The 287168-nt window shown below is 40.7% G+C and overlaps 3 protein-coding genes across 13 annotated transcripts; 2 read left to right on the top strand and 1 right to left on the bottom strand.

The window, feature by feature from the left end:
• Nucleotides 1-48563: 48563 nt before the first annotated feature.
• On the top strand, nucleotides 48564-99344 carry SMAD1 (SMAD family member 1). Of its 8 annotated transcripts, XM_054824332.1 has the most exons (10): nucleotides 48704-48887; nucleotides 66716-66772; nucleotides 67387-67575; nucleotides 70962-71586; nucleotides 84815-85072; nucleotides 89320-89436; nucleotides 93251-93472; nucleotides 95791-96047; nucleotides 97719-97807; nucleotides 97905-98036. In XM_054824332.1, the coding sequence occupies exons 4-9, from the start codon at nucleotides 71187-71189 to the stop codon at nucleotides 97776-97778; spliced, it is 1314 nt and encodes a 437-aa protein (XP_054680307.1). In that variant the 5' UTR covers nucleotides 48704-48887; nucleotides 66716-66772; nucleotides 67387-67575; nucleotides 70962-71186; the 3' UTR covers nucleotides 97779-97807; nucleotides 97905-98036. The 8 variants fall into 8 exon arrangements, with proteins under 8 accessions (XP_054680306.1, XP_054680303.1, XP_054680304.1 ...); XM_054824329.1 differs by lacking the exons at nucleotides 48704-48887; nucleotides 97719-97807 and adding an exon at nucleotides 48681-48697 and having other exon boundaries at nucleotides 97905-99344; XM_054824325.1 differs by lacking the exon at nucleotides 97719-97807 and having other exon boundaries at nucleotides 97905-99344.
• Nucleotides 99345-122048: 22704 nt separating this feature from the next.
• On the top strand, nucleotides 122049-128766 carry MMAA (metabolism of cobalamin associated A). 2 transcript variants are annotated; one of them, XM_054825398.1, is made up of 7 exons: nucleotides 122049-122147; nucleotides 122536-123008; nucleotides 124112-124234; nucleotides 125619-125789; nucleotides 126109-126194; nucleotides 126804-126953; nucleotides 128397-128766. In XM_054825398.1, the coding sequence occupies exons 2-7, from the start codon at nucleotides 122588-122590 to the stop codon at nucleotides 128682-128684; spliced, it is 1239 nt and encodes a 412-aa protein (XP_054681373.1). In that variant the 5' UTR covers nucleotides 122049-122147; nucleotides 122536-122587; the 3' UTR covers nucleotides 128685-128766. The 2 variants fall into 2 exon arrangements, with proteins under 2 accessions (XP_054681373.1, XP_054681372.1); XM_054825397.1 differs by having other exon boundaries at nucleotides 122055-122220.
• A 23421-nt stretch (nucleotides 128767-152187) lies between these two features.
• On the bottom strand, nucleotides 152188-286558 carry ZNF827 (zinc finger protein 827). 3 transcript variants are annotated; one of them, XR_008577075.1, is made up of 17 exons: nucleotides 286544-286558; nucleotides 280769-280853; nucleotides 273809-273907; nucleotides 233996-235006; nucleotides 229033-229205; nucleotides 217461-217944; nucleotides 205176-205409; nucleotides 191129-191377; nucleotides 190361-190418; nucleotides 185698-185801; nucleotides 165911-166048; nucleotides 164216-164387; nucleotides 162567-162733; nucleotides 159395-159586; nucleotides 159129-159306; nucleotides 156575-156741; nucleotides 156160-156294 (listed from the first exon to the last, which is right to left on the bottom strand). XR_008577075.1 is itself a non-coding variant. In XM_054825146.1 (16 exons), exons 2-16 carry the CDS (start codon nucleotides 280776-280778, stop codon nucleotides 155487-155489), a joined length of 4077 nt encoding a protein of 1358 aa, XP_054681121.1. In that variant the 5' UTR covers nucleotides 280779-280853; nucleotides 286544-286558; the 3' UTR covers nucleotides 152188-155486. The 3 variants fall into 3 exon arrangements, 2 of the variants coding, with proteins under 2 accessions (XP_054681121.1, XP_054681122.1); XM_054825146.1 differs by lacking the exon at nucleotides 156575-156741 and having other exon boundaries at nucleotides 152188-156294; XM_054825147.1 differs by lacking the exons at nucleotides 156575-156741; nucleotides 273809-273907; nucleotides 280769-280853; nucleotides 286544-286558 and adding an exon at nucleotides 260068-260288 and having other exon boundaries at nucleotides 152188-156294.
• Nucleotides 286559-287168: the final 610 nt, after the last annotated feature.

The raw sequence follows: 287168 nt of genomic DNA, 5'->3' as shown, positions 1-287168 counted from the left end.
CTCATCACTATATTAATCATTGAATTATTCAGCTCACTCTCAACCTTCATACAGATATATTACATTTTATAAAATTTCTGTCAGTTGATATTTTTAGTGGATAAACATCAGTCAGCAAAATAAACATTTCCATTCCATAGTATGAGATAGAAAGTGGGAAAATATGTTTGATTCCCCATATTAATTTCAGTTGTCCAAGTATTTTTTTCTCAGTTTGTGTCTAGTCTTTGCCTGTGTAGCCATATTTCTGCAAATCCTAAAACAGATCAGTTTTGTTCTGTGCAGTGCAACACCAAGTGAAAGTGTCAGCCCCTAAATTGACAAGCCAGTGAGTAACTTTCCTCTCTCTCAGACTGCAAAATATTCAGAAGTATATATGTATATATGTGCATGTTTTAACAACAAAATATTTCTTCACGGAATGTGAAATTTCTATAATCATAATGATGGGCACAGAGTACAGTAAAACAAGAATAGAGATGATTACAGTTTGCACAAAGTGAATGGAAGTTTGTTTACCCATAGTTCAGCAGGTAAGGAAAACACATAAAACCTCTTTGTTGAAAAGAGACGATGTTTACGCCTAAATGCACAGCTTTTACAAAAAGCACTTGTTTCATCGATTTTCTTATTTAGCTTCACTTAAAAAAATCAGGCACAAGAAGAATGAATTGAATGGAAAACAGAAATAAATCTGTTTTCTGTGAAAAAAATGGTGAAGGAGTGGAAGCCTTTCAGAGACACTGATCAAGCTGCCTTTTTACTCCACTTCTGCTTCACCATTCACTACCGTGCTTCATTTCATATCTCAAAGCTGAACTGTAGTCTACAGCAGTCCTTGAAAGGGATTTTTTTTTTCCTCCTTGATTTGAACATTTTTGAGTCAATGCTTTGGAAAGTGGTGAATACCTTGCAAGAACCATGTGATGAGAATGTGCCTCCTTGATAGGAATATCTGACGCCAAGGTATCTGACATACAACCTGGAGTAATTTGTTTGTTTAGAAGGTTGCTTACTGCCAGTCTTCCTTATATGGCATATAATAAAGGACAGTCAAAATAAGAAGTGAAATCAGTGGAAGTCTGGTATTGCTGAAAAAGAAGATAAGTTCTTGCAAGCATAAAGATTATGGGTTCAGTTTTTTTCCGAGTAAGGATCCAGAAGATTTAGTTTCTGAAGCAAATCTAAATGGTTTAGTTTGAAAATCAGATTGAAAACCTCAACCTCTGGCATGATTTAAGTGCTTTCTTGTTTCATTTGGGTTTGATATACCACAAGAGTCAGATATTTTTGTGTTCACATTTCACTGCAGATGGTACTCAGGATAAATCAGTACATAACCATTAATTGTCTTTGCAGTTAATGTTAAAAGGCAGCTACTTCTGGGTTTAATTATGGTTACTGGTTATCGGTGCAGAGCAAGACTATGAGACAACTATAAGAGAAGTGAGATTCAGCTCAATGGAATACAGTTATCCAGATCAGTATTTCTGTATTCATCTTTCATTTAATCATATGTACTGGACTCAAGTTTTATACCTTGTTCAAGGAATGGCACTTCTAGGAGCACAAAACTAGTTCACGATTTGTTCAGTAAAAAGAATACTGCCACTCACTGCATAACCAACCGTATGAGAGCTTCATTTTTAGAGCTCTTATTCTTGGCACCATGTTATTACATTAAAATTAAAGTTTTTATTTAACAGGTTAGTTTCTTCCTAATGGCTGCTAATAAAGACATGAAAACATGACCCAGATGTGCTTCCTCCCGTGATGTCTGCTTTCGAGATAAACCAAAACTGCTACAAGATGAACCCAGTACCAGTATTCTGGGAGTCATGTCTCTTAAGTAACTCAGCAATACTTTGTGCATAAAGGGGTGAGAATTTTACAACAAGCTCAGCCTGCAAAGTATGCAGATACCTATTTCAGCATTTTCACTAAATAGTAAAAAAAATATGAAGGATTAAGTAATATTGTTTCCTCTTACTTTCTAAGAGGGTCTGTGGTGTCCTATCTCTGCCACTCAAAATGGGAGTAATTCCACGCTGGCAACCAAAACCATGAAAGCCTCGTGTCCTGATATGCCCAAAACTTTTAATAGGTCGAGTCCAGCTGTGCAGCCACAATTACATAGTGCTACAAGATGTCTCCTGTCCTAGCATGGGACCAGTTGTATCCTGCTTACATATATGAAACCCACTGGGCCACAACACAAGGGATATACTGTCCAGCTCAATCATGTAATGATATTCACCATAAGAAAATTAAAACTCATCAGAGAGACATAAATTTCTCAACAATCTCTCTAAGGTACCTAGGAATTATTACAAATCATATTATTTTCTTTTCTCTGTACAAGATAGACTTCCTGTCCTGACTTTGCTAATATGAATATACAAGAAGATACATATTAAGAAGCAAAATAGCAAGTAACTAATGAGATATTTAACAAAACCAAAAAACCACACTGCATACAGTTCTACGAGCTAAAAAATTATCACATTTTTAATTTCAAACTGTTTTTAAAATTGTGCAATACACAAGTACATTTATTTTCCAAATGAAGTAGCTTATTAGAATAGCTGGTTTTGCACACAAAACCTGTAAGTGAATATTATCTTTACATTCTACTTTTTTCAAGTGCTTTGAGATACACTGTCTCTGATGGATGACTAATACATGAATTGCAGAGAGTAAGCTTTATAGGTTTTATTTAGCTTAATGTATAAATTTATGTCTGATTTTTAAGTTCACTACAGGTGAACATCCATTTTCCAACTCTGAGAACAAATATTTCAAGTATCAGAAAATTAGCTGTAATTTTAGCTGTATGATACACAGCTAAACCTGATACAGCAAAAATAAAAATATTATAACTACTGTTAAAATTCCCTATATTACAGATAAGTAATATGGTGTGCTTTTGTATTTATATTATTTATTCTGATTAATGGAAACTTAAATATTTCAATTTCAGTCATCTTTTTCATTTCATGTTCCCTTTGTTGTAACTCCTGACCTCTGACTGAGAAAGGATTTTTGAAGCCTTCCCCAGCCTTGGCTGGTAGGACAGCACTAAAATCCATGCAGCTACTGAAAAAGTCCTTTTCTCTCTAGCTGTAGAAGCTTACTGCCTAATCCCAGAGAATTAATAAATCATGTAAAATGGACAGTTAAGGAACTCCTAGACAGTAGGAAGCACTGTCAGCCTTTCCCTCTGCCCATGGGTTCCCTACTGATGTCTGCTCCAGTGGCCTACCTCAAGACTCTCACCAGATGTGATCAGCTGGGTTTCGCACTCAGGGCAGTGGTGACACAGAGAGCCCATTCATCCCTCTGCAGAGTGCATGGGCAACTCTAACCCCCCACGTGGAATCTCCAGGCAGCTCAGAGCCCCATCTGGTAGCCATTCGGATGATGTGAACTCAAGTAATATTTGAAAGAACTTCCTTCTTCTTTCACTATGCCCCATTGCTGTGATGAGACATCATGACTGATGTGAAGCCCAAAGCTTATTTCATGTTATAGCACTAGCAGCAAACAGTTTTATGAACTTCTTCCAGCCTTCTCAGAAGCTTGAAGGATGCTTGAATGTGGAAGCTGTCAATTTTCATCAAAAGTTTAGACAAATGTGTAGATGGATAGGTTTAAGCATCTTTAAGATAGTTTATTTCAAAAACATCTAGGAAAGCAATTGACTAATTATTTACCACTTTGGTTACCATCATTGAATGTAGCTGGCAGTGAAAGGCATCTAAATTAAAGTTCTATCCTGGTGTTTGATGGATTATACCAGAATGTGAACAGAAGAAATATTTCCATCACTGGGCAGTAGTATCTTTCAGCTTTCATTTTACAAGTTGATACTGTATTATAGAATACAATAAATGGGAGGAACTCAGAAGATTTTCTAGATACTTCTCTTACTGTCACCTCCTGTAAGGTACCTTACATTATGTATTATTTAAGCTTACTCATGTAATGCCGAGTTCCCCCAAATTTTAATCAATTCGTCAGACTGCTGTAGAAATAGGTCTGAAAACAGGAAGAAGTATGATATAATCACAAGATAAATGAGTCATATTTGCTGCCCTAAGGTCTAGACTGACCTAGTGCATGCCATTGTACACTCAAGGATCTTAATTTGCTGGTCAATTGTAAAATGCACCTGTTGGTACATCTGGAGTCTTCCAGCTGTGTGCACAAAAGTATTAGATGACCCTAAGTTGGTAGTGAAAACAAAGGGTAAGATTTTTAACTAAAAATTTTAACTGAAGGTTAACTAGAATGACTTGGATAAAAAATGAGACTTTGTAAATACAGAGAAAATTACAGTAGTCCTGTGTGAAACTTGAGAAACACATGCCTCCTTTAAAAAGGTGAAGTGAGGAGCAGAAATTAGGGTTTACCGATTCAGAATGTATCTACTTGAGATCTTGCATCTAAACCCAGGAAAGTCTTCAGAGGTGTAGGTCCATTATGGGACCCATAGGTAATAGTAGTCTCCCTACAGACAGAAAGCCTCAGTCTACCTCATAAATGCCAAGAAACAGTTCTGAAATGTGTAACTTGAAATCACAACTGTCGCCACCAAGTTTCTTCAGGAAAACACCTGACTTGAATTCATTCCCTGAATACAAGCTTCACAAATATGCTTTTCACCATGAGGCAGATCTTGAGCTAGAAGTAACCTGTTAACAGATACAGTTAAAGGTATATTTCAATGCAGTAGAAATCCACTAAAGGATATACAGGGTTTACATCAAAATTAGTGTGAAAGTTCTTAGGAGGGTATTCTAATATAGCCAACTCTTACCTCAATTTTGATGTCAAATTTCATTAATTCAACCCTATCCTAATCCTAAATTGTATACACCTTCCCATGGTGCCTCAGTAGAGTATATATCATATGTGAAACACACTTGCATATTTAAAAGCTTAAGAGCTAGGAATTAGAACCTTATGCCTTTAAATATGCAAGAGTGTTTCAGAGCACTCTGCTGAACTGCTGTAAAATGTCAAGTAAAACTAAACCCTGTTACACTTTACCACTGCTGGTGCACTTAATAATAGGCTACCAGAATCTTCAAGTGTGGTGCCAGGATCATTTACATTAACCTAAGCTCAGGGGCAGTGCCAAAAGGGGAGATCCTACTCTACCCCAAGCTAAAAACTATGTCACCAGAGGAAAATAATCCATCTCAGAAAAGTGGGGTGGGGTAGAACCTATTCTTTAAAAATTTAGATCATTTTAGCACAGTAATGATCCCCTAGGCTGGACCTTCTATACCTTATGGATAATCACATCCTGCCTGCTTTTTAAGTAGACGACCTACCTATTGAACAAGTGTGCTGTCTAATTATTGCAGGAATGGAAGGGCATCTACAGTGCAGAACATACTGTACAATAACCATTTTTAAGCTAGTCATGTGCTGGAAATTTGAATGAGGAAGAGGATTCTCATGTGAAAGAGGATTTAAGATTTTAATTCAGATGGTCAAAGCTAATGAACTTTTTGCTTTGGCCACTGAAGTCTCCTAACTGTGTGGAACAATGAGCAATGGCATTCAAGTAGATTCTTATTTTGAGCATGTTGTTGCAACATAAATTTGTTTTATATAAAAGGTACTGCCTAGAGAGCTTTTTAACTGTAAATAAAAGAACATTATTCAGGGGCCTATAAAAGCATAATTCACAGGACAAATATTTCATTTCAGCTAATGCAAAAAATAATCTGCTATAGTAGGTCATAAATGAAAATGAATATATAGAGTCTCTTGTCTCCAACTATTCCCATCACCAGAATATGGGATACTTTGGCAGAGACCTACGCAAAGACTAATCTCTCCTCAGAAAAGCTCAGGACAGTGATAGTGGGAATCTTACGAGCCAACAGTGGGAATAGACTCATCAGTATTTGTGTGGGCATGCACAAAGTCTGTCTGTGCTAAGCTTGGCTGAAGCCACTGCTATGAGTCACTCACAAATTTAAACAAAAAGCGTTGTGGAAGATTAAACAGAGACTGAATAAAGAGTTCACAGCCTTCACCGTGTGCATTTAAGATCCTGTCCATTTTACCACAGATTCACAAAGTGAACAAAACAAGGGAGCATTTAACAAGCGTTGAAGACAAGTGTCTGTCTTAAGCGTTCCAGGTTTTTCCTTGTTCTCCCTTCTACTCCCTGCAGCAATTTGAAGGCATCTAAAATAATTTGTTTGAAATGTACTTTAAATAAGTGTTTTCTCATCAAAAACTCTCTTCGCATTTCAGTGCAGCTAGCTGAGCTATGTTGGTGTAGTAGAGATCAAGCTTTAGATGAGTTGTTTTGAATGCTTATTGACAAATATTTTGAAAATGTAAGTCTCTTGTCATATTTCTTTCTGCCTGAGGAAAGCAAAGAATTTTGAGAAGGGACATCTTCGCATTTGTAGGTGGAAAGACAAAGTAAGATACGTCATTCTGTCAGCTTTATGTAAAACAAACAGGTAGAAAGCAATAACAAGTGATACAATAGCTGTGTTATTCTCTTACTCTACCAGTAAGTACTGGTAGTTTCTGAAGAGTATAGAAACAAAGGAATTGATTCTTCACTGTACCTATTCTGGTTTTATAGATCTCTGATGTTCAAAGCCTGAATATTCATTCTTCAGAAACAGAGGCTTTCTATATCTCTTTTAAAATTTTCAACTATCTAGTTGAGTTTGTACTTACACTTTGGATATGTTTGTCAGCTGCCCCTCTGAAAGTAACGAATGCAGGAGATTGTTCCATTATCTTGTAAATTAAATTACATACTAGTTAGCTGAGATGTGACACTGCGAGTGTACTGCAGCACATAATTCAATCTGATTTAATTTTTCTCATCTTTTTGTGCCACTCGTAAAATCCAGATGTATTGCCAAGCTCTTCAAACACATTTCCAGCAGCAACATGAGCTCAACAAGAGCCTCTCATTCCTTGACAGACTCCTCAGGCAGCTGCGTGGGTGGCTTCAGAGTTTCTTTGTGGTCTTTCATGTGGTTGAGTTGCTGATGGGCTGTTTTGTCTGCTTTGCCCTCCTGGGTATCAGTTCTCTTTGATTTTGAGGAATTTACACATCTTTATCCATCCGAGAATACAGTTCTGTGTAAAACTCTTCTGAATTATGCAAAATGTACTTCTTCATAAGAAAAATGTATCTTCTAAATCCATGGCCTGGATTAGAGTCGAATTGCATAAAACCTTAAAATGTGACATTTCAATTATGTATTTATCTGTTTATAATAAAGAGCATCCTTAAAAAGCATAACCTGATTCTAGTTTATGGAACATTAATAGAGAAAGAAGAAATAGAAGTTAAATGTTTTCCTGCAAAATTTCTCAAGCTAAATTTTGTGACTGCTGCATCCAAACAAATCATATGTATAAGATGCAATTATGTGGAAGCAATGGCACCGAACTGTGTTTTTAAACATACTCCCAAATATTTCAAATATTGACAAAATTTTTAGAGTCCTCTTGCTCTTCCTTCTCTTTGATTGGCTGCGACTGCTGTCTGGGCTCCTGAGAGGTTAAGGGCACTGTTCATTTCTACCTAGTTGCAAAATGGTACCCTTTGTAATCACATTAGCTCTTACATTTGCTTGAAAAAAAAATGGTACACTACTTCCCTACGCATAAAAGATAACACAGAATTAAACTACTTAGTTAATTTGCTAATAAAGATTTTAAAAGTAGTTAAGATTAGTCCTAGGCTCCTGAAAATCTTTACTTTGAACTGCTAACATATGACAAACTGCTAGATGTAAAATCTTTGAGTGTTTGTTGCCACCTGATAGCCTGTTACCACATGTTACTGAGCTGCGGACGCTGGTTTTTTCCCTCAGGGTGACTGTTTGTTAAAGAGAAGCTTTATCGCAGTAGGGTTCCTGACATAACAATGTTTTCCGTATAGCAAGAACAAATAAGTGCTCGTGGCATCTGCAGATAAATACTGAGAATGTGAACAGTGATGACAGAAGGAGAATATGATATTTATGATAGTTCAGCTAATTAGTATGATTAAATTAGAGCCAGATGGGATAAACTGCAGCATACAGGCTAGTAATATTTTTGACCCTGAGTTATTTTAGTTCAAATGATTTTCTAAGGGAAATGGAAAAAGCCTCTAGACTGAAAAAAGTGCACTGCTGTAGTAAGTAGGATGACTTACTAAATCTTTTTACCACTGTCTAACTCCTAGGCTACATTGTTCTAAGTCTTTATGATCTAGGGATACAGGGAGCTCCCTGACAATATGAATGGTCACACTGAGCTTGAGAATATGTTTATTTCTCCCTGATAGGCTTGCTCTTGTCCATCCAAAACTTTATTTTGGATGTCTGTTGAAATTATGATCCCATAAAGTGGTTTATATTCTAAGTATAATTTTTTTACATAGTGTTTAAAAAAAAAAGACAAACTCACAGTGAATTAAAAAGTCCTAAATAACTGAATTTGTAAATGTGCACTTAACACAGCTCCATCATAATAATGACACTCTCAGAGCTAGTTCTGTCCATCCATTAACTGTGTAAACTGGGATTTGTTGAAAGGGTTGCAGCGAAAAGGTGGGTAGCAGGGCTGCTTTGATATGACAGGGAAACCAAGGCTTATCCCTCTCCATCTCACACCATTGAAAAATTTGTCTGGTTGAGTACAGGTGAGAGTTAGCTAGAGATAAGTCTGAGGTAATGTTGGTCCACCGGAAGCAGACAAAGGTAAGGTGAGAATTGTATCCATTTTTTTTATGGATGGCATATAGCTGCCACTTGTGTTCTCCACCTGAATAGTTTGAGATCCTCAATGGCAGTAATGCAACAGCACTCGTTTCCAAAAAGGCTTATGTTCTGTCTGTATCTAGCCAGAAAATAGGAATCAGCACGTGCCTGTGTATCTTTAACATTATCTGCTCATGGATAGATTATTGGAATATACAATATAGAAGCTTATTCCATATATCAAGACAGCAATGAAGAAATGGTGCAGAAATTGCTTGCGCTGTGTTTGGTTAGGCTACCTAAGCCTTTAACTCAGGTCTGAATTAAAGCTACAACAATCATTGAGTGCTATTTCTCCTCTGGCTCTCAGCAAGTAGACAAGCAGAGAGGGGAAATAAAATGAATGCTAGTTCTGCTTTCTGACCAAATCTATCAACCAAATCTATCAGTAAGAACTGTTGAGCTGAGCATGGTCATTATAATTTGCTGCTTGGTAGGCATGGTCTCTTTTCCTTTCATGGAGCAATAAAGAGAACAGGGAGGGAAATTGAGGTCAATTTTCCTTCTCAGTGCTTCCTCTGATAAATAAACCAATTTCTACTCTACCCACGCACCTCTTAAAGGGAGGTGCCTTGAGCCACTTACTAGGCCTAAAATAGACAAGGCTTGGATGAGAGTAACAGATGCATCAGCTTCTCCATCAGAAAATGAAAAGGAATTAGTAGAAATTGTATACTATAGTAGTTCTGTCTGTATTGATAATAGGTTCACCATTGAACAGACGGACTGTAAGGAGAACACTGTTTTTTGGTAATGGTGCATGTGCAGTTGGATTTGGATCTGTCAAATTATGGCTATATGAGATGTTCAGACACACTGTTGGAGTCCGCATTTTTCAATTTGTTTTGGTGGTTTTTCAGGCAGATGTTGTGAATTAGCTATAAAAATATTAAAGGCAAGCAAAAATCCTTTCTGGTAGTTTCAAGTGTGATGCGGAATCCACACAGACTTGCTCACACTGACACTGAAACTGATATGACTCAGCAAAGATCCTGAAGTGACTTGAAATGATTTTCTGCTGCCATTTGCCTACTTCTTGGCATGCAGCATCAGCCACACATCTTATTAGCTTCCCAGAAATCTGTGAAGTGTTGAGCTCTGATGCTTTCCCTCAGCCACAAAGAGCCTTGAGTACTTTAACCATTAGTCTCCTTTAGCACAGCCACATAAATACAGTCTAGTGACTGGAACAGGAAACTTGTCAATATACAGTTGCAGCACCATGGCAATTACAGTTTAGAAGTAAGATTCCTATGATGCTTGTAAAGTGGCTTAAAGGTAGCTAAAATTTTGCTCCCTCTTTTAAATAAACTTGACTAATTTACCTGGTAATTACCTGGTAAGTGTTGCTTATTGAATACATAAAAGATTGTCTCCAGTTACGCACACTATTTTAATCAATATTGAAAGTAGTTATTGAGAGGATTTTAGCTGTATCTGCTGACAGATAAATGTACATGAATAATGTACATAGATACACTTTAACTGCTCTGTCAACTTTCTCTTCTGTAAGCATAGACACAGATAATACCAAGTAGCTGTACAGTAAGCAGGTTTTTGCTCCTATTATCCTGAATTGCTTGTATATACAAGTCTAATAAGCACAGTCCAAATCATGGTCTTCTCTTCAGCAGCTACATCAGTGTGGCCATATCGTTAAGCAATTGAGTTTGAGCTCTGTGATAAAGTAACACAAATTTGTTTTCAGCCTTGTACCTTATAGCACATTAAGCGTGTGATAGCTGGTGATAATCTGGTACGAACAATCAAATTCCCCTCCCCTCTGTCCTCACAGTAAATTGCTGACAGGCTTTCCTGATGATCTCTTTAAAGTAGAAGAGATGCAAGTATTTTAAAAATACCTGCTCTTAAGGGAAAATAGAGTTTAAAAAACAGGGGCTCCATGAGCATAAAGCTACTATTTGAAAGCACTTTGACTCACCATCTGTGTCAGTCCCAGAAGTGTCAGAAGAGGCGGACTGCTATGTGTAAGCGGTTTACCTCATCAGAAACACAATGCTAGTGGCTATTTATTTGCCTTGCTTTCCTAGGAGTGATCAGGACACGAGTCTCAGCACTTTTTATGGTTGTGGGTGGAATGACAGAGCTGTTGCTGTGAGTGAAGCCCAGTAAGTATCTCTGAAATTATCTCTTATCTCTAGAAAGTGTCTGTTAAAGCTTAAGTTTTAAGAAAGTTGAGACTTTTACACATGAACACAAGGTAATTTAAGGGGTTTTTTAGCATCAGAGGGCAGACTATGTAAGGATAGAGATGTAACTGGAAGCTAGGACAGTGCTAGGTGCTTTCATCTTTATAATTGATACCTACTGCTTAGGAGGAAGGAAATAGTGGTAGTGCTACTTACTAAATGTGGTACCTTCAAGGATATCAGCCAATTTTTTTTCTTCAAAATTTGCTTGTTTGCTACTGTGTTTATGACACTCCTTCCAGATCTCCTTAACAAAATGGACAATTTCCTTGCTTTTCCATTCTTGAAGTGTGATAATTACTGAGATTTGAACATGGCTGGAGATGAAGTTTATTCATTTACTTGGAGCAGATTATCCTTTGAGAAAATGACAATATTTGAGCTAACTGGCAAGTATATTATTGTTGTTTGTAACACACCTGGCTAATGGACAAACTGTAAACTATACCAGTGTGGGCTACTACATTCCTTATTGTATGTTACTGCTCTTATAAATGACTGTAAAAATATGTCTTTAAGGAATTCCATAATAAAAGTAACTATCTTGCAAGAAGTCAGTCTTGACTAACAGGAAGAAATCAAAAGCTTGCTTTAGTGACTGAGACAAATAACTGGAATTCATAGCACAAGGAGCAGTTCTGTTAAGCCAGCATTTGCCAGATATATATGTCACTCAGAAGAGGTGCATACATAAACTTCCTAACATGGCTTCTTTTAATGCATAGAATCATAGAATCATGGAATGGTTTGGGTTGGAAGGGACCTCAAAGATCATCTAGTTCCAACCCCCCTGCTACGAGCAGGGACACCCTCCACTAGACCAGGTAGCCCAAAGCCCCATCCAACCTGGTCTTAAACACTTCCAGGGAGGGGGCCTCCACACCCTCTTTGGGCAACCTGTTCCAGTGCCTCACCAGTCTAACAGTAAAGAATTTCTTTCTAACATCTAATCTAAATCGACCCTCCTTCAGCTTGAACCCATTACCCCTTGTCCTGTCACTACACTCCCTGATAAACAGTCCCTCACCATCTTTCCTGTAGGTCCCTTCAGGTACTGGAAAGCCGCAATTAGATCTCCCCGGAGCCGCCTTTTCTCCAGGCTGAACAATCCCAGCTCTCTCAGCCTGTCCTCATAGGAGAGGTGCTCCAGCCCTCTGATCAGCTTCGTGGCCCTCCTCTGGGCTCGCTCCAACAGCTCCATGTCTCTCCTGTACTGGGGCCCCCAGAGCTGGACGCAGGACTCCAGGTGGGGTCTCACTAGAGCGGAGTAGAGGGGCAGGATCACCTCCCTCGACCTGCTGGTCACACCTCTTTTGATGGAGCCCAGGACACGGTTGGCTTTCTGGGCTGCAAGCGCACACTGCAGGCTCATGTTGAGCTTCTCATCAATCAATACCCCCAAGTCCTTCATATCAAACATTCTGTTATATACTAAGGGATGCCTATTTAGTCATGAAGGCCTAGCTTAGCATTTACAACACCTAGAAAGCAGGTAACTAGCCCATCAGAATGGTTCAGAATACCTGTGTTAGGTACCCACACCTTGGGTAGTGTCAGTGGAGAACAAGAGCTGTTTCTGGACCTAATCAGGTTGCTTTGGTGACAGTATGAGCATAACCTGTGCTTTAGTTATGGGATGGAGAGCATTTGTCCAGCCCCCTGCTTAACACCACTGTTACTGTATCAAGTCCTAAAAAGATCACAAACCCCACACATTTTGGTTAGCATACCACCTTTTCTATATGGACTTGCACATTTAACTATGTGGGGCAACTGCCATGGCCATTACAGGCCGTAAACACCTCCTGTAAATTCTTGCTAAACCCCCAATAAAGGCTGTGTTTGTTAAACATCTAATTAAGCATCCTAAAGGCTGCTCTTGTCATGTAGTCCTGGAATTGAAATGTGCTCCCTTTTAATCTACATTTTTTCTGTCCCTTTTTTATTTTTGGTACTTAGTCTGCATCTCTTAGATACTGATTTTTCCACTGAGCTTTTTTATCTTGCAAACATAATGTCAGCAATTGCAATGACTTTTTAGGTGTATCATAGATATATGTGTATGTTATGTATGGTTGTAAAACTTACTTTGTCAGCCTAGGTACTACAATGTTTTGGGTTTTTTTTCTTCTGAATACAGTATATCTTTCTTCAGCTTATCTGCCATATATATGCCATGTATGTAAGTTCTCAGTTTTTATCAAAGGGACTACCTTTTCCAGTGCTCTGCATGTCAAGAGATATAGGGAGAAGGGGAGGGTGATGAGTTATACAAGATGCAATAACATTTCTTTCTAGCTCTTCTTTTAGTGGCTTCCAAGTCTATCCAGATAATCTATGGATAACAAAACTGGTTAAAATACTAACACTGGTAGTGTTATTTTTGATACTTAGAGCCAATACTCAGTCTGCTTAGGATGGCTTGAGGCAGTAGTACACACCATTTCTTAGTTACTCTTCCCAGTTATCAGTATCCTTTATTAATGTTAATTTTTACATAATTGCTTAACAACAATTATATGCTTGCCATAAAATAAAGATCTGAAGTGTTTATTACATTAAAAGAAATACACCAAGGATATAGCTATATTGGCAAGTCTGGAAACTACTGAAAATTGTTGGAAACAACTGAAAATTGTAAAAATGACTGTTTCATATTATGGTGATTTTCTTTATAACCAAAATAGCTAGGAATTTTCTCAAAATAGTGTCTAAGTTCTGTAGAGACTGAAGTACCACAAAGTGGCTGCAAGAGAGATTTTAGTATAATGTATTATTAGCAATTGTTATTATATTTCTGTGGTTGCACGAAACTGGAAACAAAGTCTACTGGCTTTTTTAATTGGCTGGAAACAGAAGTGCCAAGGTATTAACAGGACTGTCTCATCTTATCCCACAAACAGGCAGTTTCAAAGAGTGTTTATCAGCATGAAAATGACTATCTATGTGCAAATATACGAGTTCTGCATGACAGAGCTAAATGACTTGATAGCTATTTCTGTCTCTAGATGTGTGTTTCTGATACCACAGCTCACTTTCAATAAATGCACAAATGAAGTTTGGATTATTCTGCAATTTATTCAATTCAGTGAAAGGTAAGCTGCAGACAGGATTTGCATCCATGAAGATTGTATGAACTATTTGTTTCTCTCCTTTTTTAAACAAACTCCCTCGTTATCAAAGGTGCCAATTCAGAAAACAATATGAATCTGAGTATAAAGTTAAGCATTTTAAATCTCATTAGCTCCAGTAAATCTCATACACACTTTTAAAATTATTTGCTGAATAGGAGAAAGAGTTCTCAGCTACATCAGGATTAATATGCTTTTCACTCTAAGCTTTTCTAAGCGGTTAATCCTGTGCAAAATCAACCTTCCTGCTTCTGATAGCTTTTTTTTTTTCTTTTTCTTAGCTTGTTTATAGGAGCTTGTTGAGATTTGTTTTAATTCATTTGTGCATCTAAAAATATTGGGATATCTGCTTGGCTATCGCAGGTTTAACCTTACTGCTGAGGTTTGGTTATGTTTGGTAATGGAAAAAATGTAACCATTCTACAGTGTTTTAAAGTTAAAGCTTAGTACCTTTGAACATGTACCCAGCTACAGAGGAATTCATACCTAGCTGTTGCATTTGCATATACTACTACTTTTTCTGTTTATCTCATTTTTTCCAAACCAGTTAAGATAAATATGCACACGTATTTGTGAAAGAGATGAAACTTGTTTGTTAGTCACAGAAATTCTGGTGTAAATATAGTTGAGGCCTCTGAAAAGAATATAGATATAGAAAAACATGAACATATAGGTCCTTTATGACAGGTATTTTTCTGTTTGTTTATCCCTTCACTCTTAATTATGTGGCTTTTAAAACTTGTTGCCTGCATGGTGTTACAAGTTATAAAGAATAAATCCCTCAGGTTAAAGTCTAGCACATTCATTTTTCTGAATAAGAAGTAACACTAAAAAATTTTGTTATGCCCCAACTAAAACTGGTAACTATAGTAGTGACAAGCTCTTTAACAATACTGATATTTTAATTGATAGTGATAGGATTCAAGGCCAACACACAACAGTGACTTTGCAAACTTCTCTAGATGTTTCAGTACATGGACTTTGTACAGGCACAGATGGCTCCTCTTTAACTATTGATAACAGTTTAGACCAGCCTCCCTATTTGCAGATTCACAAAACATTTCTTAGGGCTGTGCAGCTATCTGGCTAGCAAACTTTCATTTGCTGTTTTTTCTTCCTTATCTTTCTGTGACCCCCTGGAAGCAGTCCAGAGACATCTTGAATTCCACGAGTTCCTGCAGTTCTGTGGCTCACTGACTGAAAATTGTTCTAGGCTCTAGGCCTTTTCGCAGAACTGCTTTAAAAAATTCTCAGAAAGATTAAGTTATCTTGAAACTCCTTACTGTTTCATACATGCATAGACACAATCCCTTTTGTTTTCAGTATAAAATGTTAACTGAAGCTTATCAAAGTTCAGTTAATTCCTTAGCTAGTTCAAGTATGAAGAGGAAAATCTATGAATGTTTTACGGTTTATTTTCTCTTGGCTTTAATCTGCATTTAAAACTAATAGATATTAAGAAGGAGTTTTTACATTTTTAAATAAGCTGAAACAAAATACTGCTACCATAAATTAAAACACTTTATACTGCTCTAGCTACAGACTTGAGCTTTTGTGTTGAGATTTGAGAGATTTAAACCATGATCTTCCCACAGATTTTGAAGTGACCCAGACAATAATAAAATTGCATATGGCTCTGAAAATCGCGCTCCGTGCTTGCCTGCCTAGCGTTGTTGGCCAGAATAGCTATTCAGGGTAATTTTGCATATGTGTACTCTCTTCCAAAATAAATCAATGATTTTTTGGAATAAAAATGTCACAGCAGGGAGTCATTCCAGGCTTACACCATCAAAACCATTCCACAATAGCTGCACTATTCGCTTTTCCCATGCAGTCCTGCACTGGTGTCCATGCTTTGTCCATGTTTTGTTGGCTCATCTGATTAAAATCTTCTACTTGCTCATATAAACTAGATTTTAAAAAGAAGAGAGATATTAATGGAAACTCCCAATCACTTTACACTAAGATCAAATATTAGCTCAATGGCTACATCGTTTAAAGACTATAACTTTCTGAAAAGGTGCTTCTCTCTTAATCTCCACCATTACATACAGTGACACTGTTGGTTTTTTTCCTAGCATGTATCAGTTACGTATCTCAGATTGCATGTTCAGTAAGCAAAAGATGACCTCGCACAAACTACACTGACAATGTGATTTGCGCAAAAGCTAAAAATATTAACTCACATTATAAAAACTCTAGGTATTTCCACAGTGTATAATTTCAGTGTATGAATTGTGTTTTTTTAAAGTGTTAACAGAAAACCAGGAGGGTACCCCAATATAGAAGCTGTGGAAAGCAACAGGTATGGCTTATGACACAAACGCTGGACAGTGATGCTAAAATTAGAGGCTGATGAATACCTGGAAAGTAATTTGGAAAGTAGTTAGAATACCTGAACAGAAGAACTGCTCACATGAAGACAGACTAATGCATGTAGCCTAACTTCCATTTTGGAGTAACAGTGGCCAGTCACAAATGTTTAGGATAAAGACAATAAGAATAAACAAACAGACAGTGATATCTGCTTGTTAATTCTCTGAGCTAGTCTGCCATCACGCTCAAAACAAGCTGGAAATTCAGGTGACCCTTGCAGCAGTGTACTAGAGCATTCGAAATAGTTCACCAATGTTGCCCTGTTCAGATGATAAGTCAGGGTATGGTGTGCCAGTACAAACAGAGTCATCGCTTGCTGGATTTGGAAATCAGTTCAGAAAGCTGCTGTGCCAAGGCCAAAGGGAACCCAGTAAGATAAACCTGACTATCCAAGGTCAAAACGCAGGAAAATAATGACTATGTTATTCAGGCCAAGTGCTGGAATGAGATGTGTTGGTCTGGGGATGTATTTAGCTGAATGCTGGGATTAGTTTTCCAGTCGGTTTGCACCTTGTTGTTGTTTGACATACTGTCCAAGAATGTGCAAGATTTGACTGAGGTTTGTTTTTCTCATAGCTGAGGCAAAGTCTAAGGACGACCCTGTGGATTCCAAGAGGTTTAATAATTTTGTGCTTCAGCCTTTCCCTGATAGGCATACATAAAGAGACATTTTCAGGGTCTTTGTCCTTTGTGCATTCCCTTTTTACATGAAATTGAGTGGGAATATAATTGCTGTGAGACTTCTATGGTTTCTCAAATCTAGTTGCAAAAGGTATTCAGGCTGGGAGGAAGATATGTGCAGAGACACTGTGATGATAATAATTTTGTTTCCATTCAGACAAAGAATACTCTTAATGATACTCTTAATGATAAAGGAAAAATCTCTTGTGTATTAATGCAACATGCCTATCCTTTACCTTCTCTGTAATTGGCCTTGTCGCGAAATAATCACAGCTGACATGAGGACAGTGGTCCAGCCTAAAACCAGGTGATGATGATGGCATCAAGTTAAAAACAAAAAAAGCTCTCATTCTCAGACTGTGCCTTTAGCTTAGTAACCACAAGGAGGGGAGAGAAATATTCTTGTTGAAGTGGGAGGTATCAAAACGACAGCAAGTGACTGATCATCTGGAGTATGATCACTCCATATGCATCGAATTGATTCCTCTGTTAAATCATAAAAGTCACCTCGACAATGGATCTACAGTTAACAAAGAGGGTATGTACATGCTATGAGTGGTATATGGGCTGCTGGTAGTGTCTTTCCAGAAGGCAAGGTGTCCCCATCAGTGGCATGCTTACTGTATTTGAGAGAAATGGCTACTTAGCATGATCGTAAACTCTAATTTGGGAAGGAAAAAATACAGGCTGGAATACATCTCTAGAAAGTTGTCAATCCTAGTCTTCTTTTAGCCATATGGGTATCTTTTTCATATATTATTGATTAGATTATATTGGTCTGCAGTCTGGATGAGCTGCTGTGGAAGCTTTTTCAGTCTGACAGCAAAATCATTATAACTATCATCACAGTTATTACCTTTACTAGTAGTCAGAATAGGAAGGTAAAGTATCAGCTGGAAGTAGAGGCTAGCATTTTGTAGTTTACTAAAGCCTGTGGCAGCCTATCCTCTCCAATTTGTGAGGCCTGGAAGACGAAAGAGATCTTAGAATGTTTCTAATCTTTCTCCTTATGAAGAAAGCCTTGAAAATATGGCACAATTTAAAAAAGAAATCACTGAGGTGGAAGACTGGTCATAGATTTTTCTGAGAGTTAACAGGTTATTTGCAGTTCTCTGTCAGAAATTTAGTTCTGGAAAGAAAAACATAGCAATATGCAATGGGACTGCAGGGAAGGCAATCTGTGACGCTATCAACAAGAGCACGAGGCTATGACAAGCTCCCTAATAGGTTCCAGGAAGGAGCATCTCAGTAACACAAGATGCAGTTTGACCAGGTGGAGCAGACAGCACTGATAGTAACTACCTGGCTGACCTAAGTAATATAGGCCAAACATTCAAAGGACCTAAAATTGCATTATGTATGGTATTACAGTATTACAGATTACAAGATTTTCTTGTTCCAAACAGCATTACAGGATAGGAAAGATGGATTTTCTCCTACTATGGAAAAAGAATTAAGGTTTCGGAACCTGTTTTATGCAGCAGCGTTGGCAAGTTTTGTAGGCGTTACACCTTTGGAAGATTCAGGACGAAAATGAAAAGTGCTTCTTTCTGGCAATAGGGAAAATACTATCAATACTGAGCTTTTATTCTGAAACCAGGTATAAACGGCAATATTAAGAACAGCTCATAGTTTGTGCTGTGCAGGTTCCTTTTTACAGACTGATCTCTTTTTTCTGTGTCTGTACAAGTCTTCCCTGTGGGTACTCTGACCAGCTCCACATTGCTGCTCATGCCACTACAGGCTGCTCACAGCTGGAACTCAGCTGTAGGTTTTCTTCTGAGCTGGTGTATCTGCAGCTGCTAAATGTATACTGACCAGCTATCCTGCTCTGTGGGTCCCTCATGCCATCAGTCTCCTTGCTGTCACTGTATCTTTGCTTGCCTGACTGCTTCTATGAAAGGTGCTCTTTAATTGTGGTGGCAGCTAATTGTTGGGAATTTGATAGCCAAACACTGAGATGCCAAAACAAAATAGGTATGTTTGAAAATTTAGGCTCTCCATCTTAATCCCATGACAATATCCTGGCATCAGTGTAATTCTGAAAGGTTGCTGAAAACCCTAAGCCTTTGTTACTGGCCATACTTTGTTGTCTCTTGGATTTCTTTAAAGTGCTGTTCATCATTTTCGGCCAGTCACTCCTGATGAAGTCTTTTTCCCATTCAAAAGGCAACCGTATGTGTACTCCTGCCTGTCTTACAAGCCAAGATACACAGCAGCATGGAGCTGAAGCTACTCCACTAGGAACTGCCTGACGTGACTCAGAAGCAACAGCATGAGCTGAGTGATAATATTAAATCAAAACTACATGTAGAGGCAGCACTGAAGACATTTGAGGCCCATTTCAAAACAGTTGTGGTCAAATGACAGGGAAAGGGTATAGAAGAGAAATTGGCTTCTCACATCTAAAGCAACAGCTGAAGATACTGGAAGTACTGAAGGTAGAGGAATGCATTTCTGTTGTGACAATATCAACTATAAATATTAATTGTCTGTAACATTTAATAATCTAGAATTCAGCCGAATATGTAGGCAGCTTCTCTTCACCTTTCACTGCTGTTAGTTCAGGCTCTGGCTTGTTTGGAGAACTGTCATTTGAAAATATTATGTATGCCAGCAATTATGCCAAACTGTTCTGTCAGTAGAGCGGATCAAGTAGTCAAAATGATGCACCATTTACAAAGTGCTTAGTTTCTCATTTGCTTACTACAGCATATGAATAAACATCAAGCCGTGGTCTACACTGAAGAAAAACTTTCCCACAAATTCTTAACGCTTCTAACCTATTTTGTGAAAGAGATTTAAAAATTGTTGGTGGCCTGTAGTTTCAGCTCTGGGGACACATTGCACTTGCAAAGTGTTTATTGGGTTAGGAGACCCTTCTTCACTCTAATTGTTTCCATTTCAGGATACTAATGTCCCTCAGGCTTTGCTAACAAAAGGGTTTCCTTTCAACAGCACTGTGGGAAAAACACAACTACATTTGAATATCGTCTGTATGACAGCTTCCTCAGGCTCTACAGCTGACAGCTATACTGATTAAGAGTTACAGGTTCAAAAAATCTCACAGTAGGCAAGGCCCTGCTGACTTTAATAGAAGTTACTCACATGGTGCCTACAAAATCAACAGTTGTTTTTCCGATATAAAGACTTGTTTGAGAAAACAGGTCTTTAGGAAGACTTGTTTAAATACAAACCATGTATTGGATTTTTGTTAAGAAGAAGCCACTCAATTCACAGTAGTGCAAAGTCAGAATCATTCATTCAAGGATTATTTTATTTCTTTTCGTATCACTAGAACATTAGGCAGATTAGCAAAACAAAAGCATTCATAGCTCAAGGTTGTTTTTACCTGTTGTAGCTTTTAAACAAACCTATTTCTGAGTTTTCCCTTTGCACCTTTTCCCCTAGACTGATTGTTGTTTGTAGTTTTGTAATTTCCACTTCTTGGAAGATATGTAAATTAAGGAAATTTTATTATCTTGTAGCTTTGTATTTCCCTGAAAAAAGCAAAAGGTTTACTGTTAAGGTTATGTGTGAAAAGTCACCTTCTCATATGTAAAGAGCTCAGCCTTCTGTCTTTGTTTTGATGTGGGTGTGGATTAAGCTTTTAACAAAAAGTGTTAGTAAAGTTCACACTACTTAATGCTTTTGTGAAGACCTGCTTAAATACAAACTTTCTAAAATAAAATGTAATTCAAGTCTTCTCAATAAATAAACGTATTTTAATTCCTTCTTTAGCTCATTGATACTCACCTGGGAGCCTTTGCTCAGTTTAAATACCATCTACATCAAAAAGGAGTCCCATCTTTTGTATTTGAAAGCTTGGGTGTTTTTCCCATCTCTAACACTTGTTCTTATAAAAGACATTACCTCTTCCCGCAAACCTTGCTATATTATATTGTAAAGCATAGCAGAAATAGAAGGAATTCAAGAGGTCATTACAGAGAGATTTCTGAATGATGGACCAAAAACATCAGAACTTTTTTACAGAGGGAGCCAAATACCTGACAGAGGTATAACAAATCAAAACAAAGCAGAAAAAAAATAAATTGAACACACCTGATTACCTCTGGCACTCCTGGAGTGTCAGAACAAAGGTTTTGCAACTAAACTGAAGAGCAAAAATACAAATGCTTGCTTCACACTGGGGAAAAAAAGATTATTTTTCCCCCTTCTATGTCTTTACTTAAAGTGTCCCCTATCCTTATTGCCTATTAGCTTCTGATCTCTGTTGCAAGAACAGATGAATTTTAGTATTCATCTTTTTGCAAAGAATTTTCAAAGTTCTTCAAAGACATCAAATTTAATTTTATCACTCAATATAGTCTTTGAACTGAGTGTTGATTTTTCTTTCAGCTACTCCCTAACATTTGCACAGGGCCTAGGAGAAGGAGCAGCTCACATTGTTCAACAGTGATCGCTTCACAAGCTGGTCAAGAAGATGCCATCATCGACCCCATCTGCTGAGAGGAGGTTTGCAGTGGGATTTAATATGAATATTTGGTTCTAACAAGCAGCTGCTTCTCTAGGCAATGGCACATCACAGTGTGAAAAGAGACAGCATCCAGAACTCCTCTTGGGTGCTAGCAGTCCTACCCATATTTTCAGATACATACTTCTTGCCTTGTGTTTTATTTATGTAGTCTATGGGTTTTATACTAGGTAATGAGTGGCAGAAGAAGCAAAGAAGCAATTAGTTTGCCCTTTCTTAAAGCACTGAAGTAGCCAAAAAATAAAAGCCTTTTGCATCTACTTGCCCTGGAGATACATCTAGCAAGGGCATTGCAAATGCAACTCTACATAGTTCCTTCAGGGTAAACTACTGTCAACTGTACTGAGGCCTGACAAGTTCTTTGCTTTAATCTGTTTTCATTGAACCAGTTTATAGCCTGGTGATCAGACGAAGGTTTGTGTTCACCATATTTCTGTTGCATTGGAAATGCTGTTTGTGTTAATTTTATCTTGATTTAGTACAGCAGCATACAGCATTTTCTTTGAAATATGAGGGATTAAGAGTTTTACCAGGAAACTGATGTGATTTGAAAACTCCCTGGAGAAAGGTTGACTTCCATTTCTTTTGCAGTCAGATTAAAGTCACTTCCGACATCTGCAAGGTTATATCATTCATACATAATGTACATAGGTAGGTCATCATGATTTGTAATTAGGATATGTTTTCTGGACCCAGGAAGGTCTTATTTTCCAACACCAGCTCTGCCACTGATTTCATGAATAATTGTGGGCAAATCGTTTAATCTTTCAAATTCAGTCGCTGCATTTGTAAATGGGAATAACATCTAATCAGATTGTGTGTGAGTCAATTAATTGAGGAATGCAGGTGCAATTCTCCTCATGTTAAAAATGGTTAAAGTTTGTCTGGTAGCTGTTATGGGCAAAATCATTATAAACTATGAACTTTTTAGAGTATCAATGAGCTTAGACTTGGGAATACCTTCTGAACTAAAACAGTAAGGGGCTGACAATTTTGCTGTGGGTTTTTTTTGTCTTTAATAGGAGGGAGAGCCAAGCTTGTCTTACACTTTTGATATCCATGTGACTGATGTCTTGTAGGATGGGACTGATGACTCGCAGAATAAGAGTAGCAAAGTGTTGCCCTATGAGGATAACTTTCTGCAGGATGCAAAGGAATTTTGTGATTTCTAGCAATGCTAATGGCAGTCATGGGGTGAAAAATATTGCACATAAGGCTGGAAAAATAGGGGCATATACTATTCATTTTGACTTACAAAGATTTTTTTTAAGTTAATATCCATTATTTCCAGCAAGAATTATACGCATAGTTCTTTGCATTAAAAATAGATTTGTAGGGGAAATGGGAATAGTCTGTTCAGGTTTTTCATGTTTACCAGGCTAAACCTATCTGCCTAATTACATACCACAGCATCCAAACTGTAGAACTGTTTAAAAAAAAAAAACCACAACAAAACAAACAACAAACTTCTCATCGCAACTAGCTTATCCTGTGGCATTTAAAATGTATCTTTGTAGAGCCTAGTAAAGCAAACACTTCAACCCTTTAGGAATTATCATGAGTAATTAACTGTTAGCAGTGTTCTCAGGAAAAGCATGACATTTTGTTAATGTTCTACAGGAACATATAAATATAACCAAGGGAGAAGTTTGTTGTGAGCATCACAAAGATAGCTGACACAGAAGAACAGGGGTAGATTGTAATGTGAGAGAAAAGGAAGGAAGATTAATTACTAATACATTTCCTGACATTCACCTTTATAGTCTCAAATCTTGTGGTAGCATCTCTCCTCCAACCTGTGAAGAAATATAGGGGTCTGACTCCCTTAAATTTAGTGAGTTTGTACCAGAGATGCATTCAGTGGATAATATTTTATGTATTTTATGGGTATTTCTCTTGAGTTTTCAGAAGCAATTGCTTTTTCCAGGTGGATGATTTCCATTTGCCTTACCCAGCACAGAATTATTATTTTGCTAGCTCAGTGGAAACTCTGTAGTAACTGAAAGTAATATCCCCATTTTGGTTTTCTGATACTGACTGTGGCCTTTTTTAGAGGATATTCCTCTGCCAAGAAGAGGGAAAGGAATATGACAAAGTGATACAAATCCCATAGGCAGCTTTTAAGTGCCAGGCCACAGTCTCACTAAGGACAACACTGCATATTCCCAGCAGGACACTGATCTTATGTGTATTTCAGTCTTGCACTTCTGTTGGGTAAGGGTATCACCTCCCCAGGGAGGTCTGCCTAATATTTGAAGAAGCTTTAAAGAGGGAGAGAAAATAATATGCACATCCTGGGAGAGGAGAAAAGAGAAGTGGGAAAAAAGGGAAAGGCAGGTGACTGGAGAGAGTATAACAGTAGATAACATAGTAAGTTGAAATTGGAGTATAACATGGCTCATGGAAAAAGCCTTTGCTTTCAAGTGGCTGCAGTCAGAGAAAATGGTAACAAATATCAAATATGATGTTACAGTGGTAAACAAAATTCTATTGTTACTCCACCTGTGATGCTAGCAGGTGTTCACGTTGGATGGGGTGGGAAGGAGTGGCTCCCCCAACGAGGATGCAGGAAGGCCACGAATATTTTGTCCAGCTTTTGTCTTTTCCGTCTTCATTTTCTCTCTCTCATTCTCCAATTCCCTACCCTCCACCCCCAAATTTCCTTGTTTCTGGCAGTTTTGCAAAGAGCGTGACATTTCTCCTGGCCCCCTCAGGATGGCTGGAAAGGAGATGAATGGGAAGAAGGGTTGCAGTTGGGACCAAGCTGCCTTCTGTGCACACAGCTGTGCTAATGGACTGGGAAGAAACTGCCTCTTCCACTTCTGTGCTCTTCCCTCTCCTGGCCCAGGGCAAGCCACGCTGCTGCCACAGTGCTGGAGGCCTGGCGATGCTTCCTCTTCTGCCAGAGCCCAGGCTTACTGGTTTGGGCATGGCAGCTGTGGAACAGAGCTATGAAGGGCAAGGCTGTAGGGCAAGAGGCAGTTCTCTCAGGAGGTGCCTTTGCAAGCAGAAGATGCAGGTATTAGGGAAATGAGGGGAAGACCCTGGAGGCAGTGCTTTGATGAGGCTCTGAGGAGTGCAGAGAACCAGCTAGAGGTGCAAGGGGCCCCTGCTGGAACATGGGGAGTAGGATTTAAAGAGCTTTGCCTGGATGGAGCCTGCATACTTTGCTATATACTTTTACACGCAAAGACTTGGGGCAGGGAGAACAGAAAGCGTGCACTGTTTCACTCGGATCACTGGGACACCTGGATTGGGGCAGGCAAGAAAGTGGAGGTACGAGTAAACAGGAACAGAACAAAGAAAGATGACAAAAGCACTGAAAATGTGAACAATATTTTTGAAGAAAAAAACAGGAGATGGAAATCTTCCCAAAGCTTGTTACCTAAAGTTGTATCAGCCTTGAACTCCTTTTTTTCTCTTGCTTTCAGCAAAAGGTGAAGACTCTGTTTTGGGAAGCAAGGCTGGAGGTGAAGAAACCACTGGGCAGTAGCTAGCTTCATTGAAAGAGTGGAACAGCTTTCTGGCTGGCTAGGGATGGAAGAAGCAATTTTCTGTGTCTTTGTTTCCCTAGAAATGATGTTTGGTCATCTTAAAGTACTTTGACATAAAACCTTTTATGTAAGCAATACACTGCTGTGACCTGCTGTCCCACGATAGTGATGACTATCACTATCTTGATTGCAAGGTTGTGTCTTTCTGTGATACAAAGTAGTTAGGAAATACATCCCCCTTCTTGTGAGGCAGCTCAGTGAACAAATGTGGCTTTTTCAAATACCTTACAAGACTTGCATTTTAATTTAAAACAGATCAAATGTCCCACCTGCCTCAGTGGGCTACTATGGTGTGGGAGCAACAGTCAGTGGCAGGAGCAGAGGAATACTTTATGCCAGCATTTCCATGAAATCCACATAGTTCTGTGAATCTGTATGAATTAGGACCCTAAACTACTCTTCCATGGTGGCTAGATTAGAATATTTGCAAGTTCCTCAAAAGCTTTCCTTCTTACTGACATCAGTTTCTTTTGAATTTGCAAATTGCTTTTCCCACCATCACTGATCTCTTTCTAATACCGGCTTTCTCATTAACTCTACCTATTTCTAGCCTGAAAATGCAAAAGTATGATTCAGTGGATTATCACCTGTTCATTGGTAAAATGAGTGGAATCTCACTCTTTAGATGCGCTTGTCTAGACTTGGATAAAAGATGAATTTCTGAGAACATGTTAGCTAGCTTCAACCTAATTATCTAATCCCATGAACATGCTAATGAAGTTTGCCTTGTCGGTATCAGAAATTTAGACCATGCTAGAGTTCACTCACCAACAAGTAATAAAATATCTACTATATTATTGCACTAAAGGCAAAACTGGATTAGTTTGGGACAGGTGATATAAAGGAAAGGGAGGAAATCTTGAATCTTAATGGGCGCTGTGTAGTAGAAGGATGATTATTGAAAACTAACTCCCCGCTTCCATCGCTCTCAACCATGTGTTCTGCTATTTCTGATATATGTTGTATGCTCTTATGCTCTTTGTTCAGATCACTTGCCCAGTAAAAGACTAGACACCTCCTTTTTTTTTCCTGGATCACTTTTCTCCTAGATTAATGATTTGAACTGGCTTAGGAAACGGGTCTGACGAGTTCTGAGGACAGCAGCAGGTAAACAAGAGTAATCACACTGCTGGAAGAAGAGCAGTGAGACTAGGTGAGCAGCCGTTGTGAGCTGTGAGCTGCTGGATCCTCTGGCCCTGTCTTGTGTAACTTCATTTCCACAAAGGTATTGAACATTTTTGGAAGGTTTAACAACATAAAGCTTTTCTGACAGCAGTGGAGTCCAGAGACAAGTTGACTACTCTCTTTTAAGTCTCACTCACAAAATGAGCCCTCTTCATACTGGTCATGAAAAGGCAGTAGGTTGTGTTGCTACTTTGCTTGCCTGGGCATCTTGATTTGGCTGGCATATGTTTTGAGTTCCACTGAACTTCTTTCTTGGGAGACACAGAAATCACGGTATGTATCTCCCAAATATCATTTAACTGTGGCATCAAAATGAGACTTTTCTCACAATTCATTGAGCAGATCTGTGACTTTATCTCCTCCCTACTGCTGAAACAGTTAACGGTGTTGAGATGTAAATTATCCCTACTGTTTGTTTAATAAAGAGCAGAAATTGTCTCTCCCAAACCAGTACAGTCCACCCAAGGCACCATTACACAAACACCCCAGGACTTGCTCCCAGCTACTTGGTTGGTTAATTATATGCCCCACCTCTTCCTTATCGGACTAGGAACCTTATTTCATCATCAGGAAAACTATCACAGACACAACAAAGCCAGCAGCATTTATAACTGCAATCCCTGCACCTAAAATGCACTGTCAAAACACTGTGGCCAACTCATTGTCAGAGTACACTGACTGTCATACTCACTGCGGACAGATCAGTGCTATGCAGAACCTGCCACTGGGCAGATTGCACCAGGGATGTAATATCTGGACAGAGCAGAATTACCATCTCCACAGCTTGCATGCTTTCCAGTTGTACTTGTCAACCCAGTGACCCTGGCAATCAAAAATGACAACAGTAATGGGAAAAAACCTCTGACACTATTTGCAGCTTCAGATGAACAACTACCTGCCTTTGGGCTCCTGCGGTACTTCTGGAGCCAGTTTAACTGGTTCGGATATGGCAAGTCTGCTCTGCCAAAGCCAATAACGCCTGGGGCACCCAGGACAGCCTGTTGTGCCTGTTAGTAGTGCAGAAGGTGCTTCACTCTCGCTCAGTAGCTTTTCTTTTCCATGCTGGATGATCATGAGAAGATCACTACAGATTCAGATGCCCTTGATTGTTCTGTGATTGTTTGGGTGAGTTCTGGGACTGTTTTAAACCTTGGCTTGTTTAAAAATACAGCATGCCTGCATAAATAACAAGGTGGATAGGGAATTTTTGTTTCTTAGAGCCATCTACTACTATCGGCTTTAACATAGAAATCAAATTGCCTGTTTTCTGGCACAATGCAGGAAGAAGCTCAACGATGGGAATGTGCTACTGGGGAAGTGAAAGGAACGGTGGGGATGTCTAAGCAAAATGCCTAGAAATATCTGTTTAACCATGGCCTCAGTCATATCAGCATATCACACTATCAGTACATTTGCTGTGAACCAGAGAAAGGAATTAAGTGCCTTTTAGTTCTTTTTCTTTCCCAGACTAGGTTACAGCTTGATAGGTCCCCTGTTCCCATTCCCAGCGCAGCCATGCACACTGACACAAGGGAAAGTCTGCTATAAGTGAAATGTGGGCAGGTATAAACTTTGTGTGTGCAGGGGGGAAATTACAGTGTTTGGCTATACAATAAGCCAGTATTACTGCTGAAACTACAGCCTGAGGCACTACCTCCCCCCAAAAATAAAAGGGGGCAGCCGGAATATTTTTATGGTGTCTGAGTTTGGTTATCCACTTTGCAGCGTAGCCCCACAAAGTGGCAAAGCTGGAGGGACAGGATGCAGCAGCATGAGGTCAGGACAAACAGAAGGGGGATGCTGGGAGTTCCTGCAGCCAGCAGCATCTGCACAGGGAACCATAGCCTTGGACCTCTGGTGAGCTGATGAGGTAATTTATGTGAAGACTTGGACAGTAACTCAACACGAATGGAGTTGTAGGTGTAGCGATGTTTTGAATCAAAACAAACTAGTTCAAAATGTAAATCAATAACAAGTGCTTAAAGCTATCATTCAGGAGAGAACTACTACTGGCATAATGGTCCACTTTTTTGAAATGCAGAGCAGTGAACCTCTCTGAAGGCCATTTGTTGGGCTTCCTGTGAAATTATATGTGGCTCCTGAGATAGGGCTTTAATGCAAAATGTATATCAGCATATTCTTAACTGTAGGTATGTGAATTGCTCATTGAAGTCTTGCTTACCTACATGGCTGGAATGAGACATGGGATGTTGTTTCACAACACTTTTAGCTGACATAAGCCAGCACTGCTGCCCAAAACAGTGCAAGGTGAAGTTAGAAGATCCAGTTGAGCCAAACTAACAGGTCATTGCTGCTGAAAGGGGGTGGTTCTTCTGTCCACCCCCTCAACCTGCCTCCCTGCTGCTGGCTGTGCACTCCATATGGTTTTCTTGCCCTGGCTCTGCTAGTCCTCTGATCCTTCGGTGAGCTGTTCCAGCTCCCATGCAGTTAAAACACGACAACAGATGTCCCATGGTTTAATGAGCTGAGCTGGCTCACTGCAAGGTCGCTTGGGCTTTAGGGCTGCACAAGGAAGACGGACCTGGCTCCACAGCTGCAGGCAGGTGTAGAGGAGAGGGGAGGAGGGTGTGGGACTGATGTTTTTGGCAGCAGCAAGCTATTAAATTGACTCAGCTGCATCTTCTAGCTGCACCCAGAGCTAACTCTGCTGCAGTCCCACCTGGCTCTTGTTTTTAGCTTCCCCACCACCTCCCTCCTTGTGCCAGCACCAGCACTTGCGCAGCCAGGTGATGAACTGTGCCAGGCGTCAAAGCCAAACCAACAAAACCATTGTTTAGCTTTAACCAAGATCAGCTTTACAGATGAGTGGCAAGGGGGCAGGAAGGAGTGGGGTATGGGAGTGGAGGGAAAGACTGGGGTATTTTTTCAGCAACAGTGACTGCTTAAGGTGTTAGTGAAAGCACATCCCTGGAGGCCTGATACTGTGGTTGAGCCCTAGAAAATGAGACATACCAAGTTTCCAGAGCATATTTGCATGAAGCTCAAAGGGGAAAGGCAGTGGATTTCTCTGTTTCACATTTTGTTCGCTGACTTCTTCCAGAGGGTAACTTGACCCAGTTATCCATCTCAGACAATCCCAGATTTCTCCTCCTATTAAAATCACCCTGTGATTTAGTAAGGAGTGTATAAAGGAATCACCTTGTCAAACAAGTGGAAAAAAATACAGTTTTTCACTTTTTGAAATATATCTGACCTGTTTGGTTGCTAGATATTTGTTTTAAAACATAATAACAGTTATTACTGCTGAGACAAACACAATACAATGCCAAAAACTAAACTGGATTCACTGTCGATTTTGCATTTTTAAGTTCCAGTTACCCAGGCTGTCTGTTTTCAGCTCCAAATCATTACAAACCAACCAGATTTAATGTCTCAAGAAATGCTGGATTCACTTGAAAGAACTTTGTAGATATTAAGAGGTTGTTGGATGTGTTTTAGTGTTGGCTGTAATGGCTGAAGTTTAAAAGCTTGAATTTTAGATTACACAAGACTACAGAGTATAGAGGAAAAAACGGAAAAGCTGGACTGATGATGTGAATGTAGCCCACACATCGGCTGCAGAGCTGAGTACACAATCACACTTTTTCTTAAAAATAGCCCTGATAAACTACCCCACAAATATTTGTCATGACATGACTGAGGAGGCAGCAGAGGGTAGGAATGAGGTGGTGGGGTTGGAGGGGGAATGGAATAACAGCTAGGCCCCTGAAAGAAATGTCGGCATGGCTGTAACCTATGGGGATGACAATTTTTCTACAACATTTTAAGCACATTTATAAAGCTCTTTGTTATTTGTTTTATGCCAATGTTTAGTTGATTGTTATTGGCCAGGTATACTCTTTTAACATGCAGGTATTTTCTTCTGTCTTACCTATCCTTGGATGTGAAAATAAATCGAGCTTCTGCTTCCATTCCTGCAAGACACTGAAATTTCCTATCTGTATACATGTATACAAGAGCAGCTTCACTGTTTGTGGGGGAAAAAAGGAAGGGTCAAGAAAAAGGATGAAGAAAATGAATTTTAAAATTTAAATTCACTTTAGATTTGTAATTTTTTTTCTGCAGTAATCACACTTCCGTGTTCCCTTGCTCTAAGTAATCTGCTCCATTAATTGAATGTGTGTGCTTTCAAATTAACCCTTGGAATCACAGACTAGATGAGTTCAGGATAATTTAAAGATGCATTTTATGAGAGTCAGAGCTATAGATATCACCAAATGAGATGCAAGAAATTATTATCAGTCAATCAAAACTTGGGCCAAGTAATCCCAAATCCAATGTATTAATTCCACAAGCAGACCTCATCCTTAACATCAGCTTAAGCCAGGTTGGCCATGCACACAGATTTTTAGCACGCTATAAAATGCTTTTAGGAACAGACCATCTTTGGGCAAGGTCCACTATCTCATAAGAAGCAAAAAGAGAAGACCTTTTTCACTGAAGCAAAAAGTATCGAGAGGTAGGCTCATATTTCCATATTACTAGTGATAATGATGAAAATAATACCACATGGTATTAGAGCTATTTAGAAAGCATGTCCTCAGTTAAAGCAGCTTGCTGGTTTTCTTCAACAAAGCTGTTTGTTAGATTCCTTCAGACTCTGTCTTCTCTAAAGGATTTAGCTGTGCCATGCCATCTGCTGCCAAGCACTTCCACTCCCTGTCCTCTGTGGAACTGAGGACACCAACTCTATACAGTAGCCTTTTTGTACATTGAAAGGCTTATTTTTGGAAGGCTATGCCCATGGAGCAATGCTGAACACTGCTTGCCAAGTAAGGTGCCAGGATGCCGTGGCATACAAGTTCCTATTTGTACCACCTCCTGATTGTTTCATTACTCTGTAGAGTGGTCTGATCCTGATCAAAGTTTTATATGTTCTCGGCAGCAGTGTGCTTGCCTGCCTGTGCTTTCCAGTGCTCTTAGACTGTCCATTCAGATGTTAACATTGTGGGCCAAGCAACTTCTTCCTGAGCTTTTGCCAGGACCACTCTGAACCTGAACATATGACGCATGACTGAGACCACCGTTGCTTCTGAGCAGTGGCCTTCTAGCTTATCAGAAAGTATCCAAAGCAACGGCTGTTTTTTTCAGTCATCTAAACCAATCTTGCTGCTGCAGCCCTTCTTTTGCACTAGTGCTGACATTTGTCTGAGCTGTTCCATTATGCTAATCCAGCAGAAAATAAATTCAATAGAAAATAGTTTTCTGCCACATAAGGAGTATCTCTGTTACCTTTCACATCTGTCACTGCTGCTTTTGTTTAGCTAGTGTCTACAATCCCCTTCTTCTTCCTATATGAAAATGTTATTTGCTTGCTGTAAGGTACAAGTTATATTGGTGGCTCTCCAGAGAGAATCACACAGAATTTCTTCACCTTGCTTAATGACTATAAATTGAAGTTGACTTTTTTTGTTTATGTCTGCGCATGCATACATGTTTGATTTTGATTACGTATTTCTGGCTTTGTGTCCTTAAATCTCTTAGTACATTAAAATTGCATCAATTTGCACTGCCCATGACTGAAATGTCACCTTTTTTTTTTTTTTAACCCAAAATGTAGTTTGATACTATAAAGATATAAAAAATGCACAATTTTTATAAATTAAAAGTTCAACTATTCAAAATGAGGGTAAAAGCTATTGTATTTTGATTTGGTGGAGGTTTTTTTATACAAGCTCAGAACATAATTTAAGAACAACTCCCACATTTTGCAAATGTGGGGCAATAACATACAAATATCCCACTGAAACCTGAAGATTTAGAACCGTATTGTTCAAGACTGTTATACTTCAGGGATTTTAGTACTTTCTGTCATGCATGCTGCTGAAATAAAGGCATGTTACACCTATGCAATTTCATCACCTTGTCATTTAGACTGGACCATAACATAACCTGAGATGATGCAGGCAAGGGAAATACAACATACCACTCATTTCACCACCTCACATGCTACATGCTGAAAAATGTTGTTACTCCTGTTGAATAACCCTGTCATACTTGTTTCTATTAAGGCTTCGGAAGTTGCTGGTGATGTTGAAAATGCTGAAGAATGATGAAAATACTGTATGAGAGTCTCTCTGTCCTCTCACAATCTGTTCCCACTGTTGCTTTTGCTCACATATGGTGTTGTAAGGCAATTAATATGAATTGAGTTTATTCATTTTGCTCATCTCAGAAGTATGAAGTTTCATGCATGTATGCCAAACTTATTGTCTCATCTACTGTAGTTCTGTTTACCCATGTTTGGAAGTTTCAGAGAGCTCATCAGAGGAAAACAGATATTTTTTTTCCATTACACAAGGGAACAGGCACAATGTTAGACCAATATTATACCTGTCACAAAGAGAATATTATACCTGAATCCCATTGTAGTATCTTTGTTAGTTTAAAGACCCCAAGTCCCTCAGGGAGTGTCACAAATCCATATAACGTCCCTTTGTGCTAGATTTTTGTATTTCTATCTCTGATTTAGTAGACAGATGTGAAAAAGCATATGAAGCCAGATAACTCCCTAGTAACTACACAGCTGCAGATGTTGAAGAGAGCAAGTTATTCTGGCTAAGGTCAGTATTAATTTATGCTCAAAACTTTCCTTCCAGACATGTCTTTTTTTGATAGTATAATATATCTTACTGTTATTTTGGGCTGATCTCTCCCACATTGATCAAACTGCTTCCCCATCTGTGGCCTCTTCTATCATAAAGTTGTAAAGCATTCATATCCCAGTATTTGCTTTTCCTGGGCAAGGGGAATAGCCTTAATTCGCAGACAAAAGCAACAGTAAGTTAAAAAAGTCTCAAGACAGCAGAATTTCAAGGCTTTATGATATCTTACATCTATGAGAATTTGCAAAAACAGTTTCTTCTCTATCTTTATCTTGTTATTTCTGCTCAGAAGGGCAATGCAATCCTTGGGTCTTTTCAGCAGGAAAAAAGTTCTAGTTTGCTTTTGTCACTGGCCAGATTCTGAATGTTCACATCTTTTTTCCCCCCTCCCTTTGATCTGTCTAAAACTCTTACCGAATTCCCACTCTGCTATGACCCCAGGTTTGGCAGAACCACAGGTTGAACACTGTATAATATAAACAGATAGTACAAAATAAAATGCTGCTTCATAGTAAATTGGCATTAGCTAGTAGTCATTCACTGTAGGGTAACACAGTTTCCTAATGCTTTAAAATTTGAGGTGAGTTGGGTAACCATGCAGTTTTAAAAGCTATTTTTAAACTATAAACTGACCTTATTTAGCTTGGACAACTGCCTTTCCCATAAAGGAGAACATTAGTTTTAATTTTTTTAAAGTATATTTTAAAAGATTCTAGGTTAGTGAAGGTCATTCAGAAGTCTTAAAGCATCTTCTAGCATCCCTCTGAGTTTAGTAGGAGTGGAAGTTGAAAAAGAACAAGCAGCTGGCCTTCGACGGGAAGGCTTCAAACATGACATGGTACCTTGTGGGCATATGCCTTTTTGCTGTCAACCAGCCAACAAAGTTTCAGAGCTGCCCTAACGTGGCCTCTTTTAGTAGTTTGTACTAGTTTCAGCTCAGCACCATGCTAATGAAGCTGAAGGGCTTCAGGTCAGCTTGGAGCATGAGTAGGAGCAAATTGCCATCTGTACAAAATATGTTGTTTAGATATACCGACAAAAGATTGCCCCACATACATGTTCTCCAATGCCAATTGACTCTGTCACATTAGGACAGTATCCCAGCACGTGACCCTACTGACTCTGAGAGAAGAGCAAGGGGAATTCATATGAAAAGGAATTCATTCAGGTTCAGAAAAGAAATGTCATCAACTATTGAAGCAGGCTAAGAATGGTACCAACACTACAGTTCTCCCTGGTATTATTTCATAGAAATGAATTATGCTTTGAGAAAGATACATTTCTTGGGTATTTACTTAGCCTTTATCTAAGTAAGAAGTGTTTGTTCAGGGCTAAACCCTAATTTCTAACTTTTAATGTGATACTGCCGGTTTAAAATCACAAAACAAGAGAAATTTAAAAGAATTTAGAAGTTCATTCTTTTCTGTTATTACCCATCTTAATATTGTTTTATGTGTTTAAGCTGCTTCTGATGTTATATGAGCTGTGAGGTTAGATGTCTTCCTTTCTCCAGTAACTATTTTGAACTACATCTCAATAAGGCAGAGATGGCTAAAGCAGGCAGACCTAAATCTAAAAGTATAAACCTGAGAACGCCGTACATAAGTTGCAACTCGCTTCATCCAAGTGAGCCCCAAAAAACTGTATGATAGAGCCCTTTTGATTCTGTTGTCAGGCAAGGCTTCTGCTGAGACTGGGAGGGGGTGAAAGAGAATTTGAAGCAGCATCCTATGTAAGATCTCTAACAAGCAGAGATGTTGCAGATCATGAGGATAGCAACAACAGTAGCATCTCTTCCTCCACTTTCCATTAAAAAATAATGATGCCTATTCAGAGAGGACTCCAGTTTGTGTGAGTTGAGGGTAGGCATCTTATTTACAGCCCTGTGTAAATGCTATTGGAGAGCAGAGGGTTTGAGGGCCTCAGTATTTTCCAGCTGATTCTCCCAATACCATTCCCTGGTAAAAAAAAATCTTTTTTTTTTTTTTTGTTTTGTTCCACTCAAAGGCACGCAAGAATAAGACAACAGTGTGGTTGGCTTTGCTGCACTGCAAGGTCAACAGGCATGGCCAGCTCTGCTTAGTTTTTTTCTAGCAAAAACTAGAAAGCTCTGCTGAAATGCAGTGGATACCAAGCATATCCTCATACTGAGATCATTTCCACACCAGAGCTGACCCAGAGCCTGCTAGTTTGAGAATACAGGCAGGTAAACATGGAAATGTTTGCATCTGTCTGTGTAACATATGTCCTAACTCTTCCCTCACACAGTATAGAAATACCAGGTTCCTCACTGAAGAATCTCAGTATTGGCCCATGATCATGACTTGTGTCACCACACACAGTACTGTGGTGGTCATGCCTGGTTTTGGAAAAAGCTGTTTTATTTCTGCTACTTACCAATTTTGCCTGCAGATTTTCCCCATATGCACAAAGGTTCAGTGTTTGCATATAAGGCAGCACAAGAGGATTTTTTTCCTTGTAACCACTTGCACTGTAAATTAAAAGAAAAAGTCATAGGAAAAAGAAAAAACCCAACTTGCTTTTGCAAAATTCAGATCTGGGGGCAAAATACAAGTAGACCATTATCTTTTATAATTCAGGGAGTTTGGTTATTTTGGTTTGGGTCATCATTACACAAAACCAAAATATTTACTTTTTTGAAATGAAAAATTTTACCACTGAGAAAGCTCTAAGTTGCCTTGGAAAAAGATAGCATAGCTCTAAAATTGAGATACTCAGCAATTCTAAGGGATCTGATCTCTCTAAAAGTCAATTCCCATTGATTCCCACTGAATTAGCCAGGTCTTAAGAAACACCATCTTTAGTTAGCTTCAATTTTAAATATTCCCGTGATAGAAAGCTGTCCTGTGGTGTTGAGCAAATAGTAAATAAAAGTTGCTGAAGTAAAACTGAGTTGAATTACAGTTGTGCTCTTGGTCTCCTAGACTTCTAGACCAGGGGCCTGGCCAAAGCATGCCATGGTTCCCTCTCAGCTAATGTGCCTATTTCTCTGCCATAGTGGAAGACAAAGTGGCAGTCTGTCTCACTCTGATATGAGGCTGAAATGTAGCTGGGATGCACATGCAGGAGTTTGGGAGTATTCTGGGTGCTCAAGTTAAGGTGTAGTTACTGTGATCTCCAGATACAATAAACTAGCAAGTTAACCGAGTGGGTTTAGTATGGTTGTAGCCCTTTGCATTCTTTGGACTTTAAGCTAGTACTTTGATATTAGATATACTTTTAAGACACTCCCTAGGTCCTCCTCAGTTTTATTAGTGTGTTTCTACTGCTTATGCCAGTGCTTGTATTCTATTCTTAGAGGTGTTACTTTGTCAATATACACTGCCTCTTAAAATCACTCTTATTTATTGCCTACAGCAAACACATAATACCCATCTCTAGTAATTTGCAGATGATCTCTCAGAATTGCTGCCAAAATTCCAGGAAGGCTTCAGCATGGTCCCCCCTTACTTGTTGCATATAGTGTTTAATAGAGAACCATTTCATAAATGCTTGCCACGTTTTTTCAGCTGTGCACCTGCTTTGGAAAGAAATCTGAAGTGACGCCTGATGTTGCCTTCACAAGATACAGCATGCTAACCCCAGGCACAGTATCTCACTAGGCAAGCAGAGAGTCAGCAGCAGAAATTCCAGTTACCGTGTTTTGTAGATGCCAGATCTTAAGCTTCAGCTCTCTAACACTAAACTGCAATGTGCCAGGGATCTCATGCCAGAATTAAGGTTGCCTGTTCATAGTATAGACATGTCTTTCATGTTTGAAATTATGTCTAAGGAAGAACTGGAGATAAGACAGATACTGGCAAAGGGAGAGAGGAGAAGGGAATTTCTACATTTATTAGTCATGTTATTGAAGAAAGAGGAAAGATTTTATCACGTCTGTCTTGCTGAAAGCAAGGCTCTGGGTTCACAAGATCTGCTGGTAACAGTGCATAGCTCAGTCTACTTTCATACATGTTAATTCCAGAAGGCTATCATCTCCTTCCTTACAAGAAAGAGGAAGAAAGTTCTGTCATTGGGGTGTTTGCTGCCTGTATGCTTCCGCATGCATGACCAATAGGTGAGAATTAAGCTGACATTTGTTCTAACCATTAATAAAATGTGAGTGGGGGGAAGAGAGCACTAATCTAAACGAGGATGGGAGAAAAGCTATGTAATGCACACTCCACTGGGCCGGCCCGATGAAAGGGCTGAAGTCCTCCTAGCTACCCACTGCTTGGTAAATGTGTACCTGGTGATTAAAGTACTTATCGTGAATGAAATAAAGACTAATGATGTGAACTGCAGCATTCCTACTTATGGCAAGACCTTTAATGGAAAAAAAAAATTGAGTTATTAATTAATGGATTTTGTTGTTTCACTGGTAAAGAGGAGCATGGTGCCTTTAAAAGCCCTGGCCTCCTTTTCTAAATGTTGTTGCTGAGCGGGGCCCCACCCCTGCATAAGCAACACCTGCATACCTGCGGGGTACTTTCTTCTTGATAGCTTGTACGCCTTGATAATATATGTTGGTGGAGTGGTCTAGATTTGTGATGTTTAGCCACTCACTTTATTAATGTAAGGACATTGATCTAACATTTGCTAGATCCCCAGTGATGTAATAACTTACAGTGCTTCTAATATCCTTTTCGTGGCATTTGTATTCTTGGTAGCCTGATGAGTTTTAAAAGGAAAAAAAAGCACACACACACACACACACCCCGCCATCCAAGAGACACACACAAATGGCAAATCCTAGCAAGGAGAATATAAAACTATTCCGGATAGCTTGGCACCGTGAGAGCTGTATGTAACAGTCTTCTCAGCAAACTGATAGTGTTTCAGAGCGGTTTCTCAGTGTTGACTGACCGCTTATGACATATGTTAAGCTGAACTGGGGGTCTGTGCAATTGCTCTGGATACAGAAATGTGTAACGTGTCCAGGAATCCTCAAAGGACAGATCTTGCGGGGTTCAAAGAAGCCTGATGGATTTTAAGGAGGAGTGGGGCATTTGGGAGTGATAGAATATTCAAGGCTTCCAGAAATCTTTCTTCACCAAGCTGTATATACATGTATTGCTCTAAGAAGAAATAGTTAACTTGCAGAAAAAAATGCAGAGGATGATGTTCCTTGCCTCTTGATATGCATGCTGTTGAAGTTACACAAGGGACCAGACTGCTGCTCTCAGGAGCAGTGGGTTTACAAACAGGCTTAAGGCTACTTTCAGCCATTTCTGTTTCTCACCCTTAGTGTGAAAGGGGTGTGAGCAGGGCATTACTGCTGCACTCTGATGGTTATCTGCTTCTGGTAAGATCCACCACGGTACAGCAGGCATCCTCCAACAGGTATTTTGGGTCCTCTGGCACAGTCAGCACACAGGCAGTGTATTGATAGGTTAAGGTCACATTTTCCTTGTTCAGTGGAGGAATGGGGAACTCGAGGCCATTGTGTTTTCAGTTTTTTACACATTTAAAATGTAAACGGAGTAAATAAGATACTCCTTTGAAAAAAATAACGAGATCCTTGTTACATGGGAAGGAGGGAGAGAAAGAACAAAATGCTAGGAGTGAGACCAGGGAGGTAAATACACAGAAGAGAAAAATAATCATACAGCATAGGCACAATGTAAGCAGCAGAAAGAGGCAGAGGAGAAACAAATGTGGGGCTTACTGGCTTAGGACAGCAGGAGACAGGGAGATGGTTGGCAGAGAAAAAATAAAAGTGTGTGCATGCCCACCAGAAGGAGCTGCACAAATATAAGCTGGGGAGGAGCTGCTCTTCCCATGCTTTACAGGATCAAAGAGCAAGTGCAGTATTTCAGTTTATGTATGTATAGCATATAACACAATGCAATTCCAGTCCTGATTACTAAAAAGATAGTGTAGACACAAGCAAAAATAATACAGTCCCCAGTAGGAAAGACAAGCAAGGGCTTGGCAAACCACTAGTCTGGCACTCTTTATTTTGTTCCCATTTATTCATCATAGAGCTAATTAGTGGCATATTGTGGCACTGAGGTCATTAAGACTTAGACCTCTTTGCATCTTCTCCAGCTAATTTTAAAACCAGCTAGAGCGTTTTGGTACATTTCCTTTTTGTAGACAATGCCACTGTATTCAACCCCCTTTTGCCCTTTATTTTGGCATTGTACATTGTCACTGCCATTAGGAGGGCTTCCTTTCAGTGCAGCGCAATGGCTGGAGATTTCCCAGTGTAGACACGCTGCTCTTCTTTTTTCTCGACTATAGTCCTTGCCTGGAGTAGGTGGGAGCAGCACGCAAATTCTGCCCCACACACTTCACATCAAAGGACCTCACTTTGTGTGTAGATTGAGAACTGATCTGCACTAGAGAAAACTTCAAGAATGATAGACAGCTCTGGGAAATCAAATCAGCTTTAAAGAGAAACACACAGCATTTAGCTGGCTCCGCACTGATAACAAGCATTTACAATCACTAGATCATGACAACTGCACCATGCAGGGATAATTGTCTGTTATAAATGGCACTGTAGTAAGGAGGAGACCAGTGATCTGTCTTTAACATGATTATACACCACAAATCAACGATAAGGCAGGCATTGCTTCTCTGATTCACTTTCGTCAAAGATGAATGACCATATGGCAAAGAAAAACAAAAATCAAAACAAAGCAAGCACATAATATGTGGATGCTTTTCGCCTAAAAAAAACCAATCTAGAAATTAATTCTTTTGTAGACTGATAGACTGATACAGCTGGGTAATACAATCATAGGGAGAAAGTGAGGTTTATAAATTCATTTTGTCCTTACTGTTCACTCTGCAGCACCCTGCACCACACAGCACGCAGGAGGTGTTAGACTGTGAGGGAGGTAGGAGAGCAGAGTCCTGACCACTTGTAATTACCAGAATTGTCACAAGCACTTTCCTCCTGAGCCAGCGGTGTCATTTCTGTGTCCTGGCTAAATTTCAGTTTGATTAGTTACATTCTAATGACTTAATTTCCCAAGAAGCATAGTTGTCCTTGTCTTTTTAATTATTTGGAGATTAAAATTTGCATGGTTTTTTGGAGTGTGACAGTTACACATGAAATTCTACATGTATGCTGTGTTTTGCAAGCAAAGAAAAAGATACAGGATTTGAATTAAGGAGCTTAAAATCCGCATAAGGATGAAACCACATTAGAACAGCATCTGGGGAAGGGAGTTGAGGTAAAGGTTGGTAAGTGGGAGTGTGAATGGATGGGAAATGTGAATGTAAAGGAAAAGGAATGTATCTGTAAAGCAATAGATAATATAATTCGCTTTATTTTGCTAGAAAGTTTTCATGGTGTTTGCAGTCTTAAAGGAATTTAAATTTCTTGCTTTCGGTGCCCTAGTATTGAAAAGCTTTAAAATGGGATTTTGGAGAGAGGGGGCTAGCGGGTTGTACCAGGATCATAAAACCAAACAAGCTCCCTTTCTCCATTTATGTTGCCTTTGAAAATGCCATGTCCACAAGCAAAGACAAGAATGATTTATTTAATTAATCACAAGGCATGACTGTAATTCTGTTTCTCATCTGAAAAATGAGAAATATAGTGCAAGCAGTACAGTGCCCCTTCTACATGACAGACCAGGGACCTGGTTTTGGTACCTCAGACACCTGGGAATCTAGCCTAAAACTGGGACAGTGCCTTAGCAGTTTTGTCAGCTGAATCCTAAATCCAAATCCTAAACTGTTTCTTACAGTATCTGTGTTTTCCCTAGAGTGTATCACATCTGAACACTGACCAAGCTTGACCTATTTTGTTCGAGATTTGATGAGATCACAGTGCAAGCCTGTCTAACTGCAGGCCATAAATTGTTGTACTCCATCTGGTCTCTCTCTGACAAGCGTATGCTTTACTTAACTAGGGTGGTACAGTCTATCAGTGCTATCTTCTAGGTGCTGAAGGCCTGAGGCACACAAGCAGCTCCAAGCTGTAGGGTTCACATACTGTGCGACTGGACTTTGCAGAAGCTGGTCCAACTGTGCATTGACTCCATGACCACTTTCAGATTGCAGGTGTTCAGCTAGAATAAGGCAACATTGCGCTCTCTTGCTATTTGCAGTTTTCTGGGGGCCTTCTGTGGTGATGTCCATACTGATCATTTGATCCTTGTCTGTAAGGATGATACTTTTAAACGTCCATATAAAATGCTTTACACTGAAAACTGCTTTATACCTAATTGTCTGAAGAGGCAAGTGGGGTCCTTAATTTTGCATTGTTAGTTTTTGGGATTTTTTTCCTCCCTGCTTTTAAAGAGCCATTGACTGTGGTATCCAGAAAACTTCTCCCAAGTGTTGGTAAGCCATGTAGTCCTTTCCCTTCTCTCTGACACCTCCAACAACAGCAGAATCTCTGGATTTGTGTTAGCATGGTTTGGTCCTTTATATTATTAGTGGACTGAGATCATCACTTGTAATTCAGGTTGCCCAATACTTCCTACATTGAGACTATATTGATTTCATGTGTTTAGAACTTCATCAAACATTAATTGTCCTTGGTGTGTGCTCCAGGCAGAATATGTGTAGAAAATGTCAGCAAAACAGTTCAAGTATTTCTGAAAACAGTATAAAGAATAACTATTGATTTGCCAGGGCTGAAAATATTAGAGAACTTTTTTTTTTTTTTTTGAGAGGCTTTAGTGCTCCTGTCCACTCAGAGAGAGAGATGAATTTTGGCAGGGAAAGATGAATTTTGTGTCAAGAGATGAGCTATGAGCTGTAAGCCAGCTTCAGTTAAGTCTCAGTTTTGCAACTAAATATTGCAAAAACAGTTTTCATAATGGCTAGCTGCAGCATGAACCTAGGGAGAAAACAAAATCACTCTCCATTATTTGACCACTATTTGTTCTGTTCACTGAGTGAGCTATTTTTGGTCAAGCAGGAAAATAGTGGAGTTTAAAATTGGTCTAAAAGCTCTTGTCATGTGGGCAACATTTTTCAACACTTTGTGTGACTGCCAGGATGTTTGAAAACTACAAGGTAATTTCCTCCTGAAAGTGCAAATGGAAACCAATACAATACATGTACATTTATTGTCAGGGCTATCTGTTATGGAGAACTCACTAAGAACCCATTGCCTTGGGATGACTAATTAAATACTTATTTACTTACTCTACAGAGTTCAGTTTCTTCCACAAAGAAAAACTCTGGAATTGGAGAATACAGGAAAGAAAAACCCGTGGGAATGCAGGCATACCTGGTGCCCAGGTATTGGTTTCTGTAAGCCAGCTGAGCACAGTTCTGCCTTTTGAAGAGACAGTTGATAATTTTTATTGGGATCCTTGCTGTTCTTTGGCCTCTGTTAGTTCATGAATAGCAGAAGGGCAAAAGTTTTTTTGCTTTTTACCATATAATGCAGTGCCCAACAGCTGCCTTTTCTAATACGCAGTGATCACACCAGGTCACTTCATTCCTCAGTCTTGTCAGACTTTCTCCTAGCCTTCTGTTATTCACCAGTGAGCTCTGCTCTTATGCTTGGTGTAGTTCTTCTAAAACCATGTTTGCAATTGTGCTCAAAATGAAAGTATTTTTCCTTGGTTACAAAAAAAGCTAAGTAAGTCTACCACAGTTTCATAACCACTTTAAACTGGCTGAAGCCAACAACACTATCAAAAAGTTAAGCTTCGCCCTTTCTCCCACCTCAGTCCTGCCCCTGCACAGGATCAGCACAAGGATTTGGACAACCACGCAGTGAACCACATCAGGGAACCGATCCAAATTAAAAACGAGCTTGGCCCCTGAAACATTTGTTTTCCCCAGCCAGATCAGTTCCCTAGGCCAGTTCAGTTTGCAGCTGCACTGACAACTGTGCCAGCACAAAGGGGGTGGGTGACATAGGGTCAGGGATGAGCAGCCGTTGAGAAGGAGGAAGGGTGGGATTGCTTTACTGCTGACTTACGCAGCCAAGAGCGACACTGAACTCGGGCAACGTGACTTAGGCTTGCATCAGTTTAGAAAAATTGAAAAGAGTTTTCTAAATTACTCAAGATAAGTACCATTTATACGAGGAATAAAAATAAGACATGGTGCCTTTTTTTTTTTAAATGTTTTTAATCATTATGTAAAATGGGCTGAGTATTTTGTCACAAAATAACATCAAAACGTGGAAGTAAAGGGATGCATTCGGATGCAGTATGTGTGATTTTGTTAGTCTTCCAATGGTGTGATATACTTGTCTCCACTTCTGAGGAGAGGAGATAGAGGCCTTCATCCAGACAGTTACGATGGTTTGCCCAGCCTTCATCCATCGCCATAATCCAGTTCTACCCCAAGGCCTCTTTAGCCCGTGGAGGCTAGTGCAACTGCACAACCATGGCACTCCCTAGCCCTGCGTAGCAAGCTGTGACACACGGCCACTCGCACGGCACCAGTCATTAGTGCGCTGGTTGTACAGCCAGCACAACCGAGTGACCATGTAGTAAGAGCACAGGATTGCCAAACCACCTTTGATTTCTTTTCTCATAGAGTTATTAGCTTTAATTTTGTATTTGCCACCTGTCTGAATAAATTTTAATATATCGTTCTCTGGTGGTTTTTGCAACAAGATGTAACTGGGACAAAGACTGTAAGAACTTGAAAACGGTAATTAAAATGGGAGATAAGATTAATCTTAGCGGTGTCTTCCAAGAAACCAGTAATGGAGCTAAGTTATTCCAGTTATGTAAATCTTTTTAAGCTGAGTGACTGAAGAGAAATTTAATTTTAAAAGAACCAATAATGTTTGGTTACATGAAGTCCATTATGTCTTACTGAGGTGATAGCTGGGAGAAAGTGAAACTACCTTCAAAAGCATCTACCGGGACGCAGGCAAGATCCAAAGGGAGAATTTCATTCTCTAGAGCGTACAGTACTGTTGCGGTACAGTGGTCAGGAATACCGTGCTTCATGGCAGCATGTGATCAGCTATCAGAACAGAGTGCAACCTCCCTTCTTTACCAGCAATGTAATATTGCTGGAGCAAAGTCCTTACACCAGAGTCCATAGAGAAAACAACCAATAAAGGAGATAAGGGAGTGCCCTGCTTAGTACTTTGTTTCGGCCCAAACCTATTGGATTCATAACTTTTAATAAAGATCTTGGCAGCTTTAGCTGGGTACATTAATCTTAGGAAAGTAATGAATTTTGGTCAGAATCCCATCATCTCAAGGGTGGAAAAGATGAACGACTACTCAATCTGATCAAAGACCTTTCTGGCATTTGCAGATAGATTTATGGCAGAAGCCTTATTTAATGTAACAGAGGGAAATACATGTAATAACCTTGTAAAATTATCAGTTCCACATTTACTTTATAGAAAACCCACTTAATCATGGTGGGCCAGTTCAAGAAGACCTTCTAAGAGTGAAATGGGTTCTTTGTTGTTTTGCATATGAGAGTGAGTCAGGAAACTAAAACAAGTCCAGAGCAGACATTTGACTCTACAGAGACAAACTCATGAAGGGTTAATTCTAGAAAATGGCTGGACATACCAACGCAGGCATATAGAGAGCCCTCATGTCACAACTTCTGTCTTTTAATGAACAAACTCACGCATATTGCATCTAAATGCATCCCTTTACTTCCACATTCTGATGATATTTTGTGACAAAATACTCAGCCCGTTTTTTATAATGATTAAAAATGTAAAAGAAAAAGGCACCATGTCTTAAAGGCCTCTCACAACTTAGTTCCTCTTTGTGTGTAACCCGACAGCCCCTTTACCCCTGCAGCCCACAGCAGAGTGCTCGGCAGCACAGGTGGGCAGTGAAGAGGGTGGACAGGAGGTCCATGGGCCCTCTTCAGTGGGGACAGGGTGTCGAGTGAGCAGCTCTGCTGCTGCTGCTGCTGCTGCTGTTGCTGTCATTTTGCTGCCCCATTCAGTCTGCCTCTGGAGGCCACAGTTCAGTCAGCCCATGCCACCGTACCACTTCTGATTCTGGACTGAAGGATTCAACATTGCTCAAACCCAAGTGCCTTTCTCGACAGTGGACATCAGCTATGAACTCTGTGCTACTGTGGCTAGACAGGGCCTTGTATCCAGATGGGTTTTGAAAACCATACACAGCTCTGCACAGTTATGATGACCTCCTAAAAATACTCCTTACCTTCACCCACATGCTGTCTCAAGCCTGAGGCACCTTTCCCAAACAGATTCGTGAAGTTGCTAAACAGTCTGCATATCCTATTTTAATAATGCTGAGCTGGGAGGCTTGTTTAATACCTCACCTATTCAAAGAAGCAGCAGGCAAGCCATGAAGGATAGGGATGATAAATTTTACCAGCTAGCCCGGGAAAGAAGGAAATAATGAAATCAAGTATCCTTAGAAAGCTATTATTCTTCTTGACAGAACTGCCTCTTCTTTCTGAAAATACTGTTGGTATTTTCCCACGCTAGGGCAACACTGTAATGGCTAAAAAGAAAATTACTCCAGTGATTTTAATGTAAATAATAAGTTCTGTGTTTGATACAATTTAATTATCCATGAAAGTCTACTTTCTGGCAGAAACCTGGTGTACATAAAGGTGAAGCAAAGTTACTGAGTTTGGAGCTAAACTGTCTCCAGAAGGCACTCTCTGTCCCTGGAACTTCTTGAATAAGCCAGATGAAGCCTGGCTGAGGTTAACAAGACATATGAAATCATACTCTGCATATAAACTCTGATTTTAGAGGAAGATTAAAAGCTAATAGTAGTAGCGGCAGTATTAGTAGTAGTATTTCTTAAGTATTTGTTACATAGTAGTATAAAATATGCAGCATAATGAGTATCTTTTAGCACTCTGCCTTCTGATAAGCTGTTTCTGAGACACAGATTTTAAAGGTGATTAGGCAGGTGCTTGGTGAGATGTTAAGAAGTGTCTATGAGATTAAAGTTTCCTTTGAGCATCTTATTAAAAGTTTATCTGCCTAACTGCCCCAATGCCATTAAAATTCAGGTTCACAGGCCTTATGACTGATGATTGGATTGTACACCTAATCTGATGAAAAGTCAGGCTGTTTACAGAAGGGATGGTTCTTCTCTTTCAGCCTCCTGAGCCTGTTTTCCTTCTACCAGTCTGAATGATCATGTAGTTGCAGAGCAAAAAGAGATTAAAAAAAGAGTTCTCTGTCACCTCTTGAGATAGAACAGTTATTTGGTCCAATGCAGAGGAGGAGCACTGTTGTAGGAGTAGCATCAAGGTAGACACCCAGGTGCACGTGCCCCTCTGCTCTCCTTTTTTCGGTTTCCTCCTATTATTCAGAAAAGCCAGGCAGATGCTAATGATGTTTAATTAGGGTATATTAAAAGTAGCCGATGGAGTTAGAAGTGGTGAATGTACAAGTAAGACGCTGCTGGTACTACTTACACACAGAGTAATGGGCTTGGACAGTTAGCTATGAGTTGAACATCCTAAAGTGGGTGGCAGACCTGAAGTTTTGACTTGGCTGTGTACCGGAACAGCCCGGCCAGGGAAGGCTCGTGGCAGATTTGACCATGGCACACTGTTTCTGCTCGCCCTCTGGTCTTCTCACACAAGTGATCTGTCTGAAGCCAGTTCTAACCAGCTGTCTCCAGAACAACTGTTCTGGTTATTAAACATCAGCAAAAGGCCATACTAGGCTGTTTTGTAGCCCTTTTTAGGTAAAGGAGCATATTAATGTGATCCTCCCCAAGCCTCAGTTTAAGTAGAAAATAATTTAATTCTCTCATGCCAAAGCGAACCAACCAGTCAACCCTAACGACAACAAAAGCAGTAAAAACGTGGTTCTAACAAGACACCTGACAAACTGCAGTGCTTCCCTAATTATCTTCTTGTCATATCTGTTTAGTGTGAATCATGCACTAAATAGATACTTGAGCAATGAGGATCCAGGGGATGGAGCTTGCTGCCTGCCCCAGTCCTGCCAAGTCAGCCCGCAGAGCAGAGCAGAGCTCAGGCACATGTAAGGCCTTTTCCATGTATTTCTCTTTGTGAGACTGGATCACCGAGGCTGCCAAGCTTTTGGGGCAGATGCTACTGCTGCATCCACTACTCTTGACCTGGGACACTTGGCCCTGATTTAAGCACTACCACAGTACAAAACCCGGTAGCAGTCTCATGTTTCTTCTGTGCCTTGCTTGCAAATATCTTCATTACATTGACAAAATTTAAAGACGTTTTAGTTTGTCTTTGCCAGTTCTATCTGCAGCCCAGCACTACACTGTATCTCTGCGTGATTGCATGTAAAAAGAAAAGTTTACTTGCTAACTGTAATTGTGTACGGTACAACCACAAAATACAAGTTAAAGCTGATTCCCAAAGTTCACTCATCTTGAATCATTTAAGGTTCAAAACTTAAGCAGTAAAATACTAATTTTATTCCAGGCTTCCCCCATCAATATTATGGCATCATTCTGCATAGGAGTTCCTCACTATGCTTCTGTTGTAGCACGCTACCTAACACCGTAGTACAATTTGCCTGCTTGCAATTTTTGTAGTATTTACATGACAAAGAAATGGATGAAAGTTAGAAAGAAGTGCCGATAATCTCACAGCCATAAACCAGGGTATTTTTTACTGCTGCTGTCATGCTCTTTCTGTGACCTTGGGCATGTCATTCCAGTTCTGTGTCTTCAGACTCGTAACGCACCTGGGTGGGCAAGTGGGTAAGTCCAGGACTGCTGTTCACATGGCAAAACTCTCAGGGCCTCGACTTCTCTGGGCCTCAGCTTTGCTGGGTTTTAAAATGAGGTTAATACCATACCTAGAACTTCATATACACGTGAAAACTTACTGGCATAAGCATGGAGATGTAATTATGCCAGTATAGGTGTATCGTAATATTTTGCCATGTAGAAACATCTTGCACTTGTTACTTCATATCTCCTTCCAGGAATGATGACTGGGTAAAAGCCAAAGTATTTGTTAAAGAATCACTTTCAGTTCAATCCTACTTGCACGCTATGCTCATCTGAGTATTGTAAAGATTCCTGTAAACATAGTAGGCAAGAGAGACTTAGCGTTCCTCGAGTGGGCTGCAAACTGTCAGCGAGGTCCACTTTCGAGCAGACACTTACAGATTCAAATGGAGTTCAAATTCATTTCAAGAGGGCCGCAGGGGTGAGACTTCATTACTATATATCTGATTGCACAAGAAGCCTCATGCACTTCAGTAGGTTTACTTGCATAAATTAGGAGTAACTGCAACAGTACGTATGGCCAGGATGAGGTCCACACGTACAGTACCTGGGGATAAAGAGTGGGCTGTTATTGGAAGGTATTATTATATTAGCAATTACTTTAATATTAAGAATAGACTAAGGGAGTGAATCACCTGTAAGCAAGAGTTGGGACGAAATCCAGTTCAGTCAGGGTGTTACAGAATTAACTTTAATGGCAAGTCTCGCAGTATTTGGAGCTTTCCTTAAAGCCCCAGCTGCCGGAGCACCTCGGCCGCGCTCCAGCGGGTGAAAAAGCGCCTTTACACCTCCGCCAGCCCCAAGCGGACGTGGCGGAGGCTGGGCCCTTGTGGCTAAGACACCGGGACGGAGAGGGGGGGCGGGAACGAAGCCACCCAAGCGCTGCGCTCCAGCTCCCAGGGCCGCGGGGCGGCCGCTTGCCGGCGGCGGGCGCAGCGCTCCTAGCGGGGCCCGGCGGGGGCGGTAATTTGGAGAGGATCCCTTGCCGGGCCGGTGCGTGAGTGCGCGCGTGTGTCGGTGAGCCGCGCGCTGGCAGCGGGGCGAGCGGCGGCTGGGCGGCTCCGACTGCCTGACGCCAGCCAGACCAGATCAATCCAGGCGCGGAGGCAGCGCGAGCGCGGGGCTGCCCGCCGGCGGCGCGGAGCCCCCGCCTGCCCCGGCCCCCCTCACCGCCCGGCAGCCGGTAACAACCTCGCGTCCCCTCGCCTTTCCCCGCCGGGCGGCCGTGCCTGCGCCGCCCTCCTCCTTTCCTTCTTCCCCCCCCCAGCTCCTCCGGGTGGTCTCCGGCCCCGGGGCAGGGTGCGGGCCGGGCTGGGGGTAGCGGCTCCGCCGCGCCGCGAAGGGAGCGCGGCTCTGCTCTCCTCCTTTCCTCCCCGGCATGATGGCGTCCCTCCGGCGGCCCGGGGGAGACCCGGGGCCGGTTCCCCGCCGGCCGCTCCCGGCTCGAAGTTTGTGGGTAGGTGCCGCGTCGGGCCCGGCGGGAGGGAGAGCCCTTCCGTGCCGGGAAGCCGCGTTCCTCCTCGGCGAACCCCGGGCCGGGGCTGCGCTGCAGCCGCCGCCCGTCCCCATTGTGCGCCCCGCGGGGGGACGCGGCGGAGCCCCGGCCGGCCGGGGCAAGTGCCCTCCTTTGTTTTTGTGGGGGAAAAGCCTTTCGCCTTCTACCTCGGCCCATCCGTATCCCTGCCCGTTTAATGTTGTTTCTTTTCCCCCGTTCCTTTCTTTCTGCAGCCCCCCTCTCCTCCTTTTTTTTTTTCCTTAATGACAAATCTCTGCTTAGAGGTCAAGGAAAGTTCACTTAATTTTTTTTCTTCTCCCTATTAGAAGGTTTGGATGCATGATATTTTCCCCTTAATGTAGTTGCTTCGTGTACTTGGGCTCTACAGCTAAATAATCTTATCCTGGATATCGATCTTTAAAGCTTATTAAAATTTACTGGTGTGGAAATATTCAGTCATGCATTCAGAAGGATCTGGGCCAAATCCTGACTTTTTTTTTTTTATAAACTGAAGTCAGTGGGAGTTCTGACTGAGGAAGGGTTGCTGTGCTTGCTCTTTTGTTAATAGATCTATCTCAGGAAGATATGCGGTCTGGTCTTACAGTTTGCTTTTACGGTATCTGAATAATTAGTGCTTATCTCAAAAAATAATCATTATTTTGGTGTATTTGAGGAAAAAAATGATGCTTACTGCATGTAAAACAGGTAACAGTTTTATCTGGGGGAGGAGAGGTATTGTTAAAACCAGGTGGGGAGGAGTAAAAGTAGATGCGTATTTCAGATACAAGCAAATGGAAAAGATCATTGCGTGAAACATGTCAGTGTTTAATGGATGTCAGTGTTTAAACATATGGCATCTTGAAACTAACATGCTTAGGAAAAAGCTGTATTTCAAACGCGTCATAGCTGATAGTTCAAATCTCTTTTGCGCACAGAGAAAACTTTGTTTAATTTTTTTTCCCCAAATAGTTATATGTATTTTTAAGCAGTACTCAAGACTAAAAACTGAAGCTAACCCAGCCCACAGAGACCTCTTTTCTTTGCAGGCATGTGTCTGTAGTTCTGCTAGTCTTCATGAGGCTGGCTGGCTGCACCTTGTCCTGTCAAACAATAGGAGCAAATCATGTGAGAGAAGCTGAGGTGTTAACATTGACTTAATTTTTTTTTTCCTTTACTTGTCGGTAATTACTCTGCTGAATTATGGGAGATGAGTCTGTTAGTTGCAACTGATTAATACTTGTTTTATTTTTGCATTGAACCGGATAGCAGTGCTATGAAGCTTTTTAGAGGTTCTCATTGGATTTTAGTGCACGGTTTGAGTGCTCACTTCTTTACTGTGACTGGAACAGCATCAGTATGAAAATGGAAGATATCTAGCTGGTTTTGAAGTTCTTGCTCTGGTCTTAGTAATGAAACCTTGCAATTTACTTCAGGCTGTAAGTAGGCGCTTGAGAGAAATTTCCCTCGATATGGGGGATCCAGAAGACTTCTACAGCTACCAGAGAGGATCAGTTCAAGGCAAGATCAGGTTACCCTGAGGGTAGAGGTTTGTCCTTGCTTTGGTTTTGACCCCGTCAACCATTGGGTATGTAATCAAATACATTTTTTCCTACTCTGTCCTGTTCAACTTGCCTTTTTGTGTACCCTTGAAGATGTGATGATCCAATACATTTGAGAAAAGTGACTGAATAAACAGATGGGGATCTTTCCGTGTCTGTATAAATATTAACTATCAAATCAAATGTTTGAAAGCTGATGAGTTTAGTGTTTGCTTTTCCTCTGTAGTTTGAACACTAAAGAATTGAATGTAAAGAAAAGCAATACAAAGGTTAATAAAAGTATTACTTGTATTTCTGAATACTGGCAAATTATTCAGATTAAATGATGAGTTTTGTTGCCTGTTATAAAGATTGAAATTTAAAAAATGATGGGGTTGTGACTTTTTTTAAATTGAAGCATGAATGTACTGCATATTATATATAGCTCTATGAAGCCCAAGTTGTGTGTGTAAAATAAAAGCTCATTTGAGTAGTCTTACAAGCCTAATGGAGGCATCATCTCAGCTTTATAAATAATGTAAGTTGTGTATAATGTGGAGTCCCCAGAGACTGCAGAGAAAGCATCATTACCAGCCTTTTCAACCTGCTGGAGATCTTAAATTGATTTACAGCACTGAACTGGTGCAAAATGATACATCAGGATGACACAGGGTCAACCTGTAAAAGTCTATGATGTGAGCCCGTTAGTTCAGACATCATAATTAAACCATATTATGAGGGCAGCAAAGCAAGTGTCTGTGACATGTCCCATTGTGCTTCAGATATGGGTGGTTTAAGAATCAAATAAAGGGAGCACCGTGTTTATTATTTAAGTTATGCAAAGAGTAGTTGAAATTAAATCTTGTGGCCCTGTGAAGAATAAATGCTGAACCAATTTAGGCTGACTCTTAACCTCTTTCTTGCAGTCATTAGCAACTGAAATAGATGAAGGCATGTGCAACTTGGAGGGGTGGTGGTGGGGAAGTGGTTGTGAGTGAATATTTCTGAATTTTATATATGCTTTCTCAAGCCTCAAAATCAGCTAGACTTCACCTGCAGACTGCACTATCAGATACCAAAGGGACAAATGTGCAAACAAGCTAATTGGGCTTTTTTTCCCTAGTATTTTTGTCCTGCTAAAGTTTGTAATTGCCTGTTGAAATGTTCCTGCAGATGTGAATTCTTGTATAAGACAGAGCATCTTAGTCATATCTTGAACTATATGACCAAACTTATTTTAGAGACTGTAATTTTGAATATGGGTTGGCATAGGTCACTCTGCTTTTCTTCGTGAAGGCAACTGTGGCTTCAGATTCATGTTTCTGCTCTAAGTAGCTTAGAAAGTAGCATGCCACAGATAGTAAAGCATTTATTATATACTAGACATCTTGGATCTTGCTGTTTCTGCTGATAAAATCACTATGAAGCGTTTCGGGTAAATCCCGCTAAAACTCCTTTTTCTTCTTTCTGCTAGTCAGTGTGCTGCTTGGCAATTTCAGGGTTTTGCATGTATTAGTGGTTAAACCAACTCTTCATACCTGAATTGGTGTGAACTCTGCACTGCATCTCCGGAGCTTCTCCCAGCCAGGAAAGAAACAACTCTTATTTTTAGTCACAAATGTAACTAAAAAAAATTGAGGCATACAAAAGAGGCAGAGAAAATAAATGGTCACTAGTGGTGAGAGATCCATTAGTCTCCAGGTTCACTTGCATCTCAACATGATGTACTTTAGCTAAGGTGCTTTCTGAGTGACAGATAAAAGAATTAAAGCTCGCTTTTGGGTGCAATGTCTTATAAAATGTGGACATGGAGCTCTCTTCTGCTGTGTGAATGCAGATGAATAAATGAAACTACCTTATGGAGAGCCATAAAATCTGTGAAAATGAAAATCAGATTTCACAAATTGCTTTATGGTTAATGAAGTAATTCTACTAATGTTTTTACTTTGTTTTTAATTTCTGGTTTAGGTTTTGATGACAGACTTACCCAGTTGTTCTTTCAGAGTGGGGAGAGGTCTGTTCTGCACATAAAAAACTTCACTTGCTTCCCTCTAGTAGCTGCAGACTAGTGTTCTTCCTCTGGCCTTTTCTTCTGTGTATAACGGTGTCTCAAAAAAATTGAATGCATACCAGTCTTAATAAAGAAGATATGCAGTTCCTAGAAGTTTACCTTTGAAGTTTACTGAACAGAAAATTTGAGTTTATAACATAAACACCAAATTGGCAAGCGTCTTGAAATGTCTTGAAATGCTGGTGACTTAAAGGCTCATCTCCACAAGCATCTTGCACTTCTCTAGCTATTTTGCTCGAGCTACGATGGCATAACTTTAGAACACCATAGAGGATTTTTATGTTAGAACAGTGTTTTTTGCTTGGGGTGGGAAAGAAGTTATTTTAAATTGATACTTTTTAATTGATAGAGTTGTATCCCTGCAGACTGTTGTGTAACTATTTCCATTAGAATGTCGCTTTTCTTCAAGATTCAAACTAACCAGAGAAAATGTTAGATTGGGCCTTTTGTGAAGGGCTTTGCAGAGGGTGGATTCGGGGGTGAGGAGAAGGACACTCTTGGCTGCTAATGGCTGCCACAGAGATCCCTATCCTCCTCCTCAGACAAATGTTAATTTGCATTACAGAAGCTTTTCGGGTTTGTGTGTATTTGATAGGGGGGTGTCTTTGTTTTTTAACAGGATAGAGAAGCCAAACATTTCATAAAATAAACAAGCTAATTTCAAGGAATGTAAAGCAGTTTCCAGAATGAACCCAGATCGTAAGGGATCTCTCCCTGCTTTAGTTTTATGCCTGCATGTGTTGGCTTTGGAAGTGTCTCATAGTCGAATAGGGACAAAGATCGAGCACACTACTTCTAATTAGACAGCGTGAGGTCAAGTATTCAGTGCACGTAAGGCTGAACTCTGCTGAGTTGTGTAGATGGCTCCATTTTTATTTCTTGTTACTTTGAGGAAGGAGGGAGGATGTGTTTTGGGTACTGTGGCATTGGGGTTGCTGTGGTGGAAGTGTTGCACAGCTGTGTGACCGCAGTGCTGCCCCCTGATAGCAGCACTGTCTGTGACACAGCTGCTGGGTTGAGCCATCATTAAATTACGAAGGGTTTTCTACAAGTACGAATTCCTTTACTCAGTTGTACTCTTCTTGCAGTGCTGTGGCTTAGGAGACTGTGTAAAAGCTGGGTTTAGGTCAAGAGTTGAAGCTTTTCTTTTTTCCCTTTAGACTTGCCAATGCAGGGAACCTGACCAGTACAGCTATTCTGGACACTTGCACACTTCAGGCATTCTAACCTAACTCTGTAATTGTTCTGGACTGTATGTCACTTTTATTTCAATATGGGCTATCTACTTGAGAGAGTGATATTAGAATAGATGTCACCAGTCTTTCTCATTTTGTTCTTCCCCCACCCTTTCCCTAGTGTGCACAGGCAAAGTCTGGAGTACAAGGAGGAAAACAAATTATTTTTAAACGTCTTTATATAAGCCATTATATTTAGGCACTGTTCAAAGCAGTATCATCCAAAGGCAACTATTATGTTGACTTGGCACATAAGCAAATCATTAATGTGGTTCACCAGTGATTTCTGAAGCATTATTTCATATTTCAGTGCTTATAAAGGGAACATTCTTCCCAACATGGCAGCAGATGAGACTGTCTGAGTAAGTCAGTATAGACAGTCTGAATTATAGCACTTAATGGTATTCAGAAGTATTTAACTTGCAAGTTTTTGTCATTAAAATTGTTAAAATGCCAATCCACATCAAAGTGATCTATGGACTATCAATCCAATATTGGGTAACTTGGAAATAAGATACCCATTAAAAAATTTTTGCAATACTGAAGTGATTATATACAGAATCACAAGAGTTTTCACTGTCTCCTTGCTTCCGTTCCCAGAATGGGTGTAAGAATCACGTCTGCCCTCCAGCTTTGACTGATGGACCTTCTTTCAGTACTTGGAACTATCGTTAGAGGGGAACCTGAAAACGTATCCTCTTAATACAGGTTTTATGCATGAGTAGAAGTTGGATTTCAGGATTTACAGCATTACAGAGTTTCTTCTACAGAGGTTGCAAGACTGACGCATGTGTTTAAAAACTTGTCTAGGTAGATGAAAGCAAGAAAGCATGTGGCCATACAGAGCTAACGCTTGACGCTTATGTAGCAGGTCAAACAATTTTTTATGAATTTAGAGAATCCTTTATGTTCAGATTGCTTGAGTCATGCAGTGACCATAGTTGATGATACTTTTGCTTGCTTTTCTTCCTCACTTTGTTCAATACTGGGAATCAGTATCTCATTCTTCTGTGTTAACATGAAAGACTGATTTACTGTTGATATTTTTCTTATAAATCATTTCAGACTTCTGATTTCAAGCATTTTAAGGCATTGACAATAATAGCAACATTCTGTCTGGCATAGTGTGATGAAACCAGGGCATGAGACTCTTGAAGATACCTTATTTTTAGGCTGGTATATATGTAGGGTTATGCACACCTGACAGGTATGCTGCATGTGCACATACGAATGCCTAAATTAACACTCAATGCTATTGAAAGTTAAATTGCTTGGATCAGATAAAGGTAAACTAAACCCAGATATAGCTGAGAAGAGCCAGTAAATGTATCGAGGTGTGTGTATGTAATAACTATTTATATATAAATACTTAAATGCTGCTTAAACACTTAAAAGCATAAAATAAGTTTTGGTTAAAGATGAAGTAATTAACTGGAGAATCATGTTGCAACAAATTGTGGCTTCCACTTAAATGTGTTTCTGAGGGTGATAGGAGGAGGAAACATCTGCTGTTTGGTCAGATGCTGTTAATGAGTTGCGTATTTGACTTTCTTCTACCAATATATTTCACCTTTGTATCTGTTAGCTTCGTATGAATATTGACATGGGAGGAATTATTGCAATGTCCTTGTTGTCTTGCATTTCTCTTACTAGTAAGGACTTTCATTTAACTGACATGTTGAGGGACAAAATATTGTATTTCCTGAGGCAGTGGAAAGAGGGTTCTCAAAATTTTTTCTCCAAGACAAATTTGGAAGTGTGTGTATGAGAGAGGGTGAAAGGTGGTGTGGAACTGACATCTCCTGCTGTTTCACTTGATGGTTTAATTCTCTGTGGTGTCCCTGTAAATTATAAAGCTGAAGGACAGTAAAAGTTGGTTGTTGTTTTTTAACTCTTTGTCCTTATTTTCTTTCTAGCCCTCCCAAGATGTTGCAAAACAAACTCTGCTAGTGTTCTGGTAGGACAGAAATGTTGGCAGAACACCTTTGCTTACTGTTGGCCAGTTGTCTTTTTTCCAAGGGTTTCTGAGCTGTGTAGTATGAAATAAGAAAGTTACTTTCAAGTTAGGCTACTAGTTACTGCTTAGGAATGTAGATTCTGCTCACAGGTCCTGAAAAGTTACTAAAACTGGCTCATCAATAAAACACAATTCTGTTTAATGAAAGGTCTTCCTCTTGATATCTAAATGCTCTGTTGGGAAATTTGACGTATTTTTACCACTGTTGTGGTTTCCTGACTGAAATCTGCTTTGAGGAAGGTGGTTTTGGTTTGGGTTTATTTTAACCTAGGGAGGACTTTCTCTCTTCAGGTTAGTACAAATACAAGTTGTCTGAGGATTTTTTTTTTTTCTGTTGACCTTACTCCATGTATATTAAGTCAGTCCATCTTTGCAGATGGGCTGGGAAACAAACAGTACGTGAACATGACAAGGGTTGGTTATGGTTGCTTAAGATATCTGGTGCTATAGTGATGAGCATGGTATGGGAACCTCTGTAGATCAGAATCTTTCAGTAGCCCACAAGCAGTGAAAAAAGGTGTGTAAAGGTGGCTTCTCATCAGGGCTGTATGGGAAGCAAGGTGACACTGATGAGGACGAACATCTTGCATTTTAACAGAATGGAGCCATACATGAAGCCAAACTTCAAGGGTACAAGCAGTGAAGGAGGGATGAGTGAGGCAACTCAGAAGACTTCTGGATGCTTTGAAAATATTCTAAAAGTTATGTAAAATTTGGAGGAGTTATTTCTCATAATGTTTTTCTCTGCCTTCTGCTCTTTCTGGTTTATATTTGAAATTCTTAACAGTAGTAAGGTCACAGGCCATTTTAAATAGAACTTGGTGAAGTGGTCAAAATCAGGGAAACAATGATCTGATTGAGATTTTCGTCATCATTCATAAGAGTCTAGTCTTCATAGAATTCTGGACAAATCTATCCTCTGTTGAAATGTATGATTTGTGATTAATATGACAGGATCCATTGAGTTTGACTTCTGGTAAAAATGCCGTATCACTTTAAAGAGTATTTCTCTTGTGACTTTGTCTATGCACAGCAGATAGAGCTTGGACCCTACAGCTGTCTACTAGCACTTGATGTGACTTTGTATTTGTGCTGAGGCAAGCAGAGTTCTATCCAGTTTTCCTGACCCAATTGTTCTTCTGATGTAGACCAATTTCTTGTTTCCAAATGATTAGCAGGTGGTTGTTTTGAGAGCTTCGCAGAATGACAGGATGGTTGAGATTGGAAGGAACCTCTGGAGGTCACCTGGTCCGACCTCCTGCTCAAGGGCCACCTGGGTTGCCCAGGACTGTGTCCAGATGGCTTCTTTTTTTTCCAGTTGTATGACAACAGCATTATTGTTTTGTCACAACAGCAATGCAAGTAGATTTGAAATTTACCTAGACCTTCTCATAGGCCTGACAAGATGTACATGATGGCTTCAGGGATTGTTAAATGTATAATGTGATTTCAAACGTGTAGTTTTTCAGGAGTCTCAAACACATCTAAAGTGTGTGCTTCCCTGCACAGGGAGGGAAGATGGAGATGAGGGAGACAGAGACTCAACTCGTGGGGCTTTACTGAGGTCTCACCATGGATCTTCAGTGTTCAGGACCAGAGTTTCATCTCACTTCACACAGTCTCTTGATCTTTCCTCTTGTCAGACACTTCTGCCTTTTTGTCACTGAGATAGATAGATAAACAGACACTGGTTATGTCTTTGTCCCTGTTCTGCTAGTTACCTGGTGAATGCAGTGATGAACTATACTACTTTGACAAATGTGAATTTTGACCTTACTGAATGTTTCAGAAAACCTGGCTCACATATAGTTTGCCATTTCGGCTGTTAGAGTTTCCTGTTTTGCATTTTTGCCCGCTGCTGGCTTTACAGTCTGGCATACTTTATAATAGGCCCTTTATTATCCATGCTAGCTCATGTCAGTGTTAAGTGCTTCCACTTGGATGTAGTAGCCAAAGGAAAAGTCTTTGTCTTTATTAACTTAAAAACCTAAGATAACATAATTACAGTTTCTGTGATATGTTGTATTAGATTTCATCTGGGAAATATTTTATAAATACTCTTAGCTTAAAATTCTGTAGTGTGTGGTATTTTTGGACAGATGGATATGAAATCACTCTTCTTCTTTCTGAAGTTTGCTGTCAACTTACCTAGAGCAGAAGACAGTGGTAGCAGAGGCAGGTTGAAGCGCTTGCTAGAGCATTCAGAACCAGCTAGAGCAGAGCTCATTGCTCTGGGGATGAGACAAGGTTTTGCAAATAGACTGAAGTACTCATGTCTGAGCGTGAGCTTCATCCTGGATATCATTTAAAATTAGAGGGTGGCAGCTCCGTAAGATAGAGAGAACTCGTAACAGTTTGGCTCCTCTCAACCTCAACCACAGATTTCTTTGCATATGCTGGCTGGGTGACTTTGGTCCTCATCCTGGTCTAAGCTGATCCAGCTGTTCTGTAGAACATTTGTTATTGTTGTTGGTTTTGCCAGGTTAGGAAGGTGAATTGGCTGCAGACTGTAAGCAGGGGAAAAATTATATTCGAGTGCCAAAGCTGGGACAAGGGAGTAAAGGGAAACCTTTTCTCTTTGGGTGGGAGCGAGCTGTTAGAGCTGCCCATCTGCTTGTGGACCTGTGACCTTGCTGGCCCAAGGCAGCTGTTGGAGGTAGCCACTTATAAATGGGTACGATAGTACTCCCAGATGAAGACTTCCTTAATACGCTTGCCAAGGAAAGGTCTAATTTACAGGGTTTTTTCCCAGATACTTGTGTTGGTGATTAGCATGGTGAGGTTAGACTGCCAACAGTTACGTCAGTCACAAAGCCCCAGTGTAGTTATATTGGCAGCAAAACGACAATGATTAACGATACAGCATATTTTATGGGGGGTGAGGGAGGATGGATGGACGGGGAGGAACACTTAAGCAAGCTTTTCTGGTCAAGTGCTGTTTTGCTGATATAAACTGCAAGCTATATGAGAAATGGTTTTGTAGTTTAATGCAACCATATGAGCAGAGCACATCTAGTGCAAGTTCTGTGTGAGATAGGACAAATGTTTTTCCTCATGGGGAACAGAATGTCCTCCAAGTTTAACTTCACAGTAGTAGAAACTTTTCCTCTTTAGAGGATTAAATAACTTGAAACAGCTAGCAGACCAGGTACTGTTAGCAGCGTTATCAAGAAACTAGAGAAAAGCTAAATATTAAATCCATTAAAAACCCTTCTGTAAAAGCAGGCTGGTGTTACCAGAAACGACTGCCAGTGACGACAGTTAGGGCACCTGAAGATGATACATGCTGTAAGCCAATGCACTGCTTGTAGCTTTCCTGGGTTCTGCACCACTGTGTAAGTCACTGAAATTTTTGGCTTTCGATCCACTTTTCTCAAAAGAAATTTAGAAAGCACTTGTTTTAATGGTATATGGTAAATGTGTTTTTAAACCCCTTTTTCTTGTTACTGCTAGCTATTTAACATCTTCAAACATTGCATTTTGTAATATATTTCTTCAAGGAATTAGACTATCTATAAATTTGAAATACGAACTTTAGGTATTTTCCATATTGTCAGTGCTGGAGTGAGGTTCTAGCTGAATTCCCTTGTAGCCTTCTGCTATGCCAAAGTACTGTCCAGACCCTTGGGAACCCAACTATAATTTTTTTTTTCCTCTGGCTTGGCTGCAGGCTTCTTTGAAATGTTGTTCTCTGCAGAAAACATCACCTAACATAACTGGCATAAACACTCCAGGGCTCTTTACCACAGTTTACTGTATAACTGTTCCATTTGCCCTTGTCCCCGCTAGTTTATGACCTATGACTCTTGCTCATGGTCAGACCCTATGCATCTCCTGTGGTTTCTGAACTGGGAGTGCTGGTGGCAGGCTGCTTTGGCTGAAGCTTTGTATTTCTGAGTATAGGCAGGTTTCCATCACAGCTTTGCCCAGCTTCTTGCCTCCCCTGACTTGGGACAAGAGGGCTCTCAATCTTCAAGGCCAGCTGGCAGTCAGGATCATCTGAGCCTAAAGGCTCGTTATCTTGAGAACTGGGGAGTACTGGTTTCAGCCCCAGAATTAAAGGCATCTAGATTGTCAGTTTAAAGACAAGGAGTTTGAAATTTTTGTGTGCTCTTTTTGTGCACCAGCTTTCAGCCTAAGTAGTAAGTTGTCTCGGAAAGCTGCAAGTCCTGGAAGTTCATCCTTGCAGTCTCATTTTGTGACGTATTCAAGGCTTGGAGTCCTTCTGTCCTCTGTACTAGGACAACTATGACTCCAGTAGCAGGCAGCAGTGGAAAATTTGGGAAGCATTATGGCTGTTTTAGCCTGCTGCTGACCCTGCAGAGCCTGTGGTGTTCGGGAAATACTGTGTTTTGGTGTCTCAGCTGTAAGGTTGCGGTACTGCCAGTTTGCAAAACCTGAATTTTGAAACTTTAAACTGGTCTTTAAAAATTATGGTGGAATGAATAATAAGTTGTCTTAGTTCCATATACATAATCATATAGGCTCCGTTAATAAAAAAAGCTTGCAGATAAGGAAAGGGTACTGAGTAATTCTTTATGTGGCTTGATTCCTCTTCCAAAATCATAAAAAGCTTACAGATAACCAGGGGATCAGATAGATAAATTACAACTATTTTCTCGTGTTGTAAAACTTCCGTATTCCTGGTAAGCAACGTAGGAGGATATCTCCCACTTCCTTTCAAGCTACGCAGTTGCCAAGTGCTGTATGAACTATCAGTTCCTATCAGTGAGTTGAAGCCTTTGTACAAAACCCTCCAAAGCCTTGATCTCATGAATATGAGATAACAGTTTGACGTGAGATTCTGCAGATGTTCTGGCACAGGGCTGTGACTGCTGCTTTTGCCTCATCCCATAGTCTTTTGGATCTCTCTGAGTCCTCACGTACAAGGGTGCCCTCATTTTGTGCTTTTAGAAGGTGGAAGCTGTGTTTGCACCTTCTGGGTCTGTGTTCGGCCGTTCCCTGTCAGCAGTAGTAGGAGGCACTACCATCCGATCTCAGCCCCAGTGCCTTTGCCCTCTGGCCCCTCGCTGCAGTGGTTATCAGTTCTTGCTCAGGCCAAGCTGCCTCTGGCTGAGTGACTTACTGCTGTCTTCCTCCATGGCGTGGAGGTGTTTTGGGAGTGGCATGTGCTCTCACAGAGCTGTTGTCTTGGTGCTGTCCTGCCAGCAAAGTTTTGTGCTGGTGGTCACCCCTTTGGCTTTCTTTGTCTAATACTTGCCTTTCAATTGGTAGCCTTCAAGAGTTTTGTTCTCCACTTAGCAGGAGAAGCTGAGGCTTGACATGAGGAAGTAGCTTGCCCAAATGAAATAGGAGCTGTGTCCACTGAGCAGCAGCCCAGCGCTCTCCGTGACAGTACTCCTTCTGCCAACACGGTTTTACAGGCTTAGGTATGGCAGGAAAAAAATGGCACTGATAGCCAATTCAATTGCAGTCAGTAGACTTCTTTGGATTAAAACGCTCCTGAGAAGGGAGCTTTTAGACTTCATTGGTGAACTGACTGACATCTGGAAGGTTGTTGGCCTCCAACCACAGTAGCATGCAATACCTGTTTTGTTCCAAGTGTGCCTGCCGGTTCAGGGGAAAGCTAGTGCTCCTAATGCCTGGTCTTCAGTTGAACCAAGAATTGTTCCTTTGGTTACGTAGAGTAATTGTCTGGATGAAAACATCTGTAAAATTAAAAGACCATGTAAATGCTTTTGTAGTTGTATGTCAATAGCTTTATTCTTCCACAAGTATAGTTTTTAATATTGGTGAAATTGTACCCTGTTCTAGGATTACATTGGGGTGTAGTTGAAGGCAGTTCAAGTTTTTAGAGTAGGCAAGTTCAGACTTGTACCTCACGTGCCAGTAAAGGTCTTGATCAACCTAGATCTGTGTTTGCTGGTGTATTTTAAACACGAACCCAAAGTTTCCTTGACCTGGTCTCAGGAGAATTCCTATAAATTTGTATTTGCCTGTAAATTGTAATCTTCAAAGTAGTCTCATTTTCTTGTGCGTAGGCAGAAGCAGCATCTCTAAACACTGTGATCTTGGCTCCTTCCATTTGTAAGGGGTCTGGTGAGTTCAGGTGGCTTAACAAATACCAAGATACTGCCAGCGAGTATCTGCTGCAATGTGGTAGCTCAGCTGCTGCTCACTGCCCTGGGGACCAGGAGCAGACTGGGTTTTGTGTCATCTGAATTCCAGTCACAGTTTTCAGAAGACCACTGAATTAATACCATAATTAAACAATGTTTCACTGGATGGTGGAAATCTGGCAAATCTTTGTGTTTTGTTTCTGGGCTGTATAAACTTGGCTTGGAAAGCTGTATCATCTCTAAACACTTTCTCTGTCTAGAATGGTAGTTGTGACTTGCAGGACACTTCATGAAATTTAATGTAGATCTTTCACTCTGCCTCTTGACATTTTAAAGACATGATGAAGATACAGTGTATTAAAGGTCATTTAAAGGCAAAAAATACCTCCTTAGTTTTTGCAAATAAAACAAAAAGGATTCCTCTATATTTTTTAAAAAGTGAAGCATGCATCTCATGAAATGCATTGAAATGTCTTCAGTATTGGCAAACTGAAGAGGCTATTTTTATTTCAGGTGTATAAATGGTGGGTGGGGGACTAATCTGTGAAAAGATTTAATTATTTTAACAACGTTCCTTTTCTGGTTTAATTTTCATCTGTTTATTCTGCTTTGCTGAGGCATGACCTAATAATGCTTTTATTAGTGAATAAGTAATTTTTCTTTCTCAGTTTTTGTTGTCTCTTGCTTTGGTGAAACATTCTGCTCCAAAGCTGGGAATCTTGAGACGTAATTTAACATCTTTACTTAATCTCTGATAAATGAGGTCTGGGTCATAGTGTTCAGAAGTGGTTTAATGCAGCTGATGTAAATGTATTGGTGCGTGTTCTTGATAAAATGTGTCACTTGCAGGAGCAGTGGCTCGCAGGAGCCATCAGCTGAGCATAACTGGAGTGCATTTGGTGGGGTTCCCTCCTTAAAAATACCCCCTTGTAGCACTACTCTGGCTGGGGCTGACAAACCCCTTGCTAAATCCATGCAGTCTGTGCTAGGCTGTGTTTTTCTGTGAAGACAGAACACATCTTGCATTTGATGAGCTTTACTCAAAAAATGTGATGCCTGAGTGGTGATGGGCATTTTTCTTTTTATTTTCAAAGGTTTCCCTTTATGCTGCAAACGTATGTTTTAACTACTTTTTAAAAAAAATCCCTGAAAGTGACATGTCAGTAAATTTCCCCCATCTCACCTGTGAAGGAAGTTCCTCCTGCCCTGTGCTGATGAATCGGAGGGAAATGCTTTTTTCAGCTGATAAAAAGAAATAAAATTCCATGCCCTTCCCAAAGGAGGAATTCAACAATTGGACAAGTGGCGTGGGACCATGTGTTGGTTTGTAAAAGGATATAGTTTGTAAAGATGTTTCCTTTGATGCCTGTGATGAATATGGATGTGTTTCCGTTGGAGAGGGTTTTGATTAAATTATGCAATTAGAGCTGACCAGACAGATCTAAATATAGGAAGAGGTTTCAGTTATCCTGCCTTTGTGTGTATTAACACACCCACACAGATGTGTGTTTGTTATTGTTGTAAACAACACCTGTTTCTAAAGACAGTTCAAAAAGTCAGGAAAGAGAATGGTCTTTGTGGAAAAAGGGAGTTATACAGGAGTTTTATGATGAAAGGGAAACACACACACACACACACACACACACCCCCATTTTCCCCAGCCTTTTGACCTTTTAGTAAAGGACTTCCAACTTACTTTAATAGCTAGAATAGTTATGGCATTTTTGTGGATGTCCCATATGCACAAAGCTACAGCCAGTGCTCCAAACTGGTCTATAGGTTGTTCTGCATTTTTCAGGACTTGTCCTGTGTCATCTAACAATGCTGACTGAGCTCCTTGCCCACTCATGTAGTCCTGAGCGCTCCTGATGCCTGGTGGGAAAATGTGGGGTTTAAATACCCCACAGCACAAGTGAAGTGGATAAGCCTACCCCAAAGATCCACAATGAAATACCCACTGTGTTGGCTGGTAATTCATTCTGTCTCTTGCTGACTGTTTGTTTGGATATTTTTTTCTTTCGAATGTTGTGTCTTAATTTGAGGATTTCTTTAAGAGGCCTCCAGCTTTGAGAGAGTGAAAAATGAAGAGTCTTCTCCTTCATAGCATTTAGAAAAAAACCCTCATTAACACCATCCTGGCAAGTCTTGTGGTTCACAGCACCATATTCATCTTACAGGTTATTTTAGTGAAGGTCATAGTTTTGTAATCCCATCTATGCCAGAGTTTTGACTGAATCATCAAATTACAGTTCCTTCCTCACTTAATATTTTAAGTTGCGGTTTTAGAGATAATCTTTGATAGCGCATCCGATTCAGTCCAACTGTTTGCCGATTTGTCCACACTTGGGTGTATGTTTTGATGTGTCCTACTTGTACTAGCCGTGGTGTACCAGGCTTCTCCAGCTTCCTGACCAAGTAACTTGGTAAACTTGCTGTTAGGGGTTTTTTTTTGTATTTTTGGCAAGTCAAATCAGTGTAGTGAGGAGACCAGGAGGTATTAAAGGAAGAGCTGGCAGTTTGCAACTTCGTGGAGTCTGACATGTATCTGAACACAGGAATGAGTAAAATTCAGCAGTGCAAACAAGAAATTTGCCATTGATTCTCAACTCTGGTTAAAATGGCACAATTTGAGGATTTAGTGAACATTTAAGAGGTGGTACGTGTTGGTGTTTCTTGTAAACAGGGAGGAGCTGTGCTTTAATGAAGGTGTAGATAAGCCTCTTGCAAGATGTGGTGTTCATATTTGTGTTCAGGCATACGGTTTTTAATATGTCAAAACAGTTGCAAGGGCATTGGGAAGAGTGTTCTTCATCAGAAAAAGGGCAAATTTAATTGTTGATGCATCTCTGATAAAATTGGGGAAGCACCTTTGTTGTGTTCTTTAGCTTTTCTCACAAGTATGTATTTTCTTACAAAGACTTTTATGCCATTTTAGTTGGATTGTAACACAGGATCCAGTTTCTAACATACATGGAAACATAGTATTTTCTCTGCAGAAGCAACAGTGAAGTTACCCTAAGTCTTTCAAATCTAGTAACTTCAATTTGAGAAGGCAAAGTACAAATCCAGAAAACCTGTAAGAATTTGCTATTGTTTTATTCTTGTAATCACAATAATTGAGACTTCCAGGGCAAGGATCAGTGCTTTTTCTGCCAGAAGCTGGGTGGGTAGGCAGGCAAGTGGAGGAAAAGCTGCAGTTCAGTAGAAACTGGCTGGACACTGTGTACTTGGTTTGAACTGTGGCGAGCATTGGGAAGGAGCTGGCAGATATTGATAGTATCAGGTTATTTCTTCATGCTGTGGAGTAACTGAGCAGTGGGGGTTTTGTTCTTTGGGTCACTGTTGCCCTCCTCCCCTCCACTGGTAAAGCATACATTGGCCCTACTATCTCATTTCGAGCGAGTGGTGAATCTGCTCTTTGCTGTTCACGTCATACTCGGGAACTCATGGATTTGATTTGGCTTATATGATAAGTTAGAAGTTGTGCAAGTCCTTCTTCTAAAGGCAAATTACTGCCCTGTTGAGAACAGGTAGATATTTCTTACAGGAAACTGTACAGGCTGCTGTTACGGTTAGCTGGGGTGCAGTCAGCATCTGCTCTTTACGTGACACTCTTGCTCTCCTGCTGTCTGCTGAACTGAAGGGTGCACGCAGGTATCTAAAAGGATTTTCTCTGTGGGCTGAGCAATGATATATGGAAGGCTTCCTGGGAAGGGCAGTCCCTCAGCCAAATAGCGTGAGCTGTGGTCCTAGAGGAGGTTTCTCGGGCCGGGTGCTTTGATCTGTCTCAAGATCCAAGACAGAGGCTACTTGGCAGAACAGGCTGGAAGTATCCTGTTTGCCCTTGCTGGGCATAAGGAAGGGAGTCTAATGCACTGTCAGGAAAAAAGCTACCTATTCCTGTTAAGTACGATCTATTTTCAGCACCAGTGTGCTCTCTCCTTCCTCAAACACTTGATACATGTATGCATGTTACACATATTGATACCTATATAGCAGAAGTTAACACATGACTGCATTTTTAAGGTTGGTTTTGTTGTTGTTTTTAATTCTTTCTACCATGCCAAGAAGACATTTAAGAGTTGGGTTTTTTTTTTTCTTGGTGGTTTTTGTCCTTTTCAGAAATACAAGGGAAGCCAAGTCAGGTTCTATATAAACACTCTGAGTTTTACAGCACTTTGAAATGAAACTTGCTTTCTATTTGCACTTTCACTGTAATGCCACTGAGGCTTCTACCAGGTTTCCATGCATTTTTTCCAAGATCTGATCTTCTACCGTAAGAAGGTACAAAGAAAGAACTCTTTGATTAAAAACAGAGTAATTCAGTAGAAGACCCTGGACTTTGTTTTACAAGTCACATCGCTTGAAGAAAGAAATCGAAACTTTGCTGCTTGCTCCAAGAATAGGGAGCCAGAGGAAGTTAGTGCGCAATCTGTTGTAACACATTCTAGCATTACAGCTGCTTAGACTGCATGCTTTTTAGTAATACATGGAAATAGCTCTTGCAGGACTAAAGTGACAGCTCCCTGGCTTCTGTGCCAAAATCTGATCTTTTTTCATTTTTTTTTTTTAAAGGGTCTAAATATTGTACTGAGTACATGAGTTGCTGAAAAGATGTGTCTTTCAGAGAAGGTAAATTACTAAATATTTTTAAGAAGCAAATTAAAATCTCTCTACTTGTTATTTCTTTATATTGTCAATAAGTAATGGACACTGGGAGGAGGTACGTTAAATAAGATAAATGGGATTTTAAAAAGGCAGTCAGAGACTAGACAGTTTTCTCCATTAACAATTACGTAGATTCTTTTCATTGTGGTTCCTGCCCCTTTTTATGTCTAACTGTGCCGAGCATATATTAAAAATACTTAATAGGATCGTTTTTGCCTTCATCACTGAGCCTGTAATATAAATAATGAAATTAGTAGAAGAGTTAGAGCTGCTTCTTGTTTGCCTGAAAGTTGGGCTAGGAGTTGTTTCACTTCCCCTCCTGGGAGAGGATCATCTAATTGTCCTAACCCTTTCACCGCCCACCAAAAACAGTCATTTATGCAAAGTAGAACAGTTTCCTATGGGATCTCCTGTGGGAATTTGAAAACAGTCTCACTGAATATTTTAATGTCTGCTTAGTGTTGCTGACAGGGCTAGAAAAATGGAACTTCACTCTTAGGCATTTTGCCTAAATATGTTTGTTTAAATAGAAGACTGCCTAAACAGCTATATATATAATGCTCACTTTTTTTTTATAGGCTTCTCACAAGCTGCATGCAGGTTTCTATGTTAGTCCAAATACTACACAAAAGACAGCAGCAGTGAAGGAAGACAAAAAAAGCAGCATTGGGATTTAAAAGAAGTTTGTTGATTCCAACTCACCCATCAGCAGACAGAACGCATAATAAAAAGTGCATGGATTTTGATGTGTAAAGAGTGGCTGAAAAGTGGGTAACAACTCAATTTCCTTTAAACTGATTCTAGGCTGCCTTTTGGAGAGCGTCCTGTTGTTTGGCCTAGGTTTCTGTTTCACTCATACCTCGTGAATAAACACACCCTTCAAGGGCTGGTGATCACTCAGCTATTGGAAATATTAACTCCTGCTTTCCCAGAAGGGCACGTGTATTTGGGGAAGAAAGACGTGGACCATGTCATTTGCTGACTCGTGGTTTAATCTTTATTTTGCACTTCCAGCTGATAAGACCACTTTGTGCAAAAGTAATACAGGAAATGATGCACTGCAAAAACCAAGAGTGGCAGAAAGGGAAACGGAATGTACTGGCAAGGGCTCAGCACTGCGGACGCGCTCTCTGCTTCTTGGAAACAAAAAACTCCACCTACGCTGCCTTTTTTTTTTTTTTTTTTTAGCTTAATACTGATATTGGAGCTTAGCATGAATAGTGTACAGCAGCCTGTGGGTTTTCTCCCCTTTTACTTTATCTTGTGGCTTGTTCAGGGCTTGGGGTGTGCTTAGACTTTGTTCGGGCAGGAGTCCAGTACCAGCTAGGTCCTGCTGAGCTGCATTACTTCCAGACGTATCTATAAGTACTGTACATAATGCTACTCCTCCTACTCCGAGCGTGTTTCTTGCTGAAGTTGTTGTTACAGACATGCCAGCTGTTAAGATAATACCTTTGATTGTGATGGTGAAATACATTTTGGAGTGTATGATTGTGGGAGTGGGATGTGTGTGTTGCAGGATTTGATCAAAAAACTTCAGAAAATCTGTTCCTATGGTCTGACTACTTGGGGCTGCATCTGAATGTCATCTTAGTCTTTGCAGAGCTTTTGTACTAGCTCATGTTAGGGTTGTATTTTCAGGCCCTTGTATAAACATACAGTCTTATAGACGGGACTCTTTTCTTTCTTTTTTTACAGCAAGTAGGTTGGCCACTTATTTTTAAAGTAGCTTGGTGGAAATGGGAAATGCATGTCTGCATTCATTATCAATGTTGAAAGAAGTTTGGATTTGAGATTTAGACTTTGTACCTTCTTTTTTATTAGAACTTCAACTCAAGTCTTTTAAATTTATTTTTTTTTTAATTCAAATGGATGTGAAGTAGAAAGATTGACTTGATTACTTGGTGATGTGCCACTGGAACTTGTAACTTTTGTGTGGAACTTGTATCTTTTGTTTGAAAGATACAGAAAAAAGACATTTAGAATGTTGGTTGAGTTACAGACTATATATGAGTTGAGAATAACTCTGTTACTTACAAGCACATTTGAAGCACATGTACTGGAGTTCTGGTAATAGAGTTCTTAAATTAGGACAGCATTTTAATAGAGCACTTTATCTGTACGCGCACTGTATACCTGGGGTACAGTCAGTGACAGCAATGGAGTTTCAGTTCATTTAACAATATAGCACATGCCCAGGTAACAAATTCTTAAATTTGCCCCAGGCTTATGCAAATCTTCTGTTGCATTGACATTATTATTTTGAATACAATTCTTAGCATAAAAGGAATGGGACAAAGTGCAGGTAGACATAGTCTATGTCTTAGTCCATAAACTACATTTATGTAAATAATGATTATGCATTCAGCCTAATAAAACTGAACCTTTGCAATTAGATAATTGGTTTAGTGACAAATTAATTTGAATCAACTGGATGGTTTTCAGCTTAAATTACTTCAAGTATAGTGTTACCCTATGAAATCATTACAGTGCATGATAGTGTAGAGGGTAAGTGTGCAGATCTTAAAACTGTAAATGCTCTGCCAATCTTTTCGTAGTATAATTAAAATTCTGTCTGACGAGGGTGTGCTGACACTTTCTATTCTGTGTCTGTATAGGTTGCTGGTTGGTTGGGGGATTTTTTTTGTCTTTCTGATGGCAACAAAAACATTCATATCCTTTTCCCCTTCCCCTGCAACCTGTTGGTATCCAGTCCAGGATGCGTTTCCTGTCTGTCTTCATGCTCTGTTTGAAAATCAGTGGTGTAGTGCTCTCTGATTTCCCCCCCCCCCCCCCCCCCCCCCCCCCTTGCCAGTGCAGGGTCTCTCCTAATTCCCCTGGCAGAGCCTTTTGCCTCCTCCCAGCCCGGGCAAGTACAAAACTCGCTGCCCACAGCAGGAGCTTCTTCATGTATGGAGCTCCTCCCCCTCTTCACCCATTGCTTCATCCCGGTTCCATATCTCTCAACTCAAGGACCACTGTGCCATGTAAAATCCTCTTATCAGGACTTCCTCCTCCTTCTCAGTCCTTCATGTGTCCCTGAGTACCTCAGGCAGGCATTGCAACGGGAAGGGTCAGGATGTAATCGGTGAAGTAAGTTCATGGTATCTTTCCTTCACAGCCTGCTTATGAGCTGTGAAGGTTTTTGATGGGGTGGAGAGATGGAGTTTTCTTTCTCATGTGAGATGAGTGAGGGCAAAGATCTTTCTAGTTTCTTTTCTTCATTTTGGTTTGTTCCTCAAAGTAAGGTGAAGGTGAAGCTGAACTGTTTTTGTTTCAGATCGTGATGTGCACAAGGCTAGCGCGGTGATTTTTGAGCTGCATCACTGGCAGTTTGGAGAGAGCTGGGTGGCACAATGCTGTTGGGGCGTATTGCTTCCAGTTGCTCTCTAAAATAAATAAATAAAAAAGCGCTAACCATCTTGCACTGGTTCCTTGGGATGTTTTGTTGCTTAAGGTTGCAATGGCTGATAGGCAGAGGGGAGCGCCCTGCACACTTAGTGGTGAAAGATGAAATCTGAGGGACAGTTTTAGGCTAGATTTAATGTGAACTACATTTCTAATATAGGACCCTTGCCCTTTTGTAGAGTATGCATGGGAATACAGCCATGTCTTTTTGTGTTTTGGCTTCTATCGAGATTCTCATGGTACTAACTGAAGCCACACTTGGGCACCGAGCAGAAGTATTGTTTGCAGCTGGCAAATGCAGTTGCTGTAAGTTGCTGTCCCCTTTGCTGCGTGGCGCAAAAATCACTGAGGTCACACAGCAAATTGGATGAGGGAACTGAGCTGATGGGGAATTGTTGCACCACCTATCTCTGCCCCCTGCCCTCTCCTCCCACTAACCCTCCCTCCCCAGCCTCTTTTGGTTGTGTTTGTGCTGCGTCATTATTTTCCATGGTGATCACCTCATTTTTTCAGGGCTGTTTTGGGGAGAGGGATATACAGGGTTCAGTAGCAGGCCCTGCTGCTTAAAAGTCTTCATCAGATGTGCCTCAAGTCCAGTTCTGGAGGCTGTCTATACTTTGTTGTTGTATTTCTGGTGCTGGCTGGTTTTTTGGTCACACCATTCTTGCAGGGTGGGTGGGGGGTGTTTTTAACTGCTGTATGTTAATTTAATTTTTTTTTCTTTCCCTCTGATAATCTTCCACAGGTTCTCAGCCGGAAGGGTTTAGAATACTGAGAAGGTTGCATCCATCAAGGGGGGGATGTCAGCGCTGCCTTCCTGGGACTGGAGGACTGAAAAGGAGAAAGGACCAGGATTGTTTGAGACAGGCTGCTTTTAACTGCCAACGCAATCTGCTGCATCCTGGTGGTGGTGGAAGAATAGGACAGGTTCTCCTGCTTAGTTCTGTGGTATCACCACAGTGGGGTCACCATGAATGTGACAAGTTTATTCTCCTTCACCAGCCCAGCAGTGAAGAGGCTGTTGGGATGGAAGCAGGGGGACGAAGAAGAAAAATGGGCAGAGAAAGCTGTTGATGCATTAGTGAAAAAACTGAAGAAGAAAAAAGGTGCTATGGAGGAGCTGGAAAAAGCATTAAGCTGTCCTGGTCAGCCCAGCAACTGTGTCACAATTCCTCGTTCCTTGGACGGCAGGCTTCAGGTTTCACACCGGAAAGGGCTACCACATGTAATTTACTGTAGAGTGTGGCGCTGGCCAGACCTGCAGAGCCATCACGAACTGAAACCACTGGAATGCTGTGAGTTTCCCTTTGGTTCAAAACAGAAAGAGGTTTGCATCAACCCCTACCACTACAAGCGAGTAGAGAGTCCTGGTAGGTTCTTCCTTGTTTGCACCTTTACACCTTATCTGAACAATGCAAAGTATGGCAATTAATCATGTGACTCATCAGCTTGAATAAGCAAAAGTGGCTGTTTGCACATGTCAGGTTCTTCCTCTGCAATTTATCTGGATGTAAGCAGTTCTCCCTTTCACATGGCAAATGCTTCACTTGTGTAAATGTGTTATCACTATACAGGGGCATAGTCTTAGTACGTGCCTCAAGCTGTTGGGCCTGGTATCACCTGGTTTTGTTGGAGACCACTATTCCTCAATTAATTTGTTTTTTACTCAGTTATGCAGATCATGAATCTGTATGAAACATTGCAAGCTAATGTAAAGGATTGTTGCAATCTGTGCGTGAAAAACATTCTGACATACTGTGGTAGTGGTATACTTATTATTTCATGTCTATCACTTTTATTTCTTAATCCCCAGAAGATAATATTGTCTTTAGAATCTCCCACATTTTTGGCCTTTTGAAAAGACTGTGATTTTAGACAGCAGAATATAATCCCCTCAACTTAAAGCTTTGATAGTAATGTTTGGTTGTACGTGAAGTTTTACTATCAGCTGTTCTGTGAGCACAGTTTGCTCACCTGTTACCCACTTACCCACTTCTTTTTTAATGTGCAACCCATTCTCTCTGTCTCCTCTTCAAAGGCCAAACCTCTTTTTGATAAATCTGTGCTTAATTTTACTTATGCAAGTTTATTACCAGGACGTGCTTTCAGGGACTAGATTGAAATGTGCTTGGACACATCTACACTAGTCTCCAGCTACTCGTGAGGTTGTACAGGGACATCTGCAGAAATGCATTGCAGGCGTGGGTGGACTTCCCTGGTTTAAATTTGGGAAGTTCATCTGTGTTATGCATTTCATAAACTGTGAAGCTGTCTCTGCAGAGTGGCATGTACAGCTTAAGAACTACAGTGGAAATAAGATTGTTGCAAGATTGTTTTTCTGTGGATGGAAATTGCATTTGTCTTGGATCTGCAACACATAGCACATATCTAGATGTTAAATATTTCCCTTTGGTGTGTTAGTATTAACTTGGAAATCATGTGAATAGCAGAGGTAATACCCATGTATGTCTTTAAGCAGCAGAAGCTTGAACAAAGGAACTCTGCATTGGAAAAACAGTTCTTAGATTTTCTTTTTTTCTTTTTTTTTTTTTTTTAACAGAAATGTTAAAATTCTTAACAATTCCATGTTAAGCAGAAATGTAATAGTAAAATAGTTATGTCCTTGTACTGCTAGCTGTCTGCGTATATCTGTGCTAGTTGCTTGCATTCAGTATTCCAAAATACTGAAAATTAAGATTCCTGAAAGACGTCTGTTTCCATTGGATTGAGCAACAGTTGGCCTCTTACTGTAATGTCAAATGACATGTTCTAACTCATTTTGCTTTAATCTTGGAAACAATTACTGGGTTTGAGAATGTTCTCATTTGGACCATTTATACCATATCTAAAAATAGGTATTTGTAAACGTCCTGTCACTTCAATGAGATATGCAAGCTAAAAATAGAATAAAACTTTCAAAAGACATCTAACTAAAATACACATTTTTAGCTGAGTGCTGCGAAGTCGTTTGAGTGGTTGAAAAGCTGGGGTCTGGGTGTTAAGTCATCTTATGAATTTTGTATCTGGGAAATGGAGCAACAAGTTATTAACTGTAAGTCTGAATTCTGCATTGCTCTCTACTTGTTTTTGGATGAGACAAAAATCTCTACATTCATGTAGCTACAGAATTTTTGCTGGGGAAGAAAAACCAACAAAGCAGTAACTTGATTAAGTTGGAGATGGTAGAAATAAAATGCTTCCCTTTTTGTTCAGAGAGTACCCTTCTTCACAAAAAACCTAGAGATTCTTGGTCAATTGTCTAATAGGCAACTGGGCGGTTTTCTTGTAAACATTAGGGCTGTAGTCAGTTTGACAGAGTATTTGGTCTTTCACAAGCTCCATGTGCTGTTCTAACCACTTAAAATATTCTGGTGGTAGCTGTTGAGCAGGATCTAGCGTTCACTTCTGAGGTGCTCTGTTACATCAGGGTCTGGAGGTACAGTGTTCTAGGCATTGAAGTTATGTCTTGAACTTTTAACAGCTTGGCAAAGTGTGAGAGTGGGGTTAAAGCCCGCTGTGGTTTTACTGAGGTCTCTGGCTGGCTATGTAAAGGAGGAGGGGTTTATATTTAGCCAGCCACAGATCTGCCATTGTTTTGAGGGATATTACATGGAGATGAGTGCAAAATTGTGGCTTTTGGAAACAGGTGGTAGCTGAACTCCTGTTTGGCTTGGAGAGCTGTGCTTCAGGACTTACTTCTTTTTTTCCTGTCCCTTCCTTGTTCTTGCTATCCTCCAAGCATTGTCTTTATCTTCATTTCCTGACAGTCACTCCCAAGTTCTGCTAACCATTTTTTCCCATTTTTGCCAGGACATTAAAACACCATTATTGCTGCATAAGTGCTTACACTTTGAGATTAATGGGCAGTGGGAATTCATGCATGAGTCACTGTTTCCAACAGTCTACGGACTCGAGCAGATATCAAGGTTTGTGTTTCCAAGGCTATCATCACAGCCAGGAGGCTTAGAAATGTACTTTCTCTTGACAAAACAAAATCGGAAGCTCAGATTGTGTACAATGTGCATTTTGTTTGCAAGGTACACCATGAAATTTTGGCTCTGCTTGACAGCACAGTCTGTATTTAACTGCTTTGTGCAGATCCAGTTACTGGACAGCTGAAGCATGCGGTACAAGTATGGAGTGACATCTATACATTCACTCTTCAGCTGGTTGTCGTGTGATTAGTTTCAGTGTTGTATAGGTTTTGAGGTAAGGACTAGCGGTAAATCCTCAAATGTGTAAAACCAGGAAATGCTCTATGTTGGGAAGCTAGTGCTATGGATGCGTCTCAGGTTTCATGGTGCCAGGGGGATGTGTGGATTTTCTACCTTGATACCTTATTCTATCCTTGCTGTTTAGCCTGAGAAGATAAGCTTGGAAAACATGAGAACTGGCATGCTGTGGTGTGTCTGCCAGCTACAAAGCTGCACCTGAATCCAAACGAGGTTTTTTCTGTTAGCCAGGCTAGATAGGAACCGATTGTAAACAGTCGATTGGAGGAGGAAAACTATCAGCAGTCTCAAATCAGGATCCTCCCAGGTGTCCCTGAGCACAGGCTGTGCTACCCGCCCTGTGCAAGGAGGGGAACGTGGCATCTGGCTGGCACGTGGGTGTGACGTGGTGGTGGTACCATATTCGTACCTAACCTGACCTAGAGGCTCTGCGCAGGCATGGGTGCCCATCTGATCCTGTGGCGAGTCAATCGAGAAAACTGAACAGACAGGAAACGACTTTTTTGGCACGGTTAGCTTGGCAAGCTCGGTGCCCTCAGCTCGCTCGCTGTGGAGTCAGATGGGGGCAAGGCAGCATGGGGGCACAGGGTGAAGGCGAGGAAGGGTGGCCTTCAGCAAGCTGCTCCCCAGGCGATAGAGACGCGATCTGTGGCAGGGTGCATAAACAACTCATGCTCGCTGTGTTGTGCCAGCACAGCTGTTTGTGTGGCCTTGTGCTGAACCAGATCACAGTCACTTTTTCCCTCCCCTGCTGCGTTATCTTCCAGGCTGATCAGAGCAGCACCGGGGCTCACGGGGTGGCTGCAGGAACATCTGTACCAACACAGCCCTGTCATCAACGTGTGGGAAGGAGTGGAGGTGGTGGGGAAATGAGAGGAGAGAGTAGAGGCTGTTTTGTTGCTGGGGATGGGAATAGAATGTTGTACTCAACTGCCAGGAAGAAATATCACCTCAAGCTGTGTTACAGTAGCTCACTGCTGCTGTTTCTTATGTCTATTGTGTGCAGAATTATTTCTGGTGCAGGGTAGTTAATGGCTGTCAAATTTCTCCCTTGGCAAGCCAAAGCAAAGCTTTTAATTAAGGAGGGCAGGGTCTGAATTTGATGCCTTTTAAAAACTGGCACGCTTAGCTGAACTGGTGTGTTCATTTGGCTGAATCTGCTTTTTATCCTCAGTTTGAGAGATCTGGAAATCAGGCTCATACCTGGTTTGGGACTATCCTTAAGTATGATCAAGACTTGAGAAATAATTAGGTGTAGAGCATATGTAGAGACTGTGAGGACAAAGTGAACATGATGTGGCATTTTCAGAGACAGATGAGGAACAAATGACCTCTCAGGTTTTGCTGGAGAATGTGTGAAATCACATTTGAAAGTCCCTCCTGAGATAATTCCTTCCCTTCTTTTATTCCTTTGGTTTCTGTGGAGATACAGCCTCTGTCACTTGCCTCTGTCCTCAGTTATGTCAGTGGAATCAGGTGAAAGATGCCATCTGGATTTGAGGGGGAAAAAATTTCTTTTTTTTTAAGCCTGGATCCCGTTTGCTCTAACAGCAAAACAAAAGGAATGGGATAGGGAGCAGGGAGGATGAAGAGGTGCTTAAATTGATACTGCTATTAAAAAAAAAAAAAAAAAAATCCCACCTCTAATGTGGCTTTAGGGGAGGAGGTTCTGTTATTTTGCCTTAGTTAAAGGGAAGGAAGGTAGGTGAAGAAACTGAATATTTCATTTACTTCAAGTACTACTGAACACTAGCTCTTGGTTCCATCTGATGCAGAATTGTCTTAGTTTGATTCTACTAAACGTCCTTGCTCATCAGCTTGCTAGGTTAAAGAGGATTTGAGTTTATAATATGTTTCAAGGGAGACAAAAGGGGAATTAACTTCTCTTTTATGCTTCATATGTAGAAGTGGTTATGTAAATGGCTACCCCCTGCCCTGCAACCAAATGCTGTGTCCTGAGAGTGAGTGTCCAGAATTTGCTGATACACTCGGGGCTCAGGCTTGGCAGAAACATACTCTTCATTGATCTGAGTGAGCTTAAACCTGCCTTGGGAAATGCAGTTGTTAACTTTTCGATGTTCATTTCTGGAGGTGCTTACTGATGCTCTGTTGTGCTCGAAGCATGCGGTACCGGGGGTACTAAAACCAGTCAGTCCAGAAGCAGCCAACCTGTCCTCCAAAATATTCTAGTTGCATGGATCAACCCATTTAGCACAGCCACTTGGAGGCAGAAAATAACTACACTGGTTCCGCTTTTTGCATTTATTAATAAAGTGCTGATAAAAAAGGCTGGATGATTTTCCTCTGTTAAACTTCTCTTCCCTGGAGAGCTGGCTGCAGTCTGTTCTACATCAAGGGCTTTATGAAGCTGATGGTGCCCATGTTGCACCCAAATCAGGGGATGAGCAGCGGTTGCTTTTTTTTGTGACGTGGACAAATACACTGTCAGAACAGTTGAATTTTCAATTCTGCCTAAAGATCGTGATGTTCCTTTCCATTATAACCATGAATTCAATGTGCATGTCTGCTTCAGCAAGCTTGTGTTTGGCAAGAAGCATTTTACCTAAACGTACAGCTGCTTTTTGCCGCAAGAACAGTCCAGGTCCCCAGGCTCTGAGGAGAGCAGTAGGTGTGTCGTGCTGTTTTTGCTCCCGGCGTGGACTCTTGCCTATGACTTTAACCTGATTGTTTTCATATTTGTCTTTGATCTCTGCTGTTTGCTCTAAGTGAGCCTCCATGAGGCTGCACAGCCACTGCAGGCACCAGGGGTGCAGAAAGAAACTTGAAATGGTGGAAGTCCTGGATAAGGCAAGTTTAGACTCACATGATCCTGGACGTAAATGCTCCTTGAATGCTCCCCTGTACAGTGCTGCAGCTCTGGTCCTCAGTGAAAGAAAAATAAGGCATGTTTAAAGGAGCTTTTTAATGCCATTTGAAATCACACAGATATTTGGTTGTGTGTATTGAACTGGTCATGCTTGCGAGCGTGTTCTCTAGGTACTTTACAGAAAAATGAAACGGATGAATTAGTCGTCCATGTCTTGTCCCCCTGTACTTGACCAGCCTAGGATCACTGCATATAAAATTAATATTCCCAAACTGTTTCTGGACAGGATAAATTGAGAAGAAGATCTTTAAAAACCCATCACAATGTACTACCCCTGCAGTTCAAACCTGACGTAGCCTTTTGCGGCGGGTTGCTGGTCGGATTGCTAATGCCGCTTCTGGCAAGCAGCAGGGTTCAAACGCAGCTCCTGGGACCACCAAATTGGCAGGTGCCACAAGTCTGTCCAGATCAAATTTGAGGCCAGGAGAAAAAAGTTGGGAGTAAATGGTGAGTCCTTTTGAGACCATGAGTTTGCCTGGCTGGGCTTTTTGGGGTCCCAGGGCTTGCTTGGTGGCTTCCACCCACCAGCACTTGGGAGAATGGGGATCGGCACGAGAGCCTCCCCACCATTTCCAGCCAGATGGAAGAACTTTGGTGGCCTGGGCTGGAGGGATCCCAGCAGAGCAGCTGCCGGCACGACTCCCACAGTACCAGTGGAGGATAACTCTGGCAGCCAGGCATTGGAAGGAGGGGGAGAGGGGCTGGGGGGAGAAGGTGAAAGGGAAGCTGCTCCAGGGAATGTAAGTGGGGGAAAAACCAGTGCATCCTTCTTTCGGAGTTAATGTGTAGAACCAAGTTAGAAAAATCCTTGTTCCCATGTGATTTCCGTAGCAGGATTTCTGCACCTCTGCAGGCTGGGGGTGAGGGAGCAGAGAGTGTCGTAGCTGAGAAGTTTTGCCGTATCGTAGTTTAATGCTGCTGTTGGGTGTAACTTTAAAAATAGCATGCTGCAACAGGTGCACACAATTATAGGATGGTTCCCCAAAATAGCAAGTAACTGTCAGTTTGCTTGGCAAGTAGTATAAAACTTTCTTTATTTCAGTTTTGCAGAATTTGGTTCTAAAATTCCCCACCAGAACCGACCTGGGGGAGAGGAATTGAAATAGGGAGGCACACAGGAGGGGAATGGTCTAACAGCAGTGTTTTCCTTGTCTAACCTCAACACGTGTTTGAAAAATGAGGTGCAATAAAGGGATATAAGTTGTCAAGAAGGATATGTTGGTGTCCTTTTTTTTTTTATTTTCTTTAAAATTAATGAGGTTCAGATGTTTCTTCTGACTTAAAAGACCAGACTTCCAAGTTTTAACCTACTCAGCAGGATGGTGACTGTGGCTTTCATACAGGTAATTTGAACTCTGGTCTGTGTAAATGTCTGAGTTAATATACACTATCGCACTGTAACTTCCTCCTGTATCAGGACTGCTCCTCTCCCCAAATCTGCTTACAAGAACTCCTTCGCTAATGTGCATACAATTAGTACTAAATTCTGAAATTGGCCTTGACAAATATCACTTTAATCAAAACGTTAGCTTATCAGAGCATCCACAAATAAAATCTAATGTTAGATGAATATTGTAATGGAGGAAATGTACTAATATTACTTGCCAAATGCATTTAGACCAGATGTCCGATGTAAAAAGTAAAGCCGGTAAAGCAAGTCTTCAGTTGTAACTATGTAAAATGACAAATCAAGCTGTGGGGTCTACTGAAACTGCAAAATAAAATTAAGAGTTGAGAAAACAAGACGGCTCTCAGCTTTTTCCCGGAATGGAAAGTCTGGCATGTTTGTCCATCTGTCACCCAAAGCAGGCTGCTGAATAGCTATTATTGAGCCTTTTCACTTGCAATTACTAGAACATAGTTTTGGAGCAAAATTCTAAAGGGCTGGCATTTCTGCTTTTGAGAAAACAGTAAAGCAGAGCCATGCTACCACAGCCATTAGCACAGCCTTGCTTAAGTGAGGTGGTATTGGAACAACATAAAGAAGCTAGATCCTCAGAGATTGCTTTTGCCACAACACTATTAATTTTTTTTTTTAACCAAGAGTAAACTATCCTAAGTGTAGACATGTAAGTGTCTTTGTATGTGAGAACTTGTCCTCTGGTCAAAGAATATTTAATTTTGCCAGGTCTTGTTTTAGGCAACACGGGAAAGGCTAATGACGTTGAAAGTTCTCTTTCTACTTGGCGTTTTATTGTGTACAAGCAAGATCTTGGCAAGACCTTGCAGTCAGCATGCTTCAGTGACTCTCTAATGCTACAGACAGCAAGCAAAACTAAGCTGGTAAGCACATTCAGCTGAGCATACGCTGGTACCTGCTCTGTTCCCGCTGTGGGACTGAACTGCGCACCAGGATGCCACAGCCTCAAAGCCAGGAAATTAAGCTAGGAGTCTTTAGGAGGGTTGAAATTTGTTAATTTAACACTGCTGCTGTGTTTTGGGGTTTTTTGTTGTTTTTTGTTTGGTTTTTTTCTTCTCCTAAGTCTTCATTTTTCTTACAACTTCATCTTTGCAGGATTTTCTAGCTAAAGCGTGGAGTATAAGCCACAAGTTCCTCCCCCCCGACCTGTGTTTTCATACCCATTTCCAGATAGCACAAACTGGTGTGTGAGGATTTCCCTCCTTCCCAACCCGCAGTTCTGTTTTTCTAGTAAAACATAAGTGGCTTTGCTATATGATGCTTGGAAATTAAAGTGCACTGTCTAATGATAGTGCCCTCAGGTCTTTGTTAGGGCTGAGGGCCCTGTTGTGGTATAAGCCCGTACAAACCTTTCTACAGAACATATGTTGACCAAGTTGTCATGATTTTTAAGAGCAGAAAGTGCATCAGTAATTGCTCATCTATTCTTTTTTCTTTTTTTTTTCTTTTTTTTCTTTTTTTTTTTATTTTATAAAGCTCAGAGAAGAAGTAGAATCTACTTTGGCAAAGAAAGATAATCCAAGTCTGCTTTCTTATATATACCCCTTGTATTTCCTTACTTGGTCTTTCAATTTTCAGACATGGAAGGAGAGATACCTACCCAAATCTTGATGTAACATGCAAAGGGGAGAAAAAAAATGAGCCCTTCAGGGAAACTAGCTGTCATCTGGGCTTGTGTAAGATAACTGAAACCCATCTGGATAGAAAATATGCTACTTTGGAAGTACAGCAAGTCCTTTGGCTTGGATTAGGGTTGTTTGTTTTGGTTTGGTTTTTTATATAGAAAAACTTAAAAAAAACCCAACAAAGTTATTCATAAATTACACTTTCTATGTTTGCTAAAATCATTGTCTCTGGAATGTGAAAATAGAACAAAAAATAAACCCAAGAAAATCTTTAGGACAGCACACCTGTTAGGTTTCTGGAGATCAGGATGACATGCTGGAGATACAAAGAGTAGAGATCAGTAGCTTTCTTCAAAGGCCACCATTACACTTTCATAATAGCATTTTTTTCTTGGTGTGGTTAGGTGGAACATTTATCTGAACAGCCAAGTTGTCTTTGGTCTGTCTTCAATATTTTTGGCAATCTTGGCTCTTAGATGAAATAGCCCTGTGGGTGAAATTGCCCTGTAGCTGTAATTTCTTTAATACAGCTCCACTTGTTTGGTGCGGGCGTACTCTGGGTACTATTTGCATGGTAAAAACAGGCTACCCAATTCCCAGGCTGTCTTGACAGATAGAGGATCTCCTCTTTAGCTACAGCTCCACAAACATACCCAGCCTGGCTTTAGGTGGTTTTTCTTCCTCTTCAACCAATACTAGTAGCGTTACTGCTAGTAGTCACGTACTAACTCTCAGCTCCAGGTCCATATCGACACAAAATCTTGGAGCAAAATTTAGCCATGGTATAGCCCATAAAACCTTTTAATCTGGTGTTTCAGAAAGTACAGAAATCAAGCTGTTGGATGACTTGTGTTTCTACTCCATTAACTGGTTTTACCCATTTTAATGAGGTTGAATTTGCAAATCTGTTGCACTAGCTTTTTAAGACAACAGTGTATTTAATAGTATGTTTCCTTTAAATATATGCATCCCTACTGAATAGAAACAATAACTTTTTTTAAACATGTTATCTTATTTTATGTAATTGTGGTCCCTTCTGCTGAAGAAGGTAAAGAGGAAGGGAGAAAATTCTGTCCGCAAACTGTTAGAGCAGCATCCTGCGGAGATCCACACAGCAAAGATGTGCGCTGCTTCATTATTTTATAGCAACAGGTGTGCTGGCTTAGCACAGAATTAGAGCAGCATCCTGCGGAGATCCACACAGCAAAGATGTGCGCTGCTTCATTATTTTATAGCAACAGGTGTGCTGGCTTAGCACAGAATAACTCTCATGCTTTCTCCCCTTCAATTATACCTCTTCCTGGAGCTGGCAGCTGCAACAGAGATCAGCCTCCTCCCCTGCTGTACTGAGCCTCAGTAATTTGTTATTCCATATGGTTGAGGTCTGCAACCTGACCAGAAGCTCAGCGCCTGACGCAGGGGTGAGGGGAGCAAGAAGGGTATGCATCCCTCTTTACGTTTTGAACTGCAGAGGGCCCTGCTCATGTCTTCAGTCCTGAGTGAACAGCATTCAGATTAACTCCTCCGTGACTCCAGTGGGAGCAGCTAGCCCACAAAAAAGCCCGTGAGCTGCAGAGAGATCAGGTTATGGCAGTGAGTGACTGTCTTGGAGTTGGACTAATTGGAGCGCTGTAGTTTCTGTCCCACCTGACGTAGCCTTTCAGGGCTTTTCCTCCTCATTTAAGGTTGTATGTATGCAGGGAAGATATGAATTAGGGGCAGCACTCAAAGTAAATTCTGCAATGACATTTTTGAGGCTATTTGTGCTGTATCAATATGAGTTGTATTCTTTTTCCCCCTTCCCCGTTTCCATGTGTATTTTGAAGAAGTTGGCATTTAATCATTTGAAGTTGAAGTAGCTGGACAAAAACTGTAGGTTTGCATGAGGGAGAGCTGGGAAGAGGAGACTTGTTCTTATTTGAGTCCTAAACTTCACCAGTGGACCTGCCCAACAGGAGAAAACGTGCGTATATACCTTGGGAAAATCTGGCACTACTTTATTCTAATTAAAGAAAACATACAGAAAATATCCTGTTCTCCTGCTATTTTAAAATGCTATAAATCGTGTGGCTTCCTGTGATGTCATGTGTGTCATTGTTTAATGTGAGGTAGGGGATGGGAAAGGTAGGTGATGTACTTTCTCCACAAATTAACTTCAGAAAAGTTAATGGTTTGACCTTCATCCATAGGAACGGAAGAGATAGGAAAGCTGTGTTTTTAATGCTCGGAAAAGTAAGGAAGAATCATAAAGACAGGAAAGGGAAAATTCTTTTTAACACATGATCTCATTGTTACTTTTTTCACTGGTAATTTATTAGCCCAGCAAACATTGACTATGACAATTAAATAGTGCTTGACCTCATTGCAAAAAGATTGCTAGGTTAACAGAACAAGCTTAATTCTGGGAGATCCTAATATTCAGAGAGATTGGGTTTGACATTTGCCGTGTTGTGAATTGAGGGGATTTGTGATGTAACTTTTTTAATTTTATGGCTTTTTCCAGTGACACGTGAGAATGATTGATTGATTGCATTAGAGGCAAGGGACAGTCTGCACAGCAGAGGGGGATGCAGCTTCTCCTCAGGTGTCTTGCAATTGAGAACTTCCATAGAATGGCAGATGGTTGTGTTTTGTTTTGAAAATGCCATAATTAGGAACTTCACATATTCCTTGTAAAGTGGAGTAGGTTAAAATTTTCACATCTAACCAAATCTACTTAGGGGTGACATCTGCCTCAAATATTTGAGATCTGTTGGGATCTCAGTGAAGCTGCTCTAAAGTGAGACATCAGATTAAATCTTTAAAACCTGCTTCTGACTCTAATGGGTAGCCTTAATTTCAATAGTGAGGGGAGTTTTTTCAGTGTATGCTCAAGGAAGATTTCTGGGATCAAACTTTTCATGCATTAATCCCACGAGCGGGCAAAAATCTGGTGGCTTAATTTCTCTAATGGACCTAAGCCTTAGGCCTGGTCTGTGCATCGAGTGGTGTCCTGGTACTCTGGGACTGCACGTCGCTCACATAACTGTCTGAATGCTTCTGTATAAGCAAGGTGCTGGAAGAGTAAAGATGCCACAGTGTCTTGGAAGAAGCTGTTTGTTCTGGCAAGAAGATGGGGGTGTTTTTTTGCAATTAGTTTGTAATTCAGCCTTTTGATGAAACAGCTGTCTTCGAAACACCTTTCTTCATCTGAGGTATAGCTATGTCTGTATAGACTTGTTGTGTATATGTGCTCCTGTTCCTCTTCTGTGTGCCCACCAGGTGTTGGGAACAGGGTAGGAGTCTTGGGGAGAGGGGATGGTAGCCTGACTTGCTTTTGCTGGTTTTTCTGGGTTTTTTCAGCGCTCTTGAAGGTGTGCTATCCTGGGGCGGGGTGGAGGGTGTCTTTCAGTCCCGCTCATCCATGGACCTGGGAAATGAAGGTGCTGAAGGGAGGGCAGATGTGAAGAGGAATAACTTTTTTATTTCGCTCCCACTGCCTTGTGCACGGATCTCCTCCCTGCCCTTGCTCCTCCTCTTCCCCCCATCACCCAAAAATCTCAATCTATAACAAGACTAGCTTTTAATCCTTTGAGTAGCTTGGACTTTGCTCTGAGGTGTTCAAAGATAGAAGCTGAGGCACTGAAAAAAGAGCTGATTCTTTTATCTTAGTGTATCTGGTATCATGTTCATATTCTCAATCAAAAAGAGATCTTTGTTTCCCTCTGGTGAGGAGGCCTTGGGAGTGTGGTGAGACAAGTAGTTTCTGATGTGTGTTTCTCTGGCCCCTTAGTAGCATATAGTTGGAGCTCAATTGCTGCTCAGTTGGTTTTTTTGAACTACATAATTTTATTTAAATTGCACATTTTGTAAACTGACTTGAAGAGTTAATAACTGTTTTAATACTAACTTGTAAGAACATAGTCCAGGTTAAAAATAAAATTACAGCTGTTGGGACTAGGCTGAGTTCAAGGCATATTAGTATTAGTATTGTCCTGAAAAAAAATAATCTGTCCTTATTAGCAAGATTTTGGGTTACAGGCCATTACGTGATTAGCAGGATCACAAGTGCAGCAAAATGAACTGCATGTCAGCGTTGTAATGCACCTACTTCCCAGCTTTTCTTTGTGTGAATAAAACTAAGATGCAGAATTGCGGTTTGTTCTTGGCTCTTCTTCCCTGGCCCTCTGCGAAAACAAGCTCCCATCTGGCAAACCAGGTAGCTAGCACGATCACTATGAATTCAAGCTATGCAGTAAGCGGATATAAGGAAAAAAGTTCTTGCTTAGACATGCGTTCCTAGATTTGCCTACCTTGTTTTTAAGACAGATGTGAATTTGCCCTAGGGGAGGAAGAATGTTTGGTTTTTTGGGGTTTTTTTTTTCCTCTGTATAGCCTAGTCCTTCAGAACCGAGTCTCTAATGTTGTGGCTTTTCCATGTTTCTCCATTTCCAGTCCTTCCTCCAGTCCTGGTTCCAAGGCACAGCGAGTACAACCCTCAGCACAGCCTCTTGGCCCAATTCCGCAACCTGGGACAAAACGAGCCCCACATGCCGCACAACGCTACTTTCCCGGACTCTTTTCAGCAACCCAATAGTCACCCGTTTCCCCACTCGCCCAACAGCAGCTATCCAAACTCACCTGGAAGCAGCAGTAGCACCTACCCACATTCTCCAGCCAGCTCAGACCCGGGAAGTCCTTTCCAGATGCCAGGTATGGTCAACTTCTGTTCCTCTTCAGAAGGGAAAAGGTGGTTGGACATCACTGGTATCCTGATTTTTTTGCTTAATAATACCAAATTATCAGCCAACACTTGTGTTCAATAGCAAGCTAAGAGAGGTAAGGTAATAAAGACTATGTAATTGCTTTGTCTAGTAATAATATTGAGGGTTTTAATATAGAATAGAATCATAGAATTATTTATGTTGGGAAAGACCTTTAAGATCATCAAGTGCAACTGTAAACCTAGCACTGTCAAGTCCACCACTAAACCATGTCCCTGAGTGCCACATCTACATGTCTTTAAATACCTCCGGGGATGGTGACTCAGCTGCTTCCCTGGGCAGCCTGTTCCAATGCCTGATAACCCTTCCAGTGAAGAAATTTTTCCTAATATACAAGCTAAACCTCCCCTGGCACAACTTGAGGCTATTTCCTCTTGTCCTATCACTTGTTACTTGGGAGAAGAGACCAACACCCACCTCACTACAACCTCCTTTCAGGTAGCTGCAGAGAGCAATAAGGTCTCCCCTCAGCCTCTTCTTCTCCAGGCCAAACAACCCCAGTTCCCTCAGCCGCTCCTCATTAAGACTTGTGCTCCAGTCCCTTCACCAGCTTTGTTGCCCTTCTTTGGGCATGCTCCAGCACCTCAATGTCCTTCTTGTACTGAGGGGCCCAAAACTGAACACAGTACTCGAGGGGCGGCCTCACCAGTACTGAGTACGGGGGACAATCACTTCCCTAGTTGTGCTGGCCACAGTATTTCTGATACAAGCCTGGATGCTGTTGGCCTTCTTGGCCACCTGGGCACACTGCTGGTTTGTATTCAGCTGGCTGTCAACCAGCACCCCCAGGTCCTTTTCCTCCAGGCAGCTTTCCATCCACTCTTCCCCAAGCCTGTAGTGTTGCATGGGGTGGTTGTGACCCAAGTGCAGGACCCGGCACTGAGCCTTGTTGAACCTCATACAGCTGGCCTCAGCCCATGGATCCAGCCTGTCCAGACCCCTCTGTAGAGCCTTCCTACCCTCAAGCAGATCAACAGTCCTGCCCAACTTGGTGTCATCTGCAGTCTTGCTGAGGGTGTACTTGATCTCCTCATCCAGATCGTTGATAAAGGTATTAGAGAACTGACCCCAATACTGAGCCCTGGGGAACACCACTTGTCACTGGCCAACAACTAGATTTAACTCCATTCCCCACAACTCTTTGGGCCTGGCCATCCAGCCAGTATTTTACCCAGTGAAGAATACACCCATCCAAGGCATGAGCAGCCAGTTTCTCCAGGAGAATGCTGTGGGAAAGGTGTCAAAGGCTTTACTAAAGTCCAGGTAGACAACATCTACAGCCTTTCACTCATCCACTGAGCGGATCACCTTATCATAGAAGGAGATCAGGTTAGTCAAGCGGGACCTGCCTTTCATGAACCCATGCTGACTGGGCGTGATCACCTTGTTGTCCTGTATGTGCCGCGTGATGGCACTCAAGATGCTCTGCACCATAACCTTCCCCAGCACCTAGGTCAGACTGACAGGTCTATAGTTCCCCAGATCCTCCTTACGGCCCTTCTTGTAGATGACTGTCACATTTGTTAACCTCCAGTCAACTGAGACCTCCCCAGTTAGCCGGGACTGCTGATAAATGATGGGAAGCGGCTTGGTGAGCACTTTGCCAGCTCCTTCAGTATTGTTGGGTGGATCCCATCTGGCCCCATACACTTGTGTGTGCCTAAGTGGTGTAGCAGGTCACTAACCATTTCCCCTTGGATTATGGGGACTTCACTCTGCTCCCCATCCCTGTCTTCCAGCTCAGGGGGCTGGGTACCCAGGGAACAACTGGTCTTACTACTAAAGACTGAGGCAAAGAAGGCATGAAGTACCTCAACCTTTTCCTCATTCTTTGTCACTATGTTTCCCCCAGATCCAATAAAGGATGGAGATTCTCCGAAGCGCTCCTTTTGTAGCTAATATATTTATAGAAACATTTTTTTATTGTCTTTTATGGCAGTAGCCTGATTAAGTTCTAGTTGGGCTTTGGCCCTTCTAATATTGTTCCTCTTGCAAAGACGGTTAAAACATTATAGTAAAACTCTACTGGGGTGAGGGGAGGGATTCATAGTGTTTTGGGAACCAGTTCAACAGTTTAGCCCACAAAGCATAGCGTTTAGTGCACAAGAAGTGTAATGCTACAGATCATCCTTGCTTAGGAAAGATATCATCATAAATTCAGCACAAGGCTTTAGTTCTGCAGAAGAAGGGTGTTTCTCAAGGGGATCATGCTACTGCTACTTGATGATAAAATTTCTTCACATAATGATGTAATTTCAAGAAACAAATATACTTCAACTGAAAAACAGTTCCTTAAGATCCTGAAAAGAAATCTTCAGGCTGTTTTACTTCCTAAAGTCAAAGAAGTAACAGCCTTTCTTTGTTGAAATGTCTGTAGAAAATTCTGTGAAGCTGTATTTTTTTGGTCTTTACATGCAAATGGATGAAAATACTGCAGAAGCAGTCTGGGACAGATTTCTTGATGTAAGTGCTAGAAGAAGGACTCCATGCAAATGCTTACTGATGTTCTGTTTGCGTGTTTTCTTTGGGGGCTGAGGGAGGGCATGGGTAAACAAAGCGGCAGACTTCTGAAAATCTGTTTTCTATTACGTGAAATTAACATCCATAGATTTCTGCTGCTGATAGTTGTTTCTCTCTAAAATTTTTCTCTTGTGAGTGAGGACTACTGAATTTGCAGAGGCAGGAGGGAAGGAAAGAGAGTTTGTATTGGCTTTTCTAAAAAAATGTGAAAAGTTGCTACAAAACCAGCTAGTTTTCCCTCCTTTTTTTTTTTTTTTTTTTTTTTTTTTTATGATTGGTGTGGTTGGGGCTCTTCCAGCAGAGATAAAGGCTTCTCTAACAAGATCTTCGTGAACACTGGCTTGTGGAAGTTCACTTGATCTTTGAGGGGTCTGTTCTGTCCACATGCCTGTAAAGACAAGTCAGCAGCTGCAGTGAAGCAATTGAATTAGAGGAGAGGTCAAGATACTGATGTCCTGGATGCTTAACTCTGGACAGTTGCCCATCTTGCACTAATGGGGAAAGAGACTGACTTTTGGAAAATACAAAAAAAGGAGCAAAGCAGTTATCCAGAGATCTTGAAGACTTTCTGCATACTGGCTAATTTGTTGTCTGTGGCCTTAAGATCTTGTTTCCCTATCTGTGCATCATATCATGTTTGCACATACACGAACATTTAAGGTTTAGTAAAACATGAGACTTAAACTCCAATGCAGACTGTTAAGCTTTTAATGCAGTCCTGTTATCATCTCTGCCTTCTCTGCTGCTCTTTTGTCCAACTGAGGGTATCCAAGTAAGGGAATTAGCAGTGCACTTGCCAGCATTAAATATAAAGCTCTCAACAGAATATATTCTAAAGAATAACCAGTTAATAGATTTTATTAACTTGTCTTTTCTTTAAAAAACAAACAACCCCACAAAAAACCCAAAACTTACGAAGCAGTGGTATGATTTTTCTGCCTTTTGTTGATGCTAATTTGGTTTTCAGGGTTTTGGAGGCCCCTGTGATTATTTGCCATGATAGTTTGCAATCCGTGCTCTAAGTAATGGAAGCAAATGTGGGATGAGCAGCAGCCGTGTTCACCAGAGATAGCACAGTGGTAATCTAATCTCAGCTTTTGCAGTGAAAGCTTGCAGGGGTCAGGCAAGGGTTTCTCTCTTTTTCATGTACCTCTGTGCAATTAATTTGGAGGAGTGTGTCCTCTGGTGTATTGGGAAATGGTGACATTGGCAACTTCTTGCAGCTTCTCAGAAGCCATTTGGGAAGCTGTTCCAGAAGTGAAATAGGCAGCTGGAGGGCAATGCTAGTACCTGACTGGGGTGCTTCAACCTGGGCCAAAAGCAGTGTGTTAGTGAGCACGGTCATTGTGCACCTCTTTGTGCCTTAATGTCTATATGACACTTTCAACCTGCAAAACACGTAGCTGAGCTTTCTTCTGTGGCTTGATGGCAGAGGGAAGTGACTTGTTTTTATTGCAGTTGTGCTTAATATGCCCAGTAATTCTTTGCCTTCCTGATTGAAGGTCCGTGATTACTTTCTCAGATTTCTGGTGGGTGGAAGTTTATAGCTGAGTCAGGCTGGAAGCATTTCCAGGCTAAAACTGTTTATGTGGATATGTATATATACTTTAAGGAGAGGAAAGGACTCATGTTTGTAACTGCCTTTTCTATATTTAGCTGATACTCCTCCTCCTGCTTACCTGCCTCCAGAAGATCAGATGACACATGATACCTCCCAGCCGATGGATACCAACATGATGGCACCCACAATTCCCCCTGACATACACAGAGGAGGTAAAAACACTTCCTTCTTGTCTTCTGCTTCGCTTCTAAAGAGTAAAGAACTTTCAGAACTTACTATTTTAATAATCGAGTTTTAATTTTGGATGGATGTTGTTTATGGAAATTTTTAGCCTTAGAAAAGAAAAAAACCAGCCATGTAGTTTTTCTCTGTTGTTGTAAGGGATGAAATAGTAAATCTGGAGATAAAAAATTATAAATCTAAATATTTATTTAGAACAAGAAGCTATCACATGACTCTTTAAAAATGTAAAATGCATGGGGTTTATTACTGTCTTGTTCCCAACCAACTCAACGACCAAAGTAATTTTATGTTTTGTATCTGGAACTTCTACTAGTCACCAAACAGAAAGAATTCCTATGACGCTGCACACTTCTGTGTGCAATGCTGAAATTACATCTGTGCAAGGAAAGGAATCTCCTCTTCTCTTATGATTACATTGATTTACTGGACCAATGCAGTTAATGCTATATAAAGCCTACTGAATTGTGGTTGACAGTAGATATGGTCAAGTACAGCTCTCCAAGTAAAGACTTGATCAGAGCATGGATGCTAATACCATCAGTTATGTAAACACCCAGAGACATTTTACATGGGCAACTGAAATACCTATATTTTCCCTCTGAGACAACACATCTCATAAAATTGTCTTTTCTTATTATGGTTTTTTCCTGAATTCTAAACTTCAATACATAAAGAGTATGCTCTGCTTTTAATAATTTACCCTTCCCCTGGTCATAAGGGTGCTTGGGGGTTTTTTATATTTTGTGTTGTTCCATCCTCCCCATTTTTGTTCCAGCTTTGAGTCATGCAGTGATAGCACTTGGTTCAGAATTCAGAGCTGTCTGCCTGAGGTGTGGCATTGCTGCAGACTTTAAAATCTGTATTTAAAAAAAAAAGCTATTGCTTTATGTACTGTGACACAGACATCTTTTTACACATTGCTTTTTAGAGCCTTTGCAGCCAGCCGTGACTGCTGAGTAAAGGATTTAGTGCATTCATCACATTGTGAGAAATAGCCCCTTTAGAGAACACATAAGCTTACACAGTTGTGGCCCATGCCAAGAAAAAGCAGCAAGCTGGATGCTGTGCCAGAATGGTTATCAAGATCACAAGCATATGAACAATTTAACTGTTGTTTGATTATTTTTTGTACTTGTTTTGTTGCTAAGCTTAATGTCTGGTTTCAGGAAGTATATTTGCCCTCTTAGAACAATTTGCATAGCTTTTGTGCTAACCTATTTACTCTCTGCGTGGAATGAGTTTTGAATGTGATAAACCCCATCTGTAGCATTTCCACTTTTCGCTGATCCAATACACTCTGGGTGTATGTATAGTCCTTACTGGCCCAAAGTACATTTATCAATGCTTGTGCCTAACTGCAGACTTTTGCGTGTTTGTCCCTCCCACAAGATACACAAGTACTGTAGAATTCCTCTATCACATGAGAGCTGATACCATTTCAAAATAAAAATTGTGTCTATTAGTATTTTTCTCTTCTAGTAGTTCAGTACAATGGATTTTCATCCCTGTCCCTTCTTTTAAAAAAATCAAACAAAAAACCCCACCTTACTTCTGTGTGCCTTCATATGTTTATTATTCATATATGTATGCCCTATTTTTACAACCTGCAGCAGGTTATTTATTTTTTTAAAGACGAGTTTTTACTGTGAACTTACAACAGCATTTTTGTTGCAAACTTTTTAGAAGCATGTTCTTCATGGTGATTTGTTAGTCTTAAGAGATTTGGTTTAACAAGCTGCATCCTGTCAATGAAGTTGGGTAATTTCCATTGTTGGCCCATGCTGGGAATAGAGGGACTAAACGCACCTGCTCTGCATGACTTAAAGCAAATGTAAGGAAGTTAGTATGAAATCTGTGTGAGAGAGATATGATTCATTCTGTAAGAATGGCCAGCTGGCAAGATTTCTTCCTGACTTTGAGAACTGGGGCAAAGCTGCAGCTTTGATAATTGCTGGCATCTTCATGGGAATTAAAAGTGTAGTAACCTCTTACTAATAATTAATGACTGATTTTTATTATTTTTATTGTGGGTTTGGTTTTTTTTTACAGTGACATGAAAGGATAGAAAATGCTAGGGTATCAGGAAAGATCAGCTCCTTTTTACAAGTGTTTTAAGGAAGTTATTGGTCAGCAGTAGACACTATTGCTCAGAAGCGATACAGGATGTGTTATCTTGCTTTTGATTATTTGCCACCTTTTGTATCTGCTATGTGCTCCTGGTTTGGGGGGGACTTTCTGGTTTTTGTTTTGCCCATGTCTGAAAACTCATAGCGGTATGATCTGTGAACAAAGGAAAATATGAATACTGGTCTTAGTTGGCTGATTTCAGTAAAGACTTGAGACCGGGAGCAGGAAACCTCTGGCCAGAGAAACAAGTTTTCCCGTAATACCAGTCTGATTTTCATTTTAGCACTTTGACCTGTAGTTGGAGCTGTAATAGGCAAAGCTGGTGTCTTAGCAGCAAGTCCGGCTGTCCTAGGCTTAGCAGTGAAATAGTCTCCTTCGTTTAAAAGAAACCACATAAAGCAACCACATCCCTTTGCTAGCCTCCTTTTGTTTGGAGGCAGTTTAATAATTTGTAGCTGTATTTGGCACTTGAAAGAATGTGCAGTGGGTGGAGATATCTGGAGAAGCCTGTGCTGTTGTTGGACACCCACTGGGAAACTCTTTTTGGTAAAGACCTTCAGTATCATCTGGAGAAATTGTTCCCCATGCAGAGTCACAAGTGTTACCTCAAGAGTTCCATGTGTTTCTAGAGCTTGATGGGTAGAAGTCGTGAACCAGGAATTTCGGCATTTTGCACAATTCCTAGCTTCCATTAGGAACTGCTGAGGAGGAGCTTCTTGTTACCAGAGTCTGGAAAACCATGCTCTGACAAATCCTTGCTGTTACTCAACAAGTAATTCTTTTGGTGATGAACAGTTGCAGATTTTGCATTTGGTAACATTTGATGAATAAAAGTTTCTCATTAAATAATATTTTCCTCATTTCATCTGCTCTTCAGCCCAGCGTAATTGTTAGGATCGTGTGCATTATGCCTTTGTTCAGCCTCCGATCCCAAGCAGTTTCTATTCATATTGAAGATGTGCTTCGTGCATGTTCTGCACACAAACGTCAATCTCTCTTAGTTTTTGAAGTCTCCTAGCCTTCCCCCCAAGAAGCCCAGGAGAAATACTTGTGCATAACCCTGAATGCTGCAAGATTCTTCTGCTGACTGTATATTTAAGCTACCTTGCTATACTTCTTGTCACCCAAAGTTACAAATGGTCTCTTGTGCAATTGTGTGATGCTGTTTCTCTCTGTCACTGTATAACTTTGCAGTAAGCACAGAGGTAACTTGTAATTTGGTAGCTGAGTAAAATGAACTGAAGTAGAAGTTCATTTACTAAATTGGAAAGAAAGCTGAGCTGTATAATTGCAGTGTTTCTCTGCTGTCTGGGCTCACACCATAGCGTGTTGTAGAAAATGCAGCAGGGATATTGGGGCACTGCTTGGTATATGCCCCAGAGCTTCCCGCACTTTTCTGTGGATATCATATGCCAACTTTTGTCTCCTGTGAGTCTTGAACAAATAAAGTTGAGGTGAAATAATTCTGTTGTATGTCAGTGGCTATGAAAAGTTCAAAAGTATCTGAAAATAGAAGAGCCTTCATTTAGCTGCAGTTGCTTATCCAGCTCATCCTTCAGTGATCTTCAGCCAAAATCTGCAGGTTTATGAACCTTTACCTCTCCAACCTGTATTCCAGCGCCATTAGATTGTGATGTTTCCATTGTTGCTTTACAGATGTTCAGGCGGTTGCTTATGAGGAGCCGAAGCACTGGTGCTCCATTGTCTACTATGAGCTGAATAATCGTGTTGGGGAGGCATTCCATGCTTCTTCCACCAGCGTCCTGGTGGATGGCTTCACTGATCCTTCAAACAACAAGAACAGATTTTGCCTGGGGCTGCTCTCAAATGTTAACCGCAACTCCACCATTGAGAACACTAGGCGGCATATTGGCAAAGGTGAGTTTTGGATCTTTGCATCCATTTTTTGTTGTTTGGGTGGGGTTTTTTTGGCGGGGGGATAATTGCCCCTAGACATGACAACCTGGGACGCTTAGCTCAAGAGCAGGCTGGTCTCCCCAAGTATATGGGATACGTGCTTGTGTTGGAAAATATTTAATTTTCTGGCCAGGTCTTATAAGCAAAGTATTGTTCTTACCTGGTGTGTAATTATAGGAAGCTTTTACCCATAATCAATTTTTAATTGTCCAAAGGCTATCATAATCTTAATTAGAATGAGAGCTTAAGATCATTTGTCTAATGAAATGTCTTGATATATCTTGCTTATTGGTGTATATGGAAATTGAAATTATAGTTCTTGGCACCAAATTTTTAGCTAGCCTTAGTTCCAACATAAATTAGCTATCCTAATGTGTATTTAGAGAGACAACCTGCAAAAACAGTTTTTCCAAATTCATTTTTCACAGGCTGATGATCCTTTCAGTGGGAATTTTGTGCTTCTCTTCTATGGCTGTGACAGTGTCCTGCAAAAGAGAAAAGCTACTGTTTTTTGTCTGACTTTATACAGTCCTCTTTTCTGAGTACTTGCCTATAACGCAAATGACAGGCAAAACTGACATTGCCTCTTGCAGTGGGGCGTTCCTGTCAAATTTGCATTATTAGTAAACTCTAAATTTTCTGAGACAGTTGAGGGTTCAGCATGCCCAGGCAGCAGGGTGTATGTTGTAAGTGCCAATTAAGGAAATACCTCTCCTTAGAGGAGGAAAGAATTGAAACTAAAGAGGACTGTCAGGTCTTCAGGTTTGAGCCCTCAGTCTGGAGAGCTTTTCTCTACATGAGGACTTGTGCAGGTCTCAGCAGTACACCACACCTGTGCTGTGCCACTCAAGTCCTAATACTTCTTCCTTCTCTTCCTCCCCATCCACCTTACCAAGTATCAGGATATTTATTTAACACCTCATTCATTTTCCTGTTAAAAGTAACCCAGCTGCAAGCAGAGTTCTGCTGAAGCACTTAACTGCATATGTACCGAAGCAGAGTGTGGAAGAGACAAGGATGCTGTTGAATAAGTAAACGTGTACAACTAATGGTGATGTAGAACTGTTAGTCTTTGAGGTAGGAGGCATAAATCCCAAACTTGAAGGCATAGCTATAAATGTTTTTGCAGATCAAGTGGGAGCATATATAGACCCGTGCAGGTACATGCTTAGTCAGCAGCAAAATTTTACGTGACAGAGCAGAGTCAAGACTTTCTGACTTGACTTCAGTTTAGCTTTTAAATTCTGTGTGTTCACTTCTCTGACTTGTGACATTGTGGGAGGTGAACGGTTTAAGCAGCAAATAATCCATTTTTAAACACAAAAGGCAAATTTCTTGCTTTCTCAAAGCCTTTGGGATTGAGCCCTATTGACAGCAGATCTCCACAAAGGTTCCCTGTATGTCGCTCTTCCAGGGTTTGCTGCCATCGGTGGCAGGTGAGGGAGCAGACAATTGAAGGGGCAAGGACTGTAAAATTGCTATGTACCCTGATTTGATAGATACATCTGAAGGATGTAGAATCATAGAATCATTTAGCTTGAAAAACACTTTTAAGATCACCGAGTCCAACCGTGAACCTAGCACTGCCAAGTCCACAGCTAAGCCATGTTCCTAAGCACCATATCTACACGTCTTTTAAATACCTCTGGGAATGGTGACTCAACCACTTCCCTGGGCAGCCTGTTCCAATGCTCAACAGCCCTTCTGGTGGAGAAATTTTTCCTAATACCCAATGTAAACCTCTCCTGATGCAACTTGGGGCTATATAAGGGCGATTTTCTTTTTCCAGCTTTCTGGAATTAAAGTGAGCTGAAAAAAACCCTCTTGCTACCCAAAATAGCATTCAGGACTTTTTCAGAGAATCCAGCTTGGGGCTGCTTTAGTATCTACAAATTATGCAGTAGGTTTCTGCTTTCTGCTTTTCGTTCCCAATTATTATTTTACATACATATAATTAGAAAAATGTTCAACTGGCCAAGCCATCCAATGTACTGCATCAAAACTACTGCAGTGCTTGCTAGTTTGTTGGTTTTGAATATACAACGTGGTAAAATGCAGGAATTACCGATTTCTGTTATTTATACATACAGACTCTCCTTTCAAATCACCTACAGATGAAACAGAAAAGTAAAAATCAAGTTTGAAGACAGCTGATGGTCTGATGTGAAATTAATGTTTATCTCTTTAAGCAGAAACATATGTCTGTGGAGACAGAGCATGACAAGTAGATACACAGTGTGAATTTGTCTAACCTCCTTGTGTCAACCTTCTCCTCCTAGGTGTGCACCTCTATTATGTTGGTGGGGAAGTGTATGCTGAATGTCTTAGTGACAGTAGTATTTTTGTGCAAAGTCGGAACTGCAACTACCATCATGGGTTCCATCCCACCACAGTCTGCAAAATCCCCAGTGGCTGCAGTTTGAAGATTTTCAATAACCAAGAGTTCGCTCAGCTCTTGGCTCAGTCAGTGAACCATGGCTTTGAGACAGTGTATGAGCTTACTAAGATGTGCACTCTCCGTATGAGTTTTGTAAAGGTATGTAAAAATCTGCTTGAGATTAATTTGTAAGCAAAATAAACTATTTTTTCTTAATGTGATGATTGTGGATGGTCCAGTGCCTCCCTCTACCAACCTGTTAATAGCTGTTGAATTTTAAGTATGGAATAATGTTCGTTAAGTTTAAGACAAATCTTAATGAAATGAAGTAGTCTCTGTGGACAAAAATCCATCTGATGCACATACTTTAAAAGCCTGAGGTGACTTGCAGAAGGTGTTTCTTCACATAAGTCTATAGTCACTTGTGAAACGTTTCTATCATGTCTGTTAACTATTCTAATTTCATCGAATTGTCTCTTGTAGATTTTTAGTGTTTCAGTTGAATTTTTGTATTTAATCTGTATATATAGAAGTACTTGCATAATTACTCTGGAATTATGGTGCTTGTCTTTTTAATTTTGTGGGATATGGCAAGATACAGAACAAGTGAGTTTTGAAAATAATTGAGTCTTTAATTGGCCTCAAAGTGGAAAACCTACCAATTCATTGTGTAGCATCAGCTTTTGCTCCTTTTTTTGCCCATTGTTACGGTCCATGCTATCTCCTGCTCTGTACGAGGCCCAGCTGAACTTCATACTTCTATTTCTGGGTGGTATTTTTGGAGAGTTGAGCTGGGACTGAAGTGTAAGTCATTATAGCAGTTGTGGGAGTGTAGATAGCATAATCCTCTAAATCTGTCTTGACCAGCAGCTCCCAAATTAGAATAATATACATATCTTTCTATTCTAGGGGGGCATGCAAGGTCAGGATTTGTGATTTGACTGTGAGTGGTAACATGTGTACTGATAGAAAAGGGCTGGTCACTTATATGAAAGCAATCAAATGAAAATGGTAATATGCTGAAGTGTGCTCCTTGATAGGAGGATAGAAACTTTCAGATGTGTTAGGGCAGGGGTTCCTAAAATGGAATTGGTTGTTTATAGCTCTGCATCATATAGAATTGTACGGCAGTGTTGCCTGAACAGTTGCAGTCCTGCGTTGCACTGCAGAGTGTTTAGAGCTGCTGCCACCTGTGTTAGGAGCTGGGTAATCCCTTCTTTTGGGGTCAACACACAGCAGAGCAAACTGTACCTGAGGCTGTCTTTAGTCTTCTCTCCAGACCTGCCTCAAAAATGGTTCACTTACAGAATGATTTTGTATGCTGTTCAAATATCTGCTTATATCTGTGGTAATTACTGTAACTGAATTGGGTATGAGCTGAAACAAAACCTATCTTGTCTTAACTTGAGAAATAGCCTGCTGGGGAATGACCATGCCCTCTTTCTACAAAGAGGAATGTTTCTGACTTATTGCTTGGTTTATCGTGTACATCCTGCGAATGATGCTTTGGTTCTTGTCAGACAGATGCCTCACCCCCAATTCCATAATGTCAGTCTATGACCTCATTTTTTTAATTTGTTGATCTGTTTGGCAGCATTTCCCCACCCCACCCCCACATTTGTTCTATTTTTGGTCTTGGCAGAGAAGATTTGATTATCCCCCCCTCTTCAGAGGCTTTATTGGAACACCATGCAGCTGGCAGTGAGGTATGGGGAAATTTTTCACTGCCATAGGTTATGCCTTTAAGAATTTAAGGACTTCCATACCAAGAGATCAAGAGATCTCAAAATGACACTTCCTCCAAATTTAATTCTTTCTTTTTAACTTCAGATTTGTTTGTTGAAATGTGATAGCAGTTGGTGCATCACGGGTGTTACTCTACTCTGCTGATAACAACTGTTGAAAGCTAGAGTATTTTGGTAAGAAAGACGACAATTGAAGTATACTTCTCACGTATTTGATATTATAAAATAAGGTGACTTTTATTTTCTTTCCTACTTATGGTTCTGCTTCCAGGGTTGGGGAGCTGAATATCATCGCCAAGATGTAACGAGCACTCCATGCTGGATAGAGATACATCTTCATGGTCCCCTTCAGTGGCTGGATAAAGTACTTACTCAGATGGGCTCTCCTCATAACCCTATTTCTTCAGTGTCTTAAAAGGTCCTAAGCTCCTGCATTTTGGAAACAATTGAGCCTTGCATGTACTTGAAGGACGTATGAGTCAGACACACACTTCCCCCCACCCCCTCGAACTGGCAACAGCTGAATAAGAGCCTTGAAAATACTTGACTTCTGTGACCAACTGTTGGATTCAGAAGAAAAAAGAAAAAAAAAACCCACCGACAAAACCCCAACTCCTTTGACATACTGTTGGTATCAAGAATTTTAGTTTACATTGTAATGTACTATTGCAAAGTTGATTTGCAGGGCTTAGTGCAACGGGGACGACCGAGCCAAAACCACAATCTGTTGGACCGAGTTCCCGAAGGATCTTCCTGTAGCTGGCAGTCTGAGATTCTCTTTCTTCCTTTATGTTCAGCGCATGCTGTTTTCCCCTGTGTCCTCTGGGGCTAAGAGGCGATGTCGGCAAAGTCTGCTTTTTGCAGGCTCTCTGCAGTACATTTTAAAACCATTTGTCTAAGTTGATGGTTGCTGTTCTCTTTAAAAGAAAAAAAAATGTCATAAAGTTTAATCTCAATAACTATGTAATTATCTTTGAAATTGTGTCCTGACCATACTGCTGTAAGAATGTTAGGTATGTTTTTTGCTAAATGTATGTACGGTGTATTTGAAAGTTTAGAAATTAATTAGATTTAGACCATAAAGGAATTAGGAATATTTGAATGGGGGGGGGAGGTGGGAGTGGGAAGGGAAAATGACAACTGAACTGTAGAATATATTGTAAACATAGCTTGTTAGTTTAAACTGAGGTCTGAGTTTTGCTGTGCATTTCATTTTTGTAGTGGCTTCATCTTGTTAATTCTGACTATTTTTGCCTCTTCATTTTCCCCAAAATGATTGCACACCTGGTTAATTCTTTTACCCGTGAAGAGGACAAAACGATTAATTCCTGCAGTTTTAAGGCTGCACCTCTATGTATTTCAAGACAAAATTGTACAGAGTGCTCTTTAACTATTGAGCAGTTTTATACAGTTTATGTAACAGAAGTAGGCTTTTAATTTTGTAAGAGAATCTTGTTTTGCCAAACCTAGTAACCGTTAATTGTTTGGAGGACTTCAAAATCCCTGTGTGGGTCTATTTCAAACTTAAAGAAAATATATATATTTTTAATTTTTACTTTTTTTTTTTACTGCTTTGTTCATTTTCTTCTCTTTGACCTTTTATATTCACGTAAGCTGTAATACTTTTAGTACCTTTATTCCAAAACTAGTGGGTCCTCTTTACTGGAAGTTTTGAATAAAACCTGTTGTTACTGCTTACATTTGATTAAAACCTTGTCTTGTCCACTTCTTAGTAGACTCTTAACAAACCAGATAAAGATATGGTCTTGGAGGAGGAACAGCTAGAAATGAAGATACGCTGAGCTTAGACATTTATGATTAGTACAGGTTAGTAACCCTACTAAACTCAGTATATGAGATAAATGAGTACTCTAGAGAGAAGGATTTCTTAACCAGGCAAGATTAGAGTGGATGCAGTAACACTGAAGTATCCTAGCCACTTAGTTAAATTTCTGTGAGATTTTAACATACAATATCTGTATGAAAAGCGATTTTGCTGAGGTTGCACCATCAGCAGGCTCTCGCTGCTCTGTGCCATGGTTGTGACAAAGAGCCTCCATGCTCCTTTCTCCACACCTCTGCCTTTGCTCTGGGGAGAGGTGAGGGAAGGACTGTTCCTTTGCAGCTGCAAAGTGTCCGTCAGGTGCTGGGATGATGGAGTTTGAGACTGGGGGTTGACTGGAGATCCTGTGCCTGGCTATAATAGACCATGGAGCGCTAACAGGAGCATGACGGAAAGCTGAGCAGCAGACATGAATGTGTGTTCAGCCAGATGTATGCATGTGTATGTCACTGCAATGAGTAACAGCCCTTTTTGCAGAGTGAGTCAATCCTATGTCTCTTTTTTTTTTTTTTTTTTTAAGTTAATTCCATTGCTTGGTTCAGTGCACATTTTTAAAACTAACCGTTCTTTCCCTGCTAAGGGGAAAAAAAAAATCCATAATGTCCAAGTTTCCTATTTAGGTGAACTTGGTGAGTGACTTTTTTTTTTATTTTGTATTTCTTAGATTTATTTTTTTAAATTCAGTTTAACATTTCTTTTTCATAAAGAAGCAGTCATAGCACAAATGCAAGTCTTAAAAATAAGTAAAATTTAAAGATGACCAAAAAGAATGCTGTTTGCTGTTCAGTGACTATCTCTGGTTTTTCCATCTTCAGCCCCTGCTACATTAATTCCCAGCTGTTCCCAACCACTTTCCTTCCTTCTGTTGGAATACAGCACTGAGGTAGTGACTTTTTTTTTTTTAATCAGTGCTGTAACCATCCATCATGTAAGTCTTAAGAGTGTTTCTGTTAGGATATTTTCATATTTGGATGATCCTGTGCAAGTTTTGGTAAACTTTGAAATGGCTTTGGAGTAAGAAAAGACAGTTTTATGTTGTGACTGGTTTTGAATGTTAGCGTCTTGTATGTTTGGGGCTGTAATGCCTCTCTGTTTTTCCTAAACAGGGATTAAAATCAGAAAATACTAGCTGTGCAGTGTCTCAGAAACTTTCAGTGGTAATACTTCTGCAATGTCCTAATTTTTTTAAGTTCCTTCTGTTGTGAATTTTTCTATGCTGTTGATACTGTTGAAGTGCAGTGTCCATAATATTTTCTTTATCTGTTATCCAGCTTTTTGTTTGTGGTGAGGAGACATTAGGTGTAAGGAAAAAGTGTACCTTCATGTGATGGCACAGAGTATCCCAGCTGCACTTTATTAAATAAGCTGAGTGGATTGGAGTAGCACCTGAGACTAACAGCCAGAAAAATAGGAGGTAGGACAGCAGTTTCCTTGGAGGAGGCAACTGCTAGCTTGAGGCTCTTGTGAAGATTTTTGGAGTATCTTGGAGAAGTTTTCTTACTGATTTGCCCCACTTCAGATAGTTGGCGTCAGAAAGCTGGAAAAGGCAAGGGACAAGACAGAAGAAAAAGAGTTTCTTGCTGACCTCTCACAAAATGGAGAATGATGAGAGGTAGGAACTTGGAGAGAGCCTACGGTGTCAACTCTGTAACCGGGTGAGTCCTTGCTGCCTATTTGGTTTTACTTCCCTGTAGTTTCCTGGGTCTAGTCTCCCGAACAACAGAATTAAACACAGAAGACACTACTTCAAGGTGAAGAGCCAAGACAGTCCCTGTTAGGAGAAACTGAAAGGATATGGATAACTGTTCTAGAAAAAGAATTGAGGAAGAGCAGTGAACAGTAGATGTGGAGACAAATACTTCCACGGAGCTGAGTGTGGTTTGAAATCTGTGCTTTGGCTTTGAAGTGCTGGAAAGAAAATAATTCTCCCCAGGTAGAGATGACTTTTTAGCTGTTTAAAAGTCTCTGGTGAACCTTTAAAAGACTTGATGAAAGCTAAGAGAAGTAGTCATGGTTCCTTGTGTGGTTTTAGGAAGGGATGAAGAGAAATAATTCATGTTTTAACATATCCTATATCAGATTCACAGACCTGATCTTCTAATGCTCACTAGTGTGGTATTGCTATCTAGTTTGATAAAGCTATTCCCTTACTAAATCACTTCTCTGCTACTGTAGCTATGTTTTCACAACTGCAGTTGTCTTTTCTAGCCTGAAACAATGTAGTTCTGTGACTATTGTCGTTTGAAGACAATAAATTAATGCAGAGATGTCTGAAATTTATACAGCCCTTTCTTGGTGTGCCTCTCTCCTTGGTTTTTTCCTTTGTCTTGCCACACTTACAACCTTTGATCGACATCTTGGAAGTTGGCTGTGTTTTGATGATATCTGTTAATTGCTGCTGGTTCGTTCTGTTCAGCACGCTGTAGCCTCTTATTCTGCTCTTGAGATTCATGATTCATAACCGTGAACTGGCAGTCACCTTTTTCTGGATTAGTGCCTAAATATACAACATAACTCTACCATCACCAGTCATGGTAGAGCAATATATTTTTTAAATGCATCATCTCACAGTTCATTTTCTTCAAATACATTTGTAATTCTGAGCAGGAGAGAAGTGAAAATGGCTCTTATTTAACACTGTCCCCTTCTGTCCTTGACTTAATGGAGAGAGCCACCCTTGTCCTGTTATCCTTTTAGGGGATTCTCTCTCTTCTCTGTTCCCTGAGCCCCTCTCCCTGACTCCTATATTCTTGATGACTTTCCTTATTTTTGTGATATCTTTGCAAATAGCTTTTTGTCTGATTCTTTTCACATACATGCTGGACACTGTATGTTTCAGTCAGACAAAAAAAGTATGCTTGCCAAAGGCAGGTAAAGAATTATGGGTTACTGTAGGTACTGGAAGCCACCTAAAAGGATGTGCATGCTTCGCAGGCACAACTTTTTCAAACCCTGCTGCCTCAAATGTTTTTTGGAAGAGGAAGGTGAAGTGAGACAGGCTCATGCTATTGAATTTCACTCTTATTTGGCATTATTGTTTTAAAGGTTTTTACAGTTATTAAGATTCCCTTCCCTCCTCTCTGTGGTAGTATGGTAGTATGTCACTTGCTTTGCATCTGACTGAAATGACAGAAATTGTCAGCCAGGATGCTCAGGCTTTGTATTTGGCGGTTGTGTTCCCTGACTGCTGCCTTCAGCTTTACAAGCAAGCCTAGCACTTGTCATCTCTTTCCCAACAGGCTCCAGAATAAATAACTTGTGTGGGTTGTAGAAGGAAGCTCCTGTACTCTCTGCTTGCCTCGATGACTTGCTCAGAGGGGAAACACCTGTGGTACAAATGCAGCTGTGTAGCTGGGACCTGGCTCTCATTCACAGGGGCTGCCGCCATGTGCGGGCTGGCTGAAGTGGTCCTTGTTCCCAGGGGCTGCCATTCTCATGAGGTGCTGTGCCTGTTCCCGCGCCACCACAGGTCACACGTCTGTGTGGTGCGGCAAACTGCCACCGGTTTGTGTACCTTCACGTGCTGTGAACTGCTGAGGCGGAGGGCTCCAATTTCCCACTTTTGTTCAGTTTAGTTGAGGTGGCTAAAAGGTGGCTCTTACTTCACTCATCCCAGCTGTGGGAGATGATGTTCTCTTTAGCTGCAACAGCTATGTCTGACAGGAGGGTACATGGTGAATTGGTTTTCATGAAGCAGGAGATACAGCCTCCTGATCAAGCCTGTTGCAAACACAAAAGTAACTCCAATAAGATTTATAATGTAGGCATTCCCTGGGCTTGATGTGGGTACAAAGATGAGCAGATCTATTGCAGTGAATGGACGAGTATAGTTTTTATTTGAGACTGACAAATGCTTTACAGTTAAAAATGGCATGTGGATACTCAGTGTATGTTAACTTGTCACGTGCGGCTGATGTCATCAAAAGTAATGTGACACAAACCCCCAAATTTTACAAACAGTCCCAAAGTCTGGAATTTGATTCAGTCATCTTTCAGGAATGTAAGAATTTTTATTCTAATGGATGCAGATTCCTAGTTTTCTCTTAGGAATTGGTTTGTAATTTCCCTTTTCATCTTGCTGCTAAGGTAGGAGTTGAAAAATCTGTATGACGTCTTCATGATCCTGCCAGCTCATCTGAGACTTTAAATGTGTAAAGCTCAGAGGAGGCTGCTGTAGGTAAATTTTGAAGTAGTGAGCACCTTCACATGCTTCAGATTGTAGACAGGACTTAAGACCTCATAGCAGTGATAAAAACCTGCCACTTATACCTCATTTTACATTTATTACAATACAGAGTTGTATCACAGAGGGGACTCGGCACATGCCAAACAGGCTTTCCTTGCTCAGGGAGTTTGGTTTAAGTGGACAGGTCACTTGCTTAGACGTGGTGGGAACAGCACAGTTTGTGTTTGTAAAGAATGTTCTAGTTTTCCTGTTGCAGCTTCTTTCTTTCCCCAGTATCCCTGTAACATGTAAAAACATTCTTTTATATGAAGAAAAATAGTGTGCCTAACTTCCCCTTCCCTTACCCTTCCTTATATGATGACTCTGAACTTTTTGGTTTTCTGTTCCTTTAGATCACCGAGTCAAACTTAGTACGAGCAGGATAATGAGCCTCAATGTGTGTAGTGTTGCAGTAAGACTTACTATTTTCCCAGAGCACTTGGTTCTTGGCAGGAGAGCTGGGTCTGTCTCATCTCTGAGCCCTTTGCTTCTGCCTTCTGTTGATACTTTTGGGATTGGTAATCCTGAGCATTTTCAGTTATATTCAGATATATTCCAGGAGACTGGAACTGGAAGATGGCTGCTGTCCCATCAGATATTTCTTCAAGCTTGTGGACCAGTCTCCTCAAGTCAAAATCACCATAGGCTGTGGTGCTGGCAACAGCACTATTTAAAAACTGGATCCAAGCATGGCTTCGTTTTGAACATGACTCGGACAATGCTTTGGCTACAAACAAACTTTACAAACCTCTCAAACACAGCTTGATCCCTGTGTCTGCTGGATTTGGTCCATGCTGTTTTCTGAAGCAGTACAGAAAGAAGCTACCTTGATCTGCACGCTCTGAGGACTTACAGTTCCAGGAGTTGGATTTTTATCTTGTGCCAGGAGAGTAGCTTTGTAAATACTCTTTCATGGGGTAGCTTTTAACTCGGGTGTGGGGTTTCTTTGTACCCCTGCTAGTAACGATTGATTTGGTGCTAGTTTGTAATACATTCTGGGCATTGTGGTTAGTCTGTTTTCTGTCCCACTGTATTGCTTTTGGTCTTTCAGAAATCACATAATTGTTATAAACATTCCTGTGATTTCTACAAGTCACAGGAACAAATTTGAACAGATACAGCAATAGGGCTTAGTTTGAATTTGATGAGCTTACATTGATAGAAAGCAGCTATTTGCATTCTTATAATCAAAATATTAAAACATTAAACTTTCTAGAAATTGATCATCTTCAAAATGGTTCCTAGAAAAGTGCTAGGATGCCTTAATGTTGGTATGGGCACATGTGGCAATTTAAGCCATTACTTTGAGGTAGGAACCTCAAGTTTGAGGAGCCTGATTCAGCAGAGCATACTTTCAGTAAGGGGCCACCTGTTCTGGCTCATGGGATCTATTAGCATCATACAAGCCCCAGATTAATCTGTATTGTGAGTAATCAACAAAACCAAAGCAAAAAAAATGTGCATACAGTGGCAAGGGAGGGTTCATTGAATTTTTAAATTTTTTTTTTTTTTTTTTTTTTTTACAGGCTGGGCTGTTAGGGTTAGGGCTACACAACAGCAATTTCCTGATCTTCTTTCAGAGGCAGATTTAGTGTAGTGGCCTCTGATACCCCCCCCCCCCCCCCAACAGCCCCACACCTCCCCCCTTCAATTGGACATGGGTATGGTGTTGCTTTTATGATAAGCAAAACTGATGAGGGAGATGAAGAGAACTGAACGCTGTTCTTAGCCTAATTTCTCTCCCTTCACCCTAAGAAACAGACTCAAGCCAGCACTGCATCGGTAACTACCTTGTCAGGGAGGAGCGAGATGAGCAGCAGTGATGACACTGGTGTACCCAGGGAGCTGAGCCGGTGAAGAGCAGGTACAGGAAGAGCAGCTGGCTGAGGAACTACCAAGGGAGTGTGTTCACAGCCAGGTTTTCTTACCATCACTTGAGAAAGTACAGGGAGTGCTCCTTTCTGTTCCAGCAGCTGTGGGCGAGCGGCCAGGGTATGGCTCTGCCATTGCATGGAACAATCCCTGGAACTTCACAGCTGAACGCATGCGGAGGCTGTCTTGCATGTGAGCATCACGTAGGACTAGAGCGAGGGGGAAAGGATTGCCCAGTCATGGTGTGAGTGATCTCATAGTGTGTGGTGTTTATTTTCAGTCTTGTTTCAGAGTTGTCTGGGTGCTCTTGCACTGTTTTTCCTTCAGTAGTAAGGTGGATGAAAGCATATGCAGAGTATGTGGCCTTCCCTTTGTTTTTTTTCCATGCTCTGGTCACCCCTTGTGTTTTGTAACATGTTACTGTGTCTCCTTGCATTGGAAATCTCAGTGGCCTCACACAGGTGGTGTATACAGGAAGCCCAGTCAAAATTCATTATTTCTACAACTGTATATGGCATGCCTGAAAAAAGTGACGTGCCTGTCACATAAACAGGAAACGGCCCTTGTAGGGGACTGAGTGTAGCTGAAAGCCTAATCCAAATAACACTGCTAGGCATCTCCATATGGTGACCTTTCAGTGCCACACAAGTTTGGAAAACGTGGTTGTAACTGGCTTCCACATGCTAGATGAATGCATAGATACCAGATGTTGCCTTACACATTTAAGTCTTTTCCTAAAATCGATCCAAGACAAAAATATTTTACGTACAGCAGTTGTGGGTGAAAACCTGCATGGGTGAAGATTAGTATTTACACAGGAATTGGGCTGGACCTGCAGCACTAGAAGCAAGGTTGAGGTTTCTCTGATCATCTGAAGCTTCTGATGACAGTAAGCAGTAAAAACCAGAGAGGTAGCATACGTTATTAAAGACATAGTTGTCAGAGATGGAATACAATGTACTTCTAAGTGCCGGCTAGTATGTCAGTAGAATTTCCTCAGAAAGAATGCCATGTAACATAGCAATAGATGGATGATATCCTCTTTAGGCATATATAATAATTAGGTACTCTTAATTTCCATATTTTCACACATATAATCTATGGATTATATTCTGTGTCTGGTTTTGGTTTTTCAAATGCAGAACAGAACACTCCTTGTGAAGTTTCTACCTCTCATTGCTTGTAGCCTGCTCCCTCTTTCCAAAATGTTTCTTCCTTTAGAACTCTTGCAGAGGTTTTTGAGAGCATAGTAAAAGAGCTGGTTAATGAAAGTAAGTAGAGTACACGTTAATGTGGTATCATGAGAAGGTGTTTAGCATATACCTGGAAAAACACACAGTTGTGTTGGGTTTTTTTGGTTTTTTGTTTTTTTTTTTTTTAAGTATCCTGTTTATTGTTTGTGGATTGTTGGGAGTGTAGCTTCCAGACTGCAAGTCTGACATGGTTAACCTGGCATTGCTGGGTCACTACCAACGTACAAATTCTGCAATTGGAATTACATTTTCAATTCCCTTTCTTTAGAGAAGTCAAATTCTATAAGAACGTATTCTTAAGGCACAGGGGAGAATAGAAAATAGTTATTTACTTTGCTCAATATGGGTTTGTTGTGCATGGCAGTTGCACCTTTTAACCACTTTTCAAAGGAGTGCAGGTCTGAGGAGAACAGCCAAACAAATGAGTCTGTAATGTTTGTAGAAGCTGACACTGTGTGTTGCTATTCTCTAGTAGCACCTGTTGTGAGCTGCGTATGTGTTTTCTCTGACTATCAAAATAGCAGAATACCTGAACTTACTGTACCCAAAAAATGGAGCTCAGTCCCATTTTATGGTACCCAGTAGCTACTAACTGGCACAGCAGTTGCACAGGGCCCAGGTTTTCATGTGGTCCTGGAGTTCTTTCACTCCATAGATGCATATACTCTTTAGATATACTGTAGCACCTCTCAAAGTGGTAATGGACTAAGTGTTAAGAAACTAAAGTTGAGAGACTGTGGTGTCTGACAAAATGAAACGTGCATAGTGTGTAGAATCAAACCCGGGCTTTTACCTGGAGGTAATATTCACGTGGTACCAGTGATTTGGAAATACACATTGTTAATGACAGGACTAAGTTTGGGGTGCACTTTATTTTGTCTCATGAAATGTGCTTAAGCAATGATCTCTTGTGGGTTTTGGGGGGATTGAGTTTGGTTTTTGTTGTTTCGGTTTGGGTTTTTTTTCCCCTGGAAAGCTGGATGAAAAGAGGTGAGAAATGATAGTCCTGTTATTTGAGGGGGGGGGGTACAGGGATCTGTTTCACTTCCTTCCCTGCCAGCTCCCCCAAAATGAATTCTGCCTCTATAGGTCTTATGGGAGGAAAGGGAAAAGTCTGGAGGGACTTGCTCCATGTGGTTTCCCTCTGGCTAAAGCTGACCCAGCAACAGGGGAAGATCTCACGGTGGAACGGATGCTGTGTTCTTCAGAGGAAGTGAGTTTCGTCCTCTAGACAGATCAGTCTGAAAGCCTGAGGGCTATGAGGGGAGGGAAAATACTTGATAAAACCAAAAGAACACTCTGGGTGCATAAAAGAATTTCTCTCAAATCTTTAGGAATGACACATCTGAGCGTATTGAGCTTCGTACATATTATGTATATGCAGAAGTGCAGTAAATCCCAGTCAGGTGATGGGCTGGCTGCATCATGTGCTTTCAGGTGTTATGTGGTATGGACAGAAGGACTTTGTGTAGGGATTAAGTAGCATTCAAATGGAAGGTATTTTGCAGTCTTCCTATGTACCCTGTTCCAGTTCTTAATCACCTTTGTAGTTAGAAAGTTTCTTCTACAATTTGGTTTAAATTTGCATTTCTACAAATAAAACTGATTACTTCTTAGTCTGCTTTTGATGGTGATGCAGCAAATCATTCACTGTTGTCTTCGTAACACCTTGTGCCTTGAAGAAAGGTATGTTCCCACTCCTTCCCGTGCTTTTCCAGTTCTCCTCTTGTCAAAAACCTCATTTTTAAAAAATTCTTTGCTTTTCTTCACTTCTAGATGTACTTGGTGAAGTTTTCATCTGGGTTCCACTTTGCTTACATCTCTTCTAGTAAGATGCCTGAAACTGAGCGCTTGTCCTGTTTTCGGCTGGGGTAGAGTTAATTTTCTTCCTAGTAGCTGGTATAGTGCTGTGTTCTGGATTTAGGATGAGAATAATGTTGATAATACACTGATCTTTGAGTTGTTGCTAAGCAGTGTTTACAATTAAGTACATTTCAGCTTCCCAGACCCTACCAGCGAGGAGGCATGAGCCTTCTGCAGGAGGTGCCCAAGAAGCTGGGAGGGCACAGCCAAGACAGCTGACCCAAACTGGCCAAAGGGATATTCCATACCATATGACGTCATGCTCAGTATATAACTGGCAGAAGTTGGTCAGGGAGTGCCGTGGCTTGGGAACTAGCTGGGCATCGGTCAGCAAGTGGTGAGCAATTGTGCTGTGCATCACTTGTTTTGTATATTCTTTTGTTGTTGTTGTTGTTGTTGTTGTTTTTCTCTTCCTTTTCTGTCCTATTTTTTTTCTTATCTCAACCCATGAGTTTCGCTTTTTTCTGATTCTCTCCCCCATCCCACTGGGGGTGGCGGGAAGTGAGTGAACGGCTGTGTGGTTGTTTTAGCTGTCTGCCGGGTTAAACCACAACAGCGCTGTAGCCTACTTGAGACCTCACCAATATTTCAAAGCTATTGAGTGGAGAGCTGAGTAAAGTGAAATGATGACTTCATTTCTTTCTTGTAACACTTCTCTTAATACATCTCAGAAATGCATTTTGCAACAGCATTTCCAGTCTGTGGTTTCCAGGCCTTTTTAGTAGGATGAGTGCCTAGCCAACTGGTATTGTTTTATAGTTATGTATGTATTTATTTTGTACAAAATGTTGTCTCTTGCACTTGCCTTTAGTGATTGTCACCCCACTAGAAATACAGTGGGATTCCATCATGTTTTCCTGGGAATCCTGATGCATTCATTGTCTCGTGATGCTTTCATAAGGCTCTTGTGAGAATGAGCAATGAGAGGGGGGGAAAAGTTGGCCTAATTCCAGGACCCTTATACACATAGGTGAGCCAAAATCTTAAATTTTGTATCCCCTGGAAATTGATCATGAGGAATGTCCAGATTAGTCTTCAGAAAAGATTAATTAAGCTAATTGGCAAAGATATAGTTCCCTTGGATGAAACTTTTTTTTGTTCTTGCTTTTCTTTCTTGACTCTCTTTCTCTGATACCTTTTTAAACTACAACCCTTAAAAGAAAAGGGTCCTTTGGTTGGGGTTTTTTTGGAGGAGGTAAGTATTTACTGTTCTTTCTTAACTGTTGAAATATTTATCCAACAAGCATCTGAGAGTCACTGTTTAAAAAAAAAAAAGGACGGGGGACACACACCCTTCAGCTGGATTAAAGTGAAGAAAGGAGGCAAAAGGTTAATATTTTTCTTTTCCTCTTATTTCAATGGAAAAATGCATGTGCTGTCACTTTTTTTTTTTTTCAGGTCAGACTTTAAAATGTGGTTTTTGTTACTTAGAATGTATGAGTTAGGAAAGTATGTGGTTAGATAACTAGCATTAGGTCTGTACTTGTAGTCTTCTTCCAGAAAGGCTGACCATAAACTTTTCAGATGTAATCTTCACTGAAATACATGCTGCCCTGTTGTATGAGCTTCTGAAGCACTGCAGTCAGCATGAAGTAATCTAGGAGCCTTTGCATGCATGGTGGGAGAATCAAGTGAGGAAACTGCCCATCAGAGCTCAGTATGCTTACTGTATTGCTATCGTTATTTATGAAAAGTTTTGTTCTAAAATATAACGGTAAACAAATATGATTTAAAATTAACTGAAAATGTCAGAGGAATGGATTTGTGACACATAAACAAGGTTTGATTTTTTTTTTTAAATTATTATTATTATTTTCACCTCCAGATACAGTTCTGCTCGGTTCGCTAAAGAATATCAGATTAGAGTTGTTCTTGTTTAGTTGGAAGTCTTTGAAGATTCTGGTCAGTGGCCTCTGTCTCTGCTCTTAACTGAAGAGATTGGGGGTTTTGTATTTTATGGTTAAGGAGCTTTTTCTACCACTTGTCTTGGTGTTTAATACTATGTTAACAAAACCAAACCAGATTTAACTGTTTAAACACGCAGTTATCTTTGTGGTCTGCCCTGTTAATTTTACGTAGACTACTGGAATGTCCCTGCTCTGTAGAACAGGGGCTTTGCCTAGTGAACCTTTGCAGGTTTCTCTAGCTTCTCTGATCTGGAGATAAAACATACGCCTCACAGATTTCCATGAAAAAAAAAATACGGACAATTTCTGATGTTAAAAGTAAGTATAAATTTGGGGATGGGGAGAAAGGAGAAAAGCTTTGTGATTGGGGTTTTTTGGGGGTTGTGCTGGGGTTGGTTTTTTGTTTGTTTGGTTTGGGTTTGTTTGTTTAATTAATTAATTAATTGTAGCAAAGACCAGAAAAGCAAGCAATGAAGAAGGCCAGCTTTCCTTCTACTTTCGTTGACTCCTAAAGCCCTTGAGGTACTGAAATGGATAACTTTGTGGCTGAAAAAATAGCTTACTATTTAATAGGGACAAATGTGATATCCGACACTACAACAAGAATAAACAACTGTGTGACTATAGGGACTAGATAGCAAAGAGCATCCTTAGTGGTTCTAGTTGACCTATTTTGCTTGTACTCACGGTTTTTACAACAAACCTGGAGGTCTTGAAACATGCATAGAAAGACACTCTGAGGAGCAAGAGTTGAATCCTGTCTCTCTACTTCATGGGGAATAGGACAAGAAATAGCAGGCTTAAATTGCAGTGAATCAAATTTAGTGCAATATTTGGGGCAGGGGGGAGAAATTCCTATCAGTAAAGAGAGTAAAACACTGTAACAAGTTACCTGGATAGGTTTTGGAGAATTGGTCATAGGAGATTTTCAATGACGGGTTAGAAAAATGCATATTGGGAATAGCACAGGTGTCCTTGATGCTTTCTTGGATCCTTTCCTGCTCTGTGCTGTCAGTGTTTAGGGCTTGGTCTGAACATTTAAGAACTGAATTCTGTCAGAGATGCTGATGTTGAGAATCCCTTTGTCACTTGAGCATATTTTCATGCCTATCGAGACATACTGATTTAATATAAAACAGGCAAGAATACTTTTCCCCTCTTCTTGTTCCATATGCCTGTGTTGTTAAAGTGAAGATGAGTTACAGCTAAAGATGTAGTGATTTACATAGCTATCCTAGTGACAAACCTCACTTCCTGCTGGAGACCATGTTCTGCTAATAGCATTTAACCTTCATTGGGAACAGCTGGAGTATGAATGCCTCATATGAGACCAGCTGGAAAAGAGCTTTTCCTGAAGCTTATCAATATTCCTAACAGGAACTGACCCAGAGTCTTCGCTCTCGGAGCAGCAAGACTGGAGAAGTGGTGACAGCTATAATAGCAAGGCACTAATGACTTTGGAGAAATGTTACTTTTGTAATTGGAAATGATACAAACAGTGTCATTAAAACAGATTGTTGATGCCATTCTTATTCTTGTCATAGGCTTAGTTATAAAAATGGATTCACTCTAAGGAGATGACATCAGAATATTTGTTTTTCACAATTAGATGGGCAGATCGTGAGGCTTTAACGCATGAAATGCTGTTTTTTCCAGAACACCAGCTAAAGTAAATGAGGATTTGAATGACTGCTTACTTTTCCTTCAGTTGAACAGTAGCACAGAGGAGGTGAAATGTCATTGACGTGTGGTTCTGAAATGTGACTTAAGAGCTGAGAGCTCTGACTTGAGCTCTGATTTTCTTGTTTGTTTGTTTTGGGGTTGGCTTTTTTTTTTTTTTTGTTAAAGATGTTGCTCTTTAACAAAAAGATCTTTGACCCAGTGTTTGGTAAAAAATATTTTTTTTTTCTGTTTTAAAGACAAAATCAAGATCCCTTCCCTTCAAGAAACTCCTCAGTCCCCATGTAACTTGGAGTCTCCACTCATTCTGTCTTTTAGAATAAGTATACACAAAAAGTCAGCAGCAGAAAGTGATGGTGATGGGGAAGAGGCCTTCTTGAATGCAACACTATCAATTTTTGCTTATCTCATCAATTTAGGACATTTTTAAAGATCTAACAGGCATCTAAGGCCTTCTGTCAGACCTCCGCTATTGGTGACGGATATTCTCAATGAAGTACTCTGCATCTGTTTATCTTGTTCTAGTACATGAGAAGGAAATAGCACTAGGAATATATTCTCAAACAAGTGGCAAACAAGAACAAGGAATTGTGTGTGGGTGTATGTGTGTTGTATATATATGTAACACAACCTTATATTTGGGTGTTCCTCTGCTCATTTTTTAATGTTTCATCCATTGACAATTTGCGTAGTCTGCCTCTAGCTGAGCAGAGAGTTGAAGCACTCCTGGAAATTGGTATAGCTGCCAGCAGAAATGAGCAGAAAGTCTGAACCTAGGCCAGATTAAGGACACATATATAGATACAAAACTAGAAAAATTGGAAAGAATTAGGTACCGCTTTTGACATCTGACTGCTGGTGTTTGTTTCCACAGCACCATGAGAAAGGCCATCTAACATGGCTGATAGATTAGCTTTAATCAAATAAACAGCCATTTGTTTAATGCTGAGAAGCTGAAATAGAGAAAAACCTCACTCATTCAGTCTGTCTCCTTCTCTACTAAAATTGCAAAACGTCAAATAAATGTGGTTGAATCTGGTTTGAAAAGGATGAAGGATGGTGATGACCATGAGCCATCTGAGGTAATACTGCAGATCTCTCTTCTTCATTCTCCACAATTAAAACAAAGTCCTGAAACATTAATTTATGCAACAAGGCAACTCTTCAAACCTTTCATATGAAGTTTTCAGTTTGTTCCCCACACTGATACTCTGAATAGATGTCTTAACACAGGAACAGAACTATGGGTTAAAATTTATACTTTGTGTTTTGTTTTTTGTTTAGGTGGGAAATAAGATGACATTCCTACATAAGCCCTATGTTACATGGAGATCCCTGACTTACTGCAGTGACCATAAAGAGTGCAACAGCAAAATTCTGCTGGGAAGTCAGAAACTCACTGTAAAGGACTCCTAAATAGAGTTACAGACACTTGCTCCTAGTCTTCTGTAAGTAACTTTCCAAATCAAAACTGAGATGGAATTCATGCTGGCAGGGGTGTGACTTTCATATTTTACATTCTGAAGCCTAGTGAATGCACTCTGAATAAATGTTCAATGTGTTTAAGTTCCTCAGGTTGTTGAAAGTCTGCCACGGCTCAACAGGGTAGATTTACGATTGTGATGATGAAGTAATACTGAATTCCGCTGTGTTCAGAATACAACCAAACTGCGTGACAAAAATACATAGCGCTAGCTTCCCCTTCTGGCCAAAAGTAGTAAGTGATCCTGAAGGCAAGTGTCACACGAATTATTTCTCAATTTTATTTCTATGTGCTAAAGACAAGCACTAGTTTTCAGAGAACAAATTAATGCTTAACTGCCACTGAGGGTGAGGGGGAAGTGCTGGTGGAACATCTTTGTTTCCTGCAACATAATATAATGATGCATTGAGATGAGGTTGCTGTTGGAACAGAGAATTCTTTTCTAAACATGGGCCTAATTTGGAAAGCAATTAGATAAAAATACCAACTTCTGAACAGAAGGAGTCCCAATATCCCTTCTAGACCCCTATTAGCTGGTGCTAGAAACAAATATTTTTTTGCTTTTCATATTCTGTATGCTAATTTTCCCCATGCAGCTGCATCAGTTATGATTGTAACTGGTTTTTGTTTTGTTTGGATTTTGGGTTTGGTTCTTTGGGGGTTTGGATTTTTGTTTTGTTTTTTTTTTTTTTAATCTTATTTAAGATTCTTCTTTCATTTTAATTCTATGGCACAGTATTTTGTAGCATTAACATAAGCTTTGTAAATGTAGGGTGTACTAGCATAAAGGTGTTTATTTTGTGGTATAAAGCAACAATACACTATATGATCCAACATGCTTTTTAACAAGCTGTTTCTAAGTTAGTTTGCCAGCCTTCTACAATGTTGTATTACTATGTTTCTGGATGGATCGATCATATCAAATGGAATGTTAGTAGAATTTTTCCTCTTTGGCATTTTCACTCCAATCTACTACAGCTGCCTGGAAAAGCAGGACATTTAAATCACTAAACAACTTTGCGTTATAAGAACACAAAAGTCTTGGTTTTGTGGACGTGTTGGAGAATAAGCATGCAAACACAACATGCGTGCACATACATACTTACCAGAGAAACAGAAACTTACTGCATGATAAATGATAGCCTCATGTTTAAGACGCTTAGGTGGACTGCAGGAAACGGGCTTCCCTGTTCATACTACGGGTTTGGTCCAAATTGGAAGATCTTGGGTTTTCCTATATCTCAGTTTTGAATCCTGATTATCAGATTTATCATGGGCTTGGTCTTCCTCTTCAACTTGGCCTTAAGTGTCATCTTGGAACTGAAAATGTGTCCTGATATGTTTTGCTGCAATGTTATGTTCCTATGGACAATTCCGCCTGCTATCTCACTTCCACCAATTGTGGTTTTCACCTGCTTGTGAAGCACTCAGCATAGGGTTGTTGAGACAAAGACCTCTGAGTACCAATGCTGTTGGAGATGCAGGGAAAAATGCTTCAATACATGAAAGATTATGCCTTTACTCTTAACGTTCGAGTTGTCTACAGTGGTAAACTGAGTTATGCGTTCATCATTCATGCCTTGCCGCCATGTCTGCTTCACCTTGTGAACTAAGGTATTCACTTTTTGGTGTGTAAGATTGTGCTAATTTCATACCAACCTAATAAATCTTTGGCACACTGGGGTGGGGGGAAGGAGGATTGTATTTAATCACTTGAAAGTGTCAGTCCTCTGCTCCTAGCTTTGTCAACTCCTACAGAACTTAGAAATTGCAGCCAGTCAAGCTTTTCCTTAAGCAAAAAGTAGCTGCGAATGAGGTCAAGTGAAGTGTCAGATTATATTATGTTTACTAATATACTTGCTATGGTTTCATTGCTGTACTGAAAATAATCAGGAGGAGGCAATTAATGATTTCCGTTTCAGCTGTGCAGTAATGAACTACACGAGAAATATTTTGATATCATGAGTCATTGGTGGCCATGGAGAAAAACATACTCTTTAAGCCAAGCTTTTAAATACTTTCTTAATAGAAAAAAATTAGTATTTCACTGGCAAGTGACTTGCCCTCTCAGGCTTGTAATTTTAACAACGAATCAGTCTTGGAGAACATTATTTAACTTGGTTTTACAACCGGCAGTCTATATAAATAATGTTTGGAGGGTTTTTGCCCATATAGTAATCTTATTTTTATTTTCTAAGTAATGTGAACATTTACAGAAAATATAGTTGCTTTTATAAGAAATTTTTTTTATCTGTCCCCTTTGTATGTCCTTTTATATCAGGCAGTTCATCATGAACAATTAAAAAAAAAAGTGCATACGCAGTAGAAAACTTTTCTGTAATGGTTGATGTCATTTCTCATTAATCACAGGAACGATAGGGTTTGGAAGGGACCTCTGGAAATCACCTAGTCCAACCCCCCTGCTAAAGCAGGATCACCTACAGCAAGTTGCAGAGGATCAAGTCCAGCTGGGTTTTGAATATCTCCAGAGAAGGAGACTCCACAACCTCTCTGGGCAGCCTGTTCCAGCGCTTGGTGACCCTCACAGTAAAGAAGTTTTTCCTCATGTTCAGATGGAACTTCCTGTGTTCCAGTTTGTGCCCATTGCCCCTTGTCCTGTCACTGGGCACGACTGTAAAAAGTCTGGCCCCATCCTCTTGACACCCGCCCTTTAGATATTTCTAAGTATTGATGAGATCCCCTCTCAGTCTTCTCTTTTCCAGGCTAAATTATGCAATCGTAGCTCAGTTCATACCAACAAGAAAATGTTGAAGTTACTGCTATAAGGTTTTGTGAAGAAACTTCAGCTCCTTTGTTTATAAAAATTTTAAACAAATATAAACGATAGTTTTTTGCTCTTCTTTCTTCAGATACTCTTTTGTAGGTCTTGGCCAAAGCTCAAACAGCATATTTCTTTTTTCCAGGTTCTCAGGCAGCTCTGACAACCTTATGGCTCCTCACTAGCACCAGTACAGTGCATCTGCTCAGCTGCTGGAGTCCTCCCCTCTTTGGAGGCTGCTGAACCTGGACGGCTGTGGTAAGGCTTTTGTCTCCAGACCTGGCCGGGGAGCTGACTTGCTGCTCTGTCCTGGCCTTTGTGCTACAACGTAGGCAGCAAACGTGTGTTTGTATAGTTGTTAATGAGCCTTTGGGGAGATCTGCTGCTTTTGTGCTCTATCCCTGCCCAAGTCAGGAGTGCAAAACCTGAGGCCTGGGCTCATGTTGCATTTAAACGGGCAAACTTTCACCTGTGAATATGCTTCCTATTGTTTTTATTTCAGGTGTCGAATTATGTTTTAAGATGAGGCAGAAGGCATATTTGTCTAAAGCCCTGAGACTGTTCTTATTAAAAGGCTAGTGCTCCTTACTGAAAACAAGGCTGTAATCTGCAGTTACCTTCCCTTGTGTTGTGCTGCAAAAGAGGAGATTGGTTCAGTCTTCTCTGCTTATGTGAGAACTGAAATGAATTGAGGGGTGTCTTCTAAAATAAAGGATAAGTAGTCATTCAGTCACCACCTTATTTTCAGTTGTACTGTGGCAGGGACTGTAGTTACTGTGTAACTTGGCTAAACCTGATATGCAGGAAAGATTTAACCCTCGCCACAAATGGATGCCTGTTTGTTGCTGCAGTCAGCTGTTGTAGGTTGCAACGGAGGAGACCCCTCATTTCTCCTGTGTGTCGGGAGGCAATGGGTCTGGTTCGTAGCCACAAAAGGGGAAGAGCTGCGATGCTGGTTCACGGGGGCTGGGGGACAGGAAGATAGTGTTCACAGGATGGACCCTGATAGAGTTTGGATGCTGAACTTCGATCTGTGTTATGTCAACCAAATTTTCTAATGCAGTTTAAGGACTATCTTGGGTTTTTTTTCTGGGGCTGCTTGTAATAGCAATAAAACCACTAGTCTAGTTGCAATCATACTAGCCAAGAACATGAATTTGCAAGCGAGCAGGATTGGACTATAACATGCAGAATGGAGAAATGTTGGAGGAAGAGAGAGAGGGAAGACAACCAGGTGCTACACTGCCATTGCAATGTGAGTAGTCAGCATAGGAATTGTCACTGAATTTGTACTCCTGAATGAGAAGTTCATTTTGCAATAAGGCATAGTGGAGAAAGGCATTTGGGAACATGGCAGAGCTTTCTTAAACACCCTTCTCAGCCTCACGGGGGGAGAAAGAACTGATGAAATAAAATCTCATCTCTAAGAGATCTCATAATTTTGTCTTGTAAGTGATGTGAATTTCATAATTCTGTAACCATAACCAGTAGTGACTGTAGGCATGCCAGACCTTTTAACACAGAGAGGGAGTGACCAATAGAGATTTCCTAACAGAAGTAGATCTTTATACATTCAGAGAAAAGCTGGTGAGTTCAAGCTGACACTGTTTATTTCATTAATTGTTTGTTCTGTTGTAATTTCATTTAGATCATAGAGATTGTTAGTTTTATATTTGCCTTTGCAGCCCATTGCTTATAGCTATGTCTACGAACATATTAAATATTGTTGTGATAATAAGGTGCACAAAATTTACTTTGGGACTTTTTAAAGAGGAGATGAACAGAGCAGGGAAATCAGAGTGCTGCCAGAGAAAGGAAGAATGAACAAATCCAACTAAAACTGCAAGGGGAAGCCAGTTAGACAGAATGTAAATTTGCATGGTGGAATTTGGCAAAGATGCTAATGGTAATACTGTTTCTCCTGTGAGAAGTTACAGAAGGCTCTTTTTCTATTATTTTATGATTGGGATACATTTGCACATTTTGTCTGAAGATTTGTGCCTCCCTGCACCCTGACCCCATGGCACAATACTTTATAACACTTTACAGGATGTTTGATTTAGTATTGGCTCAGAAGGAAGCCTGCCATTTCATGAGTAACCAGCAGTACCGTTTTCTTTAACATCTGGGGTAGATTTGCAGCAAGGAGGTTAAACCAGACCATTTTCCTTAGACCTTGGACAAGTTTGCAGACTGTGATGGAGTAACTATGGGATGCACATTTTCATTCTTCTGACAGACCTGGGGAAAAGAAGCAGAGAGCACATGAAAAGGAAGATGACTTAAATTTCAAATTAAAAAGAAACAAAAAAACCCGAACAAAACCCACAAACAACCCTCCCCCCCAAAAAAAAGAAATTAAATAAAATTAAAAAAAAAAAAAAGAAAGAGGATGATATGTGGAAAGTTACTGAAGTACCCTCCTGAATACCTCAGCTAGGATGTTAAGTGAATTTATAATGACTGGGTAGAGGAACACATGAGCCAAGAGGACTCCATATGCTGGAGATCGGAAAGCACAATAACAGTGAGTCTGATTAAAATTCATTGGGCTGTGTGGTGTGGTTGACACGCTGGAGGGAAGGCATGCCATCCAGAGGGACCTTGACAGGCTGGAGAGGTGGGTCCGTGCGAACCGCATGAAGTTCAACAAGGCCAAGTGCAAGATCCTGCACGTGGGTCGGCGCAATCCCAAGCACGACTATAGGCTGGGCGAGGAATGGATTGAAAGCAGCCCCGAGGAGAAGGACTTGGGGGTGTCAGTTGATGAGAAGCTCAACATGAGCCCGCAGTGTGTGCTTGCAGCCCAGAAAGCCAACCGTGTCCTGGGCTCCATCAAAAGAGGTGTGACCAGCAGGTCGAGGGAGGTGATCCTGCCCCTCTACTCCGCTCTTGTGAGACCCCACCTGGAGTCCTGCATCCAGCTCTGGGGGCCCCAGTACAGGAGAGACATGGAGCTGTTGGAGCGAGTCCAGAGGAGGGCCATGAAGCTGATGGGAGGGCTGGAGCACCTCTCCTATGAGGACAGGCTGAAAGAGTTGGGATTGTTCAGCCTGGAGAAAAGGGGGCTCCGGGCAGATCTAATTGCAGCTTTCCAGTACCTGAAGGGGCCTACAGGAAAGATGGGGAGGGACTGTTTATCAGGGAGTGTAGTGACAGGACAAGGGGTAATGGGTTCAAGCTGAAGGAGGGTCGATTTCGATTAGATACAAGGAAGAAATTCTTTACTGTTAGACTGGTGAGGCACTGGAACAGGCTGCCCAAAGAGGTTGTGGATGCCCCCTCCCTGGAAGTGTTTAAGACCAGGTTGGATGGGTCTTTGGGCAACGTGGTCTAGTGGAGGGTGTCCCTGCTCGTAGCAGGGGGGTTGGAACTAGATGGTCTTTGAGGTCCCTTCCAACCCTAACCATTCTATGATTCTATGATAATAAATACCAAAAAAAGGCCAAACATGTTTGGTCACATACATTAAAAGACCATAGGGGAAATGTAAGAGCACTGTATAATATGACAGAATGTAGCTTAAGGAGACTGTAGATATAGTTCAGCTTCTAAGGAACTATTTTGCCTATTTTGGATGAGGTTAGAGCAACATAAAATCAGAGATGGTAGAAGAGTGCACAGTTCTAGGAGACCTGCATAATCTCTATTCCAGAATACTGAAAGAAGGGGTATATATAATTGCTAATGCAATAGGAAGTCTTCCTGTCATATCTGACATTTGGGCACTCTAATCTCCGACTGGAGCAAAGCAAACTTGTTGAATAATAGAGTTGAGGGAAAAGGGGGAAAAAAGAGGCAACTCGAACAATTTGGATTTCCACACCTCACCAGTGTGCAAGGTCTTGAAAACGCTAAAACACATACATACTTACTCATGATCATATCAGATTGGCAGTGCAACAGATGGACTGTATAAAATAACAAAAGTTTTGTTCTTAACTGCTGAATGCACAATTTAATCTCATTCCTATTATTCCAGTCCACAAGATTATCATAGACAGAGAACTGAACAATCCACCACTCTCCTCTTCAGCTTTGACAAAACGTGCAATTTTGTGTACCCATTCATCTAATTCTTGCAGGAAGGTCAACGACAAAAGTGTTCAAGATGAAAGCACACAAAGTGGAATAAAATGCGGGATCAATGATCTGCGATGAAACTGTAGCAGAATGGCTTTTTTGTTGTTGCCACTGCTATTAAAATAATAGCAGGGATGTGCTACCTAGGTTTAAGCACAGCACTTGAAACAGCCTTAGAAAACTTGTTTAAGGAAGAGATGATAGTGATACGTGCTAACTCTGATGAATAAAGGTCTGGGTAAACAGAAAGACTACACAAGACTATTTTGAAATGGGAATTCTTGTCTCTGCTGTGGTTTCATCACATGCTGATAGGGACACAAAATTGCATGTTTTCTCAACTCTTCAGAGTGGATTGTTCAGTTCTCTGTGTATGATAATCTTGTGGACTGGAATAATAGGAATGAGATTAAATTGTGCATTCAGCAGTTAAGAACAAAACTTTTGTTATTTTATACAGTCCATCTGTTGCACTGCCGATCTGATAAGACTGTGAACAAGTCTAATGCACTCTAGAAAAGTGCTAGTACCATTGTAAGGCACCAGTAACAGCTCAGGCAGTGTATTGTGTATGTCTGTTTGTTGGAAATAAATGCAAGTACTTTAACAAGAAGAGGTGCAGAAAGGAGAGGGTAAGATCACTACAGAAATAATAACAATTTAAAAAAACCAAACCAACCACACAATAAGCCAACATTCCAGGAGTGGAAATTTTAAAAATCAAGTTTGTTTAACTTGGCAAAATGAAGACTGAAAAGAAGTATGATTTCATAAACACATCTGGTGGTTTAAGCATTTCTTCTCCCTTCCTGGTATCTGAAAGGGAATCGTAAATTGTTGTGCATAAATTTAAAGTAGGCATTTTTAAGATTTCAGACGAGGAGAGAAATGATGATTTGCAGCATCCTTCCTTCTAAGGACAGGGCAAAGAAACTGTTACTACATTAACATACAAGTTTGCATACTCATGAAACAAGCAGAAATGAGTCTTGATCATATCCCCAAAGTGAGGACTTGGAAAGAGATTTGGTTGCCACTGTTGTGCTGTGTACCTATACTGTAGTTCATCAATCTTTTAACATTTTCTTCAGAGAAAGTTTATTTTTGCACCGGCTGGGTTCATTAGTTGTTTTCTGACATCACCAGGATGTTAGATGAGGGTTTAGGGTCGCTTTTTTGAGACTAGGACGAGGTGGAAGGACCTGTTTGCTGAGGAGGGGGTGGGAGATGGCTGCCGAAGGGCAATCAGGGTGGCGGTGGCTCCGATCGAGACTCGATCGGAGCCACCGCCACCCTGCTTGCCCATTTTCTTGTGGGCCACTGGCAGCCATTACCCCCCTCTCCGCTGCCAGAGCATGGGCGGGCCTTGACGGCGCATGCGCGGCGTTGCATCGTCGCAGGCGTCACTTCCCCGCGACGGGGTTTTTTCTCCCCTCTCTCTCTTCAACGGTCGCCCTGAGGCTGAGGAGATTGAACGGCCGCGGGGCTGTGGGCCTCGGTAACGGATTATTTCTTCTGGAAATAAGGTGCAAAAAGCTCATCCTGAATAATAGTTTTAAAAACCCTGCAGCCGTGAAAGTAGAATATACAGCAATTTCAGTAAGCGTAAGGGTTGGTTTGGTTTGTTCCTGGATTTTTAGGGTGCTGTGTGTGCTCTTACAGACTTATTTAAAAGCGCTTTTTATTTATTTGCTTACTTATAAAAATAACAATTTCATTTATTAAGTATGATAATAAAGAGATGCTATTCTATTGAAGATTCTATAGCTTCTTTTTTGTTCTGTTTTTTTCCATGGGAAACAGGTAAAATCCTGGTAAAACAGGTATGGATAAAATAAAAGCTGCTCATTGCCTGTGTACACAGTCCTTACAAGTGCTTTAAAAGAAGTAAAAATGTTTTTATTTGTTTTTAAGGTGTCTAAACAGAAGTGAAGTGATACCTCTGGTGCTTTTAATTCCAAACAAGATGAAGATCCCCTCTTTGCTGTTGAGATTCCCTTGTTCTTATTTCTCTAGAAGAACATACTTCATGAACTTTCACTTCACTTCCAGAGCTGATTTCCAGTGCATGGAATCTCTTGCGCCAGTGCACTACTATCGTACAAAATGGATGCGTTCATCAAACGGTTTGAGGAGAGAGCTGTGTCAACAAGTGGCCCGTGACCAGCAAATAGAGGGACTTTCTGACAGAGAACAAAGACTCGTAGACAGACTGTACAATGGACTAATCCAGGGTCATAGAGCCTGTTTAGCAGAAGCCATTACACTTGTAGAATCAACTCAGAGTAGGAAGAAGAAAATAGCCCAGGTGCTCCTTCAGAAGGTATTATCCTACCACGGGGAACAAGAAAAATTAAATCAAGGAAAACCACTTGCCTTTAGAGTGGGTTAGTCCTTTTATGTCTGTCCAATAGTTGCTTTGACGGAATTACAGTCCTCACCTTTCATTATCGCTATTGTTTTTTAAGCATCATGGTCTGTAGTCTTGGATAATTGGTTTCTTGTGGTTTGTAACCAATCTAGATCACTTCTCTTGTTCAGTAGAATTATGGCTTGAACTGGAAAATACTTTCAAAAACCTCTAGAAATAAGTATTGCTTTTTGAGGGGTGGCACAGTTATTTAGAGGGTTTTTTTAATAACTGTTATAAGCTGAAATGTTAGGTAGTTTGCAGATTGATACAGCTATTATCTACAGTTAATAGGGAAGGATGTAGTTTAGCAGACCTGTTCTTTTCCCAAAGAAAGTGTTTTCTTGAATACTTCCTGAATCCCTTCATTAATCCAGAAAAGGAAAAATAGGTACCTTCCTGTTTTATGGCCTTACTTTAAAGCAGCCTAGTTTTTGACTGAGTAGACTTGGACCTGGTTGTCTTGGAAACTATGTCATATTTTATCCTCATGAAGAGAAAGACTACTAAAATATGTAAATGTCTGGCTGTCACACTCGTGTGTGTACAAAGGTAGTAAGAACAAGAACTTGGGCATGGAAGCGAGAAATACTTGGTGGAGGTTAACAAGCTAATCTTAGTCTGCATGCTTTGACACATAAGTAAATCGCCCAATATTTTTGAAATAACAGCTCTTCAAGCTAAGGGCTTTTGCTTTTAGAGTGTGTCTTTTATAAATAGTAAATCTGAAAAATACAGATTTAGAATATGACATTTTTAAAGTTCTGAAGTATAAGTCAGTATAGATAATTTTATTTGGAGGAGGGGAAATAGGGCCTGATAAACCCAATATTACGTTGGCGTGGGTAGGGTGAGGGGTGGTGAAGTGAGCGTTGCTGTGTTGGGTTATCCAAGGTAATGTATTTCAAGTCAATTACAACTGCTTAGCTGGGTATATGGGTTGTGGCATGGCTTTCATTTGCCTTTGTTGCGTTGTGCTAAAGTCTGAATTGTTATCATCTTAGATGTTGACAGTGTTCATGTGATATATTATTTATTTGCTTAACAAAATGTGTTTTTCTTCCTAATGTGATTATTTAGGGTTGTCTGGTCCTCCTGGTGCTGGGAAATCGACTTTTATAGAATGCTTTGGGAAAATGCTTACAGAAAGAAAATACAAAGTGTCTGTTTTGGCTGTAGACCCTTCCTCCAGCACAAGTGGTGGTGAGTGTGAATTAAAGTTTGAGTCAGTTTTCTAATACCTTGTCAACTATAGGAGTATTTCTTTGGGCAAATGGAGGAAAATTTGGGGGTCTATAAAAGTAAAGTATTAAAAATAAATATATTAACTTTTCATTTTTTCCCCCCATGTGATATGAAATTGGGAGGTATATACTGGTGTCCTAATTTTGTCAGGTTTCTTCTTTTCCAGTGTTTGAATGTTGCTTTACAACTTCTTTGTCTGAAACTTTGGATAACTGCAGTTTTCTCTCTCTAGTTCTATTTGTTTATTTATTCCCCTGAGAATGAAGGAGTAGAAGGGCATTGGTTTCTCCTTAAGTTTCAACAATGGTAATGCTGATCCCTGGGTAGGAAGCATGTGTTAACTTAAAGCTGTTTAGAGGATGCTGCAGTCTGAACACAGGTTGGATTTTAGAACATTCATTAGTTGTTCTCAATAGGAATTTTTGGATTTCTGTTGACTATTCTGGTTTCAAGGTTTCTTGATGCAGTATCATTGACAGTTTGACTTGTAGCATGATACTTTATTTTTTTCTAAATTTGAAATTCTTCAGAGTTGTGTGGCTGCAAACTATCACTCTCAAATAAAAAATTGTAGGGAAGTTATACCTGACCATGCTTGATTAATAATGGTATCTCTGGCATAAATAATAGAACCTTGATGTTGATCTTTTTCTAACAGGCAGCTGCCAGGGAACATAATTCCTTTTTCCAGCTTCTACACTGTTTGAGAAGATGTTGCAATGTGTAACTATTTTAAAAGGAAAAAAACCCGTCAGCATTGAAACGATCTGGAGCTAAGAAAGACTATATTCTTGAATGCATACATTCAAGACGCATGAATAGAATAGCAAAAAATGACAGCAAGACCGCAGCAGTTAATTGAGCTTCTCTCATCTTTGGGAATGTGCATCACGTGTTGATCTCGCTGAATCCGATTTAAAGTTTGTATGAGCAGAAGGAAGGCAGGGATTCATGTCAGCTTTCTTAAAACCAAAAAAATCCACCATCAACAAATACCAGAATCACAAGGCAGAGATTTATCCCTTTGGACAGAAACAGCAAAGATTTAATTGTGTGGTCTGCTGTGTATAGGTCTCAAAAAGCCATTCAGGTATTACAGAATTCATTCTGACCTAGAACAAATTCTTCGTATTTGTTAGCAGTAAGGTCTGCTTATCAGGTCTTTCCAGCTTCTGATAGGCAGTAACTTCCTAGTCCTCAACAAAGTTTGAGCAACTGTTCCTGGGATATTCTTATTTGACTGACTTTGCCCAACTGATTTGTCTTTTCTCATTTATTGGGGGGAGAGAGGGAAGTTTGGCTGTTTTGCACTTTTGAAATAATGTTACATTAAACATTTAAGGTTCTCTGTTGGGTGATAAAACACGGATGACTGAGTTGTCAAGAGACATGAATGCATATATCAGACCATCTCCAACCAGAGGGACGCTGGGAGGTGTAACCAGGACCACAAATGAAGCCATTCTCCTGTGTGAAGGAGGTGGCTATGATGTTGTTCTTGTGGAAACAGTAGGTATGTGCTTAGGGTTTTCTTTTCATCATCGTGTTGTAATACCTAATTAAGGCGTATTACCGATTGCATACTTTCATCCTTGATTTTGCTTATGCTTTCATACATGGCTACTGGTTGAAAATTAATGCCCATTCTGTCAATTTTTCTAGTCCTGTATGTTTTGTAAAAACACTGTTTTGTAAAAACTGTTGCATTTCACATTATCTTTATTTGTTAGTGGGATTTGTTCATGGTGCAATATTGAGATCTGTCATAATTAGTGTCATTAATGGGACTGAAAGATTGGAATAAATTGTGAACTCTGGATTTAATTTTTTAGGTGTGGGACAGTCAGAATTTGCTGTGGCTGATATGGTTGATATGTTTATTTTACTGCTACCACCTGCAGGTGGAGATGAATTACAGGTATTTTTCAGTTTCTTTAATAAGCATTACCTAGGACTAGGAGGAGAAACTTAAATCCAAGACGTATTACCTGTGCAGCAAGTCCATATCAATAGTGTTTTGTAAATTACACTGCTGCTATTGAAGTCTTTTCAATGTCTTAGCAATTTATTGCACAGTTACGATCTGATATTCTCTTCCCCCCCCCGCCTTGATTTTGGAAGTATTAGGATGTATCGTTTTAATACTTTCTAACTTACTTTGGCATATTTACTAAGTATCTGTTATTTCGGGGAGTGGCTTTGTATTACAGGAAAATGGAAATCCATATAAATAGGTTTGCAAACTTGCTCACGTTTAGGTTAAACTTAAGTCTCTACAGATGAAATAGGTTATCCTATTAACTCTGATATCCATATTTAGTTTTCTCGTGTCAGAGTAGAGTAATAACTAATAACAGAGGTCATTGGTACTACTCTTGCATGACTAGCATGTACACATGCATGCACATACAAAAAAGTCAGTAAGAGCCCTCAGAAACTAACAAAGCATTTTGACCTGTTTTTTTTGATAAATCAGCTTGTCACAGTCCTTCTGGGTATTCATGATTTCTCTCCGTCTTCTGTTTAGGGTATCAAACGGGGTATAATTGAGATGGCAGATCTAGTTGCTATAAATAAAGCTGACGGTGATTTAGTTGTGCCTGCACGGAGAATACAAGCTGAATATGTTAGTGCTATGAAGCTGCTACGCAAACGTTCAAAGGTTTGGAGACCAAAGGTTTGTGTACTTCACTATGATTTGGGGGGGGGAGTGTTAGGTGGTTTTTTGTGTTCTTTGGGGTTTGTTGGTGTGTGTTTGGGCTCTTTTATAAAAATTTCAGTTCTGTTTAGTTTTACACTGTGCTAGAGAGTTATTGCTGCTGTTTCTGTTTCACCTCTGATCTCAAGATGTGCCGCATGAAACACTGTGCAAAGCCAGTCCTGCTCCCTATGATTTCTGTCCTGAACTACAATCTCAGCACTAGCAGACCTATTACTAACATCAGTAGTGGTACAAACTTGTCTTGCTTTTTGTAAACTATATATATATCTTAAAATGTCCCATAAGCTATTTCTCCCTCTTCTATAACTCAAGCCTGTGCTTATCTTCATTCTTTCACTTGTTCACGTGTTTCCTTTATTGCTTTACTTTTTTTTTTTAATTTCTCACATAATAAAAGTTATTTGGCAAGCACCTCATCTACTTGTACATGCAATGTCTAGATTATTTGAATTCTCATTCTGTGGGCCTTTAGTTTTAATAGAGTATTCCATCTATTGAAAGATTATAGTAAGCTATTAAGGAAAAGATTCAGTACCAATTTTTAATATGTGTATACAAAATAAGCACACACACACTCTCACTCCCTTTATTTATGTACATGAATATATAAAGGAGTTTTGCTGTACCCTGGAATTAAAACTGACCCATTGAATTAAGTTTAAATCAGCTGGGCTGCTTGAGGCTTAGCCATCATTTTGTAATTTTTGTTTCTAGATCTGATGAGAGGTCACATCTGATAAACATGATCCAAAAGAACTGGTTGAGACCAGTGAATTAAGCAAGTTATCAGAAATCTGTCTCTCTTTCAGTGATGGCGGTGTCTGACAACTTGAAGAAAGAAAATAATGATGTGTAGAGGCTATATCCTGTCCATTAGATTGGGGAAAGAGACTTTAAAAAAAAACCAACCAAACAACTGTTCTTTTTAAAAGATGATGTTGGATTGCAGAAATATTTTTGGCAAAATGAATTCCTTGTCTGGAAAGCAAATGCAAAAAATAGTCACGATACCTCCTTTCAGGAATTTAAGTGCAAAAGAATAGCTACCAGAGTATATCTACCAGAATATGTAATTAACTCTACATTTAAGTAAAACTGTACCTTTTAGCTAAAAGACTCGTTAAAAATGATTCTCACTCATACAAGCAGTTGGACAAGGCCTATTTATCCCAAGTACTATGGATCTCAGGGTCCACTTATAATTTGTAGAATACAAATTTTGAGATTTAAAAAAAACCAACCAAGCAGCACAAAACTGCTTAGAGCTTCATGAAGTGAGCATATTGAAGTAAGCTTGTGTTATGCATTTCTTAATTTTCATGCCATCTACCTGATGCAGTAATTGAACCCTCAAGCCCAGTAGTTACTTGTCTTTAAAAATTCTTCTGATTCCAACAGGTAATGCGCATCTCTGCCAAAACTGGAGAAGGTATCTCAGATATGTGGGATAAAATGACAGAATTTCGTGACCTCATGCTCACAAGTGGTGAGTTGATTGCGAAACGACGGAAACAGCAGAAAGTGTGGATGTGGAATCTCATCCAAGAAAATATGTTGGAACATTTCCGGAGTCACTTGGCAGTCAAGGATAAGATTCCACTTCTAGAAGAAAAAGTTCTTAGTGGTGTCTTGTCTCCTGGGCTGGCAGCCGACCTGCTACTGAAAGCATTCAAAGATGGTCTCTAAGCATTGGATTCTACCCTGTTCTTATTAAGTGCTTTATGTAAACATGAATATTAAATACAATTTTTCTACGTGTGGATCCAAATGTTCTACTACAGCAGCAATTAATAGAATACCTATCCAGTACTCTGCAAAAAAAATTCTGTAGGATTCTGTATATGTGAAGGTCATGACAATTCCAGACATTCACTCAGAGATTGCTACAGACTATATTGAAAAAAAGTACATTTCTGTGTCTTCTATTTGTACATGCCAGAGATCTGTTGGTCAGGAATGTATGCCTGTGGCAAAATGGGAGTGGTTTTGGGAGGGTGGGACAGAAAGATTTGTGGTGGTGCAGAGTTTTATTCCAGTTATGGGACCATCTTAGAGCAGTTGACACTGCAGCTTTCCATTCTAATATAGCATCAGCTGTTGCCAGTATGGATTGCTTTTTCTTTCCTCACCTTGAGTGACAGCAAGAACATTGGACCCACTGGCAGCACCTGACCACCGTCTTAGTTTAAATAAATTGTATGCATATAAATAGAATATAGTGGTGTTCGGTCCCTGTTTAGAAGCTATGGTTAGTTATTATACACCAGGAGAATGGAATTTTAACTGTCCTAGTTTCTAAATAGATGTTGTAATACAAAAGCAAAATTTAGTTACTTTTTTTAAATGCAGATATCAGATAGAACAAATGTCATCCATGATGTTTTAATAGCAAATGTCTGTATACTAGAATAATTGATCTCTAGTAACAGAGGTTTGAGGTTTTCTAATCTAAGTTTTTTGGGTTCAAACAAAATGCCTGTTTGGGATTTTTTTTTTCCCCTCTCTTGTAGAAGACATGACTGCTTACAACCAAAAGTACTTTCTTTTTTTTAAAATTTCCCTTGAGAACAAATCTGGAGGAAGCATTTTTGTAAATCATGATCCAGAAAGCAGAGCTCATTTGGTACCTACTAAATATGAAGGGTAACATGGCAAAAATGCTGATTTTTGGAGACCTGAGAGAAAACCAGTAAAATAGCATGAGATTTTTGAGAGTCTGTTGTTGCTTACATGAATTGACTTTAAAAAAAAAAAAGACATTGGAAGTGATGATTTTTATAGTCTTGATTTTTCTGGACATATACATAAAAGGTGTGTCTTTAATTTTTATTTTAGCTCAGTTTCACCCATTTGGCTTCCGAAGAACTATGTGTTTCACAGAGCATTTGAGTTCTGGCAACCCAAGTCTGAATTTTTGAGACAATTTCAGGGTAGCAATGATCTTTCTTTTTTCCTTGGGGTTTTTTTTTTTCCCCCAGAGTGATTTTTTTTTTCCCCTTCTCTTCCTTCCTCTCATCCCAATCATCATAGTGTGTTCCCAACTAAGTTTACTTTTTCCTGCTAGACCTCTGTGCTTCAGAATTTTGATTCCTGCGTAGGTATAATTTGGCAACTATCAGAAAAGATGAATAATTGTTGAAAATGCTGAGGATTTTGTATCCTTTGGTTTGTCAAAGTAGCACAAATTAAACAAAGTAGAAGAAACTTCCATCCTTCGTGCTAGCATTTCAGTTTTCCCATTGTATGATGGTGTCTGTGTAACTGTCCATATATTTTTACTCTAAAAATACAAAGTATGATCCAAAAGTCAAAGGCCAACTGCAAGACAAAGTAAAAATACTTTGTAATTAAAAGCAATGATCCCCATGTATATTTGCAGTGAAATATTAATGAAGAGTGTTGTGGTGTTTTGTGGGACATACAGCCAAGGCATTTCTTTGTTAAGAAATTTTGCACCTGTATAGCTGGTTTCCACCACATAAATTGTCAGAACTTCAGTGCTCTGACCCCCTTATTCCTATATCTTAAACTTTGCATCCCAGATGAGTAATTTGGGATTGCTGCAACCAGTTACGTAGGTGTAGCTGAAGGAATGTTAGGGGGTGGCAGAAGCACAGCAACTTTGTTAGGACAATGCTGAGTTGTTGTGAAAAAAATGTAGCACTGAAGAGTTTCTTTTCTATTTAAAAAGTCTCTGTCAAACATGACAGAAAGTGCCCCAAACCAAAAGCAATGTCTTCTATCCTTTCAGCTTTAAAAATTAACTGTATTTTGATAGTACCTAGTGGAAGAAATGACAGTCAGGTGGAAAATGAATTAATGAGAGCAGAAGCATTTTAACTGGTGAGTTCTCAACTTTTTGATAGTCCATTTGTTTCAGGTGACAGTTTTTAAGGGGACCTCATTTGTGCTTATGTGTTAGATCAAACCCTTATTATTGTCATTACTTTTTCTTTTGTGAGGGACTGCTGTTTTCCTTGTCTGTTGTACGTGAGCTGTCAAGCAAGTAAAATAGAACTTGCAGTGTTGTTTAAGTGATGGCTGCTTGAGCAGAATATGTGTTACCACTTCTTCAGGATGTTTTCTGGATGCAGATCTGTCCATCCGCTCAAGCCACGGGCCATCATTATTTTCTCGTTTTGTTGCTTCCTTTAAAGTATTGTTAATTTACTAATGAACTCATAGCAGAAAACAGTACAATGGCTCAAGCAAGTTCTACTTTTCATCCAGCTACATTTTCTTCTTAAAGTAGAGCATTGAATGAAAATTAGATGCGCCTTCTTTTTGTGTTCATTTGTGCCTCATGCTTCAGTTAGAGAAATACCCTTATACTGAAAAGGGTCTTCAGAAATGGCACAATAGATAAGTGCCCCTGCTTTGTTTTTCAGTGATTCCCTTACCAAATTGAAAAGCTGCACTGCACAAACTATGACCTGGACCTCACACATGAGAACCAAATCCTGTGTTTTATAGCTTGTAAGATTTTGCTATGACATGTTTTGGAGTCAACTGCTATTCAATTAATTGTGCAGTTTTGTTTATGTCCTCGTGGGCTGGGGAAATGCATTGTCTTCAGAAAGGCTGCATAGCTTTAGCTGGTAGGCTACGATTTAGTAAACAATTCAGTATTTCCCAAGATAGGAAAGAGCATTTCTAGCTCATCATTTCTGGCTCTGTGGGATTAAGTGGGGTAAAATGTAAAATGCATTAAAACATTGTCATTCAAGTAAAGAGGCTTCTGAAAAAAGATAGTAAACAAATCTGTTGAGTAGGATGTTGACATATTCTTAGTTGCTAGAGTTGTTAAGTTGCTCTCATGTTAACATTTAAAACCACAGCTACTGCAGAACAGTATGAGAAAATATCAAGATTAAGTTTGTAGCTAGAGGTATGATAAACTGTTAGACAAATTGATATGGGAAGTAAGGAACAAACTTTTCAGATACACAAACTCTTGTGTCCTACAGGGTCTTGCAGTTGTATGTAAGAGTGAAACTTTTCCCCAGGTCCCTGTGTAATAGATGTTGCTGGTGTTTCACAGCTGGAAAAATGAGTGTGGTGAGATCAAGTGATTTACCCAGGACTCTGAAACAGGTCAGTAGAGTATAAGGGTTACAGTTCAGTAGTCTTTACTCTGAGCCCCATATATATTTACGGCCATGTTACTTAAGGTTGAAAAAATGCTCTTAGCAAGTTCATGCTCTCAGTGTGGCTTATTCCTTTCATATCTAATCTCTCTGTTTTCAGTGACAGGACCCAGTGACCCCTTCTTGACTACTGTTCTGTTTTAATGTCCTGCTTTAAGTAGTAGAAAACTTTTCCTTGATATCTAATCTGCCCTCACCTTTTGTAAAGCATTACTTCCTGTTATGCATGCCTGTTGGGTCTTTATGTTCTCCTCACATACATTATTTCTTTATTCATGAAATCTGCAGCATGTTGGCTGTCTCTTTGTGGGTCTTGAGATTTTTGGGGATGAGGATTGAGCTAAAGAATATTAACCTTTTTTTTTCCCCCCCTTAACTTAGGCAGTTCCCTTCCTAAAGTTTTCTTTCTTAATTTGGCAAGGCTCAATTATCGACTTGCTCTGTAGTGGTGTAAAGGTATTTATTTCCCCTTTACTTTTCCTTGCTCAGAGTGCTTTATTGCTTGCCCCTTGGATGCACAGTCAAGAAGTAACATTATCTGTGGGTTAAAATGAGAAACATTTTTACAGAGCTTAGTCCTTCCATAACTGTTCCTGCTGGATTATTCTAAAACAAGTATCATTTGAAGAATGATCCAACAGAAATTGATAAAACATGTATTTATGTTTTAGCATGACTAGCAACAGGGTTCCTCTTCCAAAACCTAGCTCAGATACTCCATGGTCATATTCCTCACAGTTTATTTAAATATAACCCACCCAATATTAGAACATTAACATGATTTGTAGATTGAGAATAAAAATTTCAAACCAAAAAACTCATAAGCAATTACAGTACATATTTAGAATGAAAGTCTGATAGGCATACTCTGTTCCCTCCTGCCATACCAAGGTATGGTTCAGCTGATGAACAAACATGGAAAAGAGGAGCTGACATTCATGGTACTCTATGGAGAGGGTACATTATGGAACAGCAAGAAGAATGTCATTTTTTCTCTTTTTTTTTCCTCTCATGGGAGCATAAGAATTATCTTAGACAATTCGCTGGCAAGGTGCAGAAACTGATGTGATCCACAGTGTTTGCTGTGTGAGATTTACAAAAATGATAAATTCAATTCCCTTTTCTGTCTTTTGGCTTTGTGTGGTGTGGGGGACCAGTCTAATGCAGACACTTGTCCTTTGGAACTAGGCGGTTTTGTTTGTATTTGTGCTCTAAGTGGGGAAAAGCTAGAAGTCCCTGTAGTTTGAGCAAATGATTGATCACTTGTAACAAAGAAGTGAAAAGCTTTTACTTTGCAGAATGCATAATGAGATTCCTGTATTTTTCCTTAAAATGCTATGGCAAAGTGAGTTCCTGCTGTATGTTAGTTACTATGTCTTCATTTTTTCTTATGGTTAGATCTCTGACTGGTAGAGAGCTTTAGTTTAGTTATGCACCTTTTTAAATTACTCAAATAGTCATAAAGTTAATCAGAGATTAACAATATTTTTGCTTGGTTTCTTCTATTGAAAGTGACTTATAACCTAAAGCTTATAACCTATTATAACCTAAAGACTGTTATAACTTAAGGTGACTGAGCTGACCTGCAGTATGGCAGACTGCAATGGCCGGGGATGCGTAGTGTAGGTATAATGAGAAGATACTCTTGTTGACTGTGTGGCTCGTAGCATTACAAAGTCACACTGCTAAAGGTTTCTCTCAGCCCTGAATCTATGACACAAAGATCCTGTTTGTAGTTTTCTAATTACAACCAGTGGAAGACAAGAGTAATGTTAGTTTTTATGACTTGTTGCTTAGCAGCATTGATCAACAAAAGTACAACCTTTTCTTTTCCTGTAACCTTGGTGAACCCAGGCTTGGACAGAGCTCACTAGCAGAAGACAAGGATTTCTGAAGTCGTGTGAAACTGTTGTTCCATGTCTGGTAGCAGCACCTGTGGCAAACTCTCTCTTCTTGACCTCTTTGTTACCTTTGCCCTTTAGTCTTCTTTCTCTCTCTCATCAAGTCTTAGAAGAAAACAGGCATCATCCTAGGGGAAGGTGTGGAGGATGGGAAGTTTAGAGAGAAGCCAACTGTACTAAGATGTATCCTGCTGCTTATGGAGAAAAGGAGCTGAGCTGTGATGTCAGACCCTCCTTTTATGGCAGGAGAAACAGACTTCAGCCATCACAGTAAGGATTATTCTTATTTAGAGAAGTTTTCCCAGTGTTTTGGAGTAGGCAAAATAATCCGTAGAGGAAAGGGAAATTAGGACGCTAAGAATTTCCTGGCTTACATCTTCTGGAGGGATTTCACAAACTGAACTAGAAGGGATATTCAATATCTTTGAAAATTATTAGGGATCTGCACTGAGTGTAGATATAAAGACAATTCCCCCTCCCCCCTTTTTTTTTTAATCTGATCAAATCTGGCAAAGCCTGTAAAGTAAGTGCAAAGAGTAATTTGCTTGTTTCACCTTACTTCTAAACTGTAAATTGTTAGTCTAACTGAACAAAGGATCTTTAGTGACATCACAACTGCAACAATGTGCCTTATGATGTCAGAAGCTTAGACTAGGAGCTTTTACTGTTACTCAGATGCTTGTCTTATTTCTAGATCTAAGTAAGAAACAGCTAAGTATTTGTATACTTTTTCTGCCAAAAATGTTACGATTCTGAGACATCTGTAAGCTTGTGGACATTATGTGGAAAATAATGCCTTTTCAGTCTGCTGGTTTTCTCCTTTTACTCCTCTCACCTCCACTACTGATTTCTCCTCTCTGTCCACACCGGAGGATCGTTGATAGCTGTTAACAGCAGTACAGGTCAACATATTAAAAGGTCAGCATGTGTTTCACAAGCCTGTTATGCTCTGGTGTCCCTTCTCTTCTGAAGTTCAAAGAGAAACTCTGCTGTTCACCTATCCCAGTCTCATAAAATTCATGAAGAGGACTAATATTGCTGTAATCGCATGACTGAGATTGGATGCTCATTCTAGAAAAGGCAGCCACACGAGAAACTGGTTTCTGTCCTATGTGTCATGTCAAAAGCATGGCAAGTGTATGGTATCTGGCAGAGCTCAATCAGGTAAACAGCAAACTGGAATGTGAATTACATTGCAAATATTGCTATAATTATTATTTTTTTAATTCTACAAATCTTAACAAAGTGATCTACCTGGAAATCCTAACTGCTGAGACTAAGAGCAATGACTTTCCATGCCCTCGCTTGCTGAACAGAGCAATTTGTGTTCACCAAAACAGGATTTTTTTATTTTATTTTTTTGAGCTGTGAATACGATTTGTCTGTCTGCAGTGAACAGCTGCTAATATTTGATATCTGCAGGATTCAAAACAAGTAGCTGAAGTCACATTCTTAGCTTCTGATTTACAGGAGAAGGAGGGAACTTAGGTCAAAATCAATAAGCTTTTAAAAAGAGTTTTGGTAAAAGAAAAAATCTTGTTGTTTGTTAGTGTGTGATGCAGAATACTCAACTGGTTCTTTCTGTGTGCAGTGGCAATAGAACCTGAGTAGATTTGAAAATTAATGTTTCAAACTTCAGATAATTAAAATATTGTTATCCTTCACCTTTCCTTTTAGCTGTCCATTAGAATGTGGCACTCTTACGAGCGAAAAAGTGTCTTTCCTGTGAGAATCTTCAGTGCTGTCATTTCTACATCTGCAACAACCAGGCAGACTGTGCCCACTGTACAGCACTAGCACAACTAAAAGCCACTGAATGTTTTATTTCTGTACCCAGATTAATCAGTTATTCTGAATTATGACATGTTGAATAGGGAAGTCCCAGTTTCATGTGTTGCAGGATGCATGTGGCTTTCAGTTTAGCTGCAGACACTGCTCCACACACCCGTTCCCACCGCACAAAATTCCTTGCTGTGCACTCGCTCATATTAGAAATGCTATTGTTTCTCCACACCTTGACATCAGGAAAGGACAGCATTTGAGCATGTGTCTAAGTGTGAGTGAACAGGGGTCCTAGAATACAGGCCACCTGAGTTTTGTTTCATTAGGTGAGTCAATTTTCCATTTTTGGGGTAGTAAATTTCATAAGAAATGAGACAGGAAATTTCAGAGGGAAACAGGGATAATTAAAATAATCTTGTTTGGTCCACTGCCAGCTCTTTCATCTTAGAAAACATTGCTCTGGAGACATGCACGGATCCTGTAAATGAATCTAGTCTGGACAGCTCTCCTCTAACATTTTGAATATGTATCCCTTAGTGAGCATGTAAAGTGCAAGGACGTTTCTGTGGGACAGTTTGAATGGGTTTGGTTTCATAATTTTTTTTTCTTTATTGACTGCTGCTTGAGATTAAGGCTGGATTAAGTGGATCATCAGGTTGTGTGGCATTTCCTCATGTAGTTTGCATCACAAAATCACCCCCCCAAAAAAAAGATTTTTACAAGCAAGACTTGTATAACTTAGGAAGAAAAATAATTTTGCATTGAAAAACTGAAATAGAGATTTCAATATTGCACAAACTGGATAGAATTAAGGCTACTCTTGTTTTTTAGTTTCTAAATCTAAAAGCCATAACATTTTCTCTCTTCCTGTGCTTAATCTAGAGTGTTTGTAGTAAACCACCTTGTTTGCATACCAAGAAATTGCAACAGAGAGAAACAAAATTGCTACAAATAACAGAGGTAATTCTTTTTAGTCTGAAAATTATTCCTCAGCCAACAACTCAATAATTTCATTTCCTAGACGATTCGTGATGAAACACTGACAGCGATTCACAGAAAACCCAATTGCCTATAAAGTTTTCTTACGAGGGCAGTGGATGTGACCGAGAACCTGAAGGCTTGCTGGAAGCAGCTGCAGCCCTGACGTCTCAGTTGCGGTACTTATAGAGAGCCCTTAGATGGTGCTGTATAGCAGCGCTCAGCCCTTGGGTGCTCTGTTCGGCATCCTAGGTGGTAGGTAGCTCCCCCACGGGTCAAAATACATGAGGGATGCGTTTGCCCCAGCTGAGGGTATGCTGTAATAAACTGGTAAAAGGCTTCACTAGGAACTGCCTGATTTCGTCACCCTCTGATCTTGGGCTGATGATGAAATGTAAACTTTTTTCATGAAGCTGTTGGGTAAAAGAAAATTAATTCTAAAATGTTGCAGGAGTATGTTGTAGAGGTAAAAGTGACCATCAAGGCCTGTGTGTTTGCATCAGGGTGTTCCACACAAGTCAAAGCTATCTGCCTAGGACAGGAAATGCCCCCCTTTGTTTCCCAAGTGTTATCCACAACCACTTGCTAAGTAATGCCTATTCCTGTCCTTTGTTTTCTGTACATCCACGGATCCATAGCCCAGGTCTAAAATTTGGCATAGTTCAATTGCAGAACATGAATGAGATGTCTCTGGGCACTGCTAATTAAGATTAGTAAATGCAATCTGTCAGTAGAGACCTATTAAATATTAAATTAAAACATGGATTTCAATAACTGCTATAATTTAATTCTTATAAAACTTGAATTATGTCATGCTTAAACATCTGTGTCAAATATATTGCTGTCTATCTCTCTGTAAAACAAAGTGCTTTTAAATAATAGCTAAAGAGTTTTTGAGGATATTTGAGGACCATCGTGATGGAACAACAGTGTTCACCCTGGGAACTTTGTCACATAAATATGGGTGTGGTGGTGTAGCTTTCAGGTTAAATCTTCCATGCTGTGAAACTTGCTTTATTTCTGAAGAATTGGGGATGCAGATTTAGGAATTTGAGTTGTGCTGTCAATTACAAAGGAATTGAAATGGAATTTCCTCCAGCGGGATGGGTCTCAAGCCATGAAGTAAGTTTTATGTGGAAGCTGTTGGTGAAATTATGAAAGTTATTAGACAATTATCAAATACTGTATCAGTATCTAGCCTTTTCTTTTGTAGTGAGGCAGGAGAGAAGTGAGAAAATAAATTACCTCTGCCCCTTGGAAAAGAGTTAAGTGATTGTTTTTTTCTAAGTTGGGAGTATAGCCTTCCTATAGTTTTATTGTGTGCTTATGCACGTTCCTGTAATTTGTACAGGATCAGATTGTTTCCCACCTTTTACCACAATTTGAGGGGGTTAAGCCTGGGAATATTCCGCCAAAGCAAATTAAATAATTCATGTTTTCAGAATGACTTCATTTAGTCGTGACTTTTATTTATTTAGAGAGAGAGAGAAAGAGCTGGTGTTGTTACAGTCTCTGCTCTATTTTTTTAATCTCTGTAACTTCCTATAACCCAACTATTTTTTTTTTGACCTTTGAAATGTACCAGACTGCACAAACTGAGTATCCACTGTATATTCTGCTCATCGCAGTAATTTTCATCCTATGGTCTCTGCATGCTGTTATTTTAGGTGTATCCTTTGCCATTATGTGAGTTGTTAACCTTACCCCAAATTCTGCTGGTGTGTAGGTGGGAACGAGTATCGAGCTTTTTCTTTTCTTGTGTGTTGAGAAACTCTGTAGCTGAAATCGCTGACAAGTTAAATGTTACTAGGTGGTGACTTGTAGCCTAAAGCTAGTGGCTATAACTTCTGACCTGTGAAAAGGGAATCTTGTAGCTCTGTGCAATATGTTCTTCCAGCTGCAGCTGAATTTCTGCCATGCTAAAATCCTTAAGCAGCTGCAGCAATGTGTCACACTGATCTGGCATTTTGCGTCCTCAAAGCTCTGCTCAGATATTTGAACTGAGTAAAACACTACTCTGAGCTGAGAGGTAGGCGAGTGTCACTACAACTTTACAGAAAAGAAACAGGTTAAAGCAACTTTCCCTCATCACACAGCAAGTCGATGGCAGAGCTGGAATTACAGCTCAGGAGGTTCCTGGCTTGTGCTACACTACGCTGTGGAGAAAGGTCATTTCCCAAAATAGTACAGAAGGCTCCCATTTGTTATTGATAATAGGGCAACAAAGGGCTCTGGATGTATTAATAGGTCACTGCATAATGTCCTTAATAATACATAATTAGCAACCTTGCAAAATTGGCTCCATTGCATTTTTCTGGAGCGGTATCGCTTCCACAGTTTTGTCTGCTATACTCTTGATAGGTATTTTTGCTTCTGCTCTTCTAACACAACTTCATTTAAAATAAATAGGGACATTTACAAAGTAGGCATAAATAGCCTCCCCATTAACAGTCACATTAAACTGCATATTCAGCTCACCTTTCTGATCAGTACAGCTCCTCTGCTTCCTGGGAGGAAGGCAAACCCCATCCCCACCCAGTGGGATGGGGAGAAGATACTGAATACTTGTGAAGGGGTTTTCATTAACATTTGGTCACAGCCATTCCTCAAATGTCCCAGGGACTGGGGTATCTGGTAGGTATTGCTGGATCTTGTAGATTTTTTTTATCTACCTTTTATAAAATGCTGTTGATCCCCTTTGAAATTACAGGCTTCAGCAGTGTACTTACAGAAGCTTTATGTTTCTTCTTTTTTCCTCTAAATGAATAATTTGAACTGCTAGGTTACCTAGAAAATTCAAAATAATTGCTGAGTAGTAAGTGTGAAGCTTGAGTTTATATTTTTACTGAGCACCTAGATCTATGCATCTGCAATTGAAAGAAGAACAAAATGGTATTTTCTCTTAGCCCGGTCTGAAAAATTGCAGTGAATAGTGGTGGGAAGAACAACTTTCACAAAGCAGTTACTGAATCAATTACCTCGGCCCTCTTTTGGTTTGAGTTTGAGTGAAGTGTTTCCAAACAGGCAAACACCGGGGGGGGGGGGGGGGGGGAAGGAAAACAAAATGTGTAAGGGAAGTTAAGAAACCAGAGCATGTATAGCATACAGAAATGGCAAGGGTGCTGGTCTCTCATCTTTATATCTGCAGATAGATGTATTTGAATTAACAAAGCAATAGGAGCTTTATGTGCTGCATTTGCTTTTTAATGCTTGTTGGTTGAAGTAATTGGGTCTATTGTTGTGGGCATTGGGAATGCCAGCTTGGCTCTTACAGTCACTGACTTGTGAACATGACCTTGTGGAGGTCAAAACACTGGAGAGCTCGCTCTGTTTAATTCTCAGAGGTACCAGTCATAATAGTTATTGCTTTGAAAAAGTAATGTAGATGTTCCCTGCCTCTATCTAGTTTGTTGTTTGTACTGAATTTTGGTGTGGTGTTTTTTTTTTGGGGGGGGGGGTGTTGGTTTTCACAACTGAAGTTGGTTAAATCAGAAATTGAACTGTAGATGCTAGTCAGTGGGTTTGAGTGGTGTTTTGGTACTTGATCAGGCATCCTGCTTTCATTCTTCCTGGTGATCAACTCAGCCAGCCATAGTCAAACAGTCCCACACAGGAAAAACAGTGTACTGTCAGCAAGGGAGAAAAAAAAAATCTCTTGTGATCAATGCCAAATGATTCGGGGTAAACGCCGATCACTAAATAATTTAGGTGTTGAGTACATCTGCCTTCCCTACTAGGGAACTCCAGAGAGACCCAAGTAAAACATCCTACACAAAAGAGACAAATGATCTCTTTAGAGAGTCTCTCAGTTCATGCTCCTGGTCCCGCTGTTTGGGTGGCGTGAAGCTTGAGTCCCTGTGGCAGAAAAGGAGGTTTCAAGGTCTGTGTGGTTTGTGTTTTCTGGCATCAGATGGCTTAGTGGTTCCTCTTGGTATGAATCCATTCCAAGAGCTAGGTGAGTTGCTGTCAGTCCTCAACTTTCCTCCTACAAACCTGTCAAAACATACAGTATTTTAACACCAAGTATGACATGAATCAACCCATAGATTTTGTGATCCATCACCAGATCTGACTTACAGCAAAGCAGTCATGGCACTGGTGATTAGATTGCCTCCTGTAAGGATTATGTTCCTGGGTGGTTCGGGTGGGGTTGTACTTCCTCAGAACTTCTGTATCTCTTCCTAGGAACCCACCAAGATGTAGCTACCATGTTGCCCCTATCAAAGATTCAATTTGACCTGATTTGAATATATATATATATTTAATCCTAAAGAATAGTCTTGCACCACACTGCTCCTTAAAAATGCTCACATTACCAACTGAAATCTGCATCTGCTATGGGATATTTGGGATCTGTGGGTAGGCTTACTCTGTCTAGGTAGTAGTGATGTTTTTCTGGAATTAGGAGAGTTTAGACGTCCTTAAAACTGGACTTCTATTTACAACAGATTTGAGTATTTTTATGTCTTGCTAGAGAGCCTTATTTTTTCCCTGCTGCTCTATGGCTTGGTCAGGGCAAGCAGCATGCTGTATATCTGCCCGTACATGTTTGTAATTGATGCCGTGCACTGTGTTGTAGTCAGATTTACAGCTAAGGTAAAAGGAACAACCACTTGTTACCATCTGGTTTTTACCCTCCTCAATATGTCAAACTGCTCCATGCTCCTTCAGAAGCGTATTGGACTACTCAGAACCAGGGAAAATGTGCTAAAGAAAATGGTGAGCAGAGTCCTAAATCAATTGCCTCAGCTCTCACTTCTTTCTGGGTTCTGCACTTCTGACTTTTTTTTGACCAGGGTTTTTTCACTGCTTTATGATGGGCAAGAACTACTGAGGATATAAAAGGTTTTGCAGCTGGAGGAGAGAAGATGCAGGGCTGGCAAGATCAGACCTCCCAGATGTTGTGTAAATAACTTTAAGGGCATAACTTTTTTCAAGAGACCTGTTTGTGGTTAAGTAGTTCAAGGCATTGCTCTTAGTCAGGAAACCTGGGTTCTGTAGCCCAACAGATTAAAATCCATTCAGATCCTTCCTCCCTCCCTTGATATCTTTTGTTTACGTGGTGTGGCCTTGCTAAAACTATCCATCCCTCAAGTTTTCCATCTGGTCCTATTTTAAGGTTCTCATGAAGGCGTATTTCTGTGATCTTTCTGGCAGTGAATTGCACTGTGTGTTGTTCCCCTTTTCCTTATTTCTGTCCGTAGATGGAAAGCTGCTGGAGCCAGTGTGAAATTCACGCTACTTTTAATTGCTAAGAGCAAAATCCCACTTTTGCAAAGCTCTTCTCTTTAATTTCCTTCTACAGGGTATCTTTGCATCACTGCCTTCTGACTCATTTGGCAAAGGCCGACAGACCTCTCTCTAGCCTGAGAGGGCAGGCTGCAATCATAGAATCATAGAATGGTTTGGGTTGGAAGGGACCTCAAAGATCGTCTAGTTCCAACCCCCCTGCTACAGGCAGGGACACCCTTCACTACACCAGGTTGCCCAAAGCCCCATCCAACCTGGTCTTAAACACTTCCAGGGACGGGGCATCCACAACCTCTTTGGGCAGCCTGTTCCAGTGCCTCACCACTCTAACAGTAAAGAATTTCTTTCTAACCTCTGATCTAAATCGACCCTCCTTCAGCTTGAACCCATCACCCCTTGTCCTGTCACTACACTCCCTGATAAACAGTCCCTCACCATCTTTCCTGTAGGCCCCTTCAGGTACTGGTAAGCTGCAATTAGATCTCCCTGGAGCTGCCTTTTCTCCAGGCTGAACAATCCCAACTCTCTCAGCCTGTCCTCATAGGAGAGGTGCTCCAGCCCTCCCATCAGCTTCGTGGCCCTCCTCTGGGCTCGCTCCAACAGCTCCATGTCTCTCCTGTGCTGGGGCCCCCAGAGCTGGACGCAGTACTCCAGGTGGGGTCTCACAAGAGCGGAGTAGAGGGGCAGGATCACCTCCTTCGACCTGCTGGTCACATCTCTTTTGGTGGAGCCCAGGACACGGTTGGCTTTCTGGGCTGCAAGTGCACACTGCTGGCTCATGTTGAGCTTCTCATCAATCGATACCCCCAGGTCCTTCTCCTCAGGGCTGCTTTCAATCCATTCCTCGCCCAGCCTATAGTCGTGCTTGGGATTGCGCCGACTCACGTGCAGGACCTTGCACTTGGCCTTGTTGAACTTCATGTGGTTCGCACGGGCCCACCTCTCCAGCCTGTCAAGGTCCTGTTGGATGGCATCCCTTCCCTCCAGCGTGTCGACCACACCACACAGCTTGGTGTCGTCGGCAAACTTGCTGAGGGTGCACTCGATCCCACTGTCCATGTCGCCGAAAAAGATGTTGAACAGTGCTGGTCCCAGTACCGACCCCTGAGGAACACCACTCGTCACTGTTCTCCACTTGGACATCGAGCCGTTGACCACAACTCTTTGAGTGCGACCATCCAGCCAATTCCTTATCCATCGAGTGGTCCATCCATCAAATCCACGTCTCTCCAATTTAGAGACAAGGATGTCATGCGGGACAGTGTCAAATGCCTTGTACAAGTCCAGGTAGATGACGTCAGTTGCCCTTCCCTTATCCACCGATGCTGTAACCCCATCATAGAAGGCCACTAAGTTTGTCAGGCATGATTTGCTGCCTCCTGGCAGTGAGGGGCGTCTGACTGGTGCAGCCTTCTTCACCAGTGTTAGATGTGGTAAGGGAAAATGCATTTTTCAGTTGGAGTTAGAAAAGGATTCACACTATACTCCCTCACCCAAAGTCCTGACTGTTTCTCTTCAAAAGATGCATCTGAGTGGCCGGTGTCACAGTATGAAGTCTTTATTTATACATGTATATAAATAAAAATCGGCCTTCCTCTACAAATTGTCAAACTGTATTTTGACAAAAGCTGAAGAATCTGCAGTCCATTAACTCTGGAGTTAATGAGTGAGTCTGAGTCTCTAGAAAGAGCACCTTCCATTCGGAAAGACTTGTTTGTTTTAATTTGGCTGCTGACGTGGGTTGTCTGCAGTTTCTTCCTGAAAAAAAAAAAAAAGAAAATACTGCTTTTAAAGTGTTAAAAAAAAGTCACTGCACTGTGGTATTTAGTGTATTTGCATTATTTCATATTTTGAGTAAAAGAAGTCCTGTATAGTTGAGGGGACATATAATATAGTGGCAGCACAAAGAAAGATGTGCAGTCAGTGGATGAGGATGGATAATTACTTAAATAAGGTGTTCATCTTCTGACATTATTTGTGCAAGGAAGAGGGTAGATCATTGGAAGCAGGTGCCCTGAGCAGCAGCTGTGGCTGGCTGCTGTTCACCTTTCCAGGACATGGGTTTGAATTATGCTGTACTGTTTGATCATAAACAGGAAAAAAGAACTGTATTGTGAACTGGCAGTATCTCAAGGTTAACTTCCATGCCTTATAAATTAAGAAAAAACAGTTGTTTTGCTTCAGGGCCAGCCTGCAAACCATGCTGGATGCATTCCCCATTTCCTAGTTGGGCTGCATTAATCTATTTTCTGACACCTCTCGTGTCCAAAATAACCTGAAGGCTTTGTCAGGGCACAGCCACATTGAGCTTGCCAGCGAGAAAATGTTGGTTTCAGGTCCTCCTACAGCTCTCTGAGTAGAGCCTCAAACTATGCCTCTTGGTTCCTGGAGAGTTTTATTGCCAATCATCTCAGGTGTTACCACCTGAGCCTCAGGTCCTCCCTTTAATGACCTGAAGACTGGATGGGGTCTGGCGCATGCTTGATTATCCATTAGTAAGAGAAACTGGAACACCATGAGCTATTATCAGTATGGGCAAATGGATGGTGTGTTGACAGGCTGCTCTCCTGTCTTGGGCTGTCTCTGCCCAGTGTCCCAGATTGCCTGCTGGAGTTGAAATGGGTGAGACTTTCTTCCCTGCAGTTACAGAACACTTAGCAGCTGTCTCTGGTCTGAGCCCATGGGTGGGAGGTTTCTCTGTGTTCTCCCACCTTCCAAGGAAATCTTTCAAAGACCTTTGAATAAGTGGGAGAGGATCTTTCCTTGAAGATAGCTTTGTTGGCTGTCCTATTTATTGCCAGGAAGGAAAGGGGAAACAAGACTACCATCAGAATTCAAGTTGAATGCTTCCTTGGGATGGTGTAAGATTTCAGATTTCACTTGACTGACAATATTGATTGCATTATTGGGTGTTGCAGGTGCTTTTGCCCTTTGTATTAACAGGAAAGAAGTCTTCATAAAGTCCTCTCGCATTACTGGGCCTTTGATGAGAAGATCTGAAGGACTTAGCAGTCTTACTATAGAAGCAGGATAATTGATTTGAGTTTGTTACGACACTGCAACTTGCTACAACAAGCAGACCACCCTCTGCAAGAACAGAACAAGAGGAGACAAGGTATGTGCACTACTGTTGAGGTGGAAGTTCTCTGGCTTTCAGTGTTTGCATAGTAAATTCAATGTCAACATACGTACAGACAGCAGATCTCAGAGGAGTTAGAGGTGTAAATAGCCTTTCTTTTTGAGGTTTCTAGAAAGAGCTGCAGAGCTAAGGGATTTATTTGAGTTTTTGGCCTGTCATGAATTGGCAGATGACTTGGAAGGAGGTAGTCCCTGGTCATTTGGCAGTGCCGAGAGCGAGCTTTGAACCATGCAAGCTTTTGGCAGCTAGGGAACATTCACACTAGAGACTTCAGAGTCCTGGCCTCTCTCTCTCTGGCTGCCAGTCATGGTTTTTGGTGATCTATTTCATTTTTATTTAGTCATTAAAAGTTAGGTGGCTCAGTTCCTCTGTTAGTCTAGCCCAGGAAGCTAAAAAAGTCCCATGGGAAGCAAATTTTCTGAACTGTACAAAAAAAAAACCAAACCACCCCACCCATTTTGTTTTGACGCCCTAAACGTGGGGGAATTCTTGAAGTCTCTACCACCAAATAAGAGCCTGGATCTTGACAAACTATTGATGAGGTGACAAAAAAACTAATGACAGGACTCATGTGACTTGTGCTGCCAATGGCAAATATAAAAGTTGAAGAACTATTACAGTGACAGAATCAAAAATCCTGATGGAAAACATAGAGTTTCTAAAGAATGCTCAGGAAAACCTCTCTGTGTAAAGGATTTTGGCAACCAGATCCAAAGGCAAATCATTCAGAATATGGCCAGTAGTGCTCATCATCAGGAACCACAAATTCCGCTCCACGGGACATTCCTGTATCTTTTAAAACTTGTCTGACAGCAAAACATTCCAGTGGAAGAAACTTCTGAGCAATCCCAATTTCTGATTTTTTTTTTTTTTTTTTTAAATTCTTCTTTCTTCTGAAGTGTTAGTGAGTAGCATTTACCCTGAGAGCAGGATACTGGCTGGAATTGAGGAATGAACAGGCCCATCTAGCAGGGTCAACCCTTTTACCACATATGGAAGTGAACTGTGAGCAGAATGAGCTTTTCATGTAAGTAAGTGGAGAGGGCCAGAGGAGGGTAACAGCGATGATCACAAGTATGAAGTGGCCTTTGCTCGTGGCAGGAGCAAAACTGAGTGGGGCTGTCCAGCTGAAGGGCCTGCAGCAGGCAGCTGTAACAGAGCTTGGGAAAGGCTAATCAGGAACTGGTTTTGCAGTGCAAGTAGCAAGGGGGGATTTAGCGTATCACTGCAGCAAATAAGGTACTTTTTTTTTACATAGTGGGTTTACATGGAACTTGTGGAACAACACAGTGCTGGAGATATGAATAGGTTTAAAGAAAAGGCCAGGTTCGGTGACAACAGGTCTTTGGTCTCAGGCAGTCACGTTAGGAATACGTCAGAGGTGATTTACTGTGGCAGCACCAAAGCGACCTTAGTTAATTAAAGAGAGCTTAGAAGGAAACGTGCAGATTCTTTTTTTACTGTTAAATTCCTTGATACATGAGTTGAGCTGGCCCAGGGTACTGAGAATGCGGGGGTGGGGGTGGGGTGTGTGTGTGTGTGTGTGTGTCGTCTTTCCAGGTACACATGCTACCGTGACTGCAACATGCCTGTGAAGCAGCTGGAGCTTGGCACCACGTGAGCGTTGGGCCATTAGGTGATGTCTGGGGCCATTGAGTGTGCTGAGACCATCCGCCCAGAGCCGAGTACTGCCAAACTGTACACACCAAGGGGCTCGCTGTTGTAAAGCAGAGCTACTGCAACCAAGTTAAAGGGACTTGCGAGCCCTTTAGACAGTAGATCGGCCCACGTAGATGGATGTAATAACCTTTCGCAGTGCACATGGCATTATTTTTCTTTTAAAACTGGATGTGAATTAATTTTATTATGCAATTATTAGCTTTAATACACTAACCACAGGAAAGTAACAATGTGTTTATTGCAAAATATGTTTATCCATAAAATGTGATATCCCGATTTTGGGAAGTGATTAAGTGCAGCCTTAATTATATGTTCCTAATTTGAGTGGCTGGAGGACTGTTCTTCCTGGCTCTATCTTTTAGAGAAATCTGTCACTTTGAATAAGAATGAAACTTGACTGGCAAAAAAAAAATGCAGTCTTATCACAGTGTCACCATATAACTGGATCTTATTTATTTTTAATTGAAACGTCAACTTCTTAAAAGATTCAGTGCATATTTTTAAATCACATATTAGCATTATATTTAGCTCTTTTCATTAAATTCTAGGTATGCAGTGCCATTAAAAATAGGTAGCTAGGTATAAAAACATGAAGTCTTAATGCTTGCTTACTAAATATTCAGAGTGTAAACAGGCATCACTCTGATAACACCTGCGAATAGTGCTATTCTGGTACATTTTAAAGTGTCAATGGCATGAGTGACAGCCACCAAAGTATGCATATTATTTCAGAATCATACGGATGGAGGGAGCACTCCTGCAACTATTTATCTTTACTTATATTCTCATGCCATTTAAATTCTTTTTCTCAGTCTCAGGAAGTAAAAATACTATGATTGTTATTGCTAAAACAATTGCTGCTTCTAACTGTAATGGAATGCAGTCGTATGCTGTGTACTGGAAAGTCTGGGTATCAGGAAAGCGTTAATCCCTGCAATACAAGAAATACAAGACATGTATAGTTTATCATTATTTATTTTGCTGGTTCTATCAAGAAATTCTACATTAATCTACCCACACAGTTTTAGAGAAGTTAGTCCTACAAGGAAGCCAAATGACTTTTTGCTTTCTCCTCAAGCAATGGTTGCTGTCAGTACCCAGACAAACTCTGTGTGCATGATGCTACGCAACATGACATGTGCAACGGCATGGAGGTGCCTGAGGCTGGCCCCGGCTGGCATTTTGGCAAGTTAGTCAGCATTGGACATTGCACTGGTAGTGCTGCTGTCGTGGTGTTCGGGCAGAGAGAAGTAGCGAGCCTTTTCTGAGCAGGGCATCGACCAGGCTCATGTGGCTGTTTGTGGCAAAATGCTTAAGGAGGCAGCGAGAGCAAGCTTGGGAAAACAGCCTCGTATTCATTCATACAGTTATGCGTAAATAGGTACTAAAGTCCTACTCAGCTATGTGTGAGCAAAGTTACAGCTTTGACCCTCCCAACTGGCTTCCTGTTATATCTGTTAAAAGCAAATTCTTCAGCCTAGCATGTGAATGAACATTCCAGTCTTAAATAACAGAGGAAGAATCAAGAAAGTATTTGGTATTTTTTTGACCAGCCAGAAAGCGAGGCCTATTTTTGGTTCTGGTCACATTAGGCTGTGATGTGAACATTGGCATGAAGGTCTAGGGCCTCAGCAATAGAGAGCATTTTTCTATTTATTTAAACAGGCACCTCCCCAGAAACGTAACAATCCGAAGTTTGCAGCTCCACTGAAATGGGGTCTGAGAAGTGCTGGAAAAAAAAAAAAAGGGTATGTGATAGAAAGTAAAGGTTTGAAAAGTAAAGTTGAGCAGAACTATGTGCAAACAACAGAGGATACTACAGGAACTCAAAGTCTTTGTTCATTAACTATAGCCTAAATTGGAAAAAAAAAAAACAAACCCTGTTATTTTTGTGTTCCTGGTGTTTGTGTGTTGTTGGTTTTTTTGTTTTTTCTCTTTTCCCCCAGAGTTGTGCCACGTGTTGCATTTTAATCGGGGCGGGGGGGGGGGGTTAAAAATGAAACAAAACAAAGCAAAACCCCCTCATAGCATGGAAAAACACACACACACACCCCCCCCCCCCATCTTAACGTAGGGAAGTAGGCCACAGAGGCTTCACAAGGCTGCAGAGAGTGCCACTTTTTGGGGTTGGGTTTTTTGTTGTTGTTGTTGTTTTTACCATAATGAAACATTTCCAGTTGGTGTGTCCCACCACCCCCCACTACTGCTCGGTTCCAGCTCTAAATTACCTTTTTCTTTTCTGAGAGTGGGTATTTGAGTCATCCATGTAAATATAGCCACTGCCGGGTTGGTCATGGACAGCTGCTGTGCACATGTGGAAACACAGCAGCTGCATTTCTGATGTATTGCCTGGTATCTAGCAACTGGATGGTTTCCTAGTATACATAGCGTTATGTTCCCAAGAGCTACGCAAGAAGCTCGCAAGCCAAGTAAAATTCTGGTGTTTGGTTCAGATGTAACCTGTTAACTCAGCCTAGATTTGCCAGGACACGTGCGATGTCTGGGCTGTCCTGACTGGCTCTATGCCGGCAGTACCGTACTCCAGCCGGTACGCACTCCTGGGGAAGCGGGCAGCAGGCTGCTCCTTGCACCCTCCCACCAGGATTTTTAGGCCAAGATTTTTTAAAAGCACTTAGTGGATTTGTTTGGTCAAGATGAGTTGCCCTGGGGCTCCTGCTGGGCACTCAGGCCTCAGCTGCCCCATGTCCAAGGTTAGCTGTCACTTCTGGCATTTTTAGATGCTTCAGTGGTAGTTTCTAAAACTTTGATACAAAAGATGATGCCTCTTCCCTTGCAGACGACTTGAGTACTTCTGCAACGAGAAGACAACATACCACTTACTGCAGCTCTGCAGACACTGTAGTGGTTGGCAGACCTCCGGGTAGGAGTGATTGCGCCAGTGTTTTATTAGCTCTCAGAAAATATATAGCAGGGAAGAGGGTGTGCAGGCTCCTGCACGGTCTGCCTGAGCTCTGACCTCGCGGGCAAGAGGCTAGATTGCTTTTACAGCCAGTACTTAACCTTGCTGCTGAGACTTGTCAACAAGGAGGCCAATTAGCAGCAGATAGGATAGTGGATGATATAATGCAGATGTCTGCTAGGAGCACAACTGATGTATTTTTAACACAACATGTATTTTAAAACATGGTTCTGCATAAATTATGCCAGCCCTCTGCAAAAGAATCCCTCTGTATAGTCAAGCGTTACAGAAAATTTTAGGGTGGGTTGTTTGTTGTTGTTTCCCCTCACCCCCCAAAGTCTCTCTCAAGCTTTGTTCTGCCTGGGCTTATGATGACTACGGCAGATGTAGGATTGTAAGAAATAATTCTGCTTGAAAAAATGTCCACTTTTAATTATTTTTTGTTTAATGTATGTGGCATACTAAAAATACATGTAGATGCAGAATGAAAACAGGGCAGTTCTTGCTGTCCTGAGAGGGTCAATACACAAACTAAGATGTTTTCTATCGCCACACAAGTATATTGGTGCGTGTATCAGAAAAGACAGATTAGGGCAAGCTGAGTTAATGGATTAAAATTGTGCAGGTCAACAAGCATGTTATAGCCATCTGCTGCAAAGGACAGTGGCTCTTCATCACATACCAGCGTGTGACACACCCGTTTGGGTGCACATGGGGTTCTTCTGTCAGATGTATGGGTTTTGTAAAGCTAGAGATGCTGATTGCAAGAGGAGGGTTGGTGTTTTGGTTGAGATTGGCCAAGCCTGAGCTTTTAAACAAAAGTTTACAGTAAGACTCAAGGGCTGGAGCTACTACAAGACTTGCACTTAACCGCCAGCTGGCTACTTACGCAGGCAGGATAGTTCAGTTCTCTGCTCAGCCCGCTCCTAGAGACACTGTCAAATAGCGCAGAGTACACTGCTTCCAGAGACAGCTGTGTCCCCTCTCCTCTGCCAGCCCAGGTTCTCTTTGATTCACTCCCTGCATCTTCTCTGCTTCTTTTAACTGAACATTTGAACCTACATCTTAAACCACTGTCTCAATTAAGTGAACGGTTATAAAAATTTACAACAGAACTGTAACAATTTACACAAACAGAGGTCTGTTTTAAAACCATCAGATATAATCAGGACTTAGTACATCAATCTCTGCAATACCTTTCAAAATTATACCAGAGAATTTGCATGATTGTCTTTTAATTGCTAGGATAACTATTTATGCATAGTGCAAAAAACCCCACATAGAGTATCACATTATATTTTCTATTACAGATGTAGTGCAAGAGGAAAGACCACCTCTTCCGGAATGTGACTTACTGTCCCAACATCAGAGCTGGAGATGCCGTCCCTTCACCTAACTAGGCACCAGCAAAAGGAGGAGCAATGGATTCAACACGAGCTGTTAACAGCACCACGTACTCTAATGAGGTACCAATAGAGGCCCTGAAAAATCAGTATCCACACCCCAGCAGAAATAACTGTAAGAATTTTTTGGTTGATAAGACCTTAACACTGCCCTGAGGGCAAAGGGCAATCTCCACATGTATTTAATGTTAATGTTAATTTATCTGAGGATAATTTTTATCTAATGAATACCCTGATTTTTTTTTCTTGGTTAGTGTTTAAATACTCTAACTTCCTTTTAGGATGTTCAGTATCTTTTCTTGTTCAGTGGAGCCCATACTGTATTTGCTTCTTGGAAATCTGTCTGCTCTTAGGGTTTCCTCTTTAGCCTCCTCTGTGCATTTTAATTATTTCATTAATCTTTGGTGAAAAAAATAGCTTTTTCTAAAATGCTGACAAAATGCGTACATGATATTTTTACAATTAAAAAATATATTTCCACTACAATCTTTTAGTGCACAATGTTCCTTTATCCACTGCGTAGCTCCTCTTTAAGGAAAGAGTTCTCCTGATTCCATTGGTGCTACCCCCAAGCAAGGCCAGGTTCACCAAACTACTGCTTAAGGACCCGATTTTCAAACTGCAGGGCTGAGGGTAGGGCTGGAGAGCGCCCTCATCCGCGTGACTGAGCAGACTCCTCAGAAGAGGCATTACCCTTGCAGAACTGACCGCACAGGTCGCTACGAGTACAGAGCCCACAGAGAGAAGTCCTGTAGTCATCCTAGGAATACTCACGGTATTTCTTCATCGGTAGTAGTAACCAGAGCTTTCCTTTTCAATTTCAACCTTTGATAACATCTTACCTTTTTCCTTCGTATCTTCTTGTCTTGGAGGGGAATCCTTTCCCCCTTCCTCCGAATCAAACCTAAATCTATATAAGGTGAAAAAAAGAGAGGAAGGAAAACCAAAAAGAAACAAGAATATAGCCAACCTTTTTAATTAGAGTATATTGTACTTCCAAACTGGATACACTAGAAATTGGCAATGCAACATAAGATGCAAAGGAATATACCAGTTACTGTCAAAATGACCCTGTACAGCCTTATAATGCAAAAAGCTTTATACAATACAAATTTTTATTAATGTACACAAACCTTGATAGAATGATATTTGAACATAATACAACAAGTAAAAAAAAAAAAAAAAAGAAGAAAGAAAAAAGTGCCGAGAACTTTAACTGAATTACTAAATGGAAAAACGCTAGCTTTCGTTAAAGAATGCATAGTGAAAACCAGTATGAAATTACCTTTATGGTGGGGGGAATTTATCAGAACTGTTGGTCATTAGTTGGTAGGGGGAACCTCTGGAGAACATTCCTTTCTTTAGTCTTGAACTGCAAACCAATTACTTTAATATGCATGAGCTCTGATAAATACTGTATTTTTTTTTTCTTCTTAAAAAAATAAAAACCTCCTAACACACTTTTCCTTACAGAGAAAACTTCTATAACTTGCCAGAAAGAATTAATTTATCCTTTCCAAAGTGCTAAACAAATTTCCCAGGTACATTAAACATTGCTATGTCAGATACTGGTACAGTGGAACATTGTTGAACACGTGGCATTCGCACGCTGACAGCTCATTCTTGGAAGTTCCAGCCCTATTTAAACTGCCATTTGGTTTACATAAAGTGTCCCACTAATATTCCTACTTCTTCCTCCTAGACAGCTGTACTTTACCTGTCAGTTTGAAAAATAAGCTTTTTGATTTGGAAGTGTTTGCTTTTCTGTGGTGGAGTCAGAGATATACGCATGGAGTATATTTAAAAGAACTAGTATAGTTTCTAGATGCAGACTGCATATTTCATGCTGTTGAGATACTAAATTTTTTATGCTTTGAGTATTTACTTATCCAGCATTTTCTATATTTTGTCTGTATGCCGGGGGGGCAGGGGAGCTGGGGGGAGGTTACCATGAGTTGTGATGGAGTAAAGCATGGCAAACAGGGCCCTGAGTTACGTAGGTTGTTTACAAAGGTTTATACAGACTTTGGAACAGATGGCTTTTCTTTACTCAGACACAACTGCCACATGCTCGTCAGAACCAAAACTGTCTGCTGGAATGTAAACAAAATGATGGGACTTCTCTGTCCTTTAATTCCTAATTCCCAATGATAACCTGCTACTCTTTTGGAAATTTCCCCCTTGTAAATAGCTTCCAGTATGTTAACAGGAGTGCACGGATCAGGATGTCCTCCCCAAACAGGAAGAGTTTGGTCATGACAGTGGAGAATGTTTGGCCATCTCAGTGCAAAACAAACATAAGAATCTTGCAAATAGGTTAAACGATGCAAGTTTTGCATCCAAAAAGTATTTCTACACAAGCTTCGTTGAAGAACTAATGACGATTGAGTTACGTTTCTAGTTGTGCATATGGCTAAGAGCCCTTGTGGACCAGAAATGCCTTCCTGAACTGAGTGTTGCTTTCATGCTGTCATAAACAAGGGGTTGGCTCCAGCTGGCACGCCGGATCCCCCCCTCCCACAACAACCTGCAGAAATTGTTCCTTCAGGACAGCATGAGGGTGGGTGGGTAGATAGCACGTTCAGTGTGACTCAGGGCACCTCCTACAGTGGCTTAGCTAGGGGACAGAGAGGGACGCTGACAAAAGCTAGGTCAGACATTTCCAATACCTGGTGAAAGACAGTGAGATCCGAATCCAAAAGACACCACGGAAAACAATAATCCAGTAAGAAAGCATTCCTGTAAGTCACATGATAATTTGGAAATGTTACATATTTTATACTTCCAATTTTAACGCAGAGTAATTTTAATCCTGATCTTTTTTCCTGGATATTAAGTTGTCTAAGAAACACAAATCAATTAACAGTCGGTTAGCTTCTCTTAAATTAAGATCACTCTTGGCATTTTGAGATTAACAAAGGTTATACAACCAATCTGCATTTGCTTCTTCCTGCAATAAAGTGCTACATATAACATGTCATTTTAATGACCACAAGTAGGAGCGTTAAATAAGTATAAAGTTAGCTTCCTAGCAGTGTACACTCTATCCGCCATTAACAAAAAGGAATAAAGTATTACTAATAACATGGAGGGTATCAATAGGAGGGTAGAATTTGCAAGTACAACTGAAATACTGCGGGTACAAAAGAGAACTGTATGGTTCCAACAGCATCTTTTTATAGCTTTATATTTCAAAGAAGTTACTGGTACCTTTTCAAATAAACAGTCATCTTACCTTCAGCCCACAGATTTTTTTTATTTTTTTTTTTGCAAGTGAGAAACAAACTAGTGCAAGACTAAAGCACTGTGCAAAACTGCCTTTTTTTTTAGTCTGAGTATTTATACCCAGAATTTACCCATACCCTTTTTTTAATCCCCTTGTTGGATTTTTTTTTTCCACCATAGAATTCTAGTTATACAAGTTGTTCCTGCAAACTAAAAGGTAACCACTGCATAATACAGTATATATATATATAATATTTATATGCCCTTTTAAAACAAAAGATGTATGCTATGGCCCACATGTAGGTGTTTGTTACATCTGTGTAACAGTTAAGAATTGGGCCTGCTGTGTGGGTGTGCAGGCTGCACGCACTGCGTATGCGTGTGTGTGTGTACGTACACACGCTTTTCATTGTCACACTCATCCTGCAGTGCTGAGAACAACTTTTTACTTGTCAGTTCTACCCCAAATCCTCAACCCTTGACAAATTAGTACAAGGCATCAAACAACTAAAGGAAGCTGCAAACAGCACTGAAATAATACACCAATCCGCCCTGAACCAAGCGTTACTCCTTCCACACCTCTACAGTTCAGGGGGAGATGGAGGGAAGGGAGGGAGCAAGTGTGTGAAAAGGGGGAAAGAATAATAATTAAATAAGCCAATACAAGGGATGTGCAAAAGCAATGTTGTGGCACGCTACAGGCAGGCTCTCTTTCACACACCCGCACGCAAACAAAGCCCAAAAATAAAATGCACCAATATGTAATCTTACAAGTGCTGATTGCCATTAAGGACACTCTTTTCTCAGCTTAACAAGACAAAATAGTTTCTTAGATAAGAGTACTGGGAACATGCCTCTGAAGGTAGAAGTATGCAGTAGGTCACCTCTTGAAGATTTAATAAAGCAGCTTTCATGTCAATGCAATAAGTATACACACAGAGCCATTTTCTAAACCTTACTAATGATATAGTACAAGTGTTCGTTACCTCTTCGGTCTACGTTTTGCAGCAATGTATACCTGCTGGGTTTGTTGGGGTATTTTTGGTACAGAATGTAACTGCCCTCAGACAGTTTCTGCCCTTTCTGTTAGTCCAAGGTAGGCAAGGAAGGAGTGTTTAGGTGAAGAGGCACCTCCCGGTGCAGTCTGAGGTCTGGGTGGATGGAATGTGAGATCGTAGTGGTTTTTGGGGAAAAACATTGTTAAAGGAATAAGGTGGGCAAACTCTGAGTTCCAGTATTTATCGAAGCACAGGGAAGTGCCGTTGATGGCCAAAGCTTTCACTGCCAAGTGTGACTCTGCCCCGCTGCCGTGTGCAGCTGACATCGCCACTGTTTGCAGAGCCTGGGAGGCAGACATAACTGAGAGGGGTGACAGGAGGTTTCTGGAGCTGTTCACAGATAGGAGTGGACTGGCTTCCTTGGAGGCTGAATACTGGCCTTTCTTCTCCTCTTCGGAGCAGTCCCCATTCTGGTGCTTCTTCACATGGCGGCTGAAGACAAAAGGGTGGGTAGTCTTGAACAGGCACTCGTCGCAGCTGAAAGTCTGGCGTGGAGCATGCTTCAGTTTCTTGTGCAAGTTGAGATTGTCTTTGCGTTTGCAGCTGTAGCTGCACTGGTCACAGTGAAAAGGGCGCTCACCAGTGTGGACACGCACGTGTTCAATCAGCTTGTTGGCGGTCTTGGACAGGTAGCCACACTGGTCGCACTTGTAATGGTTGCCAAGGCGGTGTTCTCGGATGTGCATCTCCAGCTCCAGCTGATTTGCTTTCACTGTTTGGCAGATCCGACACTTGTACTCCATCTTGTAGTGAGTCTTCAGGTGGCACTCCATCGCTGCGGGGCGGTTAGTGGAGTAGATGCAGAATGGGCACCTGGCAACACAGCAAGGAAAGGCAGGGACAGAGAAAAGAGAAGTCACTCAGCTTGAAGACCCACACTCCTGGTTTAACCCTGTCATTCAGCCCCTCTCTGACCTACTAAAGAGGAGGAAAAAGGCACTTAGTTCTGCCTGTAGTGTCTCTTTCGAATACTTGGTTCACCTTGACACGTCACTACTTAGAGGTTTGCCCGTGTAATGGCAGCAGGGCTCACGCATTGCTAGGAAAACACTGATGCACTCTGAAGGAGCATCCCTTTAATCTTCTGGCTTACCTTGATGGGGAAGATTCTGCAAAGCAGGCCGGGCAGTGCAGGGTGGGTGACTGATTCACAGGTACCTTGTGTAACGACATTCCTAGTGTTTGCACGAAGTCACTTTGGCCATTTTTTCCATTAAGAAGTGGTTTAAAGTGAGTGTTTACAGATGAGTATGAAAGCAGCTGTTTAAGTAAAGATGGAATAAACTTGTAATACCACATGTACAGCAAAAGCTTAGGAAATTCCTTTTATGTGACCTTGAACAATAAGCTTGCTGGGTATCCTGCTAGGAGCAGCTGAAAGCCACGCTGTTAGGAAGATTGGTAGGGATTCCCATTTCTGGGAGATGAGCTAGCCATGCTCCAAGGGGGCGTGTGTTTGGCAGTGTTTGCCTACAGCCGCCTCTGCCACGGCAGGAACTGTTCCTGTGTGGGAACAGGATGTGGGCTCTGCTTACTCACAGCAGCAAGCGGCCAGGCAAAGGGCCTCACCCCTGGTTCCTGGACCAGGAAAGGCCGAAAAGGCTGGAAGAGGCAATCTTGAAAGCAAGCCTGAGCTGAGCAAGTCTGGACACCAACAAACCCAAAACACACCCGCTTGTGCTTTATGTAGCTGAGAGGAAGCTGGTGAGGACAGTTTCCTGCCAGGGATCTCCACTGTATTAAACAAAGCACGCTCCCTTCCACATCTTACTGGTGAGCTAAAAGAGCAGGTCTAGATAAAAAGATACAACTCGGGCACCTGGCACAACGTTTTGGACATCTCCACCTGCCCCGATCTGCGTTCACTGTTTAGCAGCTCTGCCGATTGTGTTCTAGCATTTCAGATCATTTCTAAGCACAGATCCTCTCTCTCCATCTGTGTTTTCCCTTGCTGCAACTGGTTGCATATACAGGTTTAAAATTACTCTGCCTGCTAATCAAGAGACTTTTGAGCACAGAGGGTAATACAGGAGGGCAAACAGATACTAAAACATCTGGATGCCTTTCCTGATGCACGCCAAGTACTCTGATCCAGAGAGGGAGCCTGGCATTGAGGCTGCTAACGTGAGTAGCTCTATTGCGACAGAGGACTCAGCTGTCTGTGCACACGTACCTCTCCTGGGCTGGGTGCTCTCTGGATCAGAATCTCAGATTTTGACCTGGAGCTGGAGGAATCATGTTTTTTTCTCTTTCCCCATAGCAAACAGGAGACAGAAAAATACAGTTCACTTAGATCTCTTCAGGCTCTTCTGGACGCCTTTAAAAAAATATAAATCAGAACTTTTTCTTAGGTGCAGCTTTCAAGGTACCTAATTATTACTTGAGCTGGGCAGGAATAACTTATGTAGACTGAGAAGCCCATTCTGTCAGGAAGGTCTGAGTCATAGGTCATGGTTTTTCCTTGGTAAATAGAACAGATTCTGTGCAGCTTAAACCCAAAGTGCATTAGACAACTGGTCTGTACGTCCAAGACAGACATCCTGTCGTTCTGGCACACCACTTGTTTCTCAATCTGGTCGTCTTCCCAGATTCAGTCATCACATCTCAAGTGACCACAGATCCCAGTTCATGGAACTACCGAGCTGGAGACCAGATGCTGCCTGGCAAACAGAACCAGTTTTCAAAAACTGCAGTGCAAACTGACAGAGCTACTCGTGGTAACATCAAATGTGGTGTGCTTGTCACGTGAGAGTTACAGTGCACTGAAAACATCAGTTTGCTTAGCAAGAGCCATGGAAGCAGGGAGTCCTGCGCTGAACCCTAGCAGGGCTCAAAGTGGTTCCAGCCTCTTTTCCTGCAGCAGCTGGAACAGAAACCAGGGACGTGCATCTTGCATAACATCACGTTGCCCACCCACAGAGAGCAAGCATATGGCCCCAGCAGTCACTCCTTCCCTCAGGGGTCCAACTTTGACATAAGGGCACGCTCATTCTCTAAAAACACTGCTTCTGCACCAACAGACCTTAAAGGACACCACCTTAACCAAAGCCAAAGGGCTTTTTTCTTAAAAGAGTATATTACTCGTTACGTGTTAATTAATACAACAGCGATCATTCTGGGGCATGCAAACCAAAGCAGAAAGCATCAAAGTTATTAATTCTTGGAGAGGGCTGACTTTGCATTATAGTCTACAAAGGTTATAACCTTTAAGGTTATAACTTCATACCTAGTTGCAGAGACTGTACAGGGTTTAGTTTCTTTGAGTGAGGTGCAGAACAGAGCCTGTGCTGTGTGCTCTCCTTGACTTGGAAAAAAACCCTCTTTGCCAACACCTCTGTGCAGTGCTGCCTCATTCTCTGTAGGACACATCACATACTGTCTCCTATTTGACTTGAAAAGGGAACAGACCACAATTTGTTACAGCTCTAAGACCAGTGGATGCTAGACCTGCTGCTAGGTTATCGATCTGCTTTAATGATGCAAGCTTGCACTAAAGGACTGGGCTTGGGCCATCTAAATAAAAGGAAGCCCCGAATCTGGATTATCAGACATTTAACTAAACCTTTCTAATTGACTTCCTTTTGTCCTAGCCCCACAGTGTTAGAGGTGCTTAACACAGTAAAAGTTTGTGTACTTGCTTTCCTTACTTGAGCCCACCAGTGGGGACAGTGTGGCATTTCTTGTGCTCCAGTAATTGTTCAGGTGTCTTCATGAACTTGTGGCACACATCACACTCGAACATCCGTGTGATCAGGTGGATTTGCAGATGGCGCTCAAACATATTTTTTGTTTTGCAGACGAAGTTACAGAAAACACATTCAAAGCCTGAAAAATAGGAAAATGTATTCCTTACATTGTGGCCAGGTTGACTGCGTAGAAGGTGACAGTTTGTATTTGTTCAACAGTGTTTTACCTTTCTCTGACTTCTCGTCAGTGTTCACTGAGGTCTGACTACCAGGCACTACCGAAATGACCAGCAGGTTGTTTGACCCCTTGGTTTTTGGGGTTATATCTGCATCTTCTTTGCTGTTGGCAGAGTCGCTCAGTGCTGACAGCGAAGATGAAGATGGACTATTAGATTCACTGGGTGTCTTCCTCTCTTCAGCTGAAAAACAGGAATAAAGAGCAATAACTAGTACAGCAGATTAGATTGGATCTCAATTATCCTGTTTTAAATTTCAGGAAAAATATTTATGTTTAAAGTTAATTCAAACATACTTATAAACAAGTCTGAAATTAATTGATCTGTTAAGAAATAGTTGCACTTCCTTCCTTTATTTTAGCATTTACAACAGTAATCTCTCAGTTTATCCTAGAATTGAGTCTGTCTGTAATGGTAGCGGGAAGGAAGCATGCAACTCTACCTCATTACCAGCCTGAAAAAATCCCAAGAAAACACTTTGATTAGCTCAGAGTTCAAAACCAATGAAGAACTTGTCACTTAGACAGGAAACAGACCTTCTGTAGGTTTGGGGTGCAGAAACCAAAAGTGCCTAGTGGTCCAAGCTAAACTTCCCCCACCTTTCCATTTCTGTGGGTTCATGGGTAAATTTGGGAGTAAGGGCAAAGGAGAGTAATCTCACTCATTTTACTGAGAAGCATCCTCAGTAATGGTTGTAAGAGATAACAGCATCGTCTCAAGAGCTACCTGTTTTTATTAGAACCTCTTACTGAAGATAATTAATTAAAAAAAAATTTAACTGGATCTAAAGCTGAAGCCCATCAGAGTTTCCTTACGTGTGCAATAAACATATGAAGTTCAAATCCCAAACCCTATCACAGACTAGAAATGAACAAGAAGTGAGAGTTCTCAGATGAGAACTGCTGTGAGCCAACGAGGCAAGGGTGGGCAAATTATTACCTCCCACCTATGTCTTGGTTTAATCAGAGCTGTGTTACAAAGAGCCTTTACTAAAACGTCATATTCTCTGATCAAGGCCTCTGCAAACACCAGTACCTATGTGCCAAGCTTTAAACTGATGAGCGGCACCTTTAAGTCTAAGATAAAAATGTAGGAATGCACTAATGAAATCTGATGACCTGAGCTGTCAATAGGGAGGATGACTGGGACATCATATAGAAAGATTCACTGACCTTGGGGACCAGAGTAATAGAAATGGAATGAAATTTAATAGTACAGAGTACAAGGTTATGACCTGAAGGGCCAGTAACAAGAATTTTTGCTACAAATGAGGAGTGCTTAAGTTGGAAACAGTCAAGGAAAACAAAAGAAGAATTTGAGCAGAACATGGGATGAATATGAGCAATCAGTATGGGGGAGCCTTCAAGGAAGGTAAATATGATCACAGAACGTTATTGTGTGAGCTATTCCCAGTCGCTGCTGCTGTTTTATGCTGCCACCGCTACCTATTTCATTTCACCATGTACAGCTGTGATTACTTATGTCGAGAGCAGGGGTTCTAAGAAGGACATATGCAGTGAGGGATTGGTACAGTGAGAAATTGTGTTCCATATAAGAAAAGGCTCCATGTACATTTAGAGGGGAGAGGGTTGTTCTCCATAAATATACTAAGGGAATAAATTCTGTGGAAGGAGGGAAGAAAGGTGGAGGGAGCAAGAGGTGGACTGCCATTTCAGATAAAGGACAGTTCTGGCACAAGAACAACGTACGTGTATTCTGATTATCAGTAAGACACAGGCTGGAAATTTTATAAAGGTCCCTGATCTTTAATGAAGTAAAATCTGCAGCTGCCTGTCTGCAGAAGTAGTTGGTTTAAAACAATTATACTTGTGTGAAGACATATGCCAACATCCTTACAAACAGGCCTTTTATGACTTGGTAACATCACAGGATAAGGGACCGTAGTCAAGTGACCCAGAAAATCAATTCTCTTTTTTACTTTCTGTATTTGCCATATGTGTAAGCATTTGGCTGAATCACCAGCTGAACGGCTCAGTTTGACAGGGTGAAGGAAGAACAAGGTGGGGTTTGTCTTTCTTTAAAAGACAAGCACCAGCTCCAGCCTTTTAGCCATGATAGGAAGACACAGTAGAGTAGAGCTCAGTTTTGAGCTCCGATGCAAGCTTTTCACGTGGCTATGGGTGGCGTTTCTCATTTGTCTTGACTTCCTATATATGAAGCAGAGTTAGATGCAAACACCTTGGATAACACAGAGTAGTGCTGAGAGCTGTGCTGACATAAAATCCCTTGAGAGCTTTCCAGTAGTTTGTATTTCTGTAGTTACATTTAACTGATGTATCTGTGAGCACAAGCAACTGCATTCTTCTCTCCCTTCTCCATCTCTCCCTGTTTTCCCAAATTTATTGCTGGTAGGGCAGGAAAAGCAATTTAGCAATGGAAAAATTGTGCTGGATGCAGTTTGGGTTCAGTATTGTCAACTCAACTGTTAGTAGTTTGTGGCAGCAAAATGCTTCTGCCTGGTGTTGTAAGAGAAATTAATTAAAAGGATTCTAATTTTCTTCTCCTTCAATTATGCCAGACTTCATTAGTTGGACTAAGCATATGGAGCTTGTTTGAGCACTGCTATTGCTCTTATCTTTGGCTATTAAGTGAACAGGACCAGGGAGAAAACACATGACTTGTTCTGTTATTTAATATAAAGTTACATTTATGGTATTGCTGAATCACAGTGTCAACTAAACATCAGCGTGAAATTCCAAACTGATAAGACTGTGGAGGCAAACGCGCTGAAGAACGAAGCTCAACATACTGCATATTTCAGACTTAGAGCCAGGTATGCACAATTAGCGCTCAAAGTCACCTTATCGTCACTGAAGTCAAACCAGGGTTCTGATGAAATAGTAAACCAGTCAGAAAAGCAAATGAAGTATGCTGACTTCAACAGGGGAGGGGATTTGAGGGATACGGGGAATAGGAAGAAGGAGGGCTAAGTAGTCCTTCATTTATTTTGCTAAGCTTGAAAACTGATCTGCGCTACCAGATTATTTGCCTGGCTGGAGTCCAATTCACTTCAACTTTGAGAGATCAGGCCTTAATTAGCAAGCATTTCAGTGAAAGTAGAGTGCTAATGGGAAGTGCGAAGGTTGCACCTAGAAAGCAAGGAAGGGAAAGATCACTGCAGTTGGGAGACAGGGATCATCACCTGTGTGCTTGCTGTTGACGTGAGCCTTCATGTCTGCCTCTTCCATGGTGACAAAATCACACGCTGTGCAGCAAATGGAGAACATCCACTGCTCTTTATCCACATGGAGGGACATATGACTGACGAACTGGACATTCATCTCCGTCTCAAACCCACACACATGACAGCTGCAGGCAGAAGGGAATTCAAGAGTAAGAAACATTAAAAAAACCAAACCACAAGCAGAAGCATATTGCCTTTCCCTGAATTTGCAAGAAAAAAACCTCACTGCACAGATTTCTTCTCTTCCTCGCTGTTGAATGGTCTCTGCAAAATTCTTTTGTCTGCTGAACTGTCTTTGAACTGATGGCCATGCCAATGTGATTAAGGGCAGGCACAATGCAACAATCCTGTACATGCTATAATGATGCTAAATAATCATAAAGTTAATTAAAAACTACAGATTCCAGATGCTGCGCATCACCTAGCTGATTCCTTTGGGCAATAAGAGGCACTGCAGCTTTGCCAAGATGTTTAGTACGGCTGATACACTGACAAACGGCGAGCTTGCTGCACACTCCAGGAGTTATTTTCAAGCCCTGGAATGGTTCCCATGCCAAACTGGGATCTTGTGCAAAACTGCCTGGCAGTTTCAGTGTAAGCAAGTAAAAATGGGTTCAAACATTTCTTATGCTTGACTGGAAAACAGCAGTCATCAGCTATGCAAATAATTAGCAGGGATACAGATTTCATAGCCAGTGCATAAACAGAGTGATATTGAGAGGCAATGGAAAGCACCCTTTAATTTAACTTTCTTTGCAGAGTCCTCCTCTTGCTTTGATTAGGCCATTAACATTTAAAACAAGCAAAAAACATTTAAAAAGGTGTATACTCTAGGGCGCTATATTGCTTTCCCAAGGGGATGGCCTAGATAATTTAATCCAGCAGGTCTCATTTATTTCTTACTTCTATGATTTTGTAATTAAATCTGCTCTTGGCACTTTGACTAAAAGTAAGAGTGATTTGGTAATCTGCTTGGCCGCTGGATCACATATCACAGTTTGCAGAGCGCACAACAGTGCATACAACAAGGAGAATGTCCAAATATCCATTTTATCTGGGCAATTCCTTTTAAGTTTTCAGGCAAATTCTCCTAAAGGTTTTCTTTCTTTCATCACGTTGGTCTCTGAGCGTGACCTCTAGCAAATGGAGGAAATGTGTATAACAATATCACAATTCTTATTACGCTTTACTATTTGATTTCATAGATTTGGCTGAAAACAATAGAGTTGTCAGAGGCAACTGGAAGCACAGCGCTTTAGATTTGCTGTTATTATGTGTACGTGACGGGATGCTTCCAAACACAAAACTTAAACGAATGCCGCATAAAAAGTTAGAGAGGCTTCTAAGAGCCCGTCTGCCTCACAAAACCATTTAAAAAACACCGAGCCCACACCAAAACCCAGAGTCTTTCCCAGTGGCTAGCCAAGTCAAACAGCACGAGGCAGCCAGCTGGGTTTTGCTGCTTAGCCTAAGTCAGATACAAGACAAATAGTTTCATCACAGTTCCACCCTGCAACACCAGAAGGGTGGTCCTGTAACACGTCCTTAGCGGGCAGATAAGATTCAGATTCCAGCATGTGGTGCACAGCCCTTGTCTGGGTGCTCACCTGTAGTAATAAGGGTGCTTCTTTCCGTCGCTGCCTTCGGAAGTGACAGCGCTGACAATGTCCTCGGTGTCTGTACTCACCAGCTTCACAGAATGGACGGTCAGGTGCTGGTTCAGATTAGCACGGCACTTAGCAGCGTAGGGGCACAAGTGGCATTTGTATTTTCTCTCTTCTGAAGAAGAAGCAGAAAACCTTAAGTGTATACTGCATTTTGAAGCAAGCTATTTTTAAAGCTGCCAGCAACCAAGTATGCATTCCTTTGGGTTTCTCCGAGCAGCTTTCAGAATGAGGTAGTTTGGAAGCTCGACATTTTGGAAACTTATAGGAGTTCACAGCAATTGCTCAGAAAAAAACTACATTGGAGGTAGTTTAGGGCTACGTTTCTTTAACTTCCTCTACCATTTGTAGTCAGATAATATAAAACTTTATAAAGTAGAAAACTGGGGCAACTGCTGCTCTGAGAGCTGCAGCAGAGCCAGTACAGAAACAGGTCAACAATCTACAACTACTTCCTTTACCTAGCATCTTTTATTTGATTTTTGGGTCCAGTTATTCTTGAGTTTGCCCATGTGATCACTTGCAGAGAGTTGATGGTTGATGATTTTGTATTAAAATCTGAGGGTGGGGAGGAAAGGGAACGCTGTATCATTAGGCCACTTCTGAACACAAACTAACAAAAAAAAAAATTCAACCCCACTCAAGGAACAATTGAAGAAATTAAACAAATCCATCACGAGTTTCTAATGCTTCACAACTTAAAACAATTAAAAATAATTTTATTTTAAATTAAACATTTCTAAATCCTGGCAGCACATTTTTTGTACATGCCAGGCTTTATTTTGCAAAGAGTTGATTAAAATAACCAAACATCACATCAGCTTTTACAACCTTTCTCTTTGAGGAGCTGCTGCTCTAAATTTGAAATATAATGCTACAAGTGTCAGGGGAAAGGAATTCAATAGAGCAGCTTAGGACTAAGAAAACCCCACAAAGCCACAGAACAGAGCACTTAAACCTTTTCAGCACAGCTTTACTAGATGGTACAACATATGCTGGCATTATACCAACAGTATTTTTCAGCGCTGCATCAGAAATTCTTGCTTTCGAGTCTGATTTTGCACAGGGCACCTCAGCAGGCTGTCAAGGTGCATCTTCCATATAAAAACTCTGTTAGTCTCAGTTGATTTGAATCTGATTCACTTTAAGAAAGTTGGTGTGGAGTAGAACAGCCCCTGTTCCTCTCAGAAGAACTGGATGTTTAGAGCAAAGATGAATGACAGATATTAAATCTTTTCAGTTTAGCCAGATCTAAAACACCAAGGCCAAATCTTTTGTTGTTCAGTGACACTTAAAAAGCTCATCAGGTGCCTGTAAGAAAGGCTGTGCCTTCTCTTCAGAACTCCATTAACAGGCTTGGTTATCTACAGGCTGGTCTACTGGAACCTGAACAAACTTGAATTTACACATTTTGTAAAGATAAATTACAAGTAGGCTGTAGAGAAATAAAATGCTTGTTAACTCCCTGAACACCACTCTGACATTCTGTCCTGTTTCTGTGCTCGGCTTTAAGTGCAAGGAGCTGAGGATGGCTCTCAGACTCTTCGGCTTACCTTCTCCCCCCTCCACTTAAACAAACCATGCGAACACACAGATCTCCTCAGTGCTGTAACAACCAACCACAAAGCATTGGCTTACCCGTGTGCAGTGAGAGATGCCGGGACAGAGTCTGCTGTCGACCAAACACTTTTCCACACACGTCACAGGGAAAGAGCTGGTCATTAAATTTCCAAGATGGCAATCCATTTCCTACCTCCAGCCCCAGCTTTTCTGTTTCTATGCCAAAAAACACATAAACAGAATATCATACTTTCAGAACTCTAAAGACTGGCAGATTTCATTCAGCAGAGTCCTGTAGGTGTCATATAAAATGCAACACCGCGGCTGCACGCTGCGTGATCTGGCACATGAGTTCATGTAAAAAGGAAACTCCTAATGATGGAAAGGAAATTAATCTTTCATACAGCATCTTTCATACGTACTCTAAAGCAGAAGACGTAGTCAAAGTGTTCTGGACATGGACATAGCCAAAGAGTTAAACCAGATTATGTAAAGAGAGAAAGTCAAGAGTAAGCAGGGCAAAGAATTAACCTCCAGTTCTGTTTTTGTAGAGACACCACTCCTTTGGCTTTTTCAATCACCCACCTTTGCCTGGTGCATGAAGACGGCCTGGTCTGAGACGGTGGTCTGTTTTACACTGGATTATTAGTCATGGCTGAAGGAAGATTTCCAAACCTTTTCTACTGATGCATGAATTTTTGCTACATGAGCAGTCTCACACTGAAGGAGGACAGAAGACTGCTCAGACAAAGGTTAAACCAAGAGGACACAGCACACCAGTGAGTGGGTGGCATCCCGGGTAAGCTCTACCCAGCACCTGCTGTCCTCGAGCATCAAAATCCCCAGCAGCTTAGAGGGCCATCCATTGAAAAACTGAGACCTAGAGTGAGCTGTTATCTTTAAAGTGGTTTTAATTGTTTCAGGAACAGAGAGAGTCTGCCATACAAAAAAGAAACTCCATACAGCATAAAACACAGACAGGAAGGCACTCTAAGGAAGTAGAGAGAAAAGGGCTAGGAATGAGGAAGAAAAAAGAAGGTACACAGTGCTTCAAGAAGTTAAAAGCATGGCCAGGTTTGATCTGGACAGAGGGGAGCAGAGAGTCGATGGAGACTGGGGATAGCAGTGATACTACTTAGTTCAGTAAGAGAAATAGTATCAGCAAGCCTTGTGTAAAGAAATACTCTCTGCAAAGGATCCTGCTGCCTGAGGAGAAGGGACCGCTGTCGTGAGAGATGCACGAAACTGCGAGGGTACTCAACAGGTTTCCAAATACAACAGCCAGTGGCGAGGGGGCTTGGTTTAAGACTTACTTCTGGTAAAAGACATTCTATTTCCACTGGAATGAAAGATGCAACATGCAGAGCACCTCTCTCTAAACCGACACCACCTGTGGGATTGCTGCCCAGAACTAGCTTCACCAGTGCATGTGTGCATGCCGTGATGGAGGAAAACCATTTGGCTGGGATTTTCAAGTAAACAGGAAGAGAGGAGCTGAGGACAGGAGTACAAAAACATCTTACTGAGTGCAAGTTACTATCATGGAGGTTGGCACAAACCAGAAAAATCTTCATCCGATGAAGCACTGAGGAATAAACACCCTCCTTGTACAGGCAACCCCTCACTGACAGAGTCACCCACCACTGCAGATTTGACTGCCACATCTGAAAGAGTCTCTCCTTCACAGAGAGGTGTCCAGAGGCTCTGCTGTGGTTTAGGCAAAGAGCTGTCAAATACTGCAGTTAATTTAAGCAATAATAAAAACAATGCCTCATTGGGGGCAGATTCCACATAGCAACCTCAGCAAGTTTAGGGATGGTGATACTTGCCAACCCCTCTTCAGCTGCTGTTACTTTCTCCTGCGACCCTGTAATATGTACAATATTCGGCACACCAGAGGAATTATGAGGCACCTCTGAGTGCTACCACGCAACAACACATTTTTCTTAAAAGAATTTCTAGTTAGAGAACAAGTTCTGCCTATTCAAAATAGTAATTTTGTGAAATTAAAAAGAAAGACCCCCCCATCCCCTAAGGGTTGTAAGTGACCCATAACCTCCAAGAACTTCAATAAAAAAGATTCTTTTTGTTACTATCCTTGAGTTCAAAACAATGGAAAAATCTGACTCTCTACTAATGCTACAGATATTTTAGCAGAGCTTTTTGAGTACATAATCAAAGCAGTGCTTGAAAAGAGGAATATGGTAATAATTATAAAAGAAGGTCACAAGGGTGCAGGTTGCTTCAATATGGTCACAACAAAAATGAATTAATTGGGACACATACCAAACAAGCAGGCTCAATTAAGTAAATAAGTCTCTTCACAATTCACTTCCGCATTAGTCATCAGCCCTCTTTTATCTCTTAAGAAGAAGAAATACAATATCCTCTTCTTATGGTGGATTTATAGCTATCAGTTCTGGGAAGCTCATGGGAAGCTGGAAAAATATCAGCTTTCTGACTATCTCGAGCTGGTGAAAGCTAGCCCCTTGCAAAGCAGTTGCATATTTTTCATTGGTGCAAAAGAGCATACTGTAGGTACTTGTATTTACTTCAAAGATTTATTCCTGGAATCCTTACTACAGTCCTTCCTTCTTTCTCTTTCGACTGAATCTTCTCTCTGTAGCAAAGTGCTTTTTCTATTCAGCAGGCTGCTTAGTTTGTTCACAACAAACCAGAGTTGGTCTCTGGTGCCACCGGAGCCTCAGCACTTTGTGGGAGATTTCTCAGCTCCAAGGGAAACCACTTACTTCCACCCATCTTCCCCTCTGGGCAGCTTTGTCTGCAACCTGGAAACTGAAGCTCTGTGTCCATCCAGTGGTCCAGAAACCTTTGCAGAACATACCCAGCAAATGACCTCACCAGTGACCTGACGAATCAGGTGAGTCAACATCCACATTGAATCCTTGGGCTCTGTCTCTAATTAACGCCGGGGAATGATGTTTTCTGCAAAGTGAGTACAAGTCCAGTGACTCTGAGACCATCAAACTGGTTTGTGAACAGCGTTCTCTGCGTATCCCAAAGCAGTCTACCAAGACAGTCAGCATCGTTATCCTTTAAGAATACCTTATACAGTGGCCAGGAAGAGGATGGACTGAGACCAACTAATGTTAAATAATAAAGCACTGTTGTGAGAGATGTCCCACAGAAATCCATCTTTCACTATGACATCCCTATACTAAAATGAAGGGGGGGAGGTGGGGGAAAGGACTTGATATAAGATTTCTGCTTTAAAGGAATACGTTACAGGAAATTCCACTATTTATATGTTGGAAAAACATACATGACAAAATATACTGAAATTATTAAGTAATAGACAGACTACATTTCTGTATGGGTTCTGGAGTTTAAATCAAAGTATGCGTAGTAAAATGGAAGGCCTCCAAGTTCTCCAGTACATCATTAAAAAGTAATAGAAAGATTAAGACTCAGTATATTACAGGCTAGTAATAAAATTATTTTTAAATCATTTTGCATAGAAGTCTTAAGAGCTGAAAATTTTATGTAAAGGTAAAACTTTTAAATTTAGTTAAATACATCTTTATGGACACCTTTCCTGCCCTTCTGTGTCACCTGGTATCATAGAATCATAGAATCGTTTTGGTTGGAAAAGACCTTTAAGATAATCGAGGCCAACCATTAACCTAACACTGCCAAGTCCACTACTAAACCATATCCCTAAGCACCACATCTATGTGTCTTTTAAATACCTCCAGGGGTGGTAACTCAACCACTTCCCTAGGCAGCCTGTTCCAGTGCTTCACAACCCTTTCGGTGAAGAATTTTTTCCTAAAAATCATTTCCCTAAATGATTTCTTAAAAATCATTTCCCTACTAACCCCAAGTCAACTTCATAATGAGTAGATGTGTAAAGCTGATCATCCAAGATGGGGTTAGAAACAGCCAGGACTGTCACCATCTGAATTTTCCCCGAGGTGAGGATAAGGCAGACATCAACTGCAGAAATACTGGTCTGTCCCTCCTCTTGCCCCTCCAAATAGATTCACTTCTGGCAAACAAAGCCCAGCAGCTTGAGGGAGTTACTATTCACCCCTTTCCTAAGCTGTTGAGCATAATTCTAAACATGTCTGTATTTTCAGTTTTCACATTTAGTGATTTTTTTTCTCTTATCCTCAAACTGGTAATACCAACATGGAGAGTGCATTAACCACCCCTTCTGAAAAGCCTTTAGCCTGACTTCTGTCAAGAAATGCTGAGAGAGGACACCATATCTGGTTGAAGCTGTAACTGAAGAAGAGAACAGAGTCTGCCCTGAATACGTAAGTAACTGTCTAGAGCCACCAAATCAGCCTTGCAACTGGCTGATTCCCAGGGACTGGCTTTGGACTCTGATATGCGGTACTTTGATTACTTATTCTCTTTTACTTTGCTTACGTATTTTTCAATTACTGTTTCACAGTGTTTTATACTATAGTTTTCATCTGTTGTTCAATGCCATGGCTACTTTTATATCTTTATACTAACAACTGAAAGAATGAAACTGCTCTTTAACTGAAAAAAAACAAAGCTAAGAAAACAAACAAAAAGTATGCTGAAGTGTCATCCAAAGAAGATAAATTCCTATTTATAACCTTTGCTGGTTTACTGTCTGGTCTCACATCCTATAACTCACTTAAACACCTGCTTCTCTGTTTCATCTCCACACCTCCATAGACCTCGGAAGCTACAAAATCCACTAGGGCAGATCCTTATGGTCACATGGAATCCTACAGATAGGATTCCTATAGATTGTCCTCTGCAGTAAGTATTCCTTAAAGAGGGGGAAGTGAGAGGTGCTGATGAGTCTTAACAAGGAAGGTGAACAGTTGTTATCTCTCCATTCTTCTGGAAGTGTATGTCATATTTATACTTCAGTTATTCAGACAGTTTGACACCACACAGATGGTCCAGAAGAAATAAGGTAAGTAATTCTGAAAATAAAGCGAACAGAAATCCCGTGAAGGGAGAAAATAGAGAGCAGTAGTTAGGCTATTTTCAGTCAATCCTGCTTGTAAGCCAAATGCGATGAAAAAAACAAGTTAGATGTCTAAAGGATCTGGTGACAGAATAACCATCCAGGGTGAGACTGAGAGCTAAGAGGGGGAGATGAGAGCTAAGAGGGGGAGATGGCCCAACTCAGAACAGGCACCTCACTTTGCTCAGAAAGACTCAGGACATTGAAGAGTCATCAGACAACTTTAGGTTACCACACCTTGAAGTGGATTGCTGCTAGCCTGTCCTTTGCCATCTTTCAAGTACCCCACGTTTACCCAAGAGGTAAATATACCATGTATAGCTCGACATGAGTGTCACAAAAGCTTTTTCCATTTGCAAGGTTCTTTCTATTTGCCTAAAAGACAAAATGTTCAAGAAATTATTTATTCAGAATCAAGGTATTCAGGTCAAGCAATAATGCAAACACTGCTTTAAAAACATTTACTGAGTCAAAGAAATTTTCTTTCCTCTTGTCTGCATTCATCTATGTTATTATAATGTCTTCCTACTTTCTACAGTGCCCCCATCATCAAAGATACATTTTATTACTTTGGAGCCTTCCACTTATATGGTCATCTATCACCTCTGGCAAGCACATTGCATTTAAAAATTGAGAACTCCTTTTGTGAAATATGTAATTAAGGCTCTGCTGCAAGCTTGTTTGCCGAAAGCCTTTGAAAGGCTTGCAAGCTCAGAAATATGTTGGCTATATGAAATTGCAGTGCTCCAAATACTATATATCTCACTTCCCAACTTACTTTCACAAAGGTTTTATTTGTAGCACCAGAATTCTTATTTCTAGTAAGTCAGTTAAAATAAACGGTGGAATCCTTCCAGATGCTGTAGTTCCCTAGTAAGATATGTCTTGTGAATTATCTAAGGTACCTGTGATCCTGAGTGGTCCTGCAGTCTTCATTTGTCACTGCGAGCATCACAGCAACCTGCCTGGTCTTACTTTAGGATGTATCTTTTACTGTGAGCAGACTCATCCACTATTAGCCAGAGATAAGCAACTGCTTTTTTGGCGTTAAAAATTTTCTATATTCCCCACAAAAATAAAGTAAGAAAGTTTTTTTCTAAAAAAAAAAAAAAAAAAAACCAAACAACAACCCTGAAGCTTCAGCTGAATTTCCAAGCTGGTTTGCCTGACTCCTTTGTGGTGTTTTTTTTAATGCCTTTTTGTAGCTATTAAAAGCTGTCAAGTGCTGTCCCCTCTAATACCAGCTCAGCGGCATCTGTTCAGAGAAACCCAAGTCCCCTTGTGTGTGTTGTGGGCTGACCAGAGCTGAGTTTGCGCCAGCCTGGGAGCCACCCAGCACTGGCAGCAGAAGCCCTGCACCCAAGCTAGTGTGTTCAAAGCTGCATGAACAAAGGAAGGGTCTATATAGCCATGCTCTCAGCATGCGTCGGGTGTGAGAAGTTATTCAGAGGGATTTAATAGTACTCTAATAAAAAAAATGCAAAATTGTTGTTCAATTAAAAGAACTGTAATTCCACTTGTGATGGGGACGTGTACTTTTTGTTTTGTAAGTCCTGAAAAAACGACACATAATCAGACAGTCTGAATGACAAAACAACTGCACAGAGGAAGCAGAGAAAGTCTCCTTGCTAAGTAAAAAACTTTACCAGCCAATGCTCTTATTTTTTGCTCAAATGCTTTTGCAAATATCTAACATTACTACAGAGTATGCTAAAAAGCAGTAATGTTGTGATAATTTAAAATCCTTGATATGGAAAGAAAATAGAACCCATATGATTTTATGTATCAGTAGCATGGTGCTTAAATTGGCCTTTCTAAAAGCATCAACCATGAAAGCTGGAAATATTTCAATAAAGAGCTTGCACAATCCACAAAAAGAAACATTAATATTGTGCACGGACGTATTCCAAATGCATAATCATAAGCAACAACTGAAAAGGTCACTGAGAAGTGATAAAGATGTCAGAGTTTGTGAAAAGAATAAAAACAAATAAAAGATGAACATTAAAGATGCCTCCAGAGAGGAACATGGGAAAACAGTGAAGCCCACCACTTCACTGCTAAGACTGAACCCGTTGCTCAAAAATGGACAGTCTGAAGCAGGGTGAGAAAAACAAAACCCGTGTCAGGGCAAAGACCGGGTAGGGACACACTGACTTAAAAACACAAGGCCTCCCCACCTTCCACCTCTGCATCAAAACTAACACTTATTTTAACATCACTTACACAACAGAAGGCTTTTGAGTAAACAGTGAGGTTTATGAAAACATTCATCTGCATTATAAAGCTTTGAGATTTGCTTTTATTGTCTGTATTAAGCTCAAAACATAAGAAACAACCGAGAAGAGAGAAAATCCCCAGTTCAAAACTTAAATCACTCTACATAAATTCTTTGCAAGGTGGCTGGAGTTGCAGATTTTTAAGCAACACTAAAGCTGCAATAATGTTGCAGTCATTTCTTGAGAATTATTTTTACAACACGTACACGATGATATCAAGTTGAGGATAACACTGAACACCCTCTATTCCCCCCAACTTGTATTATCCAATGTACTGCTTTAGCATAAAGCATAAACAAGATTGTCTTGGTGGTAATTTCATTCCTTACACAATAAGAAAAAATAGGACAATGTAAAATTTGTGACATATGCAAAGTAAGGGCCTGAGCTGTGAATTTACTGGGCAAAAAGTAGTCATGGAAGAGTCCCTGTAGCTCACTGAACAGGCTCCAGGAGTTCCTCAATCATTCACAGTTATCACAGCAAAGGAGGTCACTTTGCTTTCATGACTGTAGATGACCACAATGCAATGTGGCCTAGATGGAAACTGGTTTATTTTTTTCACTGAGGGAGTTGAGACATTGCAAGAAAGGGATAGGAAGTATCAACAAATCTGCTCCCCTAAAAGTGTTTTTAAAAGCTTACCTGAACACTGTTGGCCAAGAGAACAATCAGTTCTTTCTGTAGCAAAGAGCTCCATCATTGTAAGTCTATTTTTGCTTGTTTAGAAATAATAGCTATTGCAAATAAAAGTTAAATTCTGCATCTATTGTCAGAGACAAAAATGTTAGCTTTGCACAAAATATTTTATTTCAATATAATCTAGAATATCCTCCTGAAAATATCTTCATGATAACTGTAAGATGTGCGATAAAGAATTTACATAAGCTCTAATTCACTCCCAAGCAGGTGGCCCTCAGATTTATCTCAACCATTTACACTGCTTGTAACATTTGAGTGCTACAACATTGACTTCATATGAACTTATGAGTCTAGTTTGTTCCTATTGTTATTTTTGAACCACAATTAATTAATTTCCATAATGCCAATAGGTTTCTACCCTTATGCAAAATAAAGCCCCAAATGCAGACAGAGTCCCTCTTCCAGAGCTGACTGAATTAACACATACGAGTCAAAACCAGATAAAAGTAACTGCCAACATGTGGCCAGATCCACCTTTCCATGTTTCAGCAAGCTGCCAGGGAAAGTCACCACTCTTCGCAGTACCTGGCTGCTGCTGTAAAAGAACACATTCTTATTGCTTTTATTGCAGATTCCCCAAGTGATAAGCAGTGAATCTGCCATTTTCTTGAAGCCCTTAACTCAGTCTTTTAAGAGATTTGCCTCTCTCCTTTGCTCTCTCTCTCTTATCACACAAAGCACATGCATCTACCTGCAAACCATCCTCTCCTTCCTTCTTGGCTACTCTCCCATCTGCCTTCTGCTCAGGTTGCATTTGCAGGGCACTACTCAGCACCACGACTGCCGCAAACTCAACTAAAACACCCAGCAACCAGTAAAGCAAATTCGTACCCTGATTGAAATCATGCTGTAGAAGAAAAAAAACTTCTCAGCTTTGCTTAGATTAAACAATGGTCTTTTTTTTTTTTTTTAAATATGTAGCTGTCCAAATAGCCTGATGAATTTTGCATTTAATTTACTCTTAGGCAGACAAATATTACAGAAGACAGCCTTGTACAAGACAAGATAGGTGAGGACTGGAGAGTCCCAAGGTAACTAAAAAGAAATGTCAGGAATGATGTGTTCCAATTCCTTTTGCAGAGCAAGAAAAGTAATTTTAAAACCTGTCTTTCTATTTCATGCTGAGCTTCTATTTGGAAAAGTTTCATATTCAGAAAACAGTCTGACTCAATGCTGATGTTCACTTTTGCAAAAGATTTGGGTATTAAGAAAGACAAAAGAGGATATGAAACTATAGATGGGTTTGAATACAGAGTCTAAAACACAGCATGCTAAGTATTTCTAAACCAAAAGCCTCATCTATCAAGTCTCTTTCAAGAAGTTATTTAGTCACCATTATAGCTTTGCTACTGAATTTATATCAGAATTAGAGCTGGAAGGGACCCCAGGAGGCCATCTTGTCTCTCCCTCGCCCGGAGGCAAACAGCCACACACCAAACATACCCATCAGTCCCGACAGGCGCTTGTCTAACTTGTTTTTTTAAACCCCCCCCCCATGACAGAGGTTCCACAGCCTCCTGTGACAGTTGTGCCAGTGCAAAATCACCCCACTGCTAGGAAGTTTTACTCGGTGTTTAACTTAAATCTACTGTCATTTAAACCTGTTATTCCTTATTCTGCTCACATGAACATAGGCAAGGTGTATTCTTTTCCTCTCAAAGCTGTCATTTTACATATTTGAATACTATTATCACGTCTCCCTTCTTTTCTTCTCCAGACTAAATAAACACAAAATCATGCACAGCTTATGTTCTCTAAACCTCTGACCACCATATTGTCCTCCACGTTGATCTTGGATTACAAAGCCCAAAATTGAATTCAGGGCTCCAGCTGTAGAGCAGAATTACCACACATGCCTTACAGACAACATTCCCAACATCTCAGCCGGATGGTTGTCCTTTCTGCAATGCGTACAATGTCAGCTTTACATACAGTGTCTGACCAAAACTAATCCAGATCCCTCCCTTAAGCTGCCCTGCCTGGGCATTCATCACTCCCCTTTCTTTGTGGCACTGATCATTCCCCCAGGCACAGAATTCTGTCCTCACGGAACTGGCTGCTATTTTCCAGACTGCTTCTTCAGTTCCTCAAGATAAGACTGAACTCTAATTCTGTCCTCTGAAATGCTTATGGCACCCCCCATGCATGGTGTCACCAGGACATTTAATAAACGCACTTTCTCTTCCATCATCCACAACATTAATACAAGGACTGATTAATACCAAAGCAAGCACAGACCCTTGCAGAACCACAGGTGGTCCCTGGGGTTTGACAGCTACACTTAACCACTTAATTATAGCTGTACCTACTCTTGGCTTCCCTGCATACTATGAGCATGTTGTGGGAAGCAACGCCAAGAGCCTTACTCAAGGAGGTCATGTTTCTTTAAGGACCTGCAACAACTATTGTTAGGCTTCTTTCCATACAAATCTCCAAGTGGTTACAGTTGTCCTTCCTGAAGCCAATTGTTGTTATTTTGCTGTTTTCCCTTTTTCCTTTCCTAAAAAACATTCTATCACTTCATGGTCGCTCTTCACCAAGTTGCCTTCTGTCACCTGCATCAAAACACAGGTCCTAAGAACTTGCTGGACAGCCTTGTGTTATCCTGAATTCGCTTGCCAGCAGAAGACAAAGTAGGCAAAATCCCACATTTCTCACTCTGTACTTTGGATGAGTGTAGCTGCTCAGGAAGTCCTTCTCAAATTTGACCACCATTTGTGTTACATATTTATTTAAAAATATTGATAGCAACAATTATTTTACTTTTCAAAAAATCACTTTTTGTTGAATAACTATCAGAGACTCAGAAAACATTAAAAAATTTATAATAGATGCCAAACCCAGCCTTGTTTAAAAGAGTAAAAACCCCAATTGCTAAGTTTTATTTTTCCATGTGGGATGAAACAGTTACCTTTGGCCATTTTGCTTTGGATTTGATATTTGTGATATCTCTTAACAGCTTTTAGTTTGGTGGGTTTAATGAATGGGGTCTAGTCTGGGTTTTTTCTGAATGAAACCAGAAGCTATTTGTTCTGAGTGAAATTACTTTGTTCTGCTGTCCTTTACCATGAGGTTGATCCTGCCTTAGGAGGAACAAACATAAAAGGGAAATGAAATAAAAATACATATTTTTGCCTGTATAAGAAGACTGCACAGTATTAGAGGGAAAAAAGTTACCCTGTATAGAGGCAGCCCATAATAAAACAGGGATCACAAATTTTCAGATAGATGTCAAGTGCCTTTCAAGACAGCCATTAGCCATGGACCTGAATGTGTATCTTTCTGTTTGTCTATTTTAACTAACGTCTTTCATCTTGAAGGTCCTGTAAATAATTGACAAAATAATTAGTGCAGTGACTTCACAAGGAAAATAAGTGAACTCTGTATGCCCATAATAATTCATGTAAATTCCTGCTATTTATAGTATATGTTGCATTGAGAAAGGGCCTGGCCAATTCACCAGGAGAAGGATCTGATCACATTCCCCTTAGTTGCTGTGGGAACGGCCAATAAATACTGATTGTTGAGAAAAATTAACACATGTACAACTATGCACATGCTGCACACTTCACTTGTCCTATTTTAGCCAACGAAAGCACCGTGCATGTTTGAGCAAGAGGTGATTTGCTGATTTGGTCTGTTCTGCATGATAATCTTTTCAGTTCTGAAAGGGACTCTGTTAGTTATGAAGACCGTGTGGCTGCTCAGGACACAGTCACTACTACTGTATCACAGATTTGCAACACACGTGTACTAGATGCAAACCTGTTTGGCAGCAGACCCAGAAAAAGCTGCAAGGGAAATGTAATGCTCTAATCAGTTGCAGCCACGTTGGTTACGAATCCATTAAATGAACCAGAAATTTGGAACCCTCTGCTCGATGACTGTAGTGCAAAGCGGTTGTCAAGGCAGCTGGGTGCACAGTGAAAGAAGCCTGCACCCAGGCAGACGATCATGGGAATCTGAAGACAGGATGTGATAGATAAAAAACATGCTAGAGCCAGAACCACTGTCACACAGTTTAGCACTGAATTATGTTGAACAAATTCTGCAAAATCTGTCTTGCTTTGGAGAACTATGCCAAGCACAGCCCACTTCTATAGCAGTCCAACTATCTCATCTTCCTAGAATCACTTTCCACAACTTGCCAGCTATCTGCCTCTTGCTACCAGACTTCAGAGAGCAACCACGATGGCTGACAGTCCCTAGCCTTCTAGAGAGTGCAAAGAGAGAGCGTACACCAGTCAATGTGTACCCAAAAGACATTTTTTGTGTGAAGAATGAAAGTAAAATGCATGTTGGAGATAAGGAACTAAAATCAGTTACTCAAATCAATCTGCCACTCTGTCACACAATTTTTCTACCATCTATGAAGTTGTCATACAGGCCGGATTTGTCAAATGGATCTCTCCAGTATTCTTTTTCATGCATCTGCATGGATTTTTACACAAACATACACATGTGTACACACATACACAACAAGAAGAGTATCTGGTTGAGTCTTATTGCAGACAGGTACCAGAAGAGGAATAAAATTAAATGAGTGCTTTTGAGGACCGAGAGAACCAGACTTCGCAAGGCTTATGAGTACCTACCATTGTGTTCTGCAGGCAGCGATGACAGCAGCGCAGCATCTACCTCCAGCACTGCTTTCACCAAGCACGTTTCACAGAAATAGTGAGATAGAAATGAATAACAGGATCAAGCGCCTGATGGAGCATGCCTTGTGTAGTGAATTAAGTGTCACTCTAGACTTCCACTCTGCCAGGAAGCCAACAGGGGTCAGGCACTATCATCATCAAAAAACTGAAGGGGGTATCTAATGTCCTGGGTGGGCAGAGCTCACAACTCAGGCCAAAACTGAAAGCAAATAAATTGACCATAAGCACTAATAATGGGATAAAGCAGGGGAAAAAAACGCACTTTAAGTCAATTCACGTGCATGTGCACTCCCTCTGCAACTATACTGGCAATAAAAATTGCTGTTTCATCACAGGGACAGAAACTGCTGCCAGGGTCTTGAAATATTCTTTTAGACTTCCAAAGAATTCTGAAGTCCAGCAAATATGATTAAGGGATTGGAGCATCTGTCCTACAAGGACAGTCTGAGACAGCTAGGACTGTTCAGCCTGGAGAAGAGAAGGCTTGGTGGGATCTTTCCAATCTGTATAAATACCTGATGGGGGGGAACAAGATGATGAACCCAGGCTCTTCTCAGTGATGCCCAGTGGAGAGGAGGCAAGGGCACTAATTAAGAGTTATGAAATTCCATTTGAACATAAGAAAACATTTTTTTTTTTTTTTTTTAATGTGAGCATGGTCAAACACTGGCAAAGGTTGCCCAGAGATCACCCACAGATTCTCCGTCCCTGGAGATATTCAAAACCTGACTGGACACAGCCTTGAGCAACAAGCTGACTCCGCTCTAAGAAAGGGGGTGGAACTAGACTTCCTACCTCAACCATTCTGTGATTCTCTCAAAAGTAATAATCCACAGGTTCTGCTGTCCTGAATTCATTGGAAATCAATTGCTTGCAATTGTGCTCTTAACCCCTAGCTTTCCTTTACAAATTCTAGCATTTAGGATGGTGAAGAAAGCCTTCCTAAAGTAAACAAGAGGATTACCCACAATGTGAAGTTAGAGGCTTTTTGGCAGATGTAAGCAAACAACAACCAACACCATAAGAAAGTGTGAATTGTTCTAATTAATTCCATGAGTACATAGCTGGGAAATTATACAAGGGCAATTTAAATGCCAACATTTCATCCCTGATCACTTTAGGAGAAATCATCAGGGCTTGTGCCTTTCACAGTCCCCTAAGGCCTAAGGGCATTTTCCAGGGTGACAGAAGTGCCAACAGTCCCCTACACAGAAATCAAACCCTCAAGGTATCCCTTCATTTCTGCAGTGCAGTTACAGTGGTCTCAGCGACAATGTAAGGTAAGTTGAAAGTAGGAAGTCTGGCAGCAAGCTAAAAGAGACCAAGAAGGAAAACTGTCACTGGCAACATGTGAAGAAATGGAAATTATAGTCAGATTCACTCTAACCTCATATTCAATTTATTAAAGTCCTGACTTTCTTAACTAACCTAGTGATGACCCAAAATTCAGAGCTGGTTGCTGTAGATGACTGCAGAAGTTTAGTTTGATACAGAGCACAGGACACCAGAATCAAGCACGAGTACTGCTGGAAAACAGTATATATGAGTGAGCACATCTGCAGGTTGGACCAAAAAACCTCTTGCTATCAACTTTCTAGATGCTTTAAGCCACACAAAATTACATCATCAAGAGATATATTGACCTTAAAGTGTCTTTAAAAAGGGATTAGGAAGAAGAAAGACACATGCAAAATACTTTATATTAAAGAATGTGATATCTGTGCAACATGAACAGCTTGATTATTTATCATGGTCACAGAAGAAAGTAAACAAGATTAAGTGTGGTTCACAGCCAAATCAATCTCACACAAATGCTGAAATTGCACATGGCCAAAAGATACAGCCTTGCCTTCACCCTGCTCACATCCCAACATTCCCACAAGCTACTAGGAAAAAAAAAAAAAAAAAAAAAAAAAAAAGATTAGTTCACTACTTCCCCTGATCTGGCTTACAGTGTGGCCACATAAATGTTAGTACTGCTGTGCTGGAGAACGTGTAAAGATGAGGCCCAGGGAGCAGGCAGATCTTCCCCTTTAAGTATATTAAAGTTACAGTGGAATTACTGCTTTAGAGAAAAGAAGTAGGAGGAGGGTGTGAGTATGAACAGTAACAGGAGAATTGTGTACATCTCCTGAATGGTCTGAATAGTCCTATAGTTCCGAACATAATGGGAATCTTTGTAACACATATTACCTTAGTTCAATAAACATAAATATAGGATAATGCCACTAATGACATCATTAATAGAAATACAACTGACATTACCAAAATCCAAAATTTTTGCACTATGTTTCCAATTTTCTACTGAAGTGAGTATTATGCTACCGATTCAATATTGGCTTCTGGACATTTCTGAAGAGAAAGCATGGCCTATCTGTTGTCTTACAGGTCAGTTAGGAGTGTGGGGACGCAGTGACAAAGAGGCTCCGATGCATTTTCAAAAACGTACTTGAGAACAGAAGCTTTATTGGCTTTATTTCATTGAAATAACTAACACCGGTAAATGCAGCTCTGGCACCAATGGACAAAATTAAAAAAGCCAGGGCTACTCATGGACTACAACTCCCCAAAAATCTACATCCTCCAGTTCCAAAAGTCTATTTTAGCCTTGCAAAATTCACTTACCTCAATCAAAATTACAGTTTTGCAAGTAGTAGTAAACTTTCACAAAAAGATGAATTTATTCTTTTTTTTAATTTAATCCTCTACAGATGAGATTGTTTCAATATTTGGCGCTGTCAGTGTAAATGAAGGAGAATACCAAATCCTTGGTGAATAAGGAGGGAAAATAGTGAAATATTATTATAATACACACAGATATACATTGAGAAAAAGTATTCCCAAAACCCCATGGCTCGAGTCTTCACTAATATTAATGAACTGACCGGAAAAGGAAGAGTGAATATCACTCATCTAGTTTTCATGAAGGCAGGTTTGATTTACAGAATGAGTCAGTGAGATAGTGGAAAACTATTAAAACACATTAAAGATTGGCTAAGGGTCAGGAACACCAGCATAAGATCAAGTTTTTAATTTATCTAGCGATCTGGAGTGAACTATATAGTCTGACATAAAACTAAACTCTATTCTGTCAAAAGAAGAGTCTTATAAAACAGAAGATAAAAATGCCCTTTTAAAGAGACTGTTTGAAATGAAAATTTTCATTTCTTCTCCCTACCTTTTTGCTAGGCCAAAAAAGGTCATTTTGCTATTCTTATAGGGGAAAATTGAAATTATTTAATTGTTTTGGATAGGACTTTGTATTATATATGACTTTGATACTATAGTAATTTTCATGTGTTTGATTGATCAATACTATTTTATTTTATTTGCATTTTTGAGTAAAAAATAAGCTTATTTTGACAGTAATAGTAATACAGAAAAGTGTAATGTAACTACCACTAACTTTGTATGGTTATTAACATACAAAATACCTTAAAAAGGAAGGGAAGTAGTTCCCCAAATCTATCCAACACTTTAGAACTACATACCATAGGAAACTACTTTCTTCCCTTCACAGAATATTAAGAATTCACCACAGATTATGAGGGAGTTACCATGACTTCTGCAGAGCTGTTGAGTCCCCTTCTGACAGTTGTTGGAGACTTTATTGTCATTTCCTTGGGTACCAGACTTAAAAGTTGCTGAATGATAATCACTTCTGCCTGCGATACTGCAGCTGATCAGGATTACTTCACCTCTATTTCAGGCCAAATCCATCGCTATGTCGTTATTTATTTAGGGGTTTTTTCCTCCAGTAAATGCCCTGATCGGTGCATTGCTCTCACACATCTTTTAATAAGTCTTTCCTAATTGTTCCATGCTCCTTGGGGATCTTATATACTCAATGCCCTGCAAAGAGTGCTCTTCCTCTTAAATACCTGATCTTGCAATTTTCTTATAAACTGGTTATGAAGTGGTTTGCGCTGAGGAGGCCACTAAGCTGAAGTCTCAAGGACTCAACTTTGGACAAGCTGTACTTAAGAATCCTCTCCAATAGCTTCAACACAAACCCCCTCCCAGCATTGCATTAATGAAAGCAATATCATCAACAGGCAGAAATTTCAGAGTATTAAAGAAATAATCTTGCAAGCTAGAGTAACAAGCGAAACAATTCAAATTACAAGGTCATATGCCTAGAAAGTAGGAACACAAATTTCTGTTGCACGCTGATATCACCAGCTGAAATTGTAAAGGAAAAGAAAAACATGTTACTATTTGATTAGCAAATGAACTGAGCACCATCGGCATGTTCTAGTTACAAAGACTGTGTGATTAATCAGGAGAGGCATTTTCAATATACATATAGAAGATTGCATGCCGCTGAAAAAGTCATTGGTAAGACCTCCTGTAAAATAGCGTATATAGGTCTGACTACTCATATTTGCAGAAACTAATTTCCCTAAACAGAGACAGAAAAAAGGCTATGATGTGGGTCAGGGAATGGAAACTCTATCATACTAAAAGAGACTAAAAGAGGTTGGCTGGCTTACTTTTCCAAAATGAAGACAGGATTAGGGGGATGTAAGATGGCACATCAGATGGTGAACATCACGAGGGAGAAGAATTATCAAAGTTGAAGGACAGCATTGGTGAAACAACAAAAGTAGAACTTGCTGTGAATAAATTCAGGCTGAAAAGAGAGTGGTCCCAGCACTTCAAAGGGGTGAGCTTCTGAAACAGTGTCCTCATACAGAAAATAAGGACGACAGGTTTAAGATGGATCTTGATAATGAATGAGATTACATAATGTTGTTACCTATTATAGAAAAGAATTGAATTTGACACATGAGATATCTTACTGTCCTATGTTCCTGTCACTTTTCCCAATTCTTCTGCAGCTAGGGTGCCAAGAAGTCTGCAGACAGAAAGTTGGCAGGAGTCTGGGGATACAACCACCCATATTGGTGCTCTCTTGGAAAGAAGCACAACATACATGGGGTTCTGCCAAGGCCACCCAGACCAACTGGCAGCGAAGGCTTCCTCATGCTGCTCCACCTGCCTGAGTCAAGCCTGGTCACAGAGAACCAGCACAGAGCAGCAGCTCAGACACCACGCTTGTTCGTCAGACTCTGCTAGCTGCGGTGACAGTGGCACAGAGTCACATTTTTGGATGTCAGCACTGCTTAATGAACACTCTGGGCCATTAGCAGTTAATCTGCTTGGATTTTAGTTGACGACTTGAAGATGACACCGGACTGGAAATTTCCTGTCATTTTCTTATGCTGTTCTTCTCTACTTCTTACTATCCTGTTTCAGAGATAATATCGAAAATGTATCTCAAGTGAAGGCATACATACCATTTATCCATGGGACACCACCAACATATGTCCACAGCATTTTCTGTTACATCCTGTTGGCCTTTACAATGGTTTGTTACTGTTCCTTTATGCTACTCTCTGCAGGGATAAAATTGCTTCTGAGCTATCCATAGCGCTATACAGACTATTTCTTCCTGCAAGGCCAAAACTAGTAGGAAATCTACCTGTGGGTATTCTGCTGTTCTTTTACATGAATATCACATTTGTAATTGATTAAAAATTTAAATCACGTTCCTGGTGCTACTGTGAAGTTGCACTTCGGGTCCAAGAGTTGAGTATGAAGCTGAGAAAAATCAACATATTTGGAATGATAGGGTTGTTCCAAAAATAAAAATGAAGCAGAAACTAGCTTTTTTGATTTTCAGTATATATGCTGCTATTACATACCAGAGTCTTATAATCACAGAGCGATATATATCATAATACACAGACCTATCAAGGTCATACTTATATTCCATAACGCAGAATGTGAGGCAGCGTAAACATACAAACCCCAGTACCTCAGAAGCCATTCTAACATTCCAGCATGTCCTGAGAACTAGATACTTTACATCTTTTAAGCAGAAGATGAAACATGTCACCAAAACTCATCCGCAGTTTTAGTGGCCTCACTTAAAATGAAGTCTTACAGAGAATTAAAACTCTTATACATTCACCTTGGTATGATGTAAGAGTATTGCTGCTAGAGGCCATGTCCTCTGAGGTATCGAGCACTGCCTGAGGAGACTAAGAGTTCTCATCTTTCATCTGGGTATATGAATATTCCATGTTATGCCAAGGTCAAAAGCCAGGATTGAAGTGCTAACCTGGTTTACATTTTAATACTTAAAAGCACCACTCCTGATCTGGTTCTCCTCACCCCGAGTTACAAAATCCACTGCTTCCTTGCATAAGGGTGGCTGAGGCTAGCCTGAAGACCCCTGTCCTTATGCTACAAGATTTCTTCTTCTTTCTGCTATGCATATTTACCCTTAGACAATGTCTAGCTCTTAACCTCATCTGCCACTTCACAAGCTGTCAAATGACTATTCAAGCATTAAAAAAATGAAGGGTCTGTTAAGTTGTAAATTAAATGACAGTCTATAGCTGAAAATTAGCAGTAACGTGCCCAAAACTTTATTGATTGCTAAGAAAAGGTGAGTAACCCCCCCTATGGCTGGCTGTGTAATTAGTGACCTTTAGAATCCCAGAGCTATTAATTTAAGAACAGATAGCAGTGAACTAGCAAACGAGTTATTTTGCAACAGGACAGTAAAGGCATATATTGAGTTTTTGTATGTGTTCAGTGCCACCTTGAATAGCATTGTTACATGCCTACATTTTCCATTTTAATGCAGAATATAACCCAAGCTGTACCTGGACATAAAATGCCTGTCAACCAGTTCAGAAGATCAGTGGGAATGTACCCAGAGATACTGAGGTTTTTCAGTACATTTTAAGAACTCTACGTCCTTTCAAAAAGGTTTCTAAATTACTGTTAAAGGCAGGACAATTGTATTGCCAAGCTCAGCCACTCTGATACATGTATTGCAAACATTTCATCTGCACTCTGAGAGATGGAAATGGCCAATAACAGGAGACTAGCAGACAGTAATCCAACATCTGTAAAGTTTCTTTACATATGGGAGACACGCACACACAAAAACCCCACGTCTGTTAATACTGTTGAGTTTAATCTGTTATAGACTCTTGTACAATTCATGGAAATAGTAGTTTGAAGACTAATAATATAAATTAATATAAATGCTTCAGCAATTTAACTTTTTTCTTTTTCTTCTTAATAATAAGCACTTATTGTGATGGAGAGAGTTGCCTTTTGACAAAGCAAACTACATTTTAAGAGCACTGGTCAGGTGGTAGAGTTTAAAGTGGAAGGAATTGAAAAAGATCTATTAACTGGAAGTAATGAAAGAAAAAGGTATCTGACCTGGTGCAGACGTCCTTCCATGAAGAGTAGTTTCAGTAGGCAGGATATCTTTTGAGTTGGAAGTGAACGGTGATTGTCTAAATGTGTCTTCAGAAAAGAAAGGGCTATACGAAAAAATAAGATGTCTTTTTGTAAACACAATAGCATTTAACAAAAGAAGTAAATATTATTTTTGACCCTAGCATCTTAATATTGTAACAGATACCATCTTGTTAAAAGCCCTGTTTCATTTACAGAATTCATGCTGAAAGATATGCAGACCATGAGACGAGGTGTGGAGAAGAAGCATGCTTTGGTAAAATTGCATCTCAGAGTGAAAACCGAAGTCCTTCCAAAAGGTTTTTAACTACATTTCAACATCACAGATTTGCTATATCACCATACAATATGGATCATTAAAATGAATGCTTCAAAAATTTGTATTCTACTGTCTAAAAATTTGTATTCTAATGTCATATCTGGAGACGGCAATCGGGAAAGGTGGAAAATTTTATTGTTTAATAATCTGAGGTATATAGTAATTATTTTTAAAACAAAACTTTTCAAATTTTAGGTTAAGATGCTGAGTAGTTCTCTTTTGACATGACATTCCATAAATGAAATAACTCCATGAGTTTGATTTTTAAAGCAGGAAATAATTCATCTAAGCTAACTGAATGGTTACTTCCCAAAGAGTATTAACTGCAAAAATTATCGGCTACTTGACTCCAAAAAGCATAGCATGCTTTGGTTTTAATTAACAGGCAGTAAAAAGTCAATTTCAATAGTCAATTGGCATTTCTGTCAAAGTATTTTGTCTTCTGCTCAATTAAAGATCGTAACAGAAACAAGAATTCCTTGTCTACCATACAGACAGACATCAGTAAGAGGTACATCAGAAAAATCAAAATAGAAAAGGACAGTCTTTCTTGGAAAACTATTTTCTAAGGCAGTGTATTCCATTTGCATGCAAACTATCAATTTCTTCTAAACAAAATGAGAATTATATTAAATCTGATCTCTCTCATATTGAGAATCCTTAACAGGCTGGCATATAGTAGGTGTTTTAAAGGTGCAGGACAGGAGGCCAGCTCATTTCTGCAGCCTGTTCTTATTCAGTAATAAAATCCAAGAACCTTTTCAGGATAAGGAATGTAGTATAAGGTCTTAAAAAGCATTGCACAGTGGGTAGTCCAGACCCATAAAGTATGTGCCAGCAGTACCAAGTTGACCCTACCAGTCCAGATACCCAAGGTGTCAATCTAAACAACGGCACTTGCCTAAGTTTTCCCTCATACAGTTTTTCTGCAGAGAGTGAACAAGGTGTTCTCCACTGAGTCACTTGTATTCTTAGTCAGATCTCTTCTGCCTTTGGGAAATTTGCTGATAGTTAGTTAATTTGATCATGTAACACTTCTGACAATCACATTATTTACTTTCTTAGTAGGTTTTTTGGCCATTATTCACTTTGTGCTGTTCCATACATTGACAGTTAATGGGATATTTTGGTATTTCTACAAAAGTTTGAACATAACCATAAACACAGTCAACATTAGGTTGTGCTGAAGGGTGAGGCGTGACTGCCCCAAACCTGAATAGTTCAGTGCACGCAGATAGCTGAACGCATAATACTCAAGAAAACAAGTGATCAGGATAAAGTAAAATAGCTCCAGCCCACATGTGCAACACTTAACTTTTTCCAAGACTCACACTCCTACTCAGGGGTGACATAATATAAAACAGACTGACGCTGTATAAAAATATGGCATCATTTATTGCAACATTCCTCTCACTGGCTTAATAATGATTTGAAAGAAAAACACCAATAAAAAAAGTTTTATTACTGTTGTAACTCTTCAAAATCTTGTAATCCACTCAGGTTTCCATGTTGGCCTGCCTGTTCGTGCCTTAGATTCAGTCACCGGGACACTGCTCATTGCTGGCTCTAAGCAAAATGGATGATGCAGAGCTTATCTGTTTCAGGCTAGGCCATACATCATGAGCAGGTTGCTGTTGAAGACTGCATCGTGTTGTGTCCCAAGGATTTCCCTCTCCGTCATCGGCCTCCGGTGAATTACAGAACCATCCTTGGATACCTCTTTTCTAACTTCCTCTAGAAGGGCAGCTGAGTCTCTTCAGTGTTGGCCCTATTATTACTTTTATTTCAGCAGATATGTCTTCCAATTCCCAGTGTAAAGTATGGAGGGAGGAGCTCCTGCTTCATAGTAAGAAGCTACATAAATTGTTCTCAATCACTGTGCAAAGTCCCTTCTGATGAAGATTAAGCTTTAGGATTTATTTTTTTTTTTCAGTTTTATGGCTACACAGTTCTCTAGATGAAAGAAACTTATCTTGGCTTCTTACACTGGCGTACTCACTTCAGATCATTTGCTTCTCCACTTTCTGTCTTCATATCACAGATGGCAGGCTCTACCATCTCACTCAGCCATTGAACTGTGAGGAATCCTTGCCAGTTTCGGCTGCTTAAGCAAAGTCATATGGAAGTATATGCTTGCAAAGTCCAGGAATACTCACAGGAGGAACAGCAACAGAGAGGCAACAGTTAGAAATGTTAATATGGAATAAGACAGCAAAAAGTGTTTGCGTACCCCATCTTGCTGGGCTTTGCTGATTTAAGACTCTCACCAATGACACAGCTCAATCTCTGCTCCCCAGCTACTCACAGGTGGACAACACTGACTTCACCTTGGTTCTCTGCAGCTGTCAGCAAATTTCACATAACAATTGTGATTCAAATGCCTTTCTGTCATTACTCCAGATGTAGGCTGGTGAGCCAAACTGCAACATCACACGTTTTCTTAATGCAGTCTGAGTGCCTCTATTCTCCACTGGCTGCTCCATCACATTTTATTTTTGAGAAGGCGTCATACCCTTACCAGCAAAGACTTCCAGCTGTTTGTTTGGTTTTGGATGGGGTTTATTTGGCAAGGTCTTTCAAGTCAATCTGTTTGAACTCGCAGGACTTAGTAGACTGACTCACTTCCCCTTAAGAAGCTCTTCTCATTCATGTCTTCTTCTGTTGATAGATAGGTAAGATAAGAAAAGCACCCGGAAGAATTGAATCAGGCACTCAGCATTTCATGCCCTGATGGGTAGCAGCCATGATCAGGACTTCTCAGTAAAGCTCAGTGCAAGTTGGACAACTCAGTGCAAGCCAACTGTGCTACCCTCTTAAAAGGTGGCAGTCAGAAGAAGGGGAAGTTATCTTTGAACTGTCCTCAACCTTTCCAGTTTAAATTATCTTTGATAGATCCAAAAGTAGCCCTGGATTCTCACACCAGTCCTGCTGGTAACATCATGAGACATCGAAATCTATTTTCAACTATTTGTCACCCCCTCCCTGCAATGCACACTGGATGAGTAGTTAGGACAATATGTGCATTTATCTCCATATGTATCTCTTAGGCTTATGCTTTTTAAGTAGTCACGGGAAGGCTATGTAGGCTGCAGATCCCACAGATTCCCAAACTAGCAAATATGGGAAGCGTTCACAGTAGCGAGAAGTTCAAAGCTCAATTTAATTGTCTTTCAACTTGTAACATCAAAAAGTCCCTAACAGACATTTACTTAGCTGGTCAGTTTATTAAAAACAATTTATTTATTTATTTATTACAGTTACCATGAATGAATGGGATAGGCCTAGGAATTTAAGAACAACATATTTTAGAGATCTTTTCTTCTGCAACTGAAATGCTTTTCAATTTCTGTCTGGACAAAGTTGTCTTAGTTAGCAGGCACCGAACACGTTGGGAACTTCTGTAGACGGGACTGCAGAGGCACAGAAGGTCTTACTCTGTCTTTGAAGGAACAGTTTGTCACTTCAGTGTGCTCAGTCTCCAACCCAGCCACACTGATTAAGGAACTTTCAGGTAGGAAATAAATGTACTTTTGCCAATTTCTGCCTACTCCTCACCATGGGCTTCTAACTTTTTACCAATTCTAGCTCCCACTTATTACATAAGAGCTTTGAATTTTCCCATAGGGACACCTCACTTTGCTGCTCACGTATATGTAAACAACTCGTGGGCTTGTTCCCAGCCACAATACTGTAAAGTGTGTATTTCTTTAACAGCATGTGCTATAATTGGATCATGGTTTTAATTCCTGGATAATTTCATCTATTGTATTAAGGTGACTGTAATCTTTAACAAATGTTTCATTAGCATTGTCATACAGTCTGACCTCTAAAAATTTATCTCTAGAAGGCATTGAGATGATAGAAATACTAAATCGAAATTTTATTAAAGAAATCAAAATTTAACAGAAGACTGAATCAAAAATCACCTCTTCTTTCATTGGTCCATGTCTTAAAATCCAGTTGTCAGCCTGTTCTTTCCTCAAGTGCTGCATGTACTATGCAGTTTCTTTTAATTTTCAGGTTTTTGTAGAAAAAAATAGAAAAAATAATTCTTAAAATGATGTGTGAATACTTGATCAGAGGCGAACGGTCATTTTGGCCCAAAGGCCTTTTGTCTCATGAACTCTAAGCAATCAGACCTATAGGTGTAATTTTTCAGATATAGGTTACATTACCCATGAAAATATCTTACACTTGTAATATCAGGTCACATTTGTGGGAGACAGACACATTTGAGTTCACAAGGCAAAATGAAGCAATGCCATTTACACTACAGCTTTGCAGATAACAATGGACTGTACTTACCTTGCTGTAGTTCTGATGGTGTTATCTTTATTGTGGTTGTGCTCTTTGCTCACCTTTTCTGCAGAGGAACATACAAGTGTTTTTGTGATTAGCATATATCATATTTTCCCTATCAAGTTTTATTCAGCAGAACTATTTTAATGCTTTCTGATAACAGCATAATCCAGAGTAACTTAGGGTAAATGGTTACAGCATGATTAGAGAATGGGCATGACCTTATTTAAACTAACACCTAACAAATTTTTTCAGCTTCATATTTCAGTGTTAGTGCTCCATGCAAAGTGTGCAATACAAGCATTCATTAAACATAGTGCTGATATCACTGCCTTTATGTAATAGTTGAGGTTCACCTTCTTTGTCAAGAGAAACGGACAGTGCAGCCCCAGGAGCACTGCGTGCTGCAGCCACTGGCTACTTACACCAGTAACTGCCATCTATAGGTTCCCCTATACTCCAAGGCCTGGATCAACCAGTTGTCACAAATTATTTAATTATCTTTCAAAAATACAGGAGTTGAACTCCGGCTTTTCCAATTCAGTTCAAATATTGTGAACCTGACCTGACTGTCACAGTGCTCCAAAGCCTATGCTAACTATGGGGGACATTTGGCAAGGCTTTTGTGTTCCAAACATGAGGGTAGAAGGGCTCTAACTCCTATTATTTTTCAGCCTTAGCAATCACACTTTCATAGCACCTTAATGGTTATACACAATCTCTCTCTCTTGTTGTTGTTTAAATTCAACTACTGACTATTTCAACTGCTTTTACCTGATAACTGGAAGAGCAGCTCAGATGCCATCTTCACTGATATATCTTGGCTGAATAGATTTCTTTCTGGGAGCACACGACCTTCTGGTGCCTTCTGTATGTGTTCGCTAATGTCTCGCCCTAATAAAGTGCTGTAGCCAACATTTTGGCTGGGTTGGCTGGGTGACACTGAAGCCTGCGAATCATGAATGTCGACTTCCATTGGTTCTTCCTTTATCTTTACCATCTGGGTTTCCTTGTAACTCTCAGCTGCAAATATGTGTTTAAAAAAATAAACAACCGCCACAATTATTTAATTAGGCTACAATTTTTCAGACTACTCAAAGCAGGAATCACAATTACAAAGTTGTAATTTGTATACTGTATCACTGCAAATGGTAAGGGAAGCAAGCTGCTGACTGCTACAGTATTATTCTGGGGCTTATAAATAGAAGCAATCTCTTGAAAATCATTTTTCAAACTAGAGAGCAGAAAACAGTTGCATATTTGTAAATATGAGAGTTGTATCACTTTCTATGAATACTGGGTGATCACATACCAGTTAGTGAAGCTTTGTTTTTATTTATTAAATGAAGTTGCAACTGCACACCAGCTCTCCAAAGGTGGGTGGGCACTGAAGACCTCTTACAAACTTTAAGTTACTCTTTATCAGCAGAAGTCCCAGCACAGGCAGTCAGAAGTATTGGTGTGGGGATAGGGGTGGAGGAGGAAACCTCATCTGCTCCTCTTCCGCTCTCTCTTTTATGGAAAATTCCAGATCACTATGTGAAGAACTGGTTTGTTACATCTGCATATGCTTTCAAGATGAGAGGAGTATTCTGGGACCCGTGCTTTTCTAAGGTCTGATTTTGTAACTAAGCATAGATATTCCCTCATACATTACGAGATCCAATAACCTTAATGACCAGTTTCCATAAGCTCATATCCTTCCCTCCTTGCCTTCCTCTCTGGTGTCCTAGGTCCAGCAAACAAAACCATAGTCTAGAAGCCAATTTGTAGTTTACTTTCTACACTTGAGATTCCCTGGGTGTTGCTGAATGCTCTGGCTTGGCTGCAGGGTACATGATCATTTTTTCTTCAGAATAAAAGCTCTGAATTCTCAAAATCAAGGCTCTAAGGTAATTAGACTACCAGACCCCAAATACCTGTATCTTTTGATTCAGACTTTCTGCTGTGAAAAGAGAAGTTGAAAGCCTATAGAATTTATTCTCAATTTAGTTTCAGAGAAAGATGATGACCTTTTAAATCATTTTCATTCACAGCGCTCCTCAAAGGACACTGGTATCATGGCAGAACTGCCCAACTAGGTGTTACCTCTGCTGGCTGGATGCTGACCAGACACTCCAGAAACAGGCAGCCTAAGACAGGCAACATGCCTGGGAGAATCAAGAAAATAAATAAATGCATGAACATAGTTAAATACCAGTAAGAAATCATTCCAACAAAAAAAAAATTTACACGGGATTTATTAATTTTGCCTAAACCTGTACACATACTTCTGGTACTAGTCAAGATACTGCAAACCTTAAGGAAAATCTGCTTCTGTTTACTCATGATTAGCACATGCCCTCAATTGTCACCTATGTAGCCTCCGCAGCTGGTGTCAAGGGAAAGTGCGAGTTTAAATTGCTCAGAATTCATGGCCAAAGGAGGAAAAGGCAACCATAGCACCCAGCAAAAGAGGCTGTGGTAGAGGGTAGGGACAGGCATGCTGCAGCATACAGAGCCAGAGAAGCAGAGAGCTTAGATGCTCAAGAGGATTAGAACCTGAGAGCGCAGTCTGGCCCTTGTCCAGACTGGGGGGGATGTGCTCAGATCTATGACCGTGGGCCAGCATGTTAACTGGTGCAGACAGGGGCTGGCCATCCTGATAGCATCAGGTCACTGATGGAGGCACTCTGCACAATGAGTTTCCTCACATGGAAGTTTCCTTGTCACCTGTCAAATTTTACTACTTAGAAGGCACTGATATTAAAAATAAATAAATGAATAACGGTTTGTAAGAAAAAGCCCAAACACAAACAGTATTTTCTATTAACTTTGGGTCAGAGAGAAGAAAAGGGGGTGATGGTGGATCCACTAACTCAATTTGATACACTAATCTGTTGCTGATCTCTGTTTTTCCCCTCCTAACTCACATATGACTCTGTCAGCCTCACAGATTTTATTCCAAGTGTGAATGTTTCAAACACCACCAGGCCTTTTGTTTTCAATTACCTAATATTACAATGAATCTCAGAGGCACCAAAACATGTTTTGGTCATCCCTGATAACATCCTCAAGCTAGTCAACTAGTTGGTGTTATCTTGTAGTCTCTAGCCAAAGATGAACAGAATCCCTTTAGCCTGAAGACACATGCATTCCTCCTAAAATTGAACTGATGTGTGTCACCAAGTCCTTTTTCATTCCCATGGTTTCTCCCTCTCCCCACATTCCTGTTGTTCTTAAGTGGGGGAAAAAGTGGCTTTGCTGCTTATAGCTCTTTTAAAAAAAAAAAAAAAAAAAAAAAAAAGGAAGCCAGGAGATAAAAGCCACTTGGATATGTTCCAGGAATGATTTACATGAAGTGCTTTCAATCTTTTCTTATGACATTTCTTGACCTTTAAAAGAAACGCATAAACATTGATAAAAATCTTTACCATCTATGATCCACCAGATACATTTCAGACTTTGGAAATTTTCATAGTGAATTCTCAACTGAAGACAAGTTAGAAATATCATATAATGCCTTTTGTGTCCTGTTAAGCAGGTTTTTCTTTTCTCTTTTTTCTAATTTATTTAAAGCTTCCATTAGCTCTATTATAAAACCACAGAACATTGCATCTGCATTGAAAAGTGTAAAAATAGCATGCTGTGCATTGAAAGTGAACACAGAACAGCAAAGGAACGCATCAGGTAACACTGTCAATCAAAAGCTCAGGTAACTCCGCAAACAAATGAGTTCTTTAGATGTCTGACAGACCGAGTTCTGCACCCAGCTGCCAAATTTAGGTGCAGAGTCAAGCTGACCTTTGCTGCTCTCTCTGCTTTTAAAATATTCTTTCTATTTCTGTTCCTGCTCCACACAGTTTAATTCCCTGTCCTGCAAATGCTTTTGAATCGAACTGATACGACCCCAACTAAGGCAAGAGTCAAGCAATACCGATGACCTTCTCTCCCTCACAATCAGCTAGCACTCAAATTGCCCTAACTAAATTTACATATTTGATCATTTCCTTTGACCTTTATCTTCCCAGCTGCACCCTTTTGATCTGACAGAATGCCCCTGCCAAAGGTGAATCCTGTCATACTCCGATTCCCAAAACCAAACACACACAGAAGAGCGAAGCGGGGGGGGATGGTGGTGTCCTCTGTGATAATTTAACAGGAGGTAACAACAGGGAAACACAGACAGTCTGTCCCATGAGCAGCAATCACTGGCATACAACCCAGTTGTGCTAGATCTTGTGCTGGTGAAAGACTGTAAGGTTATGCCCATACCCATCTCACCATACAGGCAGCCAAACTGTAACTTTTTGAAGATTATTTTCCCTTCTGTGCTACAGACAGTTCATTTGTGGAGTAAGGTGATACTTATGTAAGGAAATGAGGGGTATCTCACATGGCTGTAGCACAGCTAAAGTTTTTCAAGTCAAGGACTGGTACACCAAAACGTCTCCTGGTTCAAATAATTAAAATCATGATAGCTCTGGCTTTTTTCCATTTTGCATTTCTCCTTGACTAGATGGGCTAGGTTAAATAAAATGCAATGTATCAGAATACAAAGTTAGTATACTAAGAATAATTTTCTTCATGCCAGATTTTTATAAAAGTACAGACATCTAATTCCTAGCAAAAATCAGCGGAGGATAAAGACTCAAGTAGCTTTAAAGTATCCAGACCATAACCTCCTAAACATGGTCTGCTATTCATTCAAAACTAACCTGGATAAAGCTCAGAACAATAGCACAGCAGTGAACATTGCTAATCTGGCAGAAGATGAACTAAATCACCTAATACGCCTTTTTCTGCTGTTAACTTTGTGATATGGAAACAGCTTAACAAAATAAGAGAAACTTATTGCATACATGGATGTCAAGCCACAGAGATGCTGTTTCTTTGCAGAGAAGTATAACGTTTAATCAGCCAATTTATAAAAGCCTCAATGAACTTCATCCTATTCACACTGAGTGAGACAGTTCTCCGCATCAGATATGAGAAATGCAGTATTGGACAGGCTTGTTCCAGGAGGAAGTAATTTCTTCCACAGCTTTCAGGTTCTCTGGCATTCCCAAGTGCAAGGAATTGCAAAGTACTGGCACTTGCTTAAAAAACCCAAACACAATAGATATATAGAACAATAATTGTGCTACCTAAAAGCTCAGGGTACAGCATTCATCCCTGAAAGCCTGACAGTGTCACCTCAAGAAGGTGTAGCAGTAAGCATGCCTCTGAAATTTAGTCTTAGACAACACCTCCCTACAGCCTAGGACAGAGATTGCCAAGTTTTAGAAAGAGCTTATTCAAGCTACTTCTCTCAGAAAGTTGGGACTGCCACAATCCAACGCAAGCTGTGCACAAGTCAGCAATGTGCCCTCATGGCCAACCATATTCTGGGCCATATTATCAAATGTGTAGCTATCAGGTTGAGGGAGGAGATTCTTACTCTCTATTCTGCGCTTATGAGACTGCATTTAGAGTACTGTGCCCCATTTGGGGCTCCCCAGTACAGGACCGACACTGACATCCTGGAGTACATTCAGTGGAAGGCTAGCAAGATAGTTAGGGGGCTGCTGCAAGATGTGAGAGGAGAACAGCTAAGAGAACTGGGTTTGTTCAGCCTTAAGAAAACAACACTAAGGGGACACTTTATTGCTGCTGACAACTCCCTAAGGTATAAAGGGAAGGTATAGAGAAGTTAGAGTCAGACTTCTCTCTGAAATGTGCTGTGATAGTATAAGAGTCAACAGACAAGTTGGAGCATGGGAAATTCTGTTTGTATATACAGGAAAAAATTCACTGTCAGGATGGTGAAATACTGGCACACAGTGCTGAGAGATGTTGGGGTCTCCATCACTGGACACAATCAAAACTTACTAAGACCCTCAGCAGCTTGGTCTTGTTGGACCTGTTTTGAGAAAGAGTTTGGATTAGATGAACCCTGGAGGTCCTCTCCAAACTAAATTATTCTATGAATCATCGGCACTCGATCAGACCAGCTGCAGGTTTACGCAGAATTTTCAAAACACTCAAGCAAGGGAAAGCTACAACATCCTTGGGTAACACTTGTTCTAGTGCTGCATTAGAAATTTTTCTTAATGTCCACTCTGAACCTTCCAAGCTGCAGCTGGTAGCTGTTGCCCCTTTTACCATCTGCCACTACAGAGAAGAGTTTGACTCCACTGCTCTTCTAAGTTTCCTTCGAGTAGTTGCAGGCTGCGATTAGATCTGCCTTTAATTTCCCTTTGCCAGAATGAACAGGCCTGGTTCCCTCAATGCCTTCTTGTAGGTCATGAGCCGTAGACCCTTAATCAAGTCTGCTGCCTTCCTTTAGACCGTCTAATAATTCTTAACAGCCCTTTTGAACCATGGAGCCCAAAAACGGTACAGTATTGCACATACAGGAAGTAGAAAGGTTTTAAGGAGCATCAGGGAATCTGAGAAAGAGACAGACTGAGACAGAAACAGACTTTCCTCTTAGGGAAGTCTGCTGCCTCCCTGGGTCCCAGGTTAAGGACATCACTGGAAAACTTCCTAGCCTAGTATGGCCCTCAGGAAAAAACAGTGAAATACCTCACAGGATCTAAGGGGTGTTCCTCCAAGAAGGTGACATGGCCGACAGCGCAGATGAAGTGCCTCTACACCAATGCACGCAGCATGAGCAACAAACAGGAGGAGCTGGAAGTCACCATGCTGCTAGAAAGCTATGATCCAGCTGCCATTAGTGAAACTTGGTGGGATGAATCCCATGACTGGCATGTGGCTCTCAGTGGCTACAAGCTGTTCATAACGGACAGGTGAGGAAGAAGGGGTGGAGGGGTTGCCCTCTACATCAAGAAATGGATAGAGTCTGAAGAGCTGTCTCTGAAGAATAGCCACAAGCAGGTTGAAAGGTTAGGGGTAAGAATTAGAGACCAAGGCAGCAAAGGGAACCTTGTGGCTGGTGTCGACTACAGGCTGCCTGATCAAGGGGAGCCTACGGACAAAGCCTCCAGCTACAGGAGGCATCGCGCTCACAGGCTCTCGTCCTACTGAGGGACTTCAATCACCCTGACATCTGCTGGAAAAGTAGCACGGCAAGCTGTAGGCAATCCAGGAGACTCCTGGAATGCATTGAGGATAACTTCTTAAGCCAGGTAATAGACAGCCCTACCAGAGGGGATGCGATACTGGACCTGATTGGCACCAATGCAAATGAGCTAACTGGTGATGTCAAGACTGGAGGTAGCCTGGGCTGCAGTGATCATGCACTGGTTCACAGTCCTGAGGGATATGGGACAGGCAAAGAGTAAAGTCAGGACCCTAAATTTTAGGACGGGGGGTCTGAGCAACCCGATCTAGTTGAAGATGTCCCCACCCATTGTAGGGGGTTGGACTAGATGACCTTTAAAGGTCCCTTCCAACTCAAACCATTCTATGATTCTATGCAGCACTCATCTGTTCTAGAGGGGACGCACTGAACATGCTCTTCTAATGCAGCACAGTCTGCTTTTCACTTTGAGATGAAAGTCAAACCCCAGTGCACAGATTTAATAAAAAGCACAAGTCATGTAGTAAATACTGCTTTTGCTGATACCACAGCTGTCCAATGACTTTCCACTGCTGAAATCAAATGAATTCTTGTTAAATCATTCATGCTTCTTCCCACCATTTTATTTAAAACTTCATCCTGCAACTAAAATTCTAAGTTGCTCTTATTTGCTGAAATGCCCATCAGCTGTACAAATCAACTTTATGAATCAACTTAGAAAAGAAAGCCTTTCCTATATGTCTCATAAATTAGACACATGCACTAGTTTTCACAATCAAGCAGACAGGGGTAACTAGTGGGTCAACTTGTACCGCCTTTAAAAGCTTTCAGTACAGAGAATCAGGCATTTTGTTATAATAATTGTTCTGATTTGCTAGAAATAAACATGCCCTAAACTAGCTTAAATAAAACCTCAGACGCAGGGAACAGTTGGCAAGCCCTGAAGGTTCTGCTACAGAGGCACAACAAGTAACATCTGATGTTCCCTAGGGCGCTGTGCTTGATGCTTTATTTTGCTAGTATTTTTTCAAACTGCTGTTTTATATAAGACTATGTCAATGGGCCTTGAATCAATGCAACAGGATCCTGCATAAAAAAAAATAAAATCACAAAATGGCTCATATTTGGTAAAGTGGAACCTCTGAACTCCCATGTTATGGAATTTTGCAACTACAAGTTTAGTTTTGCAAAAATGCAAGCCAAAAAAAAGGGGGGGGAGCAAATTAAAGCACTAATTTGTGATACACATCTACTGCTCCTTCCATTTAAATGGTAGGATTATGGTGCTTACCTGAAAGACCCTACTTGCAGAACACAGCCAACCCCTCAAAACATAGATCAAGAAGTATTTGAATAAAAGTCTACATGTGCGGTGAATTGTTATTTTACAACATATTCCAATCTATGCAAATCTCCTAGTTCAAGAAAATTCTAGTCTTAGCATTTGTGCAGCAAGCCGCACCTTTGCAGAGAGCCTGGCTCCAGTTCTCCTGTATTTACAAGCTGACTCTCCAAAGGCAAGGGGGACTTCAAGAGGCCCTCTGCAAATCCACAATTGTCCATCCACAATCCTCTGACACTTTGAAAAAAATCGCCATGCCCACTTTCCATAGCTTTGTGGCCACTCCCACCTGGCTGAACATCATCAAGGAATAGCAGTAAAGCAAAGGATCAGGGTGTTTGTTTAAACAAATAAATCAAATAAAATCCAGAACACCAAAAGAAGCATATTTGAACCACAGACATTATGATTTCTTATTATTCCAAATTATCTAATCTTTTAAATTAACACGGTTTTCATTAAATGCCAAGATTACCTTGACATGGGAAAAAGGAAGATGATGAATTGCAATAACTTAAAGGGATAGCATAGCATCTACTGAACTAAAAGCTAGGCTCTGTTATAAGGTACCTGTTCTTCTGTGATTTTTGTTGTTTTGTGGGGTTTTTTAAGATCTATAAGGGAAAAAACCCTTAAACGTTTCAGACTTCCATCCTTCGCACTCTATACTTCTCCTGGGAACAGGCAATATTTTTTTGCATTTTTCCTGCTTTTGTGTTTAGACATTAATGTTGTCATGATACATGGCAAAACCCATCAACAGGTAAGAATCCATTACTAGTTGGGTTCTTTTGGGATTATGTTATTATGCAGATGTCATAGAAAAGCTTATTAAACTGAATGAACGTACCGTGGCCTGATATGAACTTCATGGAGTACAGCATTGGCAGGAGAGTCTCAAAATCTTGGAAAAAAAAAGTCTGGAACCTGACACATTACAATAATAGATCTAGCTATCTAGAAACTTGTATCTTTTTTTATGCTGTAATTAAAACACAGCTTCACTCTAACCATCCACGATCAATTTCACATTTCTGTTGGTTAAAAAAACTAAACAACAAAACAACAACAAACACTTGGCTAGTAGCGGGATTTAATCTGGTGATGTGACTTGCCATGGCTTGCCATCTCTCTAGTTCCCATCAAGAGAAAGTCTTACTTTGGGTCATAAACTTCGCTGCTTACTTTTCTGGGCTTCTACAGAAGCACCTGCTGTTGCCCAGAGCTTGCTAATGAGCTATTTAGAGACCAAGGCAAAAAGATGTCCCTGTATTTTCACTCCTCTGCCCATTATCAAGGCTCTCTAAGCAGGGATGAAAACACCCCTGACAGCTCCCCTGCAATCTACGTACAGAGACTTTTACGAGGTCCAAACAACAGCTGTCTCCAACGACAGCAGCCTAGCTCCATACAAGCACTTCCCAGAAGAGCCCACAAAGTTCTGAAAAAGAAATATATAGAAAGGTTAGTTTCTCTGTCCCCCATGTCACCCAAAGAACATAGTAATGTACTTTTTCTTCACCATAGTAACAATAAACCAAAAGACTGCCAAACGCAGCCCACTAAACCTGGGAAGACTTTGTGACTGCTAAGAATAATAGCTTACTAGCCATGGACCCGTTTTTGTTGTCAATGCACATTGCTATCAACAGCTAAGCATAAAGCCACCCAAGCCTTAAAATGAGGCAAATCTGACAGCAGCTGTCCAGCCACACACACATAGTTAGCACTCGTAGTTAGCAAACTTTTTAAACTGATACTGTCATTTAGTTCCTCTGGAAGTCTGTGCTGTTGCGACTGGACTGGCTTTGGTATGAGCTAATTTAAAGCCTTCTCAGATAGTCCTTCACCTCGCTGTGCCCTAACGCACAATGTGCCATTTTTGGAATGGGAGTAGCATTGAGGTGTTCTGGCCTTCATCTTATGCTAGAATTGTACTATCATTCTTTTTCCTCTTTCTTCCTCTTCTTAAATAGAAGTTCTAATCCATGTAGTCTCAGTTAAACGTAAGATATAGTGTAAAAAAAAATTAACTACAAGGCACGAAATAGGAAATCAGCATAAACATTTTCAAGTGGATAAAGGCTTAATCAAAAAAGGAAAAAAAACCCCACCCACCAAACCCCCACAATAACCAGTTGTGCTGAAAGAGGAATTGTCATATAATTAGGTGATAATAAATGGAGTTGATCAAGAATGCTTTTGGAATTAATTGTATGCAACATTTTACTTCATGACCTTGGCACAAAAACTAAGTATGCACTAATTGCATCTGCTGATAACCCAGAATTATGAAGCATTGTTGGTACTGGGGAATCGGTGTACTACAAGACACACAGTGTGTCCCGAGGACTGAAGTACAAAAAATCCAAAGGAACTGAATAGTACAAAGGTCATGCATTTGCTAGTGATAACAAGGATATGTGCAATACATGGGGAATTGATCCACTGGTAAAAAGAGAGTGGAGGAAAACAACGGGAGTTACTACTGAAATGCAAAATGACTACATTTCACAAATAAGATATAGCTGAAATAAAGGCAAATGCGATTCAGACAACATTTCTAGGAAAGACGGGGACATACTAATGTCATAGTTCAAGGCACCAGGGCAACATATTACTTATAAAATGCTAGTACCTGGAATAGATTTTATACACCTCCAGCTATGCATTCATTTTTGGACAAGAAGGAAAAACACTGTATGCTTCTGAAAGATAATATGTGCCCAAAACATATTAGCGGCATGACTATTTCAGCAGAACATGAGTTTTTACACTCAAACATTAGCATGTAAATGCAAACATTTATTTCAAATTTCAGTCTCCTCTGAAACCTGTCTTTCAATTCACAAGACTGAGTGTATAAAACTGACCAAGGATCACTGGGTGCACCACTTAATTAAACATTTTAAGAAATAAATTAGCTTTTCCATGAAAGAGAACTGGTAAGAATGTAGAAAACTGGTTCAGGTGTATTTGAAATACATTACTTCCATTTCTTATAAGTGATTTTGTGCAACATTTAAGAGGAATTCAAAATCTTGGAGGGGTGGCACCCTACAAAACAGAGATGAGAGCGATTTGCCTCACTCCACTATCTCCTCAAATCTGTTTGCTTACCATTGGATCTAGTCTCAGTCAAGACTTAGTAATGGACAGAATTCACAGCTCACCTTCATACATTCATATAAATCATGGTAGTCATTTTATGTTCCTCTGTAAAATGAAGGTTGAAAGTCTACACTGAGGCTTGAACTTTGCCTGCTAACCCCCGAAGACCATTTCTTCCAAATGGTCGTTTCATTTATTTTTAAATGGGCAGATCAGTTGTTAGGAAGTTTTGTTTTGGCTATCTGGATGGAAATGGGTTCTGCCTAGACATGCCCAAGAGACATTATTAGCCTTCTTAGCTTGAATAATCCTTTGGAAGAAGTGCGACTAGGTATCAAGTGACTAGGTATCAAGTTTGTGAACTGTGAGGTAGAAGATCTGAATCCAAGTGGCAGACAGTGGAGAAAAAACTGGTACAAAAGGTCATAGCATCTCCAGATAAGGTCCAACTCCACCAAAGTAATATGCAGGGCAAAGGCCTGATTTTAAACACTGGTTGTGTGCTGCTAGAAGCATGTGAGTGTCCTGACAGCTTTTTAGCTTAATGAGAAAAGAGAGAGCCTTGTGTAGTAAAACTAAAATCGTCAGCTGCGTATGATTTTTCTCTTGTTACTGTACGTTTACCTCTACAGTGACAACTATTAAATGTTCTGTTAATGTTCTACTACGGTAAAATATGTTTATTCTTCTAACTTTTCCTAGCTTTAGAGTAGTTTCTGAGTGGTGGACAAGTCCCTCCATTATAGGGGCTGGTGATTTGCAGGAAGTCTCTCTTACAGTAGGCACCAGCCCAAACTAGGCTCCCCAGCTGGAACGGCTTTCCACTACACTGTACAAGCTCCGCTAAGAGCTAGCAACACAGCACCTCTGTTTGAGAAAAGAGATTTCCCAGTGAAAAATATAAACTGGTGTATCCTTCACACGAAAGGAGACAGCAAGGCCTATGCCTAAATCCCAAGAGGCTCCCACAAGGCTGCAACAATCGGCAATATTATTGCTCAGGGGATATCAGAAGCATGTACATCAGTAATGCAGAAAGCAAACTACTATTATGTCAGAAATCCCTTGCTGAATTTGTATGCAGTGCAGGTTTTGATAATTAGTATTACACAGAAGAAAGTGAAAATAACAAAGCAAACGATGTAATCCATTCAGTTTTTACCAAGGATATAGAGCCCAGAAGGACCTGACTTAAACCCAATTATATAATATATATCAAATCTTATAAGGGCACTTGACTGAAGATTTCCCACAGACAGCAAAACTTCCAGACATACTCATTCCTTTCCTTTTTTTTTTTTCTTTTCTCCTTCCAATACCAGGAAAAAGGAGGAACATTATTCTTGTTTTCACTTTATTCTGAAGAAGTGGCTTGATTGTTTAAGTTCTAAATCACCAAAAACAGAGTGCAGAATTGCTTAAGATAAGCTGGGAAGCCAATAATGATCTCAGAGTATTCTACCAGATAAAGTAAACATTAAAAAAACACTAAAGAGGCTACTTATCTTAGATATTCCTCTTATATTTGTCCTACATTAAACCGTATCTTAGTGTTTTCCTCCTTTATAGTTTCTGCCTTAGATGGTAATTCAGAAAACTCTAAGTTGAAAACAGTGTATGTGATAAACTTGGTATAACCCCACCCACTGGCTGATTCAGGAATACCAACTGCAGCAATTCCAACTGAATAAATCCTAGAGTAATTCTTTACCTTGTCATCTACAGATTAACCAAAAAGACCACTATCAGCAAAAACTGCTTCATCACTAAGAGATCATAAATGTTAAACTAGCGTATTTCTTACTACAACCTTTAAATGCTGGGAGTTCCCAACAGAAGTGACTGAAGACTTGACCAAGATTTTATACACGCCATATTTCACTCATACAAACAGATATTTAAGGCACAAATATTCAAATATAATAGTCTGTAATAAAACTATTTAAACACAGCCTGCTAGTGCTGAATTCAAAATTCGCAATCAAGAACCCCAGTGTCTCTGAAGTACTTGAAAGATCATTAAATTACGGAGCTCGCTCTTTATGAAAATAGTTACACAAATTTATAGGCACCAAGAAAAATAAAGTCACAGGTTAACATTCATTAGGCTGCAAAGTTTTGTTACCAGAACACCATACTCAAACCAGTTACCAGCAGCAACAGTGCACTATATCAATAACCAAATGTTTAGTATTTGGGAATCAGTGAAAAATTGGGAAACTTCTGCTCCGATCAACTTTTGTACCAGGGAGGTATTTTTGCACCATTAACACGGAAGGCTTGCAAATCAATGACTTAAATTCTTCTGCAAATTAAAGCGTGCAGGTATGAACAGGAGTGAATTAATTACATGTTAGAATTTATCAGGGAGATCCTAGTCAGTTAAAGTCTTTCAGGTATAAATTTGAGCTTAAATTCAATGTTGACACTATCCAATCAACCCAAATAATTTCAGATAGGTTTGCCAGATACCTCAGAAGTTACTAAACTTGTAAGCATTTCCACTGGCACCTCTTGCGTGACTTTGGCACACTTAAAAAAAAATAAGTCTCGTCCAGTTTTGGAGAAGACTTACAAACTAACCAATTCAGTTTAGGTGCAGCCTCCCAGATTGACTTTCACATCTTGGTCCTAAAAACTGAAGTCTATTAGAAGTTCAAAGCCTTTTCATCATTCACTTAACCTGTTCGTAGCAGGGAAAATTCTACCCTTTTACTTTCCCTTAAAGTTAAACCTCAATTCTGACAAGTTAGACAAAGCATAATTAGCAGAACATACATTTTTATTTGACTCCCTCCAGCTGTAACAGTACATATGTGTATACACATGCATACTGTCTACTTGTCTGGCAGAAGGATGTATCACTAAAGCAATGTAGGCAAGTTCAAGTGGTCTCCCTAACAGCAGAAAGCTGGGTCAGTTTACATTATTTTTTTTAACAGCGTATCTTATGATTTTGAGGACAAGACATTGTCAGAAAAAAATAAAAGGCTTTAGAAGTCATCATTTATAAAGCTGTATCAGGTATAGTTCAGTGCAGACACATATTCTTATGATGTTAATGAAGTGACAAGTAAATAAATTGGTATTAACACGTTTTGGTACATTTTAAAAATGACAACATCTAAAAGCTTCAAGGCATCATTCTTTTGACTTATCCCATAGTCATTAATTTGAAAACCAGAGCACAGATAATTAGATACTATGGTGACCTAACTGAGATGTCTTATGTATATGAACTTATGTAGACAGACCTTTTCAATTGTTCCTTCACTTACTACTAAAGCTAAATATTCTTCTGCAAGTAACCCTGCTAGTGTGCATGAAAAAAAAATTAAGAAGTTGAATATTATTAAATAATATACCTGAGAGCTTCATGAGGAGCTCAGATGCTGCCTTGACTGACATGTCCTGCCTCATCACGTTTGCCTGCACTTCCTGTGGCTTGAGTTTCTCTTCAGGGACGTTTGCAGCTGAGGCTTCGGATTCCTGGCTGAACACATAGCTGGACTGAGACAAGGCTGAACTTGCAACTTCTTCATCCTTAGGCTCCTCTTTCACTTTAAATTTAGGAGTCAAGGGCTCTTTTTGATTTGCAGCTGCCAAGAGAAGGAAAGAAGTGAGACTTAACGAGGTATGTAATATATAATCATAGAGCAACTAGTAACAGGAAGAAACCATAACCTGAGAAATGCCAGAGAAAGTAACGGAAGCAAGCATGTATTCAAAGATGCTTCAAGAGGTAAACAAACTTCTGCATCTTTTGTACAAAGGGATAGCTCTGAAACTCAAAAATTGCACATACCAGAGGTTAAGAAACCATCCTTCTCCTCTTATTTTGTCCCTATGCCTCCTAAAAGCATTCCCCTAGTCATCTGTAAGTCTTCTATAGGCTTGACGGAAGGTTAAAACATCATTTCATATAAGGGCAAATTTAGCAAAGCCCATGGGTACTACATATTGAGTTCTTAGAGCATGGGAAACAGGCAAGAGATGAGGAGCAGAAAGACAGGAAACCTAAGCAAGGAGTAAAAGGGAAAAGAACAGCAAATTCTTAGGTTCTAAAAATTGGTATTTGTTAAGAAAGAAAATAGGAATTTTCAGCTCTGCACTGGAAAATGCTGTTAGAGCACTGTTCCAGGTTCTCCATCCATAAAAAAGAAAGAGCAAATTTAAAATAATTCCATGTAAGCAGCTGCACAGCCTCAGAGAACGGTACAGAGATCTTGGGGCTGCTTAAAATCTACACACCAAACAATGTTGTTCTTTAACAGTCTTTCCGATACCCCTTGACAGCAGTAGATCCTTTGCACTGTTTGGTTGAAGGGATAAAACCAAGAACACCTCTTAAACAGTATTTCCAAACCCAAGCAATATAAATTAACAGGCAGACTGCATGACAAACAGGAGGCTACACTATTTTTCAGCAGCTGCTCTTACAATTCTTTATGCTTGACCATTAAGAGATACTTCCCTCTTAGTGGCTTTTTCTTGATCAAAATTTCACTTTAAATTCCCAGTAACACACAGATGACTTGTTCAGTACCCCAAACTTTGATGAGTTTACATTTTTCTCACCTCTCTCAACCTCTGACTCCACAAATATGAAAGACAGAGCATCGTCCCCATTCTGTTATCTTTCTAAGCTCTCTCACCACTTACCTCACTACCTCTCCTACATATTTTCCTTCTTCCACATGACAATCCCCTGTCTACCCTTATGACTCTTGCAGATGAGCTCTGTCAAATCTCACTTGGACCACATAAGAAGGATGTACCCCACCACCTCTTTCGCGGGCCGCAGCAGGGCATTAGAAGCCAACGTGCATTGCCTGCTGTAGAGAGCCATTTGTTTTACAAACCCATTACATGAACAGAAAAAGCCGAGGAACTGGCACATTACAGGGATGGTAATATCCAACTGAAAGGGCAGGTACTAACAGGTCAAATTAATCCAACAAAATCTGGCAACATTCACCTGCTTAAGCCCTTGGTCTACTTTCTCCTCTGGCTCCTCACTTTCCTCACTTATATTCTCAGATACTCCCCTTCTCAGCAGTTCCCCCAAAATCTGACTCCCAGAGAATCTGCATTCCTGCATCCCACTGTAAAGTGCTCACCATCTCCCAGAGACCTCAACCCTAAAATATGGGGTACAATTGCCATCTTTATTGCAAATATACACTTCTGTTTGCTACTTTGAGCTTTGTTCATTTTCACACAGTCCACAAACCATTTTGTGGTTTTCTTTGTGTATGGGTTTTTTTAATTATTATTATTATTACTTTTAAAGCTACTACATTACCCTGTAAGACAACACGTATCTTTTCAGTTTGTATTCCAGGGTTGCTTGATTTTTCTCCTTTCTTATTGGTTGGCAAGCCATTACCAAAGAACAAGATTAAAACAAGTGGTCTAACCAATGTACACATAAGCAGCATGTAGACACACACTGGTGCTATTCACTACTTCAGAAATTAAATTACCTTATATGTGTAATTTTTAATATGACCTATGAGCACATTTCACAGTATTAGGAATAGCTTTTTCCTTAATAAAAGAAAAAAAAGAGCAAAAGCAGAAATATGAAACATTAAAGCATGCTTTAATTCATCAAAATACAGGTTAAGGCTCTCAAACCAATCTTAACTTTACCAAGGTACTTACAAAAAAAAAAAAAAAAAAAAATCCATCTATCTTCACTATCCAGGCTCAGTCTATTTTGGGATTTGACCTGGGGTGATGAATGGTCACAAAAAAAACCCCAAAAACCCCAAACAAAAAACCGAAACCCACCAAAAAACCAACCCAAACCTTCTGTGCCACGCTACCTTCTGCATTCCTTCTCTTTTAAAACATGCCAGTCTAGCTGCTACTGATATGAAAAATACCTCCACCAGGAGCTGAGTGCAACTGATAGAGAGCATTCTGCCTGAACATTCAGAGAACCTGGAAAAAAAAAAATCTTCTGAATTTATTCATTTCAAGAAGGTATTAATTCAAATTGTCCCAGAAAATAAAGGAAACATGAGTCTGAGTGAAGAGATAAAGATAACCCACTAAGAACAATCATTAACCTGTGAAGCCAGCTATGTTTCTGCTCATGAACCAGGGCAAAAAATGAACCAGGCAGAAGCAGCACTATAGACCAGGTCAGCATATACTTTTACCACTTAAAATACAGAGGCGATACATTAAACTCACATACATAGATCAGTGTAAGTTTGCAACCATACACCATGGTCCATTATAAGCCAGGTTAAGAACAATGTAAAAACATCCATACACAACTGGAATCACTGTAACAGAATTCATATAATATCACAGCCTTAAACTAGGAACTTTTTTCAGTCAGGTGCTATAGTATGCAGATGCCTCACGGATTCCCTTACCACAAGATCATCCATCAAGTTTCGCTCCTTTCCTGTGTCTCACTTTCCCCTTCCTTCCCTACCCCATACATTAGCTCTCCTACTGTGACTGCACATCCTGCTGTAAGCCACTGTTCCCTCACACTTCTGAGCCGCCACCCAGCCCCAACAATGCTAAAACTATGTTGACAACAAATCTACCAGCACATCAGTCATAATCTAAACAAGCTCTTTATGAGATCTGTATACTCAGTTTGTCCCTGTGTGTCTACAAGACATCACCTATGACAAATACAAAACATGGTCAGGGGCCCACAATCCAGAGTAAGTCCTGAAGATGTGCATTTGGCAGTATTGCATGAAGGGGAAAAGAAACCCGGACTATTGTTCTTACCTATGTTGCTGGTTCTGCCTATTCTAGCTGCTTTTGCTTTGGACAGAAGATAGAATTAATGAATAAGGAAAGAAGAAGGGTTTTATTTCTTTAATTAACTCACAACACATTCCTTGAACTGACCACACTTCCCAAAGTCAAACATTTTAATTGTAGACAAATCACAAAAATAGAAGGGATATTTATTTTTCTTTCCCCAGAAAACAAAAACAATAAAAATCAGAGAACTATTAGGTCAGTTTCAACCCAATTACTTCAATTAATGGGGCTTTTACTCTTTCTTGAAATATATTAAAGCAGATTCCAATGTAAATGAAGCCTAAATAGAAAGACAAATAAAAAAAGGGGGAGGTTGTCCAGTCTATCAGATCCATACATTAAAACTAGAGGGGGAAAAAAACCCATCCAAAACCAAAAAAAGCCAACAAAAATCTCTACCACTCTTGCCTCTGTCCCATCTTGGATCCACAATTATAGGCAAAATTGCTAACACATGGGAAATAGTAACTATGATACATCCACTAGTCATATTAGGGAGAACAATAAACAGATAGAAGTAAAAACATTGCAAATAAGGGAAATAAAAGTTGACTGAGATCAGTTTAAAAAAAAAAAAACAAACTATGATTGAGGAATCTTTTAAAAATTAGAACTAGACAAGGATTAAAAAGATTATGTTGAAGTCTATTAAAGTATATTTGAAGTACAAAATTATTACTACCCAGAAGGAATAACGTCTTCTATCTACATACAAAAATAGATACACATGCATATACTTAATTTGTATTTAATTTACATTCATTCTGAACTGCAATGAGAACAGACTGAAGGATGTGTTGCCTGCAGATTGAATCCAAAACCCCAGCAATTTAATTTTGAAATATGCAGTGAGTAGAAAAAACCAACCACCCAGCAAATGCAACCAACAGGCAGCAGTCTCAAGCAGAGTTGATAATTCTCCATTTGTTCCATTCCATATCCAGAAAAAAACAGATCAAAGAAGATTCCAGGCTGTTGATTTTTATCTTCCTGGCAACTGGAATCATTTGATCTATTTGGCAAAAGTAGATGATGAAAGTTATAACACTTTCCTCAAACTGCCAAATGCCACAAGAAAAGCTTTGGGCATCTGCCACAAATCTGAGACGCTCTGATAGAAGCTGCTAACAGCATCGGTCCACTTATGAGGATTTCTAAATGCTCAAAATGTTTTTAATTGAAAGAGGAAAAATGGACTGATTACTTCAAGCTAAGCTCAATGTCACAAGTCACAATCAGCAAGGTGTTGGTCACCATTCCATCTGTCTGAACAAAGAACATGAGAAATAAAAAAGAATCCACAACAAAAATGCTGCTACAAAAGAGACCACGAGAAAAAGCATCTACAGAGTCCGGGTCAAAAGAAACTGTGGTGAAAACACCACAGTACGTCGCTGCACCATCATATTATTTTACAAGAGATGCCTGACTACAGCTACAAAGATGAGAGCGAGCAGGCCAGTCATGGCTGATGGCAAAGGGGAAAATGAGGACACATCCCAAAAGGCACTGCAAATTGAACTGGTCTCCTTGAGATCTTGCAGGAAAACCTCCCTTTGTGATTCTCCTCAGAGACACTATGGCAAGAGAACCATGGCACAACTTCTACCTGAGGAAGAAAGGGCAGTGTTTTATCCAGGTCCTACTGGAGCTAGAGCATCTGAATGACACAGGGAGCCTTCCATTCCAGGTGGTAAGTTGTTAAAAAAACAAACAAGACCTTTGACAGATCAGTTCCATGGTATTTGGAAGACACATTTCCCCAAGACTGGGCATCATCATCCTGAAGGCAGCTGTGGTCAACAAAGGGTATGACTTGAGTCTTCTTCTATTTTCACTCTAGTAATTTGTGTTGGCATTCTGCAAGGAGACCATGGCTTATATTTGATGACATTCAAGAACCGAGCAAGGGGTACAAACACTGCAGAAGAAGCCTCCGGTAAGTTAATTGCTTTGCAAGAAAAATCTATGCAATTGGAACCTGTTGGAGAATCTCCAGACTAAAATCCAATTGGGCTGATAAATTATGTTCAACTTCTTAAACATAGAGGCTGTCTACACTGTAAGTGGCCCAAAAGGAGAAATACCGTTCTTCTGGCAGGACAGTCTAGCTGGTCTCTCATTTATTTTTAGTGCCTTCTGCCCTGGAGTATTAATCTGTCCGAGAGCACCTCATGTTTCCGAAACCCTCCTGGGAGTGCTAACTCAATTACATCTCATTTTTAGAGCCCTCTACTTTGCCCTCAGCCAAATAAACTAACCTATAGGCCTCCAAGGAAGAGGATGGGAACTATCAATGAAAAAGTTACTTATGACTCAAGGGCGCTCAGAATTAAACCATTTCTTTTTATCAAAGCAGCGGAACAGCAGAATAGACAACCATGACAACTATGATGATGCCAAGACTTGCCACCCCCAGGCTTCCAAAGACCACTTAAAATATGAGGTCTTCCAAACCATCTTGTTAAGTATGTTAAAAAATGTGTAAGCAGAGGTTAAGAATAGGCCAGCTAACCATCTTGATCTTCTCTAAAGCTGCTTTGCATGTAAGGAGCTGTAATCAAGCAAAATGAGACACAGAACTGGAGAATGACCAGGCCTGCTACCGTCCCCTCAAAATTTCACAGTGTTCTAGTCCAAGTGGAATGGAGGAATCAGGGAAATTGCTGATGCACCTGTAGGACCACACATCCTCCCACACCCCAAGATGTCTTTTATGCAGCCAAAGTCCCAACTGCTAAAGAAGGTTGTAATATCTGCCAAGACCATCTTCTGATTTCCAGGTAAAAATCAACATAACAGTAGAATAAACCAGGTAGCATTCTGAGGAAGCTGGAGAAAAGAGGGGGAGGATAGTGAAAGGAGCAAAGGGAAATCTGTTGCTAATAGGAAAGAATTGTTTGCAGTATGGAAATTTCTTCTCTCTACAAAGCAGCAGAGACAGAGAAGGACAGAAACCCTACCAGACTGACCTTTATATTTGTTTAAGAAAACAAAACCCAAACCAAACAATCAGAGATGATTGAACTAACAATGTCTTCAATTCCCATTTTGGATAGCTGTGACAGAAAGGCTCACGAGCTAGGACTTCTGCCCAGTGTAATGGTAAAATCAGGGACGTAAAAGAGCCATTAGTATAGTCTAGTCTTATACTCCAAGTATAAGAGCTTGCATAGACACTAAAACTAAATTGTAAGCACAGAGCTGGTCCAGAACCATATTCATGTCTTCTTTTAAGTTGTGTTGGGCTCAGTACACAAAAAAGCAGTTTGTTTTCCTGCATTTTAAATCACTGAATTAGAACAGAGTCTACTCTGCTTTATCTCACTAAATTCTACGTATTCCTTCAAGATGTAAAACATGACGGGTATGATTTTAAGGATGTCAGGAAATTGTGGATGTAAGACTAGCAATTGCTGAAAACAGCTTATAAGGGTGGTGATATATCAGTGGCAAAGATTAGTACAAGCTTTTCTTTGCCCAAGTTTTAATTTGCCATGCTATTGCCCCTTTTCAGTTTTATTTCAAATTAAAAGTCTATATAAAACTTACGAAAATGTGAATCTGGAGAGACACTTCAAAGAGAGATCTTGATGACATCAGGGGTATTTACACTGACAGCAGCATTATGGAATTCACAGTATTTTTAAATTAAGGATATGGCTCAATAATTGCCAGTCCTGTACACTTACATATTCTAATTGAAATTTTACATTCTGGCATAAACTGTGAATCCTAAATATAGGCAGTATGGTCTTTTCTTTGGAACTTGCTACACAAATACATCAATTATGACAATTTAATTGGACATGCTTTTATTTTATTAAAAATAGCTGTTTAAAGAGTTTGAGCCAGTCAGTTCAGTACTGTTGATGGCAAATGCTAAAGACTTTTCAAATTGCTTGTGTTACCTTTAAAGAATGCAGTAATTTTCAAGAGGCAAACAGACCAAATAATTGAAGTGATTACTTAGCTTATCTACTAATATTTTGTATGTAGCTGTCTGATGATTTACTATTTCATTATTCCATTAATGGAATCAGCTAATAAAACGTGAATGCAAACTCCAAGTACTTTGGACAGTCACCAAAATCCCATAGTGGCATTATTTTCCAAAATAAAAATTTGACTCCTCATACGATAGTGACAGCAGATATAACTTAAATGGGAGAAAGCATAGTTTAACATTGCCAGCCCCAAACCCTCGGCATGTTATCTCTCCTTCCTCCTCTCTATTTTAAAGTTTTTCCATGCGAGTAACTGGGGGAACATAAAAGAACTGCAGAAGCAGGGCACACTTGATAATATCTACCGTCACAAGATGAAGAGACATGCTTTCTAGAGTAATGTACTTGGTGAACACAGAGAGGTGTGGGAGAGAGGCCAGCAATGAAGTATGCTTTACAATTACTGTTTCCACATAGAATTCCTTTGAGATCAATAGTGCAAGAATCCCATTCATTTTGATGGGATTCATTTATTTTCGAATGTTATGAAAAGTAACTGCAGCACATAACACAGGCACAGTAATAACTTCACTAGCGTACACCAGCCATTGTAATTTGGATCACTGTGAAAGCTGTTTCTTATTACAAAAGAAAACAAGCCTTAGAAGGGGGTGGAAGGACATCAGTATTTAAGGAGATGTGTTGTACAATGTCTGCCACTGAAACTTTTGAAACAGGAAAAGCAAATACTCTGCAAATTAAGATATGAATGCAGTAACAAAGTTTCAATGTGGAATTAATGGACTGGTGGAAGGAAACATTCTGGCAAAGCACTGATCCAGCAAAGTACTCGGGCAACTTAAAGCATACGAACAGTCCTACTGAAATAAGGGGTAAGATTTGAAGGTAAAAACATGCCTGTGCTTAAATATTCTTCTGTTTATATGTTGAGTCATCTGCTAATTGTCTTTACAAACAATAACCCTCTCCAAATGTAAATAAAATTTCAGAGAACCCTTTTAAATTTCTTGTGAATTTAAAAACATTTCCTACCTTAAACTAGGATCTAGAGAATGGAATCTGGAGAAAATGTCAAGATTTGTTCTTATTTTTAGATTTACATTTGGTGATCTGTGTTATGCCTTATTTCATAAAACATGTAATTAAAAATCTTTCTAGCAAGCAAGGGCACAGAATTAGGGCTGAAGGGATCTTAAAAGATCACCCACACCAACATTTCTCAACCTCTTTAAATCTAAAGCTCCCCTAAGCCTGTCTGAAAAAAATTCAGGGGCCATTTTGAGCAGTGTCATCACAATTCATTTCTGTCCCATACGAAATCAGGTCTAACTTTGAACAGCTGTAATTTTTTTTTTCCCACTTTGCTTCTCTACAGCTTGCTGCTTGGTTTTGTTCAGCTGAAATTTCTTGCAACTGCTTCCGATGTCCTATGGTTCACTGACTGAGATACACAGATCTAGTCCATCCTACTGCCTAATATGTGATCAACCACAGCTGACAGGTAGTTATCTAATCTGATTTTAAAACTCTCCAGTGGCAGAGATGCCACAATCTCTCCAGCCAAACTATCATAGAGGTTTAACTACAACTTTTGGAAAGATTTTCCTAATGCCAACTTAAACCCTACAGCAATATAAACCTGTTATTTATTGTCCTAATTATGGTGAATCGCCAACAGATTATTTCCTTCTCCCCGTGACAAACTTTTTAATGCATTAAAGGCTTATTAATGACTCTCCTTACTCTTCTCTATAGGCTTCACAACTTCACTCCGTTTTATCCATCCTCACTGGACATGTTTTCTAAACCTCCACTCATTTCTGCTTCTCTCCTTCGAAGTTTTTCCAACAGTCTGCACTCTTCATAAACTATAGTGCCAAAACCTTGGACTAAGAAGAGCAAGACTAAGAAGAGCAGGACTGTTTCCCACTTCTTTGAGGCTGTTTCTCTCTGTATACATCCCAGTACAACTGCCTTTTTAGCACCAGTATGACATTATTAACTCCTGTTCCCTTCCCACAGAATTGTTACCTAGCTAGTTGTTCCTCGTTTTGTATTTGTACAACTGTTCAACAAACAGTTGCACATTTTTTACAGATCTCTCCTGACTGCGACTCTTCTGACTGTGAACTACTTTCAACGTACTGTTTTCCAACCATCTGATATCCACTTCATCTAGACAAGAAAGGTACTGCATTGCACAATCAGAAATAATACTGAGAATCAAGATTATATACATGCTTATTAAGATTCAATTTTAAAATTCATAATAGTTAATAAACACCAATTTTGTACCATCTTCCACCCTAGGTGCACCAGTTAAACTTCTGGAAACTGCAACTAGTAGGTCTGAAGGGAGACAATCACTCCTGAGTCATGCACTCGGAAAAAGAAGAGGCCAAAACCACACAGAAATGAGAACCAACAGGCTCCGAGGCCTCCCATGAAACTGGAAGCATACAAACCAACACCAACCAAGAAGAGGAGGAAAAAAACAAACTGGCAAGCAAAAATAAATGTTCATTTAAACCATCAATATTCAATAAGAATAAACGCCAAATTCTAAAAGTCTATATATCTATCTACTGCTTCTTTCCTAGCCACAAGGCCTGTCAGAGAAGAAAATTAGATTATTTTGACATAATTTGGTCTCAACAAATCTGTGTTGGCTGTTACAATTGGCATATACAATTCGAGATGTCAAAAGATTTATATCATTGAAAAGGTAGGGCCAATAATTGAAGTTCTGATCGGCCTAACAAGAGAGTGTCATAATAAAGAAATTACTCAAAGGAGCTTGGTTCAGCACAGCGAGCAGTCAAAAAAATGCAGCTAATACTTAGCCAACTTGCTACAAGAGAATTACTTCTACTCTAAATTTATGAACACTGTATGGAGGAAAGCATGAGCTAAATGTATATAACACAATATAAATCTCAGGAGAAAAGAAATTCCTTTCCTTTTAACATTGCTCTTCTTGTGTAGTAAGCTTGGTGACTGGCAGTACATTTTCATCCAAATATGCACACATACAAAATTACAGATACATCTCACTCCCCCAGTGACTTTATAACATGTTGCTAGGTAACAGTGCATACAAGTCAGGTTTCAAGACCTTTAGTAAGTCACCATAAAATAACTGCATAGGCCTTTTGCATGAATAATGTACATTTGTATCCTTTTTCTAATGCCAATAGATCAGACATTGAAAACATGACCGTCTGCCAAACTGCAAACAGCTCCCCATCAACTGCTACATAAAAAACAACACATCAAAATGTTGTATGTTTTCTCAGCTTTCAGGCTTTTCCCCCCTCTCCTGCTTTTTGCTCTCAGTCTTGCTACATGCAGCCATCATGAGCACTACTACTACAGGTCAGTACTGGTGATGCGTAAAGCCACTTAGTGTACGGCAACCCAAATTTAAGATAGACATCAGAACGACAACATATATGGGACAGCTGTCAGACAACCAAAAAAATTGGTTTTCATGTAAAGCCCAAATCTGAAACACAATTAAAAAAATGTACAAGTAAAAAAAATGTACAAGCAAATCAAAACAGACTCATCCTCGCTCATTTTTTGTTGGTCATAACAATAAATTATATCAACACTTTTTTTCTTTTAAAGGGGAGGTTTCTGTGGCGTCTTCCAACCCACACAGCAAACCATTTGTGCTAGCCCATTTCACCTCCTGCTTGTCCTCAGCTCTTTTCCATTCTTTCTTCATGAAGCCTCAGGCTTGGTTTCTTGTGTTTACCCATTCTACTAATTTCCCCGCAGAACTGCGATCCCAGAGGTATAAAGATCTGGGCAGATGAGGACAGCAAGCCTTTCCAAAATAAATGGCTGTGGTTTCACCAAGGCAATGGCATTAGGACAGAGCTAATTCTTTAGTTTGCCTAACAATAAAATTTGCTAAAATGCAAATCTTACATTCCATTTAAAGAAAAAGGGTGACCAATTACTCTCTATTGAAAAAGGTATCTTCTATCTCCAAAGTCTAAAACTTGCCATAGGGACGGCTGTCTCCTTGTGAAACAGAAGTTTCTTCAGTGACGTTTTTCCTGACTTCTTTCTCTTTAAAAATTAAAGGCCAATTTTGAAAATATTTAGTATAGAACATCCCTCCAGCATGTCCACAATTCTGAAGTGTTCAGTCAAATCAATAAAAGAGCACATAAAATATAATAGATTCACCCTAAACACATCCTCCACTTGTCTCGCATATGAATATCATTCTTACAGCAATAATCTGACAGTGAAAGAAAACACAATAAACACACGCTTTGCATAGATATGGATTTCAATTAAAATAGTAAAAAAAATTTAAAAGCTGTTCATGACTGTCTAGGAGTACCTTTTTTTAAGAGTTAATTATCAAGAAATGCAGTACCATTCATACTTCACACATACTTACTAGTTAGACATCAAATACTACTCTGAAAGGAAGGTGACCAATACTTTATTGGTCCTATTTAACAGATGGGTAAAGGTAGAGAACTTCAGAGCTGAATTTTCTAACATGCTGGGCACTTGTGACCCTCAGTGATTTCAAACCCGGAACTACTGGTATTTAGCATGCCTGAAAAACACACCAAATGAGATTTGCCAAGGTAACTGTCAATGCATATGAAAGCCTGGATGAAAAGTTCTCACTCCCAATCCCAGCAATTAAACAGCAAAATCCCTCTCTTCTCCCTCTGTTTCCCCTCTTCCCTCCATCACGCACCTCTCCTTATAAGAAGAAATAATAAATTATAAGTTAAGAAGTTGTAATGTTTTTCTTCCTGCAATTCCATGACTTAGCAAACCCAAGGCAAAGTGTTTCTTAGCCCATAAAGGAGCAGCTGATGCTGCTGCTTGCTGCTCGATTACCTGACAGCTTCATAAGAAAATCTGACGCCATCTTGACAGAGATGTCTTGGCTGAATAGTGCTGATGCTGTATTAGCCACAAAGTCAGAGGAATCTTTCAGCTTTGTGTTGTTGGGGGCTCTGTCAACAGTACTAAGAGCAAAAGGTGCAGCTGAGATGCCATTGTCATCTTTGGGCTCTTCCTTCACTAGTAAAGGTGGAATACCTCCACTAGGTTGCCCAGTTACATCAGGTGTTTTAGATACAGATGCTGATCCCGTAAGGTCAGGTCCACCTCCTTCCCTCTGTGGTCCCGGGCAGGAGTCACTATTTAGCTGTGGTGACCCCTTCACCTCAGTTTCTGTTATTTCCTCCTTCACTTTGGATTCTGTCCTGAGGAAATGTTGATGGCAACGCATATGGAGTTTCAGGCTGAAGTGGCGGGAGGAGGTAAAAGGGCATAGCTGGCATTGAAAGGTCTCACCCCTGTCTTGGTGCTGATGAACCTGGTTCAAGAGGTGAAAGATAAAAGCATGTATTAAGGAAATTACTAGCATTATAGAAATCTCAACTCTACACTTCTCATACCATCTTTAAAAAAAGAGAAAAGTTAACTAATTGGTGAGCTCTTCATTCTGATTGCTTGGAAAGAGGTCAGGCACTAAGAACAGTAGGATTCTTTCGCACATAAGTCAAAGAACATAAACATCAGACTCAACTAAAACAAAAAAAAAATCAGGAACATCTGTTTCTGCAGCATGGAAATGACGAAGCCTGCTTTGGATCAAACAGTCCTTACAACTAGATCCTGATGTCCTGTGCATAAAAGGACTTCCAAGCTATAACTATTAGCTTTCTTGATTAAAAAACAAACAAAAACCCCCCTATCTATTACATGTTCTGCTAAGCATGATTGTTCTGTGCAACCTCATAAATAACAATTGTTCAGAGCAACCCAGCAAAACACTAACCTGCATAGCAACGTCCATCATCAATTCATGTATTATGAAAAACACAGAACCTGGCAATACCAAGGCACTATTGAAACAGTTTGTTGCAAATTTATTCTACCAGAAAATAAACAGCTCTCTTATGATAAAATACAAACATAAGAGATGATGTTTGCATTTATTCTATTTTATCAGTCAATTAATGATCACAGTTAATCTTACTGTCCTCATAGTTTGACTGCAGGCTCTTTCTCATAGAGACTGCATGCTCCAGAATGACTACGATGCCTAGTATCCTCAGGCCCAATCCTGATTACCTTTTAAAGAGAACTCTATCCATCCATCCATATGTAATGTTTACATATTATTTGAACAGACACACTCATTAATATAAACTATATACATATAATTATACAATGTCTTGTTTAACACAGTTACTCATGAAAGGGAAGGAATAATTGAGGCCAGCGTAATAGTGGCAGGTATACTGAAAAGTTTTTTCCCTATAGCTTCACAAATGAATTTTCAATCCTGACAATAGCACTCCAGGCTACTCCCTGCAGAAAGACTGACAAATACATACATTTTTTCCTTACTAATTGATGAACATGTGATCAGGGCAAACTGGCACCAGACTGAGCTCCACACATTCGTTTTCACTTGTGACTCAAGTTGGTTGGAAACATTTCAGTGAGACAGATTTTTGTTGGAAAATGGCAATTTGTTGTACGCAAAATATTTCACCTGAAACATGGAGAGGTTTGATGAACTCTTGGCAAACGAGGCACAATTCCCCTACTATACTGAGTGGCACTCTACCCCCCTGCTCCGTAAGCCTGGCTCAGAAGCAGCCAGCTGTGCCAGGGATCCAAGGCTGGCTGCTGTAGCCTGGGAGTCCAAAGGCCCTGAGAGCTCCAGCTGTAATAAAAGCTCAGCTCTACACCAGAGAGCCTGGAAAACCTTGCTTTAGCTAAGGCTTTCAGCACTTTCCAGTTTCCTGCAGAGCTGAGATCTAGATCCCAAGAGTCCTGGCGCAGACGCTGCAGAGTTCTGGGGTAACAGTAGCATTTCCCAAATACAGCTCTGTCAAAATTCAGGTTGGAGTTTCCCATGTTGTAGACTTGGTCTGATTCATTTTCTATATAGCAAGAGGAATTCAGTCACAAGCTCATATCCAGCATTCCCAGCTCTACATACACAGGACCTGAATTCAGGTCTGCTAAAATGTGAAGCTGGCAGATGTCCCTCTTTTAGTCCTTTTTGCATTCAGTGAAGACATGTTTCCTTAGTGCTGTATAACTTTTCTTTCAGTAGTTCTTCAAGGGCTCCATAGATTAGGTACTATACAAACAGATAGCAAGAATTTCTCTTGGCCAGCCGCTTTATAGAATGACATTCTCAGTATCATATAAACATGACAATTACAGACAAACTAATTCTGGAACCTTAAAATTGCATCTGACAACAAAAAAATTAGTTAATGTTAACCTAAGACAGTTTTAAAGCAACAACCTTGCATAAGAATAGCAGCACAATAAATTCTAAATATTAATAGGTTACAAGAGAAATGTCAACCAGTTTGCCTGTCTACACTACTAGAAACAGGATGGTCTGTGAGCACAGCAGTATGTAAGCACTCTTCTTCATGAAGAGCACCGAGATGTACTAATGGTAGCAAGCACTCTCACCATGGCAACTTTATCTCTTACACCCACTGAGATTCTGTGTGCCAGGGTTTCTCTCCAGGATCCCCTTCAATCAACATTTCCCTGCCTACATGTTTAACCACTTCTTCTAGAGGCCCCTTATCACAATCATCAATACGATGCCTTCTGAAGGCTGTCACTGCTGCAGTTGGGTGGGAAAGTGTGTGGGAGCCCACCTTCTCTTTCCAGGAGTGTGGCATGCCACCCCTGCAATATCTTTTGAGAATGGATGAGAATAGGGGGGACTGATTCATCTGATTTGGATTCTTCTCTTGCCCAAAGACAATAGCAGCCTCACAAATGGATTTCTCATGAAATAAAGTATGTTTATAACTTCCAGCCAAGGAATGACAGAATTCAAGCGCAAGTATTTAGAGTTTTGAAAGGAAGAATTTTAGATCTACAAAAAAAACTCCATGAAACAACATCAAGCCCAATATTTAGCTCCCAGTATCCTGGGTCCAGTCCCACCATAAGACTTTATTTAATTTTTATTCTCAAAAATAAATAATATTTATTTAAAAATTTGAACACTATTAGAAATAGAAGCTAAGAATTAAAGTCCCTTTAAAGGAAAAACTATCCCTTATTTCCTCATTCGACAGCAGCTAAAAGAGCCAAGAATTGCCATTCTATGCTATTCAGAGGGAAAAGTCAAGGCAGCAACTACTTGCTGCAGAATAAGAAACAAGAAACCCTGTAGAGGTACACAGAAAGCCACAGGGGAGATCCAGTTCACGCAATGTTCCAGTCCAAAAAGCTGCATTCTTACATGCTCTTACACTGTGCTAATGCTACCCAAATCATCAGATGTCCTCTTCAGCCTCAACTAGGCTGTTGCTGCAAGAACCACAGGCAGGAAAAGACAAGAGGGCAGCTGACAAAGTTTTCTCCAAAGTCCCAGTCTGAGCCCAGCTGCTGCCAGATTTGGATCCCTCTGAATTATGCTGCAACAAACCACAGTGCACAACCTGCACATAGAGAATGGTTCTTTCAAAATCCCATAAAACTACTGTTTGACTTATGTCAGAAACATTTAAGGACTTCTACCTTCTGAGTTTATTTCATTTAACCGTGGATATTCTCCTCGATGGTGCAAAGTACTTGTATCATCTTTATTTTAAACCTACAGTCTTCCCAGTCTCAAATGGTATTTTGCAGTTCTACAGTTTTTTCAGTGTGTGCTTAATATGACATATGCAATAATTTTCAACAGAACTATATACTCCTTACAAGCTTTAGGCCTAGTTTGAGGACTTGGGTACAAATTATCTATTGGTCATTTTTTTAAATTTTTTTTTTAATTTGTTTATTTCAGTTTCTCTTGCTCCCTCCTCATTCTCACAATATAAGAAAGAAAAAAAGCTGTCGTTCAATTTATCTTCTCTATCATATGCATTATTTTGATCACATCTCCTTTCTATCTATACCTGTCAGTCAGCTGCTTCTAGCTGCTTCTTTCTTCAAAGGGAGTTCTTGCCATCCCACTAAGCATTTTCATTGACAGTTTTTTAAAATCCCTTCTATTTCTGATACATCTCTTTTATGAAGTGACCGTAAGTGAATATCCTAAGTGGCAGCATACCGTATGTTAATAATAACATTGTAATATTTTCAGTGTTACTTCTGTTTTATTCTACATTCAAATATCCAATGTACTTTTTGACCACTGCTGTGCATGGCAAGAAAAGGTTTTCATTGAATTGTCTACAACGATACTCAGATATTTTCCCTGAGTAGTTACAGTTCATTGTATCAGACAGCCAGGTGCATGATTAGACTCTTGTTTCCAAGGTGCAGTACCTTGTAATTGTCAACAATAACTTCATTTGCCCCATTGTTTATCTGTCAGCCAGTCTCAAGCTTTGCCTTTTCTAATCTCGATTCATGCACATAAGGTTGAATTGTCTACAACTCTCTTACCCACAGTTATCATTTTGAGCATATCACATTTGCTAAAATATGCATAATTCCACTCTTAGTAATGGAATACCCCTCTGTCAGCCTTTTGTCACGCTTAAAATTGCTAATTCCTTCCTACCCTTTGTTTTACTGGCTCTTGGTGAATTTCTAATTTGCCATAGCTATTGCTTAATTTATTTGGCAGCTTCTCAGTGAGAAGCTTTGCCAAAGACTTTTTTAACAACCAAATAAATTTCAACTGATTCTTAAGTCCATGATTTTCCTGACATGCTCAAAACATCTTAGTAGAACACCACGATTTTCTTTTACAGAAACCACATGTCCGTATCATATCACATCATTCATATCATATTTTTTGTTACATTTTTTGTTAACATACTAACATTTCTGGTATCATAAGCAGTTTCTTAAATCTTCTTTTCATACTTAAAAGCAACACCCCTGCTGATTTACCCGCCAATCTAAGTCATGGGAAGTACACACTGACCCATACGGATGTACCACAGTGTCATGGTTTAGCCCCAGCCAGCAGCTCAGAACCATGTGGCTGCTCGCTCGCTCCTCCCGCCCCAGTGGGATGGGGAGGAGAATGGGAAGAAAAGGGTAAAACTTTGTGGGTTGGGATAAGGACAGTTTACTGGGACAGCAAAGGATGAGGAAAACAACAACAACAGTACTTGGAATATACAAAGCCCCAAGGGCTCCTCCTCCCCAGCCAGTCCCCTTTATATACTGAGCATGATGTCATATGGTATGGAATACCCCTTTGGCTAGTTTGGGTCAGCTGTCCTGGCTCTGTCCCCCTCCCAGCTTCTTGTGAAAATTAACTCTATGCCAGCTGAAAACCAGGACACACAAACACACGTGATCCCACCTAACAGGGCACAATGGGGAGTAGGGCTGAAGGAAGAAACAGTGACACAGGCATGTCCTGCAATTTTGTAGTACTGGTTAGGTGGACCTTTTCTTTTCCCCTTGCTTAAAGTTCGGGTAATGCTTTGCACAGACTCTCCCCTCTAGTTATGAGGCATAGGAAGGATTGGCATTCACCTTTCTTTTGTGGGACTTAACAGGGATTTTTTGTTATTGTTTTTTAAACACTCAGAAAAAGAGGAAATGTTTCTGAGAACCTTCATCCCTAAGCAAATTCTGAACATAAGGGGGTTGGGATGCTGAATCCATTCACTGCTATACTTGCTTCTGGCTACTCAGTCTCTACTTACTTTCTGTGACCTAATTATCACTTTTTTCTTTGCCTACTACAGCTTTTATTTTTCTCACCAACTTTCAAGCAGATTAACATTTCCATGAAGCGTATCTATTTAAACAACTACTACAACCTGGCCAGTTAGCCATACCTGCCTGCACACTGATTTTTTTCAGTTTGGGTTTGTTGGGTTTTTTTAAATCTCTTTTAGCAAAATACCTTCTTCTGCAGCTCCATTTGAATACACTTGAGAAGTCTCCATTTTGCATCTATCATGTGCCCTCTGCGTTTTCATTTCATGCTCTTTTCTGAGAAGTTCCCTCATTTTTAAAATATTGCACTTTCAAAAGTTTAGTGCTACAGTGCTAGTTTTGATATGATCCTTCCCCTCAGGACACATACATTATTTATATAGTATTTTCTTTTTGAAACTATTTCCTTGCTTTGCTTGAAAGCAAAGGGGGGGAAAAAAAGCCTCTCTGCAGGGCTGGACTGGACTGTTTTCCAAAAAAAAAAATTTTTGTTTCTTTTTTTCTTTAAGATTTAAGGTATCAATGCATTTCCTGTCTTATCCTTGTCTCATATGCAAAAAGTGACAAGATTTAAAGGCACATATTTGAAGTCACTTAGACCCCTGTCTAAGACTCAGGGCACAGATTTCACTTGTTGAAAAGTTGTGCAAGTTTGCATTACCTCCTCTTGGCTGAGGGGAGGTAATGGAATCACAGGTGCCTCCCAGGGCTCTTTAATGTTAGCTTAAACCAAACCAACCAAGAAACCCACCCATAAAACACAGTCAACCTCCTTCTCCCAATATGGTGAAGATGTTTTAAAATAACCTGTCCTATACCTCACCAAAATGGATTAGGAATGCTTATTCAGTTGTCTGACCCTAGCTGGGGAAGAAAGAGGGAAAAGCAAATCACCAAGGGGTAGTGAGCACCTGGCTACATTCTTCAGGGCCTTCCCTTATTCCCACTATCATGTAATTAATAGCCTCTCCCTAATCAGGAGGCTGATTATAACCCTCTTCATATTACAAAGGAATATTAATCTGAGATCTCACTACATGGTCCCTCTTGATAAGCAACAGAAGCAGGAAGATCCTGTGGTTGAGCATCACATGACCTGCCTGCCATTGCATCTAACTTTTCTGTTAAGCTTAATCCTCCCTTTCCTCATTTTCTGCCATACCACCATGCTTAAGCACGTGTTCACAATACCAACCTTCTTTTCCATTGCTAGAAGAGCTTGCTCACCCATTTCTGCCTTATGTCTATATAGCAGCACAAGGAACATTTACAGATATTATTTTTGGCCATATGTTCCTCTTCCTCATTCCCCCCTTCCAAGTGCTCAGGCTAATATCCTGTTGCTTTCTTGGAACATATCTGTATGATCTCACAGCCTATCCATCCACCAATTGCTGAGGAAGATATGTGCATGATCCAAAGACACCAATTGGCCAAAGTCTGACTGATGCTTGTGGTATTGCTCTGAGGTAAATTTAATCCCTACTTCCCTACCAGGAAAAACAGAAAAGCCTCAATACATCTTGCAGAATTACACCACCCCTTTCCATTGCTTTCTGCAGAAGTAGTATGCTTTCTGCAGAAGAGATTCTCCCTCAAGAAGAAAACAACATATTCCAACTAAACAGAGAAGGACTCAAGCACAACCCTGGCTGTCTGCTTGGACAAGACACCTCTCTCAGTTATCCATTCATTTTGTCCAGCTTCATTTTCAGTATTCTCAGCGCTCCTGAAAACCACACTATGATACCAGAATCAAGTCCTGTGATGCTACCCCCAGATTCCTGGGAATAAGGGCCAAAACTTGTGCTTATGCATGTACTATAATTTGTCTCCAAAACAGACTAATAAAATTCCAAACTGTGTCTATTTTAGGATTTTTCTAAGGTGCCTATCACTGTGGAATCTAAATGCCATATAACAATTATAGATAACACTGTGTGCCTTAAATGGCAGTCCGCTCAGCCTCCCTTGTTCATTGTGTGTCTGTGTGGAAACTTTCCTTCTGCTTGCTTCCCTTCTTGCCTTTCACTTCCCTACCTCCAGTTGTGAGTTGGTCCTGGCAAAGTGCCCTTACTGGAAGAAGGCTTCATCAACATGGTGGGTAGCACATGGAGAATATGGTCAGGGCTGGAATCAATCCAGCTCTCTGTTAAGATTTTCTTTTGCAGGGGACAAGACACTAAAACTGTTGGCAATGTTGTATTCTGGGCCAATCAGTTTGACATGTTATAATTACCATAAAATTACACAGTATTTATATTATACAGTTATTATTCGTTAACCTAAAGATGCACACAAACCACTCATGGAAATTAAATCTCTAAATGACCAGTTTCCATCGAAAATGCCTACAAGAACATAGAAAAAAGAGGAGATGCTTCAGATCAGGGCTGTGCTGCCTAGAAGGAAACAAAGACAACACTATTAGATTTTTGAGAACTGCAGCTGGACAAAACAGCTCAACAGGTTTTGCCTGTCATCCTTATCAATAGAACATAAACCATGAAAACCAAACAGCAGCATTCAGGAAAAAAGCCTGGGTTGTGATAGCATCCTAGAATAAAAATTGGCTTACAATGAATGACAAACACCAGCCTAGTACCCTAAGTTTGAGTAGTCTTTTTGGTTTTGAAAAATGCGTCTTCACCTGCAGCCACAGTTGACTCATGGGGAAGGAGAGAGGGATGGAGAGCTAGAGGCAGCTCTATGTTCATGGGTTGCCTGCCAGGAAAGAGATAAGGCCAGCGTCCTGGTTTCAGCTGGGAGAGAGTTAATTTTCTTCCTAGCAGCTGGCATAGGGCTGTGGTTTGGATTTAGGATGAAAATAATGTGGATAACACACTAATATTTCAGTTGTTGCCAAGCAGTCACAGACTTTTCAGCTTCTCATACTGGCCTGCCAACAAGAAGGCAAGGGGCGCCTCAGAAGCTGGGAGGGGACACAGCCAGGACAGCTGACCCAAACTGGCCAAAGGGGTATTCCATACCATATGACATCATGTTCAGTATATAACTGGGGAAGTTGGCCAGGAGGTGGTTTGGCTCGAGAACTAGCTGAGTGTTGGTTCCAGGTGGTGAGCAACTGTGCTGTGCATCACTTGTTTTGTATATTCTTTTATCATCATCATCATCATTATTATTATTACTATTACTACTATTAATCATGTTCCTTTTCTATTTTATTAAACTGTCTTTACCTCAACCCACAAGTTTTACCTTTCTCTTTTCTATTCTCTCCCCCATCCCACTGTGAGGAGAGTGGGGAAGAAGTGAGTGAACATCTCTCTGTGGCTGGTTTAGCTGCTGGACAGGTTAAACCACAACAGCCAGGTGGCTCCCAAAGGATCCTAAGACAACGAAGAGACCTGAAACATCTGACTGGCATAACCAGACTGCTGCATCCTAAGTAGCTCCGAGCTGTGCTGTACCATTTCTAATGTGCATTCATTCAATTTTGAACACTGTTGGCTTATATATGTCAGTTATTATAACCTCATACTTATTTACATACAGATTTAAAAGCAGCACTTTTTTATAATGAGAAAAGAAATCTGATGGGTTTTATTTTTAATCTTGTTATCAATTTATACTTTCACCAAAGGGAATTAAAATTATGCCTGACACTGTTGGACACACGACTAACATGCCCCTACCTCATTCACCTGTCTCAATTTTGATGTGATAGAAAACATTTTTATGAATGGCCTACTCAACTGAGAAAAATGTATGAAACCCATTGAAATTAAGGTAAAGTATTATCTTTCAAATTCTTGTACTTGTGATTCTTTACATCTATGGATAAGACTATAACAAGGACAAAAGACCAAATACAGGCCATCTAGTTTTATAGGACAATTGCCTTCATCTTAAATAGGGAGCAGTTTTACCAGCTAAGACCACTAGGTCCACCATGACCTGCATGACTGGACTGCATTGACTGAGGAGACTTCAGATCTTATCTCCATAGTAAGGCTAAAGGAGGCTGTAATCTCTTACATTGTGTCAAGAAGCTCTGGGCCTGACTCTGACCTTAATGATGTCTAACTGAGCATTACTTGGCAATAATTACTATATTACCAAATAATTAACACTACGTGTTACGTGTTTGTACAAGGGATCTGTTTTAAGACGACATGGGCTCAGTTAATGAAGGGGTTTATGTTAGGTGAGGAACAGAAAGGGCTTCAATAGCCATCAATTTGATAGCACACAGAGACAGTGAAAAAGTCCCTAATTTTCTCCAACATACTACCTGTGGCCACCTATGGAAATCACCATGCCAAAAAGGAAGTGATATGCCCTCAACCTGAAAATAATAATTCCAAAAAGGCAAAAAAACCCAGAGAACAAGGATTTCTGCAGGGAATAATAGGGATGTCCTTTACAAAGCAGGGGACAACAACAGATCTTTGCCAGGGAATAGCAAGCTTTTAGGTGATGCATGCTTCTGTGCAGGCTGTCAACAACTGAAAACAAAAAATCTTTCTTATCATGTTGTGTTTCCATTCTTTCTACTCAGGACAGCCATCTGAGCCCTCTAGTCAAAATGGAACATGAAGTCCTAAAAGAAAGAGCCATAAACACCAAACCTACTTGTACCTGATAAGGATTAGCATGATACACCAAGGATGCCTGGGAACAGTGCATTGATTCACTGTGGAAGAGTTAAGGGATGAGCCTTCATACTTAAGAGGGATGATTTCAGATCTAGCAAGGACCTGAAATACAGCAAGATCTGCTGTTGTGATCAGTGGAATCATCTGAATCATTTACATTGAAGTGAACAGTTACTTGGGTGTAAGCAAGGTTAGACTCCTGTCTAGCAATCTCTGCAATATAAAAGCTGAACACGCATTTCTGTCCCCCTCCACATCAGCTTAATACTCTGTTACACACATTTGTCTAAAACAGACAAAATACTAACTATAATAAAACATTTCACTGTTATTATAAAATTGAGCCGCTTCAACAAGGCAAACTTTTTGCACTTCAGCTTCTTCATCCATGGGCTAATGAGACCGGTACCACTTTTACTTCACCAAGTATGTTCTACAGCTTGCAAGACCAGACACTTTGTACATTGCAACCAAGTAGTATTTCAGCTAACCAGACAGAGAGTTTCTTTACATTTTTATATTTTTCTGTATAAACACAGATGTTGCTTCCTTCAAAAGGTCATCTTCAGTTTGAGCAAAAAAATTAGACTTAAATCACACTTTAAGCTTAATGGAAACATTTGAAAACAAAACATTACAGTATAATCTGTCATTCATTTTGCTTTGGATCCTTCACTCCTGAAATGCCTGCAGTTAAAAACTACAGCCAGAAAAAAAGTTAAAACTGCAGGCCTGTCTGTAGAAAGTAATAGAGAGATGCCCTGCTAATGCTGGCCAAGTTGGTATGCCCACTTAGTGTGATGCAATGGCATACAGAGATACTAGCTGGCATCCTGAAAAGCAGCACTGCTGTGTTTGCATGATGTCACATCTCAGCTACCATCTCTGCTTCTGGTGGTTCCAGGTCCAGAACCAAATCAGTCAGACAGCTTGTGCTGCACCAAGCTGACATAACCCAAGGCAGTTTGTACATTGCATAGAATGGACAGGCAAGCAAAGGAACATAAGTTATTTCTTTCTCTTTTTATGGTCTCTTTATTTAAAGGCATTTAAAATAAAAGTAGTACAGCTAGGGAAAATTTGTTCTTGCAAATGCAAATGAAATAGGTCTGATTGAGCATTCAAGTGTTTTGATTGTCAGTAAACACTTCCCTTACCTTCATGTGTGATTTGAGATTGTCCTTGCGTGCACAGCGAAATGGGCAGAGCGGACACTGATGACTTTTCAAACCTGTATGAATCACCATGTGCCGTTTCCAGTAACTCTTCCTCTTGATAACCAAACCACAGATCGGACACTGGAAAGGTTTTCCTCCTTCTTCTTCTGAGGCTTAGCAGAAGGGGGAAGAAAAAGAGAGGATCCTTTACAGCCACTTGTCGAATACTTTCCCCTTGTAAACATACTCAAGATACCATTTTTCAATGCTAGAATTTCATCTGCAAAGAGACACATCAGTTAAACAACAACATGTACCAGAAATTTCAGTTCCTCCCCCCTGCATATCCCTTTTCCCCTTAATCTAGCTATTCTCCCTCTAAGGAAGGTCACTATAATTTATAAAGGTTAATGTCCCAAATATCCTTTGGCTAATCAGTAGGGGATGCTACTCTATCTCACCTGGTCCTAATGTTCCTTATAATTTAACTGAACTAAATGGATGTCTCTCATAATCATCACTTAGCAGCTTCATTTCCTATCAAAGGCCGGTTGTAGTAGGGTATAAAAAATATGCTTAACTGTTAAAAAATGATCCATTTCCATATCTGATTGTTAGCTAGCAGGGGAGCAGGATATAAAGCATAGAACAATCCATAACTTAACTGAAAAGCATGCTGGTATTGCATATCAGATATATTTAAATCCAGAAGTGAGTAACTTCAGAATCCCTGCTGTTGAACTTCTTTAGTTATGGCTCAAGCAGATGCTGCTGCAACTGCAGCCATCAGGGGTCTTTGAGTCCTGGGTTTCCTTCTGCTCCTCTAGTTACCAGCGCTTTAAATCTACTGCCTTGCTAAATGTTTGCATTTAGCTTTACTGCCCAATTCACCTAAGATAAGAAAAGATTTGGTGGCATTTATCAGGCAAATATGGTTAGTCTACTGAGTGTGGAACCATTGCAAGGTTGAAGGAAAGAGAAACTCCTTGCTGCTAGCTTTACATAACTAACCATCCATTCATCCCCTCACTATGATTTCCTCTGCTTATTATAAAGAAAGGCCTAGCATTACTGTGGAATTGGAAGCCTCTTTCCTCACTGTAAAAGACAGACTATTTTCAAATATCCAGAGCTCAGCAATGTGCATCCTGCTATTTAGAAATTATCTCAGAATATTTAATCTCATTATTATCAGTTATTTCCTACTGATAAGGATATAGCAAACATCAAATTCCCTTGATGAGGAACTAAGTGATAAAAACCTTCAGAAGATTTGTCAGATCTGAAAATATAATTCTCGGTATTAGGTAGAAAACAAACCCACCATAATTCAACTGATTAGGTAGTCATTATGCAAGTACAAAAAAGAACACATTGTCAAAGCATACACTTCTGCAAGTTCAGAAATTCTCCTCATGAAATATTCTATCACACTCAACATATTATCAACTTGCTCCCCTCTCTGCACCTCTACAGAGTTAAGTCAAAACTAATGCTAGAATTGCTTGTGTTTCAGTTTTTAAACATCTTTACATCTTCACAAAAGGCAGGAGAAAGACAAACCACAGAAAAATACATTAGTAACATTTTTACCTATCATTTCTTTTCCTTCTACCATATCTTTTCTCCAGCCTCTGGTTATCATCACGAAGGATCCAGAAAAGAAATGTGTAACAAGCTATTACCTGTTTTCCACCCTATTAAAAATAAATCTGCAAACAAGATGGATCAATAGTAATTTAGCACATTACAAAATATGCAAAGAACTGGACCGAATGCATGTGACTTCACCAATAACCAATTAACGGCACACAGGAATTATGTCAATGCTCTCCAAAGCTGAACTATGTTAGCTCTTTACTATACTCTATGAACTTCAGCATAAGAAAGAAAACCATGGGCTTCAGCTTTCCTTCATTTATATTGATATCTATTTTATGTCACACGGTGTCAATTAGTTGGAAAGAGTGACTCCAGTAAGGAGAGAATCAGGCAGTGCTTCCCAAAGAAGCTTCAGGAACAAAATTGCAAGCATCATAGGCAAAAAGTTACACCAAACAAGCATTCAGTCAGTCAAAGAAGGGTCTGAGACCCATATTCTTTCAAAAACAACATCAGAACTTTAACAGAGATTCCAGGCTTCCTTTTAAATTTCATCCAAAACACGAGCATTTTATAAAACTGGCAATATTAGCAGATTGATAGAAAAGTTAGTCTTCTCTGTACCACTTTACTATAACCTATGCAAGTAATGATTAGGTCCACCAAACCTGACATGCAGTTTCAGACGTGACTACGCTCCGATAAGCCATGGGTACAGCTTCTTGCCTGTAATAATTCTGAACAAATAACTCAACATGGTGGACAAAAGAGCAGCAGGCATACTCTTGTTATTAACATATTCCTCTTTAAATAGCTTACATCTTTGCTGTTCCTTACTTGTCGCCATCTAATTAATCTCACTGAGTATTGATCTCATAACCAAAGCTAGATGTTGCTGGTGGGTAAGTGAATCAGATTCATAACAACAAAGCAAATTCACCAGTGCCTTAAACATCCAAAGTATGAGAGGGGAGAAAACCACCTCTTAAACTATGCCTACTGGGTAAAGATGTCTCTCTGTGGGAACAAGACAAAAAACCCCATGTCTCAAGGAGCAGACACACACAAAAAGATAAAACATTATAAAATGAAATACTATGTTTTGCTTTTAGTGCCGTAAGGTTATAGGTGCAAAAGGAATCAGGAACGTGTGACATTTCTTTTCATGGCAAATACACACGCACAGCTGCCCTACTCAGCCTTTACAGAAGTGAGGTCTTCAATCAAAGGTCACTAAACGGTGACCTCTTTTTGCAAGCTGCATTTCTCCATGGCTGAAGGAATCAAGGAGTCTGGCTGTCCATATATCAACATCCAGATATGCTAACCAACAATTTGCTTTTACTTTTCGGTCGGTTAATTATTTAGAAAGGAAAAACTTAATAGCGTATCAGAAAATGGACTTAAAGAACTTTTGTTATGAACATTGCACTATAAAGTTTGCTTGGATGCCAACTGGCGTTGGCCCCATGCGTACGAACTGAAAGGAAACACCCTTCCTCTTGGGATACTAGTCCCATGTATTATAAAAAATGAATAGTTGTTCCTTGGTTACCAAGGACCTAAGGCAGTCATCTCCCATTGTTATCTTTTAGCAGCACAGTATGTTTGGGCCTTCAGCAAAGAGAACAGTTGCTAGGAATTTGCTGCATCAGAACTAGTTTATAAAGTGCCAGTACTACCAGCGCGCTGGTACAGAGCACTCCCCTAGCATAAGCTGCACAGACAAATCCCACAGTTTGTTGGTCAAACACAGAAACTGGATTTTACTACAACCATTTACTTTTCCCCAGTAAAAACTTACGATGTAACAGCTTTTTCTCCAGCAGGAAATAAACTAATAACTTCAAATAAATTTTAGCCTTACTCCTTTGCTATACATTGCTGCCTTTCTTATATGAAGGCCACTCTTCACAGAGAAAATTACATTAAATTAATTCCCACAGTCACACTGGTGTAGCCAGTGTGGGTACTCCTATTCCCACATGAAGGGACCTTTCCTTGGTTTAGCTTACGTTACTCCAGAAAGGACTTCATCCACACTAATGAAAACCTTAGGCCAGACCCATGCCAAGAACAGTTTGCCACTTAAATTGCCTTGGCAAAACAGAACAGCAAAGCATTTGTAAAACACATGTAACTCAGAACAAAGAACTGGTACCGGCTGCACCACATCACATCGCATCCCTCCTCCTCCTCTTCCAAGGGAGGAACGAGCATTGCTGTCCATCCAAGAGCTTCTACGCTATGAGTTTTTACCAAGAGCTGCACAGGGACAGATCAGACCTCATAATATCCCTAAACAAAAAGGCTAGATCAGAAAGACGGCAGTGCAATTATATAACATCCATGTCAGATTTCATGTCTGTGTATGCTGGCTTGCTACACCTGTACAGACAACCTAGTATTCTTGATAAAACTCAGTCTGATAAAGTTCTAATATACTGAATCACTTTGTGCATCTCTGAAGATAGCTGACATGCTTCCTTCCCCTCTGCAGCAGAACACCACTCCAGGGAGAACACTGGCAATATCTGAAGCTGTACGTTCTACCAGAAATATGAATCCATGATGTGAACTTTTTATAGAACGAGATGAAAGAAACCTTATTTTTCCTTATTTTGAAGATGGATCATTTAAGTTTCCCTGCATGGCTTGCCAGTTCTTGAAAGCTTTTGTTACCAAGACTGTTTCTTCTTATTCCCTATATGCCTGATTCCTTGACTGCCAACAGCTGGAACTAGCGGAGGGAAGTCAGAAGTGTAAAATGGTTCTTGTTGAGCAAATTAGAGAAATGCAGTTCGCCTATTTTTTTTTTAAACGACAAAGGATTGTAAAATACCAAACTGCTGCAAAAAATTTTAATGAAAAGTGGCAACATAACAATATACTCTGGTAAATTAGGACAGGGGAGTAAGCGATTATACAAAAGTCCATTTGTGACAGAGACAGCAGGAGGGAGAATTCTCCCTTGTCCAATATTTCAAAAGCACTAGTTTTGTACATGCTTGCTGATACCGTGAGCTCCCTAACGGGGATTCTTTGATCTTCTCTGTTAAATATTTTTTGTGGACTTACTCTGAACTTAGTGAGAGGTGGAAATAGCATTGTATGGAATAAAAAAAAAAAATAAATAAAAGTACTGAGCTGTACACTCATATCTTTCAAATATGGAAACATTTGTGACAGTTTGGTCTTCAAGTGGTATTTTAAAAAGCTTTTCTATTGTTTACCTAAAGTACCTGCTTCTTATTCTCATAATACATGGAATCAAACCAAATCCAGACCCATTGAAGAGATGGTGTATAAGCCTACAGCAAAATAAATACATTCTACTTAATGGCTCAAACTGTATCCATACCTGTACTAGTGGGTTTGGATGCTCTTCCCTTAGGGACTGGCAGCAACAATAATTCCAAAGACTGTGGTGGAGTTGCTTTCTCTTGCTTCATCTCTGAAAGCTGCAGGGGATCCTCAGCAACCAGTGATTTCTTCTTCTCAGCCAACAGGGTGCCTGCAGCCCTTGCAGCAACCTCCTTGAGAAGGGCAGCTGAAGAGGTCATGGAAGCCAGAGAAAGGAAAGAACTAGCCGGAGGCGGGTGCTCCTGCCCAGGAGTCATGCTTCTTTCACTCACTTTCTTAGATAAAGCTGCTAACGTGGAGCTGGCTGACTGAGAACTAAAAGGTGAGGAAAAGGATTCGAATCTTATAGTGTCTTCAGTCCTTGAAAGAGATTTGTCCTGTAGAACGGCATTGGCTGCGGCTTTCAGTTTCAGGATAGCTGAATCAGGGGACAAACCACAGGTGGTGGTTGAGTTTGGCAACCACTTACCTTGATTCCATATAAAGTGACTACTTGCATTGTATTGGTCACTTTGTTCCTGTTTCTCAGCAAGCTTTCTGGCAAGAACACTTAGCTGCTGGGCATGATGAGCAGGTGGAGAGAAGGAGAGATTTGAGCCAAGATTTACGGGGGACTCGACTCTGCCATTGACTGTAACAGCAGCATCCAGCTTGAGGGAGCCAGCCTCCAGTAGCCGCCTCAGGTTACTACTCAGTGGCTTATTTGGACCAGGAGGTTCTTCTTCACACAGAGGTGACACATCAGGAGAAAGGTGCTCTTTACTCTGTAATGTGTCTCTTAGTGCCTCATTTTCAATGGATCCCAGCTCCGCTGTGTTGCTGCTAGGAGTTGCACTTCCCAAAGAAGTGTCTGGGGAAGTGGATTGCTCTTGGATTCTGTCCTCAAGAGACAACTTAAAGTTCTCCTGGACTTCTCCATATGATGCTTCTGAAGGTGTTTCTGAAGAATTTCCAAACCAGCGTTCTTCTTCACTGAGTTCACCTTCCACTTCTTCCTGTCTGGTACCATCTGTGTGGAACCAAGAACAACAGTATTATTCCCAAATCTGTGTAAAATAACTTCTTAGCATGAAGTATGCCTGGCCTCTGCATGACCCTCCTGAATAATCACCTAACATCCCCTAAAGTGCAGACTTGGCATCAGCCTTGATTGAGTGACCAGAAAAAAGTTTTTTGAAAAAAAAAGTCTTTCTTTGAAGACAAAAAAGTCTTTCTTTGAAGACAAAATCATGACAAGCCTATTATCTTTCAGTCAGCATAACCAGAACAGCTAAAACCGCAACAGTACAAATATACATTATATATATTGATATATTGCAAATACTTCATTATTGGTACAATCTGTATATCCTGCAAAATATTATGAACTCTGTGCTATAAAGCAGGGATTTACCAGACCCAGAAATTACTGGATACTTGTGTCTTTGTACAGCTAGCACAGGCAGGCCTTCAAAAGCAGATCAGGTGTGTAGCTACTCAAAGTAGTTTCTTCCAGAGACTTTAAATCTCAGCCCAATCCTGCAGTGACCCCTATCTAAAATAAAATAAAATTTGTACGGATAATACACAATTAATTCCTGAATAGCTGAAATGACTACTACATGAATGCAGGCTAAAGCTGTCATCTCTCAAACTATGTGGGAAAGGAATATCGTACACACAAAATTAATCTTTGGGGTTGGGGTTTTTTCTTCTTGTATAGACACTACTTGCTTGTCATTTGCTTGCCACTCTTCACTAATGTTAAAGTTTTAAAGAGCATCCTAAACTGAACTTAGTTTAGCTGAAAAGAAAAGAAAAAAGAGAAAAAAAAAAAGTGTTGGTCTCAATGCAGTTAGTTACATTTTCTCCTCTCTGGTAACTGCAACACATATAGTCTCTCCTGAGACCTAACTGACAGTGTTTAAAGCACTGTGACCCTGGATTGCTCTTCTTCCTGATAGGTATTCAAAGTCATACAGACATGACCAAGACTTTTTTTGCAGATCTTGCTGGCCAACCAGAACGTAGTTAAGAACAACAGCACTGCTAGAATTAAATTCAAGTTATCTTCTCTTGCCAGATACCTCTCACATTTCTTGCTTTTCGACTCAATGTCCCAAGCTACAAAAGAATCTTTGTAATCATACTACAGCAAAACAAAAGGATTTAATATAACCCTCCACTGACATTCTGGAAATGAACCTGCATGATATGTACTGTATCTATGATCATGCATTATTCCCAGATTCCCTATTTAATTCCAGCAAATTACAAAACTTGGAGAGAAGTTGATGAATAAAAACTTAGATTTATATTATTGCTTTGATCCAATGAATTTAAGGAGGAAAACCCCAGCCAAATGTATCATGAGTATAGAGATACCAGCATACACTCTCAAAGCAAATATCTTTTTTTTTTTTTAATGTGATACAGGATATGAGGAATAGTCTCTCACAGTAACTTCCTTTTACTCAAAAACCTTTGGAAAAAAATTCACCAATGTTTTAAGAGCCCACAATGAAACCACTCAGTTACCTTAGGTTAGTAATTCAAGCAGAAAAGGATTAGCATCTTTCCTATTCAAAACAAAGAAAAGCCAAGCAAACTCCAAAGCACTTACCTGAAATTATTTTGATACTATCCAAGTTAACATCACAGACACAGCAAGATTAACAATAACATACGCATAAAGGCCAATACCATGCACGTTCAAAAAAAAGAAGATAGATGCTAATCAGTTGAACCAGCACTTAAGCAGGCTAGAGGAGAACTGTATGTATTCCCTTTTCACCCTGTGAACATCAAAAAGTAACTTGAGGCATGTCAGTACAGTTGGGTGCATTCAGATGAGAGATCCGTCCACTCATCCCAGATGCAAGCAAGTTCTGGATTGGAAGTCAAAAAAGCATCTTACTGGCACTTTGCCTGAACTGATACACCAAGAGCAGGGCACATCCTCTGGGACACAGCCTAGAGTTGACACCACTACGCAGCTTCTGAGCCAGAGCTAGCCTGCATACATCTGCTTACATCTGTCTGTGTTAAAACAGCCCCTCCTCTCCCCTGCAAGCCATACCCTCTCTGTGTCTCTGCTCCCCATCCATAAATTGGGGGGGAGAATTGCATTTCCCTTCACTTATCCAAAAATCACAGTTTGAGAGATATTTAAGTGTAAATGGTTACAAGAGGAAGTGGGTTTTGGTTTTAGAGAAATCTCCAGCTTACTAAATCTCCAAACTTCTCTGTTCCTTGCCATGTACCTCAATTTCTTAACGTTGATACGTTTCCTAGTCACAGCCAGCCTTAAAAATACCAGTTAATAACACTGTTTTACAAATTTCTCCATCTTGTTCATCCTACTTGCACTGGAAATGAATTATTCCTTCTCACCTGCACCAGTTTTTGCTCTAACCATAAAAGCAATGTCACACATGTATTTTTACTACCTATCTCTCCTCTCTAAAGCTGACATCTCAGGGAACATGACACTGTTATTTGAAGTTGAAGGTAAGGATGGGGATAAAGGAACTACATCTGCTACAGCAGAGCTGCAATACAGCTTTCTTTGACAGTAACACAACTACACTATGCCTGGAACCAAAAAAATAAGGTAGCAATAGCAGGAGAGAGAGGAACAGGACATGGGTTGCCTTGCTTTTTCCAGACATGGACATTCTCCTTTGGTCTTGCCTGTATGAAGAGCAGCCACCAACATTGACAGGGAACAGCAGGAGTGCAGTACTCTCCATTTAAAGGCTTGCTACCCAGTCCAGAACTTCCCTCCTCTCTGGGCAACACAGTGAGAGCTCCCCTTCCTGTTGCTAATCTACCTGTAACCACTGAAGCACTCTCACAAATCTCCAAGCAGTCTCCATAACAAAGGGCAAATTTCCTCTGAAGCATCTCTATCCCAAAAGCCAGCTGGATTTTTTTTTTTCCTGTCAGTCAGTCCAGTTTCCTTCTGTACCCAGAAACCAGACCGCTAACTGCTGACACAGTTCTAATTTTCCTCTTCTCAGTAATTCCCTTAGTTGCTGCAGTACCAAGTCCACTGTATTTTAAGGCTGTAAGGTAAATGCTGAAAAATCCAGCATCAGTGTCTTGTCATGAACTAAGCCAAGCCTCCTTTCAAACACTAGTGAATTGGTTTAGAAGCATAACAGTGAAGCCTGGCGATTTCATTTCTAAGCAAAGTTGCCATTCAAGGCCTTCAGGGCAGGATTTTAATTCACATTGACTTGTGAGCCTGTGAGTTTGAACAAGCTTGAGAACTCCAAGAGAAATCAGCCCAATCTACCAACTTTCCTATGATTTTAAATTAAATAAAAAAAAACTTTCCCTCAGAACTCAGAGGGTTCATGGGACACCCAGACCAGGTCTGTCTGAAAAAGGAGCCAACCTCTATATGTCTGTCAAGAAACTTCAGCTGTTTCTCAGGTCTGTGGCAGAAGATCTGCATGACATGTTTTTCCTTCCTCTTGCAATACAGCTAAGGAGAACCAGCGAGAAGTCCTTGAAAGCTAGAAATAGAAATGTAATACCATATTTAAATTTCCTCTCTCCACCATAAACATACTATAGTTTGCTCTTACAGAACTACGTATGAATGTTAAGCTACTGGCATTTCATTTCTATTGCAACCTGAAATGCTAAACACGGGTAAGAAACCACATTGAAGTTGCAAAGCAGGAAAAGGTAACTTCAGAGTTAGGGGCAAATTCTCACCAACTTCATTTGGAACAAGACCTGGCTGAGAATCTCACCAACTTTTACTGAGTAACCGCTCATCAGATTGCCTCTTCTCAACATGATTCGAGTCAGGACTTGTCAATGCTTCTCTTTCCTGATTTCCATTGCAGTTCTTGAAGGAGAACCACTTCCCAAACCATTTGCCACTGGCAGAGTCTAGTGGAAGTTACAGGTGTCCTGCATGCTTCTGGACCACCCCATCACACAGCACCCAGGAGCCTCACACGAGCACTTCTCACTCCTGTCAGCAATGACAAAAGGCACCAAAGTACTGTTGGGTGACTGATGCCACTGATGTAGCCCAGTATCAAACAATCTCTGGCAAAGCCACAAATGTGTGCAGAAACGCTGTTTGAAGAAGTGCCAGTTTCCCTCACTCTCCCACTCATCTGCTTGTTTTCAAATATGGAGAAGTTCTGTTTTCCCTTCAAGAGATCAGTTTGACAGACAATTCTTATTGATCCCAAAGTATGTTATTTCACTTTGTGAGCATCTGCTCTTTTACTTAGAGTGGTGATTAGAATTTGACCCTGATATCAACAGAAATGTAAATATTAGCTTGCCCACAGTACTTATATCTAAAAACTGAAAAAAGACAAACATGTTTGTTGATTTACATACTGAACCACACAACTCAAATGCTGGAAACTTTAAGTGTACGCAACATAATGTACACGTGCCATTCCTGAAAGTGGCAAGTGTGAGATGATCCACAGTTCCACTTTGTAAGACTTGGAGTGGAGAAATATGGATGTAGCAGGCTAGATCTAGAAACAGGCTGTGCAGCACACGGAAAAGGGAAGAGTCTCCAAGTTGTGGCTCTGAGCAACAGACACGGGCAGGGAAAACATGATTGAAAGAACACCATTTGGACCACCAGAGATTATCTGAGCAGAGGTTACAGACAGGCAACCTACCCCAAAGAGCCTGAATTTTCATGCTAACAGAACAGTTTCAGTGGAACGAGGAAAGCAGAAGCCATACCGGAGAAGCTCCAACATGAAATCAGAGGAGAGGAACTGGAAGTCCTAACTGCAAATGGCACATTCAGTGAGAACTGTTGGCCACAGAAGTGTCACATCAGAATTTAGTGCAGACCAGATGATAAAGAGGAGAAATGAATGAAGGAGCTAATAACTGAATACAGTAGATACCTTTAGGTAAACTATGTGCACTGTGTAAATGCATCATTTTAGCAATGGCAAAAAGTAATTACAAGAGATTGCTTGCTAACATCACATCACTTGCTAATTGTCTCTGGGTGTCAGCTTCACATAAAGCCTTGCTGATTCCACAACCAGGTACTACAGAAAGCAGCATGCACAGGCCTAAAAATGGCAGTCATAGCTGGGAAGTCTATTCTGTGGTATCCTACATAAATTGCTCGGTCTAGCTGCCTACAAACTACCCTTTTTGTATTTGGGTTTTGTTTTAAGCAATTCAAATTTAAAAAGAGTGGATGTCATTTCTTTGGGCTGAACAACCTTCATGGGTTCCCACGCTCACCAGACCATGTGGATGTGTTTGCTGTAGGACTACCTCAGAGCAGCTGGGCACACTGTGCACTGACACTCCACAGGCTCCACCTCTAAAAAGCACTTACAGCCACCTCTGATTAGACTATACATCCAGTGCAGCAGCTATGTCGATTTTCCCATCGGGATGCTTGCAAGAAAATCATGATTTTAATAAAGACACAAAGGCCTGCCTTAACTCCTTTTAATATATCAGCAGCAGAAAATAAAACTTAAAAGTCCCAGTTACATAAACAGTCATGTGCTAGAGTGCCCTCGGTCCCACATTTTCCCTTCGTGATTTCTGTGACCTATAATAGGTAAGTAGCACAGGAAGTTGCTGTCCTCTTTGAATGGAATTTCTGGCTCACTCACTTATCAACGGGATGATTAGTCAACTCTTGACCTCATCACAAAATGGTTTAGCAGTGTTGCTTGTGCTTGAACCAAATTTCTCTACTGCAGGCTGACCTAGAGAGAGCAGCACAGCTGCAAGAAGGAACTGCCAAAAAGCCATAGCTCTTCTGTTCTGTCCTTCTCCCCTGTGTTTAAGATGTGTGAAAATACTCACACAATTAGACAGGAAAAGAAGCCCTAGGTAGGACTCTGTATTTCATCTCCACATCTTCTAAAATAATGATTTTCCTAACTAGAGGGAAGGAGGAGAGGGGAAAAGAAAGGCACAGCTTTTAAAGACAAGGCATATATCCTCTACTTTTATCCCTAACTTAAAGTGACTTTGAAAAAAATCCACTTAGAAGAAAACCCCAGAATATTCACCTAGCAATTTCTCTAGTACTGCTTTTTTAATAAAGGGCTCCAAGACAAACAAGATTAGAGAAAGTTAATTATCTTGCAGTAACTGGAACTCCTCCAGACACTTTGCCCATAGCACAAACAACTGTGAATGTGCAGAAGTCCCATGCATTCAGGTTTCCCAACTGCTAGACAACCATAGAAGGTCAAAATGCATGTACAGCACACCTCGGTTTCCTTGCAAAGGCAGGATCCAGGTGTGATGGACTCTTCCGAGGAAGAAAGGAAGCAGGATGGAGTACTGAAAAAGCTTGTCACAGAAAACATAAAACTGCCTTTATTTTCTTTCCCTCAAAGAAGAAGAATTTTGTAGTAGATGGGAAACAGAAACAGTGGCCTTTTATTTTCAGCCACAAGCCCCAGAATAAATCTGTCAAGTGGGTTTCACTACCTGCCAAAAAGATCCTTCTTTACTAGCTAAGTATCCGTAGAAGAGGACAGAAATACATGGTTTCTCTTGAGGTGAGCTGTCACTACTTGATGAAGGTTCTCAGGGCTGTTGACAGACCACAAGATAAGACCTGATAGTGACAACAATCTGATCCCCCCCAAAACAAGTTCTGCAAAAGATAACTCCTAGTACAATGGATGTTTGACATCTTGCCTCCAAGAAAGATTAACTATTCTTCTGTTCTAGGCAAGAGGTTATAGTTAGTAGCTGTGGGATCATAGTTTGAGGAGTGTTGCTTCCACTAGGACTCCGATATTTTAAGCACCAAATGAACAGGCATTGCCTTATAGTGCAGTTAGAAGACACTGTTAAGGTGACAAAAGCTCAAGACGAACAGAAGTGGTGGTCCTGTGCCCTCCCTTACATTTGCTCTGTTGTTTGTTTGACTGCTTGGTGAGCTAATTTCAATCACTAATTTGGCAGAAAACTACTCTGCCAAGAAATCAGAACAAAACTGATGTGAAGGGGGCAGGAACGGGGAAGCAGGAGTCGTCGTCAACCATCTGAGCCACCTATCTCCTGAGGTCTTTTGGGTTGCAAAGCATATCACATCTTGTCAATGGAAAACACCAGAGGATTCTCCCTTCCATCCCAAACCTCAACAATGTACTACACCTCTCAGGGAAGAGCTGGCCTGTGCAGTCAGGATGGCCACAGCAGTCAATATCATGCAGGGTGCTTTAGAAGCTTCATCTGGGACATCTGCAGCTGGGTTGGCCACCATAGACTCTTCTGATACTAATGAAAAAAATCTCTTCTCTAGAATTGGTTGGCAGCATCTTCCTGGGAGAAGAAAAGTCCTAAAGACCCAGAAATAATATTCAAACAGTGAGGTCAAATAATCAGCAGCCCTGCAAAGTAGGTGGGCAGAGCAGTACACCTCATAGTGTAATATATACGTATAACAATGTTACATACATATGTACACATATATAGTATATGTGTATAATATGTCTAATATTTGTCTCACTACAATTTAGAATTACTTTGTTCTAGCTGCATTATTTGAGATTCAGTGAGCTGAAGTACTTGAGGTGTGTTCATGAAACAGAACAGAACACACACGGCCTTAGAGGAGGGGAATATTTTTGAAGACCATTTCTCAAGCGGTACACCACAAAAGAGCATCCTACACAAAAAAACTTTCATCAGCTGACTTGACCAATACCTAGAATTCCTGGAGAGAAGTTAGACAAAGACAGTTGATCTTTATGATTGAGGTTTTCAGAAGAAACAAATATTTCTGAAGTCAGTTTACACTGCAAAGGCTGTCTAGTAGCCCCAAGACAGATTCATAAAGCACATGAAGTGTCAGTATAACAATAGAAAATCATTTTCCTTACAAAACATATTTTATGGTACCGATGTTCTTCTTGTAACAGTTTTATGGAGGCTGAGCAAAATACCACAGCCAGCCTTATTGCAAGTTTCTTCCACAGGCCCTCATGAACATCCTATAATAACCTATAGTTGAGTTTGGACACACCTTTCATAAAGCACAAGATAGTGATCGGACTAATTTATACACTAAAGGAATATGGCGAACTCAAAACCTGAAGTCTGTACATTAACATATCAAAGGAATACACCTCTTTTGCCTGACGAAAACAGAGAATATAATAAACCATTTGCTATAAAACCAAACACTTTTTTAGGAGGCAACTTCTCAGCCAGACTTAAGTCCCTTATCAGGAATTTCAGGCTTTCCTTCAGCTTCTTTTCAAACCAGCTATGATATCAGATTAAGGCTCTGATGGAGTATTATAAATTTGAGAACAAACTAAATATGTGGGAGATCAATGGCTATTCCCACAGCTCTATTTGAAATGGCAATCAGCTTTAACAATCTTTGACGGTTCAAGTGGTCCATGTGCAAGTCTACTCAGAGAGATTCCCTGCACCTGGAGTGGTAGTGCATCATCTACATCACCGCACATTTACCATTGTGGGCTCACTTACATGTTAATTTCAGTACAATGATTAGAAATTCTACCTTTTCTTAGTTATAAGGAAGTTTAAAAACTCCTTAAAATTATTCCTAGTTAGCCAAAATTCACTTTGCTTGTTCATTTGTTTTGCTCTAGACAGAAATCTTGGCAATAGGCTGTTGTAGTGAGAAAGTATCAAATACCAGAAGGTAATAGGGATGCTGGCACCTCCAAAATAAGAAGAGTTAAACATTTTTCTCAAGACTTCTATTATCCTTAGCATATAGAGTCAAGACCTATCATCCCAGCCTACGTCATAAAGGAGGGGAAATCACAAAATCATAGAATCATTTAGGTTGGAAAAGATCTTTAAGATCATCAAGTGCAACTGTAAACCTAGCACTGCCAAGTCCACCACTAAGCCATGTCCCTGAGTGCCACATCTACACATCTTTTAAATACCTCCAGAGATGGTGACTCAACCACTTCCCTGGGCAGCCTGTTCCAATGCCTGATAACCCTTCCAGTGAAGAAATTTTTCCTAATATACAATCTAAACCTCCCCTGGCACAACTTGAGGCCATTTCCTCTTGTCCTGTCATTTGTTACTTGGGAGAAGAGACCAACACCCACCTCACTACAACCTCCTTTCAGGTAGCTGCAGAGAGCAATAAGGTCTCCCCTCAGCCTCTTCTTCTCCAGGCCAAACAACCCCAGTTCCCTCAGCCGCTCCTCATTAAGACTTGTGCTCCAGTCCCTTCACCAGCTTTGTTGCCCTTCTTTGGGCATGCTCCAGCACCTCAATGTCCTTCTTGTAGTGAGGGGCCCAAAACTGAACACAGTATTCGAGGTGCAGCCCCACCAGTACTGAGTACAGGGGGACAATCACTTCCCTAGTTGTGCTGGCCACAGTATTTCTGATACAAGCCTGGATGCTGTTGGCCTTCTTGGCCACCTGGGCACACTGCTGGTTTGTATTCAGCTGGCTGTCAACCAGCACCCCCAGGTCCTTTTCCTCCAGGCAGCTTTCCATCCACTCTTCCCCAAGCCTGTAGTGTTGCATGGGGTTGTTGTGACCCAAGTGCAGGACCCGGCACTGAGCCTTGTTGAACCTCATACAGTTGGCCTCGGCCCATGGATCCAGCCTGTCCAGATCCCTCTGTAGAGCCTTCCTACCCTCAAGCAGATCAACACTCCCGCCCAGCTCGGTGCTGTCTGCAAACTTATTGAGGGTGCAACTCAATCCCCTCGTCCAGATTGCTGATAAACAGAAATGGCCCAAATACTGAGCCCTGTGGAACACCACTTGTGACTGGGGATATTTTAAGATTTCCACCATGGGTCTTCATTAGAAATGAAAATCTAAACAATTCTAGCAAACAATTTCGAAAAGCTGGCTACAACCAGATCTCCAAATGAGGGAGCTTAGTTTCCATTCCGTGTCAAATTATTGTGGGAGATAATGACATGAATGATGTATGGTTAATATAGGAATCCATAATATTTTAAAGTCATCCTTGAATGACAATTAACTCCATGAATGAGAAGAGATTTTACTCCTTTGCCAGGTCATTAATGAAATCTTCTTTGAAAAGTTGCTTACAGAACACAGAACTAGTGTCTCTATTAGGAAATTCTAAGCAGAAACACAAAACTGCCTTATCTTAAACATAGTCTACCTGCAAACCACAGGCTCAGTTACTCATTTCCAAATGACTACTTGCTTTGTAGTAGTTCAATTCTAGGTCATAGTCTTATTTTATATTTGAGGTAGAAGGCATCAAAATACAGATGTATTTTTTTTCTGATGAGATCTCTGATGGTCAGACTAGACAATCACCATGAGCTCAAGCAGTGAAGTAGCTCAGCACTCTGAATCTATCACCACATCACAGTTCTGTTTAGGTGTTATGGAAGACAAGATCTATTTACTTGGACAATTCTGCTTGAGAAAATTGAAAGATCGTACTGTGTTATTAAGATATCTAGAAGAAAAAAGCAGAGTAACAACCTCAGTTCTTTATACCTTTCATCCCTTAAAAGGCAATGGATTTCAAGAAAGGAGGTGGGCATATGTGAATGATCATGGAACTAGACAAAAACTTGACCTATGACCTAGAATAAAAGGCTCAGAGAAAAAAAAAGGAAATTTATCCATTTTCAGAGAGGTAAGCTTCTGCCTTGAACAGCTCAAATAAGATCAGCAGAATTTTTTTCTGCATACCCTACAATGCTTTTTGGTGCTGTAATGATCAGTCTCCAAGACAAAGACTAAGCATAACATATGGTTTAGAGAATCTATCTGCTGACTGGATGGCTCGACACATAAGTGATTATACTCTTCTTGGCTGTCAGTGGAATCCACAAGGCTTTGGCAAACACCAGAAGAAAATTGGGAGAAGCACCCTTAACAGTATCACTTCTATGTAGCGAGCACCTCCCAAGAAAAGAAGCCTCCATGGCACAACTGAAGTAAGGCATTAAGCATGAATACTACAGTTTCTTATATCACATTTTGTATGATCTAGGTGCGAAAAAAGGCAGAAAAGCTTTGCTTTCTAATCTTCATTTAACTTGGTAATAAATAAAATTGGTGGTCCACTCTGTTTTGCATACCTATGTTCTCTAGTTTTGAGGTACATCTATAAATTGCCTGCTCTTACTCAGTGCCTTCATCAGCTAACAATCCATGCTAATTAAGGCCTGTACCTGACCTGCCACCTCCCCAGAACCAGCTGCGGTGATAGCTGTCTCAACTCTTTACTGCAACAAAATGCATCTTCATTGTCTGAAATGCACTGCAAGCCTCAGCACAGTCACAACCCCAACAGTAAAAAGTAGGCACAAGAATCCTCATGTTCCTCACAATTTACAGCAGCCAAGAATAAAGTGATATGTTTATGCTATAGATTATTGTAACACTGATTTCCCCTCAATACATGCAACTTATTTTAGTGTGGCTAGTCATTTAAAACTGACAGGGTCACCACAGCAACATGATTTTAGTCACCCTTACAGTTGGAAAGGAAGCAGATGAGAAGTTGCAAGTGTCAATTCCGCTGGCAAAAGGGGCTGACTAAAGTGAGAAAAGTAGTCAAACATGCCACTTTGTTGCATACAAACAACGTGCAGTGAAAATAAATAACTCCCAGATCACAACTGCAATTTAACATTATGACTTGGGAACAGCCATAAGTTTGCAAAAAGTTCTCATGTTACCTGAAAGACTAAAATTTATCTAAAAGCTCCAGGAAAAAGCCATAAATCACCTATACTCTGAGCTGTGCTGTGCAGGCCAATTCCAAACTTTCCTAGGGGACAAACCATTGACCAAAAGGCTAATCGAGGCACCAAAACCACACTGGCTGATTACCTGTTCCTTCACCCATTCATTTCAAGGAGTTGCCCTCATGTGTTGTGCACACCATATAGGATCGTGCCCTTAAGCAATCCAGAGTAAATTTACCATAGCTACCACAATGTATCAGAAAAAATTGTCTGCTAAGGTTGATAAATCAGTCAATTACCTGCTTCCTTGACTTTTATTCTTGTGTAAATGTTTTCATCCTTACATTACCAGTACCTACGAGAAGACGATCTGTACATTCCCAAAACCAGCTATTTAAATTACTAGCAAATCCTTAATTACTATAAACAAGATTACAACAGCCCTGTTTAAAAAAGGTCTCTAAACAACAAAGCAATAGCTCCAGAAAAGAAAGCTCCCTTGCTGTCATTACTTGAGGCTGCGTCTCCACATTTACTCTTGCTCTGTGCACGACCCTCAGTGCTCGCTCAGCCCACCTGAACGCCACAGCAAGAGCACCTGCTGTCTTTCCATTGATACCCCCTGCATGGCTCAGCATATACACACACATGAAGTTACCAGTCTCCCCTCAGCTCCTCCTATGAAGTCCAAACCACCTTCCTCCCCAAGCCACACACTCCCCCTGCCCCTTTAAAAGAAGAAATCATTAACATACAGAGGAAGGTAAAGACAAGCAAATACCACCAAAGCACTGCAATTACTGACTTCATCTTCAAGGCAGAGATGCTTTAGTGCCCCTGGTGGGAATCTAAATAACAGTCCAATCCCCGCAGGTGCCAGGAGGGTATGGGAAAACCACAGAAGGCCACTGTCCTTGCCAGTGAGCTGGTTTGGGCTCAAAATAGAATACTAAATCTATGGCAAGGTAGATGTGCATGATTTCAGGTAAAATTTCCCTTTCCATACTTCCTTTCTCACTGCCAATAGCAAGAGATTTCCAGAAAAGGAGAACAGAAAATACCTGACTAATGACACAGAAGCTGAAACCAACAGGATAATGATATATCATCCTTCTTCCTCCACACACAGAATTTATTAAATACAAAGGACTGTGCAATAGATCTGGTTTCCTGTATCTCTTCAAAAGTATAGTCAAATTTTAGAATTGAGAAGCAGAAAACTCCCACCAGGGCTTGTACAGGGACAGACCAATGTAAGCCCAGCATAGCTTCAATACTTGAGGAAAGCTCTTTAGAAAGTTTCAGCAGCACTGTAAAAACATACAGCAACATCCAGAACATATCTAGTCATTTCAAGGAGCACGTTTTCCATCTTTTTCCCCACTTACCTCTGTTCCTCCAAGGGACAACTGCTCTACAGATGCACAACCTCATCCATTGTTAACCTTGGTTTCCCTAAGAAACTGCCAAGTACATCTTTCCTACAGGAAATTAGAATTAATCCTAATTAGAATACAGGCTCTCTTTCAGGCTGAAACTATCTTTTTGTTGGGTCACACATGCCTCGGACAGCAGGCTGACTCCCTGGCTTGTACTCCTATGTACTATACAAAAAATAACAAAGGAGAAGGAAATAATATTTCCTAGTCTCTCTCATACACAAGGTAATCCTTGAGAGCACTTTCTGATGTCTAATCACTACCGTAGAAAACAGAAGTCCAGGAGACACTCAGCTGAAAGAGTAATCAGAAGTCCTGCAGAAGATGGTATTTCTGATCTGCTTTCTCCATGACTACTGGCTCTAATTTCCCAAGCCAGGCCAACAATGTTAAGGATAATACAAATGGCAACCTTCACTTCTCCTCTTCTCTCCAATGGATTAAAGGCATGCTGCGTCTTCTCTTGAAGAAGTTCCAAATAACTTCTCATTCTACTAACTTCTGAAACTGCCAATAGTTTTCAGGAAGTGATAAAGTAGTGATATTACAAAAACGAAAAATGGCTATTTCTCTACTTTCCTACCTTTCCTGAACAATCTTCTCCAGATAGAGAAAACTGGTCCAGAAAACTTACCATAAATATTGACTGGCAAAGGGTTAAAAAAGAGAAGAATTATCAGTGATAAAAGCAGTGATTATATCACAAGTGGTTTTGGAGAAACAGAAAAAGGAAGGAAACTAGTCCTCATCAATGTAGTAGCACTACACAAGGATTAAAGCTGGGAAAAAAAGCTGTCTGTGAAGCTCTCCCAATAGGTGTGAAGAATCTCTGAAGAGAACTTCTTGTTGAGCCACAGGAAAAAAAAAATAAAACAAACAAGAACTCAAAAAAGCTGGAGATACCATGTCTGTAGACTGTCCTGCCGAGCCTCCAAACATCCCCACAAACATCATACAAACCCAACAGCTCTGTCATTGCAGTCTAGAACTCTTGGACCCAGAAACTGTTCCAAGGAACACAGTTATAACTTATAGCACCAGTAAAATAGCAAGAGAAAAATTCTTGCTTGCCAAAGGGAGGTTTTCATCTCCTGAGCATAAAGTTAACCCAGCAAGCTTCTAAGGAAGGAAGAAGAACACAGCCTCTCTCTCTATCCCTCTGTCTCTTTATTGCTGCAGGAGGCTGGCTGGCTGCTCTTCATATAAAGGACATATTGGAGTTTGAAAAACTGTCAAAGAAGTGGTTGCATTTGCCTGTCTTGATGATATGATGTACTGTTGTACATTCTGACCTATGCTTACTTTGACTTTTTTGGTCAGCTCATTATTTCCTTTTCTGAGCACGAATAAGACATCTCAACTTCCCAACAGCCCCAGTGGCATTCTGGCAAAAGCAATTCATTCCACTCGATTCGGAACAATTGTTACCGCTACATATTCAATAATCCAGACAGTTCTGTTCAGGTAACGCATAGAGCCAGGTTCTCTCCTGTGTGACACGTGAGTATTTGGCAAAGGAGGAACACAGCATGAACCTTTACAGCGCTCCAATTCTCCCTTGTGTTTTCTAACCTAGACTCAGCCTGGAGACTGGTTTATCAACAGCAGCTGGAAATGGCTGTTAACTAGCAACTAGATTCAAGTGTATTCCAGCTGTGGCTTCATCTCTGACCTTTTCCATCTTGGATTCACAGTCTATTCTAAGTTACAGTGATATGAAGATGTACGAAAGAACAGTATTATTTCTCTTCTAGGAACATCCCCATGCAATGAGAATCCCCATCTGGAAAGGCCAAGGCAACTTCCATAACATTTGCATCACCCTAGCAGCACAAGGGAGATCAGAGGAAGGCTGCAAAGCTGGCCCACTGCTGATAATAAACATCAAGTCCTAGTTTAAAAATAATGTTAAGTGGAACTAAATGAAGTCATCTTAAATTATTCTAAATATTGAAGTTGGAAAGGTAGTGACAGCAAATACTGTGAACTTTCTTTCCTTTCATTAAAATACAGAAAGAGAAAATCCCACGCTAACCACTCAAAACACTGAGTCTTAGAAAAATTCTTTTAAAATGTATGGAATTGTTGCTTTAGAACACATTTAGGAAGGTTGTTCCAGTGATCAATAAAGTAAAAGAAACAACAAAATCAACTAGAAATCCCTATGTCACCTTAATATGTAGGTGGCAATAAACAAAACATGGGAAGCCTCAGATCAAGCTGCTATGGTGCCTTTAATTATCCCTGTTGTCTTTACAACCTCTACCCAGGGGTCACAAAGTGAAGGAAGGAGCTCACAAACCATATGTATGGCAATATTCAGCCATAGCAGGTGACATCAGACCAGTGTACCTGCTCTAACAAAGATCTCCTTTTGTTTTGACTAGCTTCTGTTTATTTTTGCTATATGCAGCTTCTCCTGCTCTATTTTTGGTAAATAATGCGCTCCTGATTTGCCATTTTACTCTGCCCCATTACTCACCTGAGGTGTTTTATGCACATTAGCTTTCCAACTGGTTCAGAAACAAAAGGTTTAGGTTTCAGATACTGAAATTATTCCTTCCTGTAAGTGTCACAGGAATCTAGTTCCCTATAATTTAACTTTTTTCCTCTCTCCCAAAGTCAGATTAAAACATGGCAAATTATATTCTCTGTGTTTCTAATTTGTCCCACAAGGATGATATTATGGTAACGTATCTAAGGGAAGCTTCAAGAAGTGTTTGTCTTGTCGTGCTGTGTTTGCTACCAAAGACAGCTGCTTTCTCCGTCCCTGAGAGGATTGCTTGGGGTTAACAAGCAAAGCCAAATAAATGAGGATTAGGAAGCTACTCATAGTGGTAGGCGAACACACAAAAGCAGACCTTTCCATGTGGAATAGGCACTCCTCACTCCTAGACACCCTGTTTAAGGCACTGCCTCAGCTTTTAACCTTAAGAAAAGTCAGAGGTCACATAATTAATGTGCAAACACTGAATAAAGAGTGGACATTCCTCAAACCTTATCTTATTTTAAAGAGATTTAGGATTCTGTGCCAAGCTCCTAGTACAAGAAACTAATGCTATGACTACTTAGGGCACAGACACAGCATAAATGGCAGCAACCCGTTTCTACATTATGCCTAAAAATCCACCTAAAAATCACATGCAGAGGAATAGCTAGAAGCGAAGGGGAAGTTTCATGTTCATGTCCATTCCATTGCTGGCTTTTCTGCTGAACAAACAAGTGTGCCAATGGCAGTGGGATTTGATTTTATTTTTTCAAAGTGCATTTCTTGGCTGAAAACTCTGTGGGCTTTACCAACACTTTTTATGCTGGCCAGTAAATGCCTTCAAAGACAACAACTCTGATCCTCATGCAAGTATGTCTATACTAAATAACGCAGTGCTATGTAGCAGTATCTGAGCCAGCCTGAGTATACCCACAAGTATTATAGCTGAATTAACCTGGGTAGACTGCTGTGATAACTGCCTCCTGTACACAAGGTAGCTTATTTAGAGCTTGCTTTGTTATCTCAATGTGGCACAGCACTGCACAGGAAGACCATATAAACAATTATGGTGAATTCTATTTAGACCTTATGGGCAATGTAAAAGTACCTCAAGGTGGGCAGAAGAGCCCCCTTCAGAGTTATTCGTTGTGCAAAGAACTCCCTTTAGCAATGCAGAATTGACAAAAGGATTATGTCAGCCCTTCCTTTCCAGAAAAAGGAGCAGGGTGAGAGCCTGGGGGCAGCAGAAATTGGAGCAGCTCTAGGCTGTTATGCTTACACTGGTGCCTGAGAAGGGCTCTTCATAGGTTCAAAGTGCTAGAAATACAGAGGTAGATAAGGGGAAGTTCTGCTCTAAACACAGATAAAGAACTGGGTTCTCAGTCACTAGTTGCCAGGTCCAGATTTGGCACAGCGTTCTACAAGGGGAGACACTCTGGCTGTGCTTCAGGAAAGCAAGCAAACACCACCAGCTACACCACCAGCTGCTATCTAAATCCACTTGCCTGCCACCATCTCTGTTCCTTACCTACTTTTCACTGCGTGATCATCTAGTTGTGGAAGATCTGTTCTTACTTTAATTTTGGGGATTTTTTTTTTTAGATGAGTAATTATTTGTACTACTACACAGATCAAAGTGACGTCTAGAAGTAGCTTGCAAAGAATTTGTGTTTATTAATAAAGTCACACATGGGGATCACTCATTAAACTAAATACACACTTGTTAAAGCCATGAATTCTTTTAATGCATTTTTCTAAAAGTTAGTTGCCATTTATTTTCAAGAATTCACCAGAATTCTCATTTTTGCCCTGATAAGGATCTCACAAACTTTAGCAGGCACCAAGATCCAGGACATGTCCAAAACATTGACTTAAAATAGGAAGTTGTAATTTTAAAGTAAGTTTATGCCAAATCATCTCCCTTACAGAAACTTTCAGATAAAACTTAAGACCGTGCAAGAAAGAATTCTTTGTACCTGCATAGAAAGCCCCGCAATAGAGGTAAAACACATCCAAGCAGCAAACCCCAGATGAGGGCCAGCAGAGCTATAAACCCTGCTTGAGGAAGGGAATCCGTAGAGATAGGACCATGCAGAATTCAAAGGGATGATGACAGTAGCTTGCTTTGAGTCGCTTCAAAAATTTTATTTCTACCCTAGTGAGAGAGCGTCTCAAATAAAAGAAACAAAACAGTGCAGATGTTTGGAACCTAATTTTGCTTTCTGAAACTGCTGATCAAACCACTCATTACAAGACCTCTACCATTCACTAATCCTTTCATTTTTAATGCATTTTATTCTAAACAGCAGCTAAATCATCAGTCTTGCATTAAAACTTCTCTCTCTTGGTCTACTGTACCATCAGCACCAGTCATTCTTTTCCCCCAGCTTCCATCCCTACTGCCTAAGTACTAAACAGAACAAGGAAAAGGACTTTTTATGCAGCCCAGTTTTTATCTCCTTGCTGCATGTTTCCCCCCCCCCCAAAAAAAAAAAAGAAAACCAAACCCATAACTCTTTCATGATTCCAAATTAATTGAACTTGGACTCTGTGAATTCTTAACCCGCAACAAAGAAAAGGCTTGTCTTAGAGTTAGGCTTAACTTGAGATTCTGCTACTCGGTGCATTTATACCACAAGCAGGAATCCCTTGAAAGACAGGAAAAACTTTAAGGAATAGAGCTAACTACTTAGCTGAAAGGTTCAGACTGAGCATTCAAAATATTTGGAGTTCAGACCAGCCTGTAAGTGCTACTGAAGGTACATGAGGAAAAGAGAAATTGTCTTTGGGAGCATAATGCCTCCATAATTGTGACCCTGAGTTAGTCTGTACAGAAAAGAAACTAAAAGACAAGCTCTCATGTGAGCTTATGGATACATGTTGCTGAATCCTTCACTGAAGTAGCCACAATGCAGCATGTATGTGCAGAACCAATGCTGACTGTACCCTGCAGCACGCATCCTTTCAACTGAAGTATGAGTCAAGTCTGAGTTTTATTATTTAACTACATTAAAATAAAAATAAATCATTGGGGAAAGGGATATTATCCACCTTTTTGAGTTGTTTTTTTTTTTTCCCTTCAGCCCAATATAATTTATTATTCTTCATGCCCCTATCAGTTCATATCATTTATATTCTTCACAGAAAACATTTTTTTAAAAGTGGAATAAAGCCAGAAAGTTTTACTTTAGGGAGCAGAAAGAAAGAGGAAGGGAATTCCCCACACCCCCTTGAAAACTGGATTCTGTTACATACTGCTAGCTACTTTGTAGTCCAGATTTGTGCATATTATTATTTTTCTAAAACACATGATACTTTAGCCTCCATACATCCTGAAGGGTTTTGTATCTGTAAACCTAAATGACACAAATCACGTACCATGAATGGCAAACTACCAACAAAAAAATGGTATACTAGAAACCAGGACAAGATATTATTTAGAAGATATACTCTTCAAGCATGTCTCTGGAGTAGTTTAACAGCTGCAACAGTAAAAGGATTCCAGGCATAAGCCATATTAGCTCTCCCTAACCATCTGAACTAACACCTATATTACGATTTCTTTGCAACGTGAAACAAAAAAAAGTCCTCTATATGGTGCTTCATGACAAATCACATGCCTTGTAAAGCTTCATGTTAGAAACCCTTTTAACTTCCAAAAAGTCCTCTTTTGTAGGTCATGCTCTCATTATCTTGCTCTGGGATCTGGTCTGATTAAATTATAGGAAATTACTAATACTTCACTTTGAACAGCCAGGTCCTCCTGGCTCTTCTTTTTTTTTTTTCTAAACTTAATTCCTCCTACTCCTGCCTTCTTACATATGAAAAAGACAACAACCACTCTATTACAAAGATTAAGTCATACTCTTTCTTCATCTATTTTAAAATTTAAAAGCAAAAATGCATTCTGTCTGCATGCTCTCACATTTCCCATGCCACTGCTCTACCTGTAGGTTTTCCCATTTGGCCAACTAAAGTTTGTGGGTTTGTTCTATAACCTTTTGCACCCCCGTCCCCTCTAAAATCTAATTCATAAGATCCTAAAGACTTAAATAGCTTAATGAGCAAAACACTGACTTTTTGGTAGTCCAATTTATAGTCCAGTATGATTTATTCATATTTTGTACTATCAGACAATACTAAGACATAGTCTACTACTGAATGGCTGTAGACATTGATCATTGAACGATTTCATACAAGTGACTTTTATGTATAATAATTTTTAAAAAGCATACAAATTTAAAGAGACAGAAACTTTACATGTCAGAAAGAATTCCTGTAAAGGGAGAAGGTATTTCTCAAAAGCCTATGACGACTTTGCTACCATGAGAGGGACAAAATAAGAACAGTGTTTTCAGGTGGAGTAATGTGGATGCTACTCCATCCACCAGAAGGCTGCTGTTGATTTGAGAGGTGCATTATGGTACCACCAGGACAACCATGATGATAGCAGTGAAATTATTAACCTAATCATATTAAGAATAATAATTTTCCTTACATGGATCCTCTTGTCATCAATGAACTATATCATGGTCCCTGCAGTGGTAAGAGGTTAAAAATAGTAAATAGAAAATATGTTAAAAGCTTCCCCTTGTACATGCAATGTCTGGGAGTAAAGTAATAAACTCTATTAAGAGAGAAAAATTCCTGTTCCTGGCAAGAACCTTCTGTCTTGGAGACAACTCTTGAATGCCAAATGATAGTAAAGGCTTTTCTGACATTGGGAAGCCTTTCGAAAAACTCATCTAACACATCCTCTCTTGCTATCAAAAAGTATCAAATGAAGCAAGTTGCAGAAATAAAAAAGGAGGATGCTCTAAATCACTGTTAATTTACTTGTTTGACAGTATTTTCTTTACACTCTGATGATATAATCCAGCAATAAAAAACCAATATAATAAAAAGCTGCACAGAGTTTAAGGTGTTTTTTTACCATATAGAAACAGCTGCACACTTCAAACAGTATCTGGAATATCTAACAGAACACCTGACCATGAAAGCAAGAAGAGTTATGCCCCCTCATGATCACATATCCAGCTTTCGATATTGAAACTACTCTTGTATCAATTCTGCATCTTCTTCTTCAACAAAATAAATACAACAGAAAATACCATAGCAGTTTGTCCTACATTAAACACATTCTTCAGAAAGTAGTAGTAGTTCAAACTTCTCAATGTAGCATCTAATTCTGCCTGATAGTCTATAACAAATGCAAGCCTTGTATAAATGGTATTGTGGCATTCATTCACAAACTGCATTGCTTACAAGCCTCTCAGAATCAGGAGTATCGAAGGAGTATCGATTGCTACACTTAAGGCAATGTAGCGGTCTAGATGTTAAACATTTACTCCAGTGCCTCAAAACTTCCCAAAACTTTTACTTTTCAGGTTGAATTCTTGCAAGTCACATTTGTGCAGCTCAGGGGAAATAGACTTTCAGGAATTCTCAGAAAAGAAAATAATAGCATGAGGTAGAATGGAAAGTAAGGCAACAAGGAGAAAAAAGAGTAAAATTGTATTTATACATACATTTTTAAAGACTCTGATGCTAACTGAATAGATAAAAAAAAATAATATCTAAGTGCTGAAGTAGCTGAAGGAGAACAAAAAACTCTAACACATACACACACTAAGGAATAGCAAAATTCCTTTAAACATTCCGGTGAAAATGAATTGACTTGTCTGAGTTAGTCGCATCCAAAAGTAATCATAAGACACATGCGCACTGGGAAAATTTTTAACTTATGGACCTAACTCTGTCATTGTAAACTGAGTCTACACTGCTGTAGTACTTAGTTTGGGTATGAATGAGCCATTGTCTGTCCAGGAACTCCTAAAGTCTCTTCCTCATTCACTTTTATCTTAAATTAAAAAGGATACACTTTCTCTTGTATTTCACAGAGTGTGAGTGAAGACATTCTGCTGGCATCTGTGACTAAACAGTTCCCAAAACGTGACTTCCTTACACACAGAAACTCAGCTTACAATACCTGTTAATATCAGAGTCTCAAAGGGCCCATCCACCTGATGGAACCCTGAGGTTTGTCCTGCTTTGAGCAGAGGATTAGCCCAGACAACCTCCAAAAGATCCTTCCAAACTAAATTATGTTGTAAACAACTCCAGTGAGTGGAAGCTCAGCCTGAACTCTGCCATTTTAAGCAGATGCCACCGAAACACAGTATTATTGCATATAACAATATCAATCTTTTTTTCCCTCAGCAACTGAAGTATCAGTATCTAGCAACTCCCTTAAAACTAAATGAAATTGTTGCAACAGCCTGATATCTCTCTAACGAATTCTTGTACAGAGAACTTCTTCACCATACCATGCGTTTTGGCAGTAGAGTCTTCTCTTGTGAGATTACCTCTGAATTTACATGAGGGCTGTTCAATGAAGTCAACGGACAGAAGTATAACATCAGGGTCCTGGTCAGCAGCAGCTGCATACTGTCACTTCAAGCAGTGTGACAGCATTCTTCAGGTGCATTTCAGGGTACGTAACCATTTATAAGAAATTAATTAAGGCCTAGAGATACTGAGAACACAGCTTCCTACCTAAGCTATATTAGAGTCCACAGGACTTGTCAGACTAAGTTACATTTCCTCAATTACATTGTAACACTGGTAAATTAGTCCGTGTATCAACATTTTACTGCTTATTTCCCAACAATTGCAACAGAATCCAAAATGCAGAGAGGTTCAGTAAGATGGTACATTATTTAGGTGCAATGAAGAGCATTCATGCACCAGCAGCAACCTGTAACACAACTTCGGAGTGAATCATAGCGTGATACCCACAACAGGGCAGAGTTAAGGCTGAATACAGTACTAGCCATCTTCTTTCTAGATGCGCATGGTGCACTTTACATTCTTCTGCCATCATTAATACTTCAAAATGAAATACACATGCTGTTCCTCTAAGAAATGTATTGCTAAACCCAGCAGGAATTGTAGAATAAAAATATATTTTACACTGAGTACCCGTTAAAGCAACATGTTGCTAAAAAAACAAAAATTAAAAAAATCACTATTTACAGCATTTGCACACCAAAAGCATTTTCTGAATCTGTAGAACTGCAGGCTAGAACAGTATTCCTGCAATTGTTCCTGAATTATCTAATATATTATTATTATTATTATCAAATAATAGCTTTTAATCCAATGCAAGCTAGTTGCAAAAGAAATTAAAATAAATAAATTCCATTAAATTCGTGTGGGACATATAGCATGTGCGTGTTTCACACATCAGGAAAAAAACTCCCATGAATTGAACCAAAAAATTAATCTGAAAGAACTGCAAATTAGGCCGTGCATTTAAAATAATTAAAAAAAAAACCAAAAACAAATAACACACGCACAACTCGATTTGCACAATGAAGGCAATTGTTCCTTGGCCCAGAAAAAGCCGTGACTTCCCCCGGCGCGGGCGGTCAGGAGGTCGGGGCCGAGGGGAGCCTCAGCCGCAACCCGGAGGCAGGGGCAGACGCGAGCCCGGCGCCGGAGCCGAGCCCCCGCCGCCGTGCACGGGAGCGGCACGCCCGAGCGAGCTAAAATGGAGCCCAGGTTTGATGTCAGCCCGAGAGGCAGGCGGAGGGCAGCCGCACCGGGGCGGGGGCGAGGGCAAGGTCAGCCGCCGGGCCGGCCGCAGCGCCCGCCCCGCCGCCTCCTCCCGCCCCGAGAGCCCCTTTTCGCCTCCCCGCTCCCGCAGGGCTTCTGCCAAACCGGGGAGGTGGCGCTCACCCCCTACCACCCCCCTCGAAACGCCCCTCCACGGCCACGCAAGGCCCTGCGCGCCCGGGCTTGGCCCCTGCCCCCGCCCGCCGCGCCGGGGCCGGGGCGCTGCAGAGGCGGGCGCCGCGCTCCCGCCGCCTCCCCCGTGCCAAGCCGCCCCGGCCGGCGTTCTGCGCGGGGAATTAGCGCCGGGGCTGCCGGCTCGGCTCCTCTAGCGGGCGGACCGCGAAAGGGCTGCACGGGGGCAAACGGCGAGAGGAGGGGAAGGGAAGAAAAAAACCCACCAAAAAACCCCCCAAGCAACCCCACCACAACTCAAGCCCTTGACTCGACTCCGGCGGAAAGGAAAAGGAGAGAGAAATATTTGCGGGGCTGCAAGTGCCGCCCCCCCACCCTGACACCCCCAGACCCGGCCCATGTGCCGGTGCTGGAAGGGCGGGAGGGAAGCGCTGCCCCAGCTCCTTCGCCCGCATAGCGGGGGGGGGGGGAAGACGGGAACGGTCCGCGCTCCGCCCGCAGCGGCGCCCCCCCGAGCAGGGGCCGCCCCGGTGAACTCCCGGTGACCGAGCCCGGCTACGGCACCGGCGGCTCAGCTCTCGCCCTGCCCCGAGCCCGGCGCGGAGGAGCTGCAGGCACGCTCCGAGCAGATGTGCCGCAGACAGACAAATGACCCCTCCATCCACCCCCCGCTCTCCTTAAACCAACCCTGGGGCCAAGCAGGGGCAGGGTATTTTTAGGTCCCTTCCCCTCCCCTCCGCCTCCCTCTCAATAGCTGCCGAGCGCTTAATACAAGGAGCGGGGGGAGAGCGAGCGGGAGAAAAGTTAACTGTTTTGCAAAGAGGGGAGAAAATAGGCAGGGAGGGGGGAGGGAACGAGAAGGAGCAGGGCAGGGTGAGCTGTGTCAGGGGATGTGTGCGTGTGTGCGTGCGCACGGAGTGCCCGCAGGCAGAAGATCGGGATGCACTTTAGCCCTGTGCTCTGCTGCTCTCGTCTGGGGCAGCGCCGCCGAAGCCCGAGTCTCGCCTGGCTCGCCTGACCCTTCATTTCACTGCGGCCAGGAGGAGCCCCGAGCCCGCCGCCGCCGCCGCCTCTCCCTGCTCTGCAGGGACCTCGCCTGCCACGGTCTGCCTCCCCGCCGCCCCCTCCCCCGCCGCCGGCAGCGGCCCCGGCCCCCTACGGGGTGGCCGTAGGGTCGGTGCGGGGTGCCCCCGCCACTGCCGCCGGCCCCCTCCGCGGCCGCTGCCCGCCTCCCCCCGCTCCCGGGCCGCCCAGCCCCGCCGCAACCTTTAGCCGGGGACGGACCTCTCGGCTGGTTCCGCACAAGACGCCAGCAGCCGCTTCCCCTCTCGCCGCCCTCCCCTCCGGTGCTAGCCCCCCTCCCTACCCCAATAAAACAGACACCCCCCCCCCCGGCCCCAAAGAGAAACCCACACCGCGCTCCCCCCCCCCCCCAGCACAAATGCACAATCACGGGCGAGGGGAGGGAGAGAGAGGAAAGGGCGAGAGACGCGAAGAAAGAAGGGGGGAAAGGAGAGAGAGAGGAAAAATTAAAAGGGCACAAGGCTGTTCATCACCAACATGGCTGCCTTAGCTCAGACCTAAAAGAGGAATAACCCAGGCTGTGTCTTTGTCAGTTTCACCTCTGTAACCCTAAACTAATGCACGAAACGACGGAGGCGGCTGCAGAGGGGAAGGAGACGGGGAGAGGAGGAAGGAGAAAATGGCAAAAAGAGGGGGCACTTACGTGAAGAGAGGCGCTTGGGTTGCTCCTGCTTCCTCCTGGGCATTTTCCCCCTTTTTTCACATTCTCCTCCTTGGTTTAACGGGAGATCAAATAAGACCGGGAGGGGGGGGCACAGACAGGCACAAAGCCGGGGCCCCCGGGGGAGCTGCTAACCGGGGCAGGTTTTCCCTCTTCGCCGGGGGAAAGGGGGTTGAAGCCGGTTTTCCCGGAGCCACCGCGAAGGGCTCCCTCTCCCCCTCTCTTTTTCTTTTTCCTCTCCCCCCCCCCGCCCCCCCAACCCGGTCGTGCACCTGGCTTGTCCCCGGTCGCAGTATCCCTCAGCGGCCGGGGATGTGTTCCCGGCGGGCGAGCGGGCGCCGGGCGCCGTGCCGGGGCGAGGGCTGGCGCGGCGGTTCCGAGGGCTGCGCCCCGCGCGGCTCCCGGCCCCTAACTAACACTAACGCCGGGATCAAAGGGCAGCGGCGGCGGCGGCGCTCACGGCTCGCCCGCGGGCGGCAGGCAGGCAGCGAGAGGCAGACAGGGACACACACACACACACACACCCCGGCGGGCGGGCACACGCGCGCACACACACACACGCACGCCCGGGCAGAGCAAAGGGGAAGGTGCCCCCGCTCCCCCGCGGCGCTCCGGGCGCGGCGCGGCGCTGCGCGCCGGCGGGGTTCAGGCGGAGGATGCGCTGCCCCAGTCCTGCACCCGGTTCCTAATTTGGTCTTTTTAAAAAAAAAAAAAAAAAAAAAAAAAAGAGGGGGGGAAATTTGTGGGTCTCGACCATCCGCACTGTAATCTTCTCCTTTCTGGTGGGAAAGAAAATAACAACAATCCTTTTTTAAATTAAGATATTTTGTCTTCCTGTGTTAGAAAAAATGTACTTGTCCAAAGCTAACCCCACAGAATTTCTTGGATGTGTTCAGCTATTCCTTCACAAAGCACAGGGGCCGGAGGGGCTTATTGGAACTGAACTTGGGCGGGGGGGGGGGGGGGGCGGAAGGGGAAAGGGTGATTAGATACATCTCCCTCCATCCCAAATTAAGCGTACAAAATAAGCAAGAAAGGAAGATGGGCAAGTTAGTATGTAGATAAGATGTTCCAGTAATCAGGTTCTGACACTTTCTAGTGCAGGTTTTAAAAAGTGGAAAGAATGCAAGCAGCATGAAAATCACAACTCCTTGAGAAGTGTGTGTGTGGGGAGGGGGGGAGGAAATCAAGATTAGGTCACCCCTAATGGTTGATTTAACTGCTACATGATACTCCTACAGCGCACACAGCAATGTGGACTTCTGAAATTTACTTTTTTTCCTGCTGTAATGCAGGTATAAGAAGCTTTATCCTGAAGCAATTCCAGCGTGTATTATGAAGCCAGGATAACCGTTTTCATTAACTGATACATACTTTCATTACTTCACAAATCACACATCTTTCTTCAAAGACAGACATGAAGGTGGGGGAAAAATATAGAAGAGGGATTGGGTCTCACTAAAGCACAAAAGGTACTTCGTGAAAGAGAAGTGCTCTCTTTGTGACTTGCAGTCATTTGGATAAAAGTTCACACAGAGTTTGTTAATGATTTAAACTCTAAAACCTGTTACTACATTTGAAGTAAAATGGTTTGAAACACGGTTGTTTCATATAGCTCTCTCTTTGTGTAAGGAAACTTTGAACTTGGCAGAATACATAATCGAAATCATGAGTCAGATGTTGCAAAAATTAAAAAAAAATACATTATTCTAGCATGTATACCTGTTAGATTTTTTTTTTTGCTTTCAACAACCTGACTCATCATTTTATCACATCATTTTTTATCCTAGCCTCAAAATACTTTTTTTTTTAAATAAACAACTGTCTAGGAAAACACAAACCAGCAGATCTGCAACCTAAATCTTTTAAACAGTCAGCTTACACTCTTAAACACCTCAAGTTAGAATGGTTTCAAATAATATTATACCCATTTTAAAGCCACAATTATCTTTTCTACAGGAAAAAAAAAACCCTAAGATTTAAAAGATTATATATATATATGAGAATCTCAGGTTCGCTGGCACGCATGTGCAATTCTGAGTTTAAAACCACATGTGCAGAGTACACTTCTACTGAGATAAAATAGACTCCTGACTTCAGCTGGTTTATCATCTCATGATGCAGCTAAAATACTTCATTTTCATGGAGAGATTTACTTATTTTTAATCCAGAAATAAAAACCAAAATGTGTAACTGACAGAAACAGGGCTGAAGATTAATTCAAACATCTACCTTACACTTACTCATGATCAAGAGTACCAGAGTCAGAATTCCCTCAGAATATTTAGGTCCTGTCTTTTCCTTCAGTCCTCCAGATTACGTTGGTTTTTGAGATTTGTACAGCATTAGTAATGATAACCAAAAATATCAGAGGCATTCTTTACTATTGCTCACAAACCTCAATTTTGACATGCCTGGGACTAGCAACAGAACTTTGTTCACTAGTAAGAGTTGCAGTGCTAAACCCTTCTTAATTATTTTTTAAATACACTCTAACAGCAATTGTGTTGAACTAAGCCAGCTTTGTGAGCAGCAGCTTTCTGTCCATCTGAATGCTCCTATCTGTGCAGGAGGCCGCAAAGTAGCCATTTCAGAAAGGGGAAGAGTACTGCCCCTGTGCTATCATCCACCCCTGCTGTGGCAGCCCTTCCTCAGGTGCTCTAGGAGAACGGGACGTAGGAAACACTGCATTCTGCACCATCACTCTTTCCACCCTCTATTCCTCATGTATTTCTGGCATAAATTAATGCTGACAATGTCAACATTAATTTACAATATGCTGTGTGGGTTTTTTCCCCCCCCTCCATCATTTGAATCCCCCTTTAGGGAAGTTGAGGTGGCTGCAGCAAAGACACTACAGGAACACAGCTCTTTGAAAGGGCCATGGGGACTGGCAAGCAATAGAGCAGCACTAAATCTCTCCAAGAGTGACCGTGGCTTCGATAGACATCCCAACAGTTTGCCTAAGAGTTTAGTGGGCCAAGCCCTAAGCTTGTTCTGCAGTGAAAGAAATCTGGATGGTTGAATTATCAGGGAGAAACTTTATATACTATAGCTTTGAAGAGTTTCTAATCTCACACCTGGAAATACTCTATATGGGAACAACTTGGTTCTTCGTATCTATCCTGGCTAATTGCGTTACTTGACATATTGTCCTAGTCAATATATCGTACCCAGCCGTTGCATTGAAATCACAGACACATCAGTCCTAACTTTACATTGGTTTAAGGAAGATGACTAAGGGCATAATGCCATTTTAAAAATAATCTTCCATATATGTTTGGTCATATAGTAGGAAAAAGAATGAAGTCAGCTGACCATGCTTTTGAACATTTCTAGTCCAAACACAAGAAAATAGTTGCAATTCTTCCACAGATAACATAATATAAATAATGCATTGCTTCTGCAGGTCCTGCTATTAATAAGTAATGATTGTATGGCACCTTCCAAACACCAAACCTAGTTACACATATGAATTAAGTTCAGTCTAAGAAACAACTTTTGAACAAAGTAAATATTTTCTTCACTTACACAAGAAAAATGAAACAAATTGAGTAAATAAGATTTTACACAGTAATAAATGATGTAACATTCTTAAAACCTTTGCAGGGTGTCTAGCATCCAAACTATCTTTATGTAATGAAACAAATACTTGAAAAGATTGCTAAGCAGAAACTTAAAAATTAGCTGACATCCTTTCTTTATTCTTTGAAACTTTAACGAGTTCTGTTCCCAGGCTCAGATTTTTTACAAAAGTGTAATGAGTGGAAAAATGGGACCATTTTAATCAGTTCTTGGGCCTCAAACCAAACTGTGGTATTAGGCCATTTCTGCTTAAAGTACAGCCTACCAAAATGATGGTCAGGTCAGCTGTGTGTCCCTGAGCATGCAGAGGAGCGCTATTCATGCTCCACAGGCTCTCTTTAATGGTACTCCTATCTTTAGATTAATTTCCTAATGAACATAGAAGATATTTGCCTATTGCCTCTGTATCTTCAGTATCTGAGGCACACTTTTTCATCTAAATTACCCTCTCTCCCCCACACCTCTTGGAGGGATATCCTCAATGGCCTAAACTCCTCCTCTTTTCTATTTTAATTGATGTCAATATTTCTACACTCAGCAGTAACCGTGAATCAATCCTGCAAACAAGACTTGACTACAAACTTTTTTGCTCTAAAGGATTTAAGAGGCAAACACAAGGGGATGAACAAATCCGTAGGATAACAGCTCATGGATACCGTCATCCATGTTTGAAAATGCTCTGTAAACAAATAACATTAAGTAATGGCTTTGTAATAATAATAAATAATGACAAGTTAGTGACTGGCGAGGCCACCAACCAGTTTCACAAAGGCCAATAAACAATGATCAGAGGTCATTACTATCTGATGATTATTACCTTGGGACAGATAACAAACAATTACCAAGTGGGAGGTGGAGCTGCATAACCAGTGGATCCTAAATGACAGACAGGCTTTAGCTTTTGTAAAAGACAACCAACTTCTTCCCCAAAGTTTTTAACCTCTTCCTTCTTAAAATAAGAGGGCCACAGTCAGTGAACCATCACAGCAACCTAGACAAGAATTCTTCTTGCAACCCCTTGAAATCACTGGTAGCGTTCTCCCAGTTCTTTAGCTGCCTATGCCATGCATGTGAGCAGACAGCATATTGAATCGGGAATGTTCTTCAAGACCAAAATTCTCGTGAATTCCACTACAATGTTGCAGCCTCAGAGTGGAAAGGCACCAAGAAGGAGGTGTGCAATATATCCTGCATCTCTTAGCTAAACCACAACTGGTTTTCTCAGAATATTGTCTAAATCCTGGCAAGCAAACTAGCCATAAACATTTTGTAATAATTTCAACACAAGATGATTCTAGTTGAAATGCAATTTCTGTTAACACTTCTTCAGAAGAACCATGGTGTTTATATTTTTTCAGCTGTTAGTATAGCACACTACCTAGGAAAGGTGATATAGCTCCTAATTTCAAGGAAAAAAAAAATCAATACTTAAAGCTGCTAGCCTTAAACCCATGCTGATATATAATCCTAGGTTCTGCAGGCCAGAAATACATTGTCTATAGGTCTGGAGAGGGATTACATTAGCGTCCACATCTTTTTGTTGCTACTCAAATACTATGGGATGTTTCTTCATGACTCTTATCCTACCATAAGTGCAGTCGGCTTTTCAATTCCATAATCCACTATACCACCTCTTCACACTCCTTTTCTGTAAGCTCATTTTGCAAAAAAACCTCACTTGAGCCTATGACTATTAGACTATAGATACTTGAAATGCAGAATTTCTCCTCCAAACCTGAACCAGCAACATCGTACCCAGTACAGATTAAATATAAAAAAATAAATTAATATTTTACAACATAAAATACTAAGCAACTTCTGAACTGGTGAGAAGAAAAATTGTTTAGTCAACTGAGGACTGGAACACTTAGCTCAGGGCTATTACAGTTACAAATGTAGAAATAAAAAATTATAAATATCTGCTCCAATCCTGATCTTTTTGCACCATTTTTCATTCTCCATTTAAATGCATTCAAATCAATAGCTTTACCCCATCCTAATAATGGTTTAAGTTAAATCAGAGTGAGACCTAGAGCACTCCCTCTGTCATTTTGCTTCTGCTTAACATTTTGTTAGTCACTGGTTAATTGAAAGTTTAGGTACATGCTCATTAGCAAACACCTGCCATAGTTTAAGATATTACCACCCTCCTGGAGAAGCTAACTGCCTCCACCCCCAAACTGGCAAAACAGAATGCATTTGGCCTCCTCATCTGCTTCAGTGTGAAGTCTTGCAGCTTAGTTAAGCAGCAAAGCAATAGCATTTTAAGCCACAGCTGTTTGCTAAATGAAAGTGTGTCTAAGTTCTTAAACACGTTGTTAGGTACACGTTGAGCAGCAGAGTCTGCTGCACCAGCAAGGTGGCAAATTCCTCAGGGAAATCAATTCTGGTTTCTCAATTCACTAGCTAGTTTTCTGTTAAAACACTAGAGTAATACCGAGACTGCTCCGGACACCGAGAACTGGCAAGATCCCAAGGAGCTCATCTACCATCTAGGACTGTGCATTTACCAAACTCTTCTCTCTCTCTGACATAGCACCTTATCAGAAACACACCAGGAGGAAGGCAGGCACAGAAGTGGACGTTAGCAGTATTGATGCCAACTGTGCCCTCTTTGCAATACCTTAACAGCTTAAATAAAGGTGAGATAGAATAGAAGGGCCATTGGGAGACAAGAAAATGTGGTACTGAGATCTTGTGTTTCCAGGGAAAAGAAACACATTAAGGTAAGGGAGAGGAGGAGTACGTGGAGATCAAGCTTCTAGCAGACTTCACCTGCCTGGTGTGATGAATTTCACATGGCATTCAGCTATGCTTCACCATGCTGCATGTCCTCAGTAATCAGCCCTCACCTACTGGCAGACAGAAGGGTTTGGGCTGCAAGTCAGCCTGCTGTCACCGCTGCCTGCTGAGCATGAAGTCATGTGTCCAGTCCCCTCCTGTAGGGAATATCTTCTTGCATTGGCACTTCCCCATGTACCAAACAGCACAGAGGAAAAGATTATTTGTCTTTTGAGATACTAGGAATAAAGTCTAGTCTCCTCAACCCCTCCTGACACGGTTTGATGAAAATACTGTTTCTAGTCCCTACTTTTCAGCAACACTAAGGCCACCCAGTGTTTTCATGTTTGTAGTTTACAGTAAGATGCAAATTATTTGTCCATAAGAAGTAGACTAATAATAGTGAAAAATCTCACAGAGTAGCACAAAACTTCATGAGCAGGAAGAAAGGAGCAGAGGTAATGCCTGGAGAGAAGCAGCTTACATTTCCACACAAAAAAAGCTATGGTATGCACCCTCAACAAGTTTGCAGTTGATATAAAACTGGAAGGAGTGACTGACAGACCAGATGGTTGTGCCACCTTTCAGAAGTACTACCTTGACAGGCTGGAGAAGTGGGCTGAGAAGAATCTCATGAAGTTCAAAAGGGGAAATACAAAGTCCTGCATCTAGGGAGGAATAACCCAAGGCATCAGCACATCCCAGGGGTCTACCAGCTGGAAAGCAGCTTTGCCAAGAAGTACCTTGGGATCCTGGCAGACGACAAGCTGACCAAAAGCCTGCAAGGCACCCTTGCAGCCAAGAAGGCCAACATTAGGAAGATTGGCGTCAACAGGTCTGGGGAGGCGGTCCTGCACCTCTACTCAGCACTGCTGCACCTGGAGTGCTGCGTCTCATTCAGGGCTCCCTGGTACAAGAAAGATCTGGACTTACTGGAGCGAGTCCAGCACAGGGCCACAAAGATGATTAACGGACTGGAGCATCTGTCATATGAGAGGAGGCCGAAAGAGCTGAGACTGTCTAACCTGCAGAAGAGAAGGCTTGGGGGGGATCTTATCCATTTGTAAAAATGTCTAACGGGCAGGCATGAAGAGCCTGATTCTTCACAGCAGTGCCCATTGACAGGGTAAGAGGCAATGTGCACAAATAAAAACCAGAACAACAAACACCAAAACAGAAAATTCCATCTGAACACAAGAAAACTTTTTTTTTTACTGTTAGGATGGTCAAACACTGGCACAGGTTGCCCAGAGAGGTTGCCTGAACCACCTGCTCTAGCCGACCCTGTTTGAGCAGTGAGGCTGGACTAGATGATCTCAGGAGGACCTTCCCAACATAAATGGTCCTGTGAAAGTATTGTAACTTGAGCATTTACTGTTTCCTAAACATGGTATTCATGTCTGGTTTTATGGCAGTAGTTTACAGAGTACAAATATCCCACTCTGCTTTTTAAGCTACTAGGACTCTTCCCTGAAAACATCCTTATGATATCCAGAATTCTTTCACGTCCAAATACTTATTTTTAAAATTCTTACTGGTTTATGAGCCGCTTCCTAACAGAAAACATTCACTAATCATTCCAAAACCACAGTTGGTGTTTTACTCCCTCACTCTTCTTCCCTCAATATGGTTCCTACCCTGAAGATTTTAAAAATCAAATGAAGCTATAAGATAACTGCAGAGCAGGTAGAAGAGCGCCTGTATTTTTAACCCCTCTAAAATGCATGCACTGGAAATTTGCTGTCTTTTTTTTCTTAGACTTTTCTTAGACATTTGCAAAGCATCATTATGTCCACCTTTCAGCTGGGGACATGCACTCTGCTTCCAACAGCAGCACATGGTAGTTCAGTAACAAAGCCAGATGTAGAATTTTAAGGCTGCTGTTCCCAGCAAATCATTATCACCAACACATCCCTGATGCATAGGTGATGCAGCCCCAAGATTTAATTGCTTTTCTTGCTAACCTGCATCCATTTTTCCTTTGTGCAATTCTCTTCCCAGTAAGCATACAGCTTACTCGTATATCCCCTCACATATGTTGGTTGCTAGCCCTAAAGGCTCCTATTTCATGGAAGTAAAAATCATGAGGTATCCATATAATTTGACTTCTTGTTACTCTTTTTCTCATTTAGATTTTGGGACACATACAGATACTGCTGCACGCTGAGAAACACCAGTTGATTCCAGCAGCGTTATTCAAGACTTAAGGCGCTGCATAGAGGTCATGGTGGCTTCTCAGCAGAGTAGCGAGCTGTTGCCTGCAGAGGGAGTAACGGTCCCACGCAAGACACTCTCCTACACCTCTCTCCCCCCAACTGGAGCAACAAACTAACAAAACGAAGCAGTTGTGGGGCAGGTGGTTTGCTCCTCTGTATGGCTCCCTCCTCGAAAAGGAACTGTATGGATGAAGAATTGAGGGTTTGAAAATGGAAGAATATACTAGAAAACATTTGAGTGAATCTGTTTATTCCTTTGTATATGTCCCACAACATACACACCCCCACTTTTGTATTAAAGAAGAAAGTGGGGAAGAGAGAAGCTGAAGTGTTCCTAAAGCAAAGGAAGGAGTACTTCTTCCATATTTCCTACACAGGGAGGATTTTGCACAAGCCAAATGGATGGAAGCTGGCAGGAGCCTGAACCATATCTCCTGCCTGGCCAGAGAAGGTACAAATCTCCCACGTAGTCTTGTGAAGGTCATCAGAGGATAAAAAAAATAAGTCAAAGTGAATGACTCTTAGAGGAGAGGTCCTGCAAGGCCATTGACTTGTGCAAGGCCTATCAGATTGAAGATGCTTTAGTTGGGTTTTCTTGGAAATCTTTATTATGTTTGGGAGGTTTTATTCATGCCAATGTATTGAATGGCAACTCATGAGAAAACAAGTAAGCTTTCTTGGTCTCAATAACCATTAAGTTAGGTGGCCTCTGCCCCAAGGCACCAAGAACAGCAGCCACCAGAAATAAAACATTTTGGCTGCCTCATGAACCCTACAAGAACTGCATCAAGTCAACTCAGGAGGGAGGGTACTGGGATGCTTTCATTTACATGGGGGGGGAAAAAGCAAAATCAGTGGCTTTTAACTCATCAGCTGAGTAGCAAAACAATTGGGAAGAGGGCCAGGAAGGTACTCAAGTGCAGCTTTCCAAGAGAAAACAGCACCAGTGGAGCTGAGATTAGGAAGAAACAGTGTGGAACGTCTTTCTGATCTGCTAGTGTAAAAAAAGAAAGTCTGCTCAGTGGAGAAGAGTAATGCAGAAAATATAACAGGAACTCTCCTGTTCAGGGCTTATCAGGTTTATACGATTCATACAACCCTCCAGTCCCCACAGCTGTGATACCACATCAGACAGAATTACTTCTGCTGCCCATCTCAGTATGCTAATCGAGGAAGCTGGGTCAAGTCTGACCCCCACCTATTTCCCTCCCTTCCATAGCTTTTAATCAACTTATTAAAAATGTTGAGAGCTCATCACACTCTTTATTGGAGAATATAAAAATATGAAGACTGGCATCCTCCATTGCTGACATTGTTGGAAATCTTTACAACACGTGGTCTTTCACCAAAGGTCCTGCTTTATGCTCTCAGTGCCTATATATTATTAAAAAGAATAAAGTCCAACAAGTTACCTGGAGCTAGATACTCCAGGTTCCAAAATACAAAACAAACAAAAAAAAATTAAACATCACCCACAAACCACTCAAAAACCCCCAGAAGATGCTAAAAAGATGAAGACATTTTAGGTTGCAAGGAAAGTCTTAATACTTTTTGGTTCGATGGCTCAAACATTTCAGCTGACTGAAATTGTCACCCCATCATGTAATCCGAGCGAATATCTAACTTATGAACCTTTTAAGCTTAGGGGCCTTTCTCTTCCCCAAGTTAACTCTGAACTGTTGCCTCATCCAGTTCTTTACTCCTTCCCATTTCTCCCATTTTATCTTTACGACTGAGGCACATCCCTCCCCTTCATCCTGCCCCAGAACACTTATAACCTACACGAACATCTAAACTTTATATTCTTCCTCTTATCAACCATCCTATCTAATTCAAAGCTTCTACCTTAATTTGTTGCTAAAAATTAACCATCCTTATCAAACTCTTTCCCACCTCCAAATTGCTGTGCCTTCAACAACTTCCTGTAGTACAAAGACTTCTCTGTCCAGTATCTTTCAAAATGGGCTGCCTATACTTTTCAAACTGACCTTTTATGACAAATTGCTCATCTCCAGGCCCCGTTAAAGTCTCCCATTATCTCAGTGACACCGTCCCCCGTGGGGCTTCCCATACTACTGTCTTACTCTTTTTAGCTGCTCCTTGTACAACCAAGCCTCAGGTTTTTACTGGCACAGTAAAGCCATCTTATATACAAAGTGGTAACGTGATTTTGCCACACCGTTAGGAGCAGAAAGAAAATTCAAGAATCCTCAAGGGCCTTAGCCTTTAGAGCTCTGTCCTAAGGGACTGCACCTCGTCAGAGCCCAGACTGAGGCAGCTATGCTATCAGACACTTGGAGTGAAGGTGTTTCTTTCTTGGCCCACATCCAAGAGCCAGGAAACTCTTCAGGCCTTGCTCACCTGTCCTTTACAACAGGCAACATCCTAACTCCTGTATTCAAAACGCTTCACACAAAAGGGAGAAAGTCTGCCGAGGGAAAAGGCTGTGTCAATATGCAAAGGATGACAAAGTCACAAATGCAGAAAGATTAGGTTACAGGCCAATACTTGTTTCCTAGTGATAAGGTTAAGACTACTGAAGATAAGATAGTGACTTATTTACAGGTGCAGGAATAAAAATCCTGCACGAATTTAAGTGATTCTTACATCTTACTAAGGAAGAACAAGCTCATCATTCACATCAGCCCAAGACACAGCTACCCTTTGAAACCCACCACACCTTTTTTTGATGCATTTGAACAGAAGGAAACTGGCATCAGGTGAGAAGAGCCAGCGCATGTATAGCAATACCGACTCTTTCAAAGCGTTCCTTTGGCTCTGCGGGTCTTCTTCCCGAGATCTGAGGGGTACCGTTCTGGCACGGCAGCCCCCGGCAGCAGGCCGCCCCGGGGAGGGGCTCCCGCCTTTGCCTTTAAGAGCGGGGCGGCGGCAGACACCCCTCTCCCCTCCCCTAGCCCCGGGGCCCCGCCGCCGGCTTTGCTCTGCGGGGGTGGGGAGCGGCTGGTGCCGGTGGGAGCGGCGATCCACCGCCGCGGCACCCTTCCAGGCGCTTCCTGAGCGCGGCCCGGCCCCCGGAAGGCAGCGGTACGAGCCGCCTTGAAGCGTCCCAGGACGGCAAAGCTAAGCCAAACGCGCGTTTGAACGGGGACGTCTAGGTGATAGGTGAAGGGGGCAGTAAGTCACCTCATTAGCACGCAAAACGGCAGCATTTTTACAAATGAGTTAAAGATATGCCCCATTGTGTTGCGAATGGGGAGGCTATTGGGGCGATTCCGGCCCCAACTTCAGCTTTCCTTGCTTCTGTTTTTATCTCCGATTCTTACAGTGATTCTTAACATGGTTTTGATGGAACCAGGCTTCTTCATTCAGATGAAATGTTTAGTTTCCTTTGTGTTTAAAAAAAGTGCCATTAAAAAACCCCAAACAAAACAAGTCCCCTGGAAACACACATAACTGTGTTACATTACTATTTCTGCTCCTTAAATATGCTGAATCACTAAAAATTGGATGATTAAAGCAAAATTTCAGGCAAGCCTTTAGCTACCATATTGTGCAAACTGTTGTAATGTCAGCTTTTGAGTAAATTAACACAAGAATTAGGTAAAAAAACCCAACAAACAAAAACCCCCAAAACCCCCAGCACAGAATTATTAATCAATGCCATCTTAAAAATAACCCAAACTCGTTGGTAGTTTGTGTGGCTCAATTTGTGCCTCACCATGTGCTCAAAGATGCTCTGTTTAGCAGCCAACTTTTTCCCTTTTGCTTAATTAAAACTACAACACAAGTAGCAATGTTTTAAAGAAAACAAGATAGTATAACAGCATGTCCACCTGCACTTCTAAAATTTCCCCCCATTACTAGATTCTTGGTGAACCAAAGCTGTTGTCTGTCCCTTCACACCTCACGAGCTTCCCCAATCTGATATCATGCAAGATTTGCCACTGGACTTGAGCAGTAGCTTTCACTTGGGCCATTTTCATGTGGGTTTAGCTGTGGAACTGCTCATTATTAACGCAGATGATGTGAATTAACACAGAACATGCGAGTGACACTCCTCTAGAGGGGTTATGAATTTCACCTATTAAGCACAAACCAGTAAAAAGTGTAAATACTAATGCTGTTAACCATTGTAGTACCAGAACGCTTTTTTGGTGGTTGAATTTCTGCCCCAGAGCTTTCTTCATAAGGTATTCATGAATGTTACTACCCACCAGGAAAGCACAGAGAGCAACTGCTGTTAAAATGCACACACTCCGTAGCAGCGTCAGAGAAAGAATTAGATGCAACAATTAGGATATAGATTATAGATAATCCCACATGGTAAATTACTGTGGTTTAGTAAATTGGGGCTCATCAGCTGAACTTCCCTAACTGCTCTTCCACACCCTCTTAGACTATTACAGTGTCAAGTACAATGTGTTAGACTAAAATGCCTTTGTTTTGCTTCAAATGTGCCAAAGATGAGACAAGCACGCAGTCAGCTACCTCATTATGCCATTGTAACTCAATAGCCTGCAATAGTCAGTACAATCCTAAACCAGCGGGTTTTTAAAGTTCTGAACTGGAGGACGCACACTGGAAATAAAGGAGTCATTCTGAATGCGCCAACTTATCCTGGATTCAAGAGGCAAGTTTTCAGTTGTCACTACTAACCTTTTTTAGTTCTACCATTTTTATTATCTTTCTGATGACCATTTACTGAGCATCTAGAAAACTGCTACGTTTACCACTGAAAACAGGGAGTGATTTCCCTCAGCTCTGCACCTTCTACTTGTTCATTTTATTAAGTTGGTCATAGCAATAGCATTGCTGATGCAGTCACATTTGAATGTGAGAAAAAGCATCACATAATGCACAAATACAGAAAAATTGGTTAAAAAAAAAAAAAGGTGTTTTTGTAGTCTCACCTCTAGGGCAGAATCAGAATTGTGTTAAGCTACTGAGGTCCCTACGTAGCTCACAACTGTAGGTGCCTCTGAACCAGATCTGTGACCAACCCACACACTGAGAAGCTGCCTAGGGCAAGTGGAAAACAGATTTTACTCTTACTAGCTGTTTATGCATTTTCCTCAACAAGTTTCCCCATCCTACATAGCCAAATATCAGGTAATATAGGCACACTATAAAGTAAGTTACAGATTAGAACCAGTTCATTTAAGAAACTGAACTTAGCTCACCTGTATCCTGGAGTTCACTAACCAGTGGTCTGCAGTATGACAGACTGTGTGTTATCAACTCTTCTTCTAGCTTCTTTGCTTTTCCTCTGCTCCTTTGACCTGGAAGAAAACAGTAGTTACTGATGCTTTTTCTGAGCAGCCCAATCGCTTACCACTGCCTCCATCAATGGAGGCTGGTGGACATCTTCTTGATTCAGATAAGGCTAAACCACAATCTCTGGTCAAACTGTGTGCTACAGTTTGGTCTCACTCTGAATCTGGAAAACTTTTAACAGTGAAAGCTAAGCTTAGGTGCTTGCAAAGATAAGTAACAGCTGAGACTTTTTTCCTGATTGCAGTTTTAGATGTAGGTAAGGTTTAGGTTGTGGGGGGGAAGGGACCTGGGTAGGTTCAGGGGGGGTTTTTTGTAAAAACGGTTGAACACTAGCCCCCGAGCACGGTCTGGGCAGACAGAAGCATGGGGCAATTCTTGTATCTTCCCCACCACCACTTTCAACAGGTCAGTTTTATTTCTCTTCTACAGAAATAGTAATAACTTTTCCTGGGTGTTTTTGATGGAAACATCCTATAAAGATTTAGGACAAATGCTAAGGAGTTAAAATAACAGGACTTCACTGTTAGTCTTCAGCTATCTTCCTGTCAGTCTGCCGTAGACTGCATCTTCACTGCAAGGAAGTTCTCCTAGTCACCAGTCTCTCTGCCTCTCAAAGCATGAGTTTCCTTCTGAAGGAAACCAGGCAGACCAGAAAATAAAGTATGCCAGCTGTCATTCCAGCACAGACTCAGGTGGCAATCAGGCTTTTTATTCAGTGACCAAGACTTACAAGGTGCAGCTGATCAAAGTATTGTTCTTCCTCTCCTTTTGTGGAACACCTCAGCATATTTTTTTTTTTCAGGAGTGGGCGTTAGGGAAAAACACAAATCAAATCCTGATGTTGAAGTCCTACCAAATATGTTCCTGTTCTGCTTTAGAAGATGGGCCCACTAGCCAGTACATATATAACTTGATTTGGTGTATTCAGCTGGTCAGCTAAGTCAACACTGCTAGAGAAAACTAACTTCTGATAAATCAACAGTCCTCTGCACACTTTTCCCAAACAGTGTTCTTTTCCAAATGAAAAACAGCTTTTCCTCAGACTTCCTAATAGGCATAACCTCAAATTTTAACAGTTTCTTTTCAATTGTCCTGATGAAGCCACCAGTTCTCTGAACTTGTTTTCTAGGGTCATATATCTTTTACTGACTATCACAGCTCTCTGGAGACCAGCTAGACCAGAAACAGAAGAAAGCTGTTCTACACAAAAAAACCCCAAAAAACCCACCCCAACCAACCAACCAAAAAAAAAAAAACCCTCCTGAAGAAGTATCTATAAACAGAAACAGCTATCATGTGAACATGAGATGAGAATGCCTGTATTATCACTGACATAGTACCAGCATTTTATAGAAAGACCCTTTTCTGCTACAAGTCCTTTTTTTTTTTTTAAATCAGTTTTTTCTACTGTACCTGAGAGGTAATCCACAAATATTTTATGCAGTTATTTAATGTACTTAGGTCAGCAAGCAGCGCCTGAGGGGCTGACGAGGACAATAATGCAGAACTCACCATTCATTTGCTTGAATGCTCCTTCCATGCATCTATCCTCATCAGCCAAATCCTACTTTTTAAGTCACACGTTTTAAAAGCAAGTAGCACAGGGATTTATGAGCCCTACTTCCCATGCTGAAAAGCTGGGAGAGAGAAGGAACCAGCTTCTATCATTGGCAAAAAAAAAACCCTCAGAAGCAAATAGTTCAGCTCTAAGCAGCAGCACAACTGTTGCATGTTTGCCATAATTAGTAATTACAGTGAAATCCTGGTCCCAATTTAATCAATGCCAAAATCCTCACTGATCTGCTCATAGCTGTGGTTTTGCTTGTAGAGGCTAATGATTCTAGCTCTTATGCACCACAGCAAATTGTTCCAAGGCTTGAGCCCCTCTCCTACCCCCAACTGCTCTTTCCATCCCTTTGCCAGAAGTCAATTTTCCCATTACAGAGTCAGCAGAATTAATCATATACTTTCACCTTAGCCACTGCATTTTGCAGTCCAGGTGCTAAGACACAGTCAGGCAAACTCAGCTAGCTGCTCCTGATCCAGCCTAAGAGGTTGCTGACCCATTTCTGGTGCCCTGGCACCCCCTCCTCCTGCTTCTGTTCTGTTGGTTTCAGTTTCTGCCTTACCATTTTCTAGTTCAGATTTGCAGTCTTACTGTTCTAGGTTGGGTTTGGGGTTTTTTTTTTCTGTTTTAAGAAACACAAAAAGTAGGGTAAAATACTAAGCTTTTGCTGGGGACTGTACTGTGTAGGTAGCAGCCCATACCAGAGGAACACATGCATGCTGTCAGAGGTTATGTGTCACCTCACAGTTCTCCCCTCTCAAACCAATTCCAGCTAATATAGCCACTTTGTTGTTGACAGAGTTTCAGACATGTAATAGTGCCAGATTTTGTTTCAAAGCTTTTTGAAATTAAGGGAAGATACCAGCCTTGGGGAGTTTTAGGCAGCAGATAGCAAATGCAAATTTTGCTAGTCTTCACTATGATAGACTTAGCCATTTAACGTAACCTAGATTTCTAGGCTACCTGTTGTCAAAAGAGAGAGTTAAACACTAGCAGTTGGCAATTGTTCCCCATCTTGTGGAAGGTAGGATGAATTTCTCTGGAGAAGCCTTGCTCGCCATGGACTAGAGAGGGAACTGAAAGACTGGTTCAGCCCAAAACATCAAATTGTAGGTAGCTAAACCTAACCTAAAGGCAAGCTCCAACTCTTAAAAATCAATTAGCATTTCATCATTCATTTAACTAAAAGGAATGCTATTTAACTAAAAGGAGTGCTGTGTCCTAAGCCATCACACATAACCTGACACAGCCTACTAACATGGCATGATTGGACATTCAGTAGCAGTACACTTTGAGCAAATGTAAGCAATTGCCACCCACCTTGTCTATCATTCCTCCTTTTCTGCACCACACTAGCAAAAGCATTTGTGTAGCACACAGCGAACAAGATTGGACAACAGATGTTGCTAAAATTAACTCAGAAAAACAAAACCCCAAAGTCACTCATCATTCAGATGGGTTCCCAAAGACCCTGCAAACTGCACCTCTAAAGCAGAAAACAAGGGCTGCCTATGACTGAATGGCCACTAAAGCCGTGTCGGATAAGACCACACACTTTGCCTGCAGTCCCCTAGGCAGTCATACACTATTAAGCATTTCACTCTATTCTCTTTCTCCACACAGATCTCCATCTCTTAAGAAAAGACTAACACACTCCCTACCTTACTAGACTGTTGTGACCCTAAATATATTACATATCACAAGCTGCTAATGTGTATGTTATTGCATAAGCTCTGTAAGTATGTACATAAGAAGAGCAACAGTATCAGAAGCCCACCTGCTACTCTCTCTTCCCATGCCAAATCTGTCCCTTCCAATTGCTCAGCACACAAAGCAAGTTACGCACAGGTCTATTTGCTCACCTGCAGTTTATCAGAATTAACAGTTACCATGTTTGCTAATAATGTTTTGGAAGGCATTATTAGACAGATGATACATCAGACTTCTATGAGAAACATACTAGATGCACCACAATCAGGAGGCCAACACTACAGAAACTTCAGCTGCCAGATCTAGTAGACTTTCAGGAGTGCTGAGTCCTAGTAAATACTCAGTGAAACAACCAGTTTCCTCAGATAAGAAGAGCAGGAAAGGTTGCAAATATCCTAGTCCAGTGACTTGAGAAATTATACTTTCAGGTAAAATATTGATTTCTAGCCTGGCCCCGGAGGTCAGTCCTACCGAGGTTTAGGGTTTCTCAGGCCAGATAAAGAGGATGCCTTTCCTCCTTCACCCCCCAAGATGCAATTATGTAACTTGCAGGTTTCTTGATCAGACTAAATCTGTCCCTTTTTCTTGCTGAAGGACTCTGCTCTCACTGCAGCCGTACTTCCTGCATTGCTGTATTAGCAGGCTGCTTCCACCTCTGACAGAGATCAGGTAGCATAGCCACACCCATGAATTCCTAGATTATAAATGAGATTATAGTATAAAAAGAAAAAAAAACCCACAGTGTTTCACAGGATGATGACTGGGACACTCAGCTATAGCAATCTCCTCTCAGACACTGACGCTTCACGAGCCAAGGCTTAGTTTGGCTGTGCTAAGCTTTCTGACAGAAAAGCCCCACCAGTGCCACCGCCACTTGATGCCCCAGAAGTTCTGCACTGATCTGTGTCTTGCTGCCTCATTTGCACAGCCACAGACCTCACCCTCTACTGTAACCTGTTACACCACCTTCGGCTTTAGCCATTCTATAACACTTACACAAGTTATTCTACTCAGTTTTGCTCTACTGATAAGAGCAGTTTACTTGCATCAGACTCTTACAAAAAGACAGCTTCAGCTCCTTCATCCCCCCCATCCCCGTGGGGCAGGAGAAAGATCTGGGTCAGCAGTTTCCAAACTGGAAGGTCACAGGTCAGCTGAGTGAACTTGGAGGAGTAGGAATGTAAAGAGTAGGATGTTCTGCATCCATCACGCTGTATCCCCATTTACATCTTCTCTGAATTCAGTTTACCACCTGACTAAATACATTCCTGAAAGTTGCTTTAGCAACCCTCTCTGCAATTTAAAATTATACCTGTCACTAGCAATGAAACTGAAGATAACAGAAGAGAAAGTAAAGAAGAAAAAAAAAATGCAGTATTTACATACTATAAATACTTTGCCTGTCCTTTTCTCCCTCATTTCTGTCAGTACGTAAATTACTAATTGTTTTGTGTTGGATTATTTGGCATAAATTCTAGAGGTACCTACACACCTTCCCCACTATGATGAGCTGAAACAAGTTGGAGGTCTTAGTGTTCTACTAAGCAACACTCTTCATACTTCGGAGTAAAGCGTATTTAGAGGAAAAGTAAATAAGCTAATCAATACTTTATACCTCAGTTAAATTACCACAAGCCAAAATGTGGTTCTGATTCTCTTTCTCTTTAGCTTGGACTCAATTAATGAGAAAGTTAAGGCACAGGGGAAAAAGCTCTGAGTTTTTTATATCATCAGTTTACTTTTTTTACCCTTCTTTACAGTGAAAGTTTAAAAAATAGAAAGTAGAACTTGTTTTTTGCCACAATCTCTGGATAGTGTTTTGAAATGTTTAATTAACATATTACACAGAACAATGTAAATGAGACTGACTTCATCTGTTTTTCAGTGGCTAAAGTAATGAAAAAAAATGTAATGGTAAAGAAAATGAAGGTTGATATTAAAGAGGCCTATAGTTAATGACAGGCTGAAGTTCAACTGTCATGTAATCAAAAATGTTTGAGAATGGACAGTAATTAAAGTCAAGCAAAGGATGAAGCCCAGATTATTATAATGAGATATGATATGTTCTTCAGACTATCTGGAGGTTAATGTTACTTGGTTTCATATGGTTACGGGTAAGTAAGTACTGTACTACTATATAGTAAAAATAATGTAACTGGATACAGTCTGCTTCACAGTGACCCAAGGTTAATGGTAGTTGCTCTTAGTATATTTAACAGGTTTAAAAGAGATGTAACAACCTCAGCATTACAAATCCAGTGCAATGGCACTAGAAAATGGCACTGAACAGGCTAGCATAATACTGGTGTTCTTGGTTCCATGAAAGCAGCTTCCAGTGTAATGTATGTTGGCTTTTATCTGTATAATTATACTGAATATGTCCATGAATTCTTTCATTCCTGAATGGCACCACCTTTTGAGTAATAGATCATTGGTATGCACCACTCTGATAAGGTATTACACTAATATATCATTAAAGCAACAGATGTATTAGTGTAATACATCACTGGGACAAAGCACTCTGATGATGATGTATTCCTGAAAAGATGGCACCATACAGAGAAGACGAGGCCCAGGAGAAGACTTCTGCTCAGTTTAATAGAATAAAAGGTATGCCTTCCTGGCACAAAAATGTGATGCTCCCTATAAAGATATGGTACCACTATTAATTGTATTCCCATTTGTATTGGTAATTTGATGATCATATGGCTTGGGAAAGATTTACTGTGGTTGAGGGAAAGATCTAATCTAAAAACATAACCTATCAGATTATTTCAGTCTTTTCCCAGAATGTCTCATCTCCTCAGCCCTCCAAACGCCTCATCAAAAACATCACCGTGTTGAAAGCCTCAAGATGCCTATCCTGTTCTGGAGCAATGAGGCTACGGGAACAGTTCAGAGAGGCTGGTGATGAGTTCACCCAAGGAATGGGGCTCAGCTAGGCAAACAGGCAGAGGCCAGAGAAATATTTGGGCCTCAGAGGCTCTCGCTGATTCACTGATTCTGAGAGCAGGGATTATGCCACAGCATGGGTGCCAGCCAGCACAGGAGTGGTACTTAAATAGTTAAAGAGCCACATGCAGCTCAAGAGGCACAGACTGGCCAGTTCTGTTCCAGCCCCTATGTGTCAGCCCGCCTCAGGCCAATGAACTGGCATTCAAGCATTCAAGCTTCTGTAAAACCAAGGTGCTTTTTGGGGTGAGTCAAATAAAAGAATACAGACTCTGAAAAAGGGTTCAGGAAGCTAAGTAGTAGCACTCCAGTCAGTACCACGTCCAAAAATACTCTCTGGATTCCACAAGTCCCAGGTTATCTCACTTACCAGGATGTGTATCTGGGCAGGCAGTTCAGGGATATACTCCATGGGCCATGTTATTTCAAAGGAATTTCACATATTTAATTACAAAAGGTGCATGCTGATGTATGAAACAAAGGTGAGGGCTGTGAACAATTAGTCCTCTGAAGCAGTCATCCTTTGTGTTTTACTTATTTTTCTTCCATAAAATTTCTCACACAAATTACAATTCAAATGATAAATGAATTAATCTGAAAAATAATCAGTTAAACACCAAGGTCCAGATTACAGTACCTTTAGTCATGCAGACTTGTGCCGTATTCCTTGGCCCTCATAAAGCAAGGGAGCGTTCAGATTCAGTGATGATCACAGTTGGGTCCTAAATGAAATTGATTGGAAATGTAATAGTGAGTATATTGGCCATTTTCAAAATAACGCTAAACAACCGGAATACTAAGGGGTAAGAGCGGGATAGCTATGGAGAAAGAAAAAGGAAGCCAAAAATAAGCATAGAGAATGAAAATAAAAGTGATGGAAAGAAAGGAAATGAAAGAGCTAAAAGAAGTGTTAGAGTGGCAAGGACAGAAGGAAAAAGAGGCAGAATTCTTCCCCCCGCCCCCAATTTACAATGTACACTTCAGTATTCAAAAGTTTTACTGTATCAGTTATAGGTGTACACATGTGCACACACACACATACACACGCTTTTCAATGAATAATAGAGGCAAATGGGCCCACTGGACCTGATTTTACCATCTTATCTTGGTGGGGACACTAACACTTATGCAAAGAAGGTATAATGTTTAACCAGATTAACATCATCAAGTTTTGCAGGGCCAAAAATGACTACAGAATCATAGAATCTTTAAGGTTGGAAAAGACCTCTAGGATCATCAAGTCCAACCATCAACCCAACATCACCATGTCTACTAGACCATGTCCCGAAGTGCCATGTCTACATGGTTTTTGAACACCTCCAGGGATGGTGACTCCACCACCTCTCTGGGGAGCCTGTTCCAATGTCTGACCATCCTTTCAGTGAAGAAATTTTTCCTAATATCCAACCTAAACCTCCCCTGGAGCAATTTGAAGCCGTTTCCTCTTGTTCTATCACTTGTTGCTTGGAAGAAGAGACCAACACCCACCTCACCACAACCTCCTTTCAGGTAGCTGCAGAGAGCAATAAGGTCTCCCCTCAGCCTCCTTTTCTCCAGACTAAACAAGCCCAGTTCCCTCAGCCGCTCCTCATTAAGACTTGTGCTCCAGACCCTTCACCAGCTTTGTTGCCCTTCTTTGGGCAGGCTCCAGCACCTCGATGTCCTTCTTGTAGTGAGGGGTCCAAAACTGAACACGGTACTCAAGGTGCAGCTCTCAGAAGAGTGAGGCAGATGGGAATCAGGATAACGCAATTTCGGAAAGCTTTATTCTAGCAGTGTGGTATTGTTTCTCTTAAAAGGTTTTAATTTCAAAACTATAAAGTGATAAAGCAGTGGTATTAAGATGAAAAAATAGCCTAACTGGATCTCTCTTTCTCTTTTAATAGGACTGATACGTGATGGGACTATATGTTGGTACTGTCACAATCAGGCCTACATGCTCTAGTCAGGGGAAAGTGGGTAATGTAAAATAATTAATGTGTGGCATGTCTTCATATAATTTAGCTTTAGAGTCAAATTATTATCTAATTCTTCTCTTCACCAAATGCTCTCCAGCAATCTTCTATTATTTTAACCAGAAATAATTGCGTAATTGTTACATAGCAAAAGATACAGGGTTTTTTTTTCTTTTTTTAAAAAATCAAGCTCATTTATTTATCACATAGAAAATACAGCACCAAATTCTCACTCCCTGTAAATGAAATTTTCTTTAATGGACCTACGTTGATTTATTGTAGCTGAAGAGCTGTTTCACAATGTGGCATTTGATTGGTATCAGAGAAAGGGAAACAGATGCATTCATTATTTCAGTACCATTATTTCAGTAGCACCTAGGAATCACAAAGAAGGATAAGCACAGTTATCCTTATTAGGCCCTGGAGAAAAAAAAATACAAAACTACTTCCTGACATGTAAGCCTCACCATCTCGGATTTTATTTTGGTTTGTGACAATGATGACGTTGTGAGTCTGAGCTGAACAGACATACCATGGGGGAAGACCGTACATGATATCTGAAGCCTTCCCTCTGTTTTTCTAAAGAGACAAGGATCTGCCTAAAAACTTAACCCCCACAGTCAGCTTTGCATTGTACAATTACACAGCTCTACAAGAGAAATATTACTACAGCGTGATCGTTGGTATTATGATCTGGTCAGTCTCCATGCATATTTGCTCTTACTTTGCAGAAAGAATCTAGAAATAGGTAACTTTCAACATGATATCTTTTCTGTAGCGGTTATCAACCTGTGGTCTGCAGAACTCAGAACTAAGGGATCTGCAAAAGGAAATTCAAAGCAGCAAACTTATTCTAAGTAGGTTAAAAATCAAAAAGGATTAAAAAGCACTGATTTATGTGAGATATAGCTTTACATTCTTATATCCATCCTAAATATTTCCCTTAGCAGTTTCTTCTATGCATTACTTGTCCAATGCCCTATACTTTTGCAGTTGGAAATTGAGACTGTGCTTTAAAGTTTAACAGAAACAAATTATACAGTAAGCCTCTGTAGAACCTGTCACAAGTCTTTCTCTTGAATTCTAGGATGGCCAACAATGCCTCAAATAAAAGACCATTCAAACATAAGAAACACCCTCTGGGGTAAGACCAATGATCCATCCAGTCTGGTATTGTGTTTCTGACAGCAGGAAAAAGCATGGGGAGAAGGGGGTGTTCTGGCAACATTTTTTTTTTATCCCTGGAGCTCTACAGGGAGCAGCAGGCACTCCCGGGTGCTCTCCTCTGTTTCCCTCCACTTCCCTATCTATATATTATTGATACTCTCATACCCCATCTCTTTTTTTAAGCTGTTGCACCATGAGTTGTTTTTGCATCACCAAACAGTTTTGGGTTTTTTCTCCTTTATTTATTGTTCCATTAGATCTTTCTCCCTGGGAAATTTGGGGGTGGAGGGGTGTTGACTAATGCCTGACCCACAATGGAGAAGCCAGTGGGGATAACAACAAAAGGAAAAGCTATTTAGGGAGAGCCAAATGTAAATTTGGCAACACATTCTCCTTGTACTGCTCCAGCATCCACTGTTGTTGTGGAGATTTTAGAGGTTACCCTCCCGCGTAGTCATTCTAGTATCCTTTAACGCACATCCTGTCCCTGAAGTTACCTAATTCATTTCTGAGCTTTCTGATACTAGCAAGATGCAGTTAATCCACTACATCTATGATTTTGTGAACCTTTATCACATCTCCCCTCACCCTTCTCTCCAAGCTGAAGAATATCAGCTTTTTTAGTCTCTCCTCACAAGGCTGTTGCTCCATCATCACAAGCATTTTGACTGACCTTCTTTTATCTTCTTTAATTCCACTGCCCACTTCTTCAGATGCGAAAAACAGAACTGCACACAGTACTGAGTATGTGGGTGCATCACAGCTTTGTATGGTGACACAATGTCGTCTCTCTTTTGTACTCAGTACTTTCCTTGGGGTGTTTTGGTTTGGTTTGGGGTTTTTCTGCTGCCACAGCACCCTGCGCTCATGATTTCAGAGAAATGACGAAAATGACTCCAAGATCTCTTTCCTGAATTCAGGAGTTCAGCACCTCAGTTCTGAGTTCAACATCATGTAGGTAGGGATTAGATTATTTTTAATTACATCATTTATCTACCCTAAAACCTGTGATGCAAAATCAGTCAGTATCACCTGCAAACCTGAAGATTTCACTGTTCATTCCTTTCTCCAGCTCTTTGATGAAGATACTGAATGAAACTGGTCCCAGGACCAATTCCTGGGGGACCTTACTGCTGACTTTTCTCCATCCTGAGAACCCATTAATCCCTACTCTTTCCTTCCCATCCTTTGTTCAGTTTTTGGTCCATACAAGGACCTTTCCTCCAGTCTTACTGCAATTTACTTTCTTTAATAACCTAAGGCAGCTGGACTAGATGATGCAGGTGCCTTTCCAACTGGAACCATTCCATTCCATTCTTTGGAACCTTGGCAAAGGCATTTTGAAAAATCCAACTATATTATGTCCAATGGATCCCCTTTATCCACATTCTTATTGTCATCATCAAAGAACCTCAGCTTAGTGAGGCAGGATTTCCCAACCCAGAAGCCAACTTGACTCCTTCTCAACAGGCCAAGTTTATCCATGTGCTCACTGATCTTATTCGTTATTATTATTATTATTGTTATTATTGTTATTATTATAGATGGTACTCTACTGTTATGCTAGAAATTACAGTAAGGCTCTCTGGTCTGTAGTTCTCAAGATCCCATCCAGAGCCCTTCTGGTAGATGAAGTTGGCAATTTTGTAGATGGCCATGCACCCACCCTCCACCACAGTGGCTCTTTGTTATTATATTATACACCATGGCCATCAGTTCTGCAATTTCATATTTGAGTTCCTTCAGGACTCTTGGGTGGATGTTATCCAGTCCTGGTGACTTACTGACATCTGACTTGTCTATTTGGACCAATACATTCTGTGTATTTACTTCAAATTGATCTATTTTTTCTCAGTTATCTGCTACAAAGAATGAATCAGAATTGTAAATCAGACAGCTTCTGCTGTAAAAAACCAGCTCATAGAGCTCATTGAGCTTTCTCCATCTGCTGCAGCCCCTTCTGCACCTTGGCCATTGTGTGGTCCCACTAATCCTCAGCCGGCTTCCTGCTTTTGGTGAATTTACAGAATCCTCTACTATCAGCTTCAGAATTCTTTGCAAGGCTCTCTTCAAATTCTTTTTAGCTTTCTTAATTTCTTGTTTGAAATTGACCTGCCATTTTTATGGGCTTTCTTGTTCTCATTTGAGCAAGCTTTCTATTTCTTAAAAGCCTTCCTTTTTCTTTTGATGGACTACATCATTTTCACATTGAACCATGCAGGGGATTTTTGGACTGCTTTGTTTTCTTTTTGAATTGTGGCACAATTTTTACCTAAGCTTTAAACACAGTAATTTTTAACAGCCTTTAGGGTGCTTTTAGGTTTCTTCCTTTTCAGACTGCTCCTTATAATGTTTTTGTTTAAGAATGTACCTCATTTTTATGTAGTTCCTTGTCCTTAAATTGAAAATCTGTGTACTGCATTTATTTAGCTTGCTCTCTCCCACTCTAATTTTAAGTTTCATTATATTGTGGCTGCAGCTATCCTATTATTATTTCTTGAATGAAGTGTTGTGTACCTTCAAGACCAAATCCAGAATGGCATCTTTTCATTGTCTTCTGCTCTATTATTTTATAAGAAGCTGAATATAACTTGACCAAATGTTAAGTGATTGAGCTGAAATTTTCCATGTCAGATGACTGGCTCGTTCAGCTCCTTCTGAGAATGAGACTTGCAAAAAATATATTACAAAATACATTTGAGAATGTTTCAAAATATTCTACATCCCCAGGCTCTGGAACAGAAAATCATTATTTGCAAGGGAGAACTGTTAGAACTTAAACACCTAAACCCTCCCTGAACTTAGAGGGCTGACCAGACAACCCATACTATGGAGTATATGGTCACAGTGCAGCCCCAACACCTATGGCAGCTCAAAAGGACGTTCTTTATAATGGCCACTCTCAGCTTTCTGGACACCAGGAGTGAAAACAGGGTCCTGGTCACATCAATGACTTGTAGGAATCCATGTAGTAGAGGAGAGAAATCCGTCTTATTAAAACACAAAACAAAAACTACACCCAAAGAAAGATGGGGAATGGATTGGGAGAAACATGCCTCAGTGTGAAAAAGGAAGTGAGTGAATGTCAGGGGCAGACTCTGAAAGGAGACTGAAGACAAACGAGGTCTGGTTTGATAAAGAGATTGGGATTAGGATGAGAAGCCTCAGGAGTTGAGGTTAAGCAAAAAGAACAGGAAAGGAGGTGATGAATGGAAAAGATTGGGACAGGTGCAACTTATGGGGAGTGAGACAAACAGGGGCTCAAGTTTGTTAAAGATAGGCCAGAGTACCTGTGTGCACTTTGGTATGCTGCTGACCACTGCCCAGAGCTGAACTTGAGTTTTCACTGAACTATCAGTGTTCCTTTCCTGCATCCCACTGCAAAAAATAATAATCATATAATTGGAGATTATCATAAGGCATATATGGTAAGGGACTGAGATAAGGTTGTACTGGCACTTCCTAAATCCTGAAGGCTTAATTCCAGAATCTAACTGAACATGCTTTTAATATAGTTTTCTGTGTGTTGCAGAAGTGGAGGCTGAAGAAGGGTAAGATTGTACTGCGCTACCTACTGAAATGAGCCAGACCAAGCTGGTGATAAAGGACCAGCTCTGGTATGGTTGCTGCTGAGCAATCTGCTATTTGAAGAACTGGGCTGCACCTACTCTGAAAGGGTCACTCCCAGTTTGGAAGGGAAGTAAAAATGTTAAGTAACAATTAGGCTTCTTGCCAAAGTTGCAGCATAACTAGTGGACTTCAAGGAGAGAGAAAAACCCTGTAATTACACCAATGCTTGCAATCTTGTTTGGCTTTTTTCCCCTACCTGTCTTGAGCCAACTGTTTTCTGCATGCTCACCTTTGTTTACTTATCTGTAATTATTAATTTATTTTAAAAATAAAACTACATCATAA

The sequence above is a fragment of the Grus americana genome, chromosome 4 (genome assembly GCF_028858705.1).
Source record: "Grus americana isolate bGruAme1 chromosome 4, bGruAme1.mat, whole genome shotgun sequence".
Taxonomy (NCBI): Eukaryota; Metazoa; Chordata; class Aves; order Gruiformes; family Gruidae; genus Grus; species Grus americana.
Note: the sequence above shows the minus strand (reverse complement) of the source record. Positions and strands in the feature narration are given on the sequence as shown.

Excerpts from the sequence above, each read along its gene's own strand:
- MMAA (XM_054825398.1), top strand. The coding sequence starts at position 122,588 with ATGAAGATCCCCTCTTTGCTGTTGAGATTCCCTTGTTCTTATTTCTCT. Across the intron at positions 123,009-124,111 it reads ACCACTTGCCTTTAGAGTGG|GGTTGTCTGGTCCTCCTGGT; the intron begins GTTAGTCCTTTT and ends GTGATTATTTAG. Across the intron at positions 125,790-126,108 it reads TGTTCTTGTGGAAACAGTAG|GTGTGGGACAGTCAGAATTT; the intron begins GTATGTGCTTAG and ends TTAATTTTTTAG.
- SMAD1 (XM_054824331.1), top strand. The coding sequence starts at position 71,187 with ATGAATGTGACAAGTTTATTCTCCTTCACCAGCCCAGCAGTGAAGAGG. Across the intron at positions 71,587-84,814 it reads CAAGCGAGTAGAGAGTCCTG|TCCTTCCTCCAGTCCTGGTT; the intron begins GTAGGTTCTTCC and ends CTCCATTTCCAG. Across the intron at positions 96,048-97,904 it reads TCCGTATGAGTTTTGTAAAG|GGTTGGGGAGCTGAATATCA; the intron begins GTATGTAAAAAT and ends TTCTGCTTCCAG.
- ZNF827 (XM_054825146.1), bottom strand. Across the intron at positions 235,007-273,808 it reads TAGTGAACTCCAGGATACAG|ATGGTACCAGACAGGAAGAA; the intron begins GTGAGCTAAGTT and ends GGTTCCACACAG. Across the intron at positions 229,206-233,995 it reads ATCCAAACCCACTAGTACAG|CCTCAGAAGAAGAAGGAGGA; the intron begins GTATGGATACAG and ends CCTTCTGCTAAG.